The 230992-nt window shown below is 40.0% G+C and overlaps 10 protein-coding genes across 17 annotated transcripts in view; 5 read left to right on the top strand and 5 right to left on the bottom strand.

Moving 5' to 3' along the window:
- Positions 1-10570: 10570 nt before the first annotated feature.
- Positions 10571-12382, top strand: LOC109420539 (UDP-glucosyltransferase 2-like). Its single transcript, XM_062855007.1, has 2 exons — positions 10571-10886; positions 10951-12382. The coding sequence occupies exons 1-2, from the start codon at positions 10652-10654 to the stop codon at positions 12267-12269; spliced, it is 1554 nt and encodes a 517-aa protein (XP_062710991.1). The 5' UTR covers positions 10571-10651; the 3' UTR covers positions 12270-12382.
- A 5445-nt stretch (positions 12383-17827) lies between these two features.
- Positions 17828-18486, top strand: LOC109417052 (sperm flagellar protein 1-like). The gene is made up of 2 exons (XM_019691176.3): positions 17828-18159; positions 18236-18486. Exons 1-2 carry the CDS (start codon positions 18060-18062, stop codon positions 18484-18486), a joined length of 351 nt encoding a protein of 116 aa, XP_019546721.3. The 5' UTR covers positions 17828-18059.
- A 43-nt stretch (positions 18487-18529) lies between these two features.
- Positions 18530-29206, bottom strand: LOC134289022 (UDP-glycosyltransferase UGT5). The gene is made up of 5 exons (XM_062855006.1): positions 28818-29206; positions 23469-23721; positions 23175-23402; positions 22890-23105; positions 18530-19477 (listed from the first exon to the last, which is right to left on the bottom strand). The coding sequence occupies exons 1-5, from the start codon at positions 28818-28820 to the stop codon at positions 18558-18560; spliced, it is 1620 nt and encodes a 539-aa protein (XP_062710990.1). The 5' UTR covers positions 28821-29206; the 3' UTR covers positions 18530-18557.
- A 68029-nt stretch (positions 29207-97235) lies between these two features.
- LOC134286147 (uncharacterized) lies at positions 97236-98489 on the bottom strand. Its single transcript, XM_062847718.1, has one exon. The coding sequence runs from the start codon at positions 98487-98489 to the stop codon at positions 97236-97238; it is 1254 nt and encodes a 417-aa protein (XP_062703702.1).
- Positions 98490-98593: 104 nt separating this feature from the next.
- Positions 98594-102205, bottom strand: LOC134286146 (uncharacterized). The gene has a single exon (XM_062847717.1). It carries the CDS (start codon positions 102203-102205, stop codon positions 98594-98596), a length of 3612 nt encoding a protein of 1203 aa, XP_062703701.1.
- A 3437-nt stretch (positions 102206-105642) lies between these two features.
- Positions 105643-115549, bottom strand: LOC115255069 (uncharacterized). Its single transcript, XM_062847716.1, is given in 9 exon segments — positions 105643-106545; positions 106603-106985; positions 107053-107557; positions 107626-107632; positions 113644-114356; positions 114415-114660; positions 114663-114805; positions 114873-115377; positions 115445-115549. Coding segments are annotated over 9 exon segments (3222 nt in total). The 5' UTR covers positions 115448-115549; the 3' UTR covers positions 105643-105828.
- A 10658-nt stretch (positions 115550-126207) lies between these two features.
- LOC109417064 (chondroitin sulfate proteoglycan 4) lies at positions 126208-183562 on the top strand. Of its 8 annotated transcripts, none has more exons than XM_062850180.1 (12): positions 126208-126598; positions 151894-152064; positions 152143-152447; positions 172450-172646; positions 172707-172937; positions 172998-173399; positions 173456-174711; positions 177559-177718; positions 177771-179309; positions 179366-179666; positions 179720-180085; positions 180146-183562. In XM_062850180.1, the coding sequence occupies exons 3-12, from the start codon at positions 152366-152368 to the stop codon at positions 182758-182760; spliced, it is 7149 nt and encodes a 2382-aa protein (XP_062706164.1). In that variant the 5' UTR covers positions 126208-126598; positions 151894-152064; positions 152143-152365; the 3' UTR covers positions 182761-183562. The 8 variants fall into 8 exon arrangements, with proteins under 8 accessions (XP_062706164.1, XP_062706160.1, XP_062706161.1 ...); XM_062850176.1 differs by having other exon boundaries at positions 126208-126696; XM_062850179.1 differs by lacking the exon at positions 126208-126598 and adding an exon at positions 137546-137972.
- On the bottom strand, positions 183145-208445 carry LOC115259164 (protein grindelwald). Its single transcript, XM_029859677.2, has 2 exons — positions 207425-208445; positions 183145-184106 (listed from the first exon to the last, which is right to left on the bottom strand). Exons 1-2 carry the CDS (start codon positions 207630-207632, stop codon positions 183604-183606), a joined length of 711 nt encoding a protein of 236 aa, XP_029715537.2. The 5' UTR covers positions 207633-208445; the 3' UTR covers positions 183145-183603.
- LOC115255070 (UDP-glycosyltransferase UGT5-like) lies at positions 201058-203000 on the top strand. The gene is made up of 2 exons (XM_029852832.2): positions 201058-201575; positions 201629-203000. Exons 1-2 carry the CDS (start codon positions 201326-201328, stop codon positions 202945-202947), a joined length of 1569 nt encoding a protein of 522 aa, XP_029708692.2. The 5' UTR covers positions 201058-201325; the 3' UTR covers positions 202948-203000.
- A 12583-nt stretch (positions 208446-221028) lies between the features above and the next one.
- The window catches only part of LOC109417005 (myb-like protein AA), a gene marked incomplete in the record, with an annotated part of 59140 nt that continues 49176 nt past the window's right edge, over positions 221029-230992 (top strand). Inside the window, 1 exon segment of the mRNA XM_029852834.2 lies at positions 221029-221091.

Raw genomic sequence — 230992 nt, 5'->3', positions numbered from 1 at the left:
TAAATTTTTGATACAATGAAAACAACACTTTAATTTACCACAGTTCTCTTAATTGAACAACTAGACGAACACAATTGTTTGAAACTTTCTATCAGTTGCCTAATAGTGTTGAAGAAATGATTGAAGGTAAGCTAGTTACAAAACATTAGGTGCCTTTATTCCACTTATGATTCTCAATGGAACAAGCAGCTGTAGTATAGCTTAACAACAGCTGCTTTGTTTATTATCTTCAGATGCACTGAAATATCTTATCAATCCATCAGAATTATCGTTCTTTAGACCAATGTTTAGCTTTTGTCACACAATGTAACAGTATCACTTAATCACCACTGCCCGCAATATTTACTTTTGTGAATATGATAGCTGATAGTGAACCTAATAAGAGCATCCTTGGCTCGTTATGTTTAACCCTTGAATGATCGCGCTGTTGTATTTTGTACAACAAGTTGAAAAAAAAAATAAACTTTGAGCTTACCAACCAAAAGTAAATATCAAATAAATGTCTTGCAGTCAGTGCAGTTGCTATTTTCAGTTATAATTCACTATTAAAAACATTCCGAATCATCTTCTCGCCTTTTCTTTCCAGCAGCGCTTCGCGGTATATCGAATGATTTCGCCAAATACTCCTCGAAACTGAAACATAATTCAAGTAGGCAAAAATTTTAACGAAATGATACGGAATACCGCAAAATGTGAATTAAATTCATCGACAAATGCATGCATAGTTTAAGGGGTTATATACCTAGCGGGGATATTTTTTTATGGCATAATCTGATACTATACTAGCTAGACAATATACACATTGGCGTAACTAGGATTTTTTCCTGGAGGGGGCCCAGGGGGGGCCTCACATGAGATGAATTTTAAGCGGGATGGGCGCCCCATATGTGAATATGCAAATCGGTATTGTAGTTTTGAGTAATCAAAATAACTGTTTCAGATTTGTACATAGTTTCGTAAACTATATGAGTACGAACAATTCCTCCAAGATTTTTTTTCCATATCTTGCTTTAGTGATTCCATCTTGGCTTCTTCCAGAAATTCATTCAAGAATTCATCTAGGGATTCCACTAGACATTTTTTCGGGGATTTGTACTGGGATATCTTTTGAGGTTCCTCCAGTAATTGTTCTAGTGCTTTTTTGAAGTTTCCTTCAGGAATTTCTCCAGAGATCCTTTAGGGTATTTCTGCAGGAATTCAGAGATTTCTACATATATGCCTTCCAGAATTCCACTAGACATTGCTCCAATAATTACATCTGGAATGATTTGAAGTATTTCTGCAGGAATGTATTCCGGAAATTCTTTTAGAAAATTCTACTTACAATTTCTTAAAAAATACTCCAAGATTTGCTTGAAAAAGTTATACAAAAAAACCTTTAGGGCCGTGGCGTAGCAAGGGGGGGGGGGGCGGAGGGTGCGGTCCGCACCGGGCCCCGAATTCAGGGGGCCTCCAAATCAGGGCAGGTTTAGTGTTATAAACCTTCCCTGATTTGGAGGCCCCCTGAATTCGGGGGCCCAGTTTGAATAAAGTTCTGTGATTAGGCGAAAGATTCCTATAAGTATAAGTTCAATACTTGCCAATCTGCTGATAGGTACAGTATGACCCATAAAAAATGCGACAGTTTTCAAAGTCATCGTTCCCCTACTTCGAACTGATTAACCTCGCATGTATCTATTGGATAGTATAGTAGAGCCACTAATCTTATAATGGCAAAGGAACATAGACTGATTCCATGCAAATACCTTCGGAAATATAACGTTGAACATATGGATGTCGAAATCGTCCACGCGCCAGAGGCCGTTTTTTAAGGATATAATTTTCTTCCAATTGCTTTCAATCACATTCAATCAAATTTTATTTTCAAAATAGTACTTTTATGGCTGGATAAGGTCTTCAGGAGTTGGTTGGTTCGTCGGACAAGCACGAAAAAAATATTAACTTATAAATTAAGAGACATTTTGTGAAAATTGAATTATTTGACAAATGATAATTTTTAGAAAATATTATGTTTTAAGCATGAAATTGTTTTTAAGTACATAGTATTTGTACCTATCATAAAGGTAGGTATATATGCCTTCATCGACAAAAAAATGTTTTGAAAAATGTTCTAACAGTGTTAAGTTTTTTATTAATTTATCTAAATTATAGGAAAACTTGATTTTATTTAGAAATTGTTAACAATTATAAGGTATCCCATATACGTAACCAATGAATATTTTGACAAAAAATTTAGAGATCCTGTATGGCAATGACCTCCTTATTGTATCCTAATCCAAAAAAGTTTAATTCATTGGGATTATTTCATTAAAAATCATCAAATACTGCAAATAAATGGAATGTCGCATTTTTTATGGGTCATACTGTATATAGAAGCCTCTTCGTGATTATTAAGAGTTTTTGGAATGGGGAACACAGATGGGTATTTTGAAGTTCTATTACATTAGTTTACAAAATAAAACGAAAGTCATGAACTTCTGTCAACGACCAACATTTTTGAAGCATAATTCAGCGCTGATTTCGAAACCGTGCTTCAAAAAATTTAAAGTAGAATAGTTTTTTTAGTTTTATCTCAATGTCGAGTTTTACAACTTTTTAAAATATAAAAATTCTAATATCTTGCGTTTTGTTCAACCAATTTAAAATCTTTTTCCATAAATTAAAAGCTGAATAATAGTTCTATCTGAATGTCGTGTTTTACAACTTTTAAAAATAAAAATTCTAATATCTTGCGTTTTGTTCAACCAATTTTAAATCTTTTTCCATAAATTAAAAGCTGAATATAATACCATTCGATCATCTGAATGCAGGTTTTGCGTCAGATTGATGAAATTCAAGATATTGGCGAGTTTTGGGGCCAATCTCCTTTAACATTTCTTCAGGAATTTCTTCAAAAAATTCTCAAGAAATCCTTCAGGAATTCCTTTGAGATTTTTTGTAGGATTTTTTCAATCAGTCGTTTAGAAATACCCCTTCGGAATTGTTCATTAAGTCATTCAAGAAATCCTTTAGTTGGGCCTTAAGGAATTTCTTCAAGATTGATTTTATAGATTTCTTTAAGTAGGAATCTTGTAGGAGTTTCTCATGGAAATATCTATGGTGATTTTTTGGGATCATGCTTGGAGCCATACCTGAATGGATCTTGTGAGATTTTCTAAAGAAATTTGAATGTATTTCCGAAGAAATCCTTGTAAAAATGTCTGTAGGAATTTTTGTATAAATTGCCAAAGAAATCCTTGAAGAATCGCCTAGATGAATTCTAAGATGTGTTAGGGAAGAATCATTGGGTTGATTTTGGAGGCATATTTGATGATGATCTTGAAAGATTACTACAGTACTGTGAAGTAGTTCTAGAAGTACTAGGAGTACTATGAGTATTTACATAAAGGATTCCTGAAGAAATTTTGCAAGCAAAGGGATTTTTGGAAGAACTACTTATGAAACGCCTAGATAATTATTCTAAGAAACCAATGTCGGAAACCTCAAAGAATTCCAAATTATTTGGTGCAAATAAAAAAAAACAATCTTCAAAACAATTCCTGATATATTTCCTTGGAGGAATTTCTGTAAGACCCCTTGAGGAAGATGATGATTAACCTGTGCTTGTTAGGGGAATATCTGTAAAAGAAAATCTGTAAAAGAAAATCCCTGGCCAAGTTCGCAGGGGTTGACGGTATTAAAGTGAAGGAGTTTCATTTTGATTATTGTAATGTAGTGTTCTTTAGTGAAACATATCACCTTTTTAACACTTTAATGCGCCTCCAACGGTTCATCACGAACCGGCTGCTGCAGATGAAGTATGGCTGATCATATGCATCAGACATGCTCGATAAACAGGAGGAACCGCCGGGGCTCAGTAGAGTCTATTCCCAAGCAATAGTTCCAAGTCGGTTGGATTTGAGAAGGTTTTGACGATCGTTACAAATCCTAATAAAAGTATTATAGGATTTGTGACAGGTTTTGGAACCTTTTACAGCCATCTGACTTCAAAATCTTGTTTGGGCTCTATTTCCCACGTTTCTCGGTTGATTTTTATTACATACCCAGCTAACACAAAGTCTTATATGATGTTGAATAGGATGCTGAAGTGGAGGCCATATGCGTACATGCTTCCATTTAACCGCGTGTAAAGTGTATGTATATCGCCTCCACTTTTGCATCCTATTTAACATCATATGCGATCATGTGTGGACTGGGTAGTAATTTATTAATGTCATAGTCGCTTTTTCGAATTTTTACAATGTTAGTTGGTCATATTTTCTTTAAATAAAGCAATAAAAATCGACCAAAGAATCAATAGTGGGAAGGAGATCTGCAGCACTTAATTGTGCTGATAGATTCAAAGCTAACGTGCGAACACTTAAACGCATTGTTGACGTCAATGCGTTCGACGTGACATTTTGTACAAAAACTGACTGCTTTATATTAACTGAACAACGTTACTTGTGTATGACTAGGTTGACATTTCTAGGCTACGCTTGAGAAAATGACATGGTTCATCTAGGTAGGACCGATAGGACAATTGAACGAATTTGAATATTTTTAATAGTATTTGTAGCGGGATGAAAGTTGACATGAAATCTTTATTATTTTAAAATTTTATTGCAATCAACTGACCAACTTGGCGTATTTTTGATTATCTCTTAGATGTTCAGAAGTTCAGTTACATGTTTCTGTGGATTTTGGACCGATGACAATTTAAGGACACAAGAGATGAACACAAGTAGAAAACGATTAGCGAAATCAAGAAAACAATTTGACACAGGATCGACTATATTTTAACATACAGGGTTCGATTGATTCGATGAAAAAAAACAACATACGACAACTGACTTAACGAGGAGAAAAACATATTTAACCATACCACAAAATCAAACAAGGAGACAAACACAAACCGTGTGACGGTGTGACCATAACACTACATAGGCAAATCCTGACTGACTGACCAATTGAAAACTTTCCAATCTTCTACCGTATCTTTCTGAGTCAGTTGCAACAGTGTCTTAATGGATATCATTTTCCGCGTACGGCTGGCAAACTGCTTCTGAAAGATTACGTACTCTTTTCTATCTTCGGGTCTAGTGTAGAGGTTTCAACTCTATTCAGAGTGCAGCTAGAAACCTAGCAAAAAAAAAACCCAAATTAATCCACCTAGAGGTGATAGTGCCTTTCTCGTCGTATATGTTCTCACGATCTTTCCGTCGACGTAAGAAGTCAAAGTGTTCCTGAATCCTGATATTTCTTAAGAAAAGTAAGCATTTTAACAAAGCCATCATTGAATTGACTTAAAACATATTGATGGCACATAGGGTATCGCGCCACTTGGGCGGTGGCTTCTAGATTCGTCTGTTTTCCACTATAACTCAGTCAATTTTGAACTAATTGACTTGAAATGTTGTACACGGGTAAATACTATACCTATCTCACAGCATTCCAAAAATTGTGTCAATTGGTTCAAATTTGACTGAGTTATAGCGCAAAACAGACGAAAATAGAAGCCACCGCCCAAGTGGCGCGATTCCCTATTCCGACGTTGTGTTCAGCGTATAAGCAGAGCTGAATAATATCAGATTTCTAAGTTGACTGCTTGAGTACCTTCACTAACATTGGGATCTGATCAACACACTTAATTTAATTTGCCGAGGCCGGCAAAATAAATCGCCGAGAATCCAACAGCTGAGAGCTCGGTAAAAATTTCGGTAAAAGTTCAAATTGCCGACTAGGCTGCAAACTTGACAAACATCAACTGTCAAACTTTAACGAGTGGCTCGGTAGTACATTGCCGAGAATTTCGGCATACATTATTACCGAGATACAGTAAATGTTTATTTTCTTTCATGGTTATCAATAAGAAGAAGTAAAATGAAACAAAAAATGATAATTAGGTTCAAAATTTTATACAGAGATGAATCAACCAAAGACTGAAAGTCTCTTCAATAACAAAAAAAAATAGTAAAAATACAACTTCACACTTCCCCCCGGGGTAACATCAACATCCTCAATTCTCCTTAAACACAGTCGCAACGGATGCGCCGGGCCAGCTGGATATTTTTCGGCATGATTGTGACGCACTTTGTGTGGGTCGCGCATAGATTGGTGTCCTCGAACAATCTGAGCAGATACGTTTCGCTGGTTTCCTGCAGCACTTTGGTGGCACTTTGGAAGCGCAGATCCATCTTGGAATCCAGCGCAATTTAACGCACCAAGTACTGGAACGGCAACTTACGTATCAGCAACTCGGTGGACTTTTAGTAGCGACGGATTTCTCGCAGAGCTACCGTTCTCGGACGGTAACATATGCGGCTTCTTCACTGCGTCGGTCGAGAGAACACTTTTGCGGGCGGCCTTTGTGACTGCTTACTGGGAGCTTTTCCTCCTTCATGACGATTGAAGTAGCATCCCGGCAGCAAACAAACAGCACCAGAAAACACTTCTCCTTCAGCGCTCTCTCGCCAAACCAACGATCTGAAAAGATAATTAAGAGAGGATATTTATTGAATATTCATATCAAAAGCATACACAGCATTTGCTTAGAGCGAATTCAATTGCTTTACTTACGAGATATGTACAAATTCCATCGATGAAAGACATTCCTCGCTTCAAAAAATCCTTCTATTTTTTTGGAGATGGCGCCCAGACGACAACGTGTGCGTTTTCATTTTTGACAGATGCGCTTTACCGAAATTCAGCGACATGATTAGATTGCCGATTGCTGAGGCAAAAACAGTTTGCCGAAAATCAGTAACGACCGTACGTTACCGAGTTTCGTTATTTTTGACAAGTTATTTTTGATGAACTGTCAAATTTTAACGACATTTCAGTTAAAATAAGCTTTACCGATTGTGTTCGTCATTCGTATTTACCGAGATCAAATTTGGAGATTAAGTGTGAATATCAAGTCGATATTATGTGTTGCGCGAAAATTTTTGAGCGCAAGTGCTTGTATACCTCCGCCAGTACGGTAAATCGTGTTGGTGTTTTCGGCGCAGTATTCTTTGGCCCATTCGCGCACTTATTGTAAAAGACACCAGAACGATTAAACGTACGAGCGGAGATCTATTAGCGATTTTGTACCATTTTCGCTCTCTATTTTCTTGCAACGGATAATACTAACAAGCAAAGATATAACTTTTGACACAATCACAGATTACTTTGCGGTCTTCGATAAAGTTTTTTTTCTGCACATTCTAGGTTATATTTCACTGACCGTTGAAAACAAGAACGTTGTGAGTATAGTGAGACGTCTGTTTGTATGTGGGTTTAATATGTCAAGATTTTGTTCTCTTACACATATTTATCGCTTGCATTGATTTTATTTACTTTCGAAGTTCCGACGAAGCATCAAACGCTGGTTGTGCAACCCTAGCGGTAGTCTCTAATGTGGTATGAGCCTATTTTCTAGTTAACCGTTCCTCAGGTTATTAAAAAGCCGTGATGTGGTGTGTCGCATGGTACATTTGGTTACTTTCCGGAACAGGTTCCGGTGCACCACTGGGTCTTCCAAATATAGTCTGAGGCAATATCACTGCTAACGTACATTAGGTTACCTAAAAAAACACGATTTGATTTATATTACCACTACCGGTTGTCTAAAATATGGTCTGAGGCTATGTTCTTACGAATCGATCATCGTGTTATCAAAAAAGGGTCTCCAGTTGGCCTAGTGGTTAAGGCTATGAATCGCCAATCTGGAAACGGCGGGTTTGATTTCCGTTCCGGTCGGAAACATTTTCTCGACTTCCTGGGCATAGTGTATCATTGTACTTGCCTCACAATATACATATTCATGCAATGGCAGGCAAAGAAAACCCTTCAATTAATAACTGTGTAAGTGCACAAAGAACACTAAGTTGAAGAGAGACAGGCCAAGTTCCAATGCGAACGTCGAGCCATAAAGAAGCAGCAGTTATCAAAAAAGCTGCTATATGATGTACTGTCAAACCCCGCGTATTCATCACTCTTTAGTACGACACTTTTTAATTTGTATCCTGCTTATTTGAAATTTATTGAATTAAAAAATGATCAAATATCACAGTGTAATACACTGTAAATACGATTGATACGATATTGTGATGCTACTCACACCCGAAGCTGCTACTTTCAAAAGTTCTAATTTGGTGCTTTCCGACACCTGATTCGTTTGGTGATCAACCACAGTGAACCTCGGAAGCCAACAATCGTGAAATGAACAAGCTATCAATTCGTACCACCACAACATCTGTAAGATTTGTGTTCAAAAACAAATCATACAATCTAAACAAAACTAAAATAGAGTTAGTTTATCGAATTAATGGTTTTATGGTACGACACGTATGGGTGTGGTCCAATTTCACATTTACCACTTTCGGCTCACATTTTACCACATACCGATTGTCCCTGATGTGGTCTTAGACTATAGTTTAGTGTTAATTGGTTTAACCAGAATGTTCCAATCAAAGATTTCTTCTGAAATTCAACCTAAATATTTCCCAGAAGATCTGTTAGGAAATTTTGGAAAAAAATAGACAAACCATGGCCATACCAGGAGGAATTCTACAAAAGAAACTTCTATATGAGTTTTGTTGGAATCTCTGGAAGAATACAATCTGCTGGAATATCCGTTCCATATAAGAATTCGGTTGAAATTCCAGCCAGAATTCCCAATGGAATGCATATAGCAATTCTTCCAGGAATTCCTGAATTAGCTCGCGACGAAATATCTGTAAGAATTTGTGAAAACCACTGGATTTTTTAAGCTCCTGCTGATGTTTCTTAAAAAAATTCTAATACATGAAAGGCTTTCAAAAATTTCTTTGAAGAAATTTTATATAAAATTATTGGCAGATTTGCCTACGGAATACCTAGGGAAATAGTTAGTTAGTTAAATAAGCAATTAAAAAAAGTTTTTTTTGTATTTCTTATGAGATTTTTTTCTACCAACCATATAATTCTTATCCTCAGCACTTAAACATAAAAGACAGTCTTAAGTTTGTAGAGATCAGTAAACCAAAAAAAAAAAAATAAATAAAAATGTATGAATGAATATCTGAAGGAATTCCAAATTTATGGTTTTCTGGAGGATTTTATCAGGAAAGTTTTCAAGCAGAAATTTATGTAGCGATTTATAGTGAATATGGAACAATTAGGGAAGGAATCAATGGAAGGTTTTCTTAGCGATAATAGAGCTTTCTTTTTTCTAAATGAATCTATAGACGTATTTCTGAAGCAAACGTTGGTCAAATTACTAAACAAAACTATGGACGATTTTCTAAAAAAAATCAGGAAAAACCCAGAAGGAATTCGCAGAGGCATTTCTGAAGGATTCTCTGCAGGATATTCTATCGAAATCCATATAGAAATGATTGAGTAAATTTATTGAAGGGTTCCAAAGCAATCCTTACAAATATTTTTGCAGCAATCTCGATAAGAATTTCTGTAGGAAACTCTGGAAAATTTCTAAATAAATTCTTTATAGATTTTTCAGGAGAAATCCAGGAAAAAAAAATGAAATAGTAGTATTGAGGAATAGCAGCATGAAGAATTTTTGTAGCAATTTGTGGTGGAGTTTCTGAAAGTATCCTTGATGAAACATTACAAATTTATCGCTGAAAGATTTTATGAAAGAATATCTGCCGAAATCCCGTAACAAAACTTTAGAAGATTATATAATAAAATCCTTAGAGAAGGATACCTTTTACTGATTTCTGAATAAATTCCTAGATAACTTTCTGAATTTCTAAAAAAATAAAATAAATATTTCAATGAATGCGAATAAAATCCTCAGAAGTAACCTCAAGATATTCCCCGGAGTGAATATTTAGGAATTTTAAGAATGAAACTTTTACTTAAATTTTGAAAGCATATTATTTTTGCTTTGCTCATTAAAAAAAAAAATAAAATTGTTTCTCAAAATAAAATAGCAGATAATTTTCTAGGTTACATCATGGTAAATACTCAACATAAACTAGAAATATCTGATTTTTTTTTGAGAATATGGAGAAACGTAAAAACATTTTATCAATCTCAAATACTGAAAAAGGTGAAATCTTGATGACTTTCTAGAAAACATTTTCATTATCCTGTTTTCTTCTAGCCTTAGCCCTTTTCGGCGCCCCTCTGGGACTTTGCATATAACTAATTAATGGTTAAAACATGCAAATATATGCCAAATGCTGCAAAACACCACCCTATTCATTTTACCCTCTGCCCATGTTGATTTAACCCACAATTCCCCTTTATTAATTTTATGATGATTGAGAAACTATTCGTGAGTTAATAGAATGACCAACGAATAACATACAGTCGACAATGACTGTGGCGAAAGTAGCTAGTCAATGACGAGATATTAACTTTCAAAGCAGTTCTTCAAATCTTTAACATTTTGCAGCTCAGCAAAACGGTCCACAATAGGCATCAAACACCGCCTCTACAAACATCGCAAAGTGTAATAAATAAACTACTGAGGCACCACGTCCCGTACACTTTTACCGGCGATTACTTCGCGATAATGTACTCTAAAACATGGTCCGAGAGTGGCTTGTTTGATTAAGCTGTCCAAATTATAATAGAACTGATAACAGCTCACCGTATTCCTAGTTAGGAGCGGACTTTCTTTGAATCTTTGTCAGCCAATCAGTCGGTCGTCGGAGACAGTGCAGTGTCGTTCGGTACAATGCGCTCAATCATCCTAGTGCTGGCTCTGCTGCTTTCAGCTGTCCACGGCTACAAAGTGTTATTTCTGGTGCCCTTTACCGGTCCCAGTCACTGGCTGATGCTGAAACATTTCATCCGGGAGCTAACGGAACGGGGCAACGAGGTTACCTGTATTACGAGCTTCAAATTTGGCGATCCTATTCATAACTACACCGAAGTGTTGATTGATCCCGCTTATCCTATACGCGAAAAATGTGAGTCGATCAGCTGAATGACAAAGTGAAATCTGTTACTAAATTGAAGACCTTTCCTTTACAGTTCCTCTTTCAACGATTTTCGAAACAAAAAGCTACAGCAATGACTTCAACAACCTCTTCCTTTACTGGACAATGGGCCTTGAAACGAGTCGCTTCGGTTTGGAGAATACTAACGTGCAAACGTTTTTGAAACGAGATGACTTGCAGTTTGATTTGGTGATTTCGGAACAGTTTTTCCAGGAAAGTTGGCTCATGTTTGCTCACAAGTACAACGCTCCAATCGTCACAATAAGTACCTATGGATATTCTGACTTCATGGATCGTGCTATGGGTATTCTAACACCGTGGTCGTTTGTTCCACACATGTTGTTGGACTACGAAGATAATATGAACTATTTTCAACGCACATACAACGTGTTCCTGTCTACGCTAGACTACACCATCCGGGAATTCTACTACCTTCCGAAGCAAAACGATATCGCCCGAGAATTTTTCGTTGACATCGCACGCCAACGAAGCCCTTTGCCATCTGTGCAAAGCCTGGAGAAATCCATTTCGGTGATTCTCGTCAACAGTCATCCCACCTTGGCCAAGCCACGCCCCTCCATGGTAGGACTTGTAGACATTGCCGGTGCTCATATCCGACCACCCAAGCCACTCCCCGATGATCTTCAAAAGTTCATGGATGAAGCAAAGCATGGAGTGATTTACTTCTCACTAGGAGCGTATCTTCAGAGTTCACAAATACCAACCGAAAAGCGGAACGCTCTACTCAACGTGTTCTCGAAACTCAAACAACGGGTTGTGTGGAAGTTTGAAACGAACAACCTGGAAAATGTGCCAAGCAACGTTATGATTCGCAATTGGGCACCACAAAATGATATTCTGGCTCACAAGAATGTGGTTCTTTTCATTTCCCATGGCGGCCAGTTTGGCACGTTTGAATCGATGTATCATGGCGTTCCGACACTTTTCATGCCCTTTTTCGGCGATCAGCACCGGAATGCACTCCGAGCCGTTCGAAGCGGGTACGCGAGGAAAACCATGTTCGTGGACATCACCGAGGAAACGTTCACGGGGGAGATAAAGCAAATGGTTGACGATAAGCGGTATTATAGCAGAGCTAAGGAAATTTCTACTTTATTCCGGGACACCCTTGTGAACCCAATGAATGAGTCGATGTTTTGGATGGACTACGTCGTACGTCACAGAGGAGCCGTGCATTTGAAGTCGAATGCAGTGAATCTCTCGCTTGTGCAGTATCTACTTTTGGATTTATTAGGTGCAGTTGCAGTATCGATTGCGGTTTTGATCTGTGCTGTTAAAATGTGTTGCTGTCGAAAAGCTAAAACCTCGACTGGCAAGCAGAAAAAACATTAAATGCGTATTTGAGCTCACAAGCTATGATGTGGAAAAGTAAAAAGAAAGTGTTTAGCGAAGAGAAGATGAAAACTGATTGAAAGCAGAAAATAAACCCTGTTTTTTATGTTGAATATTTTTTTTAATTTGTCTTTAAGTTATATCATTTTAAGGCCTGCCGTGTAGTTGTATCCGAGCCTTCCCGGAACATCCTTTTCCATCCCTCAGTTATTGCAAGGACATAGTCAGGACAGCTCTCGATTATTGGAGGATTGCGCCAATCTTGTCTAGGAATCAGAGATTCTATGTGGTTTGGTAACGAACGGGAAGGAGACAACCCTCTAAACAGCGGTTTTTGTCTGGACCTCTATACCATCTACTTATTTTTGTGACCTGCTTAATGCTTATACTATACGAGCGAGGCTGATTACCATGCCTTCATAATATGAAAAGTTTATCCAGTTTGTCCTCTGAAACATCTATACATATTTATAAATGATTTTCTGCCTATCTGTCTGACCTTCATTGATTCGGAAACTATTGGACCGAAGGACTGATCTGTGAACTTAGTCTCCTTTCGTAGGACCGCTGAGGCCTGGGGCTGGGCGATGAGGGAAGGGTTGTCGAGGAGGAGCTTGCGGGGATGCAAAATCCTTTAATGTAGATAAAGCCCCAGATCCGGAAGGAGTTCCCAACCTGGACCTAAAATAGACACAAGTAGACCTTAGACCATAGTATTCTTATTCTTGATACACTTCTGTATCCATCCAGATATTCCTATTAAATAAGTAGTGCTACCACCCCTTAACTCTACCAGTATTGACATTTCAACATTTAACAGATCTGACTAGACGAAAAATCGATACAAATTGAGATACATTTAATAATCGTTTTCAAATATCTAAGCCGAAAGAGAGCTGGATTTGTAAAAAAGGAGTGTTCTTGGTGTGGCTTTCGAGTAAGTTTGGCTTTCTATTCCGCAGAATCGTTACTTGATCTGTGGCTTAGTTGGTTAAACTGCCGGTTTAGCGAATACTGAGTCGTGGTTTCGAATCCCACCAGAATGTCATTTTTTCTCAAATTTCATTTGTCAATTAGCAACATTCTGTGCCTTCTTTGTTTTTCCAGTCAATTAAGTTGGTGGTTGAACCGCCAAATAACCATAATCTAAAAGTACACTACAGTCGTTCAATATCCCAAAAATAACTACTGCAGAAGCTCCCGGGATTTTTTTTACTTAGTAATAATAATAACGGAGCCGAACTCAGTTAAAACTTTTTACAATTTCATGATTTTGATTTATAAACTATGTAAGTTTTGGGAAACCGTAAAACTCGCGGTTTGGTCGAGGTTTGGGGGAACAAAAGTATTTGAGGAAAGGATAGGATGATGGGGGCTTTTTGTTGACACGTGGCAGCAGGGCGTGGTGTATTGCTGCTGGTCAAACGTAGAGTGGACAAACAACCTGTAACGATACAAACAAACGATTTTCGGAGGGACACAAGGTGGACAAGTGGAACAACAAGTTTGGGTATCAAACGTAGACCCGAGGTGGACAAGTGCATCAACAAGACGGCAGTAACAAACTTCAGCTTGTTTCAAGAAGTCGTACACAAGCTTCATGTACTCAAGATCAAGTTTACCCAACACATCTCTAATGTCTTCCTTTTCTGGTCCTCGGGCCCTGAGGGATGCACATAAATCAGATCTGGCAATTCGGGGCATTCCCACACAACATGGTTGATATTTTGATAGCCTACACCACAGCTGTAGCGATTGCTATCTGTGAGCCCTATTCGATAGAAGTGCGAGCCCAGAGAGTAATGATTGTACATAAGTCGACACATTATCTTGATAAAATCTCGACCCATGTCTAACTCCTTGAACCACGCCGTCTTCGATACCTGTGGGAGAATTGAATGTAACCACCTGTCCAATTCCCCTGCATCCCATTTTTGTTGCCAACTGATCAAGGCCAAGGCGAAGGGACCCAAACCAAGGTGATATTATATGCATGATACGATAAAGCACTCAAAATTTATCGAATTTCGCTCAGGAAATACGGGGAGTGCTTCACCGGCCTCATTGAGCGAATAGCCTCAATTGAGCTGAGACTATCCGTAAAAATGAAATATTGGTCAGAGGGAAGAGAGGCGATTCGCTCTAATGCGTAGTGTATAGCCGCCAATTCTGCGACATATACTGAGCAAGGACTTTGAAGTTTATGGGCGGCACTATGAAGTTCATTAAATACACCAAATCCAGTGGAATCATTTGTTTTTGACCCGTCAGTGAAAAACCTTCTGTCGCAACTGACTTGACCGAACTTGCTTGCAAAAATTTTTGGAATTTGCTCCGATCGGAGCGGATCTGGAATTCCACGGATTTCTTGCAACATGGACAGATCAATAACTATAGTGAAATTGGAGAAGTCTTGGAGGCAATCACGGTTGAGAACATTCGAAGAAGGGTTAACCTCCAGAGTCATGTACGTGTAGTACACTGTCATAAACTTTGTTTGATGAATTCGTTCGATCAGCTTTTCAAAGTTTTCAATTACCAATGGATTCAGCACCTCACAGCGGATGAGGAACCTTAACGACAATTCCACGAAACGATCTGATAAAGGGAGTACTGCTGCTAGTACCTCCAAACTCATTGTGTGTGTCGAGTTCATGCAGCCTAACGTGCTCCGAAGACAACGATACTGGATACGCTCTAGCTTCAGTATGTGTGTTTTCGCGGCGGACTGAAAGCAAAAGCTACCGTATTCAAGAACCGACAGTATCGTTGTACGATAAAGCTTTATCAGATCTTCCGGGTGGGCTCCCCACCATGTTCCGGTGAGTGTACGCATGAAGTTGATTTGTTGTTGGCACTTCGGATACAAATAATTAATGTGCTTTTCCCAGATGCCTTTAGAGTCGAACCAGACCCCCAGATACATATGTGAAAGACCTTGAGTGAGTTCCCTACCCAAAAATTGAAGCTCTAGATCTGCTGGATCACGCTTCCTAGAAAAGACAACTAACTCAGTTTTCTCCGGAGAGAATTTGATACCCAGCTTTACAGCCCAAGCAGACAAATTGTCTAAGGCATCTTGCAGTGGTCCTTGCAGATCTTCCGCCTCTGGTCCGGTGATAGAAACCACGGCGTCGTCCGCAAACTGTCGTAGCGAGCAATTTTCCACGAGACATTCGTCGATGTCTCTGACGTAAAAATTGTAAAGAAGGGGGCTTAAGCATAAGCCCTGGGGGAGACTCATGTAACTAATTCGTGAAGTTGCCGAGGTTCCATGGGAGAAAAACATGTGCTTTTCAGACAACAAATTGCACAAGTAGTTGTTTAAAATCGGAGAAAGCCCACACTCGTGGAGTTTGTCTGAAAGGACATCAACGCAAACTGCATCAAAAGCCCCCTTAATATCCAAAAATACTAAGCCCATTTGCTCTTTTTGAGCGTAGGCCAGTTGAATTTCTGTAGAAAGCAGCGCCAGACAATCGCTCGTTCCCTTGCCTCTGCGGAAACCGAATTGAGTATCTGAAAGACGGCCGTTCGATTCAACCCATGTGTCGAACCGATGGAGAATCATTTTCTCTAGCAGCTTCCGTAAGCACAAAAACATCGCAATAGGGCGGTACGAGTTGTGGTCCGACGCGGGCTTCCCGGGTTTTTGAATGGCAATAACCCTCACTCGTCTCCAGTCATCCGGAACAGTGTTGCTCTCCAAGAATAGATTGAACAAATTCAACAAGCGCCTCTTCGCGACGTCTGGGAGGTTCTTGAGCAAGTTGAATTTAACTCTATCCATTCCTGGGGCAGAGTTGTTACATGATAGAAGCGCGAGTGAGAATTTTAGCATCGAAAAGGGTGACTCTATCGCATTCCTTTCGGGTGGATTACGACGAATATTCGTTTGTACTTGAACAGAATCCGGACAGACTTTCTTTGCGAAGTCAAAAATCCATCGAGGCGAGCTCTCTCTGTCCTCATTAACCGACACCGCGTTACGCATTCTCCTTCCGACCGTCCATAGAGTCCGCATTGACGTCTCCCGCGATAAACCGTTGACGAAATTCCTCCAATATCCACGTTTCTTCGCCTTCACGAGGTTCGTGAATTTGTTGTGAAGAGAGGAATATCGCTCGTAGTTATCCCGTGTACCGCGCTTCCGGTAGATCTGAACGCGGTGGATCTTTCGCGAAGGGCTCCGGTACATTCTTCATCCCACCACAGTGTGGGGAGTCTTCGCCGTATCGAAGTTCCCGGAACCGGGCTACGCTGGGCTTGAAGAGCACTTTCGACGATTAACCCGGACAAGAATTGGTATTCTTCCTGCGGTGGAAGAACGTCAACCGACTGCTCGCCCTCTGAGATCAATTCAGCATATTTACCCCAGTCGATATGCTTCGTGAGGTCATACGCGACGTCGATCTGGCGAGCCTGACACGAATCATTGGTAACTGAAATTTTGATTGGCAGATGATCACTACCATGGGGATCCTGAATTACATTCCACGTGCAATCCAATGATAGTGAATTCGAACATACATATTGAGAGGTCTAACATGCTTGGAGGATCTGGAGGTTTAATTCGCGTTGCTTCCCCGGAGTTCAAAATTGCCAAGTTGAAATAGTCGCAGAAGTCATGTATCACGGTTGCGCGATTGTCGTCCTACGGAGACCCCCAGGATGTTCCGTGTGCATTAAAATCTCCTAGGATCAACCAAGGCGCAGGCATAGCACAGCATATCCCGCTTCAAAAGTGCATCAGAACTTCAGACGCACAAATCTCAAGAAACAAGCTTCAAACAACAGTGCATTTTATTATTCTGTTCTTGCTTACTTGTAATAAGCTTAAAATGAGAAGCTCAGGTGCGCTGGTTTTGTTTACGAAGAGATTTGTGCTCTTGAAATCGTGAGTAGGTGCCAAAGTCAGCCATTGTGGCGGCCATTTTGGTATTCTAACAAGTCTGTCCTGAAGCTGATAATGCACCAGCACTTTATTTTGGTGTCCTCCTAAAAGAGTGTATCATGATGTTCGTTGCAGCAAGGCTTCTCAGCTAATCTTGAAGAAGCGATGTGCACAAGCTGTTCCTCTCCGAAACAATGCCGTATTGGTGGTACCGTACGATAAGTCGGTTTGATTTCTTACGCTTACCGTGTATGTAAGATAAGCAGTTTAGATTTATGTATTACTAAATTTACGTTAACAGTGTGGGCTTCGTGGCTGTGCAGTTAGCGGCGGTAGTCGTCTAGGCGTATCTTAAGCCTCGGAGTGTGGGTTCGATTCCCACTCCAGTCGGTGGAAACTTTTCGTCAAACGAAAAATTCATCACTGGGCCACTGGGTGTTCTGTGTTATCCGTAAAGTGTGAATTGTCTTTTAACTCGTAGGCATCATCTACCCTCCAGTTCGAACTAATAATTATTATTAGACCACGAGTAGCCTGAGAAAAAAGATCGGCCATGCCAGTGCCCTGCTTAAATTCGGCAAGGGACAAATTACTGTGTGGTGTGCCCACGTTCCCAGGAGTCCCACACAATCAATCAGTGTTTGCATAGCGAATAAAGTTGCATAGCGAATAAAGCATTTGTTGGAAAAGGACATTTAAAAATCAGGTGAAGTTAAGTTTTAAAATAAATAATCCGTCATTGAAGGATACACTTGATCTCTTGAATCTACTATGTTTTCTGGACTATTTGAGGTCAAAGTAGGTCATATGTGGAGAGTCAACTGTTTGTTAAGGACTAGGTTGAGGAAACACCAGGAACATTGGCTTTCGGGTTGTTGAACATTGTATGAAGCATCATGCTATCCAAGGAAGAAAAATCGATTATCAAGCAATGGTTGTGTCAGTTTCAACTATCAAATCCCATTCGAAAAGTGAGCCGAGATTTGTCTGACGGTGGTAAGTAAAAGTCATTCCCACCATGATTTTGACTATCTGTGTAAATACTACATTACTACAACTTTCACAATTATAGTATTGGTAGCGGAACTTCTGCATCAGTTGTTTCCCCGAATGGTTGATTTACACAATTATACCAAAGGGTTCGCCGTCGCTCGTAAACTGGACAACTGGGAGACCCTCAATAGAAAGGTATTGATGAAGCTAGGCATTTTCCTAACTCCAGATATTATACATTCCGTTGCCAGTGGAAATCAGGATACGGTGTTCGATGTATTGTTGGAAATCATGATCAAGGCGGAGCAGCATGACATCCAATGCTTGTAAGCAATGTTTTTTTCCTGGAGATACAATGATGAAACGTTCGTGATTTTGTAATTCTTGAAAAATATATATTTCTAATTATTTTTAACTTTTTTGGTGGTTTTCGTCTTCGGCGTCAGAACATTCCGCTTCTGTTCCTTTGGTTTATGCTTCGCCGACCTAAATGCTCTCAGGGTTCTACATACGATCCAAATAGTCAGCACAACAGCACCAATGTAGAATGCAATCACATCCCACATCAAGTATTGCCACCAACTGAGGTCGACCGCCGAGGCCTTCAAATGCTTAGCCCCCTTGTGTCTGATGACGTATTCGATCCAGTGCATGGCTTCATCCATAGGTGGAACGAGATTATCACGGAACAACTCGGACGCCTTCCTGGCCAGCCGAGTATACGTCGGATTCGTGAGTAGCTCGTTGATTCTTGAGCCTAAGGTAATGATATTGACATCCGCAAAGTTTAGCGTCAAAGCGTATCCGGCTCGCTCTGCTTTCAGTGCATTTCGGTGTTGATCTCCGTAGAATGGTATGAACAGCATTGGAACTCCCCGATAGATACCTTCCTGACTGCCGAACATACCTCCATGCGTAATGAACAGCACAATATTGCGGTGCGCTAGAATATCGCTTTGTGGTAACCATTTCCTCACCATAACATTCTTCGGAACGTTCACCATGATCTCATCCTCGAACTTCCACAGCACTTTCTGTTTGAGGTTACGAAACACTTCGAAGAATGCTTTCAGTTTGTCCTTGGGCATATCGGAGCTTTTGACGTAGGACCCGAGGCTGAAGAAAATGGCCCCCTCTGAAGCGTTGTCCAGGAACCGTTCGATATCCTCGGGAAGGGAATTTTCGGGCTTTATGTGGGCACCTGCCACGTTTACCAGGCCAGATATTGTAGGCCTAGGTGACGATGTGGACACGTGACTGTTGATTAACATCACCGAAATGGACTTCTCCAGCTCGTGAACCGAAGGAAACGACTCGGGACCTGTAATGATAAAGGGAGATTGAGAATAAGCTCATATTTTTTTCTACTTTTCACATTTCGTATTGCATCTCCTTAGAATCTGTCCGAAATTCTGAGAAAATTCTATCTTGATTTCTGAAAGCATGCCTTGTGGAATTCTGGGAGAGTTGCGTTTGAAATATTGTGAGAATATCGTCTACAGTTTTGAGAGAATTAAGTCAGGAACTCCGAACGAACTCCGTTTTGATTTCAGAGAGAATTTCGTATGGATTTTTAGAGAATGCTGTCTTTAATTTTGAGAAAACTCCATCTAAAATTTTGAAAGAAGTTCGTCTGGAATTCTGACAGAATACCGTTTGGAATTCTTAGAGAAATTCAGCTAGTATTTTAGAAGAATGATGTCAGAAATTTTAAGTGAATTTTTATTGAAATTCTGATAAAATTCCGACTGAAATTCATAGAGAAGCTAATCTAAAATTTAAGGAGAACGCCGCCTTGACTTCTGAGAGAAATGCGTTTGCTATTCCGGAGATATTTTTATCAGTAATTCGGAGGCAATTCTGTCTGGAATTCTCAGAGAATTTAATTTCACTTGATACTCTGAAAACAAGCCATCTGGAATTCTGAGAGAACTCCGTTTGAAATGTAGAGAGAATTCCGTGTGAAATTTTGAGAGAGTTCTGTCTGGAATTCAGACAAAATTTCATCCAGAATTATGAGAGAATTCCGTGTAGAATTCAGAGAGAATTGCGTCTGAAAATCTTAAAGAACTCGACGTGGAATTCTTTGAGAATACCGTCTGGCCTTCTGAGAAAATTCTATCTGGAATTCTGAGAGAATTCCGTCTGGAAATCCGAAAGAGATTCGTCTGGAATTCTGAGAGAACTCTGTCTGGAAATTTGAGTGAGCTCCACCTGAAAATTTAAGAGAATGTGACCTTGAATTGTGAATTTTTCGCCTGAAATTCTAAGAGAATTCTAGGAGAACTAATGTGGAATTCTAAAAGCATTTTGAATAGCTTTCTGTGAGAATTCGAACTACAATTCTGCGAGAATTCTACTTGTAGTTTTGAGGCAATTGCACATATAATTCTGAATGAATTTCACATGTAATCTGATTGAATTGCGTCTGCTATTCCGAGACAATTTCGTCTGCAATTCGGGGGGAGTTCTGCCTGGGACTCTAAAAGAATTTACACTTGAAACTCTGAAAACAAGGCATCTGAAATTCTGAGAGAATTCCGTTTGAAATTCTGTGAGAGTTCCGTCTGGAAATTCCAGACTGGAATTCATAGAAAATTTCATCTGGAATTTTGAGAGTTATCTATCTTCTATCTTCTATCTCTCTCTCTCTCTTCTTGGCGTAACGTCCTCACTTAGACAAAGCCTGCTTCTCAGCTTAGTGTTCTATGAGCACTTCCACAGTTATTAACTGAGAGCTTCCTCTGCCAATGACCATTTTGCATGCGTATATCGTGTGGCAGGCACGAAGATACTCTATGCCCAAGGAAGTCAAGGAAATTTCCTTTACGAAAAGATCCTGGACCAACCGGGAATCGAACCCGTCACCCTCAGCATGGTCATGCTGAATACCCGTGCGTTTACCGCCTCGGCTATATGGGCCCTATCTTCTATCTTCTATCTTCTATCTTCTATCTTCTATCTTCTATCTTCTATCTTCTATCTTCTATCTTCTATCTTCTATCTTCTATCTTCTATCTTCTATCTTCTATCTTCTATCTTCTATCTTCTATCTTCTATCTTCTATCTTCTATCTTCTATCTTCTATCTTCTATCTTCTATCTTCTATCTTCTATCTTCTATCTTCTATCTTCTATCTTCTATCTTCTATCTTCTATCTTCTATCTTCTATCTTCTATCTTCTATCTTCTATCTTCTATCTTCTATCTTCTATCTTCTATCTTCTATCTTCTATCTTCTATCTTCTATCTTCTATCTTCTATCTTCTATCTTCTATCTTCTATCTTCTATCTTCTATCTTCTATCTTCTATCTTCTATCTTCTATCTTCTATCTTCTATCTTCTATCTTCTATCTTCTATCTTCTATCTTCTATCTTCTATCTTCTATCTTCTATCTTCTATCTTCTATCTTCTATCTTCTATCTTCTATCTTCTATCTTCTATCTTCTATCTTCTATCTTCTATCTTCTATCTTCTATCTTCTATCTTCTATCTTCTATCTTCTATCTTCTATCTTCTATCTTCTATCTTCTATCTTCTATCTTCTATCTTCTATCTTCTATCTTCTATCTTCTATCTTCTATCTTCTATCTTCTATCTTCTATCTTCTATCTTCTATCTTCTATCTTCTATCTTCTATCTTCTATCTTCTATCTTCTATCTTCTATCTTCTATCTTCTATCTTCTATCTTCTATCTTCTATCTTCTATCTTCTATCTTCTATCTTCTATCTTCTATCTTCTATCTTCTATCTTCTATCTTCTATCTTCTATCTTCTATCTTCTATCTTCTATCTTCTATCTTCTATCTTCTATCTTCTATCTTCTATCTTCTATCTTCTATCTTCTATCTTCTATCTTCTATCTTCTATCTTCTATCTTCTATCTTCTATCTTCTATCTTCTATCTTCTATCTTCTATCTTCTATCTTCTATCTTCTATCTTCTATCTTCTATCTTCTATCTTCTATCTTCTATCTTCTATCTTCTATCTTCTATCTTCTATCTTCTATCTTCTATCTTCTATCTTCTATCTTCTATCTTCTATCTTCTATCTTCTATCTTCTATCTTCTATCTTCTATCTTCTATCTTCTATCTTCTATCTTCTATCTTCTATCTTCTATCTTCTATCTTCTATCTTCTATCTTCTATCTTCTATCTTCTATCTTCTATCTTCTATCTTCTATCTTCTATCTTCTATCTTCTATCTTCTATCTTCTATCTTCTATCTTCTATCTTCTATCTTCTATCTTCTATCTTCTATCTTCTATCTTCTATCTTCTATCTTCTATCTTCTATCTTCTATCTTCTATCTTCTATCTTCTATCTTCTATCTTCTATCTTCTATCTTCTATCTTCTATCTTCTATCTTCTATCTTCTATCTTCTATCTTCTATCTTCTATCTTCTATCTTCTATCTTCTATCTTCTATCTTCTATCTTCTATCTATCTGTCTTAACTCTTTAGCGCGCGCGCTGTTGTAAAAAAGTACAACACTTCCAAAAAACCTCGCACTTTGTATACAGCGCGAGCGCGGTGCAGTTTCGGTTGCTTGATGGCGCGCGTCCTGGAAGGTTAAATTTTAAAGTATTGATTCAAATCCTTCAATATCTCTGGAATTTCAGAGAAATTGAAGAAACAAAATCCAAAGAAAAAGTTTTTGCTTAGTTGTTATTTCGTCCTCAATCTTCTTTAACAATTAGCAGAGGAAACACATTTTTAACTTCACTTACCTTCAATAGAAGCAAAATACTTTTTGGCCAGTTTATCCTGCTTGGGTAGATAGTAGTACTTCCGTATCAGGGCATCCGTTGCCGAAATGAGAAAGTTATAACATCGTTGGCTGAAGCTCATCTCATCCACGTACAGCAAAATGGGATGTGGAACAAACGACCACGGAGTTAGCAGCCCCATCGCTCTATCCATATAGTCCGCATATCCCAGGGTACCTAGAAGCAAAGGCGACGTGGAAATTTGAGGAGTTGTACGACGACGAGCTCAATCAAGATCATACAAACCGATTGTCACAATCGGAGCTCGGTACTTGTGGGCAAACATCAGGAACGCCTCCTGGTAGAACTGTTCCGATATGACCAGATCGAAGTCGGTGTCGTCCTGCTCGATGAACTGCTGCACGTTGGCATTCTCCAGGGCATGTTGCGTTGTAGCCAGTCCGGCCTTCCAGTACAGCACCAGGTTGGACCAGTCGCTGCTGTATTTGGAGCTGAATATGTCCGATATGGGAACTGGCGAGAATCATTGTAGACAATTGAGTTTATTAGTCTGAACAATTTTAAATTGATAACACTCACAGTAATGCGGTATATCATACGGTGGATCGATCAGTATCTCCGTGTAGTTGGGATGGGGTGTTTTGGCGGGGAAGTTGGTAATAGCCGTTATCTGGTGACCCCGTTGCAGCAGCTCTTGCACAAAGTGATCCAGCCAAAGCCAATGACTCGGCGCAGGGAATGGCACCAGCACTAGTATCTTGGAGCCACTTGCTCCGAGAATGCAACCAAAGGCAAGCAGTGCGAGCAGTAAACATTGAACCGGTGTGAAATGCTGCGAGAAAGGTAAATATTAGTATTTAAGTACAGATAACTAGATTAGGCTGCTGTATTGTGCTGCTGACTTAAAGATGCCAGGTATATTCGTGCTTTAAAAATCCATGTGATTATCTATATATATAAAAATGCAGTGGCATACGTGGGACCGCGCATAACTTGCGAACGGAGGGCCCGATTTGGGTCGTTTTAGTTTTATTCTGTTAGTTTTCACCCAAGGAAGGTTTATGAGGCATAAGACATGGACAAATTGAGAGTTTTTGAAAATCGATTCTTCATACATTTTGAATGGGGACTTGGACTTGAATGAAGACTAGAAACGTCAAAAAACGCAGTAGGCAAGAAAAAGTTTGCCGGGGTCAGCTAGTTTGTAATATAAAAAGATCTGTTTATATCTACACGTTTTACACAATTATGGGTCACTCAAAGCACTCACTTTATAATATAAATAGATTTTCGTACAAAAATAACATTTACATTATTTTTATATTATATGCTTATCATCAAGCCCCCCTTTTTAACTGTTTACGTAAAAAACTACTTGTATAATTCACTTTAGACGGTAAAAAATACTAAAATATTGGATACTAATCAAAACCCCAATAATGGGTCCAAATTTGCTAAGTAACAATAACGGGTCAGGTTGTTACTTATTATGGGTCATTCAAGGGTAACTAAAAACATACAATTTTTGAAACTGTTTTCTATTTATGTTGTGCAATTAAATGACGACTACATATTTTGCGACAAAAAAGTATATTCTGCGCCATCCACAAATAACGAAACATTGTAGAAAAAGAAAATCAATCCGGCCATTACGGATCACACTTATACTTTGAATTTCTCGTACATAATATAGTATGTACAATTAGAATATCACAAAGTAAAAATTTTAACGAAGCGTAATATACTAAACATTCTATAAACTCTGCTAGGATGTTAGGGTTTCCGCACCACGGTAGCGTAGTGTACGTTCAGCGTGCCAATCTGGGTCATATTTACCCCAACATCCTACTAGGGTTAATGCGGGTTATTTTTATGCACTTTTAATGTATACACCTTTCTAAGCCCTAAATAAAAGAGGGAGAGCTACTCAGAACTAAAATTGTGCATAAGAAAATTTGGCCAGTAGTCTAGCCGTTTCGTAAGCTTCAGAATGTGGGTTCGATTCCCGCTCCAATCGGGGAAAACTTTTCTTCAAACGGAAAATTCTCCATTGATTCACTGAGTGTTATGGGGGATGGCCGTTGTCTAATGTTAGTACTTGTTCAGACTGCACAACCTCTGGTTGAAGTCGGTGAAGTGTCTTTAAAAAAATAAATAATGGGAAAATGTAATACCCAAGTAACAATGGTAGCAGAATAACAGCTTATACAGCCAATTCTATGAAAATCAAGCTTAAGAGCGGCTTGTTTAGCCGTTGTACAGCAATAATGTTTGTTGGGTAATGGCGGTAACTACGGCAATGATTGTCAGAGAACAATATAGAGGAGATCAAAGGGTGGTTGCAGGGTTGTTTCAGAGGATCTCAAGGAGTTTTAGGGGTGGCAACAAGAGATCCCTAGGGTGTTTCAAGGGGGTACCAAGGGGCCCAGCGCCGTTTAACTGGGTCTCGGGGTCGCCTTAGGAGGTTTTGAGGGGTTCCAGGGGGATTCATGAGATCTCAGGGGCGCTTCAGAACATCTTGGTGGTGTTTCAAAGGGTCTTAGGGGGGTTCCAGAGGGCGTCAGGGGCGCTTCAAAAAAAAATCACAGGGAGTTCCATGAGATCTCATAGGCGTTTCAAAGGGCTTCAAGGGTGTGAGAGTACCGAGAGATCTTTGGGGCATTTAAAATGGTCTAAAGGGTTTCAAGGAGCTCCAAGGGCGTTTCAAGAGTCACACAGGTGTTTAAGGGGATTTCAAAGGCTACTGAAGGGTCTCAGATTTTTTTTATTCGTGAATTATATCTTAATGCTAAATCTTCACACATACCTTCAGGAAGTCTCTGGGCCTTGTTACAGTTAAGGTCCTTTACCCTATGAGAGAAGCTCTAGCTGATAGAGAAAACGAGCGCTACCCAAACATGTGCTCAATACATAGGAGCAGTGGAACTCTTCCATACTGCTATTCATCATGAGTCAGAAGTGAGGTCAGTCACGAAATCCAATAGGACCAAATTATTAATACTATTATTAGAATCAGATTACTGAATTGGATTAATTTGATTGAGGAAATACTGAAAGAATAATCTGCCATTGAAGAAAATTGAAATTGTAAACCTAGACTAAGTAGAAAAAGCTAAAAGGTATCAACGAAACTCCAGATTCAAACGGTCAAATTGAACACCCATTGTAAAAATACACACACTTGGCATACTCCCTCTATCCACACGAACCTGGATCGCGGAATGATGGAAAAAGGGAAAAATGGGATAAACGGAATCAAGAAAGGGAAATAAAAGGACATTTTGGGAAGAATAGGATTGAGGAGATCTGCTACCGGTCCGAAGCCATCTTGAGGTTCTTTTCCACGCCAACCGCCAAAGTGGTAACCTCGCAGTCTTAAGCATAAAGCAAAGTTTTGTTAGAAATCTATAGTGGACGAGGAGTTCAAGAAGTGGAAAGAGTGTTAACTAGAAGGAGAATCAGGTATGGATACAGTGTCTGGAGCCGGTAGCAGATTCCAATAACCCTCATCCTACATTTCGCGGACAGGACCCATTCGGATTATTTTGTGAAATCCATTTGGATTATTTGTACAATCCCCCGCCATCTGGAGAATCACTGAGCATCAGCCCTCTGGAACAAGCGTTCCCGTCCCGCCTTGGTAGAGCCCGGGCAAGTGAACCGAAGGAGTGACCGGACGGCCCTCTGGCCCCTCCCATCCCTCGGCCTGCAAACCTCCCGAGCTTGTGAGTCCGATGACATAGAGCTCACCCCTGGTCGCTCGTGATTGAGAGACCCTTTTGAGGAACGATTCACCGATTATCCGTCCACGTGGTCGAGTCCCCCACACACCGCCCTTCGCCGAAGCCATCAACCACCAGTCCACCGTCGCCGCAGCCCGTTTCCCACCCACCGTTGCTTGATTTCCCCGATCGATCCACCGCCGGCCGGCCAACGTAGTCCCCCCCACCAACACATACACAATTGTAAGTAGAGTGCCCGAATAAATAATAGTGTAGAGTAGGAGACCGTGCGTTTTGCTTTCTTGATCAGCGTTCCTCGTCAGAAGCCGACCCTGAGGGAGAGTGAGCACCTCTGAAGAGAGTCTTAAGGGTAACAGCCTTTTCAGGGAGTCCCATGGAGTTTCACTAATGTTTCTGGGATGTTTCAAGGGGTCTAGAGGGTGCCCTGGGATTTCCGTGCGTTTTAGATTGCCTCAGGGACATTTAAGGTGAGCTCAGGGGCGTTTGAATGGGGTTCCAGGGGTCCCTGGGGTACTTTCAGGAGTCGCCTCGGCCCATATAGCCAGAGGGGTGTTTTTTGAGAGTTTCAGGGGCATTTTAGTGAATGCCAGGGGTATTAGGGAAGTAAATGGACTTGGAGGTCTCAGGGGTGTTCCATACAATTAAAGCGCTCTTGAAATCTAATTTATTCCTTTGAAATTATTTACAATATCAAATACTATATTTGCAATTATACATCACTCCCTATAGGGTAGCTCCCCACCTATTCATTTTACTCACAATTCCCTTACAACAAGACTAGAATAATGATATTTGTTAATTATCTGTAGGTTCCGTCCACAAATCTTTCAAAATTGATGAAAGATTCCTCATAGATTTACTAAACGAATAATCGGAAGAATTTCTCTAACAAGATCATTATACATATACATTTTGTTTTTCTAAATATTGGAAGGTTTACGGTAATATTAAACTCTTAAGCCAAACCAGTTTCACAGACAGTTATCACAGTAAGTTCGAATCTAAATCTAATTGAACTACATTAACCTAAAACCTACATAACATATATACAAGAAGTAGATACTATCGGGAAAAGGACAGACTCAGAATGCCTATCACGTGTAAAACAAAATTATGTTAGTAGTTAAGAGAAGTTAAAGTTGTAAAGTCAGCAAAGGTATCGGTAATTCTTGAAAAAATTCCCAAAAGAAAATTAGAAGTGATTCATGAAAAAAGTTTTAGAGAAATTCCTTAAGTATTTCTTGAAGAAATTTCTTAAGGTACCCTTGTTACTAATTTTTGGGAAAACGAAAGAAGAAAATCCAGACTGACTCTTTGGTGTAATTGTATAGAGAATTAGAGAAGGAGTTTCTGAAAAAAATCTTTGGACGAGCTCCTGCAGAAATTCCTGAAGGAATTTATGAGAGAATCCTAGGTGAAAATGTTAAAATAAAACTTGAAAGAAGTACTGCAGCAAAGCTGCTGAAGGAACTTTTAAGGAAATACTCGGAGGAATTACTTAGCAAATGCTTGGAGAAATTATCAAAAGCGTGCATGAAGGTATTCTCAAACGAATCTTAAGAGCAATTCCTGTAAAATACATGAAGTTTCCTGAAGTACTCCTGGGTATTTGGGACGAATCGAGCCTCGTACCCAGCTATACTTTGGCCTTACATGACGTGATCACCACCGTGTTAGCTATGCGATTACCACCGATTAAGCCAATAATTTGGACCCATGAAGCCTAAGACTATTTGAATCAGTTTATCACGGAAACACTCTAACTTGATTCTGGGGACACGATTAGAGAGTGAAAGTAAAAACAAAATACAGGATGCCCGGTGTTTATAACTAGAATATATCGTTGACCGTCCCAAGCGTATTCTTTATAAAATGATGTTGCAAATGCCGATCTGAACAAGAGCCAAAACATGGTTGGCATGGGTCGCACTCATTGCTCGGGATGTAAACAAATCCGTCTAAATTTGAAACAACTCTTCACTATAAATATATTCTGCTCCGCACTGCAATCAAGCCGCGATATAAATCTGAGAAACCTTTCGTCACATTGACCCATTTCTAAGCAACTTTTTTCACTGTCACTGTCACGGCGTGTTCAATTAACTTCACATCAAGTTAAGAACGTAGGTATATCGTTTAATCATCGATTTAAAGAAGCACTAGTTTGGATTGTCTGATAACGTACCATTTCGACTTAACTCGTTCTCGATCACGCCGCACCGCGTGCAACTAAATTAAGATGTACGCCCCGACCGATTTGGCCCCGCACTCTGTCACCGAAGATTATATAATCACCGATCCGAACCGCACACCACCGGCAACAGCTGCCCAGGATATTAAAATTGTTTCTATATTTCTTGCGAATTCAGAAGCCACGCCGATTTGAAAAACCGTTCCGTTGGTCCGTTCTCGTGGATGGTTCGCGGCGTACTGGTGCCTTGCGCGATGCGATACGCTGCGCTGCGCTGTGCCGCTACTATGTCATCAAATTTATGAAGATTCGGTTACGGTTTTTTGCAGTTCCCAGTGAGCTTAAACGCCGTTAAGTTGCAGCGAAATGCAATGAAACAGAAATTCGGTGTACAAACAGTTACCGGTTGCAATAAATCTTCGATGACTTCTCAAGCAAATTTCACCTGCCGTCCTCGTCCCATCGATGTTCGCTTGATAGGTAAACAATGGTGCGTCTCCACGGATGACACAGTGACTGGGTTTGCGCTCTCTTGAGAGAGTTCGATTCGCATGTAATGTTCGAAAAATCACGTTCGTGTAAGCTACAAGAGTGCCTAGATATGTATATATGCATTTAACGAAAATCACGTTCGTACCGTGGAATAGCCACATATTCATTTCAAATGGACTTACAGCGCTTATCGAAGTTAGTAGCGCAACGAATATGTTGATAGCAATTGTTATCTGGTATATTGGCTGTATTCTGTTTTGAGGCATAGGAAAACAGATCCAACATTCGAAAAAAAAATGTACAACACGCGTATTACATTATTAGCAAAGATAACCAAGTAATTAATTGGCAATATTTACTATTGGAATGGCTGTTAAAGAAGTCGTAAAGATTAGAACAGATGGGCACGAGATGACTGAATGGTGAAAGCAACACTTCCACAAGCTCCTCTGTTAATCAATCATATTCCTGGATGTAATGCACATTTCCATGATTCTTCTGCAAAATGATATGTCTGTTTATCTATGGTTAAGGTGTTGCTTTTGCCGTTCAACTGTATTGAGTCAGAAGCCTCTTTCAAAAACATTTCTTATTGCACAGTCAATAAGATAACGTACCGGTTTAATTCGGTATTTAGACAATAATGTATAAATGGTTACTAGGTCATTCGTTTTGCCAATTTTGCTTTTTTTTCTGAGCATATTGAATCACGACTTATTGGGTCAGCATTATGCTAACATCCTATGAAAGGACATTATGAAGTGTTAGGAAAATGCGTCGAACCCTTGACGAATTTTGCCAAGATTTTGGTGGCCGGACGATACTTGAAAAAGTTCATCTTAGTCCCACTACGTGTGAGATGCGTGTGTGAGATGCTATGAAGAAGACGAATGTCGCCGGATTCAGATGCTTCCTCGACTTCGTTGTCGATGATGCCGATCTACGCTCTTGTGCCCCGTCTACACTGCCTATGATCGCATATCAGTCCCATATTTGCTGGGTTTCCTATTCATATGGGACAGTTATGCAATCATGGGCAGTACATGAGCGCTTCACTCCCTTCTCGAGAGCCGAGCAATGCTGATGATCTCCGGCTTCTGCTCTCGTATTCTCGACTTTCTCGCGTGTCTTCGCTTCTCTATCTTTTTCCATCCAGGTGTCAAATGTGATCAATTGTTTTCTCTGGATGCGTAGCTCACCAAAATCGCTCACCGGTGGCGATGAAGGCGTTATTGATGGCGCTCCATCGATCTTACAGAATATCCGCAACACGGTTCTCCAGCTCCTTGATGAGGAACCTTTTCACCGTTGCGTTTTCCGGTCAACGTGTGTTGAACTGACTCCCGAATATCTGCACCTTACGATCGATAGATCCTTGCAATGCGTAGCCGGATCTCACCGATAAGATCGGACGCAATGCCAGCGTTACATTTGTTCCGTCTCTACACTGCCGTTCTTAGCATAACTGTGTCATGTACAACTGGATGGGACAAGTATAAGTAGAACGGCAGTACAGAGGATAGACAAAACGGTAGGAAGCATCACATTTTCACTTTTGTTTATCAAAAAATGTTCAACATCAGCAATTTTTGGTAAAGTGCATCAAAAGTTCTCAAATTTTCTCAATACACTGATAACCGTTTTAAGGTTATAGATTGTTTACAATTTCAATCGTAATAGAAAATGCGAATTTTGTGCATAAAATAAATCAGTGCTTTAATGAGGAAACTTAATTCGCGTGACCAGGTTGTGCCCCTGGGCATTTAACATGGGGCCAAGAGTGTTTGCAGGAAATTCCCAATCAGCCTAAAAGAGGATCCAAAAGGCGTTTCAAGAGTTGTCTCAGGGGATTTCAGGACCCTTTTAAGGGCATTTCGAAAGCTTCCGTTGGCGTTTCAATAGGTTTACGGGGATTTCAGGTACATTTCAAGGGGTATTATTAGCAATTTAGAAGAGAGGTGGATCTCAAGGCGGATCTTCTTATTTTCCTTGTTCTTCTTCTTCTTCTTCTTCTCTCTCTTCTTCTTCTTCTTCTTCTACTTCTTCTTCTTCTTCTTCTTCTTCTTCTTTTACTTTTTCTTAATGACTCTACGTCCCCACTGGGAATTGGCCTGCCTCGCTTCAACTTAGTGTTCCTTGAGCACTTCCACAGTTATTGATGGAAGGGCATTCTTTGCCTGCCATTGCATGAGTTCTGTCCATAGCCTTAACCACTAGGCTAACTGGAGCCCCCGGGTGTTTCAAGGCATTCCAGAGGGTTTCAGGGAGGGTTTCATGAGTGTTTAAGAGCGTTCCGAGATGTTTTAGGGACGTTTGATAGCATTCCAGGGGTGATTCAGGGGAGTTACTGCTATGGACCGGTGGTTTCATATGTATTTCAAATTGATTACGGTGATTTCAAGTGCGTTGCAATGGGACTATGTTTCAGGTTCGCTCTAAGGAGTATCAACGAACTTCTGGAGCCTTTTGAAGTCGAGAGTTCCTGGGGGTGTCAGGAGCCATTTAAGGGATACTTCCAAGAGATTATACGAGTTTCAGGGGCATTTCAAGAAGTTCTAAAGGCAATTCAGGAGGGTCTTTAAAGGGACCTTTAATAGTTATTCATGCAACAAGTTGCAAAATGATGAATTTTTAAGCACGAGTCATACATTTATTCAACGAGGCTTGCCGAGTTGGATAATTATGACGAGTGCTGAAAAAATCAAGTTTTGCAACGAGTTTCATACAACATTTTTTTGTAATTACGAAAAACACTCATTCAGTATAATTTTCTCCAGCTACACAAACATGTATCAGTTGAAATCACGTGCGAGAACCCGTGATCATCAACGTAGTTTTTTTTTCGATCAGATATGATGGAGTAGGTGTCACTTTGCCACACCGTCATCAACCCCCTTGAGCTCTCGTCCGTTGTCGCCGTCGTTGCGCATTTGTAGGAGCAGAGGAGTTTCAGGTGATATTTATACACCTGGTCTGCAATCCAAATCGGAAATGGAATCAGCCTGATTCTAATTCGAGCTGCTCAGTGGATGTAGAATAAACAGCTGAATATACAGAAGACATGACAGGTAGTAAAAAGTGTGATCTTGAAAAGTGCTGAAAAGTGTTACTTTTCAGCACTTTTGAGAGTGCCGAAAAGTAGTACTTTTCGGCACCTTTACATCAGTACAGAAAAGTAGGGCGTTTCATCATACTTTCGCCAACTGAAAAGCAGGACTTTTCATAACGTAATTGCAAAAAGATATTTTAGATGCGGTTCAGTGAGTTTCAGCTTTCAGGAGGTTCCAGTGGGTTCCAGAGGGATTTAGGTACGTTTTGAGGGCGTTCATGTCTCAGTTACGGCTGACACCATTCAAGAAGCTCCTGAAACCTCCTGGTACCCCGTGAAACACCCCTGAAACCCACTGGAACCGCCTCAGAAACCTTCTAAAGCACCCTAGAGATACCCTGTAACCCAAACGAAGCCCCATGAGAAGACTCCTTAAGCCTCTCATGAGACCCCTGAAATGCCCTTGAGACCTCCAGGTTCACTCTGAAACTCCCTGAAACTCTCTGAAACCTCCTGAAGTGTTCCGGAGATATCCTGGAATTCACCTGAAATCCCTTATGACCCATTGAAACCCCATGAGACTCCTTGAAACGCCCTTTATACCTCCAAATACCCCGAAGATCACCTGAAACGCAGCTGAGGCCTTTAGGTACTCCCTGAAACCCCTTTGGACATTTGAACTCTCCTGAGACCCCTAAAAACGATTATGAGACACTTATGGGAACGTCCCTTCTTCTTCTTTTTTATTACTCGACGTTTTCACTGGAACATGGCCTGCCTATCTTCAACTTGGTGTTCTGGATCTCATAATGATCAATTTTACCACACTAATCAACGTTCCCCCAAATTACGGTACCCTAAAGAGCCCCAAAGACCCCTGGATCCCGTCCCTGTTTCGGCGACCCCTTGAAACGCCCTTGAAACCTCCAAGTACCTCCTGAGACCTTCATGCACTATCAGAAACTCTTTTGGATCTTTTGAAATGTCCCTGCGACCCTCTCCTGACATCCCCTGGGATGTCTCTCAGATCCCTTGAAGCGTCTCAGAGACCCTATGGACTCTCTGAAACCCCTCAAACACCCCTTTTACCTGCAGGTATCCCTGAGACTCACCGAAACGCTTTAAAAATCCGAATGGTCAACTTTGCAGCGCAAATCAACATTTGGGTCGTCAGATTTGTGTTCTTGAAAATTTGAGGTATGATTTCGTCATATCTTGACCTTCAGGTACCCCCTGAATGCAGGGCATAAAAAACGTGCACATATTGAAAGTGCACAAGAATAGTTTATTGCATAAAAAGAGGTTTTAGTGTAAATTTTCTAAAAAAGCAATTAGAACATTTTTTAAAATTGTTAAACATTTGTTTCCATTAATTTTATTAATTTTTAAATTGCCATGATCATTCTCCATCTTGAATACAATAGATTGCAACAAATCTAACAGTAAACCCAGTTATATAAATCCAAATAAGGTTGTGTATACCATATGTTTGATTCTTCACTTTAGGGCACTGAGTCTAGTCGTCGGATCACGCTTAAATAATGCTTAACACTCGCGAACGTACTTAGACGGACTGTTCACTGAATTTATTGCTCTTAGGTTCACAATAGTACACTTTGCGCGACACTGTACTGAATAGGGGTATAATGTGGACTGTATGGATTGGTGCTTTATTGTAGACTGAAGTAATATAATTTTCTAATTCGATCTCTGACCGAGTGCGATGTTTTCCTGACTCTCCGTTCGCTACCTGCACTCGGTCTGCTGTCGATCGTGAAGTGATCGTACAGAGAAGATTTGATGAAACGGACTAATGACTTACGTTAGATAGAAGAGTGCAACTATTGGACATCTGCTCGGATGCAGATGCTCGAGTTAATGATCTAGTAGCGGAGGTGAATAAATGTACATGTTAACAATTCTAGTGTGATCTTAGACCAGCGCAAACATACCGGCCGCCTTGAAATGACTAAATTTCAACTAGAGATACATTTACCTAACATCTTATCAACTAACGTATATAAACACTGTACACATGTAATGGGATTCACTGTTACAACTATTACTTGAACGGGTTGATGGTCTGCTGCTCGGTCTATGAAGTCAGCTGAAGTCACTGCTGCTGATGTAGTTCGTCACTTGGTTCGTCCTTCCTAGGAGCTCGAGTACGTTTCCTCACACGGTCTGTGTGGCACAATCGCATGAAACGGGAGGCTTGTCCACGAAGTTCTCCACGAATCGTCTCCAGCGGGCCTCCAATCGACCTCGGCTGAGGGATTCTCCGACGTGGTTGCTATGAATGAGATGAGAGGCGATTTTTTAACTGTAAAATTGAATATGTAAACGACTTCCCTGGGTCGCGGAGGCCGTCCGCCTCCGCAGGCACCGAGGCGCCACCGGGACTCCCGTTGACTTCTTCTTGGGCGACGGTTGACTGCTCCTGGGGTCGGAACATCATCAGCTTGGTACTCAGGACTGTGGCGTCACACATCTGGGGTTCGCTACAGTGGTGTCATCGTGGTTACTCCAAGTTACTCACTGAGTAACCAGCTCTTCAGTTCAAAAAAAAAATTTTTTTTCAGGATGCAAAATATAATAAAATACCAATTTTGGTTATTTTGGGTGCACACTGTGAACGCCCTGACCACATCAGTTTTAGTGAATATGGATTTTTAAACAATTTGACATTCTGGACCACCCCCTCAGGAAGCGAAATATTATAAAATGCCAATTTTGGTTATTTTGGGTGCACACTGTTAACGCCCTGACCACATCAGTTTTAGTGAATATGGATTTTTAAACAATTTGCCATTCTGGACCGCCCCCTCAGGAAGCGAAATATTATAAAATGCCAATTTTGGTTATTTTGAGTGCACACTGTGAACGCCCTGACCACATCAGTTTTAGTGAATATGGATTTTTAAACAATTTGCCATTCTGGACCGCCCCCTCAGGAAGCGAAATATTATAAAATGCCAATTTTGGTTATTTTGGGTGCACACTGTGAACGCCCTGACCACATCAGTTTTAGTGAATATGGATTTTTAAACAATTTGACATTCTGGACCACCCCCTCAGGAAGCGAAATATTATAAAATGCCAATTTTGGTTATTTTGGGTGCACACTGTGAACGCCCTGACCACATCAGTTTTAGTGAATATGGATTTTTAAACAATTTGACATTCTGGACCACCCCCTCAGGAAGCGAAATATTATAAAATGCCAATTTTGGTTATTTTGGGTGCACACTGTTAACGCCCTGACCACATCAGTTTTAGTGAATATGGATTTTTAAACAATTTGCCATTCTGGACCGCCCCCTCAGGAAGCGAAATATTATAAAATGCCAATTTTGGTTATTTTGGGTGCACACTGTGAACGCCCTGACCACATCAGTTTTAGTGAATATGGATTTTTAAACAATTTGACATTCTGGACCACCCCCTCAGGAAGCGAAATATTATAAAATGCCAATTTTGGTTATTTTGGGTGCACACTGTGAACGCCCTGACCACATCAGTTTTAGTGAATATGGATTTTTAAACAATTTGCCATTCTGGACCGCCCCCTCAGGAAGCGAAATATTATAAAATGCCAATTTTGGTTATTTTGGGTGCACACTGTGAACGCCCTGACCACATCAGTTTTAGTGAATATGGATTTTTAAACAATTTGCCATTCTGGACCGCCCCCTCAGGAAGCGAAATATTATAAAATGCCAATTTTGGTTATTTTGGGTGCACACTGTTAACGCCCTGACCACATCAGTTTTAGTGAATATGGATTTTTAAACAATTTGCCATTCTGGACCGCCCCCTCAGGAAGCGAAATATTATAAAATGCCAATTTTGGTTATTTTGGGTGCACACTGTGAACGCCCTGACCACATCAGTTTTAGTGAATATGGATTTTTAAACAATTTGCCATTCTGGACCGCCCCCTCAGGAAGCGAAATATTATAAAATGCCAATTTTGGTTATTTTGGGTGCACACTGTTAACGCCCTGACCACATCAGTTTTAGTGAATATGGATTTTTAAACAATTTGCCATTCTGGACCGCCCCCTCAGGAAGCGAAATATTATAAAATGCCAATTTTGGTTATTTTGGGTGCACACTGTGAACGCCCTGACCACATCAGTTTTAGTGAATATGGATTTTTAAACAATTTGACATTCTGGACCACCCCCTCAGGAAGCGAAATATTATAAAATGCCAATTTTGGTTATTTTGGGTGCACACTGTTAACGCCCTGACCACATCAGTTTTAGTGAATATGGATTTTTAAACAATTTGCCATTCTGGACCGCCCCCTCAGGAAGCGAAATATTATAAAATGCCAATTTTGGTTATTTTGGGTGCACACTGTGAACGCCCTGACCACATCAGTTTTAGTGAATATGGATTTTTAAACAATTTGCCATTCTGGACCGCCCCCTCAGGAAGCGAAATATTATAAAATGCCAATTTTGGTTATTTTGGGTGCACACTGTTAACGCCCTGACCACATCAGTTTTAGTGAATATGGATTTTTAAACAATTTGCCATTCTGGACCGCCCCCTCAGGAAGCGAAATATTATAAAATGCCAATTTTGGTTATTTTGGGTGCACACTGTGAACGCCCTGACCACATCAGTTTTAGTGAATATGGATTTTTAAACAATTTGACATTCTGGACCACCCCCTCAGGAAGCGAAATATTATAAAATGCCAATTTTGGTTATTTTGGGTGCACACTGTTAACGCCCTGACCACATCAGTTTTAGTGAATATGGATTTTTAAACAATTTGCCATTCTGGACCGCCCCCTCAGGAAGCGAAATATTATAAAATGCCAATTTTGGTTATTTTGGGTGCACACTGTGAACGCCCTGACCACATCAGTTTTAGTGAATATGGATTTTTAAACAATTTGACATTCTGGACCACCCCCTCAGGAAGCGAAATATTATAAAATGCCAATTTTGGTTATTTTGGGTGCACACTGTGAACGCCCTGACCACATCAGTTTTAGTGAATATGGATTTTTAAACAATTTGACATTCTGGACCACCCCCTCAGGAAGCGAAATATTATAAAATGCCAATTTTGGTTATTTTGGGTGCACACTGTTAACGCCCTGACCACATCAGTTTTAGTGAATATGGATTTTTAAACAATTCGACATACTGGACCGCCCCCTCGGGCAGTGGTGTCATCGTGGTTACTCCAAGTTACTCACTGAGTAACCAGCTCTTCAGTTCAAAAAAAAAAATTTTTTTTCAGGATGCAAAATATAATAAAATACCAATTTTGGTTATTTTGGGTGCACACTGTGAACGCCCTGACCACATCAGTTTTAGTGAATATGGATTTTTAAACAATTTGACATTCTGGACCACCCCCTCAGGAAGCGAAATATTATAAAATGCCAATTTTGGTTATTTTGGGTGCACACTGTGAACGCCCTGACCACATCAGTTTTAGTGAATATGGATTTTTAAACAATTTGACATTCTGGACCACCCCCTCAGGAAGCGAAATATTATAAAATGCCAATTTTGGTTATTTTGGGTGCACACTGTTAACGCCCTGACCACATCAGTTTTAGTGAATATGGATTTTTAAACAATTTGCCATTCTGGACCGCCCCCTCAGGAAGCGAAATATTATAAAATGCCAATTTTGGTTATTTTGGGTGCACACTGTGAACGCCCTGACCACATCAGTTTTAGTGAATATGGATTTTTAAACAATTTGCCATTCTGGACCGCCCCCTCAGGAAGCGAAATATTATAAAATGCCAATTTTGGTTATTTTGGGTGCACACTGTGAACGCCCTGACCACATCAGTTTTAGTGAATATGGATTTTTAAACAATTTGCCATTCTGGACCGCCCCCTCAGGAAGCGAAATATTATAAAATGCCAATTTTGGTTATTTTGGGTGCACACTGTTAACGCCCTGACCACATCAGTTTTAGTGAATATGGATTTTTAAACAATTTGCCATTCTGGACCGCCCCCTCAGGAAGCGAAATATTATAAAATGCCAATTTTGGTTATTTTGGGTGCACACTGTGAACGCCCTGACCACATCAGTTTTAGTGAATATGGATTTTTAAACAATTTGCCATTCTGGACCGCCCCCTCAGGAAGCGAAATATTATAAAATGCCAATTTTGGTTATTTTGGGTGCACACTGTTAACGCCCTGACCACATCAGTTTTAGTGAATATGGATTTTTAAACAATTTGCCATTCTGGACCGCCCCCTCAGGAAGCGAAATATTATAAAATGCCAATTTTGGTTATTTTGGGTGCACACTGTGAACGCCCTGACCACATCAGTTTTAGTGAATATGGATTTTTAAACAATTTGCCATTCTGGACCGCCCCCTCAGGAAGCGAAATATTATAAAATGCCAATTTTGGTTATTTTGGGTGCACACTGTGAACGCCCTGACCACATCAGTTTTAGTGAATATGGATTTTTAAACAATTTGCCATTCTGGACCGCCCCCTCAGGAAGCGAAATATTATAAAATGCCAATTTTGGTTATTTTGGGTGCACACTGTTAACGCCCTGACCACATCAGTTTTAGTGAATATGGATTTTTAAACAATTTGCCATTCTGGACCGCCCCCTCAGGAAGCGAAATATTATAAAATGCCAATTTTGGTTATTTTGGGTGCACACTGTGAACGCCCTGACCACATCAGTTTTAGTGAATATGGATTTTTAAACAATTTGCCATTCTGGACCGCCCCCTCAGGAAGCGAAATATTATAAAATGCCAATTTTGGTTATTTTGGGTGCACACTGTTAACGCCCTGACCACATCAGTTTTAGTGAATATGGATTTTTAAACAATTTGCCATTCTGGACCGCCCCCTCAGGAAGCGAAATATTATAAAATGCCAATTTTGGTTATTTTGGGTGCACACTGTGAACGCCCTGACCACATCAGTTTTAGTGAATATGGATTTTTAAACAATTTGCCATTCTGGACCGCCCCCTCAGGAAGCGAAATATTATAAAATGCCAATTTTGGTTATTTTGGGTGCACACTGTGAACGCCCTGACCACATCAGTTTTAGTGAATATGGATTTTTAAACAATTTGACATTCTGGACCACCCCCTCAGGAAGCGAAATATTATAAAATGCCAATTTTGGTTATTTTGGGTGCACACTGTGAACGCCCTGACCACATCAGTTTTAGTGAATATGGATTTTTAAACAATTTGCCATTCTGGACCGCCCCCTCAGGAAGCGAAATATTATAAAATGCCAATTTTGGTTATTTTGGGTGCACACTGTGAACGCCCTGACCACATCAGTTTTAGTGAATATGGATTTTTAAACAATTTGCCATTCTGGACCGCCCCCTCAGGAAGCGAAATATTATAAAATGCCAATTTTGGTTATTTTGGGTGCACACTGTTAACGCCCTGACCACATCAGTTTTAGTGAATATGGATTTTTAAACAATTTGCCATTCTGGACCGCCCCCTCAGGAAGCGAAATATTATAAAATGCCAATTTTGGTTATTTTGGGTGCACACTGTGAACGCCCTGACCACATCAGTTTTAGTGAATATGGATTTTTAAACAATTTGACATTCTGGACCACCCCCTCAGGAAGCGAAATATTATAAAATGCCAATTTTGGTTATTTTGGGTGCACACTGTTAACGCCCTGACCACATCAGTTTTAGTGAATATGGATTTTTAAACAATTTGCCATTCTGGACCGCCCCCTCAGGAAGCGAAATATTATAAAATGCCAATTTTGGTTATTTTGGGTGCACACTGTGAACGCCCTGACCACATCAGTTTTAGTGAATATGGATTTTTAAACAATTTGACATTCTGGACCACCCCCTCAGGAAGCGAAATATTATAAAATGCCAATTTTGGTTATTTTGGGTGCACACTGTGAACGCCCTGACCACATCAGTTTTAGTGAATATGGATTTTTAAACAATTTGACATTCTGGACCACCCCCTCAGGAAGCGAAATATTATAAAATGCCAATTTTGGTTATTTTGGGTGCACACTGTTAACGCCCTGACCACATCAGTTTTAGTGAATATGGATTTTTAAACAATTCGACATACTGGACCGCCCCCTCGGGCAGTGGTGTCATCGTGGTTACTCCAAGTTACTCACTGAGTAACCAGCTCTTCAGTTCAAAAAAAAAAATTTTTTTTCAGGATGCAAAATATAATAAAATACCAATTTTGGTTATTTTGGGTGCACACTGTGAACGCCCTGACCACATCAGTTTTAGTGAATATGGATTTTTAAACAATTTGACATTCTGGACCACCCCCTCAGGAAGCGAAATATTATAAAATGCCAATTTTGGTTATTTTGGGTGCACACTGTGAACGCCCTGACCACATCAGTTTTAGTGAATATGGATTTTTAAACAATTTGACATTCTGGACCACCCCCTCAGGAAGCGAAATATTATAAAATGCCAATTTTGGTTATTTTGGGTGCACACTGTTAACGCCCTGACCACATCAGTTTTAGTGAATATGGATTTTTAAACAATTTGCCATTCTGGACCGCCCCCTCAGGAAGCGAAATATTATAAAATGCCAATTTTGGTTATTTTGGGTGCACACTGTTAACGCCCTGACCACATCAGTTTTAGTGAATATGGATTTTTAAACAATTTGCCATTCTGGACCGCCCCCTCAGGAAGCGAAATATTATAAAATGCCAATTTTGGTTATTTTGGGTGCACACTGTGAACGCCCTGACCACATCAGTTTTAGTGAATATGGATTTTTAAACAATTTGCCATTCTGGACCGCCCCCTCAGGAAGCGAAATATTATAAAATGCCAATTTTGGTTATTTTGGGTGCACACTGTTAACGCCCTGACCACATCAGTTTTAGTGAATATGGATTTTTAAACAATTTGCCATTCTGGACCGCCCCCTCAGGAAGCGAAATATTATAAAATGCCAATTTTGGTTATTTTGGGTGCACACTGTTAACGCCCTGACCACATCAGTTTTAGTGAATATGGATTTTTAAACAATTTGCCATTCTGGACCGCCCCCTCAGGAAGCGAAATATTATAAAATGCCAATTTTGGTTATTTTGGGTGCACACTGTGAACGCCCTGACCACATCAGTTTTAGTGAATATGGATTTTTAAACAATTTGCCATTCTGGACCGCCCCCTCAGGAAGCGAAATATTATAAAATGCCAATTTTGGTTATTTTGGGTGCACACTGTTAACGCCCTGACCACATCAGTTTTAGTGAATATGGATTTTTAAACAATTTGCCATTCTGGACCGCCCCCTCAGGAAGCGAAATATTATAAAATGCCAATTTTGGTTATTTTGGGTGCACACTGTGAACGCCCTGACCACATCAGTTTTAGTGAATATGGATTTTTAAACAATTTGACATTCTGGACCACCCCCTCAGGAAGCGAAATATTATAAAATGCCAATTTTGGTTATTTTGGGTGCACACTGTTAACGCCCTGACCACATCAGTTTTAGTGAATATGGATTTTTAAACAATTTGCCATTCTGGACCGCCCCCTCAGGAAGCGAAATATTATAAAATGCCAATTTTGGTTATTTTGGGTGCACACTGTGAACGCCCTGACCACATCAGTTTTAGTGAATATGGATTTTTAAACAATTTGACATTCTGGACCACCCCCTCAGGAAGCGAAATATTATAAAATGCCAATTTTGGTTATTTTGGGTGCACACTGTGAACGCCCTGACCACATCAGTTTTAGTGAATATGGATTTTTAAACAATTTGACATTCTGGACCACCCCCTCAGGAAGCGAAATATTATAAAATGCCAATTTTGGTTATTTTGGGTGCACACTGTTAACGCCCTGACCACATCAGTTTTAGTGAATATGGATTTTTAAACAATTCGACATACTGGACCGCCCCCTCGGGCAGTGGTGTCATCGTGGTTACTCCAAGTTACTCACTGAGTAACCAGCTCTTCAGTTCAAAAAAAAAAATTTTTTTTCAGGATGCAAAATATAATAAAATACCAATTTTGGTTATTTTGGGTGCACACTGTTAACGCCCTGACCACATCAGTTTTAGTGAATATGGATTTTTAAACAATTTGCCATTCTGGACCGCCCCCTCAGGAAGCGAAATATTATAAAATGCCAATTTTGGTTATTTTGGGTGCACACTGTGAACGCCCTGACCACATCAGTTTTAGTGAATATGGATTTTTAAACAATTTGCCATTCTGGACCGCCCCCTCAGGAAGCGAAATATTATAAAATGCCAATTTTGGTTATTTTGGGTGCACACTGTTAACGCCCTGACCACATCAGTTTTAGTGAATATGGATTTTTAAACAATTTGCCATTCTGGACCGCCCCCTCAGGAAGCGAAATATTATAAAATGCCAATTTTGGTTATTTTGGGTGCACACTGTGAACGCCCTGACCACATCAGTTTTAGTGAATATGGATTTTTAAACAATTTGCCATTCTGGACCGCCCCCTCAGGAAGCGAAATATTATAAAATGCCAATTTTGGTTATTTTGGGTGCACACTGTGAACGCCCTGACCACATCAGTTTTAGTGAATATGGATTTTTAAACAATTTGCCATTCTGGACCGCCCCCTCAGGAAGCGAAATATTATAAAATGCCAATTTTGGTTATTTTGGGTGCACACTGTTAACGCCCTGACCACATCAGTTTTAGTGAATATGGATTTTTAAACAATTTGACATTCTGGACCACCCCCTCAGGAAGCGAAATATTATAAAATGCCAATTTTGGTTATTTTGGGTGCACACTGTTAACGCCCTGACCACATCAGTTTTAGTGAATATGGATTTTTAAACAATTCGACATACTGGACCGCCCCCTCGGGCAGTGGTGTCATCGTGGTTACTCCAAGTTACTCACTGAGTAACCAGCTCTTCAGTTCAAAAAAAAAAATTTTTTTTCAGGATGCAAAATATAATAAAATACCAATTTTGGTTATTTTGGGTGCACACTGTGAACGCCCTGACCACATCAGTTTTAGTGAATATGGATTTTTAAACAATTTGACATTCTGGACCACCCCCTCAGGAAGCGAAATATTATAAAATGCCAATTTTGGTTATTTTGGGTGCACACTGTGAACGCCCTGACCACATCAGTTTTAGTGAATATGGATTTTTAAACAATTTGCCATTCTGGACCGCCCCCTCAGGAAGCGAAATATTATAAAATGCCAATTTTGGTTATTTTGGGTGCACACTGTGAACGCCCTGACCACATCAGTTTTAGTGAATATGGATTTTTAAACAATTTGCCATTCTGGACCGCCCCCTCAGGAAGCGAAATATTATAAAATGCCAATTTTGGTTATTTTGGGTGCACACTGTTAACGCCCTGACCACATCAGTTTTAGTGAATATGGATTTTTAAACAATTTGCCATTCTGGACCGCCCCCTCAGGAAGCGAAATATTATAAAATGCCAATTTTGGTTATTTTGGGTGCACACTGTGAACGCCCTGACCACATCAGTTTTAGTGAATATGGATTTTTAAACAATTTGCCATTCTGGACCGCCCCCTCAGGAAGCGAAATATTATAAAATGCCAATTTTGGTTATTTTGGGTGCACACTGTTAACGCCCTGACCACATCAGTTTTAGTGAATATGGATTTTTAAACAATTTGCCATTCTGGACCGCCCCCTCAGGAAGCGAAATATTATAAAATGCCAATTTTGGTTATTTTGGGTGCACACTGTGAACGCCCTGACCACATCAGTTTTAGTGAATATGGATTTTTAAACAATTTGCCATTCTGGACCGCCCCCTCAGGAAGCGAAATATTATAAAATGCCAATTTTGGTTATTTTGGGTGCACACTGTGAACGCCCTGACCACATCAGTTTTAGTGAATATGGATTTTTAAACAATTTGACATTCTGGACCACCCCCTCAGGAAGCGAAATATTATAAAATGCCAATTTTGGTTATTTTGGGTGCACACTGTTAACGCCCTGACCACATCAGTTTTAGTGAATATGGATTTTTAAACAATTTGCCATTCTGGACCGCCCCCTCAGGAAGCGAAATATTATAAAATGCCAATTTTGGTTATTTTGGGTGCACACTGTGAACGCCCTGACCACATCAGTTTTAGTGAATATGGATTTTTAAACAATTTGCCATTCTGGACCGCCCCCTCAGGAAGCGAAATATTATAAAATGCCAATTTTGGTTATTTTGGGTGCACACTGTGAACGCCCTGACCACATCAGTTTTAGTGAATATGGATTTTTAAACAATTTGCCATTCTGGACCGCCCCCTCAGGAAGCGAAATATTATAAAATGCCAATTTTGGTTATTTTGGGTGCACACTGTGAACGCCCTGACCACATCAGTTTTAGTGAATATGGATTTTTAAACAATTTGCCATTCTGGACCGCCCCCTCAGGAAGCGAAATATTATAAAATGCCAATTTTGGTTATTTTGGGTGCACACTGTGAACGCCCTGACCACATCAGTTTTAGTGAATATGGATTTTTAAACAATTTGACATTCTGGACCACCCCCTCAGGAAGCGAAATATTATAAAATGCCAATTTTGGTTATTTTGGGTGCACACTGTGAACGCCCTGACCACATCAGTTTTAGTGAATATGGATTTTTAAACAATTTGCCATTCTGGACCGCCCCCTCAGGAAGCGAAATATTATAAAATGCCAATTTTGGTTATTTTGGGTGCACACTGTGAACGCCCTGACCACATCAGTTTTAGTGAATATGGATTTTTAAACAATTTGCCATTCTGGACCGCCCCCTCAGGAAGCGAAATATTATAAAATGCCAATTTTGGTTATTTTGGGTGCACACTGTGAACGCCCTGACCACATCAGTTTTAGTGAATATGGATTTTTAAACAATTTGCCATTCTGGACCGCCCCCTCAGGAAGCGAAATATTATAAAATGCCAATTTTGGTTATTTTGGGTGCACACTGTGAACGCCCTGACCACATCAGTTTTAGTGAATATGGATTTTTAAACAATTTGCCATTCTGGACCGCCCCCTCAGGAAGCGAAATATTATAAAATGCCAATTTTGGTTATTTTGGGTGCACACTGTGAACGCCCTGACCACATCAGTTTTAGTGAATATGGATTTTTAAACAATTTGCCATTCTGGACCGCCCCCTCAGGAAGCGAAATATTATAAAATGCCAATTTTGGTTATTTTGGGTGCACACTGTGAACGCCCTGACCACATCAGTTTTAGTGAATATGGATTTTTAAACAATTTGACATTCTGGACCACCCCCTCAGGAAGCGAAATATTATAAAATGCCAATTTTGGTTATTTTGGGTGCACACTGTTAACGCCCTGACCACATCAGTTTTAGTGAATATGGATTTTTAAACAATTTGCCATTCTGGACCGCCCCCTCAGGAAGCGAAATATTATAAAATGCCAATTTTGGTTATTTTGGGTGCACACTGTGAACGCCCTGACCACATCAGTTTTAGTGAATATGGATTTTTAAACAATTTGCCATTCTGGACCGCCCCCTCAGGAAGCGAAATATTATAAAATGCCAATTTTGGTTATTTTGGGTGCACACTGTGAACGCCCTGACCACATCAGTTTTAGTGAATATGGATTTTTAAACAATTTGACATTCTGGACCACCCCCTCAGGAAGCGAAATATTATAAAATGCCAATTTTGGTTATTTTGGGTGCACACTGTGAACGCCCTGACCACATCAGTTTTAGTGAATATGGATTTTTAAACAATTTGCCATTCTGGACCGCCCCCTCAGGAAGCGAAATATTATAAAATGCCAATTTTGGTTATTTTGGGTGCACACTGTGAACGCCCTGACCACATCAGTTTTAGTGAATATGGATTTTTAAACAATTTGCCATTCTGGACCGCCCCCTCAGGAAGCGAAATATTATAAAATGCCAATTTTGGTTATTTTGGGTGCACACTGTGAACGCCCTGACCACATCAGTTTTAGTGAATATGGATTTTTAAACAATTTGCCATTCTGGACCGCCCCCTCAGGAAGCGAAATATTATAAAATGCCAATTTTGGTTATTTTGGGTGCACACTGTGAACGCCCTGACCACATCAGTTTTAGTGAATATGGATTTTTAAACAATTTGCCATTCTGGACCGCCCCCTCAGGAAGCGAAATATTATAAAATGCCAATTTTGGTTATTTTGGGTGCACACTGTGAACGCCCTGACCACATCAGTTTTAGTGAATATGGATTTTTAAACAATTTGACATTCTGGACCACCCCCTCAGGAAGCGAAATATTATAAAATGCCAATTTTGGTTATTTTGGGTGCACACTGTGAACGCCCTGACCACATCAGTTTTAGTGAATATGGATTTTTAAACAATTTGCCATTCTGGACCGCCCCCTCAGGAAGCGAAATATTATAAAATGCCAATTTTGGTTATTTTGGGTGCACACTGTGAACGCCCTGACCACATCAGTTTTAGTGAATATGGATTTTTAAACAATTTGCCATTCTGGACCGCCCCCTCAGGAAGCGAAATATTATAAAATGCCAATTTTGGTTATTTTGGGTGCACACTGTGAACGCCCTGACCACATCAGTTTTAGTGAATATGGATTTTTAAACAATTTGCCATTCTGGACCGCCCCCTCAGGAAGCGAAATATTATAAAATGCCAATTTTGGTTATTTTGGGTGCACACTGTGAACGCCCTGACCACATCAGTTTTAGTGAATATGGATTTTTAAACAATTCGACATACTGGACCGCCCCCTCGGGCAGTGGTGTCATCGTGGTTACTCCAAGTTACTCACTGAGTAACCAGCTCTTCAGTTCAAAAAAAAAAATTTTTTTTCAGGATGCAAAATATAATAAAATACCAATTTTGGTTATTTTGGGTGAACACTGTGAACGCCCTGACCACATCAGTTTTAGTGAATATGGATTTTTAAACAATTTGACATTCTGGACCACCCCCTCAGGAAGCGAAATATTATAAAATGCCAATTTTGGTTATTTTGGGTGCACACTGTGAACGCCCTGACCACATCAGTTTTAGTGAATATGGATTTTTAAACAATTTGCCATTCTGGACCGCCCCCTCAGGAAGCGAAATATTATAAAATGCCAATTTTGGTTATTTTGGGTGCACACTGTGAACGCCCTGACCACATCAGTTTTAGTGAATATGGATTTTTAAACAATTTGCCATTCTGGACCGCCCCCTCAGGAAGCGAAATATTATAAAATGCCAATTTTGGTTATTTTGGGTGCACACTGTGAACGCCCTGACCACATCAGTTTTAGTGAATATGGATTTTTAAACAATTTGACATTCTGGACCACCCCCTCAGGAAGCGAAATATTATAAAATGCCAATTTTGGTTATTTTGGGTGCACACTGTTAACGCCCTGACCACATCAGTTTTAGTGAATATGGATTTTTAAACAATTTGCCATTCTGGACCGCCCCCTCAGGAAGCGAAATATTATAAAATGCCAATTTTGGTTATTTTGGGTGCACACTGTGAACGCCCTGACCACATCAGTTTTAGTGAATATGGATTTTTAAACAATTTGCCATTCTGGACCGCCCCCTCAGGAAGCGAAATATTATAAAATGCCAATTTTGGTTATTTTGGGTGCACACTGTGAACGCCCTGACCACATCAGTTTTAGTGAATATGGATTTTTAAACAATTTGACATTCTGGACCACCCCCTCAGGAAGCGAAATATTATAAAATGCCAATTTTGGTTATTTTGGGTGCACACTGTTAACGCCCTGACCACATCAGTTTTAGTGAATATGGATTTTTAAACAATTTGCCATTCTGGACCGCCCCCTCAGGAAGCGAAATATTATAAAATGCCAATTTTGGTTATTTTGGGTGCACACTGTGAACGCCCTGACCACATCAGTTTTAGTGAATATGGATTTTTAAACAATTCGACATACTGGACCGCCCCCTCGGGCAGTGGTGTCATCGTGGTTACTCCAAGTTACTCACTGAGTAACCAGCTCTTCAGTTCAAAAAAAAAAAATTTTTTTCAGGATGCAAAATATAATAAAATACCAATTTTGGTTATTTTGGGTGAACACTGTGAACGCCCTGACCACATCAGTTTTAGTGAATATGGATTTTTAAACAATTTGACATTCTGGACCACCCCCTCAGGAAGCGAAATATTATAAAATGCCAATTTTGGTTATTTTGGGTGCACACTGTGAACGCCCTGACCACATCAGTTTTAGTGAATATGGATTTTTAAACAATTTGACATTCTGGACCACCCCCTCAGGAAGCGAAATATTATAAAATGCCAATTTTGGTTATTTTGGGTGCACACTGTTAACGCCCTGACCACATCAGTTTTAGTGAATATGGATTTTTAAACAATTTGCCATTCTGGACCGCCCCCTCAGGAAGCGAAATATTATAAAATGCCAATTTTGGTTATTTTGGGTGCACACTGTTAACGCCCTGACCACATCAGTTTTAGTGAATATGGATTTTTAAACAATTTGCCATTCTGGACCGCCCCCTCAGGAAGCGAAATATTATAAAATGCCAATTTTGGTTATTTTGGGTGCACACTGTTAACGCCCTGACCACATCAGTTTTAGTGAATATGGATTTTTAAACAATTTGCCATTCTGGACCGCCCCCTCAGGAAGCGAAATATTATAAAATGCCAATTTTGGTTATTTTGGGTGCACACTGTGAACGCCCTGACCACATCAGTTTTAGTGAATATGGATTTTTAAACAATTCGACATACTGGACCGCCCCCTCGGGCAGTGGTGTCATCGTGGTTACTCCAAGTTACTCACTGAGTAACCAGCTCTTCAGTTCAAAAAAAAAAAAATTTTTTTCAGGATGCAAAATATAATAAAATACCAATTTTGGTTATTTTGGGTGAACACTGTGAACGCCCTGACCACATCAGTTTTAGTGAATATGGATTTTTAAACAATTTGACATTCTGGACCACCCCCTCAGGAAGCGAAATATTATAAAATGCCAATTTTGGTTATTTTGGGTGCACACTGTGAACGCCCTGACCACATCAGTTTTAGTGAATATGGATTTTTAAACAATTTGCCATTCTGGACCGCCCCCTCAGGAAGCGAAATATTATAAAATGCCAATTTTGGTTATTTTGGGTGCACACTGTGAACGCCCTGACCACATCAGTTTTAGTGAATATGGATTTTTAAACAATTTGACATTCTGGACCACCCCCTCAGGAAGCGAAATATTATAAAATGCCAATTTTGGTTATTTTGGGTGCACACTGTGAACGCCCTGACCACATCAGTTTTAGTGAATATGGATTTTTAAACAATTTGACATTCTGGACCACCCCCTCAGGAAGCGAAATATTATAAAATGCCAATTTTGGTTATTTTGGGTGCACACTGTGAACGCCCTGACCACATCAGTTTTAGTGAATATGGATTTTTAAACAATTTGACATTCTGGACCACCCCCTCAGGAAGCGAAATATTATAAAATGCCAATTTTGGTTATTTTGGGTGCACACTGTTAACGCCCTGACCACATCAGTTTTAGTGAATATGGATTTTTAAACAATTTGCCATTCTGGACCGCCCCCTCAGGAAGCGAAATATTATAAAATGCCAATTTTGGTTATTTTGGGTGCACACTGTGAACGCCCTGACCACATCAGTTTTAGTGAATATGGATTTTTAAACAATTTGACATTCTGGACCACCCCCTCAGGAAGCGAAATATTATAAAATGCCAATTTTGGTTATTTTGGGTGCACACTGTTAACGCCCTGACCACATCAGTTTTAGTGAATATGGATTTTTAAACAATTTGCCATTCTGGACCGCCCCCTCAGGAAGCGAAATATTATAAAATGCCAATTTTGGTTATTTTGGGTGCACACTGTGAACGCCCTGACCACATCAGTTTTAGTGAATATGGATTTTTAAACAATTTGCCATTCTGGACCGCCCCCTCAGGAAGCGAAATATTATAAAATGCCAATTTTGGTTATTTTGGGTGCACACTGTGAACGCCCTGACCACATCAGTTTTAGTGAATATGGATTTTTAAACAATTTGCCATTCTGGACCGCCCCCTCAGGAAGCGAAATATTATAAAATGCCAATTTTGGTTATTTTGGGTGCACACTGTGAACGCCCTGACCACATCAGTTTTAGTGAATATGGATTTTTAAACAATTTGCCATTCTGGACCGCCCCCTCAGGAAGCGAAATATTATAAAATGCCAATTTTGGTTATTTTGGGTGCACACTGTGAACGCCCTGACCACATCAGTTTTAGTGAATATGGATTTTTAAACAATTTGCCATTCTGGACCGCCCCCTCAGGAAGCGAAATATTATAAAATGCCAATTTTGGTTATTTTGGGTGCACACTGTTAACGCCCTGACCACATCAGTTTTAGTGAATATGGATTTTTAAACAATTTGCCATTCTGGACCGCCCCCTCAGGAAGCGAAATATTATAAAATGCCAATTTTGGTTATTTTGGGTGCACACTGTGAACGCCCTGACCACATCAGTTTTAGTGAATATGGATTTTTAAACAATTTGCCATTCTGGACCGCCCCCTCAGGAAGCGAAATATTATAAAATGCCAATTTTGGTTATTTTGGGTGCACACTGTTAACGCCCTGACCACATCAGTTTTAGTGAATATGGATTTTTAAACAATTTGCCATTCTGGACCGCCCCCTCAGGAAGCGAAATATTATAAAATGCCAATTTTGGTTATTTTGGGTGCACACTGTGAACGCCCTGACCACATCAGTTTTAGTGAATATGGATTTTTAAACAATTTGCCATTCTGGACCGCCCCCTCAGGAAGCGAAATATTATAAAATGCCAATTTTGGTTATTTTGGGTGCACACTGTGAACGCCCTGACCACATCAGTTTTAGTGAATATGGATTTTTAAACAATTTGACATTCTGGACCACCCCCTCAGGAAGCGAAATATTATAAAATGCCAATTTTGGTTATTTTGGGTGCACACTGTTAACGCCCTGACCACATCAGTTTTAGTGAATATGGATTTTTAAACAATTTGCCATTCTGGACCGCCCCCTCAGGAAGCGAAATATTATAAAATGCCAATTTTGGTTATTTTGGGTGCACACTGTGAACGCCCTGACCACATCAGTTTTAGTGAATATGGATTTTTAAACAATTTGCCATTCTGGACCGCCCCCTCAGGAAGCGAAATATTATAAAATGCCAATTTTGGTTATTTTGGGTGCACACTGTTAACGCCCTGACCACATCAGTTTTAGTGAATATGGATTTTTAAACAATTTGCCATTCTGGACCGCCCCCTCAGGAAGCGAAATATTATAAAATGCCAATTTTGGTTATTTTGGGTGCACACTGTGAACGCCCTGACCACATCAGTTTTAGTGAATATGGATTTTTAAACAATTTGACATTCTGGACCACCCCCTCAGGAAGCGAAATATTATAAAATGCCAATTTTGGTTATTTTGGGTGCACACTGTTAACGCCCTGACCACATCAGTTTTAGTGAATATGGATTTTTAAACAATTTGCCATTCTGGACCGCCCCCTCAGGAAGCGAAATATTATAAAATGCCAATTTTGGTTATTTTGGGTGCACACTGTGAACGCCCTGACCACATCAGTTTTAGTGAATATGGATTTTTAAACAATTCGACATACTGGACCGCCCCCTCGGGCAGTGGTGTCATCGTGGTTACTCCAAGTTACTCACTGAGTAACCAGCTCTTCAGTTCAAAAAAAAAAATTTTTTTTCAGGATGCAAAATATAATAAAATACCAATTTTGGTTATTTTGGGTGCACACTGTGAACGCCCTGACCACATCAGTTTTAGTGAATATGGATTTTTAAACAATTTGACATTCTGGACCACCCCCTCAGGAAGCGAAATATTATAAAATGCCAATTTTGGTTATTTTGGGTGCACACTGTGAACGCCCTGACCACATCAGTTTTAGTGAATATGGATTTTTAAACAATTTGACATTCTGGACCACCCCCTCAGGAAGCGAAATATTATAAAATGCCAATTTTGGTTATTTTGGGTGCACACTGTGAACGCCCTGATCACATCAGTTTTAGTGAATATGGATTTTTAAACAATTTGACATTCTGGACCACCCCCTCAGGAAGCGAAATATTATAAAATGCCAATTTTGGTTATTTTGGGTGCACACTGTGAACGCCCTGACCACATCAGTTTTAGTGAATATGGATTTTTAAACAATTTGACATTCTGGACCACCCCCTCAGGAAGCGAAATATTATAAAATGCCAATTTTGAGTCAATGGAATGGTCAAGAAATTTAACACAGCAAGCCCCATTTGATTTGAAGTTTCGTTTCAGCTCCGTACTAGTATCCGGAATAAAGCGACGCTTTATTATTTCTTGAGCGATTTCTTGCCTGAATTTTCCACGCATCGAGATAGGCCAAAAAATTTCTTGCGATCAGCGTACTACCCATAAGGCAATAACTTGGACCCATAAAGCCTAAGACCATTTTAATCAGTTTATCACGGAAACACTCTAACTTGATTCTGGGGACACGATTAGAGAGTGAAAGTCAAAACAAAACACAGGATGCATTCTGGACCGCCCCCTCAGGAAGCGAAATATTATAAAATGCCAATTTTGGTTATTTTGGGTGCACACTGTGAACGCCCTGACCACATCAGTTTTAGTGAATATGGATTTTTAAACAATTTGCCATTCTAGACCGCCCCCTCAGGAAGCGAAATATTATAAAATGCCAATTTTGGTTATTTTGGGTGCACACTGTTAACGCCCTGACCACATCAGTTTTAGTGAATATGGATTTTTAAACAATTTGCCATTCTGGACCGCCCCCTCAGGAAGCGAAATATTATAAAATGCCAATTTTGGTTATTTTGGGTGCACACTGTGAACGCCCTGACCACATCAGTTTTAGTGAATATGGATTTTTAAACAATTTGACATTCTGGACCACCCCCTCAGGAAGCGAAATATTATAAAATGCCAATTTTGGTTATTTTGGGTGCACACTGTTAACGCCCTGACCACATCAGTTTTAGTGAATATGGATTTTTAAACAATTTGCCATTCTGGACCGCCCCCTCAGGAAGCGAAATATTATAAAATGCCAATTTTGGTTATTTTGGGTGCACACTGTGAACGCCCTGACCACATCAGTTTTAGTGAATATGGATTTTTAAACAATTTGCCATTCTGGACCGCCCCCTCAGGAAGCGAAATATTATAAAATGCCAATTTTGGTTATTTTGGGTGCACACTGTTAACGCCCTGACCACATCAGTTTTAGTGAATATGGATTTTTAAACAATTTGCCATTCTGGACCGCCCCCTCAGGAAGCGAAATATTATAAAATGCCAATTTTGGTTATTTTGGGTGCACACTGTGAACGCCCTGACCACATCAGTTTTAGTGAATATGGATTTTTAAACAATTTGCCATTCTGGACCGCCCCCTCAGGAAGCGAAATATTATAAAATGCCAATTTTGGTTATTTTGGGTGCACACTGTTAACGCCCTGACCACATCAGTTTTAGTGAATATGGATTTTTAAACAATTTGCCATTCTGGACCGCCCCCTCAGGAAGCGAAATATTATAAAATGCCAATTTTGGTTATTTTGGGTGCACACTGTTAACGCCCTGACCACATCAGTTTTAGTGAATATGGATTTTTAAACAATTTGCCATTCTGGACCGCCCCCTCAGGAAGCGAAATATTATAAAATGCCAATTTTGGTTATTTTGGGTGCACACTGTGAACGCCCTGACCACATCAGTTTTAGTGAATATGGATTTTTAAACAATTTGACATTCTGGACCACCCCCTCAGGAAGCGAAATATTATAAAATGCCAATTTTGGTTATTTTGGGTGCACACTGTTAACGCCCTGACCACATCAGTTTTAGTGAATATGGATTTTTAAACAATTTGCCATTCTGGACCGCCCCCTCAGGAAGCGAAATATTATAAAATGCCAATTTTGGTTATTTTGGGTGCACACTGTTAACGCCCTGACCACATCAGTTTTAGTGAATATGGATTTTTAAACAATTTGCCATTCTGGACCGCCCCCTCAGGAAGCGAAATATTATAAAATGCCAATTTTGGTTATTTTGGGTGCACACTGTGAACGCCCTGACCACATCAGTTTTAGTGAATATGGATTTTTAAACAATTTGCCATTCTGGACCGCCCCCTCAGGAAGCGAAATATTATAAAATGCCAATTTTGGTTATTTTGGGTGCACACTGTGAACGCCCTGACCACATCAGTTTTAGTGAATATGGATTTTTAAACAATTTGACATTCTGGACCACCCCCTCAGGAAGCGAAATATTATAAAATGCCAATTTTGGTTATTTTGGGTGCACACTGTGAACGCCCTGACCACATCAGTTTTAGTGAATATGGATTTTTAAACAATTTGACATTCTGGACCGCCCCCTCGGGCAGTGGTGTCATCGTGGTTACTCCAAGTTACTCACTGAGTAACCAGCTCTTCAGTTCAAAAAAAAAAATTTTTTTTCAGGATGCAAAATATAATAAAATACCAATTTTGGTTATTTTGGGTGAACACTGTGAACGCCCTGACCACATCAGTTTTAGTGAATATGGATTTTTAAACAATTTGACATTCTGGACCACCCCCTCAGGAAGCGAAATATTATAAAATGCCAATTTTGGTTATTTTGGGTGCACACTGTTAACGCCCTGACCACATCAGTTTTAGTGAATATGGATTTTTAAACAATTTGCCATTCTGGACCGCCCCCTCAGGAAGCGAAATATTATAAAATGCCAATTTTGGTTATTTTGGGTGCACACTGTTAACGCCCTGACCACATCAGTTTTAGTGAATATGGATTTTTAAACAATTTGCCATTCTGGACCGCCCCCTCAGGAAGCGAAATATTATAAAATGCCAATTTTGGTTATTTTGGGTGCACACTGTGAACGCCCTGACCACATCAGTTTTAGTGAATATGGATTTTTAAACAATTTGCCATTCTGGACCGCCCCCTCAGGAAGCGAAATATTATAAAATGCCAATTTTGGTTATTTTGGGTGCACACTGTGAACGCCCTGACCACATCAGTTTTAGTGAATATGGATTTTTAAACAATTTGACATTCTGGACCACCCCCTCAGGAAGCGAAATATTATAAAATGCCAATTTTGGTTATTTTGGGTGCACACTGTGAACGCCCTGACCACATCAGTTTTAGTGAATATGGATTTTTAAACAATTTGACATTCTGGACCGCCCCCTCGGGCAGTGGTGTCATCGTGGTTACTCCAAGTTACTCACTGAGTAACCAGCTCTTCAGTTCAAAAAAAAAAATTTTTTTTCAGGATGCAAAATATAATAAAATACCAATTTTGGTTATTTTGGGTGAACACTGTGAACGCCCTGACCACATCAGTTTTAGTGAATATGGATTTTTAAACAATTTGACATTCTGGACCACCCCCTCAGGAAGCGAAATATTATAAAATGCCAATTTTGGTTATTTTGGGTGCACACTGTTAACGCCCTGACCACATCAGTTTTAGTGAATATGGATTTTTAAACAATTTGCCATTCTGGACCGCCCCCTCAGGAAGCGAAATATTATAAAATGCCAATTTTGGTTATTTTGGGTGCACACTGTTAACGCCCTGACCACATCAGTTTTAGTGAATATGGATTTTTAAACAATTTGCCATTCTGGACCGCCCCCTCAGGAAGCGAAATATTATAAAATGCCAATTTTGGTTATTTTGGGTGCACACTGTGAACGCCCTGACCACATCAGTTTTAGTGAATATGGATTTTTAAACAATTTGCCATTCTGGACCGCCCCCTCAGGAAGCGAAATATTATAAAATGCCAATTTTGGTTATTTTGGGTGCACACTGTGAACGCCCTGACCACATCAGTTTTAGTGAATATGGATTTTTAAACAATTTGACATTCTGGACCACCCCCTCAGGAAGCGAAATATTATAAAATGCCAATTTTGGTTATTTTGGGTGCACACCCCGATCAGAAAGGCATAACAAAATTATAACCGATTGAGTTATTTATTTCAAAGATTTTTCATAACAGAATGAGTTATAAAAATCGCCGGTTAGGTGTTAAAATAACAAAAATTATAACTGAAATTGCTCTAGCCATAACATAATTATAACAGGTGTTGATACAATTTTAACAAATTTATAACAAAGTGAGATATAAAAAATATTGGAATGATCAATAAATTATAACACATTTTGTTATAAATTAGATATAAATATATTGGGTAAAAATTAAGTTGGGTAAAATTTAACTCATTTTTTGGGTAATTTTTATTAAGAGTGTTATTTATTTTAAGCGCAAAGTTTTTTGTATATAAAAACTTGCCCCACGTAGTATATAAAAAACCCACACCCAGACGGGAATCGAACCAAGGACGCCAACCTTCACCTGCAATCCGGCGCCTTTATCAATGAGGCCATTGCAGCACTTGAAGTGAAGGGCGGTATATGATCAAGTGGTTCTTCGTTTTGGCGGCTGGTCTATAAATAGACTTATTTGTCCAACGTACAGGGGAGAGAAAATATGACGTCACATAAAAGTGTTCTTGATGCATTTTATCGCAATTACGTCATCTTAGGATATAATAACAAAAGTGGATATAATTTAGTTATAATTGTAACTCAAGAATTTGCTCTGCATTTTGGCATGCTTTACCTCATGATTCAGACCAGAAATAAATGTCGTATCTTCATCAAAGTTGTAGAGATAGTTAATGGCTCTTAAACAGTGGAAAGAGTGGCATACAATTTCACCTTCTCTTGGTACTTGCGAGCAAATAAATTAGAACATTTTGACATATGTTATTAAATAATTATCTAATGTTCCTCACCATCAAGGAACTTCTTGCCTATGGCAAAGTTATGCAGTAGTCTGGTGGTTAGAGATTTCACTGCTTTGTGGCGTTAGTGTGCATTTCTGTGAGATTGTCAGATTTAGATGGCTTGTAAATTAAAAAATAAAGTATTTAATGCACAATTTTAACATTACATGGTACAAGAATTGACATACTGATGCAATTCTGTGGCGTTTGCTTTGCCTCGTGACCTCATATAATGTTTTCATTTTCAACAAAAAAGAGTTTAAACAAGAAATTCTTCCACTAGTTGAAAACACCTGTTCGGCATTTGCTTTGGCATTTGCTCAAGATGCATGACGATGTCCATATCTGTAATTCTGTAATTCTGTAATCTCAACGCATCCTCTGGCCCCTTTGCCTATCTGCGCTTTCCCCTCCGCTGAGCGATACGTCTACTAGATGAAACACGACGATGTTACAAACTCTGGACTTAATAAAAAGTGAGTTTCTAATACCGTTGGTCTAGCCGTCTAGACCTTCACCTACGGCACCAGTGTCCGATCCTTAAGGGACGGTGTGTGTTTCATTTTGGTAAGACAATAGATCCGTTGCGCACTGCTGTTTCTAGATCAATGACGTTCTGCAATGCAATTATGGTAACAAAGTCTAGTTATGATTACTTTTCAGAGAACCTAGTTATTTACAAGCCGAGCAGTAGTACCAGTACTAGTACCGAGCTTGTATTACTAGAACTAATAGGACTTAGCTCTTCTTACTAGTTTAGAAGCTTTTGTAAACTTAAGTTGAATTGTCTAGTAGTTATTATCTAATTCCGCTAAAACGCTCGTTAGCCAACTTGTAATTGTAAAAAGAATTAAATTAGCGAATTGTGACGTAGTTAATTAATGCCGGATTAGAAACAGCAGATGCGGTTCGCCAAGAGGTCATCCACTAATCAGTTATGTGAAACTATGGGACGGACAAGATATGTGAATTCTCGCAATTATTAATATTACTACCGATGGAAGGAGGAAGTGAGAGTTAGGGGAACTAGCTCGATTGTGGATGATCTCTTGCGGCTGTAAAAGAAGGCTGATTAATGTTAGTTAGTTTACCCTTTTCCTTCCCACGACTGGTATGATTATTGATTGAACAAAGATTGCTATTCTTGGTGTAAATTTGAGTCAATCTAATTGAAATTAGCTTTAAAGCAGATTAATTGATAGTAAACTTAGTTTCATTGTTCATGGAAGATTCTACCGTTACCGTTCTTAATTGTTGAGAATTCAATTGTTGTTGCTATTTAATTATTTATGTTCACATGCCATTGTGTAATATTAAACTGGCTTGTCTTTAATGAATCAATGTAGCTCCGGAGCAACCGTGGGAAAGAGAGGGTCATTAAAATTTGTTAGGATACTCATGTGACATGGGCGACGATTCCAGCATGATGTCCTCAACGGTGGGTTGATGCGATCGTTGGTCATCACTATCAATCATCCATTTATCGGTTTGGCCTCCTCACTCGTTGTCGTCTTCAAGTGTAGTTCGTCTGGTGAAATGTAATAGAAATACAAGGTGGGCCGCTCATATCCTCCGGCCCAGCAGCATTAGTAAACAGTTGCGTGAAGTTCTGCTATTCTGCTATTCTGCTATTATCAACGCATCCCCTGGCTTTCGCCCATCTGCGTTGTCTTTTCACTAGGCAATACGTCTACCAATTGATGTTTATGGGCTTGCCGGACCAAGTCATGTAGCTAAGCCAAACACCCCACCTACAACTGTTGGGTAGGCACCATTGTCCCGCCCACTGGTCTTTTACAGCTAGTTGTAGGTGCATGTGTGCGTGTAAGTATTGGAGTGTGTGTGTCAGTGTTGGTGTATTGTAGGCGCCAACTCGTTCTAATCCATTCTGATAGCTAACACCCTATTGAACCATTACCCTTAAATTTGGCAATCTATGAAATAGAATGAGTTAAACGCCTGTAGAAAACAGTCAGTTAAATCAAACAAGGAATATTAGTATTAAAGCGAAGATACAACGAAGCAACGCCCCGAACCTCGAGAGCACAAACCCCAAGAACCAAATGACAGGCAGCGCCGATAAGTCGATCGACTGGCCACCATCAGTGAATAACCAATCGAGTAAACCCCCCAGCACAAACTGCCACCAGCTCTCCCGACCTGCGCCCAACAAATCCGAGGCACAGCCCAGCCTTAGCTTCACCTTAAAACCAAAATCTAGATTACAGAGCACAGTACTTCCCAAGTAACCACACAGCTCGAGCCGCAAATCACGCACAACACGGCACAAATAAGACAAACACTACCACGCCCGTACAACCGAACCCGACCTAGAGTAGAGAAGGGTCTCTTTCCACTCCAACCCGGACTCAACTGCACCCACAGGGCAGCGCACCTCACCCACACCGCACTCATTCATGCATCACTGTCCGAGCCGCACGGTCACCTGGGTTGAGTCTATCTGCATGACCTCGCCCAACCCGTAACGCAGAGTTTAAGTCCCTCTCTTGCATTACAAAGTACTCCCTCTTCCCAAAAATCTGTGCGTGGTATAAATGAGATCTTAAGGCTGAAGAAATCGTCACCAATACAACCGCCAACACTGAGCACTCAATGATGTCGGCCTTATCAACGACGACCCCCTCAGTCCCAAACCCAATTATCCCACACTACCCAAGTAACCACCCTGCTGAAGCCGTAAGCACCACACGCACAAAGCACACACACACCGACACGCACCACCCCACACAAACCACCAAGGCCGAACAAGAGCGGAAAGCGGTGCCACCACTGCTGAATCACGAGTTTTTCAGTATAATTCAGCAATCGTAGATCCATTCTTCGACCCTACTCAGCCCTAACGGTCCATAGCAATGCCTGTCAATATATGCGCCTCACACATGCAACCCCTACACCCTAGCAGTATGGTCACTTGGGTATCCCTGGGTTTTGACATGATGGTCAGGGATCACAGCCATCAAAACGTTCCACACTTTATCAGGGCTTACGACCTGTAGACATGATGATTTCTCAATAGTTTCAAGCTCTTTCGGACCTTCCGTTATTGGAGACCATCATGGCTAGCGGTGTTATGACGATGTCCATATCGGTAAAAAAGAAATAGCCTTCTGCTATTGGTTGGTTTTCCAAAAGCTTTTAATAGAGTTTCTTATTTAGAACTACTGCACAGGTTATCACATCTATTTGATTTCAGTTGAGATTCTGTTTTATTGAGTAAATCCTATTTGAATAACCGCTTTCAAATTGTGGAAGTTAAAGGACATCATTGAAGCCTGATCGGTACTCTATCGGGAGAGCTACAAGGATCGGTTTCAGGACCATTGATGTTAGCCTTATTTATCAACAGCCTTCTTTCATCTTTGAAAGTATGTAATACCCACACCACATGTTTGCAAATCATAGGAAGCTGTATTTCTACTGAATTAATATGGACGTTAATTGCATGCAATGAAACGTGTCTCAACTAGAAATAAATTTCAAAGCTCCACAAATAATTTGTAATCAATCAATTCTTTAAAAACTAAGGTGATTTTCATTTGCAGACGACTAATTGATCCAGTTGTATCATGTTAATTTAATAACAATAATAAAACTTCTAATTTCGGAATAAAAATTTTCATAGAGTACAGTGAATATATTTTCATAGCAAAGAATTTTGTTTTGATCGAAAAAACTGCTTTCAAATATTTGATGATGACGATGATTTCAATCACGATTTTTTTGTTGTTTTTACTAATGTGTATTTTAACACTAAGCTAATTCTACACTTTAATGACGAATTGTTCAACGTTAACCAGCCGCAGTTTATCGCGGAAACATTGCGCCCGTTTGATTTGTACAAGGCGGCTGATTATACGTGACAGCTCCCATCCAGCGCCTGCAAAAACAGTTTTAGACAAGGTGCACATCGTGTACAAACCATAGGTGCGCGGTCTAGCGCGATCTAATACTGCGCGTTTCGAACGCAGCTGGCTGAGAAACCAAAATTAACGCGGCAATATCTACCTGGGCTTTCTTAAAGGTTTAGATCATGATTCAAACATGTCAAAAATACTACATTAGTTTATTTAAGGTTTGAATTTCAATTTGTGTTATTGAATTTGAACCTAGATAATCAAGAAATCGATTTTGAACTTCCAATAAGGGATAATCCTCAATCTACAAGTATGTCAATAAATAAATTTAATGAGTAACCTGAATTTTCTTAAAGGTTTGGATCATAATTCAAACTTGTCAAAAATCCTGTATTTTACAAGCACAGTAGCACCACACAGCGGCGTAACTGCGTACCAAACACCACTTGTAAAATGTTCATTTGATATAAACTGCATTTTCAAAATTATAACTGAGTTTGTTATAATGTTCATATAAAGATGATCAAAATGAATTTATTTGTATTATAACTGACTTTGTTATAGTTCTGATATAATTAAATCTGGGTTTCAAATCCTTTTTGTCAAATATATCTAAATATAACAAACGTTGATATATCTATCAACCGCTGATATAAATTTGTTACATTTTTGTTATGCCTTTCTGATCGGGACTGTTAACGCCCTGACCACATCAGTTTTAGTGAATATGGATTTTTAAACAATTTGCCATTCTGGACCGCCCCCTCAGGAAGCGAAATATTATAAAATGCCAATTTTGGTTATTTTGGGTGCACACTGTGAACGCCCTGACCACATCAGTTTTAGTGAATATGGATTTTTAAACAATTTGCCATTCTGGACCGCCCCCTCAGGAAGCGAAATATTATAAAATGCCAATTTTGGTTATTTTGGGTGCACACTGTGAACGCCCTGACCACATCAGTTTTAGTGAATATGGATTTTTAAACAATTTGACATTCTGGACCACCCCCTCAGGAAGCGAAATATTATAAAATGCCAATTTTGGTTATTTTGGGTGCACACTGTTAACGCCCTGACCACATCAGTTTTAGTGAATATGGATTTTTAAACAATTTGCCATTCTGGACCGCCCCCTCAGGAAGCGAAATATTATAAAATGCCAATTTTGGTTATTTTGGGTGCACACTGTGAACGCCCTGACCACATCAGTTTTAGTGAATATGGATTTTTAAACAATTCGACATACTGGACCGCCCCCTCGGGCAGTGGTGTCATCGTGGTTACTCCAAGTTACTCACTGAGTAACCAGCTCTTCAGTTCAAAAAAAAAAATTTTTTTTCAGGATGCAAAATATAATAAAATACCAATTTTGGTTATTTTGGGTGAACACTGTGAACGCCCTGACCACATCAGTTTTAGTGAATATGGATTTTTAAACAATTTGACATTCTGGACCACCCCCTCAGGAAGCGAAATATTATAAAATGCCAATTTTGGTTATTTTGGGTGCACACTGTTAACGCCCTGACCACATCAGTTTTAGTGAATATGGATTTTTAAACAATTTGCCATTCTGGACCGCCCCCTCAGGAAGCGAAATATTATAAAATGCCAATTTTGGTTATTTTGGGTGCACACTGTTAACGCCCTGACCACATCAGTTTTAGTGAATATGGATTTTTAAACAATTTGCCATTCTGGACCGCCCCCTCAGGAAGCGAAATATTATAAAATGCCAATTTTGGTTATTTTGGGTGCACACTGTGAACGCCCTGACCACATCAGTTTTAGTGAATATGGATTTTTAAACAATTTGCCATTCTGGACCGCCCCCTCAGGAAGCGAAATATTATAAAATGCCAATTTTGGTTATTTTGGGTGCACACTGTGAACGCCCTGACCACATCAGTTTTAGTGAATATGGATTTTTAAACAATTTGCCATTCTGGACCGCCCCCTCAGGAAGCGAAATATTATAAAATGCCAATTTTGGTTATTTTGGGTGCACACTGTGAACGCCCTGACCACATCAGTTTTAGTGAATATGGATTTTTAAACAATTTGACATTCTGGACCACCCCCTCAGGAAGCGAAATATTATAAAATGCCAATTTTGGTTATTTTGGGTGCACACTGTTAACGCCCTGACCACATCAGTTTTAGTGAATATGGATTTTTAAACAATTTGCCATTCTGGACCGCCCCCTCAGGAAGCGAAATATTATAAAATGCCAATTTTGGTTATTTTGGGTGCACACTGTGAACGCCCTGACCACATCAGTTTTAGTGAATATGGATTTTTAAACAATTCGACATACTGGACCGCCCCCTCGGGCAGTGGTGTCATCGTGGTTACTCCAAGTTACTCACTGAGTAACCAGCTCTTCAGTTCAAAAAAAAAATTTTTTTTCAGGATGCAAAATATAATAAAATACCAATTTTGGTTATTTTGGGTGAACACTGTGAACGCCCTGACCACATCAGTTTTAGTGAATATGGATTTTTAAACAATTTGACATTCTGGACCACCCCCTCAGGAAGCGAAATATTATAAAATGCCAATTTTGGTTATTTTGGGTGCACACTGTTAACGCCCTGACCACATCAGTTTTAGTGAATATGGATTTTTAAACAATTTGACATTCTGGACCACCCCCTCAGGAAGCGAAATATTATAAAATGCCAATTTTGGTTATTTTGGGTGCACACTGTGAACGCCCTGACCACATCAGTTTTAGTGAATATGGATTTTTAAACAATTTGACATTCTGGACCACCCCCTCAGGAAGCGAAATATTATAAAATGCCAATTTTGAGTCAATGGAATGGTCAAGAAATTTAACACAGCAAGCCCCATTTGATTTGAAGTTTCGTTTCAGCTCCGTACTAGTATCCGGAATAAAGCGACGCTTTATTATTTCTTGAGCGATTTCTTGCCTGAATTTTCCACGCATCGAGATAGGCCAAAAAATTTCTTGCGATCAGCGTACTACCCATAAGGCAATAACTTGGACCCATAAAGCCTAAGACCATTTTAATCAGTTTATCACGGAAACACTCTAACTTGATTCTGGGGACACGATTAGAGAGTGAAAGTCAAAACAAAACACAGGATGCATTCTGGACCGCCCCCTCAGGAAGCGAAATATTATAAAATGCCAATTTTGGTTATTTTGGGTGCACACTGTGAACGCCCTGACCACATCAGTTTTAGTGAATATGGATTTTTAAACAATTTGCCATTCTGGACCGCCCCCTCAGGAAGCGAAATATTATAAAATGCCAATTTTGGTTATTTTGGGTGCACACTGTGAACGCCCTGACCACATCAGTTTTAGTGAATATGGATTTTTAAACAATTTGACATTCTGGACCACCCCCTCAGGAAGCGAAATATTATAAAATGCCAATTTTGGTTATTTTGGGTGCACACTGTTAACGCCCTGACCACATCAGTTTTAGTGAATATGGATTTTTAAACAATTTGCCATTCTGGACCGCCCCCTCAGGAAGCGAAATATTATAAAATGCCAATTTTGGTTATTTTGGGTGCACACTGTGAACGCCCTGACCACATCAGTTTTAGTGAATATGGATTTTTAAACAATTTGCCATTCTGGACCGCCCCCTCAGGAAGCGAAATATTATAAAATGCCAATTTTGGTTATTTTGGGTGCACACTGTGAACGCCCTGACCACATCAGTTTTAGTGAATATGGATTTTTAAACAATTCGACATACTGGACCGCCCCCTCGGGCAGTGGTGTCATCGTGGTTACTCCAAGTTACTCACTGAGTAACCAGCTCTTCAGTTCAAAAAAAAAAATTTTTTTTCAGGATGCAAAATATAATAAAATACCAATTTTGGTTATTTTGGGTGAACACTGTGAACGCCCTGACCACATCAGTTTTAGTGAATATGGATTTTTAAACAATTTGACATTCTGGACCACCCCCTCAGGAAGCGAAATATTATAAAATGCCAATTTTGGTTATTTTGGGTGCACACTGTGAACGCCCTGACCACATCAGTTTTAGTGAATATGGATTTTTAAACAATTTGCCATTCTGGACCGCCCCCTCAGGAAGCGAAATATTATAAAATGCCAATTTTGGTTATTTTGGGTGCACACTGTGAACGCCCTGACCACATCAGTTTTAGTGAATATGGATTTTTAAACAATTTGCCATTCTGGACCGCCCCCTCAGGAAGCGAAATATTATAAAATGCCAATTTTGGTTATTTTGGGTGCACACTGTGAACGCCCTGACCACATCAGTTTTAGTGAATATGGATTTTTAAACAATTTGACATTCTGGACCACCCCCTCAGGAAGCGAAATATTATAAAATGCCAATTTTGGTTATTTTGGGTGCACACTGTGAACGCCCTGACCACATCAGTTTTAGTGAATATGGATTTTTAAACAATTTGACATTCTGGACCACCCCCTCAGGAAGCGAAATATTATAAAATGCCAATTTTGGTTATTTTGGGTGCACACTGTGAACGCCCTGACCACATCAGTTTTAGTGAATATGGATTTTTAAACAATTTGACATTCTGGACCACCCCCTCAGGAAGCGAAATATTATAAAATGCCAATTTTGAGTCAATGGAATGGTCAAGAAATTTAACACAGCAAGCCCCATTTGATTTGAAGTTTCGTTTCAGCTCCGTACTAGTATCCGGAATAAAGCGACGCTTTATTATTTCTTGAGCGATTTCTTGCCTGAATTTTCCACGCATCGAGATAGGCCAAAAAATTTCTTGCGATCAGCGTACTACCCATAAGGCAATAACTTGGACCCATAAAGCCTAAGACCATTTTAATCAGTTTATCACGGAAACACTCTAACTTGATTCTGGGGACACGATTAGAGAGTGAAAGTCAAAACAAAACACAGGATGCATTCTGGACCGCCCCCTCAGGAAGCGAAATATTATAAAATGCCAATTTTGGTTATTTTGGGTGCACACTGTGAACGCCCTGACCACATCAGTTTTAGTGAATATGGATTTTTAAACAATTTGCCATTCTGGACCGCCCCCTCAGGAAGCGAAATATTATAAAATGCCAATTTTGGTTATTTTGGGTGCACACTGTTAACGCCCTGACCACATCAGTTTTAGTGAATATGGATTTTTAAACAATTTGCCATTCTGGACCGCCCCCTCAGGAAGCGAAATATTATAAAATGCCAATTTTGGTTATTTTGGGTGCACACTGTGAACGCCCTGACCACATCAGTTTTAGTGAATATGGATTTTTAAACAATTTGCCATTCTGGACCGCCCCCTCAGGAAGCGAAATATTATAAAATGCCAATTTTGGTTATTTTGGGTGCACACTGTTAACGCCCTGACCACATCAGTTTTAGTGAATATGGATTTTTAAACAATTTGCCATTCTGGACCGCCCCCTCAGGAAGCGAAATATTATAAAATGCCAATTTTGGTTATTTTGGGTGCACACTGTGAACGCCCTGACCACATCAGTTTTAGTGAATATGGATTTTTAAACAATTTGCCATTCTGGACCGCCCCCTCAGGAAGCGAAATATTATAAAATGCCAATTTTGGTTATTTTGGGTGCACACTGTGAACGCCCTGACCACATCAGTTTTAGTGAATATGGATTTTTAAACAATTCGACATACTGGACCGCCCCCTCGGGCAGTGGTGTCATCGTGGTTACTCCAAGTTACTCACTGAGTAACCAGCTCTTCAGTTCAAAAAAAAAAAATTGTTTTTCAGGATGCAAAATATAATAAAATACCAATTTTGGTTATTTTGGGTGAACACTGTGAACGCCCTGACCACATCAGTTTTAGTGAATATGGATTTTTAAACAATTTGACATTCTGGACCACCCCCTCAGGAAGCGAAATATTATAAAATGCCAATTTTGGTTATTTTGGGTGCACACTGTTAACGCCCTGACCACATCAGTTTTAGTGAATATGGATTTTTAAACAATTTGCCATTCTGGACCGCCCCCTCAGGAAGCGAAATATTATAAAATGCCAATTTTGGTTATTTTGGGTGCACACTGTTAACGCCCTGACCACATCAGTTTTAGTGAATATGGATTTTTAAACAATTTGCCATTCTGGACCGCCCCCTCAGGAAGCGAAATATTATAAAATGCCAATTTTGGTTATTTTGGGTGCACACTGTGAACGCCCTGACCACATCAGTTTTAGTGAATATGGATTTTTAAACAATTTGCCATTCTGGACCGCCCCCTCAGGAAGCGAAATATTATAAAATGCCAATTTTGGTTATTTTGGGTGCACACTGTGAACGCCCTGACCACATCAGTTTTAGTGAATATGGATTTTTAAACAATTTGACATTCTGGACCACCCCCTCAGGAAGCGAAATATTATAAAATGCCAATTTTGGTTATTTTGGGTGCACACTGTTAACGCCCTGACCACATCAGTTTTAGTGAATATGGATTTTTAAACAATTTGCCATTCTGGACCGCCCCCTCAGGAAGCGAAATATTATAAAATGCCAATTTTGGTTATTTTGGGTGCACACTGTTAACGCCCTGACCACATCAGTTTTAGTGAATATGGATTTTTAAACAATTTGCCATTCTGGACCGCCCCCTCAGGAAGCGAAATATTATAAAATGCCAATTTTGGTTATTTTGGGTGCACACTGTGAACGCCCTGACCACATCAGTTTTAGTGAATATGGATTTTTAAACAATTCGACATACTGGACCGCCCCCTCGGGCAGTGGTGTCATCGTGGTTACTCCAAGTTACTCACTGAGTAACCAGCTCTTCAGTTCAAAAAAAAAAATTTTTTTTCAGGATGCAAAATATAATAAAATACCAATTTTGGTTATTTTGGGTGCACACTGTGAACGCCCTGACCACATCAGTTTTAGTGAATATGGATTTTTAAACAATTTGACATTCTGGACCACCCCCTCAGGAAGCGAAATATTATAAAATGCCAATTTTGGTTATTTTGGGTGCACACTGTGAACGCCCTGACCACATCAGTTTTAGTGAATATGGATTTTTAAACAATTTGACATTCTGGACCACCCCCTCAGGAAGCGAAATATTATAAAATGCCAATTTTGGTTATTTTGGGTGCACACTGTGAACGCCCTGACCACATCAGTTTTAGTGAATATGGATTTTTAAACAATTTGACATTCTGGACCACCCCCTCAGGAAGCGAAATATTATAAAATGCCAATTTTGGTTATTTTGGGTGCACACTGTGAACGCCCTGACCACATCAGTTTTAGTGAATATGGATTTTTAAACAATTTGACATTCTGGACCACCCCCTCAGGAAGCGAAATATTATAAAATGCCAATTTTGAGTCAATGGAATGGTCAAGAAATTTAACACAGCAAGCCCCATTTGATTTGAAGTTTCGTTTCAGCTCCGTACTAGTATCCGGAATAAAGCGACGCTTTATTATTTCTTGAGCGATTTCTTGCCTGAATTTTCCACGCATCGAGATAGGCCAAAAAATTTCTTGCGATCAGCGTACTACCCATAAGGCAATAACTTGGACCCATAAAGCCTAAGACCATTTTAATCAGTTTATCACGGAAACACTCTAACTTGATTCTGGGGACACGATTAGAGAGTGAAAGTCAAAACAAAACACAGGATGCATTCTGGACCGCCCCCTCAGGAAGCGAAATATTATAAAATGCCAATTTTGGTTATTTTGGGTGCACACTGTGAACGCCCTGACCACATCAGTTTTAGTGAATATGGATTTTTAAACAATTTGCCATTCTGGACCGCCCCCTCAGGAAGCGAAATATTATAAAATGCCAATTTTGGTTATTTTGGGTGCACACTGTTAACGCCCTGACCACATCAGTTTTAGTGAATATGGATTTTTAAACAATTTGCCATTCTGGACCGCCCCCTCAGGAAGCGAAATATTATAAAATGCCAATTTTGGTTATTTTGGGTGCACACTGTGAACGCCCTGACCACATCAGTTTTAGTGAATATGGATTTTTAAACAATTTGACATTCTGGACCACCCCCTCAGGAAGCGAAATATTATAAAATGCCAATTTTGGTTATTTTGGGTGCACACTGTGAACGCCCTGACCACATCAGTTTTAGTGAATATGGATTTTTAAACAATTTGCCATTCTGGACCGCCCCCTCAGGAAGCGAAATATTATAAAATGCCAATTTTGGTTATTTTGGGTGCACACTGTTAACGCCCTGACCACATCAGTTTTAGTGAATATGGATTTTTAAACAATTTGCCATTCTGGACCGCCCCCTCAGGAAGCGAAATATTATAAAATGCCAATTTTGGTTATTTTGGGTGCACACTGTGAACGCCCTGACCACATCAGTTTTAGTGAATATGGATTTTTAAACAATTTGCCATTCTGGACCGCCCCCTCAGGAAGCGAAATATTATAAAATGCCAATTTTGGTTATTTTGGGTGCACACTGTTAACGCCCTGACCACATCAGTTTTAGTGAATATGGATTTTTAAACAATTTGCCATTCTGGACCACCCCCTCAGGAAGCGAAATATTATAAAATGCCAATTTTGGTTATTTTGGGTGCACACTGTGAACGCCCTGACCACATCAGTTTTAGTGAATATGGATTTTTAAACAATTTGACATTCTGGACCACCCCCTCAGGAAGCGAAATATTATAAAATGCCAATTTTGGTTATTTTGGGTGCACACTGTTAACGCCCTGACCACATCAGTTTTAGTGAATATGGATTTTTAAACAATTTGCCATTCTGGACCGCCCCCTCAGGAAGCGAAATATTATAAAATGCCAATTTTGGTTATTTTGGGTGCACACTGTGAACGCCCTGACCACATCAGTTTTAGTGAATATGGATTTTTAAACAATTTGACATTCTGGACCACCCCCTCAGGAAGCGAAATATTATAAAATGCCAATTTTGGTTATTTTGGGTGCACACTGTGAACGCCCTGACCACATCAGTTTTAGTGAATATGGATTTTTAAACAATTTGCCATTCTGGACCGCCCCCTCAGGAAGCGAAATATTATAAAATGCCAATTTTGGTTATTTTGGGTGCACACTGTGAACGCCCTGACCACATCAGTTTTAGTGAATATGGATTTTTAAACAATTCGACATACTGGACCGCCCCCTCGGGCAGTGGTGTCATCGTGGTTACTCCAAGTTACTCACTGAGTAACCAGCTCTTCAGTTCAAAAAAAAAAATTTTTTTTCAGGATGCAAAATATAATAAAATACCAATTTTGGTTATTTTGGGTGAACACTGTGAACGCCCTGACCACATCAGTTTTAGTGAATATGGATTTTTAAACAATTTGACATTCTGGACCACCCCCTCAGGAAGCGAAATATTATAAAATGCCAATTTTGGTTATTTTGGGTGCACACTGTGAACGCCCTGACCACATCAGTTTTAGTGAATATGGATTTTTAAACAATTTGCCATTCTGGACCGCCCCCTCAGGAAGCGAAATATTATAAAATGCCAATTTTGGTTATTTTGGGTGCACACTGTGAACGCCCTGACCACATCAGTTTTAGTGAATATGGATTTTTAAACAATTCGACATTCTGGACCACCCCCTCAGGAAGCGAAATATTATAAAATGCCAATTTTGGTTATTTTGGGTGCACACTGTTAACGCCCTGACCACATCAGTTTTAGTGAATATGGATTTTTAAACAATTTGCCATTCTGGACCGCCCCCTCAGGAAGCGAAATATTATAAAATGCCAATTTTGGTTATTTTGGGTGCACACTGTTAACGCCCTGACCACATCAGTTTTAGTGAATATGGATTTTTAAACAATTTGCCATTCTGGACCGCCCCCTCAGGAAGCGAAATATTATAAAATGCCAATTTTGGTTATTTTGGGTGCACACTGTGAACGCCCTGACCACATCAGTTTTAGTGAATATGGATTTTTAAACAATTTGCCATTCTGGACCGCCCCCTCAGGAAGCGAAATATTATAAAATGCCAATTTTGGTTATTTTGGGTGCACACTGTGAACGCCCTGACCACATCAGTTTTAGTGAATATGGATTTTTAAACAATTTGACATTCTGGACCACCCCCTCAGGAAGCGAAATATTATAAAATGCCAATTTTGGTTATTTTGGGTGCACACTGTGAACGCCCTGACCACATCAGTTTTAGTGAATATGGATTTTTAAACAATTTGACATTCTGGACCGCCCCCTCAGGAAGCGAAATATTATAAAATGCCAATTTTGGTTATTTTGGGTGCACACTGTGAACGCCCTGACCACATCAGTTTTAGTGAATATGGATTTTTAAACAATTTGCCATTCTGGACCGCCCCCTCAGGAAGCGAAATATTATAAAATGCCAATTTTGGTTATTTTGGGTGCACACTGTGAACGCCCTGACCACATCAGTTTTAGTGAATATGGATTTTTAAACAATTTGACATTCTGGACCACCCCCTCAGGAAGCGAAATATTATAAAATGCCAATTTTGGTTATTTTGGGTGCACACTGTTAACGCCCTGACCACATCAGTTTTAGTGAATATGGATTTTTAAACAATTTGCCATTCTGGACCGCCCCCTCAGGAAGCGAAATATTATAAAATGCCAATTTTGGTTATTTTGGGTGCACACTGTTAACGCCCTGACCACATCAGTTTTAGTGAATATGGATTTTTAAACAATTTGCCATTCTGGACCGCCCCCTCAGGAAGCGAAATATTATAAAATGCCAATTTTGGTTATTTTGGGTGCACACTGTGAACGCCCTGACCACATCAGTTTTAGTGAATATGGATTTTTAAACAATTTGACATTCTGGACCACCCCCTCAGGAAGCGAAATATTATAAAATGCCAATTTTGGTTATTTTGGGTGCACACTGTTAACGCCCTGACCACATCAGTTTTAGTGAATATGGATTTTTAAACAATTTGCCATTCTGGACCGCCCCCTCAGGAAGCGAAATATTATAAAATGCCAATTTTGGTTATTTTGGGTGCACACTGTGAACGCCCTGACCACATCAGTTTTAGTGAATATGGATTTTTAAACAATTTGCCATTCTGGACCGCCCCCTCAGGAAGCGAAATATTATAAAATGCCAATTTTGGTTATTTTGGGTGCACACTGTGAACGCCCTGACCACATCAGTTTTAGTGAATATGGATTTTTAAACAATTCGACATACTGGACCGCCCCCTCGGGCAGTGGTGTCATCGTGGTTACTCCAAGTTACTCACTGAGTAACCAGCTCTTCAGTTCAAAAAAAAAAATTTTTTTTCAGGATGCAAAATATAATAAAATACCAATTTTGGTTATTTTGGGTGAACACTGTGAACGCCCTGACCACATCAGTTTTAGTGAATATGGATTTTTAAACAATTTGACATTCTGGACCACCCCCTCAGGAAGCGAAATATTATAAAATGCCAATTTTGGTTATTTTGGGTGCACACTGTTAACGCCCTGACCACATCAGTTTTAGTGAATATGGATTTTTAAACAATTTGCCATTCTGGACCGCCCCCTCAGGAAGCGAAATATTATAAAATGCCAATTTTGGTTATTTTGGGTGCACACTGTTAACGCCCTGACCACATCAGTTTTAGTGAATATGGATTTTTAAACAATTTGCCATTCTGGACCGCCCCCTCAGGAAGCGAAATATTATAAAATGCCAATTTTGGTTATTTTGGGTGCACACTGTGAACGCCCTGACCACATCAGTTTTAGTGAATATGGATTTTTAAACAATTTGCCATTCTGGACCGCCCCCTCAGGAAGCGAAATATTATAAAATGCCAATTTTGGTTATTTTGGGTGCACACTGTGAACGCCCTGACCACATCAGTTTTAGTGAATATGGATTTTTAAACAATTTGCCATTCTGGACCACCCCCTCAGGAAGCGAAATATTATAAAATGCCAATTTTGGTTATTTTGGGTGCACACTGTGAACGCCCTGACCACATCAGTTTTAGTGAATATGGATTTTTAAACAATTTGACATTCTGGACCACCCCCTCAGGAAGCGAAATATTATAAAATGCCAATTTTGGTTATTTTGGGTGCACACTGTGAACGCCCTGACCACATCAGTTTTAGTGAATATGGATTTTTAAACAATTTGACATTCTGGACCACCCCCTCAGGAAGCGAAATATTATAAAATGCCAATTTTGGTTATTTTGGGTGCACACTGTTAACGCCCTGACCACATCAGTTTTAGTGAATATGGATTTTTAAACAATTTGCCATTCTGGACCGCCCCCTCAGGAAGCGAAATATTATAAAATGCCAATTTTGGTTATTTTGGGTGCACACTGTGAACGCCCTGACCACATCAGTTTTAGTGAATATGGATTTTTAAACAATTTGACATTCTGGACCACCCCCTCAGGAAGCGAAATATTATAAAATGCCAATTTTGGTTATTTTGGGTGCACACTGTGAACGCCCTGACCACATCAGTTTTAGTGAATATGGATTTTTAAACAATTTGACATTCTGGACCACCCCCTCAGGAAGCGAAATATTATAAAATGCCAATTTTGAGTCAATGGAATGGTCAAGAAATTTAACACAGCAAGCCCCATTTGATTTGAAGTTTCGTTTCAGCTCCGTACTAGTATCCGGAATAAAGCGACGCTTTATTATTTCTTGAGCGATTTCTTGCCTGAATTTTCCACGCATCGAGATAGGCCAAAAAATTTCTTGCGATCAGCGTACTACCCATAAGGCAATAACTTGGACCCATAAAGCCTAAGACCATTTTAATCAGTTTATCACGGAAACACTCTAACTTGATTCTGGGGACACGATTAGAGAGTGAAAGTCAAAACAAAACACAGGATGCATTCTGGACCGCCCCCTCAGGAAGCGAAATATTATAAAATGCCAATTTTGGTTATTTTGGGTGCACACTGTGAACGCCCTGACCACATCAGTTTTAGTGAATATGGATTTTTAAACAATTTGCCATTCTGGACCGCCCCCTCAGGAAGCGAAATATTATAAAATGCCAATTTTGGTTATTTTGGGTGCACACTGTTAACGCCCTGACCACATCAGTTTTAGTGAATATGGATTTTTAAACAATTTGCCATTCTGGACCGCCCCCTCAGGAAGCGAAATATTATAAAATGCCAATTTTGGTTATTTTGGGTGCACACTGTGAACGCCCTGACCACATCAGTTTTAGTGAATATGGATTTTTAAACAATTTGCCATTCTGGACCGCCCCCTCAGGAAGCGAAATATTATAAAATGCCAATTTTGGTTATTTTGGGTGCACACTGTGAACGCCCTGACCACATCAGTTTTAGTGAATATGGATTTTTAAACAATTCGACATACTGGACCGCCCCCTCGGGCAGTGGTGTCATCGTGGTTACTCCAAGTTACTCACTGAGTAACCAGCTCTTCAGTTCAAAAAAAAAAATTTTTTTTCAGGATGCAAAATATAATAAAATACCAATTTTGGTTATTTTGGGTGAACACTGTGAACGCCCTGACCACATCAGTTTTAGTGAATATGGATTTTTAAACAATTTGACATTCTGGACCACCCCCTCAGGAAGCGAAATATTATAAAATGCCAATTTTGGTTATTTTGGGTGCACACTGTGAACGCCCTGACCACATCAGTTTTAGTGAATATGGATTTTTAAACAATTTGCCATTCTGGACCGCCCCCTCAGGAAGCGAAATATTATAAAATGCCAATTTTGGTTATTTTGGGTGCACACTGTGAACGCCCTGACCACATCAGTTTTAGTGAATATGGATTTTTAAACAATTTGCCATTCTGGACCGCCCCCTCAGGAAGCGAAATATTATAAAATGCCAATTTTGGTTATTTTGGGTGCACACTGTGAACGCCCTGACCACATCAGTTTTAGTGAATATGGATTTTTAAACAATTTGACATTCTGGACCACCCCCTCAGGAAGCGAAATATTATAAAATGCCAATTTTGGTTATTTTGGGTGCACACTGTTAACGCCCTGACCACATCAGTTTTAGTGAATATGGATTTTTAAACAATTTGCCATTCTGGACCGCCCCCTCAGGAAGCGAAATATTATAAAATGCCAATTTTGGTTATTTTGGGTGCACACTGTGAACGCCCTGACCACATCAGTTTTAGTGAATATGGATTTTTAAACAATTTGCCATTCTGGACCGCCCCCTCAGGAAGCGAAATATTATAAAATGCCAATTTTGGTTATTTTGGGTGCACACTGTGAACGCCCTGACCACATCAGTTTTAGTGAATATGGATTTTTAAACAATTCGACATACTGGACCGCCCCCTCGGGCAGTGGTGTCATCGTGGTTACTCCAAGTTACTCACTGAGTAACCAGCTCTTCAGTTCAAAAAAAAAAATTTTTTTTCAGGATGCAAAATATAATAAAATACCAATTTTGGTTATTTTGGGTGAACACTGTGAACGCCCTGACCACATCAGTTTTAGTGAATATGGATTTTTAAACAATTTGACATTCTGGACCACCCCCTCAGGAAGCGAAATATTATAAAATGCCAATTTTGGTTATTTTGGGTGCACACTGTTAACGCCCTGACCACATCAGTTTTAGTGAATATGGATTTTTAAACAATTTGCCATTCTGGACCGCCCCCTCAGGAAGCGAAATATTATAAAATGCCAATTTTGGTTATTTTGGGTGCACACTGTTAACGCCCTGACCACATCAGTTTTAGTGAATATGGATTTTTAAACAATTTGCCATTCTGGACCGCCCCCTCAGGAAGCGAAATATTATAAAATGCCAATTTTGGTTATTTTGGGTGCACACTGTGAACGCCCTGACCACATCAGTTTTAGTGAATATGGATTTTTAAACAATTTGCCATTCTGGACCGCCCCCTCAGGAAGCGAAATATTATAAAATGCCAATTTTGGTTATTTTGGGTGCACACTGTGAACGCCCTGACCACATCAGTTTTAGTGAATATGGATTTTTAAACAATTTGCCATTCTGGACCACCCCCTCAGGAAGCGAAATATTATAAAATGCCAATTTTGGTTATTTTGGGTGCACACTGTGAACGCCCTGACCACATCAGTTTTAGTGAATATGGATTTTTAAACAATTTGACATTCTGGACCACCCCCTCAGGAAGCGAAATATTATAAAATGCCAATTTTGGTTATTTTGGGTGCACACTGTGAACGCCCTGACCACATCAGTTTTAGTGAATATGGATTTTTAAACAATTTGACATTCTGGACCACCCCCTCAGGAAGCGAAATATTATAAAATGCCAATTTTGGTTATTTTGGGTGCACACTGTTAACGCCCTGACCACATCAGTTTTAGTGAATATGGATTTTTAAACAATTTGCCATTCTGGACCGCCCCCTCAGGAAGCGAAATATTATAAAATGCCAATTTTGGTTATTTTGGGTGCACACTGTGAACGCCCTGACCACATCAGTTTTAGTGAATATGGATTTTTAAACAATTTGACATTCTGGACCACCCCCTCAGGAAGCGAAATATTATAAAATGCCAATTTTGGTTATTTTGGGTGCACACTGTGAACGCCCTGACCACATCAGTTTTAGTGAATATGGATTTTTAAACAATTTGACATTCTGGACCACCCCCTCAGGAAGCGAAATATTATAAAATGCCAATTTTGAGTCAATGGAATGGTCAAGAAATTTAACACAGCAAGCCCCATTTGATTTGAAGTTTCGTTTCAGCTCCGTACTAGTATCCGGAATAAAGCGACGCTTTATTATTTCTTGAGCGATTTCTTGCCTGAATTTTCCACGCATCGAGATAGGCCAAAAAATTTCTTGCGATCAGCGTACTACCCATAAGGCAATAACTTGGACCCATAAAGCCTAAGACCATTTTAATCAGTTTATCACGGAAACACTCTAACTTGATTCTGGGGACACGATTAGAGAGTGAAAGTCAAAACAAAACACAGGATGCATTCTGGACCGCCCCCTCAGGAAGCGAAATATTATAAAATGCCAATTTTGGTTATTTTGGGTGCACACTGTGAACGCCCTGACCACATCAGTTTTAGTGAATATGGATTTTTAAACAATTTGCCATTCTGGACCGCCCCCTCAGGAAGCGAAATATTATAAAATGCCAATTTTGGTTATTTTGGGTGCACACTGTTAACGCCCTGACCACATCAGTTTTAGTGAATATGGATTTTTAAACAATTTGCCATTCTGGACCGCCCCCTCAGGAAGCGAAATATTATAAAATGCCAATTTTGGTTATTTTGGGTGCACACTGTGAACGCCCTGACCACATCAGTTTTAGTGAATATGGATTTTTAAACAATTTGCCATTCTGGACCGCCCCCTCAGGAAGCGAAATATTATAAAATGCCAATTTTGGTTATTTTGGGTGCACACTGTGAACGCCCTGACCACATCAGTTTTAGTGAATATGGATTTTTAAACAATTCGACATACTGGACCGCCCCCTCGGGCAGTGGTGTCATCGTGGTTACTCCAAGTTACTCACTGAGTAACCAGCTCTTCAGTTCAAAAAAAAAAATTTTTTTTCAGGATGCAAAATATAATAAAATACCAATTTTGGTTATTTTGGGTGAACACTGTGAACGCCCTGACCACATCAGTTTTAGTGAATATGGATTTTTAAACAATTTGACATTCTGGACCACCCCCTCAGGAAGCGAAATATTATAAAATGCCAATTTTGGTTATTTTGGGTGCACACTGTTAACGCCCTGACCACATCAGTTTTAGTGAATATGGATTTTTAAACAATTTGCCATTCTGGACCGCCCCCTCAGGAAGCGAAATATTATAAAATGCCAATTTTGGTTATTTTGGGTGCACACTGTTAACGCCCTGACCACATCAGTTTTAGTGAATATGGATTTTTAAACAATTTGCCATTCTGGACCGCCCCCTCAGGAAGCGAAATATTATAAAATGCCAATTTTGGTTATTTTGGGTGCACACTGTGAACGCCCTGACCACATCAGTTTTAGTGAATATGGATTTTTAAACAATTTGCCATTCTGGACCGCCCCCTCAGGAAGCGAAATATTATAAAATGCCAATTTTGGTTATTTTGGGTGCACACTGTGAACGCCCTGACCACATCAGTTTTAGTGAATATGGATTTTTAAACAATTTGACATTCTGGACCACCCCCTCAGGAAGCGAAATATTATAAAATGCCAATTTTGGTTATTTTGGGTGCACACTGTGAACGCCCTGACCACATCAGTTTTAGTGAATATGGATTTTTAAACAATTTGACATTCTGGACCACCCCCTCAGGAAGCGAAATATTATAAAATGCCAATTTTGGTTATTTTGGGTGCACACTGTTAACGCCCTGACCACATCAGTTTTAGTGAATATGGATTTTTAAACAATTTGCCATTCTGGACCGCCCCCTCAGGAAGCGAAATATTATAAAATGCCAATTTTGGTTATTTTGGGTGCACACTGTGAACGCCCTGACCACATCAGTTTTAGTGAATATGGATTTTTAAACAATTTGCCATTCTGGACCGCCCCCTCAGGAAGCGAAATATTATAAAATGCCAATTTTGGTTATTTTGGGTGCACACTGTTAACGCCCTGACCACATCAGTTTTAGTGAATATGGATTTTTAAACAATTTGCCATTCTGGACCGCCCCCTCAGGAAGCGAAATATTATAAAATGCCAATTTTGGTTATTTTGGGTGCACACTGTGAACGCCCTGACCACATCAGTTTTAGTGAATATGGATTTTTAAACAATTTGACATTCTGGACCACCCCCTCAGGAAGCGAAATATTATAAAATGCCAATTTTGGTTATTTTGGGTGCACACTGTTAACGCCCTGACCACATCAGTTTTAGTGAATATGGATTTTTAAACAATTTGCCATTCTGGACCGCCCCCTCAGGAAGCGAAATATTATAAAATGCCAATTTTGGTTATTTTGGGTGCACACTGTGAACGCCCTGACCACATCAGTTTTAGTGAATATGGATTTTTAAACAATTTGCCATTCTGGACCGCCCCCTCAGGAAGCGAAATATTATAAAATGCCAATTTTGGTTATTTTGGGTGCACACTGTGAACGCCCTGACCACATCAGTTTTAGTGAATATGGATTTTTAAACAATTCGACATACTGGACCGCCCCCTCGGGCAGTGGTGTCATCGTGGTTACTCCAAGTTACTCACTGAGTAACCAGCTCTTCAGTTCAAAAAAAAAAATTTTTTTTCAGGATGCAAAATATAATAAAATACCAATTTTGGTTATTTTGGGTGAACACTGTGAACGCCCTGACCACATCAGTTTTAGTGAATATGGATTTTTAAACAATTTGACATTCTGGACCACCCCCTCAGGAAGCGAAATATTATAAAATGCCAATTTTGGTTATTTTGGGTGCACACTGTTAACGCCCTGACCACATCAGTTTTAGTGAATATGGATTTTTAAACAATTTGCCATTCTGGACCGCCCCCTCAGGAAGCGAAATATTATAAAATGCCAATTTTGGTTATTTTGGGTGCACACTGTTAACGCCCTGACCACATCAGTTTTAGTGAATATGGATTTTTAAACAATTTGCCATTCTGGACCGCCCCCTCAGGAAGCGAAATATTATAAAATGCCAATTTTGGTTATTTTGGGTGCACACTGTGAACGCCCTGACCACATCAGTTTTAGTGAATATGGATTTTTAAACAATTTGCCATTCTGGACCGCCCCCTCAGGAAGCGAAATATTATAAAATGCCAATTTTGGTTATTTTGGGTGCACACTGTGAACGCCCTGACCACATCAGTTTTAGTGAATATGGATTTTTAAACAATTTGACATTCTGGACCACCCCCTCAGGAAGCGAAATATTATAAAATGCCAATTTTGGTTATTTTGGGTGCACACTGTTAACGCCCTGACCACATCAGTTTTAGTGAATATGGATTTTTAAACAATTTGCCATTCTGGACCGCCCCCTCAGGAAGCGAAATATTATAAAATGCCAATTTTGGTTATTTTGGGTGCACACTGTTAACGCCCTGACCACATCAGTTTTAGTGAATATGGATTTTTAAACAATTTGCCATTCTGGACCGCCCCCTCAGGAAGCGAAATATTATAAAATGCCAATTTTGGTTATTTTGGGTGCACACTGTGAACGCCCTGACCACATCAGTTTTAGTGAATATGGATTTTTAAACAATTCGACATACTGGACCGCCCCCTCGGGCAGTGGTGTCATCGTGGTTACTCCAAGTTACTCACTGAGTAACCAGCTCTTCAGTTCAAAAAAAAAAATTTTTTTTCAGGATGCAAAATATAATAAAATACCAATTTTGGTTATTTTGGGTGAACACTGTGAACGCCCTGACCACATCAGTTTTAGTGAATATGGATTTTTAAACAATTTGACATTCTGGACCGCCCCCTCAGGAAGCGAAATATTATAAAATGCCAATTTTGGTTATTTTGGGTGCACACTGTTAACGCCCTGACCACATCAGTTTTAGTGAATATGGATTTTTAAACAATTTGCCATTCTGGACCGCCCCCTCAGGAAGCGAAATATTATAAAATGCCAATTTTGGTTATTTTGGGTGCACACTGTGAACGCCCTGACCACATCAGTTTTAGTGAATATGGATTTTTAAACAATTTGCCATTCTGGACCGCCCCCTCAGGAAGCGAAATATTATAAAATGCCAATTTTGGTTATTTTGGGTGCACACTGTTAACGCCCTGACCACATCAGTTTTAGTGAATATGGATTTTTAAACAATTTGCCATTCTGGACCGCCCCCTCAGGAAGCGAAATATTATAAAATGCCAATTTTGGTTATTTTGGGTGCACACTGTTAACGCCCTGACCACATCAGTTTTAGTGAATATGGATTTTTAAACAATTTGCCATTCTGGACCGCCCCCTCAGGAAGCGAAATATTATAAAATGCCAATTTTGGTTATTTTGGGTGCACACTGTGAACGCCCTGACCACATCAGTTTTAGTGAATATGGATTTTTAAACAATTTGCCATTCTGGACCGCCCCCTCAGGAAGCGAAATATTATAAAATGCCAATTTTGGTTATTTTGGGTGCACACTGTGAACGCCCTGACCACATCAGTTTTAGTGAATATGGATTTTTAAACAATTTGACATTCTGGACCACCCCCTCAGGAAGCGAAATATTATAAAATGCCAATTTTGGTTATTTTGGGTGCACACTGTGAACGCCCTGACCACATCAGTTTTAGTGAATATGGATTTTTAAACAATTTGACATTCTGGACCACCCCCTCAGGAAGCGAAATATTATAAAATGCCAATTTTGAGTCAATGGAATGGTCAAGAAATTTAACACAGCAAGCCCCATTTGATTTGAAGTTTCGTTTCAGCTCCGTACTAGTATCCGGAATAAAGCGACGCTTTATTATTTCTTGAGCGATTTCTTGCCTGAATTTTCCACGCATCGAGATAGGCCAAAAAATTTCTTGCGATCAGCGTACTACCCATAAGGCAATAACTTGGACCCATAAAGCCTAAGACCATTTTAATCAGTTTATCACGGAAACACTCTAACTTGATTCTGGGGACACGATTAGAGAGTGAAAGTCAAAACAAAACACAGGATGCATTCTGGACCGCCCCCTCAGGAAGCGAAATATTATAAAATGCCAATTTTGGTTATTTTGGGTGCACACTGTGAACGCCCTGACCACATCAGTTTTAGTGAATATGGATTTTTAAACAATTTGCCATTCTGGACCGCCCCCTCAGGAAGCGAAATATTATAAAATGCCAATTTTGGTTATTTTGGGTGCACACTGTTAACGCCCTGACCACATCAGTTTTAGTGAATATGGATTTTTAAACAATTTGACATTCTGGACCACCCCCTCAGGAAGCGAAATATTATAAAATGCCAATTTTGGTTATTTTGGGTGCACACTGTTAACGCCCTGACCACATCAGTTTTAGTGAATATGGATTTTTAAACAATTTGCCATTCTGGACCGCCCCCTCAGGAAGCGAAATATTATAAAATGCCAATTTTGGTTATTTTGGGTGCACACTGTGAACGCCCTGACCACATCAGTTTTAGTGAATATGGATTTTTAAACAATTTGACATTCTGGACCACCCCCTCAGGAAGCGAAATATTATAAAATGCCAATTTTGGTTATTTTGGGTGCACACTGTGAACGCCCTGACCACATCAGTTTTAGTGAATATGGATTTTTAAACAATTTGACATTCTGGACCACCCCCTCAGGAAGCGAAATATTATAAAATGCCAATTTTGGTTATTTTGGGTGCACACTGTTAACGCCCTGACCACATCAGTTTTAGTGAATATGGATTTTTAAACAATTTGCCATTCTGGACCGCCCCCTCAGGAAGCGAAATATTATAAAATGCCAATTTTGGTTATTTTGGGTGCACACTGTGAACGCCCTGACCACATCAGTTTTAGTGAATATGGATTTTTAAACAATTTGACATTCTGGACCACCCCCTCAGGAAGCGAAATATTATAAAATGCCAATTTTGGTTATTTTGGGTGCACACTGTTAACGCCCTGACCACATCAGTTTTAGTGAATATGGATTTTTAAACAATTTGCCATTCTGGACCGCCCCCTCAGGAAGCGAAATATTATAAAATGCCAATTTTGGTTATTTTGGGTGCACACTGTGAACGCCCTGACCACATCAGTTTTAGTGAATATGGATTTTTAAACAATTTGACATTCTGGACCACCCCCTCAGGAAGCGAAATATTATAAAATGCCAATTTTGGTTATTTTGGGTGCACACTGTTAACGCCCTGACCACATCAGTTTTAGTGAATATGGATTTTTAAACAATTTGCCATTCTGGACCGCCCCCTCAGGAAGCGAAATATTATAAAATGCCAATTTTGGTTATTTTGGGTGCACACTGTTAACGCCCTGACCACATCAGTTTTAGTGAATATGGATTTTTAAACAATTTGCCATTCTGGACCGCCCCCTCAGGAAGCGAAATATTATAAAATGCCAATTTTGGTTATTTTGGGTGCACACTGTTAACGCCCTGACCACATCAGTTTTAGTGAATATGGATTTTTAAACAATTTGCCATTCTGGACCGCCCCCTCAGGAAGCGAAATATTATAAAATGCCAATTTTGGTTATTTTGAGTGCACACTGTTAACGCCCTGACCACATCAGTTTTAGTGAATATGGATTTTTAAACAATTTGCCATTCTGGACCGCCCCCTCAGGAAGCGAAATATTATAAAATGCCAATTTTGGTTATTTTGGGTGCACACTGTTAACGCCCTGACCACATCAGTTTTAGTGAATATGGATTTTTAAACAATTTGCCATTCTGGACCGCCCCCTCAGGAAGCGAAATATTATAAAATGCCAATTTTGGTTATTTTGGGTGCACACTGTGAACGCCCTGACCACATCAGTTTTAGTGAATATGGATTTTTAAACAATTTGCCATTCTGGACCGCCCCCTCAGGAAGCGAAATATTATAAAATGCCAATTTTGGTTATTTTGGGTGCACACTGTGAACGCCCTGACCACATCAGTTTTAGTGAATATGGATTTTTAAACAATTTGACATTCTGGACCACCCCCTCAGGAAGCGAAATATTATAAAATGCCAATTTTGGTTATTTTGGGTGCACACTGTTAACGCCCTGACCACATCAGTTTTAGTGAATATGGATTTTTAAACAATTTGCCATTCTGGACCGCCCCCTCAGGAAGCGAAATATTATAAAATGCCAATTTTGGTTATTTTGGGTGCACACTGTGAACGCCCTGACCACATCAGTTTTAGTGAATATGGATTTTTAAACAATTTGCCATTCTGGACCGCCCCCTCAGGAAGCGAAATATTATAAAATGCCAATTTTGGTTATTTTGGGTGCACACTGTGAACGCCCTGACCACATCAGTTTTAGTGAATATGGATTTTTAAACAATTTGACATTCTGGACCACCCCCTCAGGAAGCGAAATATTATAAAATGCCAATTTTGGTTATTTTGGGTGCACACTGTTAACGCCCTGACCACATCAGTTTTAGTGAATATGGATTTTTAAACAATTTGCCATTCTGGACCGCCCCCTCAGGAAGCGAAATATTATAAAATGCCAATTTTGGTTATTTTGGGTGCACACTGTGAACGCCCTGACCACATCAGTTTTAGTGAATATGGATTTTTAAACAATTTGACATTCTGGACCACCCCCTCAGGAAGCGAAATATTATAAAATGCCAATTTTGGTTATTTTGGGTGCACACTGTTAACGCCCTGACCACATCAGTTTTAGTGAATATGGATTTTTAAACAATTTGCCATACTGGACCGCCCCCTCGGGCAGTGGTGTCATCGTGGTTACTCCAAGTTACTCACTGAGTAACCAGCTCTTCAGTTCAAAAAAAAAAATTTTTTTTCAGGATGCAAAATATAATAAAATACCAATTTTGGTTATTTTGGGTGAACACTGTGAACGCCCTGACCACATCAGTTTTAGTGAATATGGATTTTTAAACAATTTGACATTCTGGACCACCCCCTCAGGAAGCGAAATATTATAAAATGCCAATTTTGGTTATTTTGGGTGCACACTGTTAACGCCCTGACCACATCAGTTTTAGTGAATATGGATTTTTAAACAATTTGCCATTCTGGACCGCCCCCTCAGGAAGCGAAATATTATAAAATGCCAATTTTGGTTATTTTGGGTGCACACTGTGAACGCCCTGACCACATCAGTTTTAGTGAATATGGATTTTTAAACAATTTGACATTCTGGACCACCCCCTCAGGAAGCGAAATATTATAAAATGCCAATTTTGGTTATTTTGGGTGCACACTGTTAACGCCCTGACCACATCAGTTTTAGTGAATATGGATTTTTAAACAATTTGCCATTCTGGACCGCCCCCTCAGGAAGCGAAATATTATAAAATGCCAATTTTGGTTATTTTGGGTGCACACTGTTAACGCCCTGACCACATCAGTTTTAGTGAATATGGATTTTTAAACAATTTGCCATTCTGGACCGCCCCCTCAGGAAGCGAAATATTATAAAATGCCAATTTTGGTTATTTTGGGTGCACACTGTGAACGCCCTGACCACATCAGTTTTAGTGAATATGGATTTTTAAACAATTTGACATTCTGGACCACCCCCTCAGGAAGCGAAATATTATAAAATGCCAATTTTGGTTATTTTGGGTGCACACTGTTAACGCCCTGACCACATCAGTTTTAGTGAATATGGATTTTTAAACAATTTGCCATTCTGGACCGCCCCCTCAGGAAGCGAAATATTATAAAATGCCAATTTTGGTTATTTTGGGTGCACACTGTTAACGCCCTGACCACATCAGTTTTAGTGAATATGGATTTTTAAACAATTTGCCATTCTGGACCGCCCCCTCAGGAAGCGAAATATTATAAAATGCCAATTTTGGTTATTTTGGGTGCACACTGTGAACGCCCTGACCACATCAGTTTTAGTGAATATGGATTTTTAAACAATTTGACATTCTGGACCACCCCCTCAGGAAGCGAAATATTATAAAATGCCAATTTTGGTTATTTTGGGTGCACACTGTTAACGCCCTGACCACATCAGTTTTAGTGAATATGGATTTTTAAACAATTTGCCATTCTGGACCGCCCCCTCAGGAAGCGAAATATTATAAAATGCCAATTTTGGTTATTTTGGGTGCACACTGTTAACGCCCTGACCACATCAGTTTTAGTGAATATGGATTTTTAAACAATTTGCCATTCTGGACCGCCCCCTCAGGAAGCGAAATATTATAAAATGCCAATTTTGGTTATTTTGGGTGCACACTGTGAACGCCCTGACCACATCAGTTTTAGTGAATATGGATTTTTAAACAATTTGACATTCTGGACCACCCCCTCAGGAAGCGAAATATTATAAAATGCCAATTTTGGTTATTTTGGGTGCACACTGTTAACGCCCTGACCACATCAGTTTTAGTGAATATGGATTTTTAAACAATTTGCCATTCTGGACCGCCCCCTCAGGAAGCGAAATATTATAAAATGCCAATTTTGGTTATTTTGGGTGCACACTGTTAACGCCCTGACCACATCAGTTTTAGTGAATATGGATTTTTAAACAATTTGCCATTCTGGACCGCCCCCTCAGGAAGCGAAATATTATAAAATGCCAATTTTGGTTATTTTGGGTGCACACTGTGAACGCCCTGACCACATCAGTTTTAGTGAATATGGATTTTTAAACAATTCGACATACTGGACCGCCCCCTCGGGCAGTGGTGTCATCGTGGTTACTCCAAGTTACTCACTGAGTAACCAGCTCTTCAGTTCAAAAAAAAAAATTTTTTTTCAGGATGCAAAATATAATAAAATACCAATTTTGGTTATTTTGGGTGAACACTGTGAACGCCCTGACCACATCAGTTTTAGTGAATATGGATTTTTAAACAATTTGACATTCTGGACCACCCCCTCAGGAAGCGAAATATTATAAAATGCCAATTTTGGTTATTTTGGGTGCACACTGTTAACGCCCTGACCACATCAGTTTTAGTGAATATGGATTTTTAAACAATTTGACATTCTGGACCACCCCCTCAGGAAGCGAAATATTATAAAATGCCAATTTTGGTTATTTTGGGTGCACACTGTTAACGCCCTGACCACATCAGTTTTAGTGAATATGGATTTTTAAACAATTTGACATTCTGGACCACCCCCTCAGGAAGCGAAATATTATAAAATGCCAATTTTGGTTATTTTGGGTGCACACTGTTAACGCCCTGACCACATCAGTTTTAGTGAATATGGATTTTTAAACAATTTGCCATTCTGGACCGCCCCCTCAGGAAGCGAAATATTATAAAATGCCAATTTTGGTTATTTTGGGTGCACACTGTGAACGCCCTGACCACATCAGTTTTAGTGAATATGGATTTTTAAACAATTTGCCATTCTGGACCGCCCCCTCAGGAAGCGAAATATTATAAAATGCCAATTTTGGTTATTTTGGGTGCACACTGTTAACGCCCTGACCACATCAGTTTTAGTGAATATGGATTTTTAAACAATTTGCCATTCTGGACCGCCCCCTCAGGAAGCGAAATATTATAAAATGCCAATTTTGGTTATTTTGGGTGCACACTGTGAACGCCCTGACCACATCAGTTTTAGTGAATATGGATTTTTAAACAATTTGACATTCTGGACCACCCCCTCAGGAAGCGAAATATTATAAAATGCCAATTTTGGTTATTTTGGGTGCACACTGTTAACGCCCTGACCACATCAGTTTTAGTGAATATGGATTTTTAAACAATTTGCCATTCTGGACCACCCCCTCAGGAAGCGAAATATTATAAAATGCCAATTTTGGTTATTTTGGGTGCACACTGTTAACGCCCTGACCACATCAGTTTTAGTGAATATGGATTTTTAAACAATTTGCCATTCTGGACCGCCCCCTCAGGAAGCGAAATATTATAAAATGCCAATTTTGGTTATTTTGGGTGCACACTGTGAACGCCCTGACCACATCAGTTTTAGTGAATATGGATTTTTAAACAATTTGCCATTCTGGACCGCCCCCTCAGGAAGCGAAATATTATAAAATGCCAATTTTGGTTATTTTGGGTGCACACTGTGAACGCCCTGACCACATCAGTTTTAGTGAATATGGATTTTTAAACAATTTGCCATTCTGGACCGCCCCCTCAGGAAGCGAAATATTATAAAATGCCAATTTTGGTTATTTTGGGTGCACACTGTGAACGCCCTGACCACATCAGTTTTAGTGAATATGGATTTTTAAACAATTTGACATTCTGGACCACCCCCTCAGGAAGCGAAATATTATAAAATGCCAATTTTGGTTATTTTGGGTGCACACTGTTAACGCCCTGACCACATCAGTTTTAGTGAATATGGATTTTTAAACAATTTGCCATTCTGGACCACCCCCTCAGGAAGCGAAATATTATAAAATGCCAATTTTGGTTATTTTGGGTGCACACTGTTAACGCCCTGACCACATCAGTTTTAGTGAATATGGATTTTTAAACAATTTGCCATTCTGGACCGCCCCCTCAGGAAGCGAAATATTATAAAATGCCAATTTTGGTTATTTTGGGTGCACACTGTGAACGCCCTGACCACATCAGTTTTAGTGAATATGGATTTTTAAACAATTTGACATTCTGGACCACCCCCTCAGGAAGCGAAATATTATAAAATGCCAATTTTGGTTATTTTGGGTGCACACTGTTAACGCCCTGACCACATCAGTTTTAGTGAATATGGATTTTTAAACAATTTGCCATTCTGGACCACCCCCTCAGGAAGCGAAATATTATAAAATGCCAATTTTGGTTATTTTGGGTGCACACTGTTAACGCCCTGACCACATCAGTTTTAGTGAATATGGATTTTTAAACAATTTGCCATTCTGGACCGCCCCCTCAGGAAGCGAAATATTATAAAATGCCAATTTTGGTTATTTTGGGTGCACACTGTGAACGCCCTGACCACATCAGTTTTAGTGAATATGGATTTTTAAACAATTCGACATACTGGACCGCCCCCTCGGGCAGTGGTGTCATCGTGGTTACTCCAAGTTACTCACTGAGTAACCAGCTCTTCAGTTCAAAAAAAAAAATTTTTTTTCAGGATGCAAAATATAATAAAATACCAATTTTGGTTATTTTGGGTGCACACTGTGAACGCCCTGACCACATCAGTTTTAGTGAATATGGATTTTTAAACAATTTGACATTCTGGACCACCCCCTCAGGAAGCGAAATATTATAAAATGCCAATTTTGGTTATTTTGGGTGCACACTGTGAACGCCCTGACCACATCAGTTTTAGTGAATATGGATTTTTAAACAATTTGACATTCTGGACCACCCCCTCAGGAAGCGAAATATTATAAAATGCCAATTTTGGTTATTTTGGGTGCACACTGTGAACGCCCTGACCACATCAGTTTTAGTGAATATGGATTTTTAAACAATTTGACATTCTGGACCACCCCCTCAGGAAGCGAAATATTATAAAATGCCAATTTTGGTTATTTTGGGTGCACACTGTGAACGCCCTGACCACATCAGTTTTAGTGAATATGGATTTTTAAACAATTTGACATTCTGGACCACCCCCTCAGGAAGCGAAATATTATAAAATGCCAATTTTGAGTCAATGGAATGGTCAAGAAATTTAACACAGCAAGCCCCATTTGATTTGAAGTTTCGTTTCAGCTCCGTACTAGTATCCGGAATAAAGCGACGCTTTATTATTTCTTGAGCGATTTCTTGCCTGAATTTTCCACGCATCGAGATAGGCCAAAAAATTTCTTGCGATCAGCGTACTACCCATAAGGCAATAACTTGGACCCATAAAGCCTAAGACCATTTTAATCAGTTTATCACGGAAACACTCTAACTTGATTCTGGGGACACGATTAGAGAGTGAAAGTCAAAACAAAACACAGGATGCATTCTGGACCGCCCCCTCAGGAAGCGAAATATTATAAAATGCCAATTTTGGTTATTTTGGGTGCACACTGTGAACGCCCTGACCACATCAGTTTTAGTGAATATGGATTTTTAAACAATTTGCCATTCTGGACCGCCCCCTCAGGAAGCGAAATATTATAAAATGCCAATTTTGGTTATTTTGGGTGCACACTGTTAACGCCCTGACCACATCAGTTTTAGTGAATATGGATTTTTAAACAATTTGCCATTCTGGACCGCCCCCTCAGGAAGCGAAATATTATAAAATGCCAATTTTGGTTATTTTGGGTGCACACTGTTAACGCCCTGACCACATCAGTTTTAGTGAATATGGATTTTTAAACAATTTGACATTCTGGACCACCCCCTCAGGAAGCGAAATATTATAAAATGCCAATTTTGGTTATTTTGGGTGCACACTGTTAACGCCCTGACCACATCAGTTTTAGTGAATATGGATTTTTAAACAATTTGCCATTCTGGACCGCCCCCTCAGGAAGCGAAATATTATAAAATGCCAATTTTGGTTATTTTGGGTGCACACTGTGAACGCCCTGACCACATCAGTTTTAGTGAATATGGATTTTTAAACAATTTGCCATTCTGGACCGCCCCCTCAGGAAGCGAAATATTATAAAATGCCAATTTTGGTTATTTTGGGTGCACACTGTGAACGCCCTGACCACATCAGTTTTAGTGAATATGGATTTTTAAACAATTCGACATACTGGACCGCCCCCTCGGGCAGTGGTGTCATCGTGGTTACTCCAAGTTACTCACTGAGTAACCAGCTCTTCAGTTCAAAAAAAAAAATTTTTTTTCAGGATGCAAAATATAATAAAATACCAATTTTGGTTATTTTGGGTGAACACTGTGAACGCCCTGACCACATCAGTTTTAGTGAATATGGATTTTTAAACAATTTGACATTCTGGACCACCCCCTCAGGAAGCGAAATATTATAAAATGCCAATTTTGGTTATTTTGGGTGCACACTGTTAACGCCCTGACCACATCAGTTTTAGTGAATATGGATTTTTAAACAATTTGCCATTCTGGACCGCCCCCTCAGGAAGCGAAATATTATAAAATGCCAATTTTGGTTATTTTGGGTGCACACTGTTAACGCCCTGACCACATCAGTTTTAGTGAATATGGATTTTTAAACAATTTGCCATTCTGGACCGCCCCCTCAGGAAGCGAAATATTATAAAATGCCAATTTTGGTTATTTTGGGTGCACACTGTGAACGCCCTGACCACATCAGTTTTAGTGAATATGGATTTTTAAACAATTTGCCATTCTGGACCGCCCCCTCAGGAAGCGAAATATTATAAAATGCCAATTTTGGTTATTTTGGGTGCACACTGTGAACGCCCTGACCACATCAGTTTTAGTGAATATGGATTTTTAAACAATTCGACATACTGGACCGCCCCCTCGGGCAGTGGTGTCATCGTGGTTACTCCAAGTTACTCACTGAGTAACCAGCTCTTCAGTTCAAAAAAAAAAATTTTTTTTCAGGATGCAAAATATAATAAAATACCAATTTTGGTTATTTTGGGTGAACACTGTGAACGCCCTGACCACATCAGTTTTAGTGAATATGGATTTTTAAACAATTTGACATTCTGGACCGCCCCCTCAGGAAGCGAAATATTATAAAATGCCAATTTTGGTTATTTTGGGTGCACACTGTTAACGCCCTGACCACATCAGTTTTAGTGAATATGGATTTTTAAACAATTTGACATTCTGGACCGCCCCCTCAGGAAGCGAAATATTATAAAATGCCAATTTTGGTTATTTTGGGTGCACACTGTGAACGCCCTGACCACATCAGTTTTAGTGAATATGGATTTTTAAACAATTTGCCATTCTGGACCGCCCCCTCAGGAAGCGAAATATTATAAAATGCCAATTTTGGTTATTTTGGGTGCACACTGTGAACGCCCTGACCACATCAGTTTTAGTGAATATGGATTTTTAAACAATTCGACATACTGGACCGCCCCCTCGGGCAGTGGTGTCATCGTGGTTACTCCAAGTTACTCACTGAGTAACCAGCTCTTCAGTTCAAAAAAAAAAAATTTTTTTCAGGATGCAAAATATAATAAAATACCAATTTTGGTTATTTTGGGTGAACACTGTGAACGCCCTGACCACATCAGTTTTAGTGAATATGGATTTTTAAACAATTTGACATTCTGGACCACCCCCTCAGGAAGCGAAATATTATAAAATGCCAATTTTGGTTATTTTGGGTGCACACTGTTAACGCCCTGACCACATCAGTTTTAGTGAATATGGATTTTTAAACAATTTGCCATTCTGGACCGCCCCCTCAGGAAGCGAAATATTATAAAATGCCAATTTTGGTTATTTTGGGTGCACACTGTTAACGCCCTGACCACATCAGTTTTAGTGAATATGGATTTTTAAACAATTTGCCATTCTGGACCGCCCCCTCAGGAAGCGAAATATTATAAAATGCCAATTTTGGTTATTTTGGGTGCACACTGTGAACGCCCTGACCACATCAGTTTTAGTGAATATGGATTTTTAAACAATTTGCCATTCTGGACCGCCCCCTCAGGAAGCGAAATATTATAAAATGCCAATTTTGGTTATTTTGGGTGCACACTGTGAACGCCCTGACCACATCAGTTTTAGTGAATATGGATTTTTAAACAATTTGACATTCTGGACCACCCCCTCAGGAAGCGAAATATTATAAAATGCCAATTTTGGTTATTTTGGGTGCACACTGTTAACGCCCTGACCACATCAGTTTTAGTGAATATGGATTTTTAAACAATTTGCCATTCTGGACCGCCCCCTCAGGAAGCGAAATATTATAAAATGCCAATTTTGGTTATTTTGGGTGCACACTGTGAACGCCCTGACCACATCAGTTTTAGTGAATATGGATTTTTAAACAATTCGACATACTGGACCGCCCCCTCGGGCAGTGGTGTCATCGTGGTTACTCCAAGTTACTCACTGAGTAACCAGCTCTTCAGTTCAAAAAAAAAAATTTTTTTTCAGGATGCAAAATATAATAAAATACCAATTTTGGTTATTTTGGGTGAACACTGTGAACGCCCTGACCACATCAGTTTTAGTGAATATGGATTTTTAAACAATTTGACATTCTGGACCACCCCCTCAGGAAGCGAAATATTATAAAATGCCAATTTTGGTTATTTTGGGTGCACACTGTGAACGCCCTGACCACATCAGTTTTAGTGAATATGGATTTTTAAACAATTTGCCATTCTGGACCGCCCCCTCAGGAAGCGAAATATTATAAAATGCCAATTTTGGTTATTTTGGGTGCACACTGTTAACGCCCTGACCACATCAGTTTTAGTGAATATGGATTTTTAAACAATTTGCCATTCTGGACCGCCCCCTCAGGAAGCGAAATATTATAAAATGCCAATTTTGGTTATTTTGGGTGCACACTGTGAACGCCCTGACCACATCAGTTTTAGTGAATATGGATTTTTAAACAATTTGACATTCTGGACCACCCCCTCAGGAAGCGAAATATTATAAAATGCCAATTTTGGTTATTTTGGGTGCACACTGTTAACGCCCTGACCACATCAGTTTTAGTGAATATGGATTTTTAAACAATTTGCCATTCTGGACCGCCCCCTCAGGAAGCGAAATATTATAAAATGCCAATTTTGGTTATTTTGGGTGCACACTGTGAACGCCCTGACCACATCAGTTTTAGTGAATATGGATTTTTAAACAATTTGCCATTCTGGACCGCCCCCTCAGGAAGCGAAATATTATAAAATGCCAATTTTGGTTATTTTGGGTGCACACTGTGAACGCCCTGACCACATCAGTTTTAGTGAATATGGATTTTTAAACAATTTGCCATTCTGGACCGCCCCCTCAGGAAGCGAAATATTATAAAATGCCAATTTTGGTTATTTTGGGTGCACACTGTTAACGCCCTGACCACATCAGTTTTAGTGAATATGGATTTTTAAACAATTTGCCATTCTGGACCGCCCCCTCAGGAAGCGAAATATTATAAAATGCCAATTTTGGTTATTTTGGGTGCACACTGTGAACGCCCTGACCACATCAGTTTTAGTGAATATGGATTTTTAAACAATTTGACATTCTGGACCACCCCCTCAGGAAGCGAAATATTATAAAATGCCAATTTTGGTTATTTTGGGTGCACACTGTTAACGCCCTGACCACATCAGTTTTAGTGAATATGGATTTTTAAACAATTTGCCATTCTGGACCGCCCCCTCAGGAAGCGAAATATTATAAAATGCCAATTTTGGTTATTTTGGGTGCACACTGTGAACGCCCTGACCACATCAGTTTTAGTGAATATGGATTTTTAAACAATTTGCCATTCTGGACCGCCCCCTCAGGAAGCGAAATATTATAAAATGCCAATTTTGGTTATTTTGGGTGCACACTGTGAACGCCCTGACCACATCAGTTTTAGTGAATATGGATTTTTAAACAATTTGACATTCTGGACCACCCCCTCAGGAAGCGAAATATTATAAAATGCCAATTTTGGTTATTTTGGGTGCACACTGTTAACGCCCTGACCACATCAGTTTTAGTGAATATGGATTTTTAAACAATTTGCCATTCTGGACCGCCCCCTCAGGAAGCGAAATATTATAAAATGCCAATTTTGGTTATTTTGGGTGCACACTGTGAACGCCCTGACCACATCAGTTTTAGTGAATATGGATTTTTAAACAATTCGACATACTGGACCGCCCCCTCGGGAAGCGAAATATTATAAAATGCCAATTTTGGTTATTTTGGGTGCACACTGTGAACGCCCTGACCACATCAGTTTTAGTGAATATGGATTTTTAAACAATTTGCCATTCTGGACCGCCCCCTCAGGAAGCGAAATATTATAAAATGCCAATTTTGGTTATTTTGGGTGCACACTGTGAACGCCCTGACCACATCAGTTTTAGTGAATATGGATTTTTAAACAATTTGCCATTCTGGACCGCCCCCTCAGGAAGCGAAATATTATAAAATGCCAATTTTGGTTATTTTGGGTGCACACTGTTAACGCCCTGACCACATCAGTTTTAGTGAATATGGATTTTTAAACAATTTGCCATTCTGGACCGCCCCCTCAGGAAGCGAAATATTATAAAATGCCAATTTTGGTTATTTTGGGTGCACACTGTGAACGCCCTGACCACATCAGTTTTAGTGAATATGGATTTTTAAACAATTTGCCATTCTGGACCGCCCCCTCAGGAAGCGAAATATTATAAAATGCCAATTTTGGTTATTTTGGGTGCACACTGTGAACGCCCTGACCACATCAGTTTTAGTGAATATGGATTTTTAAACAATTCGACATACTGGACCGCCCCCTCGGGCAGTGGTGTCATCGTGGTTACTCCAAGTTACTCACTGAGTAACCAGCTCTTCAGTTCAAAAAAAAAATTTTTTTTTCAGGATGCAAAATATAATAAAATACCAATTTTGGTTATTTTGGGTGAACACTGTGAACGCCCTGACCACATCAGTTTTAGTGAATATGGATTTTTAAACAATTTGACATTCTGGACCACCCCCTCAGGAAGCGAAATATTATAAAATGCCAATTTTGGTTATTTTGGGTGCACACTGTTAACGCCCTGACCACATCAGTTTTAGTGAATATGGATTTTTAAACAATTTGCCATTCTGGACCGCCCCCTCAGGAAGCGAAATATTATAAAATGCCAATTTTGGTTATTTTGGGTGCACACTGTTAACGCCCTGACCACATCAGTTTTAGTGAATATGGATTTTTAAACAATTTGCCATTCTGGACCGCCCCCTCAGGAAGCGAAATATTATAAAATGCCAATTTTGGTTATTTTGGGTGCACACTGTTAACGCCCTGACCACATCAGTTTTAGTGAATATGGATTTTTAAACAATTTGCCATTCTGGACCGCCCCCTCAGGAAGCGAAATATTATAAAATGCCAATTTTGGTTATTTTGGGTGCACACTGTGAACGCCCTGACCACATCAGTTTTAGTGAATATGGATTTTTAAACAATTTGCCATTCTGGACCGCCCCCTCAGGAAGCGAAATATTATAAAATGCCAATTTTGGTTATTTTGGGTGCACACTGTGAACGCCCTGACCACATCAGTTTTAGTGAATATGGATTTTTAAACAATTTGCCATTCTGGACCGCCCCCTCAGGAAGCGAAATATTATAAAATGCCAATTTTGGTTATTTTGGGTGCACACTGTGAACGCCCTGACCACATCAGTTTTAGTGAATATGGATTTTTAAACAATTTGACATTCTGGACCACCCCCTCAGGAAGCGAAATATTATAAAATGCCAATTTTGGTTATTTTGGGTGCACACTGTTAACGCCCTGACCACATCAGTTTTAGTGAATATGGATTTTTAAACAATTTGCCATTCTGGACCGCCCCCTCAGGAAGCGAAATATTATAAAATGCCAATTTTGGTTATTTTGGGTGCACACTGTTAACGCCCTGACCACATCAGTTTTAGTGAATATGGATTTTTAAACAATTTGCCATTCTGGACCGCCCCCTCAGGAAGCGAAATATTATAAAATGCCAATTTTGGTTATTTTGGGTGCACACTGTGAACGCCCTGACCACATCAGTTTTAGTGAATATGGATTTTTAAACAATTTGACATTCTGGACCACCCCCTCAGGAAGCGAAATATTATAAAATGCCAATTTTGGTTATTTTGGGTGCACACTGTTAACGCCCTGACCACATCAGTTTTAGTGAATATGGATTTTTAAACAATTTGCCATTCTGGACCGCCCCCTCAGGAAGCGAAATATTATAAAATGCCAATTTTGGTTATTTTGGGTGCACACTGTGAACGCCCTGACCACATCAGTTTTAGTGAATATGGATTTTTAAACAATTCGACATACTGGACCGCCCCCTTTCGCTAGGATTCTGGAGCTCATCGGTTGACATCTTGGACGACGATCTTACTCTGCGTGACATCCTGCTGACCAAATGGAATGGTGTTTGATTGTACGAATTGACGAACAACATGCAAGACACGTAACTTTGTGTGGGGATTCCTAAACCCCCACAGAATACTTGACGCAACAACTTCATTAGCAGACGAAAACAGGACTCGATGGTAGACTGCTAGAGCGGCGAGCGTCTTGGGTCTAACAGACATCGTGTGGGTGGGTTGACAAACGGACTTCGCGTAGGCGGATGGACGGCTCCGGCCGCCGTGGGCGAACTTGGCTATGGAGGACGAAACATTCTCTGAGCTTTTTGACTATTATTTAAAATACAAAGACTTAACTGGGACGCGGAGACCCGAAGGCCTCCGCAGCGCAGGAGGGCACTCGATGAAGAAGGAATCAATCCTTCTCGTGAGCTGACGCTGGTGTCGACTCGTTGTCCCGTATTGGTAGGACACAAACTTTGGATATCGCTCGTAGAAAATCTCCGTCCTTCGTGTGAACTTTGACGACACGAATGTTGCCGTCCTTTCCTGGGTGAATCTCTGTGACCCGACCCAGCCGCCATTTGAGGGGCGGCACGTTGTCCTCGCACAGCAGTACCATGGTGCCGACGAAAAGGTTGTTACGCTGTTTGGTCCACTTTGTACGGGTGTGCAGGTTTGACAAGTACTGGGTTGACCAACGATTCCAGATTCGTTGCAGAAAATACTGCACACGCTGCCACTTCGAGAGCCTTGATTCGTTGAGGTCTTGCAGTGATGGTTCTGGGATTGCTGTCAGCTGCCTGCCGACCAGGAAGTGACCGGGAGTTAGGATTTCCAGGTCAGTCGCGTCGTTGGATAGTGGTGTGAGGGGTCTCGAGTTGAGACACGCTTCAATCTGTGCCACCAGAGTGGCCATTTCGTCTGAGACGAGGACTGTATTGCCTAGGGTACGCTTCAGGTGTTCCTTCATCGACTTCACGGCGGCCTCCCACAGGCCTCCGAAGTTGGGTGACTTCGCCGGGATGAATTTAAAGTTGATGTTCTCCCAGGATGTCTCCTCAGTAACAGCTTTCATGAAGTCTTGGTTGTTGAACAGCTTCCGAAGCTCGTCCAGTTCACGCCGGGCACCGACAAAGTTCGTTGCATTGTCGCACATGAGAATTTCAGGCCGACCTCGACGGGAGACGAACCGTTTCAGTGCTGCGATGAAAGCTTGAGTTGTAAGGTCTCCCACGACCTCTAAATGGACCGCCTTCACAGCGAGACATACGAAAACGGCAACAAAACATTTTATCGGACCGCCCTTGCGATAGGGGTATTGGATATAGAACGGACCACAGTAGTCCACCCCTACGCGCATGAATGGTGGAGCCGGAGTGACACGTTCTGCAGGTAAGTCCGCCATGAGCTGCTCGTGAGCCGTCGGCCGTGTCCGAAAGCATTTGACACAGCGGTGGATGACCTTCCGAGCCAGGTTGTGAGCAGACAATGGCCAGTACTTCTCCCGCATGCTGGCAATCAAGAGCTGCTGTCCAGCGTGAAGGTTCTTTTGATGGTAGTGAACGGCGATGATAATCGATAGAGGATGATGGTTGTCCAGAATGACGGGATGCTTCCGTCCGGCCGAGATATTAGCGTTCCGCAGCCGGCCGCCGACCAGGATCATTCCGTTCACAAGGCGTGGAGCTAGCTTTCTTAATTTCGATGTTGGTTTAACTTCACCGGTTCTGCGAAGCGCGATCAGATCCTCCGGGAAGCTTTCTTGTTGCGCTAGGAGTAGAAGCTGGTGTAATGCCTCTGACCGCTCTTCGTGCTTGATAAGGCCTGTCTTCCGACCATCGGGGTTCCTACAGTTATGAACGAATCTTCGTAGAAGGATACGATTCGAACTAAGTCTTGAAGCGACGATCGAAGACCAAAAATCGGGCTGGGTTCGACAACTTGAGCTGGGGCCGCTACCGTCGTTCGTTCTTCAAGGAGCGAAGGATCCAGATCCTTCGGGTTGATTGTCGCGGTTTTCGGCCAGGAAGACTTGTCCAAGCGTAGCCACGGTGGACCTTGCCACCACATCTCGTAGTCCTTCAGTTGATCTGGAGACATTCCTCTTGACAAAACGTCCGCGGGGTTTTCCAGCCCAGCGATATGGTTCCAGATGCCTCCACGGGTGATGTGCTGTATCTCGGACACTCTATTTGCAACGAAAACATTCCAGCGTGACGGAGCAGCAGCGATCCAGCATTTGACGATCATCGAATCCGTCCAAAAGTACGGTTGGGCAGTGATTTTGATACTTTGGACGACCTTCTCAAACAGATGAACTCCGGTGAGTGCGGACGACAGCTCCAGACGAGGAATTGAGGTCTGTTTCCGTTTCTTCTCTAGATCTTCGAGCGGTGCCACTCGAGACTTGGCGGTGAGTAGTGCTGCTGTGACAGTGCCGTCGAACGAAGTGCACCGCAGATAGATGCAGGCACCATACGCTTTCATGGACGCATCACAGAACATATGGAGTTCAGCAGATATTGTGTCGCTTCCAAACGCAACCCAACGAGGAACGCGAAGCTGGGTCAGGTCCTCCAAACTTTCTCGAAATTCTCTCCACCAGTTTTGAAGCTCGTCAGGCACAGCTTCGTTCCAGGAACACATTGTTCTCCAAAGATCCTGGAGAAATACCTTGGCTGGAACTAGACTAGGTCCAACCAGGCCTAGCGGGTCGAAGAGCTTCGGGAAATCGGACAGGATGATCCTCTTGGTGATCTCAGTAGCAGGGTTCCACTGAGGCACAGTGAACCGAAAAATGTCCGATCGGGGTTCCCATTTGATTCCAAGGGTCTTAACGGTGGGGTTTGAGCGTTCGAGATCCAGAGACGACCGTTCATCACGCAGATAAGGTGGAATTTGATCAAGCAGTTCTCGGGAATTTGAACTCCATTTCCTCAAAGTGAGTCCCGCAGTGCCGAGAACGTGAATGAGGTCTTTTGATAGTTGAACTGCCTCTTCAACGCTGTCGACACTCTTCAGCATGTCGTCTACGTAGAACTCGTAGATTATCGTGTCTGCGGCGACGGGAAACTTAGCCTTCTCATCTTCTGCTAGCTTTCTCAGGCAGCGCGTTGCCAAGTACGGTGCCGAAGACGTCCCATACGTGACGGTCGTCAGTACGAAGAATCGAATCGGCTTGGTGGCGTCTTCTCGCCACATAATGCATTGAAGCGAGTGGTCCATAGGGTGCATCTTAATCATTCTGTACATCTTCTCGATGTCGGCCGTCATCGCATACTTCCGTAAACGAAAACGTAGTGTAATCGAAGTGAGGTCCTCCTGGACTACAGGACCCACCATCAGAGCTTCGTTTAGCGACACTCCAGAAGTGCTTGCACACGACGCATCAAAAACGACGCGCAGTTTGGTGGTCGTGCTGTCGGGCTTAAGTACCGCATGGTGCGGCAAGAAGTACGTGACTGGAAAGGTGCTCAACTCTCGTGGTGAAATCTCTCGCATGTGTTGCATGCGAAGATACTCGTCGATAAACTCGATGTACATTTTCTTCACTGCAGGATCAGTATCCAATCTTCGCTCCAGTGCCATGAAGCGACGAGTGGCAATGGCTTGAGTGTCTCCTAGGCGATCAATCAAAAACTGCTTCTTCGGTAGCTGGACGACAAATCGGCCGCTTGAGTCCCTCTTCGTCGTTTTCTCGAAGTGTGTTTCACACGCTGACTCCTCCAAAGACAACGTGCTGGTAGTGCGGCATGATTCCAGCTCAAAGAAACGTGCCAATCCTTCTTCAATCTTCTCAGTTGCGCATGCTGATACCGCTGGTAGAGATGCAGACTCGTCCGGAATGCCTCCGGAAACAATCCAGCCCAGCAGAGTGTTCTGCAGAATCGGACCGGAATCTCCTAGCTTGATTTGACGTTCAGCGATCATCAGCTCCAGGTACACCTCAGCTCCTATTATCAGGTCAACTGCTCCGGACTCATGGAATGTCGGATCAGCCAACACTAGCTTTTTCGGCACGTTCCAAGATCGAATATCGATGCTTCGTGTCGGAAGATCGACAGTCACTCGCGGTAGCACGTGGAATTTGAGATTCGTCACGTACTTTGTGACAAGCGAATGAACCTCAGCGAAAACTGCTTGAGTGGAAGCAGTTCGCGATCCACCGATTCCAGCAATCGGTAAATGTTCACGGGATCGCTTGAACTTAAGCCTTTGCGAAATGGCTTCAGATATGTAGCATCGCTGGGACCCGGAGTCCAGCAACGCACGAGCGAGTAAGGAGTTACCAAACTGATCGCAATGATTTACGACAGCGGTAGAGAGCAAAACAGTGTGTGGAACGTGTCGTGTAGTTGCAAGAGGTGTAGTGTGATAACTTGTACTGGGGCAGTCTGTGGCGGAAATGTGTGAATGAGCATTGCTTGCATTTGTGGAATTCGGTGGTTCTGTGCGTCCACTTTGTGTAGGCTGAGTGTGTGTTGAGTGACCGTTTGGTGTTAGCTTAGCTTGTGGTGGTTGCGTGTTCTGTCCTTGTGGTTTCTTCATTTGTTGATTCCCATTTGACTGTCCAGATTTACTTGACGGATTCGCGGTGGTCGATGAGTTCGCGTGAAGCAACGAGTGGTGACGTTGACCACAGTGGAAGCACGATCCTCTGGTGCAGAATCGCGCGATGTGCCCCGATGACAGGCAATTCAAACAAAGCGAATGTTTCTTCACGACATCGACCCTTTCCGAAATCCTCATCTTCGAAAACTTCGCGCACTTAAAGGCGGAGTGAGCAGGTTCTCCGCAAAATGGACAGCTACTGGGTGGTTGGACTCCGGCATGCCTACTAGACGGACGAACAGTTTTCCTCGCTTCGGTTTGGAATGGCTTCACAGGGGTGATGGACTGCAGCACCGAACAGTAACTCTTCAGGAACTTGACCAGATCTTTGTAGTTCGGAACCTCTTTGGAGTTGTAGTGCGACTCCCACTGCCTCAACGTTGTGGGATGTAGCCGCTTGCAGAGCATGTACTGTAGTAGCGTACTCCAGCCATCCGGATCTTCTCCGACCTTGGTGAGCATCTGGAGGTTCTTTTCGAACCCGTTAACGAGTTTGCTCAACGTCTCGAAGCTTTCTTGACGAAGTGGCTCGAGAGAGAACAAAGAATCAAGGTGAGTCATCACCAAAAGCTTCTTATTCTCGAAAGCGTTTTCCAATGCCTCCCACGCAATGGCATAATTGGCGGAGGACATCTCAATCGCGGCGATCTCCTGTAGTGCTTCACCGGTGAGGGATGTGCGTAGATAAGTAAACTTATCCATATCGGAGAGACTATTATCGTTGTGGATCAGGTTCTTATATGTGTCTCGGAATGTCACCCAATCCGTCATCCTCCCACTGAACGTGGGCAGTTTCAACTCGGGTAATTTCACTTTAGATTGCGGCACAGCTGCCGGTTGGTGATGTTGAGGCTGCTGCACACGGCTCGGCCAGCTCGAAGCATACTGAACAGCACCTTCTTTAACTGGTACACTTCATTCTCGAAATCCTTCAGAATTCTCGCATTATCACGATCATGCTGTCTCTGTAGCTTAACGATACGTTGCAGTTTTGACTCCTCCGTCTCTTCGGTATCCGTGGAAATCTCATCATCTGCTGCGTCGTCGGTTAGCAGCTCGATTCGCATCCTCACATCGGTAAATTTCTGCCAAATTTCGTCTAGCTTGGCTAGGCGTAGGTCGACATCATGCCCATCCGCACCGGCTTGGTGGGATTGCACAAACTCCTTCAGGTTCTCAAGAGAAATTCGCACGGACCGCTCCTGCTTGCACAGAAGGCGGTAATCATCACTCACTGGCATAATTAATCACTGTTAAGTCACACTTGCACTTATCCACTTCACCTCACTCGATCGCGACACTCGAATCGACCACGCGGATTGACTGGACAATAGAGGCTCTTGACTGGGAATTGAACAAAGCAAACCAACCTACAAAGCGGACAAAGCCAACGGAGACGGTGGACTGGTCAGGGCTCAACTCAGCTAGGAATAATTTGGACGACACACGTGTTTCATGCAAGCAATAAGGGGAATCTTTATTAACATTCCAATATTGATTCACTCTCAATCACTTTTTCATCGGCGGCGATCACACATGCAATAATCGCGCCACAGACAAACCTGCCCTCAGTACTTATCCTGATCTCTGGCAAATCCGTCCGGTCTCCGCAGGAAACTCCGATGACTTCAGGAACCGCCGCAGCTCTCCGCCGCAGGAACGACAGCAAGCGATGAACGATGGCAGCCACATTCGATGAGGACGCCCGTGTCCTATTGTTCTCCCTTGTGGAGAATAATCAGCGACCACGTGGTACACCACAAATCACGAAAAAAGTCCACTAATCTTCCGCGTTTCCCGACGATCCGGTTCGATTCGGACCAAAATGTTTGATTCTTCACTTTAGGGCACTGAGTCTAGTCGTCGGATCACGCTTAAATAATGCTTAACACTCGCGAACGTACTTAGACGGACTGTTCACTGAATTTATTGCTCTTAGGTTCACAATAGTACACTTTGCGCGACACTGTACTGAATAGGGGTATAATGTGGACTGTATGGATTGGTGCTTTATTGTAGACTGAAGTAATATAATTTTCTAATTCGATCTCTGACCGAGTGCGATGTTTTCCTGACTCTCCGTTCGCTACCTGCACTCGGTCTGCTGTCGATCGTGAAGTGATCGTACAGAGAAGATTTGATGAAACGGACTAATGACTTACGTTAGATAGAAGAGTGCAACTATTGGACATCTGCTCGGATGCAGATGCTCGAGTTAATGATCTAGTAGCGGAGGTGAATAAATGTACATGTTAACAATTCTAGTGTGATCTTAGACCAGCGCAAACACCATACGTTACAAAGAGAATATAAATAGGTGAAGTGACTTGACGAACTTATGCAGTAAACGTTAAACGTTCAATGTTCAATAGCTTGAAACATCTTTTATTGTTAACGATGGAATGTTTTGTCCAAACTTGATGTTTTGTAACTGCACTAAATTTCGTTGCCATGTCTGTCTGTTGCCGTTGAATCAATGCGTTTACTCTACTATTGCTTTTCTTGGTGTTTGAAGGTTTTCAACAGAATACCGCAAAAAGCTGTGTTGAGATGATCGATAAAGAATAAATTCGACTTTCTATTCACGCAAAGAGATTGAAAATTGGTTGACCAAAAGGCAAGCTATAGAATGTTTGATTAAATTGTATGTTTATATTTAAGTAAATGCCATATTTAAAAATAAACTGCACAATTCGATTTTTAGAAAAAAGCGTATATCATCACTGCACTACTTGAAATTTTTTAAAACACGCTTTAGAAATCGGCACGTAATTATGCATCAAACCTTTTGGTCGCTTATATAGGTTTACGCTTGGATTTACGACTTTTGCTTCATTTTATAGACTAATGTAATTCAGGCCACCAAAAAAGTTCGTGTTTTCTGTTAAGTTATTCCGAAGTCTTGAAGTTTTCAAATGGTGTGAAATTAAAAACAAACCGCTACAAGGTGCTAATGCGCATTTTAACTACAAGATTTTGTACATGTCTTTGGGGTTTTGCATTTACTTTTTAAGACAGTGGAGTACATTCATGGATAGCTTCTTGAGTTTGCCTAAGTATTTTTCTTGCAGTTAATTTGAGGATTTTAAGAGTTTACTTTACGATTCTGGCTTGAAATCTAATTGGCAACATTCAGATATTTCTTCAACAGTAAAAAAAAAGAAGTTTCTTATAGATTTCCTTCGAAAATTATACTTAGATTTTCAATTTTTTCAAGGATTTACTTAGATATTTCTACAAAGACTCCTTCAGGTAAGCTTCCTGCAAGTAACACTCCAAGAATTTCATCAATAAATTCTTCAAGTATTCTTTCTAAAACAGTTCAAAGAATTCCTTCTCAGGAACTCCTAAAAACCTTCTGAAAAATCTTCAGGAGTTCCTCATAGAAAACTTTCAAAAAATCCTCCAAGTTTTTTTTTTTAAAGAATTAGTCCCGGAATTCTTCCAAGGAATTCATCAATAATTCATTCCCAGTTTCTTTCAATATTCCTCCAGAGATTCTTCAAACGATTCGATCAGCAATTTCTCTATGAAATTTTTAAGAAACTCTTTCAACAAATTCACCAGGAATTTCTCTAAGTATTCTAAAGCGATTTATTCATGGATACATTTTGAAGGTTTCTTTCTCCAAGTATTTAATCTAGAATTTGTCTAAAAACCAGTGAAGAGAATTGCCAGACAAAAGAGGCACAGAACAAGCAACAAAGAAGACACGACGATTACTCTTTATCCCTACCGGTAACAGATAATGACATGATCTCGATTTTTTTTTGTTGCAGACAAAACGGAAGCTGAATTGGTTGCGTACTTTTCAACTCGTGAATATTATTACTAACCCAAAATCGAAACTGTTTGATGATAGATCTTCAACAGAGTTGCAGTGTTTACCGACTCGAAGTTACCGTTCGAAAAACACAATGCAAGGCTTAAAAATCTCTTGACTCATGGTGTACGATGTTTATCCTACTATGTTCAAGCATTGGGTGGATTGTCGCAACAAATACAAGTTGCGACATTGTCATTATTGTTGCGCGATGGTTGAATTTTGATTCAAAACTGATTTAAAAACTGTTCAAAACCGTTTACTCTCATTCAAAGTAGCTATATATATTCCACTTAAATTTAAACCGAAGTATCGCTTAGATCGCTTAGATCTATAAATTGATTCAGAGAAACATATATGGAAGCTCGATTTTAAGAGTACTGTTTTAGTGTGGATTATCCTACTCCATACATTTTCTATGGAACCTCTTGTCACGGTATTCTACCTCTTCCTGTGAAATGTGATGCAATTTTTGGTCGCTGCTGAATTGAATGTTGTGTATTTTTTTTTAATAATTTGCACGTAAATAATTATTCATAAATTATGAGTGATAGATCAAAATTTCGTTTCATTACAGCCTCTTTTTGTTCAAGTCCTTAGTGTGCTTTGCGCCACATATTTTTGCAAATAGGTACTTTGTTAACCCCACAATTACAAAGAAGAGCACTGCAACCGCGGCAGCCATATCCAACAGCAGATACTGATACCACGGCATTCTCACAGCAGCTGACTTCAGATGCCCAGCTCCATGGTGTCGAACAACGTATTCGATCCAAAACACGGCCTCCTCCAGCGGATCCGTGGGATTGTCCCTGAACAGTGCTGACATCCGATTGGCGTGGATTTGGAAGTCTGGGTTTTCCAAAATCTCCTGTGCTTTGCCCTGGAACTCTCCGACGGTCACATTGGCAATCGCCATCGTCAGTCCGATACCGGCCTTTTGCAGTTTGAGCGCATTCCCATGCTGGTCCCCATAGAATGGGACAAACAGCATTGGCTTGGCCCAGTAAATTGCTTCCTGGGCACCGAAGATACCTCCATGGGTGATGAACAACTTTATGCCGGGATGGGCGAGGACGTCGTTCTGTGGAATCCACTTGCGGAGGAGGACATTCGGTGGGAGTTTCGGAGCTTTGTCGGTTTCCCATTTCCAGAGGAAGTTATACTGCGGTAAGTTACGGAACACTTGCAGAAACACCTCTAGGGTGTCCGGTGGCATCGCAGAGCTGCGCAGGAAGGTTCCAAAATTGATGTAGATGGTTCCTTTGGTTGATGATTCAACAAATTTCTAAAAATATACTAAATTCAGTAGAGAATTTTAGGTGCCATATTTGCAAAGAAGTACCTTAATATCTTGTGGAAGATCATTTGGAGGTCTAATGTGGAGACCCGCAATATCCACCATTCCGATCATTTTCGGTCGTGGTCGAAACGAAATTATGTGATTGTTCGACAGTATCACGCTTACATTTTTCTCCAATTCTTCAACCGATGGAAGAACTTCCGCGGCATTATTAGGTGTTCCAAAGTACTGCCTTGCAATGGCGTTGTGTTGTGGGAGGTATATAAATTTGCGGTAAGCCCAATCGTACACCGTCAGTATCACATTGTAGCAACGCTCATAAAAGTTCATTTCGTCAGTGAACTCCGTGAAGAAATGAGGTACAAACGATAACGGCGTTATCATCCCAAATGAACGATCTATGTAATCGGTGTATCCTAGCGTATCTGCAAATAAATGATCATAGTTGAGAAGACAATTTTACTAATAAATGTTTCCTCTGACTTGACTTACTTATGGTAACAATAGGAGCATCAAACTTGTGCCCAAACATAAGAAAAGCCTCTTGCGCAAACTGTTCAGCAATTACCAAATCAAATCGCAATCCTTCTTCACGCATGAATCGTTGCACGTTGTCAGCTTCGAAAGCATGTCGAGTCGTTGCTAACCCAAGCCACCACAAAATCTTCAACTTGTAGTATGGATTCGTGAAGGATGATGGCCGATAGTACGATTCCATCGGAAGATCGCTTTCGAAATCGAACACCGGTTCGATCAGAACTTCCCGATATAGTCCAAGGGTGTGATTGGACGGTTGCCTCTTTAGTCGGTAGTTGCTGATGGCAGTGATTTCATGTCCCCTTTCGAGCAGTTCATTCACGACGTGCTCGAACGTTAACCAGTGGCTCATGCCGGGGAAAGCAGAAATAAGCAAAATCTTGGCACCATCGCTGCAGGGAATTATGCTGCCAAGAATGGCGAAGATCACCGCTGTTATGCTGAGCCACGAGGGCTTCATCTACGGAAATCGTGTTATAGTATTTGGAGATTACAACATTTGGAAGTTAAATAACTATGCCAACTTACCCTAGCTCTAAAAATACTAATTGGAAATAATATGAACGTTCACTAAACGTTCGCCTGTACCGAAGGGCTACTGCTGTTTGATTGATGAGTGAGAGAAATCGCAATGATCGAGGTCTAGTTTTTCTTTCCTTACTTCTCCCTTCTTAAAGTTCGTCTCAAGAAACATATGTTCGAAACGCTTCAGATGTCGTAGTGTCTGATCACTCGATCTGTTTTTGCCGGCTTAATGTTGCAATGTGGTAGTGTGGAGCAATTTAGCAGTTGAGATGATCAAATATAATTGAGTACCTATTCCCTGGAAATGTAGCCAGCTTTATGCCATATAAATTATTGAAAAACTAATAGAGAAAATTCCTTATGGGACGTCTGAAACATACATAGCAAAATTGCTGTTGAATTATTTAAATCCTCTGTATTAGTTCTTTATGGAATCCCTGGGGAACTCTTGAATGAATCTACTGTTAATGTCAAGTCAAGGTAGAAGTTCTAGGGGAAATTTCCGATGAATCACTATTTTTACAGAAATCGTAACAGTGTGTTAAGCGATTCTAAGATTTTGTAAATATGTGGTTTATTTGTGATTAAGACCATCACGTCGGTGATGGTCTTTCGTGTTTGCTGTTTAACATCGCTTTAGACTTTAGTGGGCGTAATAAGGAATAAGCAAAAGTGGTATGTCAGCGGGTTGGTGTCGCCAATTACATTGATATTATTATTTGAGACGATAATGGAAACGTACATCCGATTCTAGGTGAAGGGAGGAGAATCGGATTATTCATTAACATGTCGAAGACAAAGTACATGAGGCAAAGGGCTCTAGAAAGGTACACTTGGGCTCACTGCTGGTGATCACCGACAACGCCACTTGCAGAGAAATTCAGAGACGCATTGTTGCAGGTAATCGAGTCTACTGTGGACTCCGCAGAACTCTGCGACCGAACAAAGTTTGCCGTCAAACAAAGTTAACCATCACCTACAAAACGCTGACTAGACTGGTAGCCCTTTATGGGCACGAAACATGAGCTATACCTGCAGAAGACCAACGAAAATCGGGAGGCTACGTTGGGCAGGACACGTCACTAGCAAGGATGGGAACACTCACTTGCAAAGAGTTACACTCACTTGCTGTTTTCTCAGTTCAGACACGTGCTGTCAAATAACGATGTATGGACGACGTTTGCCTTGTGATTTTGTCTACAAGTTTTGTGAATGGAGTACGGGTCGCACACGCATGCCGAAATCATTAGGGAGCTGTGAAGGCAACTCTCCAAGAGGTGAATGTAAATTACACTCACCTCGTGGAGAGTCGCATTTGCAGCTCTGTCACGACTTTGGGTTGCGTGTGTGACTCCTACTGTGTTCAGCAAACTTTTAGATAAAACTGCAAGTAACAAGTCGTCCATTGTTCCTTGATTGCATGCTTCTGAGCCGAGAAAATAGCAAGAGAGTGTAACTCTTTCCAAGTGAGTGTTCCCATCCCTGATCACTAGGATGTCGGATAACAACCCAGTAAAAATAACACGAGTTCTCGAGAGTAATCCGACTGGTACAAGAAGACGTGGTGCGTAGCGAGCTATTTAGGAGGGTTGATCAAGTGGAAGATGATTTGTGGACTTAAATTATAACTGCCTATGTTAATCAAATCTGTATAATGATGTGGAGTGGACCTGGTGTGGTGGTTAGAACACAAGACTATCACGCCGAGGACCTGGGATCGAATTCCACTCCCGACATACTCATTAAATGTGAGTTCTTAATTCGGAGGGGTAGTAAAACGTGGGTCCCGAGATGAACTAGCCTAGGGTTAAAAATCTCGTTAATACAGACAAAAATAATCAACAAAATAACATATTTTGATATAATTTTGTTATGATCCCTTTATCAGGTTCACAGAGTGTGGCAGACGCACAGTCATGGATCGAGTCAAATGGAGACGATACCTACGTACAGCAGAGGACACTTAGGTCTTAGCCTGACAGGTAAGGTATCTGCTGCTTTAAGTATCTGCCAAATCAATTTTGCGTGGAGTAGTGCTTTCTTAAACTGCTGAGAAACTACAATATTCAGACGAATCGATGAGGTCGCTTCAAATCACTGTTTCTTCTCCATTTGTTTATGGAAACAATCTTGGAGCTTCTTTTCTACAATACAAATACAGTCTCTTTTCGATTTTGGAAACACGAGGTGGATTTTATGTTGCCAAAATCGGTAATTTTTCTGTGATTTATTTTCAACTGCGTTATTTTTGCATACAATATAAACATGGACCATTCACTAATACGTTCCTCTTAGGTGAAGTTCATAAATTACGTCATGTTTGTAAAATTGTCGTTTTTTTAAATAATGAATTTTGATTTTTTTTTTCAAGAAAAGTAAGCCTAAAATATGTATTTAACCCTCGAGTAGTCGCGCCTTTGGCCAACTGCAGCGACGCCGTGCTCACGCTGTGCACCACATGAGTGCATTTTTTATGGTGCGTGTAATCAGTACACGACGCGACCGCTCCCGGGTTAAGAAGATTTACCGATGATTTTTTTTTGTAGAAAATTTGTGTTGCTAAAATCGGTAAGAAAATGTTCTACAAGTTGAATGGGATGGATAACATTGACCAAAATTTTCGAACTTTCTTGATCATTTCCCTCATTGCTGCAAACATTACATGTTTTATATTTTTAAAACAAGTACTGGCCCTCTGAGTATCCGTTAGGGTACTTGAGAAAGTATCGTGAATCTCTAAAACATGTTTACATCATTTTTTTTTTAGTTTTTATTAATGTATATTTTAACTTAAATGCGTGTTTACATCAGCTTTTTAGGCTAATTTATGATTTTGTTGATTTGAGGTAACCCTGATCATCACAGTGATCAATGTTCGTTTGAGATGAAAATACCCATACTTACTAAATTTGAAGTCCCTGATTTCCAATACGTTGCCCAAATTCTTACAAATTATGCACTTTTTGAGTTGTTTAAGGATTAACATCTTCGAAACCACGAATAACGCCTCATTTTAGGCAATGGGACGCAATCAGTGAAGTACTAGATTGAAAGTAACAGCTTCAATAGGACAGATCGGTGAAGTACTAGATTTGTAGTAATGAGCTAAATTTTAGTATGGTGAGAAGGTCAATTCTTCATTTCTGCACTGAAATGGTGCAAAAAGCGTGGCTATTATGATTCCTTGCCTAATTTGATGCTGTTTGAGCAAAACTTTGGGTAACAGTGTTGTTGTTTTCTCCATTTCTTGCAACATAAACAACATAGTTATCCAAAGTTTTGCTCAAACAGCATCAAATTAGGCAAGGAATCATAATACTCACGCTTTTTGCAGCATTTCATTGCAGAAACGAAGAATTGACCTTCTCACCATACTAAAATTCAGCTCATTACTACAAATCTAGTACTACACCGATCCGTCCACGTGCCCCATTAGGCAAGAAATCATAATACCCACGCGGTTTGCACCATTCCATTGCAGAAATGGAGAATCGATCAACTCGCCATACAAAATCCAACTCACTACTTTCAATCTAGTACTTCACTGATTGCGTCCTATTACCTCAGGGATTCAATGCCTACTCCTTATAAATTGTATATTTCATTGAAAAAAAAGCACTTTCATAAAAGTTGCGTTTATGAAATTCAGCTCTGGGATATTATATTGAGTAAATACAGCGTTTTCAAACTTAATATTGAGCATATCATTCATGCCAAGCATTAATGCTTGAGAATGTATCTCATTGCGTTACGAAACATAGTTATGGAAAATTCAATTTATTTATAAGCAAAGCAAAGAAAACAGTACACATCGTACTTAGTTGCTACTCCTTGATTGACCAGACCAATTGCACAGAAAACCAATGAATGGTTATTGAGACTAGCTACGCACAATCAATGTGCACAATTCGAGAGTTCAATATTTGAAAGTCAATAACGGCGCCGGCCACGTCCTTACGGTCATCTGGAAAACGAAGGAATGTTAGTTCGATAACCGTTGCTACTAGAAACCATGGAGTCCACAGCATCCCCACAGTTGTCTTGGGAAGGAGTATTTATAGGTAGAGTAGGGTAAGGTGTGGATCTTGTAGCGACCTTTGGTAGGTGATATGATCCACTATTTAAATAAAGATACATGTCGCGGTCTTCATCGCGATTATGATTTATAGTTGGTCGCGATGCTAGTAAGGGTAATGCACCATAACTCAAGGGTCGTTCAATATTAAACGCGTCAGTGCATTGATCGTTTACTTAACCGACCTTCTACGAAAACTATCGCGCGATTTTGATGCCGGAATTCACACAAGTGTCTCCATCACCCTACCGAGAAAACCGACCGACCAACGAAAGTAGTCGTGCGCTACTCAGTTATGGAAACCCCGATTTATTTATAAGATTATGATCTTCAATTTTCATGTACTTCATGTCATTTAGTAGTCAAACAATTATTGTGCATCTTAGCTTAATCACTCAAATCCTGCTGATCTGAGTCAGCCGCCATAAGATTGCGCCTGTTTGATTTGTACACGGCGGCTAACAGCTCCACCCGGCGGATGCAAAAAAGTTTTAGCCAAGGTGCACACCGTGTACAAATCATACGTGCGCGGTCTGGCGCGATCTGAGGCTGTGCGTTTCGAACGCAGCTTGCTGAGAATCTAAGATAAGCGCGACAATACAGATTACGATATTCGTGGGTAAGAACCGATTCAATGAAAAAAAAAATGAAAAATGCTTGTTTGAACATTTTATAAGATGAATCATGCCGATCAATGTTAGCCCGCTGATCAATGATACCCCGTTTCACGGTACATTAATCCAGATTAGGTTGTAAAGATGATATATAAAACAGGTGAAATTGGGGATTTGGGGAACTTAAGCAATTAATGTTAAATTTTTGAATGTCTACAAATAGTTTGAAATATCTTCTATTGTTTTTCAATGGAATGTTTCGTCCATACTTGATGTTTTGTAACAGCACTAAATACAAAGCTCATCAATGTTTCTTTATCAGCAGCTTTTAATAACTGTTCGAAACTGTAGACTTTTATTCATTGTAGCTCTATCCGAGCAGGAGAAAATAGCTGAAGAATAACTAACTGAGGTATGGAAAACTGAATACCTACAACCTGAATGAGGTATTAAGTAGCCCTGCATAAGAGGTAAAATACGTATAATAATAACTGCACACTTAATTCAGATTGCCGGGATATCAGCATTTTTCCATTCTTTTGCCGAGATTTGCACAGCCGAGTAATCAGCAAACAACAATTTTGCTGAGATCTCAGCAATTTTGACAGTTCATTGCTGAGCCTCGGCAATCGTTTTGCTGAGAGTCAGCTAACAAATGTCACTTTTTGCTGGGATATCAGCTGATAGTTTTACTGAGCAGACGGCTGTGCGCGTTTTTGCCGAGCCCGCAAATCTGTTTTGAGTGTGTGGTGTGTATTCTGTGCATAACGCGTGAATAATGACATCAGCTATGGCAATACCTACATAATAATCGGTGATTTTTCCATACAAATAGCGATTTTTCCATAGTTGAATAATACCTCAAGCAGTCCTCAACACCAAACCCATACCTCGTTAAGGTATTTCATCAATACCTACAAAATACCAAAATAAGTTATTTTCAATACATGGATAACCGATCAATACATTGTCTTGGTATGTTACCTGACTTTGGTATGCTTCAGTTATGTGGTAGTTATTCATTCCTGCACGGATACTCATTCGTCTCAAATTTTAAGCGTAGTATCACTTATGTTTTGGTTTAGAGACAACATTTCCGTCGGACACGCGTTAACTGTTTGAGCAAGGTGTGGGCTATTCTACTATACATCTATGAAGCCTTTTGTCGCAAAAATCTATCTCTCTCTCTTTCTCTTCCCGTGAAATGTGATGCAATTTCTGGACACTGCTGAATTGAACGTTATTTTAAATACATTTTTTTTAAATTATTTTGAATGGAAATAATTATTTATTCTTTACAAGAAACAGACCCATTTTTTAAACTATAATTACAGTCGCTTTTTGTTCAAGTCTTTGGTGTGCTTTGAGCCACACATTTTCGTAAAAAGATACTTCGCCAACCCCACAATGACAAACAAGAGCACAATAACCACGGCAGCCATATCCAACAGCAGATACTGATACCACGGCATGTTCACAGCTGCTGATTTCAAATGCCCAGCTCCATGGTGTCGAACAACGTATTCGATCCAAAACACGGCCTCCTCCAGCGGATCCGTGGGATTGTCCCTGAACAGTGCTGACATCCGATTGGCGTTGGACTGGAAGTCTGGGTTTTCCAAAATCTCCTGTGCTTTGCCCTGGAACTCGCCGACGGTCACATTGGCAATCGCCATCGTCAGTCCGATACCGGCCTTTTGCAGTTTGAGTGCATTCCCATGCTGGTCCCCGTAGAATGGAAACACCAGCATTGGCTTGGCCCAGTAAATTGATTCTTGAGTACTGAAAACACCTCCATGGGTGATGAACAACTTTATGCCGGGATGGGTGAGGACGTCGTTCTGTGGAATCCACTTACGGAGAAGGACATTCGGTGGAAGTTTCGGGACGTTATCGGTTTCCCATTTCCAGAGGAAGTTGTACTGAGGTAGGTTACGGAACACTTGCAGGAATACTTCCAGAGTGTCTGGTGGCATAGCAGAGCTTCGTAGGAATGTTCCAAAGTTTATGTAGATGGTTCCCATTGTGGAAGATTCAACAAATTTCTGAAAAAAAAACGACGTACAGTAGATAATTTCAGGTGCAATATTATCATAAAAGTACCTTAATGTCTTGTGGAAGATCTTTTGGAGGTCTAATGTGGATACCCGCAATATCCACCATTCCGATCATTTTTGGTCGTGGTCGGGACAAAATGATGTGATTGTTCGTCAGTATTACGCTTACATTTTTCTCCAATTCTTCAATTGATGGAAGAACTTCCGCAACACCATTAGGCGTTCCAAAGTACTGCTTTGCAATGGCGTGATGCTCTGGGAGGTAGATAAACTTGCGGTAAGCCCAATAACAATGCGGTACACCGTCAGTATCACATTGTAGCAACGCTCGTAAAAGTTCATCTCGTCAGTGAACTCCGTGAAGAAATGAGGTACAAATGATAACGGCGTTATCATCCCAAATGAACGATCTATGTAATCGGTGTATCCTAGCGTATCTGCAAATAAATGATCATAGTTGAGAAGACAATTCCACTAATAAATGTTTCCTCTGACTTAGCTTACTTATGGTTACAATAGGAGCATCAAACTTGTGCCCAAACATAAGAAAGGCCTCTTGAGCAAACTGTTCAGCAATTACCAAATCAAATCGCAATCCTTCTTCACGCATGAACCGTTGCACGTTGTCAGTTTCGAACGCATGTCGAGTCGTTGCTAACCCAAACCACCACAAAATCTTTACTTTGTCAAATGGATTGGTGAAGGATGACGGCCGATAGTACGATTCCATCGGAAAATCGCTCTCGAAGTCGTACTCCGGTTCTATCAGAACTTCCCGATACAGTCCACGGGTGTGATTGGAAGGTTGCCTCTTTAGTCGATAGTTGCTGATGGCGGTGATTTCATGTCCCCTGTCGAGCAGTTCATTCACGACGTGCTCGAACGTTAGCCAGTGGCTCATGCCGGGGCAAACAGAGATGAGCACAATCTTGGCACCATCGCTGCGGGAAATTGTGCTACCAAGAATAGTGAAGATCACCGCTGTTATGCTGAGCCACGAGGGCTTCATCTACGGAAATTATTTTTTAGTATGTGAGAGTACAAAACTTAGAAACCAAATAACTATGTCAACTTACCATCGTTGATTAAGAATGCTATGAACGTTCGCTAGACGTTCGCCTATACTGAAGGGCTACTGCTGTTTAATTGATGAAAGAGAGAAATCGCGATGTTCGAAGTCTTGTTTTTCTCCTTGCTTCTGTCTTCTTACAGTTCGTTTCAAGAAACATATGTTCGAAACGCTTCAGATGTCGTAGTGTATGATCATCACCCGATCTGTTTTTGCCGGCTTTATGTTGCAATGTGGTAGTGCAGCGGTTTTCAGCCCTTTTGGCTCGCGGTGCACTTTTGGGAAATGAGTTACTTCGTGGTGCACCTGTTCATTATACCTAGTCGAAGAATCCAATTTGAGGGTTTCTTAAAAACGCTGTCATATTTTCCAAAGTGTCTTCCTGGTGCAACGAAATATGTTGAAATACTTTTTTCATTGATATGATAACCGTCAACCCCCGTTGTTTGAACAACTCCTCATGCAAACCAACCAGTTTTCAATTTGAACTTCTAGTAATCCGAAGGGCGGTTTGCTGTTTTGTTTTTCCTGCGTTCTGTTTCACTCCATTTCATATTCTGCTCATGACGTTTGAATCATTTTCAGTTAGAACGTTGTGCAGTTCTACGGGGGTCAAATCAAAAAGTGTTCAGATTAGATGCGGTCAAACTAACAGGGGTAGACGGCATAACATTGGTTAGCCTTTTTGTAACTTTTGTCGCAGCTTACTTACTGTTGATGAACCTGAAACATTTTTTTCTGTTGTTGACGGTATTCTTGAAAATTTTCGGACAACAATAATCTCCGGTGGATTCCTAACAAGTTAACAAGAACCTCGACGAATTGCTGCGTTTACCCTTGAATCATTTTTTAGAATTTTTTAACTATATCTGGATACTCGGAAGATTCCTGGCAAATTTTTTATAATTGATAAGATTTTCGGTAAACTTCATCCTTGTTTTCTGGCCGATTCATAAGGAAGGTTATACAAAAACAATCAAAATACGAAAAGCAATGGAAAATTGAGAAAAATTCTAGAAAGCTGCTTGCGAGACCCTTTTCCAGGTCATACGAGAATTCGTAGCAATACAGGTTGAATTTCTTTTGCGATTTTCAGCGAAGTTATTGAAGATGTACTACAGATTCCTTGTAAAACAATTGATGGCCGGATTTATTGAAAAAATCATTCTTACATTTCTCTCGACATTTTTGGTAAATAAAGGGTAAATCAAAACTCTTCCTCAACAAGAACCTTAAAAATTTATATAGCGATCGTTCGAAACTTCGTTTTGCAGTGGATAACGTATTTTCGAAAATTTTTCGTTGAAGTGATGGCAGGACTTTAGATATGTCTTGCGGTGCACTTGTCGAGACTTTGCGGTGCACCAAGTGCACCGCGGTGCACGATCTGAAAACCGCTGTGGTAGTGTGTAGCAATTTTGAGATGATCAAATATTATTGGGTGCCTATACCCTGGAAATGTACCCAGCGGAATGTCCTGAAAAATCTTTCAAAAACATTTAGAAGAAATTTCTCACGAAACGTCTACAAATAATTACAAAATCCCTGTAGATTGTTTTTAAACCTCTGAGAATTTCTTTAATGAATCCATTATTAATTACGAGTCAGAGAGAATTTATAGGGGAAATTTTCGAAGAATCACTATTCCTTAGGAAATCGTAATAATGCAGTGTATTTCTAAGATTTTGAAATTCAAATGACAATTCTAATATTTTTAAATAGAAGCTTTATTTATAATTTATACTACCACGTCTCTTAGATGATTGAGTTATAGTATTGTCACAGCCAATTAGTTATGCACGTGTCTTTTTTTGCAATAAGTTAAGTCAATGTTGAACCAATTGACACAATATTTTATAAACTTTGATCTTAAATATTTTACGTTCGTTTATATTACGTCGGAGTCATTAACGTCCACTTTTTACGTCCAAAATTGAGACTGACGACGTCCATACTACCCCTAATAGCATGGTTGACGTAAGCGCCACTGCAGTTTTCAGCACACTTTTGAAATTTTAACAATGATTAATGAAAAGTTTATGATTTTTTTAACGTTGATATCTAGCTAGTGATTTGTTTTTGTGCTCTATTGAATAGAACTGGTCACAATTATGTACATTTGATAGATATTAGCTTGTGAGTGCTGACATTGTCAATGGTGGTTTCGTCAACTATGCGATTATGGGCAGCATAACAATCATTGCTCTAAATCATAAATAGTTTTCTGAATATACACATATAATTTTCAGTAAAGTTCTAAAGGACAACAAAGGCCAGTGAAAGCTCCTGATATCATTAATTCTTCTGTTAGAAAGCAATACTGTCATATATCAAACATATGGATGTCTGAAAAATAATAGACTCTTCTGCATGTTCTGCAATTGAAATTCTTCTTCTACGTAAACATATATTTACAAACTCATTGAAAGTTAAAACAACACAATGAACTCTACACCAAGTATCTAAAACAGTTTAAAACAGTAAGTTTTGCATAAAATTAAATGAACATATTCTAATAATGGATTCTATCACAGATTATACATTTTTGTTACAACAATATTGAGGTAAAAAAACTATTGTATGAGGTCTGCCAAAATTGTAAGTGGATTCTGTTACATGTAAATTGGTGATTCGTCAATTAGTTTGTGATTTCGCCACTAGGTGGTGCCAGTTGTCCTTTAAAGTTTTAATATTCAATAACTCGGGATCCATAGCAGATAAAAAGGTGTCGTCTTTGTCAAAGTTTTTCAGAAGGACAAGAACAACACGGTGATTGACCAAATAGTCATTGCAACATCAATGGTTTTGTTTCCAAGGATGAAGCTGAAATTTTCATTAAAGCCCCTTGAATTCCCAGGATCACCCTGAAATCTACTGAATAAAAAGCTAGGATCACAGCCTAGCGGGACGAACTTAATTACTTCGTAATGAAGCATTTCCGACAATGACACATAGGTACCTACATACATATATTTGCTCAACATTACATTTGAAATAAGACAAACTCAACAATAGTACGCCACAATACTCGGTTTGTGGCTGCCGCTCTCCATCCTCGATCACGCACGATGCTCGCCAAGTCACGCTGCATCTGATCCACGCTAACCGGATCTATCGCGAACACCAACTTTGCAGGGTTGTTGTCCGGCAATTTTGCAACATGCCCTGCCCATCGTATTCTTCCGGCTTTGGTCACCTTCTGGATGCAGGGTTCGCCATAAAGTGCAGCGAGCTCGTGGTTGATCCTTCTCCGCCACACACCATTCTCCTGCACATCGCCGAAGATCGTCCTTAGCATGCGTCGCTCGAAAACTCCGAGTGTTTGCATGTCCTCCTCAAGCATAGGTCATGTCTCGTGTCCGTAGAGGACCACCGGTCTTATTAGCGTTTTGTACATGGTGCATTTGGTGCGTGGGTGTATCTATTTCGACCGCAGTTTCTTCTGGAGCCCGTAGTAGGCCCGACTTCCGCTGAAGATGCGCCTCCGGATTTCACGGCTCACGTTGTTGTCAGCCGTCAGTAAGGATCCTCCACCACCTCGGAAGTATCCCCGTCTATCGTAACATTACTACCCAGACGGATCCGGTCGTGTTCGGTTCCGCCTACCAGCATGTACTTTGTTTTTGAGGCATTCACCACCAGTCCAACCTTTGCTGCTTCACGTTTCAAGCGGATGCACAGCTCTGTCACCGTTTCAAATGTTCTGGCGATAATGTCCACGTCGTCCGCAAAGCACACAAATTGACCGGATTTTGTGAAAATCGTTCCCCGGCTGTTGAGCTCGGCTCGTCGCATCACACCTTCCAGAGCGATGTTGAAGAGTGGGCATGAGAGTCCATCACCTTGTCGCAGTCTCCGGCGAGATTCGAATGAACTGGATAGTTCACACGAAGCCCTAGCGTAGTTTTGCACACCGTCCATCGTTGCTTTAATCAGTCTAGTCAGCCTCCCATGAAAGCTGTTTTCGTTCATGATTTTCCATAGCTCTGCACGGTCGATACTGTCGTATGTCGCTTCGAAGTCGATGAACAGGTTGTGCGTTGGGACCTGGTATTCACGGCATTTCTGGAGGACCGCCGTCGATGAAGCCAGCTTGATAACTTCCCACGAACTCATTCGTTTTAGGTGACAGTTCAGTGAGTTCAATTCCGTCCTCCGCTGCACTTGTGTCGTCGTTTCCGGCAAAGATAACGAGCATTAATTACCAAGAATTCATTTGGGCTAACATGGCGCACCATTTTGACGTTTGCTGGTGCGATAACTGCAAGTTTGTCGCACTTACCACGCTTGCAGTTTAAAAGCATTGCAGTTAAACCGTTTGCACTGACCGAACGTCTACTGTAGTTCACAACTTATCCGCATAGGCAGCGCCACCATCTAGATGTATAGTTTTAAGGTGAAACATCAAGAAATCCCATTGCAGTTTTGCATACAAAATTTAGAAGCACAAATCTGACGAACGAGGCGTCGAATAAAGTCGCACTTGATTATCCTGGCTTTGCTCACTTGCAAAAAGAGGCAGCTTTTCCAAATCGACCGCATTTGTTTACGATTTTTTTTAGATTTGTGCTCTTGAAAACGTGAGTAGGTGTCCCAGTCGGCCATTGTTGCAGCCATATTGCAAGTTTCTCCTTAAGTGTTCTGCGGGATGTGCCTGGACAAAAAAGGAAAAGATTTTCGGCAGATTCGCCTAATAAAAAGTGGAAAAGAGTGTAATAGCAAGAACGTAAAACAGTGCAGAAAAGTACTAGTTTTCAGCACCCCTAAGGACAGACTCGTTATTATCTCAATATGGTTGCCACAAAGCCCGACTTTTGCACATACTCGCGATTTTGAACGCAAACCAAACCAGCGCACCGGATCATCTTATTTTAAGTTTTAGGACAGAATTGTTAGAATTTCAAAATGGCCGACCTTGGGACCTACTCACGATTTCGAGGGCACAAATCTCTTCGTAAACAAAACCAGCGCACCTGATCTTTTTATTTTAGGCTGGTAATAGTAGTTTACGCAACAAGGTGCAGAATGACGATTTTTACAGCACGAGTCGTACATTTATCCAACGAGGCTTGCCGAGTTGGATAACTACGACGAGTGCTGTAAAAATCGAGTTCTTCACCGAGTTGCGTACAACGTTTTTTGCAAGTTTATAAATTACCGCTAGAACAAAATTTTTCATTAAACTGCATACTGAAGCTCATAGCCATGTTTAAGAAAATCTGATCATAGCAGGTTATACTGTGCAGTTGTCACAATTTTTCAAAACTGCATCCAGAAAACATCAAGAAGTTGATCAAAACTGAAAACAGTGCTGTAATGGTTCATTACGCAACGCAAATCAGTGCTGTAATGAACCATTACAGCACTGTTAATTTGGTGTAGGAAAGTAGGCCTTTTCCTGTCTGATTTGCATGAGGTAAAACAGCCTATTACGATGAGAAATTGCAAAAAAATAATTAAGTGAGCAAGAACAGAATAATAAAATGCACTGTTGTTTGAAGCTTGCTTCTTGAGATTTGTGCGTCTGAATTTCTGATGCACTGTTGAAGCGGGATTCCAAGACACTTGTCTTTAAGGCGAAACTGGAAGCATTTTCTCATTTTTTCGGTTTTCGATTTTTTATTAAATAACGAAGCAATATTTCCAAAATCGGTTTTCGTGCACATGTAGAGTATGGATCGAGGTATCTACTGATTTTTTTTGAGGTGGAAAATGTTTTCCATTTTTGCAAAAACCATTTTTTTGTGGAATTTTGTTTAAAAATGGTTTCTGCAAAAACGAAAAACATTTTCCACTACAAAAACAAAAATAAAAAAATCAGAAGATACCTTGATCCATACTCTACATGTGCACGAAAACCGATTTTGAAAATATTGCTTCGTTATTTAATAAAAAATCAAAAACCAAAAAGTGAGGAAATGCTTCCAGTTTCGCCTTAATATAAGTGAGCAAGAACATAAACAAATTACACTACCATTAGAAGTTCACTTCTTTAGATGGTTCTTTCTGATGGAGTATTGAGCTGGGATTACATGATGTTTGTCCTTAGACATCCTTTTGCATCACGTTGGGAAAAGTTTGCTGGCGTAGTTAACGGTTTGGATAAAAAATGACCCTAATGTCAAATGAGGGCTAAGAGTGCTGAAAAGTAGTACCTTTTGGCACTGTTGTTCAACTGTTCAAGTGTTTGAGTGATAGAAAAATAAGCACTTTTGCGACATAATTACAAAAAATCATCAAAGCTTCGAGAATTCAAATTTAACCTGCGTTATAAACTACTTTCCTCTACACTGAGGAGATTTTCCGTATAACTATTATGTGTGAAACCACATAATTTTTTTGCAATTTGGCATCACCTTTAAAAAGTATGTTCAGAATCATAAATTTTATAAATTTTCTTACACATGAAATTAATGCATGAAATCAAATGAAATTTATAGCGTGATGAATAAAAATTATGTTTGAGGTTTATGGCATTTATGCATGAGTGGTATATAAAAATTATGTATCAATTTTACATAAAAATCATGAATCGAACCATAAACACACGAAAATAAACCATTTGATCAAAATATTATTGATTTTTTATTGAAGCAAAACTAAAAGCTGTGTGGCTTCGTGGTCGTGCGGCTAAGGTCACCAAGCCTTAAGTCGCATCGTGCTAAGGAGCGCGGGTTCAATTCCCGCCGCAGCTATCAGGAAAAGTTTTCGGCTGTGCCACTGGGCGTTGCATGCTAGTCCGTTGTCTAGTGTCGTGCTTCCTTCAAAGAGCAAATGGCCCACTGGAAGCATTAAACGTGTCTGTGTCTTTTCAAAAAAAAAAAAAAAGCTATACAAACTACTTATAATTGTATCCATTTTTGCTCTTCCCGCTGCTGGTAACTGATAATGCCCACTGTATATAGTGTCGAGTCATTCCGGTTTAGCTTCCGACCACGGAAAGAGGTAAGGAATGAGGGGGTGCTGTCTCTCATAACCGTCGTTCCAGGAGATCCTGTTTCCCACGTAGTCTTCCACATCGTTGATCCTGTGATGTTGCCCCATTCTGACATTATGATTCTGAAAATCGAAAAATGAAAACCGATTGAGAAATAACAGTTGCATCAATAGCAAACACCTTCAATTACCTGATTGATTATAAATGTCCGGATACTGAGATCGCTCGCAGTGCGGCATACCACCCGTCGTCGAATTGTATACGGTAGTTGTACTTCTTACCTCGCCACCCCTTGAATGACAAGTGTTCCCGATGGAGCAGGCAGCTGATGGCGGAGCCGAAGAAGATAACGCTTAAAAATCCCATAACTCGCTGATCTCTGGACGGCTTTAGGACAGAAGGTCGAAGGACAAATGGTCGAAGGACAAAAGGTCGAAGGACAAAAGGTCGAATGGACAAAAGGTCGAATGGACAAAAGGTCGAATGGACAAAAGGTCGAATGGACAAAAGGTCGAATGGACAAAAGGTCGAATGGACAAAAGGTCGAATGGACAAAAGGTCGAATGGACAAAAGGTCGAATGGACAAAAGGTCGAATGGACAAAAGGTCGAATGGAAAAAGATCGAAGGGACAAAAGGTCGAAGGGACAAAAGGTCGAATAGACAAAAGGTCGAATGGACAAAAGGTCGAATGGGACAAAAGGTCAAATGGGACAAAAGGTCGAATGGTTCATGTTCTTGCTCATTGAGAGAAACATTATGGTGCTTTTATAGTAATCATATGTATTTCAGCCACTGATATTTCTATAGGAAATTTTTCCTTCTTTTGTTTATAGGCTATTCTTTCAAGTTGTGTTGGTGTAGTATTTAATGGCAATTTAGTTTGATGTTTTGTTCAGTAATTTTTCCTTCTTAAATTTATAGGCTGTTCTTTTAAGTTTTGTTACTGAATAATTCATCGACTATTTAGGTACTTATAATTTAATCAGAAATTTTGCCTTCTTTAATTCAATAGCTGTTCTTTCTATCTCTACTGCAGAAAAAATTACTACTTGTGATTAGTGGTCATCCGGGACGATTCATCCCCTCTTGGATTTATAGGTAGTTCCGACGAATTACACTGTATAAGTATAAATAATTTCTTCGAATTTCGACTGCTGATGATTATGTTGGGAGGTATGGCGTTCAGTCTTTGCAAGAATAACTCAAAAACGGATTCTTAAGCTTTCATAAGTTATTCCTCCAAAGATTGAAGGCCATACCTCCCAGCCCGTGAACCGTATAGTACATTTTTTTCATTATAGAATTTTAGAGGCATTCCAAAGAGCTTCAGAGCATTTTTCGGCGGATTTCACAAACGTTACGGAGGCGTTACATGCCGTTTTCTGGGGTTTCGGAGGGTCTGAGGTGCGTTACATGGGGTTTCCGGGGGTTTAAGGGGGATTTTGGAGGCATTCCAAAGAGCTTCAGAGAATTTTCGGCGGATTTCACAAACGTTACGGAAGCGTTACATAGCGTTTTCAGGGGTTTCGGAAGGTCTGAGGTGCGTTACATGGGGTTTCCGGGGGTTTAAGGGGGATTTTGGAGGCATTCCAAAGAGCTTCAGAGCATTTTTCGGCGGATTTCAAAAACGTTACGAAGGCGTTACATGCCGTTTTCTGGGGTTTCGGAGGGTCTGAGGTGCGTTACATGGGGTTTCCGGGGGTATTAGGGGGATTTTGGAGGCATACCAAAGAGCTTCAGAGAATTTTCGGTGGATTTCACAAACGTTACGGAAGCGTTACATAGCGTTTTCAGGGGTTTCGGAAGGTCTGAGGTGCGTTACATGGGGTTTCTTGGGGTATTAGGGGGATTTTGGAGGCATTCCAAAGAGCTTCAGAGCATTTTTCGGCGGATTTCAGAAACGTTACGAAGGCGTTACATGCCCTTTTCTGGGGTATCGGAGGGTCTGAGGTGCGTTACATGGGGTTTCTGGGGGTATTAGGGGGATTTCGGAGCCATTCCAAAGAACTTCCGAGCATTTTTCGGCGGATTTCAGAAACGTTACGAAGGCGTTACATGCCGTTTTCTGGGGTTTCGGAGGGTCTGAGGTGCGTTAAATGGGGTTTCTGGGGATTTAAGGGGGATTTTGGAGGCATTCCAAAGAGCTTCAAAGCATTTTCGGTGGATTTCACTTTCATGAATAACATTACTTTATATCCTTCTATAGATCTATTGATATTAACACTCACGGGCTTGGGCGCAACCTCCTGTCAAATTTTCATTCGTGAAATAAGAGATCAGCTGATCCGAAACGTCTCGTAAAATGGCTCATTGGCTTCTACTTTCTATCATTCTAGGCATCTATTTCGAATTGCAATGCGGTAGTAAATAGCTGCATATAAGCTAATTGTCGTTTTACTGACCACTTTATCATGTCTTCCAAGTTGTCTACTGTCAATTATACCTTTTGTTCTATTCGACCTTTTGTCCATTCGACCTTTTGTCCATTCGACCTTATGTCCATTCGACCTTCTGTCCCATTCGGCCTTTTGTCCATTCGACCTTTTGTCCATTCGACCTTTTGTCCATTCGACCTTTTGTCATTCGACCTTTTGTCCTTCGACCTTATGTCTTTCGACCTTTTGTCATAGATTCTCTCTGGACTGGTGATGCTTCCTCCGGATTCCGTCTTGTTGCAGTGCCGCCGCTATGATGATTGTTCCTTGCTTCTCCCCCGAAGCTAGAGCAAGCTTGTCGGCCTCCGCATGGTGATTTTCTGAAAATAAACGAAAGTGTTCATATAATGGCATACAGTTAATCAGAAATAAAATACCTTCGAAACTGGCTGCAATGGCGTTTGCCGATTTTCAGCCGTAGCCAACTTGATTAGAAATCGTGTCTAAACCAAACTTTATTCTTATTTGTGAACTTCTATAATTTTTAGCTATAACGAAATCTGTTATAATTGTTATGTTTGCGCAAACATAAACGATATAGAGTCGAACATACTCATACAGTATAAAATGCTCGACATAGTGTTGACGTAGGACTACGTCTTTATTTATAGCCAACCACATAAAAGTAATCCTTCGGGAGTCTTATGAATTATAAGGTTGGCAACTACATAATCTTTAAGTTTGATTTTTTTTCGGTGTACACCAATCCTTAACTATCGATGCACTGAGCAACGATTTAGATATCTCCAGTTAGCCTAGTTGTTTAGGCTATACATACACAGATCGAAAAAAGAGTGTAAAATTCTATGACATATGATGCACATAATTGGAGCGTGGGATATCACAGAAGTTTACATGACATATCATGTAAAAGTCATAAAATATCATGTAAACTTCCATTATATGTCATGTAATTCAGCATGACTCTGAGTGTTTACATGACATATAACACAAATTTACATGATATATCATGTAAACCATCATAACGTTAAGTTTACATGACTAAAATGAAGTTTACATGACGTGTAAATCTCATTATTTTTAACTGTGTAGATCGCCAATCCAGGAACGGCGGGCTCGATTCCCGTTCCGATCGGGGAAATTTTTTCGACTCCCTGGACATAGCGTATCATTGTACTTTGTCACACAATGTACAAATTCATGCAATGGCAGGCAACACTAAGAGAACACTAAGTTGAAGAGAGGCCGGCCAAGTTCCAGTGTGAACGTAGAGCCATAAAGAAGAAGAAGAAGAAAAAGAGCAAAGATTTTCAGAAGTCATCGATGGTTCATTCAAAATTTCAGTAACAAATTTTGAAAACGACGTATAATCAATGCTACACCATTGATTATACGTCGTTTTCAAAACTTGTTACTGATTTGTCTTGTTTTTGTTCATTGAAAATGTTTTCCACACGAACGACCCCGGTATCGCGTGTCTCATTTTCCTCGAACTTTTCTCAATTCGAGCAAAACATCATTCACCAAACGCAATGCGCATGCTTCGACATCGGATATGTCCATTCGACTTTAGAAGACGTTCATCTCGATCCGAACCCGTCAGTCGGAACCGATCGGTCGGATTGAGCGGACGCACTCGAAACCAGGAACTAACCAAGTGAAGCAGAACCGGCATCTTCCACCCCGCGCGCGCATTTCCCCTTCCTGCAGTACATATTGTGCATTCGGTTCTTTTCTCGCGTACATCGCATTGCGAGTGTGTTTTTCTCGGGGCGACAGTCGCGTCTCTTTCGCTCCTGATGAGCCGACTTATACTTAGGATTTAAGTGAGTGTCGTCGCCGCGAGGGGAGCGTCACGCACGATTTCACGCCGCGCCGCGAGGGGCTTGTCCCGGTCCCGGTGCGGGGCGCACTTTATGAACGAGTGGGTGCACTAGATTTAAAATTATTACCTCTAATGTACTAACTTACTGGTCTTAATGTGCAGCTGGATGTGAGTAACGCAAGAAAAATCCATTCGCAAAGTACAGATGATGAAGAGTGTAAACCAGTGAAAATCATGTGCCAAACTGCCAACCAAGAAAGGAAAAAAGGAAGCTTCAATCAAATCTGCCTACATAGTGCCTATCATGAGTGTTTCCGTAAATCCGCCAAGGCTGTTGGCGCCGCTTGCACACCCATGTCTCCTTTCCGCCGAGCAGTGTACTAAACACATGACTCCATCATCGCCGGATTTTTATGAATAAGAAAAGCGAAGAAAATAAACATCAGAAGCTGTTTGGGAAGGAGCCAACGAACGGGACTTACGCGCCCGGACTGTGTGGCAGGGGGAGTTGCTCGTTAGACTGATTTGGAAAATAGAACTGAAGTTATATTACTTGTATTACTTGTGTACTTGTATTACTTATATTACTAAGTTATATTATACTTGTAGTTTATTTAGTGAAAGTGAATGTTAATACATATTGTCATTTAAATGCTAATATTATTGAATATGTGCTACATAAATACATTTTGGAAGACATTTCTCCACCAACAAACATGTTAAAAAAGCAGTAGGTAGGCAGTACGATGTTGCCCGGGACAGCTAGTTTAAAATAAATGATAAATATTGCGGATGCTCAGAAACATTTTCGGTAGCCGCAGAGTTCTACTGCAGCTGTCAAAGTTCTACCGTAGCCATGAAAATCATTCTAAATCTGAAGGCCAAATTAAAGTAAGATTTTATGGTGAAATGCTCTGAAAACTAACAACAAACAATGATCATCGGCGTTGTACCCAAGGCTATCCAAGGCATTGCTTGGGTAGGTTGATGATACTTCAGTGAAAATCAGTATTAGCGCATTTGCCCAAAAGTACACGCGGCAAATCCCTGAGCAAAGGAACAGCCGCGTTTTTTGCTCCCCTTTTACTCAATTCTTATGGGAGATAACATTGCGGCGTTTCCTCAAGTGCGGTTGTTCCTTTCCAAGAGGATTTGCCGCGTGGAATTTCGTGCAAATGCGCGTTTGGAACATTACAAAGGCCGCGCGGTGTATCATATTCAGCAAACCAGTCAATAGTCTGATAGCTGCGGTAGCTTTTCGTTCTACCGAAGGTTTTCTCTAAATTAGCAATAAATTATTTGAATAAACAAAACAGTTATGCCTAGAGTTATGTCATACATTAGAAGGAAAATCGTGGAAAATAATATAAATTTCATACGGATGCGAGTGATACACAAGATTCCAATATACGTTGATCAATTGTTTGTTACTTCGAAAGTGTGTTCTTGGGGCTCCCTTTATAGGGTTTGCCACGGCCCCGCTGAAACCTTAATCCAACACAATCTGGACTGAACGCTTGCAGATCCCTGTTACGTAGATCTCCCATAGAAACTCTAGAACAAATTTAAAAATTTAAGATCCATTTTTATTTAAAAATAAAATGGGCAGAATTTCACTTAAATTACTTATTGGATCCATTAACCTAAAATACAAAGAATTGCATGTATCTAGGGTAGCGAACCACTTGGGCAGTGGCCGGTATTTTGGGCACTCTTCGCTATAACGCAGTCAATTCCAAACCAATGTACTTGAAATTCTGTACACGGTTACATACTGTACGTATATCATCGCATTCCAAAAATTGTGTCAATTGGTTCAGAATTGGCTGAGTTATAGCAGAAAAGTGCCCAAAATAGGGCCCCTGCTGAGATGGTTCCACTTCCCTATTTCTGTTAGAAACATTTACTAACAAAGTTAGTAAAAAATCCGTTAAAAGATAACTTCATTTGAATACTTCTGGCACATCTCAGGGATTTTGTATGCTACATAATCCGAAAATATTTTCTTTGTGATACTTTTGGATAAAGTGTCACGCAAATAGTTGACTACTTGTTACCAAAAATAAAATTCCATGATTTTTCAGGCTCTTGGACACGGTTTCAGATATTCCATAAATAGGGTAGCTAATCAAAAGTTGAATCAAATTGCGGCTTTCCGAAGTAGCGCAAATTTTGAGTGATTTTTTCTCCCACATGGACATAATTTACTACGGTAAAATCGTATGTACATGAAAGCCACGGGTATAAGATTTCTGTTAAGTGATAAAAAATTGTAATTGCACCGAATTTCATTGAAAAATTCGATTATTTGTCAACAATGATTTTAATCTTAATTTGAACCATCGTAATCATAATTTGAACCAATTTTAAGGACGAACGTCTTGAAATCCCGCTTCAAAAGTGCACCAAAATTCCGCACAAATCTCAAGAAGCAATCTTCAAACAACAATGCATTTTATTATTCTGTTCTTGCTCACTTGTAATAAGCTTAAAATCAGAAGCTCATATGCGTTGGTTTTGTTTACGAAGAGATTTGTGCTCTCGAAATCGTGAGTAGGTGCCAAAATCGGTCATTGTGGCGGCCATTTTGGGATTCCAACAAGTCTGTCCTTAATCGTAATTTGAACTACTGGCGGCAGCATCTCGAGCATCTCCCACAACAGCCAATTTTGTGCTGAACAATTAAAAAAAAAACACATGGATCTGCTAATTCCCATAACTATTTTTCATTAGACAGTGGAATTTCAACTAAGAATGTTCTAAACTCTTCAGGAACTTGGAAACTAAATTTGGAATTTTTCATCCCCCAAGAGTAAACAAAACAACCACTAGCGCAGTCTGCAGACCAACACTGGAAGCTCGCCCCCGTTTACTAGTTCAAATTTAGATTACAAATGGTTCAACTTAAGATAACATTTTTCAAGTAAGAATTACTTAAATTTGATAATTTTATGACAAATAATGCGGAATATTATCCGGTTGGTCGATTCTACGATGAATAAGCTTTCATTTGACGTGTTCACATGTTGCGTGTGATACAATGCATGAGCTGTACAAGTGCACAAGTGTACAATGTGCTTTCTCTCGGGGGAAATGGGGGAAATCACAGTGATTTTTCAATTGCCTGTTTTCCATGACAAAAACGCTTTTTTTCAATGCCAATTCCAATATAAAGTCCATATTATCAGGTTATATTACGGAAAGCTGTTTAACATCTTTTTCGGGACAATATTGGGCTAAAAAGTACGTCGTTTTCATGAATTTCGAAATGGTTTAAATTAAGATTACAATTTGACTAGTTCAAAGTTTGATTTCTTACCCTACTTAGAAAACCTCTGGAATTTGAATTATATAAAAGAGCCAAGAGTTTGTAGAAATTGTGTCAACACTCCTGGAAATGTAAAGTGGTTTCTGGGCAAAATTTTGATGTAAAAAATAGAAATTTATTGGGAATTTCTAGACAAAATATGTCGGTTTGCTATGGGTGATTGCATAAGGAAATGGTAAAATGGAATAGTTGGAGATGAACATGGATATGGATGGGATATGGCAATGAGAGAATGTTATAAGAAGTTTATGGTAAGGTTATGGAATCTTTTTAATTATGTGAAAACTTTTGACTAACTTTATAATACTTATAAGTAATGTTTCATGAAAAGTTACCAAGGATGCTTCCAACATTTTAAAAAAATATTTAATAAAATATATCAGAAGTTCCACCAAGCAGTCGGTTTAAAAATCTATAACAAACTCTTTCAAAATTGCTTCTAAAAATTGTTTCGAAAAGATGTTGTCTAAAACAGAAGTTTAATTTCCTTTTTCTTGGAAATCTTAATTTCACGAAAATTTTCTATCAACTATCTATTATAAGAGATACAATAGTTAACACTTAAAGATCCTTCGACGAACTATAACAAATGTCTCCATTAAATAAAATCTTTCAGGATTTCTTCTAGAGTAAGTGAATAATCATTTTCATTACGAATTTCTCTTGACTTTTTGTCATTATCAGGAATCTTATACATATCAAAATCAGCTACAAATAATTACACTCCCTCTTACAAAACATACTTAGCAAATTTTTCAGAAATAGTTCTTTGGTAATTGTGGGTACTCAAAATGCTGCCCAAAAATCAGGTTTTGAAATTCTTGCAAAATATTTTCTAGACTTATCATAAACTATTTATTTATTATAGCAGACAAAAATCTTCTGTTAGTTTTTATCTATTTTATGAAAAAAAAATAACATTTTAATTCCAATTCAGTCTAGTCACTTCATCAAATGCAACATACTTTTCAAGAGATTTATATTGCTACGACTTTGAAGGTACTCGTCTCAAAGTCGCTCAACAATAAACAATTTACAACATTTTAGTACAAATCCGGATTTCAATGGTTTTTTCATGTAGTAAACATCCTGCAGAAACCTAGACAGACCAAACCAAACTCTGCTGGACTTAATCAAAAAGAGAATCAATCATATCGAAAATAATTAACATTAGATTCTCATGGTGGAATTGTTGAAGTAATTTTTAGAACAACGAGCTTATGAAAAATGAAAGTTCATGAAATGATCTTCAAAATAACTCAAATTAAAATAAACATTTTGGAAATTTTTAAACTGTTTCGCGGGAATGTTCTCAAAATGATTCACTTTCAGTATCCATAGTTTTTTGACTAGAAGCTGCAAAATGTCTTTCACTACAAATTTCTATAGTGAAGGGGCCCTTAAGGCCCCTGAGACCCCATGAAATGCCTCTTAGACTCCCGGAGCTTCACTGAGACCCACGGAGACTCCTTAAAAAAAAAAAAACTCATTAATGTACCAATGAGGACCACTGGAGCGCCCCTGAAGCGCTCCCTGAAGCACTCCTGAACCGCCCATGAGACCCCCTGAAGCCCTCTGAGGCTTCCCGAGATGTTCCTGAGATCCCCTTCTGAATTTTAGCGGCACGTTCTCCAACAAATGAGAGCCTCTGAGATCCCTCCAGGTCTCCAGTTAGCCTAGTGGTTAAAGCTATGGCTCGCCAATCCGGAGACGGCGGGCGGATTCGATTCCCGCTCCGGTCGGGAAAATTTTCTCGACTCTCTGGGCATAGTTTATCATTGTACTTGCCTCACAATTTTCAAATTCATGCAGTGGCAGGCAAAGAAAGCCCGTCGATTAATAACTGTGGAAGTTTTCAAAGAACACTAAGTTCCCAAGCAACACACATGGCTACAAACAGTGACGGCAGCGTATGTAAGGGTTGCACAGAAGTCACTGTGACTTACTGCGCAACCCTTACGTTGCCGTCACTGTTCTGTAACCATGTGTGTTGCTTGGGTTGGAGCGAGGCAGGCCTTGTCCCAGTGAAAACGTAGAGTCACAAAGAAGAAGAAGAAGAAGAAGAAAAGATCCCTTTTAACGCTCCTAAGATTTTCCGGTACTTCTAGAAACCACCTGGGATCCCTTTGAGTCTCCTGATAAGGGGGTACCCCTTGAAGCACTCTTGAAGCCCATTGGAACCCCTCCATAACACCCTGAATCGCTCCTGAGATCCTCTGAAGCTCCTCTGAGATCACTTGGAACCACATTAAAACCCCTGAAAGAAGGACATCAGGCATCCTGCGGAGATAAAAAAATCGTTTTTTTATTGAACAATCTGAAAGTATACTACACTGAAATCTCCTTTTGGGTAGGATCCACTTAGGTAAAATCTATTTAAATCCCTCCATTTGGGTAACGTCACCTAAATGGAATTTTATTGTGTTCAGAACAGTTGGAGTACTCAAGATTACAGATAAAGTTGGTTTACGGGAAAAAAGCAGAATTAAGAGTTAAGGGAAGTTTACTGAGTGTTTAAGGGTTAAAAGTTTAAGAGTATCAGAGAACTCGCTGGAGTTTAGGCCATCTGATCTTTAAGCACAATCAGTGATCTATTGGAACATTATGAATGAAACGGCGAACCCAGCATCCAGAAGGTGGCCAAAGCCTGAAGGATACGGTGGGCAGGACATGTTGCAAGAATGCCGGACAACAACCCTGCAAAGCTGGTGTTTGCAACTGATCCGGTTGGCACAAGAAGGCGTGGAGCGCAGAGAGCACGACCCGAGCAGAAGAAAATAACAAGAGAATAACATATCAAGGTATTTATCTTAAATACTACCATACTTTGATATGCCCTTCATTAGGTGGTAATAAGAGGCAAAATAACAAAAACGAATACCAAAATTTTGTATAAATAACACCTAGACAATAACAAGTCTTATTATTTCAATAATGAATGCATACCTAAAATTTCAAGTGCTGTATTTGTTATCCTAAAGTTATTGAATAGCAAACTAATAACATTTCTAGTTATTAAATGTTTCATTTGATCGATGACTTCATGATGCAATAGCAAATCCTGTTATTCGGTTATTTTCACTGCTAAACCAACAAATACTACATCAATACCAAACTCTGCTCAAATACCTCCAAATGATATTATGATGTTCTCATAACATTTTGTAGAATAACGCAGCAATAACAAGTTTAGGTATTAGAGCACATGTTGCTCTTCGCATGGTATTTGTAAGGTATGCCCTTCTGCTCGGGGATGGGCGGACCAGGTGGAGCGTGACTTGGCGAGCATCGGACGCGACCGAGGATGGAGAGCGACAGCCACGAACCGTGTATTATGGAGAAATATTGTTGATTCAGTTTTATCTTGAATTTGATGTAATACTAAATAAATGAATGAATGAATGAATGAAACGTATGATTACACAGCCTCATGTTGCTAGGTGTTGTCAAGTTCGTTGTCAGTTTGAGGATCTCCAAGAACTTCCATGCGTGGTCATCGGATCTACCAATGATTCTTTGAGGTTCTCCAAGAACCCCCTTGAGCACAGGTCAGCGAATCTACGAGGACTACTAGTTGTATTTAAGATTGAGACTTATACTCACACAGCCCCAGGCATCTGTTCTATCAAGTGGTGGGATCTATGATTGTTTAGCATATTCGAGAACTCCCTGGAGTAAAGGCCATCTGATCTACATCAATTGAAGCATTATGTATCAAATTTCTGCTTACACTGCCTCATGTAGCTATGTGCTATCAAGATCATTGTCAGTTTGAGGATCTTCAAGAACTTCCTTGAGTATAGATCATCGGTTCTACTAACGTATTTAACGAGATTTCCGCAATAGAAGAAAAGTTGTTTGGGCTTCTATATTCCCCTGAAACCGCTCTGAAGACCAGTACGATGCCTTGAAATGCTTTTAAACGCCTCTAGAACCCCCATGAAATCTTCATGAAATTTACCTGAAACCACTCTTAAACCACCTGAAACGCCTTGAAACGCTTTGAAACGCCTCCAAAACCTCCATGAAACCCCATGAACCTATGAGGCCCCCTTAACCTTTTGAAACGCTTTGAAATACCTTGAAATGTCTTGAAACGCTTTGAAACGCCATGAAACGCTTAGAAACGCCTCTGAAACCACTATGAAACCTGCGAGAAATTCATCTGCGAGCCTCCAAAGCCCCCTAAAACTCCAGTAAAATTACCTGAAACGCCCTGAAATCCCTATGAAACCTCCGTGAAATTTTCCTGAGATCTACTATTTATCTCAGGATTATCTAGAGGAATCCTGAGATGAACCAGTTATAAAATTTGAATGCCCACTAGTGCCACCTAGATGTGGAGTTTCGAACCATACGGCTCTCCATCAGTTAGTCTTTAACCTACCGTAAACTGGGGTGTAGTTGACCAGTGGGGTGAACCGGATCACTCAATTACCCGCGGATATCTACCCGGATAAAAACTAACCATAGGGTGTTTGGTGAAAACCATTCCTGCACCATACAGTGTACCAGCTACAATAAAGTGTATTGTGATGAAATGGCTCGCTTAAAGCTTTGTACATTGTAGCTACTATACATTTACATTCGATTTTTATGTAACAATATATTATACTGATTTTCTTACGTTTGAACCATTCACTTTTCCGAAACATTATTTTTGCATTTTTAATTATTTATTCAGTTTTAGATTTTTTCCGTGCTTTATTTTGTCGATGTTTGTTACTTTTTTATGCAAAGGAAAGGAAAAAGAAAAAAAGTCATGAAGTTGAAACATCAATTTAAAGTCAATAAAATGTTTAAATCAGTGGTTAACCAGATGTCCTAAGAACTGCAGATCCAAGAGATATGGCGGGCTAGGTATGTAGAGTGCGATGAGAGAAATACGAATGTAGGTCAACCCGGAAAGACGCAGGTCAGATTACCGTAAATCAGTGGATGAATTCAACACTATTCTTTCTGTATTTGCATTTAGGAAAGTTTTCTCCTCTTCTCTCATGTGAACTTGCCTTCGACCACAATAGAATCAAATGCGATTGACAAACTTTATCTTTTGACTATTTATTTTGACGTAGAGCCATCTTTAACATATGGACTGCACTGAACACTGAAATGACTTCTAATATAGATTCGTCTGCGGATTCGCTTTTTAACCTAACTTATGTTTGAATCGAACTTGACAGTTTTCTCAAGAGTTGTTATGTATTTCTAACTTAAGTCAAACTGGAGCCTCAATATTGCAATAACGGTTAAGCACGCTGTAATTGTACTTATGTACCTCGTCACCCACTTCATGCAACTACATTAGTGGTCTAATAACACTTAGCGCGCTCGGCATAGTTCCATCATGCCGCTCAAAGTGTTGCCACAAATAATGTTTAGTTTGCAAAACCCGGTTATCTGGCTGGTGGGGCATGGGAGCCTAAGCTTCAGCTGTTAATGCAATCAGAGACTACTCAGACTTAGACGTGGGCGATCCTATATATGAAGGGTTATCAAAAACGCTCTGGAGAATTCCCAAAGCGCATTCTAATAAATCTAGTAAGCCTAAGATGCCATTAAAAGGAGGAAAATGACTAGATAATATAACAATATATGGTTTATGTAATGTAAAACGATACAACATAACAAAAGAGAACCATTCCAAAACCATTTGATTAAATGTATAACCAGTAGTGAAATTACAATTAAAAACAATTTATTTACGGTACATTTTATTGTTTGAAACCATTCATGTACCATACAATGTACGGTATATTTAAACCCACGTATCAGTATTTTGAACATTTCAATAACAATAAAATGTATGGTTTTGCAAAAAAATATATATGGAGAAAAATATTTTTTTATATTGTTACGATACTTAACAACCCGTATAGTATATTGTAAAAATCTTATTTACAATTCACGGTATGGTGTCTTACATTACATTTTATTGTTTTTGTATTTTTATTTTTACAGTGGTGTCTATTGTAAAAATATGGTTCCAAATAGTACTGTTACAATACAACGTTCGGTTTTTCTACTGTATTTTTTATTCGGGTACTTTCAAGAAATCAACAATTCTATTTTAACCATTCGCAATCCAATGACGTAACATTAAAATGGAATGGTAACTTTCTTGAATGTCGATTTTCGTCGGTAATTGAGTGATCAGGTTCACCCCACTGATCAACTACACCCCAGTTTACGGTACCAAACAATATTACCATCTTTCTAAGTAAACAGGATTCTGGGTATAAAATGTGCATGCTCACTAGTCCACCCAAATGGAGTTGGACAACTTTTCCGAAGACACCTTCTCTCTAAGCAGGGATGGGATCATGAATTTGCAAAAAGTTACATTTACTTGCTACTATCTCAGTTCAGAAGCATGCTATCAAAAAAACAATGTATGAATGAATTTGACCTTGATGTTTTATCTGAGAATTTGTCGAATAACATTAGGTTCGCACACGCATTCAAAAGCCGTGGTTGAGCAGTGAAAGTCACTCTCCACGTGGTGAATGTAAATTACATTCACGTCGTGTAGAGTTGCGTTTGTTGCCTTCTGTCAACTATATCATTGATGCTACGCTAACATGTTATTCTACAAAGGTTCTACGAAGGTTAAACGCTATTATTTCAGAATTCTTTTTTCAAAAGGTGTCGTTACGATGATCACTAGTATTTCAAATCTCGAGGTACTAAACCGTTCACTTTTCATAAATAACTAATATACTTTCAGTTCATGCAATAAAAAGTTCGATTTGTTTTATCCCCGCAAGGTATGTAGAAACGCCTGCGATATTATTCGGATCGTCCCTATTTGGTTGCCTGAGCGGTTGCCGAAAGTAAATTTTATTAGTTTTTCTTCTTTCCTAATCTTTCAGGACGCGCGCTTGTTTGATCCTAAAACTGCACCGCTGTATACGACGAACGAGGTATTTTGATAGTTTTTTATTATTTACAAAGGCACGCGTGCTGATGGATTAATTGTAGGTGGTAATCCAAAAGGTCAGCATTCAGCTCGCTACCTTACTGGGATCATCTCGTACAGGTTTGCTTGGGTTCCTTACTAGTGCGCAGAAAAAGCCTAACTAGTGCGCAGAAAAAGCCGACTGCGAACTTTTGCCCCGCATTACTCTTTCTTTATAGTTCTACCCGAGCAGGAGAAAATAGCTGAAGAATAACTAACTCAGGTATGGAAAACCAAATACCTACAACCTGAATAATGTATTAAGTAGCCCTGCATAAGAGGTAAAATACCTAAAATAATAACTTGTGTGTATTCTGTGCATAACACGTGAATAATGACTTCAGGTATGGTAATATCTAAATAATAACAGGTTTTTCCATAATTGAATAATACCTCAAGCAGTCCTTAACACTAAACCAATAACTCGTCGAGGTATGTTATAAATACCTGGAAAATACCAAAATAAGTTATTTTCAATACCTGGGTAACCGACCAATACCTCGTCTTGGTATGATACCTGATGTTGGTATGCTGCAGTTATGTGTCAGTTATTTGTTCCTGCTCCTGGTACTAATACCAAAAGAACAGATGAAAATTTTGCTGCTCTTCAAATCTGCCATCAACCAGTCTATCACGCACGACCCCCTCAAGAGGATGACATGTTCATCCCATACACACACATTACCGTACGCTTGCCACTATTTGGCCTCCGTTTGTCGGCGGACAGCAGCCGATGCTCGCACTCTCTCAAGAACATCAGCGTGCGCAACATCTCCTATCCTACTTAAATAATTTTAAGTGGAAAACTGCGGGCGCGTCGTCGAGTCGAGTCAGTCACCGCCGCCAGTCAGTCAGTCGTCCGTTGGCGTTTGACAAACGGGGAAAATCAAACGACATCACGTCGCGTCGGTCGCGCCGGTCGTACACGGTTTTCACGGCAGGCACTCACTGACTGGGAGTGAATTTATTTTTGTCCCGATTTATTGTGGCGGCTGTGATAGTTTGGTGAAGTACAATAAAGATTGACCGTGGAGTGATGACTGTGATGGGTGGTAAGGTTGAAGATAAGTGACCGCGACTGGAAGAAAGGTGATATGCGAATGATCTGTCCCTATCGATGATCAGTTTTCTAAATGTGAGCAGTGAATTTAGATTTGAAGTATTCTAGCATACAGAAATGGCAAATGAAATGAAAACGACGACGATGAATCATACGTTACCAAAGAAAACAGAGCGAATGTGAAACTAATGCGAAGATGGTGACAAATTTTGCGGATACCAAAATGTGGCACATTCAAGAAGAATTATAGCGAAGTGAATTTCACGGTTGAGTAGCGCCCCGAGAGTTTGCTTGTCACATAAAGTAAAATTGTGTGATTTCTGGTGCTATCTGAAACGAAAGAAGAATATTTGTTTTCAAACAGCGTCATTTTGTGCTGTTTTACTTAACCCAAGGAAGAACGGTTCAGTTAATGTTGATATAAATTATCATCGGGTTCTGACTTCAAGCTTTGTGTGCAGTGTACATATGGCCAAAACAGCGTTCCAGGAATCGTGAATATCACATCATGAACTGAAATAAAGTTCTCAATAACCTTTCCGGAACCAAGGTACAGCAGAATCTTGACAATGTGATTTAGTTTATGGTGAAAATTTGGCAGCTTATGGTTCCAATGTCCAGATAGTGATCATATCCCGACTAGAAAAATATATCAAGTTTATAACACATTGTGTTATGATGTTTAGAAATCTTTCTATAACTCATTATGTTATAAACTAGATGCAGGATGATGTTAAAATAACTAAAATCGTAACAAAAAGTACACCGGTCTAATCAAAATAATAACCTATTTTGTTATAATTTGTTATAAATTCTAACACAATATGATATAAATTTTAGCTTCAAGAAACCTAGTTTCTATCATATTTTGATACAATTGTGTAAAATGATGTTCTGAATGTCAAGGAATCAAAACTAAATTATTTCACAATGAGTTATTGAACAACATTTATAACACAATATGATACAATTGAGTTATAATATTTTTAAACACCAAAGATGTTAAACATGATTATACCACAATGAGTTATACATATCATGGTTTGTAATAATTATGTTATATTTTTGTTAGAATCTTCTAGTCGGGATATCAGTAGAAAGCCACACATGACCAGCAGGACAATCGTTTATGAGAGTTTTTAACTGAGAGCTTCTTCTACCAGTGATCAGTTTGCAAGCGTATATCGTGTGGTAGGCACGAAGATACTCTGTATCGATAGAAGTCATGAGAATTTCCCTTACGAAGATACCCGCTAGACTTATTGGGAATCGAACCCGTCACCTTCATTATGTTCGTGCTGAATACACACACTTTAACAGCTGTTGCTATAGGGACCCTACGAAAGAAAATATATGCTGGTCACGATGTTTTAAGTTATTTTTTATCTGTATTAACGAGATTTTTAGCTCTAGGCTAGTTCATCTCGGGACCTACGCTTTAGTTCCCTTCAGAAGGAAGAACTCACATTTTGTGAGTGTGTCGGGTCGGGAGTGGAATTCAATCCCAAGTCTTCGGCGTGATAGTCACGTGCTTTAATCATCAGACCAGGTCCGCTCCACCTGTTTGTTTCAAGTTATTTCAAAGTAAAATAGATTTTTTTTTCCTTAAAAAATATCGCATTTTAAAGGCAAATAATAATTTAATTCTTTAAAATGATGTTTGCTACATTTGTTCGTCACAATGTGAAAAATAATCAATGTGAAATAAAATACAATAAATCAGAGAAAATTGGGTCGATGTATGGACTTCCAAATACATTTTGTATGGAATGCAAACTTTGGTGAATAATTTTAAGCCTCATTTCCTCGAAAGTGGGTTTTTGTCACGTACAGAGATGAACCAGCCTAGGGCTGAAAATCTCTATAATAAAGTAATAGTATTATTAATAATTTTGTCACTTACACCCCTTTACTTCTAACCCCATCAAATAACTCAGGCTTGTTTTAAAAATTCCTTCTGAAATTTGAGATTGTTAACTCGTAGGGATTCTTCTTTAGAATTTTATTTTAAGAATGGATATCGTAAATTTATTTGGAAATGCTTTCGCAATTTATTTGTTTTTTTTTTTTTAATGTTTTCCTAGAAGTTCTTTGCCTTAATTTCCTAGGGAACTTCTCAGAAAGTTTTTTAAATACCTTTTACAATTCCTTTTAAAAAACATTTCAGGTAGTTTTTTGTTTTTTTTTTTCGAACATTCTGTTGAGAGTTTCTTCTATAATTCTCTTGGATATTGGTTTGGCCTTACGCTTTTGAAATTTGATCGGAATTTCGTTGAGAAATCGGATTTGCTTCTAAAATTCCATCACAAACTCCTTCAGAAGTTTCGATAGGGATTTCCTGAGTTTAAAAACAAACTGTCTGATAAATTTTCAAATGAACCTACCAAATGACTACCAACAGCTCATTCGAAAGCAAATTTTCTCAAGAATTGGCTAGAAACATTTGTTAGAGAATTACTCATACTTGTTTGCGTGAAAATTCAAAAAATAGCAATACTTGCGTCCGATGTCGAAAAGCCTAGGTCTTATTCAAAAGATAATATGTCAAAGTTACTTTGAACATGATTTAGCTGAAACTTTTCCAAAAAGAGTTATATGTAAATCTAACCCAAAATTGCCAACTTTTCTAAAAAAGGATTATGAACTAACTGCAGTATCGCTGGAAATTGGGACGACCAAATTTTAAGATGAGAGCGGTAATATGACCAATTTTCAGATATGAAAACGCTACAAACCCACGCATGCGATACACCAAATCGCGGCATTTTCGATAGCATGAAGAACGGTAAGCAGGAAAATAGTCTCAGACCATATCTGAACCAATACTGTTCGGGAAACGGTTCCAGGTGTCCCGCCGGAAGTGGTCCAATATAAAAATGATCCAAACCCGTGCATACGATACATCAAATCAATACTTTTCTATAGCTTGATTAACGGTATGCAAGAAAATAAGCACAGACCACATTAGAAACTACTGGTAGTGTTCCGGAACCGGTTCCGGGTGTCCCACCGGAAGTCAAACAACGGGACAACGGGATAAACAGTTAGCAGGAAAATAGGCTTAAACCGCATTAGAGAGTTATGCATGTGTTGCGTCAATTCGAGGCTCTTTAGGTAGCCTAATGAACATTTAGCAAGAAACTAGTCTCAAACCATATTACGGACAATCGGTACTGTCCTAGAGTCTGTTCCGGGTGTCTCACCAGATGTGTCAAAATGTAAAATTGAACCATACCCACGCAAAAGGTAAGGACTGTATCGTTAATTATGAGTACACCTCAAAATTGCTGTATTTAAAAATGTTTTATTTATTTTGTAAATTAAATTCAATTACATTGTTTATTGACCATCAGAAAAGCCCATGACATGATTGTAGATTTAATTTTTCGTGGATCTTGCCACCTTTCGCACTTTCTTCTTGGCGTTCTTCAGAAGGTTTTGGACAACCGTTCCGACGATGGTTTTACTTACGTTGACCCAGTTTTTCTTGAATTTTGTGACGTTCTCTGCTCCTCTATCCTTTTTCCGTAGTTTCCCTTTCATCAAAGTTAACTATTTCTCAACGGGCCTTATTTGCGGGCAATTTAGAGGATTCATTGCCTTTTCCACAAATTGAACATTATTTTATTCATACCTGTCAAAGTTGTCACGCGCGTAGTGGCAAGATGCCAAATCCGGCCAAAGTAATGTAGGACCTTTGTGCTTTCAGATGAGTGGCAGAATAAGTTTCTGGAAACATTTCTTCCGGTATATTTCGACGTTCATACTTGGGACGGTGAAGAAAGGTGACGATTTCATACCACTTTGACAAATTGCTTGCCAAACTAACACATTTTCCCAATTATTTCGCAAAAAAACGATTTCTCCTAATTCGTAACATCCGCGCCATGCTTCACAGTGAAAAACTGCGCCCCTGGAAGTGCCTTGTAGTCCAATTTGACATACGTTTCATCATCCATGATTATGTACATGCAATTTTTGCTCTAAACATCGTCGTACAGTTTTCATGCTCGAGTTTTCACATAATCCGCCAGAATTTTAATGCGTTTTGGACATTTCTGTTTTGGGTAGGTCTTCAGGGAATTACGCTCCTTGGCGCGTTGAACCATACCAACAGCCGTTGCACACTTTTTTGCGTAATCTCTAATGGACACCTCCTATTTTCCTTCAACGATTTTGCAAATTTTGCTGTCCAAATTTGACTAGGATGCACCTGTTTTTTTGCCGCGTCCGAGTAAGTCTTTCAGTGTGTTATGCATACCGAATCGTTTGATAGCATTTGGGACAACAAAAACCCAAACACATTCAATTTTTGCTAATTTTCTTAGCGATGATCATTTTTCATTGCAGTGCCTGGTCACAATCGATTTTCGCTTCTTCCCCGTAAACCCTCGCATTGTTCCACTTGAGGAAAAACTTTAACTTTCAATGAAGGTTATCGTTTGTTTACAACGTTAGCAACACATAGACACATAGCAGTTGTCAAAATAAGGCATAGTCTTTTTAATACACAGCCTCAAAGGTGTACTCATAATTAACGATACGGTCCTTACAAACAGTAGCTTTTTGAACTATTTGTAAGAACATAATCTCAGGCCCTATTTGGGACAACCAGTAGTGTTCTGAAACCGGTTCCTGGTGTCCCACCATAAGCGGTCAAATGATAAACCTATACATGCGAAAAATCGTGGTTTTTAAACAACCTAATGAATAGCTAGCAATGGAATAGCCTCAGATCATCTTTGGGACAACCGGTAGTGCTCCGAAACCAGCTCCAGGTGTTCCGCCAGAAGTGGCCAAATCTTAACGTGATCTGTTGCACGGATAACAAGAGAATATACTCAGACCACATTTGAAACAACCGATAGTTTTCCGGATTCGGTTCCGGGTGTCCCACCTAAAGTGGCCAAATACAAAACTGAACCAAACCCATGCATGCGACGCATCAAATCGTGGCTTGTTTGATAACCTGAGGAACGGTTAGCAAGAAAATGGGATCTTACCACATTAGAGACTACCAAAAGTGATTCAAAATCAGCGTTGGGTGCTTCAGTACTACCAGTACCAGTACTACATAAAGTGAACTAAATCAATGCAAGCAATAAATATGTGGAAGAGAACAAAATCTTGACAAAAATAAAGCCACATACATACAGACGTCTCACTCTACTCTCTACCCATCGTTCTTGTTCTCAACGGATGATTCAAATATTAATAAGTTCCCAAATTGAGCCCTTATGGCGCAAGCATAGTTTTTCTCCTGTTTGACGTTAACTCTCTACCGTCATCTAGCCAGCGAATTGCGAAACGCAACCTGATTAGCATTTCGCGATAATATTTTCTTGACGATTAATATAATCGCAATTAATTCGAAGTAATTTGTCTGTTTGTGATGTCATGATCTCATCTGATTTTTTCGGCTTTTCTTGCAAGTGTTGGTCATTTAGTGGTTTTCAAATAAATTGTTTGGTATATTCAAGTCATGCTTTTTCCAACACACTAAGCCCAATAACTAGAATAATTTTCAAGATATGTTGCCATATGATGTTTCCCGCTTCCGCCACAAATCAAAACCAAGTTGAGCGCCCGATCTACTTCCCCGCAACCTGTCCCATTCCTGAGAAGCAGTGACACGCGAAAGACGAGTCGAAGATTGACGTTTTCCGAAATTGCCTGGGAAGTTTTCAGGTTTCCACAGCTCTCGAAACCACAACCATCAAATTGTGTCAGAAGAGAGCGGCAATCTGCGCTAGAGGGCCACCAAGAAGCATTTCCTCCCACATCAAACATTTGTTTACGTACGGTACGAATCGGGGACCCCGAACAACCGCGATCTCGGAAATACACATCAGTTCTTCAATCATCGGCGTCAAACGACCATTGCATCGCAACTGCATCGAAGATATTTGCACATGGAAATTGAATTCACTTGCACTTGTGGCCGGTTATTGGGTGCGCTAATGGCAGATGGAAAACTAGAACCTCATCATGGAGTGGAGTGCAACGATCTTCTCCTAAGGGGATCCATTAGGCGAGGGACGATGACGATGACGATGGCGACGAGTGTCTCGTTGTTGCGCGTTGTCGCTAAATATAGTCGACGCGCGCGTTGCAAACGGCAAAGGGAAAAGTGAATCAACCGTTCTCCCTCAAGATTTATCGCTTTTGACTGAGTGACGTCGAGGTGTCCCCTTGTTTTGGAGGAGGAAATATCGTTTGCTTGCATGCTTAGGCTTATAGAGAGTTTATGAAGAATGTTCTGGGGGATTAGAGGAAGAATGGTTTTCCGAAGAAGCTGATAAGTCGTTTATGGCACGCACGAATTAATATTTTCAAATAACAATTCATTGGAATGATGTTTGGTACAGCCCATTGCCCATTGAAAATTTAACTTACTAATGTTGTGTGCAACCAATGCATTGGTTGCACACAACTTTAGTAAGTTAAATTTTCGTTTAATCTTATTAAGTGGACAACGGACAATGCTCAAATTCTATGGATTTAAACCATTTCGTAGAGGTTCCCTTAGTTTCTAAGGTTTCATAGCATTTCAAATAAGATTTCGGGATATTTCTTAAGGATTCCAGAGGGATGTACTCTGAAAGAAAATAAATGAAAAGCCATTGAAGTCATTTTCATTTTCAAGTGGGGTTCAAGTGTCACCCATTTTTGTAAAATGCATCATAAGACATTTCTCTAAACAACCACAGTTTTGAAAACTTGAACAATAATTTGAAGTTTTTCTATTACGATAAATTTGCAATAGATATGTATCGAACGTTCTGTGCGAAAAATAGATCTAGTTTTGCAGTGCATGGTAAAATCAGAGCTGATAACTCAAAATTTCAAAGTCCCAGCACCCCTATGTTGGTACGCTCCAAGGAAATCACTTCATTATTGTGCCTAATTAAGTATTATTCCGGGATAACCCCTACATGCATTTGTATTTAACGAAATTTTTCGGTAATTATCACAAAATTACATTTTAACTGGAATTGCTTGTATGAATTTTGCGAGAATTTTCCTTAAAATGTCTTAAAAATTCTCCTGGATTACCTACAGCAACACTGCCAGAAATTCTTTTGATGAAAATTTGAGGATTTATCAAAAAAAAAAAAAAAAAAAATCTGATATGTTTTCAGAGTTTTTTTTTAGTAAATATTCCTCTAAAGATTCCTCATAGTACCCCTTCACAATTCATTCCTGTCTGCAAGGATTCCTCCAGAGATTCTTTCAGGAATTCCCCTATGAATTTTCCTGAGAACTTTCTCAGGAGTTTCTTAAGAAACTTATCAAAAGATTAATCTTGAAACTGATACACGGGTTTCCTCAGGCATTTCTTACAGAATTCCTTCTGTTTTTTCTTAAGGGAATCGCGATTAAGTTCTTCCAACATTTCTAAAGGAATTCTTCCATAAATATTGTTGGAATATTTGCAAGAGTTTTTCTTTGAGATTTCTTCAAAAAATCATCTAGATTTTTTCCCTGCTGAAATTCTTCTAGAAATTACTCTACGTTTTTTTTTCAGGAATGTCTCGAAAGGTTTTTTTTTTGCAAACACGCAACATGCAATTTGTTCATTCTTTCAAGATTCTTTCAGAAATTCCTCCCACGTTTTCTTTTAAAAATTCAGAAATTTTTCCAGAAACTTTTTCAGAAATTGTTTTTTTTTTCGTTTCTCCAGAGGATTTCTTCATTACTGTATTTATACTTTATTAATTCAGCATTTTTTTCGTAGATGTATTTGTACCTTTGTAGAAATTTCTTCAGGTAATAGTTTAGGGCAGTGCTGCTATTGGTCGTGACCACCCAATGACGATAAACAAGTAGGCCTTTTCATCGTCACAAAATGAAACGAGCACTCGCGCACTTGGTCATGTCATTTCGTAACAATCAAGCATCATGACGAAAACTTCCATATTGTTTTAAATTAAAATTTTCACCTGTTCCAAGCAAATTTAGGCCAGTCGTTGTATTAGATACATAGAAAGGACATATATTCATGATTTAAAGGATTCAAACACAAGCAAAATCTATCGATGTGCTAGTAATTGCCATGTTCACAACCACGTCATGCTCCGTCATGCCCGAAAAATGAGCGAATATTGTTAGACTCTCTGGCCATCGTCTCCTGATTCGGCGACATTGAGAGGCACTCCTGTAAAAATCACGCGACGACTCGTGTTGACACTGACGCTTTCCAAGCCTGGTTTAGGGATTTTTTCCCATTAGAAATTGCATAAAAAAATTCTGAAAATTGCTTCAGAAAATCCTCCACGGATTTTCTAAGGAATTTCTTCGAAATTTCCACCAATCCCTTCGTCTGCGATTTCTGCTAAGAGTTTTTAAAATCTTTCTTCAGAAATTCCTCTACGGATTCTTCGAGGAATCTCTCCAGAAGTCTCTCAATTTTTTTGCTTGGAATTAATTGAAGAGTTCGTCCATAAGTTTGTCATGAGGTGTTTCTTCGAATATTCTGCTAGGTATTATCCTAGGCATTCATCTAGTAATTGCTCCAGAGATAACTTTTGAAATGGCTCCTGGAATTTTTGTCCAAGGATTCTAAAAAAATATCTTCTAAGAGTTTTCAAAAGAGTATCCAGAAGTGTTTCAGGGGATTTCAAGTGACACTCCTCCAGGGATTTCTTAAAAAGTCATGAATGATTTCTTTAGTATTTTTTTGCGCAATTTCTGGAATAACTTGTAAAAACCCCCTGGTGAAGTATCTCAACAATTTCTGGAGGAATCTCTAAACACATTCCATGAGTAAAAAAGAAAATCGCGTACTGTTCCTTTGACGACATTCCATGAGATTTTTCTGATGGAACGACAAAATCAATTATAAAACATCTTTGTTCTGTATAAATGATTGAAGCAATATCTCAAGGAACTCCTGGAAAACCCTTGGGAAGAATTTCCGAAGAATGTTTGAAAAACTTCATGGGATATCTTTTGAAGAATTCTCGAATACTTTTCAAATAGACGTATCTCCATAGGAATCCCATACATTATACGTCCTTTTGAAAAAGTATTCGAGAAATCCTTTGTTAAAATTCCTGACGTAATGTTTCGTCCAGCGGTTGACTAGGCCCCACGTTTTGTATTATTCCTCCGGGGACAGGGCGACGAAGGAACGAACTACCTTTAGACTAATCACGTTTTGTTGCGTACCATAGATAAGCACTAATTCTGAAGAAGTGTCTGGTGATGGAAATATCTCCTCGAAGGAATTTCGGAATGAATCCCAGTAGGAATTTTCGAAACAAACCCTGGAAGAATTTCTGAACAAATTGTCAGTTGAATTCCTGTAGAAATATTAGGATGTTCTTTTGAAAGAATCTTTGGAGGAATATCCGAATAAATCCCAGAAGATATTCCTGGAGAAGTTTTTCGGAAAACTCTTGGAGGTACTGAAAAAAATGAGAAATTCATAAATTAATTCCTAAAGGAATCCTTTAATTTAATTTTTGTTAGATTTTCTAAAAGTATTCATTGATAGATCCGTGGAAGAATTTAAAAGTAGTAATGCAAGAATCTCTGGAGAATTCCTGTAGGATTTTCTGCAAGAAATGTCTGTACACGAACATGTGGGATTTTTTATGGTATCCCTGAACAGTTTCTGAACACATCTCTGGTGCACTTCCCAAAGAAATATATGAACGGATTACTGAAGGAATATCTGGAAAACTTTCTGAAGCAACCACTGGAAGAGTTTATTAAACAATCTTACATTTCCATTGAATTCCCAGTAGAATCTCGCGAAGCAATTTCGTATGAGTTATTTAACGAATCCCAAGTATAATTTCCAAAGCAATCCCTGATGGATTTTTAGAAGGAACCCATAGAAATCTACCCAATATAATTGTTGGAGCAATTAATAAGGGAATATCAGAAAAAATCTCTTTAGAAATTTCTTGTAAAATCCTTGAAAGAATTTCTGAAAAAAAAAATCGCTGAATATGTTACTGTAAGAAACCTTTGGTAGATTCAAGACCGAAAACATGGATTAATTTCTGAAGGAATCCATGGATTAATTTCGGAAGAAATCAATGAAAGATTTTTTTTTTTTGGACTTGGAATCATTGGACAAACTTATGGAGGAATCTTCAGGGAAATTTCTTAAAGAGTCCTTGGAAGGATTTCTCTAGGGATTTGAGACTTACTGAGGCTTACCGATTGCTCAATAGGCTCAGCGGCTGGACCAAGACTCCCGGATCAACTAGCTCAGTAGCATGAGACCCCTCGAACTGTGTCTTAGGGTCGGCATGCTACTGGGTAATTCGGAGTGGTACGCGGATCAAGGTGTGTGGAAACTATGGAATTACTTTGGCTATTGAAGAGTGTGTGTGTGTTTGGAGAAAAAGGCAAATTTATTAGAAAAAAAAACTACTGTGTTGGCTATGGCAATTAGTGGTTCTTCAGGGTTGTCGGGTACGTACCGGTGATGTGCTGGCGAGCGCTCGCTGATGGCTGCTGACTGCAATGGCGGCTGACGGTGTCGGTCATTATTGTTCTCTGCCGACTGGAATGGTGGATCTGGCGGTCTGGATTGGCAAGTGGGATGGCGTGTCCACTGCTATGGGGCCACTTTCGTGACCTGGGCTCGGCTACGGCGTCTTCCTTCTTTGGCACGATCGACGGGCCACGGACGAGACCGTATTGGCCACGTCGAGAAGGGTCCTCTTCTGCGTTTAGGACTTACAGTCCGATGAACTCTCACAAGGCCGGTTGTGGTGACCAGAGAGTCAGGTCTTTTACGTTTAGGCGTAGACCGGTAAACCGATCTAGACCGAATCGTGTGGATAGTGAGGTGGTGCTTCAGTGACGGTACCAAAAGGTAGGTCAAAAGGGTCCTGAAGTGTAATGCAATCAGAAATTAGGCACTTCATCACCAAGGCCGATAATTATGGCAATACCTGAATGAACGCAGGCTGTAGTTCGAACTCCACGGTTCACAGAAATACTGCACTGTTCAATGCCACTTTTTAAAAGAAAACTCACTTTCGTCTGTCTCACACGAACGCCGGATTAGAATTGATCATGGCGATCAGCTCAAGCCTTAAAATGCCCTCCAGTCCATCTTTCCTTCTGCTCCTCAATCCTTTCTTCCTCTTTCATATCCTTGGTAGCAACCTACCACCCATTATGTTCTCCATTTGCCTACATTTGCTACCACTGTTAAGATTTCGTCCGCCACCCATTTTGACTACAGTTGATTCAAAATACAATTAACATTTAGATCACAACACTCTACCAAGCTAATACAAATTACAATTTCTCTTTTTAACTAACAAAACCTACTATTAAAACCAAACACTAATCAAACAAACACAACAGTTTCCTTAACAAAATGCACAAAATTTTAAAATAAATCTAGGGATCTTGTAGCTAAACGGTTACAGATTTCTGAAAGATTTTCTGTGGAGTCTGTGGAAGATTATCTACTGAAATCCAAGGAGAAATTGCTAGAGAAACATTTGACTTTCTCAAAGAATCGCTAAAACCATTTCTGAAGGAATCCGTGGATGATTTTCTCGTATGGATTCCCGAAAAAAAATCTATGGAAGATTTTTCAAGGAAACCCATGTAAGCTTTTCTATGGTATTTTTTGAAGAAATTCGTGAAAGATCCTCTGACGAGAATTCCGAATGAAAGTCTGAGGGGATCCGTAGAAGATGTTCTAAAGAACTCTCAAAAAATATCTGTGGAAGGAAAACTTTCTGAAAGGAATTTCTGGAGGATTTTCCAAAGGAATCCATGGAGCAATATCGGAAGGAATCCAGTCCAGGGAAAGTTTCATATAAGAGTTTCCAAACTAATTTCTGGGGTTATTCTTAGGGAAAACTTTGGAGAAAATTCTAAAGGAAACTAAAAATTTTGAAAGAAATCTCCGAAGGCTTATATTTACGAGGGCGCTTATTTTGGGAGCTTTTTTTTTTGACCTCAAGAGCTGGTTACTCAGTGAGTAATTTGGAGTAACCACATCATACAGACAAATCAAGAAAAAAAAGATCAAGCCTTCCTAGTCTTCTTTACGAGTTTTGGGCAGTTTAAACATTATATTAAGCGAAACAGGTTAGATTTTCTATTCATATAAACCAAAGAAATTATGCAATTCTGAAACTGTTATTCAGTATTTCATTGTCCCACATTTGGTGAGGTGCTGAAAACGCAATCGAACCTTGTTGCAAGCGGAGCAATATTGTAAAGCGTGACCCTCATCCAAGAAGCAACAACAATGATTTAATTTTTCCAAGTCATTCAAACGTGACTGCATGAAGAAGCGCACGCATCACTCGCAACAGTTTAGAAGCCTGTGACGTGGTTTGAGCTGGGATCGGCCATTTCAGTCGACATTCATGCAATACACTGACTCTATGTTCTTACTTGCGTCTCACTTCTGCGGTTTCATTTCTTTATGAACTATCACAGTTTTACTCAAAAAAGCAATGCTTCGTCTATCATTACCCATTATTAGAAACCCAATTGAACAAGTTCAATACTTGGGTTAAAGTGCTCACTCTGCTCAGTCATCTAATCATCTCCTGAGGGTATCTGATGTGATTACCGGTATGGACCCGGTAAAAGAATGCAAAATTTGTCAATGGACAAAGAAATATCTTAGTTGTAGCTGCGAATGTGCTCATTTAATACTTGTGTTTCTGAGAACAGATTCTGTCCCAGTTGAGTTGTTTCGTTTAGAATGAAGAAGAATGGCTTAGGATACATACATAGATGTGTAACGAGAGTTACAACACATTGAGTAATCTTTACATCTCGGTTAGAGTGTCCATCCCGGGGCATCCCGGGACAAGAATTCCCGGGATTTGAGTGATTTCGGGATTCCCCGAATCCCGGGATATCATTTCAGAAATCCCGACAATCCCGGGAATCCCGGGATGAAGACAATTTGTAGATAAAACTGCCAAATATCAAGGCAAAAACTTTATCTGGCCATTTTCACTTTCGAAATATGAGCGGTTTTCTCACACAACACCATCGGGCTTTGGACACTAGGTCATATTTAAAAAAAAAATCAATCATTAATGGTAAAGTTGATATCATGTTATGCATTTCATTCATCTTTTTCTATTTATTGGTTTATTCAGTAGCAGCAAGAACAAACTGGACATAGCCCACATGCCATATTACATTGTAATTTTGGAAATCTGAGACCAAACTTTTACTATATTATGTAAATAATTTGAATTTTTCAGACGAGAATTAATGAATCTCAATAACAAGTACAAAAGTTTTAAAATTATGGAAAACCGCAATTGCAAAAAGAGTCCAACCTTTTGTATTGAAATATTCGGAAACTAAGAGTTCAAAAGGTACTCTAAAGTTATATTGAAGTGAGATTTTTACGATACATATCAACAATGCAAACATCTTCCGTTGCGATATAATACAGATTATGATAATTATTTCTCTTAAACTATTAGATATCGGTAGAAAATTACTTTCAATAAATTAACTACTAAATAGTTGAAAACAGACTGTTCTTGGCGAACATAACGTTGATACTTTTATATGTATTTCGTTATTGACATTTGTACATCAAGTAGTAGTGCAGTACATTGTATAGACATTTTATAACACTTCTTGTGATGGATACAGAAATAACCATAACTTAAAAAATAAATATTTCAACTGCACAAAAGCTAAACAAATCAATTTTCTGGGTTTTATTGAGATTTAAAAAAATCCCGGGATCCCGGAATTTCCCGGGTTTGGCTATGTATTTTGTCCCGAATCCCGGGACACGAAAATTGGCCGGGAAATGGACACTCTAATCTCGGTTGAAACTACAATAACTCTTCAGCAATTAGTGATGAAAACATCGGCTAGGCTTCCCGTTTGGCCAGTGATTATAATCTACGTCCTGAGCAGAGAATATGAAAATTCTAGTTAAACAAAAAAAACCTAATCACGTTGTTTGTTTGTTAGGATTATCTGGGAGGTTTTCCGATGTAAGCAGATGGCACTCACCTAGTTGCGGAGGCGGTATGCATCCAACATCACGCTGCAGTATCCAAAGCGACAAGAAGAACACGAATGTTTTGACCAGATCGCGACAGAGGGGGGATTAGAACATTAGAACCGTGTGTGGGTTGATCGGTAAACACAGTGCTCCCCGTGCTGACAAATTACGGGAATTTATGTTGGCATTAATCGATTTATTCCCGTCCCTCGTAGTGAAACCATCTCGCGTCGGGTGCTGCTGTGCTGAAGAAGGAAAACGATGACGAAGGTGGCTAAATTTCAACAGAAAGAACAAGATAAGCGACTGGCGCAATTCGACGGAAAAGTGCGGAATAAAAGTGAGATTTTTATTGTTTTGAGTGGAGGAAGATAATCGAGAGGCTGCTGAAGTGAATTTGAAATACAGGCCGCCCGCCACCAAAGATCGCAACCAAAGATGGATAAAATTAATCGACAACGAATAGGAGAGATCATCGTGATGCTCGGGATATTTCTCACGGTCATCGATGCCGTTAAGGGTAAGTGTGAATGTTTTTTTTTATGACGTATGTGGGTGGGAATGTTCACTAGTGCTTTGTAGAATTTTATTTTAACAGCTCTGTATGGTTATTGCAGTCATCTTTAGAAGTTTAGTATGACGTTTTAAATTACAATAATACAAAACTATATCTGTGGATAAGAGGGTATCCAGTATATATTTTTGTACACTATCGTAACTTGCCCTGTCGAGAATTTCTATGGTGGGTCGCGAAAAAGGACGTCTACTGACCAAAGGGGGTCGCGCATCCAGTTTGGGCACCTATGAACTGTGCAGATCACCCGGAACCCTTACGCAGTTGTGTACACCGTCCATTAATGTCGCTTTGATCAGTCTAGTGAGTTTTCCAGAGAATCAGTTCTCGTTCATGATTTTCCATATCTCTATCATACGCCACCATGAAGTCACTGAACAGGTGGTGCGTTGGGACCTGGTATTCGAAGCTTTCTTGGGTGATTTGCCGTACGGTAAAGATCTAGTCCATTGTCCAGCGAGGCAGCTTGTCATTTCCCACAAAAAAGACGACGGAACATATGATGGAAACCCAGGCGCAGTAGACACGGTACAAACCGATCGACCGGACAATAACACCCGTCCCGGGATTCGTGTGATAGGGCGAAGAAATATACAACGTCGGATGCGTTTTTCAACAAACATCTATTCTCGTCGACGAGGTAGTACGGACTAATTAAAACAATAACAAACATACATAGTTATAATTATCTGCAATTTATGCTTCGTCTCTCACACACTCAGACACTCGTAGTCATCTGTCATCCATCAGAGGTTCCCAACTCCTAGTGCTTCTGTTCATCTTAAGAGTGGCTGCCACTACTCTCGTCTCATCTAATCCAACACTCCTCCTTAGTGCAGTCCACTCGACCTTACCAATCGTGTTGTCAAAAGTCGTCCACTCCTCCTGGTTCAAAGCGTTATACGTCCTCACTGCTTCAAGTAATACAAGCCGTCGATCTTTTCGCCTACAGCAACTACGATACCACCATCCAATATGCGACAATCCTTCGGTCCAAACTGAACGTAATAGCCTTCATCGGTCATCCGGCTCACAGATAACACATTTGTGGATAACTCAGGGACGTACAGCAGTTCTTTCACTTTGATGTCGACAATTTCACCTTCAAGTCCACGACCGATGATTCGCCCAGTTCCACTTCCTTTAGCCTTTACTGTTCTTCCATCTGCTACGGATACCTTTTCAGCACACGGATTCCACCATCCTAAGCTCACTGTCGACCTGGTCATATGCTTTGAGCAGCCTGTATCCACGATCCATTTTTCCTCACCCGATGCACATCCACCGGTAATTGCCGTAAAACACACTCCACGATTACTTTTGTCATAAACTGGTTCCTGATGTTGCACTGCCTTCGAATTTTCTTGTCGCTTCATCGCTTCAGTTTCCTTTTCCTTCAGCATAACAGGGCAATACCACTGAATATGACATTTCTGCCCACAGTAGTAACACACACGGACCTTTCTCTGCTCTTCTATTAGCATCGTAGACTTCATTACTTGCTCTGGAACCTTCTCCTGAATCATCCGCGCTTCACGCCTTCTTCTCCATTCATGCATAAGCTTCCCCTTCACGTATTCCAACTTCAGGTCATCCTCTGGGCGCCCTTCAAGGGCGGTGACAAGCGGGTTATACGTTTCCGGCAGACTCGACAACAGAATTGCTACCACTAGATGTTCTTTCAAACCTTCACCCATCCTGGCCAAACGATGAACTAGCTCCGAAGCCTCCACCAGATGGTCGGACATGTTTCCTTCTTCATTCAACCGCATCGAACAAAGCCGTCGTAGAACGTGGATCTTGTTTGACAAAGACCCTCGCTCGTGATAGCCCTTCAGTTTCTCCCACATCTCATTGGCAGTAGCGGCGTCCATGATGTGGGTCAACTGGCTGTCTTCCAGAGCAAGTCCAATCATTGCTCGAGCCTTCTCATCCTTTCTCGTCCATGCTGAAGTAATCTCCGCAGTTGCCGGTTTTGGATCTTTCACCGTTGACCACAAATCCTCTCGCATTAACATCAGCTCCATCCTGAACCGCCAGGTTGCCCAGCTGGAATCACTTAATCTGTCAAACGCTATCTTCGCCTCAGTCATTTTTCAAACTTTTCAATGCTCACAAACAGTCTCAAACAAAACACCTTTTTGGACCACTGTGTCTTTCTAATGTCCCGGTTTGTCTAACAAAAGTCTCACGTGAGCCTAACGTTTCTTGCTGGGTGTGTTTTCAACACTTCTAGTCCGAACAATGTCTATTATACACAGCCGTACTACCCGCAGCGCAATGGCTGCTGCTGCTCCTCCTCGAACAAAACTCCTTCACAACTGTTCGTAATTAACACGTCAACTGCGCTTCAGCCCACCGGGGGAATTATATCACATCGATTCAATTCATTAGATCGTTCATAGAACGAACAACAGTATCTTCGATCAGACACTTTCACTTCACAATTTCTTCGCGCAATCTGAGCCCATTACCTGATGGAAACCCAGGCGCAGTAGACACGGTACAAACCGATCGACCGGACAATAACACCCGTCCCGGGATTCGTGTGATAGGGCGAAGAAATATACAAGGTCGGATGCGTTTTTCAACAAACATCTATTCTCGTCGACGAGGTAGTACGGACTAATGAAAACAATAACAAACATACATGTAGTTATAATTATCTGCAATTTATGCTTCGTCTCTCACACACTCAGACACTCGTAGTCATCTGTCATCCATCAGAGGTTCCCAACTCCTAGTGCTTCTGTTCATCTTAAGAGTGGCTGCCACTACTCTCGTCTCATCTACTCCAACAAGATAATCCCGAAGTGTTCACATACTCCAAGTTGTCGCCTTTTCTGCAGATGGCGCAAAAGACCCATTCAGCCCGTGTAGCTGCCGGCTTAGAATAGCACTACGGACCACCTGTTCCGGTGGTAAAAGTCCACCAAACAGGTAACACCAATCCAAGGTGTCAGGCGACCCGTGCTGAGGGATGATTGGTTGAGGGGGTTTAAAAGATGCTCGATCATTAACGGAGCCCGTAGCGTGGGTAGATCGCCTTTTTGGGTTGCGTTGCGGTGATAGATCTACCAAACCGAAATCTAGTGTCGTCCTATTTTTCAATTTTGGAATATGTGTTCTGGTTATTCAAGGAAATATAGTATTTAGTCCTTACTACTGGTGTTTTCCAGGAGACTTCCAGATTTTAAATAAAACTGAGTTTACCAACTTTACTTTGCATATAGTTAAAAACCTCACTATCTGAGGCTGAACTCAATGCAAAAGAAATCAAATTGGGTTAGGGATCCATGTATGTACTAACTCTTCGAAGACTGGAAAGTACGAGTACGTAAGGAACATACTAGAATCCTTATTACTGAACACATGTTTCGTTATTGGAATGACATTGCTGCTAATGTTAAAACCCGGGTCCTAAACTTCCTACTGGGGAGAATTTAGCAGTAAAACAAGGGTGATGCTAGGTTTCCGATGCATGGCCAATATCAGTACTCTTGTTTTGTTTTCTAAGAAAACAACTGTACCAAAAACTGTATCAAAATCGATACTTTATTGCCCCTCAATGGTAATTGAGTAATGCGACATGCACTACACTAAAGATACGTGTAATATCACAATAGATCTAAAAACTAATCGCAGTGACAAACCCGAACAGGAATAAAAAAAAAGACCCATCCCCTCCACCACTCCTTCGGTAGTTGTTCGGTGCGGAAACCACGCAAGACCACGGTGGGGAAGAATGGGGGGGGGGTTCTAAAATTCAGGAAAAAAGACCACGTGGTTTATGGACAGCCCCTAAGATATTTTTTCATGAATCCCTCCAGGGATTTCTACATGGGTTCTTCGAGAGATTCTTTTGACATTTGTTAAGGGATACCTGCCGATGTTCTTCCAGGAATTCCTCCAGGTATTCTTTCAAGATTTTCTACAGATATAACACCAGGTATTCTTTCAAGAACGCTAGCGCCGGGATAGAGCGAGCAAAAACACGAGGAGCCAAAGCCGTAGCCCGTCAGCGCTATTCGGCTCTCGAGAATGAAGTGAAAAGCTCATGTAGACGGGACACTCCCTCGCCGACAAAGGCGAGAAAGCCGCAACCATCGGAGATATCCATCTCCTCTACGATGTTTCACGTCGCCTTAGTGGGACTATGATTAATGCTACAATGTCCGTGAAAGACACGTCTGGACAGCTACTGACCAACCCGGCTGACCAGTTAAAACGCTGGTACGAGCACTTTGGAAACCTTTTTCAAGTGTCACCCACGCCATCAACACCTCAGAATGATCCGCCAAGGGTTCGACACATTACCCGTGTGAACACCGAAGCTCCATCAGTGCAGGAGATAGAAACAGCCATCCGTAGCATGAAATCGAACAGGGCCCCAGGGATCGATCGTATATTTGCTGAGATGCTTAAAGCTCACCCTGTAGTATCCGCACAATAACTGCATCAATTATCTATAGCATATGGAAAACCGCGACATGTCCGGCCGACTGGATGCAAGGCGTCTTAGTGAAGGAACCTAAAGAGGATGACCTGACTGTATATGCGATAACTGGCGGGGCATCATGTTACACTGTATCGTTCTCAAAGTCCTCTGCAAAGTGATACTTAACCGGATACAGAAGCTGGTTGACGCAAGGAGGATTCTGCGCCGGACCTGTGTGGACCATATTGTCACGCTCCTTATTACGCTGGAGCAAATCAATGAATTCCAAGAGTCTCTCTAGCTGGTGTTCATTGATTACGAGAAAGTTATCGACCGTCTCAATCACGGAAACATGTGGGAAGCCCTCAGGTGCAAGGGTCTCCCTGAGAAATGAGGCATCGGCCTCATTGAAGCACAGTTCAGGGCATTTTCGTGCAGAGTACTGCACAACGGTGTTTTGTCCGATCCCATCCGGGTCGTTGCTGGAGTGAGGCAAGGATGTATGATGTATACTATCACCGCTACTAAATAAAAAAGATAAAACGTCGCCAAAATCACTTAGGCCAATAAGTCTTACGTCTATTTTTTTGAAATTGATGGAGAAACTTATAGATGAGTATATTAAATCAGTAATACTTCAAGATAAACCATTAAATAGAGCGCAATTTGCCTATCAAACTGGAAAATCAACAATATCGGCTCTTCACTCGTTAGTAACTAAAATAGAAAAAACATTTGACAGTAAGGAATTATTATTGGCAACCTTTCTAGATGTCGAAGGCGCGTTTGACAACGCTAGCTTTGCATAGATGAAAAGAGCCATGAGGAAACGTAATTTTTCAAGAAGTTTAACCGATTGGATAGAGCAAATGCTGTCAAAGAGGGAAATATCAGCATATTTAGGAGATTCAGTTGTGAAGGTAACAGCTATAAAAGACTGTCCTCAAGGGGGAGTAATATCTCCCCTCCTCTGGTCCCTGATTGTTGATGATCTTCTAACAAAACTACAGCATCAAGGTTTTGAAGTTGTTGGATTTGCGGATGACATTGTTGTCATTGTCCGTGGGAAATTTGATAATACAGTAAGGACCCGATTTTGTCAGCCCCTGGTAGCATTTTGGGCTGACAAAATCGGGTACCTGACAAAATCGGGACATTTTTTAAAATCATTTTTTATTCATGAAAAATTGTTCTGAGCACGTCAGAGACGGAGATAGGTGTGGAGGGTCTGCTTTGGGTTCGTTCAAATATTACGTAACGAAAATGGGGGTGGGGGGGTTTTCAGCGCTTTGTTACGCTTCATACAAAATTTTAAAATTTCTCTTTCAAAAATAGTTACGCGGTGGAGGGATAGCGGATAGGGTCTAAAATTGCCAAATTTTGCGTATCGTAGTATTTGAACGAACCTTTTGTGGTAAAAAAATCGAAAGTGTGTTAAGGGCACAGGAAAAAATGGTATTTGGCAAAGTTAACATTTAGTGCTTTTTTACAGCAGAACTATTGAATCTTTTATTTATTTTTCTTATTGTCATAACATCCCTACTGGAACACAGCCTTCTCCTAGCTTTGTGGTCCACAGAAGACAGTTGACACTGGTTAGCGCAGTTTAAATCATAACATCTAACTTTAGCTGTCAACGAATGCAAATGAACCAACATCTGATTGACAAGTATAGACACTCATACTGTTCTAATTGGCTACGTTTCCGCTGCCTTTTCACTTTAATTTCCAGAGCCTTATCTCTAAAGAATCTCTAGAGAAATCTTTGAAGAAATGTTCGGGGAATTTTTTTAGAAAAACTACCCGAGGATATACGGAACGTAACCCTCAAGACATTCCCGAAGGGGTCCCGTAAGTAGTTTCTGCAAAAACCTTTACAGGAGCTCCGGATAAATCTCTTAAGTAATTTCTGAAAGAATCCTTACTGCAATCTAAGTAGAAACCTGTAGAGGTATTTCTTTAGCATTTTCTGAAAAATTATTGAAAGAATCCCTATTGCTATCTTTGAAGAAATCTCCTTGATAAATCCATGGAGGAATTCCTGGAAAAAAATACTGGGGAAATATCTGGAGCAGTTTAAGGAGAAACCATAGCACAAATTAATTGTTAAATTCTTGCATGAATTCCAGAAGAGTTTCCAACAAAATTTTCTGAAGGGATTTCAGAAGCAATACCAAGGCATTTTCGTAAAGAAATACCAAGAGGTAACCCTGGAAAAATCTGAAGCGGGACCCCGGGAAATCCATAGAGGATGCTCAATTGGGAAATCTAACAGAGGAATCATAGTGATATCTCTAGACAGAGCCGGATTTAAGGGAGGGCCAGGGGGGCCAGGGCCCCGGGCCCCCACATTTCAGGGGCCCCCACAAAATCTCACTTCACGAATAAAAATGTGAACAAGTGAAACAAGAAAGAAAAAGTAGTGCAAAAAATTTATCTTTAATGTGTTTTTTATCATAAGAACTTCAAATTACTGTCAATTGGCAAGGCATATAATATATTATGGCATGTAATTTTTTATGTTGAAAATACTACTGCTTCATATTCAATTACTTATGAAATTAAAAAAAAAATCTCCAAAACTTTTTTTTAATCAGGAAGTCTTGTGAAATTGCTAAAAAGTAAATCCTGTAGAAAATCGCTGCATGAATTCTGAAAAAAAAAATCAATAACTCTGTAGAATTGAGAATCAAAAAGATAGTGCTGAATAGATCTGTAAAATTTGAGAAGAATTTTTTTCAATTTTCCACGGTGCTCTTAAAAAGTATGCTAAAAAGGCCTCAATTTTTCCAAGAAAGTTAAAGGAATTTTCTAAAGAGTTCTTGGAAGAATTGCAATAATTTCTTTTAAAATTTAGTGCACTTTTTGGAATTCCAGGGTTTAATTTTACAAAGCAACTTACGGGCCAATTTATGACGTAGTTAGGGGGCAAGGCCCCATGGAAATCAATGTCATTTGAATAAAATCGATGCAGGTCATCAAAATCAGACACATTTACGTGAAAACTAGAACATTTAGCTTAGAAATCTTACTATTTAAATAAAATTTCAGAACTGCTGAAACAGTTTTAAAGTTTGATTTATTTCGGCCCGATTTTTCTTAGAGAAGATAGGTAATGATTGAGTTCTTGACAAATTTTTTTTCTGGATGAAGGGTGTAAATTAGTTTGAGAAAATTCTAAAACTTTCGCATTTTTTTGTGAAATTCATATGCGATCTCCGTCAAAAATTTTCTAGAAATTTGACGGGAAATGGTAAAAAAAATAAATCATAAATTTAATCGGAAACTTATCAAAGATGTCCGAAAAAAAACTTCAATAGTTTGTATTAGAGTTTACATTGCTACATGAAGTTTTGCCAGAAGAATGTTGTCAAAAATTCTTCTGGGAGGTCGGCAGGAATTCCATTAGCTCCGGAGCTTATGCTCCGAACTTCAACGAAGAAGTCATGATAGTCTAGCAGCCAATTCTTCGAAAACTGCTCCAAGGATTTCGCTACAAATTATATTTGGTGCTTGTGCTACAATTTATAATCGAAATTTTCGAAGACTTCCGCTTTAAAGTTAACTGGAGACCTCGTCAAATATTCTGACTAAATTTGTTTAATGATGATGATGCCACGAACACACTCGCGAAAAGCGCGTTTTACTTTTCATAATTTCGAGAACGATATGTACTAAAAATTCAAAACTCTCCTAGATTTAAATTCTTCTTTAACGAGATCAGCACTTTTTTTTAAGAACTTTTAATATTTTTTTCTAGATTAGTGAGCAAAAATAAATTCTCTAAAACAAGGGGCCCCCACAACACTGTGGCCCCGGGCCCCCACATTTGTAAATCCGGCCCTGTCTCTAGAGGAATTCTTGTATGAGTAATTACTGAAGGCATTAATAGAGGAACATTTTACGAAATTCTTAGAAGGAATTCCCTGAAGGAATCCTAAGAGGAATTCTTAAAAAAAATCCCTAGGAAAATCGCTAGATATATTCATCAGAAGGTTGGCTCCAGGGGCACGTTCTCTTCCATTTGGGAAATTTGTGCCTTCCGTAGATTTATCCATGGACTAAAGCACGCAGTTATGCATATAGGAATGTTTGCAGAAGTATCTACAGAATTCTCTTAATACATCACTAGAGGAGTTCCTGTAGAAATTACTGAATAAAGTCCTACAGGAATACCAGCAAGAATTTCTGAAGGAATCTAAGGAGTTCGTCAACGTGGGGTATCATAAGAAGAATGCATTAACAATTCTTAGTGAAATGTCTGAAAAGGCTCTTATAGAAATTTCCAGAAAATTTCTTGGAGGAACAGATATGTACACTACCCGTCATAAGTACGGACTCACAAAAAGTATTGCAACAATATTGCATCACCCTGACTCACCTCGATATCTTAAAAACCAGAACATCTACACAAATGCCGGCTTCAGGAAAGTTGTTGCTTTTGGTTTTCTGAATAACTTTCCTGAAGACAGCATCCTTGTAAGTCCTCAGGTTTTGGAAATATCGAGGTGAGTCAGGGTGATGCAATATTGTTGCAATACTTTTTGTGAGTCCGTACTTATGACGGGTTGTGTATATAGAAATGCCAGCAGAATGCCTTGAAAGAATCGCTAGGAAAATCCCTGGATAAATCCACTGAGCAACGTCATAAGGAATTATTGGAGAAATCCTTGGAGAAACGCCTGGATACATCGCTGTAGGAGTTCATGTAGAAAATTTTTGAAAAAGAAAGCTATCAAAATATTAGCAAAACTTTTGGAGGAATCCTAGCAGGAGTTCCAGAATAAGTCTCAAGGAATGTTTCTGGAGAAATCACAGAAGGAATGCCTGAGAAAATCTTAAAGAGACAAACTTTAATGAATCGTTATAAAAGTCCCGGAAGAATTCCTTCAAAAATTTCTGACGGAATTCTTGGAGAAATACCAGCAAAAAATCTTACAAGAAACCACGCAAAAGTTCTTGAAGAAATCGCAGCAAGAATTTTTGAGGATATCCCATCTCGAATTCCTTAAGGGTTTCTAATGAGTACAATTCTCACAGCAATTGACAGTTGCATAAATCATGTTGCTTACTAAAGTGAATTCTGATCTATGCAACTATCCCCTCCTTACTAAAAATTCCTTGAGAATCGCGCGCGTTTCGCTTTCGGTAAGTCGATTTTTTTTCTTTTCCTGCCTTCGGATTTGTATATAGTGTGATAGCGAGAGGTCCGGCGTTCTTCAGTGTGCGATGGCTCAGCAGCTCGAGAGCCAGAATCGCGCGCGTTTCGATTTCGGTGCTTCGATTTTTTTTTCCGCCTTCGGATTCATAGTTTGACAGCGGGACGAGAGATCTAGTGATTTTCAGTGGCTCAGCAGCTCGAGAGCCAGTGGCACACACAGAAAACCAGTTGAATAGGATTATCCGGTGAGTTCGTTCTTTTTTATTTTCTTTTATGTGCATTCTGTTTTCATTATTGTATAACTTCAATATTTTAGCGCAGGTGATAACTTGCATCTAGTTAGTTTAATGAGTGTATGTTTACTTTTGAAACAGTTTTCATAGAATTTATATAGTTCGTCACTCGTAGGTTTTTTTGTTGTTTTGGATGAGTAAACATATAGCATTCACCCGACGAGGGTGATCGATTGTTTGCTTCCCGTGTGAAGCGATCAAGAGTTAGTCAGTTTTTTATGTTGTGTTACGTCTTTTGTAGCAACACTGAACGATCACCTGACGTGGGTGATCAGTTGTTTGCTTCTCATATGAAGTGAACAATAGTGCGTCAGCTTTCATGTTCGGTCGTGTCATTTGCAGTTAAATATTTGGCGGCTAGCTTCCGCGGTTCGATTATAATGAATAGTGTTGCGCATTGCGCGGTTATAAGTGCGACGATGAAGTGCGGAATCTCAAATAAAAGTGCGATTTTGCGTCAGATAGCAATGCAATAAATTATAAGTGACCACCTGACGTGGGTGATCGATTGTTTGCTTTCCGAGTGAAGCGAATAATAGCGTGTTAGATTGCATATTTCGTCGCGTCGTTTGCAGTAAATAATAAGCGACCACCTGATGCGGGTGGTCGATTGTTTGCTTTCCGCGTAAAGCAAACAATAGTGCGGCAACCAGCATGGCACGAGGGTCATATTACTTATCAAAGTGAATCCAGACCCAACGTTACCTTTCCTACTAACAAACATTCCTTCCTGCAGCCTTTGGTGGAGTCGCAGCGGTAAACGCGGCCCTTCACTTAACAAAGGTTGTTACTAATATTCCTTCCCTCTTCCAACCTGACTGCAAGGACGTGGCCGGCGCCGTTATTGTACCGTTAAAGAGAGTTTCTGAAGCGTGCACAGTGAGAATGTTGACCACTCCTAGTCAATTATTCAGTTGATTCATTGTGCAACTAACTGTCATTGGTTCGGGACAATCACGGAATAGCAACCATAGATGTGTGCAGTCAGTCTAAGCTAAGCTAAGCTAAGCTAAGTACAATTCTCACAGCAATTTTTTAAGCTATCCAAACAGGAAACACATGTAAAAAAGGGCGGAACAACCATTGCATGTCTCAACTTCTTCCACCCCGTCTAGGCGTGTTTAAATTTATTTATACAATTTTATCCCGTTATTAGATAGAAGGGAGTCTGCTCTATCTGTTACTGGTCAGAGATTACATGAAAAATGGGCCATGTGCTCAGAAGGAAGAGAGAAGCAAAAATTCGAAACGATTGTTGCGCCCTTTTTAAATGTTAGCCTACCTGAATGAATCCAAACAAGTAAACCTAGAGGAATCTCAGAGATGTCGGAAAGAAGTAAATAGATTGACTTTTAATCACAACAACAGGCAGCGTTTATTGTTTGTTCTGTTCCAGAGGAAATTAAAACGAAAGTCTTTAAGCCCATATAGCCGATGTGGTAAGCGCACGTGCAATCAACAAAACCATGCTGAGGGTGACGAGTTTGATTCCCGGTTAGCTCAGAATCCATTTCATAATCGACATTTCCTTAACTACCTTGTGTATAAAATATCTTCATGACTACCACACGATATATTTACATATGCAAAATAAACATTGGCTGTGGGGGATCTCAGTTGAAAATTGTAAAAGTTCTCATAAAATACTCAACTGAGGAGCAGGCTGTGTCCCAGTTGGAACGTTACGCTAAGAAGAGAGAGAACTGGAATCTTTTAGCAATTTAAAACAATATTGGTTTAAAACATTGGCGAGGGTTGGGTGCTAAAATTGTCACAATGTGTTAGTTTGCAAAAAAACAATTTGGCCGCTTTCAAAAGTTACACGAGTTTTGTTCATTGCGTAATTTTTCTATGACGCCTAAAGACATCAACTGCATTAATAATGATTATAAAATGGAAATTCTGAATGAAATACAAATTTATTTTTTACTTCAAAACAGGCTGACAAAATCGGGTCAAAAAGCTGACAAAATCGGGGGTAGACAAAATCGGGGGCTGACAAAATCGGGTCCCCACTGTACTGTTTTCAATCGAATGCAAGAAGCATTGAGATTTACTTTAGTTTGGTGCAAAAATGAAGGGTTGAAGCCAATCCAAAAAATGGCTCCGGTCCTATGAATTGCGTGGATGACCCTTGTTTTGCCAACTGATCAGCCTTTTCATTTCCTTCTATTGCGCGATGCCCAGGAACCCAATACAGATTAACTTTATTGCGACAGGACAATTGCTGCAGTAGCTTCAAGCATTCCAGGACTAGTTCCGAGGTATACACTTTGGACTTCAAAGCATTCAATGCTGCTTTGCTATCCGAACATATACAAATATTAGCATTTCTATAGCGCCTTTTGAGACATATGTCGGCACATTCCAAAGTAGCATAGACTTCAGCCTGGAAGACAGTAGGCCACCTTCCCAGTGGCAATGAAACATTGACACCAGGGCCAAAAATACCAGCCCCAACCAAATCGTCTTGTTTTGAGCCGTCAGTGTAAAAAACAGTTTAACCAGATCGGAAAAAGTATTGCTGGAAATTCTTCGCAAAATCATAAGCAGCCATACAGTTTCGTTTGGAATTTTATCTGAACTTCACGGAACTTTAAAGTGAATTTTATCATGGGAAGCTGAACTGTTGATACCTTGAGCAGGGATTCTTATATGAATTCCTCCAGCTCAAGTGATTTTTACAAGTCTCTTGAAAATTTCCACCAAAAATTTCATCAAAATTTACTTACCTTACCGATCAGGCTAAGGCCGGGGTGGCCTCTGCTATACATAGTAGCCGGTGCATGGCTGTTTGTCTCCAGTTCCGCAGCCGCTGCGCTCCACGTCTTCTTGTACCAGTCGGATGACTCTCGAGAACCATTTTAGTCGGGTTGCTATCCGACATCCTGATGACGTGACCCGCCTATCGTGGCCTCCCGATTTTCGCGGTATGGACGATGGTTGGTTCTCTCAGCAGCTGATGCAGCTCGTGGTTCATTCGCCTTCTCCAAGTCCCGTCTTCCATCTGCACTCCGCAACACCTTCCGTCCGAAAACTCCAAGGGTGCGTTGGTACACGTAGGGTCCACGTTCCGTGCCCAAAGAGGTCGACTAATCAGCGTTTTGTAGATAGTTAACTTCGTGTTACGGCGAACTTTATTCGTTCGTAGAGTTCTGAGGAGTCCAAAGTAAGCACGGTTTCCTGCCACAATGCGCCTCTGAATTTCTCTGCTGGTGTCGTTGTCGGCGGTGACCAGTGAGCCCAAGTACACGAATTCTCCAACCGCCTCGATTTCATCACCGTCGATATAAATTCGGGGTGGCGGGCGCGGAGATTCCTCCCTGGAGCCCTTTGCCATCATGTACTTTGTCTTCGACACATTAATGACTCATCCGATTCGCCTGGCTTCACTCTTTAGTCGGATGTACGTCTCCGCCATCGTCTCAAATTTACGAGCTATAATATCAATACCATCAGCGAAACCAAGCAGCTGAACGGACTTCGTGAAAATCATTCCACTCATGTTTATCCCCGCTCTCCTAATTACACCCTCTAAAGCAATGTTGAACAGCAAGCACGAAAGACCATCACCTTGCCGTAACCCTCTGCGAGATTCGAAGGGACTCGAGAGTGTCCCTGATACTTGAACTACGCACATCACTCGATCCATCGTCGCCTTGGTCAATCGTATCAGTTTATCCGGGAATTCGTATTCGTGCATAATCTGCCATAGCGATCGATTGTATCATCAGGTATCAGGTATCAGAAGGCCGGCTCCAGAGGCACGTTATCCTCCATTTGGGACATTTGTGCCATCGCCAAAATAACAGGAAAAAGGATTTGGATGGGGATAGGGACAGGTAGGGAAATAGAAAAAATACCCTGGAAGAGGGTACTAACGCACAAGCGTACCACAATGGGTTCAAACAGCGCCCTGAAAAGGGCACTGTAATAACGCATAAAGCGAAAGAGAGCCTATAGCTCTTTACCACAGCGGGTTAAGAACAACAGAATATCCTGAAGATTCAGGTTTCTGAAGTCAGTTTCACTTAATAAGTGTTTACCGAATACTCGGAAACGCAGTTGCGCGAAAACTGGACAGTTACATATCAAATGATACGAAGTTCCATAATCGGATTCACAGCTATCACAGGCAAATGAATCAGCTTGTTGAATATTCGCCATGTGATAGCTGAGTCGGCAGTGGCCAGTCAATGCTTTGACCAGCATGCTGCAATTCTGCTTAGACAGATTAGTTAGATACATCGCCACCCGTAGAGATGGCTCAGCACTATACAATTTGGTTTGACGACATGACTCCAAACTATTCCAATATTGTCTGTATTGAGTGACAGCCCAGGTGTGAATCTGAAGCTTAATCCAACACTTCGATATCGGAATAGCTGGCTCAGGGCCAATGAAGTCATGTGATGCTCCAGAGCGAGCTAACTCATCAGCCAATTCATTTCCAGCGATGGAAGAATGACCAGGTACCCATAGAAGGTGAACAGCGTTTGCTGAATTCAGCTCCTCGATTTGAGTTCGACAAGCGATAACTATCTTCGACCTGGAGTTGACCGAAGCAAGTGCTTTAATAGCAGCCTGGCTATCTGAACAGAAGTATATTACTTTGCCCATTACGTGCTGCTGAAGTGCTGATTGCACTCCGCACATAAGAGCAAAGATTTCGGCCTGAAAAACGGTACAGTGTCTACCAAGTGAATAAGACTGATACAGCCTTAGCTCACGAGAATAAACACCAGCACCTGCTCGACCTTCGAGAAGGGAGCCATCAGTGTAACATACGATGCCGTCTGAAATACTTCTTTCCAGATAACCAGATGTCCACTCTTCCCGGGAAGGGAATTTCGTGGAAAATGTCCTATATGGAAAATTACAAGCAATTGTGAGATCACTTGGAGCAAGGACAATTTTGTCCCAATTCACCAAAAGTGGAAACAACGAGGTGTGTGTTGATGTGCGGTTCACAGGAGTTTCCTCTAGTAGACCGAGTACCCGTAATCGGTAAGTGCAAGAAAGCGCTTCTTGTTTGAGATGAATGTGTAGTGGGGCAACGTCAAAGAGAACTTCTAGCGCTGCCGTAGGATTTGAAGAGAACGCTCCAGACATCGCCATTAAGCACATCCTTTGGAGATGGCCTAATTTTGATTGGACCGTTCTCACTTCACCCTTTTGCCACCACACAAGACATCCATAAGCCAATATTGGCCGAACCACAGTTGTGTAAATCCATTTGATATACTTGGGTTTTAGACCCCAAGTTGTACCAAAAGTACGCCGGCATTGCCCGAAGGCCATACAAGCTTTCTTGATTCTGAACTCAATGTGAGGTGTCCAGGAAAGCTTGGAATCAAGAATGACTCCAAGTACCTGTTCAGTCACATCGATTTCAGAATCAAAGAGACGCAAAGGTCGAACGCCATTACGGTTTCGCCTTTCCGTGAAAAGAACAATAGATGTTTTACTCGGATTAACCGAAAGGCCATATTGGCGACACCAACCCTCAACTACCTGAAGGGCGTTTTGCATCAGGTCGAAAAGGGCGCTGATGCACATACCAACTAACAATGTTAGATAGTCGTCGGCAAAACCATAAGTAGGAAAACCGCTATTATTGAGTTGCCTCAATAGCGTATCTGCTACGAGATTCCATAAAAGCGGTGATGAGACTCCCCCTTGGGGGCATCCACAAACACTCAATTTCCTAATCCCTGCTAGACGCAATGTCGAGAAGAGATATCGGTTTTTGAGCATTTGATGAATCCAATTGGAAATCATTGGAGATATACCATGACTCCGTGCGGCTTTCAATATGGCATCGAAAGGCACGTTGTCAAAGGCACCCTCGATATCTAAGAAAACACCCAAACAAGATTGCTTTTGAGCGAATGCTTTCTCGATATCGTAAACAACCTTGTGTAAAAGAGTCACAGTGGACTTACCAGATTGGTAGGCATGTTGGTTCACATGAAGAGGCACGTTGGCCAGATGAACATCACGGATATGATGATCCACAATGCGTTCTAAGCATTTCAGAAGAAAAGAGGTCAAACTGATAGGTCTGAAACTCTTTGCTTCTTCATACGACGCACGACCCACTTTCGGAATAAACTTTACAGTAATATCCCTCCAGGATTTGGGAATATACCCTGTAGCAAAACTGCAAACAAGTAGTTTTTTCAAAACATGTTTGAAATAATCAAATCCCTTCTGAAGCAAAATAGGATAAATCCCATCTGCCCCAGGAGATTTGAAAGGAGCAAAGCTATTAAGAGCCCACTCAATCGATTCTATAGTTACAATACTCCGAGCCGAAGCTAAAGAATCATAACTACAAGAAAAGACATCAGGATCATCCGAAGATGTAATATCCACACATCCAGGGAAGTGTGTGCTGAATAAGCATTCCAGAACTTCCTCATCAGAGGAAGTCAGATCGCCATTTGGCAAACGAAGTTCGTTCACCCGGAAATCCTTAGATTTCGCAAGGATTTTGTTTAACCGACTGACTTCACTCAAGCTGGAAACATTTGTACAAAGGTTTTTCCAGCCGGATCGTTCAGCAGACCGGAGAGCTTTCCTGTAGGCCTTGCGAGCCGACCTGAAAGCCTCCGAACCAGCCGAACGTCGTCTGTTCCATACTTGAACTACGCACATCATTCGATCCATCGTCGCCTTGGTCAATCGTATCAGTTTATCTGGGAATTCGTATTCGTGCATAATCTGCCATAGCGATCGATTGTATCATACGCCGATTTGAAATCGATGGACAAGTGATGTGTGGGCACGTTGTATTCGCGGCTTTTCTGCAACACCTGGCGGATGGCAAACATCTGGTCCGTAGTAGCGCGTTCACCCATGAATCTAGCCTGATATTGCCCCACGAACTCTCTTGCAATCGGCGATAGACGGCGGCATAAAATTTGAGAGAGCATCTTGTAGGCATCGCTCAGTAGTATGATCGCGCGATAGTTCCCGCAATCCAACTTGTCGCCCTTTTTTGTAGATAAGACACACGATACCTTCCATCCATTCCTCCGGTAATACTTCTTCCTCCCAAATCAGTGTAGTGCTCTCACCAGTGCTTCTCCACCGTATTTTAGAAGCTCGCTTGGTAGTTGATCTGCTCCAGCGGCTTTGTTGTTTTTCAATCGGCCAACCTCTTCCTCAATCCCTTGGAGGTCAGGGGCCGGAAGTCTTTCGTCCTGTGCACATACTCCTAAATCTGTTACCACGCCACCTTCGGTACTTGCATCCTCGCATTGAGGTGCTCATCGTAATGCTGCCGCCACCTCTCGACCACCTCACGCTCGCTCGTGAGAATATTCCCGTGATTATCTCGGCACATGTCGGCTTGTGGCACGAAGCCTCTGCGCGAGCGGTTCAGCTTCAACGGTTTAGAACTTTCGTGTGTTAGCGCGGTACAGCCCTTCCATCGCTTCGCGATCTCGTTCTTCCTGCTGGCGCTTGTTCATCAGGAAGACTGAGTTCTGCCTGTTCCGCGCCTGTCTGTAACGTGCCTCATTCGCTCTCGTGTTGCAGCATTCTCGCCAATGCTGCATTCTTCTCGTTTTTCAACTGTTCACATTCGCCGTCGTACCAGTCGTTTCTGTGATTCGGAGTCGCGAAGCCTAGTGCTGTAGCCGAGGTACTACCTATGGCGGATCGGATGTCCCTCCAGCCATCTTCAAGTGTAGCTGCGCCAAGCTGCTCTTCCGTTGGTAAGGGCACTGCTAACTGCTGCGCGTAGTCTTGAGCCACTTCTACGTTATGCAACTGCTCGATGTTGAGCCGCGGCGTTCGACTTCGACGCGTGGTGATAAGTGTCGAAAGTATTGAGCGCCTGCATACAGCGACTAAGTAGTGATCCGTATCTATATTCGCACTGCGGTATGTGCGGACATTGGTTATATCCGAGAAGAATTTACCGTCGATTAGAACGTGGTCGATTTGGTTTTCTGTTTCCCCAGGTGGCTCTGTGGATATCTTTGCGGGGGAAGAATGTGCTTCGGACTACCATACCACGGGAGGCTGCAAAGTTTACGCATCGCTGGCCGTTATCATTCGATGCGGCATGCAGGCTATTTCGTCCGATTACCGGTCTGTACATTTCCTCCCTTCCTACCTGCACGTTCATGTCGCCGACAACGATTTTCACGTCACGCGGTGAGCAACCATCGTATGTTTGCTCTAACTGCGCGTAGAACGCTTCTTTCTCGTCATCAAGTCTCCCTTCGTGTGGGCAATGGACGTTGATGATGCTGTAGTTGAAGAAACGGCCCTTAACTATCAACATGCACATCCTTGCGTTGATCGGCTGCCACCCGATCACACGTTGTCGCATCTTGCCCAACACTATAAATCCTGTTCCCAGTTCATTGGTGTTGCCACAGCTTTGGTAGAAGGTAGCCGCTCGATGCCCGCTTTTCCACACTTTCTGTCCAGTCCAACAAAGTTCCTGCTACGCCACGATGTCGCAGTTGCGGGGATGTAGTTCGTCGTAAATTATCCTGTCACATCTTGCGAAACCTAGTGACTTGCAATTCCATGTTCCAAGTTTCCCATCGTAGTCCTTATTTCATCGCGTGAGTCTTTGCCGATTGTATCGAGTCGTATTTTCTTCTATGTTATTCGCAATGGGGATTTTTACGGGTGGCTTATTAGGCCTACGCCAACACTCTCGTCTCGCCGGAGGGCCATCGTGCCAGTTCTGTTTAACGTCCCAACCAACACTGGGACGACCACGCTGATGGGGCTACCACCTTGGATCTAGCTGGGCGCGGTGCAGCGTTTCTTACTCAGCCGCTGGATGCCAGAACAGACGCTATTTGAGCCGCACCTCTTTGGCGACCAGACGCTCGAGTCGTACCTCCTCAATCTAGCTGAAGTCAGAAGGACAACAGTGCCCAGGCTGCACTACCAGCTAAGCACACAACTATTAGCTGGCGGTCTTTGTCATCGTTTGACCCGTGGAAGCATGAGGTAGGAACTTGTGAGGACCAGAGCTATGTAAGACGCTCTCCTTATCGACTCACCGTTTTGCAGCCCAAAAAACTACCTCTAATAATTTCTTCGGGGATTTCTCCTGGAATTCTTTGCGAATTACCTTCATGCGTTTTGTAGATTCGTTCCCAACTTAAGAAGAACCTCTGTCCAGGGATTCCTCCAAGAAGCTGCTGGAAATTCCTCTGGAAATCTATCGCGTCGATATAGTTCTATACGCAATTGATTGAATATTCCAAACCGTCTATGTGTTGAGTAGCTTGTGTAATAACGACGCACTTTTCGACCGGTCATTCAGCATCACAATAAACAATCTATACAGAAAGCATACAGAGGGAAGTGCGATCTATAAGTCAATAAGTACAACAAAAACAAACGCTAGTGAACCAGCTACGTACGCGCGAGAAAAATGAAAACAGTGAAAATCGATCCTCGCACAATGTTCTCAGCGTTACGTTAGAGTAGTTTTCCGCGCCACCCAGCATAAATGATGCTAGTAGCTGCCGCCGCGTCGATGCTACTACAAATTGATGATTTTTATAGACTACCATATGTTGGTTTTTTATGTTCAATTATGGCTCCGCGCGGGTCGGACAACGGGTTCATGCCGTAACAGTTGTAAACGCTAATAACTTTGAGGGGGAAGCGAGGATGTCTGTCGTCGTCGTCGTTGATCGCGCTTAGGGAGAAGGGATTGACTGTTATGGTATTTTTAAAAGGCTTACACATTTCGGTAATGGGTTCAGTCCCGCAGGAAATTTCAACCATTCGATGAATCATGTCGGCGTGGCTGTCGCGCGGCTTCGGAACTACACATGATGGTAATCGGAGATCCCTGGCTTCTCTGAGGTATCACGTAATGGGTGGAATTCATTGTTTTGATTTCGGAAAGCGTTCCGTTTTTTCGACTGGTGGAGCAGTTCTTGCCGCATCTGACACACGACTGAACGAATTCCTAACGTCTGGCTAATCCAGACTTTTGGTCGGATTTATTTGCCATAGATGTGCGTAAACTAATTTGTTTTTTGTTTCTCTGCCTCCCCATTTCAGTATCTTTTTACGGTGCTAGCCATATAGCAATGCCCCTGCAGGAAGCCAAGATATCCACAAACATTCGGCTGCGATTCCGATCACGACAAGACAATGCCTTGATTCTGCTGACGGCTGGACGAACCGACTATTCACTGTTGAGCATCGATGGAGGACGGATACGGTTCAGCTTCAAGATTGATGACTACCACACAGATGTAGGTATTCGGGTTGTGCGTTGATGGATTGGTGTAATGGAAGATCGATCTTTGTTTCAGCTATGGTCTCCGGTGACGCTGAAGTTTAACGATCTGCAGTGGCATGACATTTCGATATCCAGGTATGCTGCGAACTTGACCATGCAGATAGACGAGTACTTTGCCACGAAGACCTTGCCGGATAATGTAACAGAGCTAAACGTACACTTTGGAGTGTTCATCGGTGGAGTGGGAGCATATTCGGCTACATACTTGGGCGCTACGGAAAACTTCAGAGGATGTATCGCTGATGTAAAGCAGATTCACATTTGTTAGAATATCAGTTTGATCACTTCATGTTCATTCTTCCAGATCTTCTACAACAACATCAACATCTTCAAGCGGGCCAGGGAACGCACCGGTCACGTGACGAACGAGCGGGTCTCGTGGATCTGTGCACCGGAGTTTGACGCAGACGTGGCTACTCCGATCAGCTTCCTGGACGACGAGAGCTACGTGATACTGCAGAAACCGACTTCACGATCCGGTGATCGCTGGAGTATGGAATTTCGAACGAACGAACCCTACGGAATGCTGCTGAGCAACATTCCAACGAGTGCGAGGTACGATTTTATGGCACTGGAGATTGTGGAGAGCCAAGTGCGATTGCTGGTGGGCAAAGGCTCGAACGCGGTAGAGTTGATACCCGATCGTAACGTGTCCGATGGCAAGTGGCACAACATTTCCGTGACGTACAGTCCGCTAGTGGTAGACGTAAGTTTGCTCAGTGATTTGAACTAATAAGGATACTAACTTAAACTCAATTGCAGATAACTGTAGATGAAGTTACGAGTAGTGCTACGTTTGCCAACGGAAGCAGCCAAATTATAGAACTTGAAGAGGAGTTTTACATAGGAGGTTTTGATCACCGCAAGAAGCGTAAGGCTTTTCTGAAAGGAGCTCGTTCCACAGAATCTAGCTTGAAAGGTTGTATTCGGGAAATTGTGCTTGACGATCACACAGTTGGATTTCCGAATTTCAAGGTTACCCATGGTGTTACTGTTGACTGTGTTTGGAGATATCCTTGCATCGAAAAACAACCGTGCATTCCTTCCGGACAGTGTCACCACCAGGGAATCAATGACTTCATCTGTTATTGCGATCAAGCATTCTGTATTAAGGCGGATTATTCAGAGAGCTACAAGGTCTTTTCGAGATCAGATCTGGTTATCGAGAAAGAGCTGATGCTGATAAGTCCCTTGGATGTCTTAGAAGGTGGAATCGCTTTTCTCTCTCCAAAACACATTGAAGTACTCTTCGATTACACGAAACTTGGAGTTCAGGAAGCAGGAGTGATTTTTCATGTGGTTCAACCTCCAAAACACGGCAAGATCACCATTCACTCATACGGTGCAGAAGGTAATTCTTCGGCGACACAGATGAAGTTCTTCTCGCACATCGACCTTTCCACCGATAAAGTAAAGTACACTCACAACGGTGCAGAAAACTCTAACGATCACATGACGATTGACATGCATTTAGTACCGTCCACACGAAATAACCTTCCGAGTTACCTCGAAGGGAAGCATCGCTTCGTATTGCACGTCAACATCACACCAGTGAACGATCCTCCCATCCTAAAGCTTCCACAGACCAAACTGCTTCGCGTAACTCAAGGCATACCCAGAGTGATCGGTCCAGACTTCCTGCAAGCAGATGATTCGGACAGTCCGCCAGAGTCACTCATTTACACCGTATTGATGAGCCCCGGCTTGGAAGCTCAACAGGGTCGCATAGAGCTGGGCGGAAGACCCGCAGCGACCTTCTCCCAATCGGACGTCAACGCTGGTCTGGTAACCTATCTGATAAATACAAAAGGTCCAGACGACTACCTGGAGTTGAACATCCAGGTGTCGGATGGTATGGAAACAAGTCCAGCAAGTTCGGTGAGGGTTTCGGTGCTGCCACTGCAACTTCGTATGATAAACAACACCGGTTTGGTGCTGATCCACAAGTCGTCGGCGCTGATTACACCATTTAACTTGTCGTTTGTGCCAAACTCTGACGAAGAAAATGTGGATATGAGGTAAAGAAGATTTTTAGATCTATGGTAGATATAAACCTTACTTTAATTAATGGGTAGGGAGAACATCAATTCACAACTTAAATGGAATTTCAAGATTTAAGGATAGGGGTTTTAGGGGAGATCATGCGTGGTTTCAGCAAGGTTTAAAAAGGGGCCTATGAAAATTTTGACAAAATGTAAAGAAACTCTAAGGAGGGCTTTAGAAAATTGGTAGGAATGCATTTCAGGGGGAGGATTAAAGGAGTGTTTCTGGAGTGTTCATATGTCTGAAGTCCCTAGAGCAGCGTTTCTCAAACTATGGGTCGCGACCCACTGGTGGGTCGCGGACTAATTCTAATTCTAGGAGGGTCGCGAAGGTTTTGGCGATAAATAATGTAATAAATGCCTTCTTTAGCTTACAACAAATTGTAATGTTAGTTATCCTCAAAATTTATAATTACCTACTCTTTTGTAGAATCTTTACAATTATTTCTAGAAATGTGGTTTCCCCCCAATTCTATTCAATCGGTTGATTTTGATTAGTAAATTATTAACGTCATAGTCGCTTTTTCGAATTTTTACGATGTTAGTTGGTCATATTTTCTTTAAATAGTGCAATTAAAAACGACCGAAGAATCAATAGTGGGAAGGAGTTTTGCAGCACTTAATTGTGCTGATAAATTCAAAGCTAACGTGCGAACACTTAAACGCATTGTTGACGTCAATGCGTTCGACGTGACATTTTGGACAAAAACTGACTGCTTTTTATTAACTGAATAACGTTACTTGTGTATGACTAGGTTGACATTTCTAGGCTACGCTTGAGAAAATGACATGGTTTATCTAGGTAGGACCGATAGGACAATTGAACCAATTTGAATATTTTTCATAGGATTTGTAGCGGGATGAAAGTTGACATGAAATCTTTATTATTTTAAAATTTTATTGCAATCAACTGACCAACTTGGCGTGTTTTTGTTTATCTCTTAGATGGTATTATGACACCAACAGAAAAATATCAGAAGTTCAGTTACAGGTTTCTGTGGGTTTTGAACCGATGACAATTTAAGGACTCAAGAGATGAACACAGAGAAGTAGAAAACGATTCGTGAAATCAAGAAAACGATTTGACACAGGATCGACTATATTTTAACATACAGGGTTCGATTGATTCGATAAAAAAAAACAAACATACGACAACTGATTTGACGAGAAGTAAAACATATTGAACCATACCACAAAATCAATCAAGAAGACGAACACAAACCGTGTGACCATAACACTACATAGGCAAATCCTGACTGACTGACCAATTGAAAACTTTCCAATCTTCTACCGTAACTTTCTGAGTCAGTTGCAACAGTGTCTAAATGGATATCATTTTCCGCGTACGGCTGGCAAACTGCTTCTGAAAGATTACGTACTCTTTTCTATCTTCGGGTCTAGTGTAGAGGTTTCAACTCTATTCAGAGTGCAGCTAGAAACCTAGCAAAAAAAACACGAAAAGTGCACTGCAAATTGAAAAAAAAATCAATATTTGTAAGAATAAGATACTCATTATAAAAATTACAATAAACCGCAGTAAGTTGGGTGGATATAGAAACTCTTTACATTTTGTATGGGATGGAAAATCGGTGAATAACTTTATACTTCATTTATTCGTATGTGGGTTATTGTGACTTACACCCCTTTGCTTCAAAACCTCTCAATTTATATCACAATGGAAGTGATCAAATGTATTCATTTGAAAATTAGGTCCAAATTTTCTAAAACCTTTTGAAAATACGTGCTGGTGGGTCGCCAAATTCTACTGCAATCAAAAGTGGGTCGCAAGCTGGAAAAGTTTGAGAACCCCTGCCCTAGAGGCTTATTGTTTCAGGGGGTTCTAAGGAAGACCAAGAGAGGAGCACGAGGGCTTGTCATGGGTTTGTTTTTGGAGAGCAAAAATATTGTTTCAGAGAGTTTTCAGCTGATTTCAAGGGATTTCAGAGGAGAGGGTCGGAAATATAGTATCAGGGCTTGAGGATATTTCATAAGGATTTCTGGGAGGTCTTAAAAGATGTCATGAGGTTTTAGCTACTTGAATGGGGTTTCTATGGGTATCAAAGGCTTTGAGATGCTTTCAGAGGGGAATTTGAGTGTTCTTTAAAGGGTTGTAGAAAACTTTCCCAGCCAACAAATGATCGAATATGGTGTTGACTAGGATGCTGGAGTGGAGGTGATGTGCGTACACTTTACACGTGAATAAATAGAAGCATGCACGCATATGGCCTCCACTTTAGCATTCTATTCTACATCATATACGACATCGTGTTGATTGGTTTGGGGAGTTTAACCTTCCTTTTGCATCACGTTGGCACCAGCTCGCTGACGTAGTGTACAATTTGGGTCAATAATGACCATAATGCCAAAGGACGGTTAAGGGGGGTTTCAGGATTCTCGAAGATTTTAGAGTTTCAAGTAAGTTTAGGGGGCATCGAATATCTTAGAATCTTTCAGCGTTTCAGGAGTTTATAGGGGCATTCAGGGAATTGGAGGGTAGCTACAGAAGTTTCAAGGGGCTTCAGTGATATTCGAGGACTATCACGGAATTTTTAGACTAGCTTTTGAAGGTTTCAAAGAGGTTCGGGTGGTGTCCGAGAGTTTCAGAGTGATTAAGAATAAAAGGCGTTCAGAGGAAGTTCAGGCGATTTCAATGGCTTTCAGGGTGTTTCTAGAACCCATAAACTTCTCTTGCCATTCCTTTGCCTTTACTTCCCTGTTCACTGGGCCTCAACAAGTTACTATAATGGTAGCACTTAAGCATAATGTACTTAAATGGACGCTTGAATATAGTTTCATAGTAATATGTCATCATGTTCCTTTTAGATTTGATATCGTCCAAGCTCCCGCTTACGGTAGCCTTCAAAAACTGCGATCAGTGGACTCTTCATGGATATCGGTAGACTCCTTCAGCAGCAATCAGCTCCTTTTGGGACAGATTCGATATTTGCATTCGTCAGATCTTCCCTTGCATGACGAGTTTAAGGTAAGCTATCAGACATTATCTTGTAATCAAACTCACAGGCATCTCCCCGCAGTTCACGGTGACCCTTGGACCGATAACAACCCCCACCTATGATTTCCGAATCTCCTTCACCAAGCTTCGAATTGGAACCATCCGGCAGAACAACATGTACATCAACACCAAAGACAACGTTATCCGTGCAGACTACCTGTACCACCAAACGACACCCATTTCCACGTTCGCCCGTAACATTATCTACACCGTCGTGAAACCTCCTAAATTCGGTATCATCTACGTCGACGGTCATCCTGAATACGCCAAACCCGGAGACTCGTTCACGCAGCAAGAAATCGAGAAGAATCTCATCAAATACCGCACATATCACTCGTCGTACGGAAACTTCATCGACACGTTCGAGTTCATCGTGTCCGTTCCGGAGTGCGACGACGTCCAGGGTAAGATGGACTTCATCTACAATCCACCGGACTACCTGGCGAAACAGATCATCTACCAAAAGCGGGAAAAAATGTACGTTCACGAGGGAAACAAAACCGCCTTATCCAGGACCAACTTTGAAGTTCTGTTCAACAAGTTCAACTCGCTGACATTCAATTTGACGCACTTCCCCAAGCATGGTTCCCTGTGTAAGGTGAATCCCCGGACGTTTGAAGCAAAGGAAATTACTTCCTTTACGTTGCAGTACTTGTACCTGGGAGACATTCACTACTGTCATGATGATTCGGAGTCCACGGAGGATAGTTTCCGGTTGCTGATCCTGTCGGATAATGAAACGGATTTCCAGTTTGTTTGTGAGATTCAGGTGGAGATTACACTGTTGAACGACAACGGACCATATCGTGTGTTCGACAAGGTGTTTCACATAGTGCGCGATCAGACAAAACTGTTGACTTCTGGGGATTTGAAATACGCGGATCCGGATATTGAGACGAGAAACTTGGATTTGGAGTATCGCTCCGTGTCCTGTACTAATGGGGATTTGTTGAAGAACGGAAAATATGTGGACTTCTTCACACAAGAAGATCTGGATAGCAGGAGGTTGCTGTTTCAGCATAACGGGACCGATCAAGGTCGGTTGTCATTCATAGTGACGGATGGGCTGTATGAAGTTCCGGGATCACTGGAAATAGAAGCATCTGATCCATTCTTGAAGATACGGGAGAGCAATGCTTCGATTGTTCAGGAAGGTCGAGCGGTGTTGTTGACGTTGACTGACCTGAATGTGGATACCAATTTGAATGCTAAGCCGGAGGAAATCGAGTACAGAGTGCTGAATGAACCCAGCAATGGGTTGTTGAAGCTGTTCAGAAGCAAGTTCAACGCGACACAGTTGCACAAATTGAGTAACGCTACAACGACGATGAACTTCACCCAAGCGGATTTGGTTGGCGAACGGCTGGTTTACTGGAATAGGGACGTGGCATCCATGGACAAGATCAAGTATCGTGTAACTACGAAGGGCGTGTGGGCGGAGGGTGAGATCATGGTTCGCATCTACCCTCCTGCTTACTGGGAACCGCTGAGGATTCGACGCAATCAGACTTTGTTTGTAGAGGAATCGACAAGCGTGATCATATCTAGAGAAGTTTTGGAGGTGAGTTTATGGAAGTTCTTATAAAACATGCACTTGATTAACCTTTATCATCCCAGATCGTTCATCCCAACATCTCTCCGGGGGACATAACATATCTAGTGACGACGCAACCTCAGCACGGCTATTTGGAAATTCAGTCGATCACTTCGGATGACGAGTACAACTCCAAAGTGTTTGATCAATCCACGATCAACTCGGAGAAGATGTTCTACATTCAAGCGGGAGTAAATCAGTCATCGGATTATTTCACCTTCGATGTTACGAATGGAATAACTTGGTTGCGTGACTTGATCATGCGGATTGTTATCATTCCGGAGCATTTGTACATGCGCACGAATGTAATTGTCGTTGAAGAAGGTATGTGCATTCATTGTGAATTACAGTTCACAGTCACAAAAGTTTTATTTTAGGAAAAACCGTCAAGATACACCCTTCCGACATGGTACCTTATTCCGAATACTACACCGGGAAGATCTTAGAGTACAAAATCCTAGAACATCCACTGCATGGAAGCATTAAATCCGGAAAATCATCGAAGGTCAATCGGTTCACACAGAAGCAGTTGGAAGCCGAGGTGATCACCTACGTGCACAACGGAAGTGAGAACTCTACGGACACTATCCGATTGGTGGCGTTGGGAAGAAATAAGGAAAGTGTACCATTTAACCTTCAGATCCAGATCCTGCCGATCAACGACGAAATTCCACAGGTGCTAACCAATACCGGAATGCACATGTGGATCGGAGGAAAAAGCATGATCCAGAATACGGATTTATGTGAGTAATGTGTTAAATTTGTACGATTCGAGTTTAAAGCGTTCACAATTATCTTTGCAGTGGTACAAGATTACGACACCCCTCCAGAGAATCTCACCTTCCATATCCAGCAAATGACCGGAGGTTACGTAGCTCTGAAGGACTCCTACAGCAAGAAGCTGCATACCTTCACACAGCAAGACATCAACCACAACCTGGTGTACTTCATCCATGACAGTAGCAATCAAAATGGAAAGATCGTATTCTTCGTTAGTGATGGCCTTCACAATACAACGGATCAGGTGCTGCACATCGTTACGAATCCTGTTGCATTGGAACTCGTGAAGAACGAGATCCTACACGTCTTCCCGTTGACGAGGAAACAGATTCTACCGGAGCAGTTACACTACAAATGTTCCGATGATGATCGGGACGTGAAATATGTCGTCACTATTCCACCGCAGATGGGGAAACTGCTATTTGAACATGCCGAATACGGCTACATGAATGAAATCACTGAGTTCACGCAGCACGATGTGGAAAACGGACGTATCTTCTACGAGCATATGCACCACATGGTGGAGTTGAAAACTAACGATTCTTTCTACTTTGATGTTACGGCTCCGCTGTCGAACAGCTTGGTGGATCAGATCTTCAACATTGACGTGTCAGTCTCTTCAGGGGGTTTATTAAGGTTCCTGCCAGTTCCACGGATAAACTTGGACGAAGGAGATTCCGGACCAATTAAGTTGGATCTATCCAAAGTACTGGAATATTTGGAAACTCGAGCTGGTATCCAGAACCCGGAATTGTTCATTGATGTTCATCCTCCAGCTCATGGGACCGTCGAGCTAGATGATTCTCTCACAGAGGCCAATCGATTCTCTTTGAACGATTTCTACGAAAATAAGGTCTACTACAAGCATGATCATTCTGACACCGTGGAAGACAAAATTGCTTTGGCCGTGTACTTGGTACCGGGGAATTTGTTCTTGTGCAACATCACTATTCCCGTAACGATCAATCCCGTTAACGATCAGCCATTCCAGCTAGCGACGGCCTCCCCGCATATCTCGGTGATCGAAGGTGAGAACCAAACTATAACTGCGTCCCAGTTGCTCACGGAAGACGCAGATACGGATCCAAAGGACATAGTTTATGACGTTATCAGTGGCCCAAACCTTGGAGTTTTGCTGAAGATATCGGATGAAGGCTATCCTCAAGATATTATTACCTATGGGAACCAGTTCACCCAAGCAGACATAAATGAAAATCGGATCATTTATACACATTCAGGTAACCCCCAATCTACGACGTTTTATTTCAAGGTGTCGGATGGTAAATTCAAGCCAGCTTATGAAATCTTCAACATTAAGGTTCTTCCAATTACGATCTTACCGGGATACAATAATCAGCCGATCATGGTTCAACAGGGTACTAACCTAGGGGTACTGGAGACAAAACATGTCTCTGTGGAAACCAACGTCCAAAAGAGCAGGATAGTGTACAATATAACCAAGAACCCATTGGGAGGAATTATCATCTCTAACAACAAACCAGTACTGAAGTTCACGCAGCGTCAGTTGGACGACGGAAAGATCAACTACATGCAGACTGACATGACCCGTTCTAATGATAGCTTCCAATTGGACGCCTTTATCCCGGATACCACCTCGGCTTGTCTGATTGACGTTTCTATGATCGTCCAACCCTTCATCATCATCAACCCAATCACGATCACCCCGGGAGAACGAATCCGGCTCAGTTCAACGTTCATTTTCGATAATCCTGCTCAGTTGAAGCTCAATCGTTACAACCCGAAGATCACGATCACTCGCAGACCCAAGTATGGTCGTCTGAGAAAAATCGTTCGAAGTTCTGGACTTGACTACATTGAGCAGCCAAGCGACAAAGACATAATCACATTCACTTACAAGGAACTTAAAAGTGGAGTAATCTACTATGTAGCGAGGAAGTTCAGCCAAGACTTCCAATCGATCAATGACAACTTTGAGTACGTGTTGTCCACTAAGACTGCCCAGCCCGGTCAGGGCACCGTTCCTATCGAAATCTACTCTCCGTCCCGGGGATCGCACGGCAGCAATGACGTAGACATTGTCACGGCTGACAGTAGCCTTCCCTTGGAATATCTCATTGCGGCTTGCGCAGCCGCCGCGATCATCGTCATCCTCATCATGACCATAATTCTGATAAAGTGCAGAGCCAACAACTCCCACAAAAACCACCCGGACAAAGATCATCCTCCTTCTCTGCCGCGCCCTCCGGACTTCATGACCCTCAACAACCGCATGTACACTCCTTCCGAGAACGAATCCCTCCCGGTAACCTCGGCTTCCACACCGCTCCCCATCATCAGTAGCATTCCCCACTGCAAGGTCATTCCCATCGGGTTGGATAACTCGCTGCAGCTGGACTCCGAGCCCGAAGAGGACATGTTGGACATGCACGGTGACCTCCTGCAGAACACGAACAACCTCAACTACCCGTACGGAGACGAAGGCGACGAGTGGAGTTCGTCCTGCGAGGTCGGCCCGGACGTGAACTACTCAACCATTGCCCAGTCGCACCATCAACAGCAAGCCCAACAACAACAGCAGCTGCTACCGTCGCAGCAAACTCTTCCGCATCAGTCGCAAGCGAACCCGTTGCTGCGAAGGAATCAGTATTGGGTGTGAGACGCGGGGGTTTCTTTTATAAGTACACTTCGATTTTGTTTTACATCCGTTGTATAGGTGATCGTATGAAAAAACACTGTAAATTAGTTTCGTCAAATTTCATGATCCTCTAAAGCGTGGCCATTCACATTTTGGAAATTTATTCTATAATTTAGAACAATATTGAAATCTACATGATAACTACTGCCATCTACACGTCATAAATAATAATATCCAAAGCCTTAATATAGGATATTTCTGTAACCTTCTCTAAATTTCTTAAATTATGTGAGACTTTTCGATGTCTCTTCCAGCTACATAGTACATATAGTATTTTTGAATGGACGTAAATGGAAATTTCGGCCTTGTAAAAGTGTACTTAAAAATATAAAAACATTTGTACAGTTTCGTGTGATGCAGTACTCTGATGTCTCCTGGTTTATTATTGACTCAATACTTAAAACTATGTTTTCACAAACTTACTATCTAAAGCTATCAATACTGAAATATGTATATTAACTACTTTGAATGTATACTTTATGATTGAGACTTGTTCCCTAAAATAGGTAGCCAATATTTACAACTGGAAGGAAGTCGAACAAAATTGCCATGCAATTTGTGCCTTTACTTAATAAAGCGAATTCTTGAATCTCTTAAATCATCAGTACCATACTCCTACGTGTGACAGTGTGTGTGTGTGTGTGTGTGATGAAAGATGTAGACAAATAAATGAGTGAGCAAACTTTCCCAAAAGTGCCTAATTCGAGATTGAGTTTTTTTTTCTACGATACCGAAAAATAAATACTTCTTTTGTAAGGAACGATCTCGTCTCGTTTTGCTCAAAAAAGATCCGAAAGCACTCGCTCAATTGGGGAACGGAAGCTGGCGTCGCATGTTCATCTTGGCCTCCACGTACTCATAGGTGTTCTCCGTCGGAGTCACCACCAGGCCGCCATTATCATAGGCGTGGTTTTCCCTCCAATCCTCGGCCGGATAGCGTCCGCTGATAGGCGTAGTAACGGTTTGGACCGAAGCCCCGTCCGAACCCATGTAGGTGCTGGGCGGGCTGATCGTGGCAACCTGAGGCAACGGTGGAAGGGCGTTGCTGTTGCTTCCGGATCGGGTGCTAAGTTTTGGGCTCTTGGTGTGCGGGTTCTCGTGGGTGTACTCCATCGTTGGGGGGTTGGATTTTTCGCGGGCCAGCAAACGCTTCAGGAAGGACCACGAAAAGTGGTTGCTTTTGCGGCACCATCGAACGACGATCACCACCACGGTTATCGCCAGCAGAAGAAGAATGATGGCGTATACTATGATGGTGGTGTAGAGGTTGTTTTCTAGTGTAGCGATCCTTTGCAAGATGAGATAATCTGTTAACAAGAAATGGAAGAAACACAGAAATTTTAATGAATGGCTACGATTACAATTGAGGGGGTTAGAAGCAAAGGAGTGTAAGTGACAAAAACCAACTTTCGAGTAAATGAGGTTTAAAGTTTTTGACCAATTTTTAATCCCATATAAAATGTATGGAGTTTCAAAAACAACCCAATTTTCTATGATTTATTGTATTTTTTCCAATCATCGTAGAAACAATCTTAAAAAAGTTCCTGAAAGCTTAAAAACTGAAGAATTTTATGATATGCTCAACTCAAAATCGACAAAATGGTCACTTACACCCCTTTGATTCTGGGCCCCTCAATTACAATTACTATATACTATATTTTATATTATAAAAGAGATGGGAGAAAAAATATGACTGATCTTGCGAGCACATTCCTCGGCAAGGAAAAGTGAAGAAATAGAGCTTCCCCAACTTACATTTATTGTGAATGTAAACGTCAACAAAGCGTCCCCATACGGCTTGTATTCGATTAAATAAATTTAGGTTATAGATTCCATGACGCAATACATGTGGAACTGGAACTATCGCTTTAAAAATTGAGTTGTTATTAAAGTACTTGCCGCTACTTGGAATCGAACTCCCGATCTCCGTATCCACTGGTCCCGAATCCCGATGATGTCTTCGCTGCCACACCTATGTATATGTAAATAGCATAGAAAAAAGCCCGTTTTGTTTGACTTCAGATGAGGCTTTGTGATTGTGCCACAAGAAACCTTACCCAGCTTCATCTTGCTGAAGAGCTTGTGAAACGTCAAACGCAATCATGTTTACATTGAGCAAGCTGTGTGGTTCATCGTCACTGCTTCTAGCTGAAAGAGTCTTCTTTAAACAGCTACGAAGCGCTGCTGTTTTGTGTATTTGGCAACATTACAAAACGTACAGTATAAAGCAGTTTTTTTTTCAATTTGTAGACTCTTATTCGATTTGCACATGTTCCGGAGTCGGATTAAAGTGCAATAAAAGCAACCCAAATTATTTCACAGCAAAGAGATGTATAGATGTAAAGTATTTGTTCTTCTTCTTCTTCTTTCTGGCTCGACGTTCCAACTGGAACTTGACCTGCCTTTTCTCCAACTTAGTGTTCTTTGAGCACTTCCACAGTTATTAATTGGAGCGCTTTCTATCCCAGCCATTGCATGAATTCGTATATTGTGATGCAAGCACAATGATACACTATGCCCAGGGATTCGAGAAAATTTTCCCAACCGGAACGGGAATCGAACCCGCCGTCTCCGGATTGGCGATCCATAGCCTTAATCACTAGGCTAACTGGAGACCCCAAAGTAAAGTAAAGTATTTGTGTAGTAGCTATATATCCCGCTTAAAGAGTTCCGTTTGCGTGGTTCGCTCGTGTGGAAGCCGGAGGCCGGTACTGCTGAATGCGATTCAGTTTTTGTTGTTGTTTTTCGTCGTAATCTCATTCGCGTGTGCCGGAGGGGTTTTGTTACGTCTTAATATGTAGTAAACATTAAGGGATCACCCGTACGGATGGTCGATTGCACAGCGTAACAAAAATTAACTTTTGGTCTGTCTCAAGAGCAAACTTATGTGTCTCTGATAGATTTTGGGCCAAGGAATCCGAATCTGGGCTCAGATTTGCTCCAGCACGTCGCAATTTTGAGCTATACCTCAATTTATAGGGCAAAATATGCGATTTTGGGCTTTTTTACTGCAAGCCATTAAGCATTGACATATATTTTAAGCAATCAAAGGATAAATTGGTCAATTAACATCTGAATTATGGACTAATGCAAAACATTTCGTTTTACCAAATCGAATTTGGTGTTTTTAAGCGATTTATGTAAGGTACAATATTTCCCATACAAGTCATCCTCCAAAAGTTGCATGCAAGTTTACATACTATCATAAAATGCTTAAATCTATCGAATTTGATTTGGTAAAACGAAATATTTTGCATGAGGCGTTAATTTTGATGTTAATTGACCAATTTATGCTTTGATTGGATAAAAACATATTTTGCCCTATAAATTGAGGTATAGCTCAAAACTGTGACGAGCAAATCTGAGCCCGGATTCGAATTCAGCGGTCCAAAATCTATCAGAGACACATAAGTTTGCTCTTTAGACAAAAAAAAATGTTGCGCTGTGTTGTTTGCTTCCCGCGTGAAACGAACAATAGCGCGACAGATTGCATGTTTTGATGCATCGTTCATTAGTAGTAAATATACCGTAAAGGCACCATTCACCGTGGATCTAAGAGGATTCGGGGCAAATAAGGGCTGTCATTTGACACCAGTCTTATAAACATTTTTTTTATTAGTATTAACGAGATTTTTAGCCCTAGGCTAGTTCATCTCGGGACCCACGCTTTACTTCCCTTCCGAAGGAAGAACTCACATTTTGCGAGTCTGTCGGGAGTGGGATTCGATCCCAGGTCCTCGTCGTAATAGTCAAGTGTTCTTACCATCACACCAGGTCCGCTCCTCTTATAAACATTGTTGGTGCCGCTTTTAATTACCTTCATTATAGGTTAAAATTAAAGCAATATCCACAGAAGTAGAAAATGTTTCACAAAATTTGGTGATATAGTACAATTAGTAGAGGGTAGTTAGGTCGCCTGATTCCGTGGTAGGTCACCATTCTCCGTGGTAGTAGGGACCCATTCACCGTGTAAGAGAAGTTTTATTCTATTTTGTTTAAAATTATCAAAACAACCCAGCCAAGAATTTTCTTCGTTTAAATTCATTTCAAGTATGTAATCCCAGGTAACCAATAAGCAGTTAAAATGGCATTAATTCGGCACTATATGCGCCTTTGCAGCAGGTCAATAAATGCTAATTTGCCCTATATGCGCCATAAGTGCTACTTAAATGCAGGTTTTGGCCCAATTTACGGCTGATTGAATGCTTAAATTTCCTATCCCCCAGATTGTCAAAAATAAAAACAAAATATTACCCCTGCCCATTTTACGGCCCTTTCTCTTCTATTTTTATCCTCACTCTCCTGTGCAAGTTTTGAGGCTTGGGGGCACGTTTTGAAATGCTGTTGTTGTTTTTTTTGCTGATATCGCCGAAATTGGGATTTGATCCTTCGATCCTCGGTTTGGCGATGGTGCTGAACCGCGCTACGATGTAAGCTATAGATGATTAAATAATGTGCGTTGGTTTATTGATCAATTTAAAGCTTGAATATTACACCGGCAGTTGGTTCGTCAGATATGCTGATAATTAAATCAATGATGTGCTGATGTCAGATGTGCTGACAATTAATCGAGCATTGAAAAGTAGCCAAATCCAAGGAATTTATTTGTTAAAGTTTTTTTTTAGTTGCTACTCTATAAATGACAGGACAAGCGAATGATAATGGTATCTTCAGCCGGGGCACGTAAATTAAAAAAAAAGTGGAAATGTGCTGTGGGTTTAGCATCCCTCATCCCACTTAGCAGTTTTATGGCACTAATGCAGCAGTTGCGATGCTTGTTGACCAAAACATACCGTGCATCTGAAATGCTACATAACTGCTGTCAGATTTTAAGAAGCACTTCAATTGCTAATATAGGGCAGTTTAGCAGTCGAATTGCTATCATACGGCAGTAAGCAGGTCAAATGCAGATATAAAACAGAAATACGGCTTATTCAAATGCTCATTGGTTACCTGGGATAACTTGCAAGATTTTGTTAGAAAAACAAATGTTCAAATTTTCATTTTTTTTCTAGATATATGGGACAATAAGAAGCACGGTGAATGGAGACCATTGATTTTTAGGGTACCCATTTACCGTGCCTTTTTGTTTCAATTAAAAAGTACCAGTAATCGTACTTCCTTGTTTAACTTATTTCGGTAATGCCAAATACATACCTGATATGTGAATTGAATTGCTTCATGGTGGAATAAAAACGTTACTACATTTAGTTCATCGCTCAAATCACGTTAGCGCAGTTTTCGCTTTTTCACTATGAATGCAGTGAACGAGCAGAAACCCGCTTCATGTAAACACACTTTATTGTCAAAAAGATACTTTTAAATGTTTCTAATGAGCGTTTTGACATGGTAGCAAAACATTAGTGAAACTGAAGGGAAATTGTCATATCATTCAATCGTAATATGGAAATAATGAAAAAAAATTCGAAGGCACACGGTGAATGGAGCCCCCACGGTGAATGGCGCCTTGACGGTATATAAAAAACGACGTGAGTGATCGACTCTTTGCTTTGGTGAAGCGAACAATAGCGAATCAGTTTGTATGTTTTTTCGCGTTACTATAAACCGTAAATATTGGACAATCACCCAACGTGGGTGATTGATTGTTGACTTACGGCGTGAAGCAAACAATAGCGCGTCATATTCCATATTTTATCCCGTTATTTGTAGTATTTATTAATTAAGAGACCACCTGACGTGGGTAGTCGATTGTTTGCTTTCCGCGTAAAGCGAACAATAGCTCGACAGTCCAAGCAACCAAAAGTTCAGATAAAACAGCATGTTTGGGCTTAATCAGCTATTCGAAGGAAGATTAATAGCTTCTATACAGCTCACTATTCAAGTAATTAACCGAACTTGAGTTCACAAAAAGTATACTTGTGCCGCTGAAAAGAACGCTATTCGGCTTAAAATTAAACTTCGATAAAATGAAAAAAGGCCTTTAGTTCTCAAAAGTAATTTATTATTGAGAGACATTAGTATAGGTGGACTCCAAATTGACTAATGCCTTGAAATACATTTTCGATTTTTTTTACTTACTGAGACTTAAACTCGGGTTCTCCTCGTTGAAAGCCGGCGCCTCGCCACTACTGCATGTTTGCTTTGTTAAGCACTGAGGGATATTACTCAATGTGTTGGTATCATTTATTAGAGCTCAATCAGGTTCACGTGTGGACTTTCTTTGAACTTGGAATACTTTTTTAGGTCGAAAGTTCGAAAGAAGTTTACGGGAAACTTCTTGGGAACTTACACAGTATGACATTTTCAGTTTGTTGTGGTTCGCAGTGTAAAGCAATGAATAAGTGCCAGTGTACCGGCTTTCAGAAAAGAATATAAGTTTCCAGTGACTACGATCGCGTCGATTACCGGCGCGCTGGTGCTACATACAAGTGAGACGGGGTTGAAAAAATATAGCAAAGCTGGATTTTTTTATACGCAGCCAAAAAAAAAAACACTGGCGGTATCCTGGGTGAAACAATTGTCCGCTGCGGGGGCAGCATTTGAGCCACACAATACGGATGCTTTGCGTTGATTACAAGTAAGTACCTTTAAGTATTATAGTGAAACAAAGTGTACTTATGAAATTAACACAAGCTGTGGCTGCTGAACTCGATTAGAAAGTGGTTTAATTGAATGAGAACTTCTCCCGGGATCCGCTGTCGCCAAAGTTCAAGTGAAGTTCACTTTTGGTACGGTTAATATTTATCTGAACTTTGAGTAGTAAGTCCAAAACAAGTACGAAACAAGTTCGAAACGAAACTTTTCAAGTTGTTGGAATATATCCAACTGAACTTTATTTGAGCTTATGAGGCACGCAAAAGTTCAACATGAGTTCGGTTAAATTTTGATTGAACTCTGCTCTAAAGTTCAAAGTAATTTTTTTTTCTGAACCTCTTTTCGACTTTAATGTCTTTTTGAAAAGAAGTCAAAAGCTTGAACATGTACTTCCAAGTTCATAAACAGCATATGAGTAAATGCCAATTTCTTGATTTTGCGTTGGCTGACCGAGCCATGTTGGAAATTACACTGTTGAAAATGCTTTGACATCCATATGCACAACAGAACATGTGCTCGACGAACAAATTGAGATTTGAAATTATGAAAAGAAATCCACGTACTCCGATGAGACTCGAACTCACGACTCCCAATTCGCAAGACGGGCGCTTCTATTCCTTCAAGCTACGGAGTCACTCGACTATCTCCGTCGCCAGTAGGCCTAGAACTGAACTCGATTCCACAATTGCACATGGTTATCTTCTTTTCACAATACAAACCTCCCTCGGATGGGATTAGATGAACATCTAACACACGAAGATAACCATGTGCAATTGTGGAATCGAGTTCAGTTCTAGGCCTACTGGCGACGGAGATAGTCGAGTGACTCCGTAGCTTGAAGGAATAGAAGCGCCCGTCTAGCGAATCGGGAGTCGTGAGTTTGAGTCTCACCGGAGTACGTGGATTTCTTTTCATAATTTCAAATCTCAATTTGTTCATCGAGCACATGTTCTGTTGTGCACATGGATGTCAAAGCATTTTCAACAAAGTATATGAGTAATTTTTTGGATAATTAAGTTCAACGAAACCCGAATTGAACCAAACTTGAACTTCTGAGTTTGTTCTTCAAGTGGAATCCGAACTTTTGATTGCTTGGGTCTGCATGGCATGAGGGGATTTTTTTTTTTATTACCGAACACTTTGGGCCGAAGGTTCTCCGATTTTCATGAAAATTTCACCAGTGCTAGAGGTCGTGGATATATGATTATATATGGAATTCAAAAAAAATTATAGTGGACTATTTTCCCGAAAAACGCTAGATGAAATTTCACGATTTTCCAAAATTTTGTAAAATACCCCAAACTTCAAAAAATCATATCTCAAAAACTATGCATCGTAGAACAAATTTTATTTAGTGAAATCGATGCCTAATTACCTCAGCAATCCAATAAATATACACTGAGAAATAAGTTTCTCAGAAAATTTTTCACCATTGAGAAAAAACGTCTAAAAATGCTGTTAAAAGTATCGTCTGTATCATAGATTATTTTGAACAAAATTTTTCCTAGCGCAAAAACTAATGTTCTTCCTTTCGTTCTTTGACACCAAAATGGAATCTCTTACCGTTTTAGAGATATCGCCAAAAACCAACGACCAGTCGCTATATTTTCATAGGAAGCCATCTACAACAGCGGCCGTTCACCTGTTGCAACATATTTGCTTTGCAACGAGCAAATGACATGCGCTAATTGTAACGTAACTTTGACACTAACGTGCATCGGAGTGCACTGATAGCACTTATATGGCACTTGAGTGCCTTTTAAATGTATTAAATAGTCATGTTTTGCAATGATCGGGTTTCTAACTAAAATGTGTTTCAACTAACGGGTTAACAACCAGCTAATGCCACCGGTGAGCGTAATAGTTATTTATGTAACGAGTTGCAAAAAGTTGATTTTTTCAGCACGAGTCGTACATTTATCCAACGAGGCTTGCCGAGTTGGATAAATACGAAGAGTGCTGAAAAAATCGAGTTTTGCAACGAGTTCCATACAAAATTTTATGCAATGTTTTTTTTCATAATGCAACCCATTTGAGTTGCATAATGTTCATAATGCAACTCAAATGAGTTGCATTATGAACATTATACAACTATTTTTCATTATGCAACTCATTTCAGTTGCATAATGAACCAGTTCGGAAAAATTGGCCATTATGATACCAACATGAGTTATATAAAATGAAAAATTATGATACTGAATTGCATAAAATTACTTATGGCACTCATACCCTATATGTTTTCCAGAGGCGAATGAACCTAGGTTTAAAACCTCTATAATAAAAAAAAAAAAAAAAAAAAAAAAAAAAAAAAAATATGTTTTCCATTTCAATGTAAGAAAACAATAAAAATGCTCAGCAAAATATTTGAAATTATAATTATTTGCTTCGTTCAGAAATAAAGAAAGCATTCTAGAAATTTTCAAAAGATATAGTTAAGGATCCAATATTGACCCATGAAGCTTTGTAAATGCACAAGATTTGAATAAAAATGAGGACATCAGAGGATTTCTTGAAATTGAACATTTACTTGACATCTTAGAGCATTAAACAATTTTAGACAATATTGTAATCATTCGAACCGTGCACCGAATTATTGGTTGATTCGAATATATTATGGGTAGCTGTATGGGTTTGTCATGCTATTTCTCGAAACTGATGAAGTCTTTTTGACAACAAACCGTTAGTTAGAAAAAAGGGATGAATTGATCTTACACTTCAGTGTTTTTTTTATTAACTAATGTCAAAACTTTAACGGTAATGATCGATGCTCCAGCGTACCGCGCTGCCTCAACTGTTGTCAACACAGTAGCTCTATACCGAGCTCGGTATTAATTTTTGCTAACCATTGCTAAATATTATAATCGACACTGTTGGAATTGTGTCGCTTCTTAGAACAGGAAAAGCTTGGTTTGAAGCAACAATGTTTTATCAGCGCGTTAATAAGTTGTAGGCATGGGTTTAATTTGTTTTGGTTTTAATTTGTTGCCCGTACTGATTAGTATATTTTTTATCTGTATTAACGAGATTTTAAGCCTTAGGCTAGTCTCAGGACCCACACTTTACTTCCCTTCCGAAGGAAGAACTCACATTGTGTGAGTATGTCGGGAGTGGGATTCGATCCCAGATCCTCGGCGTGACAGTCACGGGTTTTAACAATCACACCTGATCCGCTCCAGATAATACATGTTTGTTCCTCTCATTTATGGTATACATCTTTTAAAGTTCTGTTAAGTTTTAAATAAGTGTTGCTTCTAAAGCACAGTATACAAACACATTATGTACAGACCATGCTATTTACTAAATATTGAGTGGAAAATGGTCTCTTTATGGTGTATAGAAGAATCCACATACCAATGAACATTTAAGCAACAAAACACTATAAAAACAAAACGAAGCTTTACATGCGTAAATAGACCTTATATTGCCTTAGTTACCTGATATCCACTCATCTCTAACGGTTTGCATATAATTGCTTTGATTGAAAAACAGGTTAACAGGCTCGTTGTTAACCCGTGAAACACATTTTAGTTAGAAACCCGATCATTGCAAAACATGACTATTTAATGCATTTAAAAGGCACTCAAGTGCCATATATGTGCTGTCAGTGCACTCCGATGCACGTTAGTGTCAAAGTTACGTTACAATTAACGCATGTCATTTGCTCGTTGCAAAGCAAATATGTTGCAACAGGTGAACGGCCGCTGTTGTAGATGGCTTCCTATGAACCTATAGCGACTGGTCGTTGGTTTTTTGGCGATATCTCTAAAACGGTAAGAAATTCCATTTTGGTGTCAAAGAACGAAAAGAAGAACATTAGTTTTTGCGCTAGGAAAAATTTTGTTCAAAATAATCTATGATACAGACGATACTTTTAACAGCATTTTTAGACGTTTTTTCTCAATGGTGAAAAATTTTCTGAGAAACGTTTTTCTCAGTGTATTTTTATTGGATTGCTGAGGTAATTTGGCGTCGATTTCACTAAAAAAAAGTTTGTTCTACAATGCATAGTTATTGAGATATGATTTTTTGAAGTTTGGAGTATTTTACAAAATTTTGGAAAATCGTGAAATTTCATCTAGCGTTTTTCGGGAAAATACACAATGATTTTTTTGAATTCCATATATGATCATATATCCACGACCTCTAGCTCTGGTGAAATTTTCATTGCAATCGGAGACCCTTCGGCCCAAACCTGTTCGGTAATAAAAAAAAATCCCCATGATTCAAATACAAAAAGCCATATTACTTATCAAAGTGAATCCAGACCCAACTATACCTTCCCTTCTAACAAACAACCCTTCCTTCAACTTTTGGTAAAGACGTGCGGTAAACGCCATCTTTCACATAACAAAATTGTATACTGATATTCTTTCCCTCTTCCAACCTGACTGCAAGGATGTGGCCGGCGCCGTTATTGTACAGTTAAATAGAGTGCACAGTGCACAGTGAGAATATTGACCACTCCCAGTCAATTATTCATTTGATTCATTGTGTAACTGTTATTGGTTCGGTCCAATCACGGAGTAGCAACCATAGATATGTGCAGTCAGTCTAAGCTCTAAGCTAAGCTAAGCTAAGTAGCTATATATCCCGCTTAAAGTTTGTTTTGACAATATTGTTTACATCCGACAAGCCGTGTTGGTATATCAACAGTTTCTTAATTACAGCTTCTAGCTGCAATGGTATCGCATAACGGCCTCCAAAGCACATCTCCTTTGTGGATTTGTCAGTAAGTGTACTGTATATAGTTGCAACTGTTTTTTTAGTGGTGACAGTGTGATTGATTTCAGAAAACCGAGTTTGGTAGTTGTATGGTGCTTGTTTTGCAGCCGTGTATTAGATTTTTGTTTATATTTATTTATTTATTCGTCGTCAATCATATGTAGACCATTTGTTACAACTATGTTTTCTTAACCTAACATTATTTTTTTAGTAACGAATTACATTCAATTGTCTCTTAAGCTTAGCTTTCGACATACCGAAGTCAATGGACTCACATTGTTCATTATATAACCTCATCATTTGATTTATAGGTCCAAACATGGCATAATTAGTTCGATAGTGATTAGTAGAAAAAATGCTGCGATTTCGTAATTGACGAGTAGGTGCATAAAAATTCAATTTTGATAAAATTTCCTGTGAATCAACTCGGTTGGATACGACGTCATTTATAAATGAAATCATGGCGAATTTTCGACGTTCTTTTAATGTTTGGATATCCAACAGCTTGCACCGTGCTTCATAAGGGGGCAGAGGCTGCCCACATCTCCAACCTAGTTTGCGAAGAGCGAATAATAAAAACTGTTTTTGAACAGATTCTATTCGGCTGCCGTGATTATCTGAAAATGGCGACCATACTATACAACAATATTCTAGTATTGAACGAACATAGGAAATATATAATGTTTTTATTGTGTATGGGTCGTGGAAATTGTAACTAAAACGTTTTATGAACCCAAGCATCTTATTGGCCTTGTTAATGATTGTATTATAATGATCTATAAATGTCACTTTAGAATCTACTAGTACACCAAGGTCTCTTATTCTTTCACATTTTTGTACTGGTTGACTTCCCAACAAAACTGTTGTGTTTGGCGTGTTTAACTTCCTGCTAATGGAAATGGAGTTACATTTTTTTACATTAAGTTTCAATAGGCTTTTCTGACACCATGTGTAAAATACATTTATTTCATTTTGGAATAACCTAAAATCTTCATTGTTTCTTATTTCGAAGTACAGTTTCATGTCGTCAGCATATATGAGAATATTAGTCTTACTAAGTATAAAAGAAACATCATTGACATACAAGATAAACAAAAGTGGGCCTAAATGAGATCCTTGAGGAACTCCTGAAGTTACATGTATTGGACTTGATTTAGCACTTTTGAATTTAACTATTTGTTGGCGATTCGTGAGGTATGATTCAACCCATTTAAGAAGACCTGGTTCGAACCCTATTTTTTCCAATTTAAAGAGTAACATGGGTATATCGATACGGTCAAAAGCTTTACTGAAATCTGTATAGATAGCCTCTACGTAGTTCCCATTATCCATGGCATTCAATGAGTAGTTAATGAATTCCACCAGATTTGTACTGGTAGAACGCCCTTTGAAGAAGCCATGTTGATTATGAGTTATCCTGTTTTTGATTTGCTGAAATAAATTTCCATTAATTATTGCTTCGAACAATTTGGGAATGCATGAAATAATAGCGATACCTCGGTAGTTACGCACGTCAGATTTCTTGCCGCTTTTGAATATGGGTATTAAGAAAGACTTTTTCCATGTTGATGGAAAATTACCTGTTTTAAGTGAAGTGTTGAAAAGCCAAAATAATGGCGCCGTCAATTCCATTGACAAAGACTTCAAAAATAAAGGTGGGATCCCGTCAGGTCCAGGTCCTTTAGAGGCATCTAAATTGTTGAGAGCGTCTGTAACTTCATGTACTTTAACTTGATCAACGCGAATGTCTCTTGAATATTCTGGAATGAATGAAAAGTATTCACGCTCTCGATCTTCTTCCGAAAAAGTGGTATAAACTTCTTGGAAAAAAGTTGCAAAAAGTTTGCAGATTTTTTCTGCGTTGTCACCTGTTTTTTCGTCAAGTTGCATTTCCGAAGGAAAGTTGTCTGATTTTAGTTTGCTATTCACGAGATGATAAAAATTTTTTGGGCATGACTTTATTTCGAGCTCCGTTTATTGTACTAGCTTCCCTTTTATTCAGCGTTGACTGCTTCAACTCGATTGTTGCACATCAGAAAGCAAATGACTGAAGCTTAAAGCGCTGAAAATGTTAGTTGGGTTCGATCTCTAAAAAAGAGCTGTGAGTGGTTGAATCTGGATAAATCGAAATAACATTTATGCAATCTATTTTATATAACTCAATTTGGTATCATAATAGCCAATTTTTCAGAACTGGTTCATTATGCAACTGAAATGAGTTGCAAAATGAATATAATTGCATAATGTTCATAATGCAACTCAAATGAGTTGTATAATGAAAAAAATCATTGCATAAAACTTTGTATGAAACTCGTTGCAAAACTCGATTTTTTCCACACGCTAAGAAAAAGTTACTCTAAAATGAGTAAGATTCACACAAAACTGAGCTAAACTGGAACAGCTCAAAAAATGAGTAAATTGCATTTCCAGCGATAGCGCTGGCCCAAGTGCAAAAATCCAAACAGTTTAAGCCGTATAATATTCTTCACATCAGCAAGAATATTATACAACTTAAACAGATGAGATTTTCGCACTTGGGCCAGCGCTATCGCAGGAAATAAAATTTACTCATTTTTGAGTTGTCCCACTTTAGCTCCAAAATGAGTGAATTTTCTAACCGTGCAGCACTCTTTGTATTTTTTTTAATGTACGACTCGTGCAGAATAAATCAACTTTTTGCAATTCTTTACATAAATAGCTATTTCGAAACTGATTTCAAGTAGTACCAGATGAAATATCAATCAATCCATTTCAGCGTGCACATTTCTCTGATAAAGCCTGTATCCGCAATAATCGGGACACAGAAGTACGGCTGTAGCTCTGTAGTGAATCGGTAAAATTGGTCAATTAATTGACTGAGAACTCTTTGTTGTATGTTTATTATTTGTTCCAAATTCCATTTAAATCGATACATTACTTTTAACTGTGGATGAAAAAAAAACAGACGTGCTTTTAAGCATTTTGTGCAATCATCAGGCCCGGATTTAAGGGGGGGCAAAGGGGGCAAGTGCCCCGGGCCCCCCGATGAAGGGGGCCCCCCAAGAATCCGAAATACAATTTATATTTTTCAACGAAGCCATACGAAATTCACGTGAGTGAGCGTTCATATTTTATACAAAGCCCCTATAGCCACAGCTGTTAAGGTGTGGATATTCAGCATGACCATACTAAGGGTGACGCGTTCAATTCCCGGTCGTTCCAAGAACTTTTCGTAAAGGAAAATCCTTGACTTCCTTAGGAAAAAAGCGTCTTCGTGTCTGCCACACGGTATGCACATACGAAATGGTCATTGACAAACTCTTTGTTAATAACAGTTGCACAGTTACTATGGAAGTGCTCATGAAACACTAAGGTAAGAAGCAGTGTCCCAGTGAGGACGTCAAACTACAAAAAGAACTTATAATTGGGTTCCTAAAGGTATCTAAACTATTTTTGGCCATTTATCTGGATTTTCTCTTAAGTATAATTCGAAATCAAAAGTTACATAATTTTTGGGCGCTGGGGCCCGTGGCGTAGTTGGTCACACGTTCGCTTCATATGCGGATGGTCATGGGTTTGATTCCCAGCCCCGGCACTTGCAATTTTTCGTCAGTTGCTTTTCCCCCAAGAGCAACTGACACTGACCCTCTTCTGAGCCCCATGGCTCAAACGGACCCGGATACCTGGACATCGGCGAACTGCTACTCATAATGGACCCCCAATTGGACTGGAAAGGAACAACGCCATCCATCATCATCCTTGTGCTCATCATTCTACTAGGTATAAAAGTAGAAAAAGTGAAAGCAGCAGGAAGGCAACCAGTTCGATGAAATTGCTGACGTAGTGCCCCAGTGGACAATAGAGCTGTAAGTTAGGTTAAGTGATTAAGAATAAAAAAAAAATAATTTTTGGTGCAGTATTTGAAAATATGCAATTTTCTCTAAAACCCCTTGAAAGTTTTTATCGAGTGGAAACACTTTTCCGTGACTTCAAGTTGCTACAAAAAGTGTCTCTAAGCAGAGTGCAAGAAAGATTAAGCTTTTGAGTAATTGTACATCAATATAAATTTCAATAGTTTCACAAATTTATCTATTATTTCACAATGATTATACAATTATACATACGTTTGTTGATTATGATTATATTTTGAAAACAAATGCCTTATACTTATTTGCATCAGTTCGCTGCTATCATGAAAAAGAGAAGATGATGAATTCTGGAGATGTTTGGGAGTTAAGGCTAGTTTTGAAAACCGAGTGTCCTGGAAACTGTAACTTTCCATATCTTTATATTTGGTTTTACTGAAGATATTTAGATTTATTGCTACAGTTGCTCCCAAGAGACTAATCTTTATATAATCTGAATTTTGAAATACTCGTCGATCCCGTGCAATCTCAAATAAAGTTGCTGCATGTTTTAGTAAATTATTAATTGAACGCTAAGTTCTTAAACTTGTATAAATGTTTTCAATTCGGATGAAAGTTTAAAATATATGTACTATCTGAACGAGATGTCATTTACGCTAGCATTTTGACATTTGAGTCAAATATCAAATTAAATGTTCGAATAATTTTCTATTTGTCGGAATTTTGGAGAAGTTCAGGAATCAGAAGCTTTCAATATTAGGTCTAAAATAATACATAAGATTAAGAAGAAAAAAAAACGTAATTGTATGGTTCATTTTTTTTCGAAATTTTGATTCTGGGGGCCCACTTTTTAGGATTTGCCCCGGGCCCCCTGAGGCCTAAATCCGGCACTGGCAATCATGACCAATTTTCATTCACATGGTAGAGGGTTCTTTTACGCTACAGTTCAAAGTTCTGTGACGATAATTATGAAATTTCATTAGCAGTTATGATACTTATAGAGACACTTTCTTGCAAAATTTCATCAACTTTTATCAATTGGTTTGAAAGCTACTGGTGTTGATAGACACAGTTAGAAAATATCACCGACTTCGGTAATGTTTTACCGAAATCTCAACCGTTAAGTTTGTTTTACAGGAAAAAATCGGTAAAGGTAGTAACTTTTACCGAAGTTCGTTAGAGTTTGACAGATAAACAATAACATTTTACCGAAATTTGTTATTTTTCTTCAGAATTTCAGTAAAATTCCATTACCGAACGCTCAGTGGTTGAGATTTCGGTAAAAATTACCGAATGCGATTAGCTGTGGAGGTGAGTGTTAGTGAAAATTTTTCGGGTTTTTCATATGTGATGATGTTTGCCTATTCATAACTTTTGAATTTCTCTGCCAATTTCCATGAAATTTGCACAGAGGATAGTTGATTATGTGCATATTATGTCTGCAAAATTTGATGATTATTGGTATAGTACTTACAATAGTACAGTCGAAACAATAAAGGGTGCTGACTAATTGCTGTCTGAGGGGCTAAAATCACGTTCAGTCCCAATACATGTTTTGACTATACAATTGTTGATAGTACATCGATTTTTTTTGAAATTTTGCCTATGCATCAAATGTAGATTGAGAAGTCTGTGTTCAAAATTTCAGCCATTTCCTTTGCCAAATTCAAAAAATGCAGCGCTGGCAAGCAAAACTAGGGGCAGTACAAAATTCAATGGCGCACATTCTACTCTTTCATTGATGCAACAAAAAGTACTGCACCGTTTCACATGAAATTTTGTCGGTGAAATGAGCACATCTTAAGATGTTATTAGGCCAAATGTGAGCAATTTTAATGTATCTATTACACCAAAACCTCCATTTAGGTAATGAGTCGGGACTGCCTAAATAGAATTTTTACCTAAATGGATTCATTACCTAAATGGATTCAGATTATTACCTAAATGGATTACAAGGTGGCAAAGAAGTTCAACAAGGGAGAGTTACTAGGAGATTTAAAGGAGATCATGCGGAGTTTCAGATGGCTTTCAAGGAGTTTCAGGAGGGGGTGGGTTTCAGGAGGGGAGGGGCTTCAGGGGCGTTTTGGGGGGTTTTGGAGGATCTTAGATCAGAATTGTTATTCAAATGACTAGCTGGGCACGAAACACTAAAACCTTGCGAAAACCCTGCAAAATTCCGCCAGACTGAAAAATTATTGAATGTCGGGTCAATTTTTATCGTATGTTGGGCCATTGTTGGACCAACATCGAACAACTGTTAGGTCTATGTTGGGTTTGGTGGCCAAAATAAAAACAGGTGAATGATAGGTTGATGTCGGGTTTGACGTCATCAATGCTGGAGCTGATATCAATTGGGTTTTTAAATTTAGAAAAATGAATTGTTTTTTCGATTTCATACGAAAGAGCATCTTTTTCTGAGCCACTATGATTTTTTTCAGATTTTTAGAACTTTATTTTGGTGCCTAAAACCAATTTCAAAGAGATTTTTCGAAATCACCTTTTGACAGCTGAGCAACTGCTTGACAGCTCCGCCCAGTACAAAATGCGACGAGGGGTGATCCGACAAATCGCTCCCATACAAACTTCAAATTGATTTTTGAATAGGTTCCCGGGCACCAAAATTCATGAAAATTTGGATTTCGGCTCAGTTTGGCATGCAGATTCCGAATATGGAATTATCTCAACACCGCTAAAGAAGCCAATTGAATGATGGAAGGATGGTTGATTATCTCAATTTCAGCTGAATATGACGCTGCATACTGACGCTTTTCAACACTGCATGGAAGGGGGGGGGGGGTGTTTAAGGGGCAACATTGCATCCCCCTCCCCCCATATCCATCCCCTAACACCACTCACTACTTCTTTCCCGTAAACCAACCTTATACCTAACCATAAGTACTCCAACTGAACTGAACACAATCAAATTCCATTTAGGTAACGTTACCTAAATGGAGGGACCTAAATAGATTTTACCTAAATGGATCCTACCTAAATGGAGGTTTGAGTGTACATATTCACAGCTGTATTTCTGTATCCCGATTATTTCGGATACAGGCTTTAATCAGACAATTACTGCAACCAAATCATTTAAGTATGTTCGAATACAAAACTGAAGACTGTAGACCATCCACAAATGTTTTGTGTTCTCTCTTTTCAAATCCTCGTGATCAGTTATATTTTAATGACGATTGTTACAATGTTGCAATCGGTTACCTTTGATAACAGTATGCTATAAATGACAATTCCATTAGACTTGGTCGCTGAAAACCAGAGAGCAAGCATCCCTGATCGGTTAGTGCGTAATCGTCCGTGTCGCTTGGTGATAACGCTTCATTGGCCAGTGCGCGGTTGCAATTTTGCTTTGATCAATCGTGCCCCTCAGTTAGCATTCTGCATCACCCAGGATGAAGTCGAAAGCATCCTTTGCTCTTCTCTTAATCTATACAGTGTGTTTGAGTGTAGTCGGTTGCGGAAGGGTGCTCTTTTTGATTCCTTTTCCCGGATCAAGCCACTGGTTGATGTTCAAGCACTTTATAAGGGAATTGACCGATAGAGGACATGAGGTAACAGCTGTGACCAGTTACAAATTTGGTGAACCTATTGATAACTATACTGAAGTGCTGATAGATCCGAGTTATCCCATTCTCGAGAAGTGTAAGTTTGATTATTTGAAAAAATGTCAATAGTAACTAAACGAGGATTTTTAGTTCCAATTTCAGCGGTCTACAGCTCACAAGACTATCAGAACGATTTTAAAAACCTGTTTTTATATTGGCGATTGGGACTAGAAACCAGCCGTTATGCTCTGGAGAACTCCAACGTCCAACAGTTCATTCGTCGCAAAGATGACCATTATGACCTTATCGTGGCCGAACAATTCTTCCAAGAAAGTTGGCTTATGTTTGCACACAAGTTCGATGCTCCGATCATCACCATCAGCACCATAGGTTATTCAGACTATATGGATCGGGCGATGGGACTACTAACACCGTGGTCTTTCGTGCCTCACATGCTGCTGGACTATGACGATCAGATGAGTTTCTACCAACGTGCCTACAACACGCTTCTGTCAATGGTCGACTATATCGGCCGAGAGCTGCACTACCTTCCAGAGCAGAACAAGCTTGCAGAGGAAATCTTCAGCCGTTTCGCTGAACACCGTGGGCCTTTGCCCACCGTCCAGTCGTTGGAGAAATCCATCTCCGCAATGCTGGTCAATAGCCACCCAACCCTAGCAAAGCCACGACCCTCCATGGTTGGAATTATCAACATTGCTGGAGCACATATCAAACCACCCAAACCACTACCGCAAGATCTTCAACAATTTATGGACGAAGCCGAGCATGGGGTTATCTACTTCTCCTTAGGAGCCTACCTGCAAAGCTCACTAATGCCCATGGAAAAACGATCCATTATCCTGAGTGTGTTTGCGAAACTGAAACAACGCGTGATTTGGAAATTCGAATCTGAAGATCTCACGGACGTCCCGGATAATGTGCTGATTCGAAAGTGGGCTCCACAGAATGACATCCTTGCTCATAAAAATGTGATTCTCTTCATTTCTCACGGTGGCTTGTTCGGGACGTACGAATCCATGCATCATGGAGTTCCAACGTTGGTCATACCGTTCTTTGCCGATCAACCTCGAAATGCCGCTAGAGGAGTTCGTAGCGGATATGCCAGAAAGCTTGGATTCAAGGACATATCAGAGGAATCACTTTTCAACAACATCCAGGAAATGATTCAAAACGGAGAGTATTCCAAGCGAGCGAAAGAAATATCCGTAGTTTTTAGAGACAGACTGACGAATGCAATGAACGAATCGATTTACTGGATGGAGTACGTAATGCGAAACAAGGGTGCCAAACACTTGAAATCTAATGCGGTAAATCTATCGGTGATTCAGTACCTTCTATTGGATGTTGTCGGACTTGCATTGCTGGTTACAGTGCTCTTAGGAGTGATTTTGAGAGTTTGTTGCTCTTCACGGAAGCAAGATTTTAGGCATAAAAGGAAGCAGAACTAAGTTTTCTATGCAGAATATTATCTAACTATGAAATAAATCACAATAAATTATTACAGTGGCGTTTCGGTTTTATCACTAGTCGTTTTAATCACTACTCGCCCAAATTCAAGGTTTTCTATTCGATTATATCACGATTTTCATTTCGTTTTTATCACACTTGTTTTAAAACATTCCGAAATCAATATAAAATCAATACAGCATTGTCCAGTCCACCAAAACAGTTAAAAAATATAAGCTACGACGTATATATTTTGCAGCGAAACGATTTTGGATAAAAAATTTACATTTATTTGTCGTTTCGCTAAATTCACGGTTTCGTTTATATCACGGTAAAATTTTTTTTGACCGTGATAAAACCGAAAAACCACTGTAGTGCTAAATCAGTATGCATTGAGCACTCAAAGCGGCCGTATTGTAGTTACGTTATCACTAATGTAGCCGGTCGTTAGAGCATGCGACCAATTTGAGTGCTCAAAGCATTCTGATTTATCACTTTTGTCTTGTGGCTTAGTTGGATTAAGCGCCAGACCAGCGATACGGAATCTTTATCATTTTTATTTACGCAGTCATGACCAATCAGAACGAGTTGTTGTTCGTCCCGACGTTTCGACTTTGGATGGTTTCTTCTTTAGGGGAAAGAAACGTTTTAAGATTTTTTTTATATGTGGTGTTGTCTAACTTTAACAGTTGTGTGGTGAAAATGTGGGTACATAACATCGGTTTTGGTAACACTGATTTTTTTTGGCATACATATTTTGGCGCAATTCTGTAAACCACATAGGGACCGTTCATAAACCACGTAGTCTTTTTGGGGAGAGGGGGGGGGGAGGTCGATCCGACCAGAATTTACGCTCCATACAAATTTCATATTTTGTATGGGGAACAGTCCTGGAGAGGTGAGGGGAGAGGGGTCTGAAATTGTCAAGTTCTAGTCTACGAAGATACGAAGAACGTATCTTTCATTGAGAACCAAGATCGTGGATCACGGAACGGTAATTTGAGCTATGATACCATGCAATATGCGCATCCATCGATCAAGCTCGATGAAAAGATGTCAACAATCGATATTCGACGTTATTTCTAAATGCAATAGTGGAGCCACGGAATGGTGGATTGAGCTTTGATTCCATGCAACATGGGTATCTATCGATCGGGATTGATAAGTAGATGGGTATAGGTAGAGAGAGTAGAGAGCAGCGTAGAGGGTCAGAGCAGACGGTTGGGTAGATGGTTTGGGTGAAGGATAGGGTAGTAGATAGGGTAGAGGGTTAGAGTAGGGGTAAGGTAGAGAGAAGGATAGAGGAGGGACATCCAGCCCGCCACAGGTAGTACCTAGGCTGCAACACTAGGCTTCGCAACTCCAAATCATAGAAACGACTGGTACGACGGCGAATGTGAACAGTTGAAAAACGAGAAGAATGCAGCATGGGCGAGCATTTTGCAACACCGTACGAGGACGAATGAGGCACGTTAGGCGTGGAACAGGCAAAACTCAGTCTTCCGGAGCAAGAACCCGACCAGAAGCTCCTAACAAGATTATAACAAAATTATTACAACCCTTGTTAGAAATAACAGAATTTGATATAATTTTGTTGTAAGGATTTTTATAGGTGAATAAACACAACAAAATTGTAACAAAATTTGTTATTATTTTAAAAACAAAACTATAACAAAAATTGTATTATTTATTCAAAAAGATATATAACAGCATTTGTTACATTATGCATATTAAAATAATTGCCTATTTGTTGGAAAATTTGTTGGATTTTCAGTATTGACGTCAAATAGTTTGATCATTTTTGTAATATTGACCACTCGAGCCAAACGCCATAAAACGAAACTTATAGCATTTATTTGAAACATAACGCGAAAATCGTCATGTTTGAACACTCCCTTCTCTTTCGTTACACAGTGTTTTATTTTGCCGATTTCGTGCGCTTTTTTTTTAATAACGTTTCAACCGCTGATTTTTGAGATATAGTTTCTTCGGATAAGTTTCTACATAAGACAACGCGCATCTTGTGACATGAAGAGTTGGATAATCAATTCATCTACATATAAGTGAGATGAAAAAAAAGCATGATTTCATACTTTACGAGATATATTGTATGTGCATGACCTCTGGAAATCATATATTTCGTCAAAACTTTTAAAGGGATTTTTTACATTTTTTGCGTCTTCTACAAAGCTATTTGGAGTGTAAAAATACATTTTTTGCTGAACATCAAAAAACGCTTGCTTTTGAAATAACTAAGTTATTTGCAAATTTCTGATTTTTATAGGTTAACTTTGAACTCGTATAACTTCTAAAGAATCGTTGCGAATAATGAAACAAACATATTTCTACTATATGAAAATGGCTTAAACTTTTGTATGCAAGTGTATCCTTTATGTGTTATGGTAAACAATTATCAAATATTGAAACTATTTAATAACTTCTTAATTTAACTTGATAGAATGTCGCAATGTTCAGCAAAATTGCATATTTTTGTATGCTTAACAACTTTTTAGAACGAGAATAAAATTGTAGAAAGTCTAGGTAAAAAGCTATGAATATTTTAACGATTTATAAAAAATGAACATATTAATAAATCACTCAGAAATTTATTTTTATAATAACTTTTAATCCGGAATTTTTACATTATTTTCAAGTTCCGCAAAATTGTTAAACATATAAAAATACACAATTTTGCTGAACATTACGATATTCTATCTCGTTAAATGTAGAAGTTAATAAATGATTTAAATATTTGATAATTGTTTGTTTTTCTATCATAACCCATAAAGGATACACTTGTATACAAAAGTTTAAGCCATTTTCATATAGTAAAAATACAACTGTTTCATTATTCGAAACGGTTCTCTGCGCCATTTTGCGCCGCAAGAAGTTAGATGAGCTCAAAGTTACCCTATAAAAATCAGTAATTTGTAAATAACTTTGTAATTTTATAAACTAGCGTTTTTTTATGTTCAGCAAAAACATGTATTTTTACATTCGCATTAATTTTGTAGAAGACGAAAAAAATGTACAAAATCCCGTTAAAAAGTTATGATAAAATATATGATTTCTAGGGGTCATGCACATACAACGCAATATATCTCGTAAAGTATGAAATTAAGCATTATAACGTCTCTGACAAAGTTGTTTAAAATTGCATTTTGCACAACTTTGCCGAAGACATCAAACGTCTATCTGCATTTTTTTGAAAAAATATTTTTTTTTCATCTCACTTATAGGTGGATTGATCATTCAACTCTTCATGTTACGAAATCGGCAAAATAAAACACTGTGCGTTACCCTTTTTTAAATGAATGTCCTGTATGGACCGTAACGCTCGGTTGTACTTCCCCTCTCCCTTGAGCGACGCGTAATTTTCCGAGCAGAAGAAAATATCAACAGCATAATAAAATATGTTATTTTGGCTTAATAACTGTATAATGGAATCAGTATTTTTAATGTTATTAGCATAACATATTATGTTTTAAACTTGGCTGTCATAAGCGGCAAAAAAACAAATATCATAACAAAAAAATGGTCCTGGAAGACTAATTCAATAATAAGTTTTGTAAGACTCATTACAACTTAATAACAGGAAATTTGTGAACTTGTTACTGTTGTGTTATTCTTCATCACATATTTGTACATTCTCTATAGCAGAATAATGACTAAACTTGTTATACAACAAAATATATAATTGAAATGTTATCTTGTGGATATATCCCAAAAACTTGAACATAACAAAATAAGATTGCCCAACAAAACATGTTATTGAAAAGATATATTTTGATAAGTTAACTATAACAAATTATGATATAAAAACAGGCTATGTGATTCTGTTGTTATCAATTTGCTATTCTCCTCTGCTCGAGTGGGACACAGAACAGAACTTGTTATCATTATAATCTGTCAAATTCTTCCCAAACCAGCAGTGCTTTGAAGCTACTATCGTTATGCGATATCATAACAGCTAGAAGGTGTAATAAAAAATCTGTTTGGATATCACCATGGCTTGTCGGATGTAAACATTATTATCAATACAAACTGTAAGCTGGAATGTAGCAGGAAATCAAATACTTCACAGCTATCCTTTTTCTATTTTTTTTGGGGTTCTTCTAATCCAAAACCGGAAAAGTTCTTGGATGATGTGCCAATCGAATAAGAATCCTCACCAACAAAACAGCTGCTTTCATAGAATACGTTTTGGTACTACGTGAGCAAGTTTCAGCCCTGAACTTAGTTTTGATGGACATCTTTATTTTATAATAAGGGCCTCTGGAGGCACCGTGAGTAAATTACTGTCATATTTCTCTAACAATGTTTATTAACATTTTATCTGGATTTACACACAAAATTTGTTTATAATTAAAATATTTTAGCACTATTTTCAATATTTGGATTTTTACACTTTAGCAACTAAGTATCACTTTAATAAATATTTATTTAACTAAGGACCAGTAACTACTCCAACATACATACCTTTGCACTTCTTATTACAATCCACTCGTGTCACCGCACTGGAACAAATTTCACTACATGGAGAACAGTTGAAGCTATGCTGATCGCAGTACTCATCCTCCGGACATGGTTTATCGTCGTGACATTGCTCCAGTGCTACCGGCATTGCCAACACGCTGAAGGTCAACAGTAGGATCCATGCACTACACCAAACCGCTTTCACCGCCATAGCTACAAACGAAGTTCTACGCTCAAACTAAACACCGATCACACCCTCTAGCTTGAATTGAAGTGAAACTTATTCGCTGTAAGTACGCGGCCGAACTGGTTTCCAACAACTACGTCATAGGATTAAAATGCTGCCGAGCTGCAAGCTAATTTCCGTAGCCCAACGATGCAGGCTCCAAATGCGAGACTTGCTGTACCCTCCTTCCAAGAACTCGCTTCGGGGACTATTTGGGGAGCTACGGATGACTCATCACTGCATCATCATTATCTTTCGATGATACCTTTCCCGTGCAAATATCACAACAACCGCAGTCAGTGGGATAAATTTGAATTGCACCTTCACTTATCACATTTATCTTGAACAAACGCCACCAATTCGTGAGTTTTCGACACAGAACTCAGATTGAAAGCTCTTTTCTGACACGTCGTCGTCGGTTCTACATTCACTTGACTAGATTTGAATCACTGCGCGTAGATTCTTTTCACTTTAACCCTAACAGCACCAACATAATTGACCGTGTTGGTCCACTCCGATTGATCATCGAAAAAATCTTCTAATGATGTAAAAGTCACCTCCGGCCCGGATGGACCAATACCATCAATGTACGAAAGCGTATCTTACTGGGCACATACAGAATTCCCGAGCCCAAGCGTGATCTCTCTAAGCCCACTGAATGCTAGAAGGGTTCGTCTCTTGTGTACATAGAATACCACCTCTATATAGTTGGATACATGGCATACGAGAAATCCAAACAACAACCAAACAACACGTCCAATCATCGTCGACACACCATGGAATCCAAAGCCCGGCTGACTGGTACAAGTCTGTATCATTCAGTAATATTATTGTTTTAAATGTGGTTCAGGTGGGTTTCTTTGACTAAAACCCAACACACAAACGGATGGATGGTGTTGGTGAGTATATTTACGCAAACCACCTGTGGGACAGGTAGGTAAGCAACAAAGGTGGAAGGTACATAGCGATCGGAACAGGTAGACACAGCAGAGTACAGGTGTGGCGCGATATTGAAACTGGCTGAGAGTTGATCCATCGGAAATGGAAGTTTAGAAGTTGCAGTTAAACGCACTTTCTTTACAAGAATTCACAGTAATTTTAAAATATACTTGAAATTAGTGTTGTGAGCATGAGTTGATGTATATCTATTGCAATTATTAAGGTTGAAGGATTCGATAATCATCATCTTGAAAATTCAAAATCAGTTTTCTCGTTCAAAACAGAACATTCGGCTTTGAAAATGTATTCAGTGTACTCTATTCTCCATCCACAATACAGTTAATACATTTTCACTGTGAAATTTTCAGTGTTGGACGAAAAAACTGCTTCGGAATTTTCAATGATGACGATTTTATCAATGACGGATCCTTCAACCTTAATTTCGTTCTTTTCATTTTCATTCATTTATTAAGTTCAACATCAAATTCATGATAACAATGAGTCAGGAATACTTACTGGGTTTGCAGATATACAACAACACTCGCTGACTTTTCGAACCCTTTTCCAAATGTGAGTTCTTCCATCGGAAGTGAAGTAAACCCGTGGGCAGGCTTGACAGAAACTCCCTCGCGAGAAAATGAGGAAGCGATTTCGGCGATTTTCTGAGTGAAAATAAAACTCAGAAATCACAACGCAAATCCTCAACAGCACCGAGCGCGAGCTTGCCGCGCAGCGAGGAGATCGTCCAACACTCATAATTGCTTGTTGTGTTTCTCACGTCCACTCACACTCAGAAAGCTCTCGCGAGTTCCACTCCCACACAAAGAAAGGCTCTCGAGGCGAAAATCGCACTCAAAAACCCGAAATAATCATCGGCTCTTTTTTCGTTCCCCTCTTCCTCGCTCAGTTTTTATTGCCTCTCTGTTTGGGATTCGTTCGCTCCCTCGCGACGAGGCAAAAGCAAAACACCGCTCGAGAGCATGTTGCAAAACTCTTTTGGGTCCCGAGATGAACTAGTCTAGGGTTGAAAATCTCGTTAAAACAGGCACAAAAAACCTGCTCTAAGCAGAATACTCTCTTCAAATGAGTCAAATCAGTTTTGTACTTTCCAAACTGTTAAACTGTGTTAAAGGTACGGAACTGAGTTCGCTCATTCGAACACTCGCTAGTTCACGCTCCACTTGTTCCACTCACTGTGCTCTACGCGTTCTTGTGTCAATCGTATTCGTTGTGAACACCAACTTTGGAGGGTCCTTCTCAAGCATAGACCATGTCTTGTGGCCGCAGGGGACCACGCTTTCGCAGTTCGGGGTACCAGGAGATCTCAGGGGCGTTTGATGGGGTCTCAGGGACCTCTCATGAGGCTTCAGAGGGTTGATGTCTCAGGGATCTCCAAGAGAATTCAAGCGGGTGTCAGGGGCGTTTCAGGAAGTTTTATATGCTTTTCGGTGGGTTTCAAAGGCTTTACAAGGGTCGATGTTGGGGGTTCCGGAAGGTCTCTGGTGCGTAACCTTGTGAAACCTGTAACGCCCCGTCAAACCCTAAGCTTTCTTGAAATCGCCTTCTTCAATTAAAAAATGGCGGATATCGGATTCTGACATGAATTCACTGACCCAGGTTCGAAAATATTCATATGGTACGTGTACGGGTACACAATTTTATGCCACTAAATTTTGTTCCACTGCAGTGCTCTGCTTCATTTGGTGGTTGAGACCCTCGAAACACACAATCCAAAAATCAATGTCTTCACTTCGTCACACTTCCGGTTCTTTAACTATCCGCATGTCCCGTTTAAAGTTTTCGGAACCACCGGTATATCATTGGTTCACTAAATTTGTCAATCCACTACATTTTTGTCGTATTCTAAAAAATGTCACAGTCACCCATGTCAATGATTGTGATGCAAACTTCAGTTTCTGACAGTACATTTTAGATCACTGGGGTCAGGAAGGTTTCAGGAGTCACAAATGTGTTTGAGGGGAACCCAGAGAGTCTAAAGGGGTTTCCAGAGGGTCCCGGTAGGGTGTAGCTTTTTTTTTTGCAAAATCTATCCGTTTTATGGGCCACATTGGACCTCGAAATTGCGATTCCTCTATTGATTTTTGCGATATTTAAAAAAAAAAACAAATATGTCCTATTTTAGTACACTCAAATCTCCACTTAGGTCGAATAAATTTAGATAAAATCTATTTAGGTCCCTCCGTTAACTAAATAACGTTACCCTAAATGGAATCTGATTGTGTTCAGAGCAGTTGAAGTGTTTTAGATTAGGAATAAGGTTGGTTTAAGGGAATTAAGTTGCATGTGGAGTTTAGGAGAGTTCAGAGCATGCTCAGGGGGGGGGGGAGCAATGAGGGGCGATGTGGTTGGTTTGGAACTGTTTAAGGTTTCTTGAGCAACCTGACTCGTATAAGAAACGCTTGGAAGCGCCTCTGAAATCTCTTTGAAGCTTACTTGAGAGCTGTGATCCAAAATGTATTTTCATAAACTGAAAGCCCCCTTAACTCCCCTCAAAATCCCCTGTAACACTCTTGAGACTCCCCCGAAAACGTCTCTGATACCCGTTGAAATCGTGTGATGCTTCCTAAAACGCCCTCGAAATCCTCCTAAAACCCTCTCGGGCCCCATGTTACGTACCTGAGACCCTCAAAAACCCCCAAAAACGTCGTTGTAACGCCTGAGTAACGCCTTTGAAGCTCGATAAAAATCATCTGGAGCTTTCTAAAATGCCTTCGGAATCCTCCTAAAAACCCTCGGACCCCATGTAACGCACCTGAGACCCTCAGAAATCACCGAAATCGCCAACGCTACACCTGAGTAACGCTTCTGAACTCGCCAAAAATCCTCTGAAGATTTCTGAAATGCCTACGGAATCCTCCTAAAACCACCTCGAACCCCATGTAACGCACCTGAGACCCTCAGAAACCCCCAAATCGCCTACGTAAGGCCTGAGTAACGCTTCTGAAACTCGTCAAAATTCATCTGAAGCTGTTTGAAATGCCTTCGAAATCACCCTAAACCCCCTCGGCCCCCAAGTAACGCACCTGAGACCCTCAGAAACCACCGAAAACGCCTTCGTAACGCCAGAGTAACGCCTCTAAAACTCGCCAAAATTCTATTTAGTTTAGGCATTCCCGACTCGTTACCTAAATGGAGGTTTTGGTGTATCGAACCCATAAGCCCTTTAGGGTTCTAGAATCACCGATTTAGTCTAGAAAAGTTATGTTTGAAAATTTAATTTGAATTTCGGCTCTACGCATAAATTTTACTTAAACCCTTGTACCACCCTAAATATCAACCGATATCGCTAATTTTTGCACAGCACACTTCAAGCTCGTGCACAAGGGAGGGATTCTCAACTGCCGGTGTTCCATACACTTGGCGCTCCTCCGCCCTTTCTCAAAATTAGGAAATAACCCTCCCTTGTTGCCATCGCTGTGTACAGGCCTGGCACACTTATTTTGATCAATAGATTACTTTCCCCTTGAGCCGCTCTCCATCCTCGGTCACGCCCAATGCTCGCCAAGTCACGCTAAACATGGTCCGCCCATCGTGCTCTTGGCGCTTCATGCGTTCTTGTACCAACCGGATCTGTCGCGAACACCAACTTTGTAGGGTTGTTGTCCGGCATTCTTGCACCATGTCCTGCCCATCGTATTCATCCGGCTTTGGCCACCTTCTGGATGCTGGGTTCGCCGTGAAGTGCAGCGAGCTCGTGGTTCATCCTTCTCCGCCACACACCGTTCTCCTGCACACCGCCGAAAATCGTCCATGTGGTTCCAGGTCATTTGGCCGAACGCCATTTGGCCGTATGCCGTTTGGCCGAACGCCATTTGGCCGAATGCCGTTTGGCCGAACGCCATTTGGCCGAAAGGGTCATTTGGCCGAACACCGTTTGGCCGAAAAAGGTACGATGAACTTAAGTGATCATGCCACTGCTTCTAATATCAGTATAACTCGAAAGAACAGCCTATGAATCAAAGAAGGAGAAATCTCTGACAGAAATATGCTCAGTTACAATGCCAACTAATCCCTTAATGGTAAAACTAGAAAGAATAGCCTAAACACTTTGATGAAATGACGGATTACGGTACAATTTTACCGTAATCTCAACAGCTAAACGTACGGTAAAAAGTTTGGTGAATTTTCAAATCACCGAACGTACTGTGAATCTCAGAAAAATGCATCTGTCAAAATTACCGGAACGTTCGGTACTTTTTACAAATTTACCGTAAAAATCGCAGAACGGTCGGTATGTTTGTTTACGCATGAACTGTCAATATCACTGAACGTACGGTAAATTTCAAAAATGAACCGTAAATATAACTGACCATACGGTTGTTTTTACAAATTTATGGCGATTTTATGCGAGCACAAAAAACCTCTATTTTCATGAAAAGGTCGATTAAGGGATTGAATACACGACCTTCTAATAAGGAACCACACTTACTGTCACTGTATAAGTGAGTCTTGCTTGGAGATGATGCGCAAATTCTAATAGAACTGATGCTCAAAGCTGCCGGCGTGGCTGTCAAACGCATTTTACAGTAGTATGGTAAATTAATCCTATCACCGATCTGTTCGGTAAAATATTCACAGATCTCCTGTAAATTTGTCTGATTTCACCGGTTCGTCGGTGATTTATTAGATTTCACCGATTTTCTCCTGTAAATTTATCAGTTTTGCCGTTATACTGTAGTTTGCTAGTTTCATATCAGTTTCGGTGATTTTTTTTCACCGAATACTGTAATTTATTCTAAGTGTGTATGATCAAAAGAAGGAAATAGCTCTTATGATCATATTAATGGCTAGAATGTTATGCAGAGTTTGCCCACGCCTCCAAATTATTTTGATAATACATAATTCGGCCACACGACACTTTCGACCAAATGGCCGGACACCGGTCCATGTCTTGTGTCCATAGAGGACCACCAGTCTTATTAGCGTTTTTTACATGGTGCATTTGGTACGTGGGTGGATCTATTTAGAGCTTAGATTCTTGTGGAGCCCGTAGTAGGCCCGACTTCCACTGATGATGCGCCTTCAAATTTCACGACTCACGTTGTTGCCAGCCGTCAGTAAGGATCCGAGGTAAACGAATTCCTCCGTCATCTCGAAGGTGTCCTATCGTAACATTACTACCCAGTCGGATCCGGTCGTGTTCGGTTCTGCCTACAAGCATGTACTTTGTTTTTTAGGCATTCACCACCAGTCCGACCTTTGCTGATTCGCGTTTCAGGCGGGTGTACAGCTCTACCACCGTTCCAAATGTTCTGGCGATAATGTCCATGTCGTCCGTAAAGCACACAAATTCACAGGATTTTGTGAAAATCGTTCCCCGGCTGTTGAGCCCGGCTCGTCGCATCACACCTTCCAGAGCGATGTTGAAGAGTTGGCATGAGAGTCCATCACCTTGTCGCAGTCCATGGCGAGATTCGAAAAAAAACTATCCGAAACCCATCGTTGCTTTAAGCAGTCCAGCCGGCTTCCAAGGAAAGCCGTTTTCGTCCAAGATTTCCCATAGCTCTGCGTGGTCAGTACTGTCGTATGTCGCTTTGAAGTCGATGAACAGGTGATGCGTTGGGATCTGGAATTCACGGCATTCCTGGAGGATTTGCGGTACGATGAAGATCTGGCCCGTTGTCGATCAGTCGTCGATGAAGCCAGCTTGATAACTTCCCACAAACTCATTTGTTTCAAGTGACAGGTGACGGAAGATGATCTGGGATATCACTTTGTAGGCAGCGTTTAAAATAGTGATCGCTCCGAAGTTCTTACATTCCAAATGGTCGCCTTTGGGGCAGATTACCCCTTCCTTCCACTCCTCCGGTAGCTGTTCGATTTCCCAGATCCTGACTATCAGCCGATGCAGACAGGTGGGCAACTTTTCTGGGCCCATCTTGATGAGTTCAGCTGCGATACCATCCTTACTAGCTGCTTTGTTGGTTTTAAGCTGTTGAATAGCATCCTTAACTTCCCTCAGTGCGGAAGTTGGTTCATTTCCGTCCTCCGCTGCACTGGTGCCGTCGTTTCCTCCGTTGCCGAGGTCTTCCGTGCCCACCCACGTTCTCCACGCCATTCAGATGCTGATCGAAGTACTGCTTCCACCTTTCGATCACCTCACGTCCGTCCGTCAAGAGGCCTTGACCTTCTGGTAGAACTTCCGTGTTTTTGGGAACGCCACAGCAGTTCCATTTCTTCACACTGCGCTTCTTCCAGGCGGTGCTTTTTCTCCCGAAAGAGGCGGCTCTGCTGTTTCCGCTTCTGTTTGTAACGTTCTACGTTCTGTCGGGTCCCTTGCTGCAACATTAACGCCCGCGCTGCGTTTTTTTTTTTGCTCCAAAACCGATCTGCACTCTTCGTCGAACCATTCGTTCCGTCGATTCCGTTCCACGTACCCGATGGTGCTCTCGGCTGCGTCGTTGATGGCTGCTTTCACTGTACTCCAGCAGTCCTCTAGAGGGGTCTCATCGAGCTTGCCCTCGCTCTAGGTCGCTGTAGGTTGTACAGTTGCGGTGGCCGGTATCGTACATTGTTGATGACGGAAAGTTTTGGGCGCAGTTTGATCATCACCTGATAGCGGTCGGAGTCGATGTTGGCGCCGAGATAGGTCTTGACATCGATAATGTCGAAGAAGTGCTGTCCGTCAATCAGAACATGTTCGATTTGAGATTCCGTCTGCCAGGGCCGGATCTAAGGGGGGGGCGGGGGGTCCCGGGCCCCCACATTTTAGGGGCCCACACAAAAACCTTTTTTGGTTGCTAACGTTAGCTTTATTTTCCATATTGCTCAAGTACTGTTCGAAAATAAGGAAAAACATGTTTGGTCACCTCTCAGAAGGGCCTCCACATCCGCTCGGGCCCCGGGCCCCCACAATCCTTAATCCGGGCCTGCCGTCTGCTGTGGTGATCTCTTGGTGTAACGATAAGGGAGGCTGTATTGTTAAAAAGTGCTAAGTATAGCCATGTTTTTGGAGGCGGCGAAATCAATGAGCCGTAGGCCGTTTTCGTTCGTCTGCTGGTGGGCGCGGAAACATCCAATTGTCGGTCTGAATTCCTCCTCGTGGCCTACCTGAGCGCTTAAATCTCCTATGATGATCTTGACGTCGTGGCTTGGGCAGCGGTCATACTCACGTTCGAGCGGGGCGTAAAATGCGTCCTTGTCATCATCAGTGCTTCCGGAGTGTGGGCTGTGCACGTTTATTATGCTGAAGTTGAAGACTCGAGCCTTGATCCTCAACCTGCATATTCTTTCGGCCACCAACCGATCACGATGAAAGCTGTTCCCAGCTCGTGTGTGTTGCCGCAGCTCTGGTAGATGGTATGATTACCTCTATGCTACGATGCCGAACCCGCGGTCCTTCAGTAGATCGGCGAGTATGCGGGTGCTCCCAATGAAGTTGAGAGATCGGCAGTTCCACGTACCGAGTTTCCAATCGCAAGTCCTTTTTGTTCGCTAAGGTCGTTGCCGTTGGTCTCGGTTCGTATTATTCTGTTGCTGATTTTCCGTTACAATGGTTTTTTACGCCTGGTTCGTAGGGCCTGACACCAACCCCCTACTTTCCGGAGGACCATAGTGCACGGTTCAGCTTAGAGTCCCTCCCTGGTACTCGGGCATTGTTCAGGCCCCCCTAACATAGGGATCAGACGCTGTTGTAACCCGCTTCTCCTGGAGAACAGATGCTCAGGTTCGCAACAGCAACCCACCCCCCTTTACTGTCAGCCAACGACCAAAGTTCCCACCGGCTACCCGATCTTCCCTAAGGTTTCCGGCCGGTACCACGAGAAGGTAGTGATAGGAGTTGCTGGGCAGAGGCTAGTGGATCACAATGGGATCTGTATTGCGCAGCATACCCAGCCTTTACCGTGCCAACCGCTCTTAAGCTGAATAAGCTAATATCAAGTTATTTTTATTGGTTGGGTTGGCACAGGCTACCAGAAATAACGATTAGGGTACTCTACAAAATAGATTTATGCGTTGGGTTATTCCGCCTCATGAGTGCATTTTAAGCTATGTTCCCACATCTGAAGAGACGAAACCACAATGTAGCGTCCTAAACTCAAACTTACAAGGTTTCGTTCACCTTATGTGTTGGTCAACTGTGTCTCCACCACACACCTTTCCTATAAGAATTCCATTCACGATTCCCCCACCCGGCTGCAAACCATCGTTTATTTTGACTTCCATTAGCATTGCGTACGAATGATCTTCAACATCTGCGTGTGGTATTGTGTGAGTGTGAATGACTCTTTTTTCCTCTCATTTTGCGCTTCTTCGTCGTTTTTCCCCAAACCGTAATTAAATACCATTACACCACCACCTTTCCGAGCAGCCTCAGCAAACTTTCTCAGGTGATTCTCGGCATTGCCGGAGGTTATTTTTTATTTTTTTTCTCAATTTTCCATTCCATTTCACAGTCCATCCGTGTTTGCGCATTGCGCGCGCGCACACACATACAATTGGACGCAAATGAGTTTTTTACGCAACAAATTTTGTCGTAACCACAATAATGGCTCATTGGATGCAATTATCATATTATTAGGTGATTAAGCTCTTGGGATGTTTGCGTTGTGATCAACTCGTTTTAAGGAAGATTTTTTTGATTTAAGGACAAATTGATAATATTTCACGTGTAATTCCACTTGTAAACCTTACGATTGCGATGATCATCACTAAATTACTACATAATTGAAAAAAAAAAACTATTTTCAAACGCTGTAAATCTTGAAGTTCTTGTACCGACTTTTCGAACCCTCTAAGCAGAAAATTCTTTTCAAATGAGTGTAATTAGTTTTGAACCTTTTTCATGTAGCCCTGTTTTACTAATCTTTGACAGATACGTGTATTTCGACTACCACTTCTATTCTTCCTAAGTGTCATATATCCACAGTTATGATAGTGGCAGTGGTAAGTGGTAGTCGAAATACGCGTATCTAAATCTAAAGAATAACTTATTCTTTATAACTTATTGGTTTCACCAATTTGGAGAATCTCGGAAACATAATGTTCATTGATTAGATAAGGAACTCCAAGCCTTCTGGAGTAGACGAATGCCATGTTAACGTGAAAAATAGAGAATTCAATCAAGCTAACAATCAAGTCTCCACGTCAAACGAATCCACACAAAATAATCGTGATTATAATTTTGAAGATATTACACCGGTGATGTATCTCAATTTAAGCGAGTCAGAACAATAACAACTGTTTCATAATACTGCTAGTAAAATCAATAAGAATCAAAGGTTGATAATGAAAAGAAGGGAGAGAATGTAGTATCTAGTTAGCATAGACTTTAAGCATCAGAAATAAATGTCATTCTATACTCAACTGTTGCTCTAGTCACTACAGTTGGAATGTTAGTTCGACAACAGTTGCTACTATACTATAGAAACCGTGGAATCCACAGCATCTCCACAGTTGTCACTTTCTTAGCAACGTCACTACCAACGTTTTTGGTGAACTTCTATATCACCTACTATACGGAGCGATTGGTACGAGATGTACCCATTCTATGGTTTTAATTCATAATTCAATGACGCTGCAAAGTAGGCCTGGCCGCTTCAATACTTGTAATGCATAACTGATTCACTGCACACTTAGAAATTCTGAAATTTGCTCGTAACGGAATCACCAAAGAATGTAAACGTTTTCAAGACTGAATCACAAATTGGACTCAATTTTACGCGCATCATGTAAGTGCTGGTTGGTTGCGTTAGATGTCAACAAATTCGTTTCACCAGAAACGTAGAATCAGTATCACGTTCATCAGTCACCTTCAAACTCGCTGAAATAGCCGAGAGGTAAGAGATGCGGTTCACGATCAGTACATCCGGTGTTCGAATCCATGCATGGCATTATTTTACTTTTCTATGTTTTATCTGTCAAATCGGTTCTAGCGATTGCTAGACGCTAAAAAAAATGTCTACACATACACAGCCATCACTTGGAAGAATTCTGGAAAATTATAAAATCGACAACTTCTATCATTTTTCTTGTAATTGTTAATGCTTGCACACACCTAAAAAATATCATTTAATTTTAAGTGTCCAGAACCTCACACATACGATCTTCAAAAACACAAATTTAGAGGTTGAAACATGTAAATTTACGTCTTTCAAGACACCCCAAAATAAAACTTGTTGCTGTTTTGATTATCGGCAATGCAGTCTTTTTAATTGTAAAACAAGTTTTATTATTTAACCCGACGTTTCGGCGCAGGTCCAATCCTATTAATAAAACTTATTTTTTTCAGCGTCTAGCAATCGCTAGAACCGATTTGACAGATAAAACATAGAAAAGTAAAATAATGCCATGCCTGGATTGGAACACCGGAAGTACTGATCGTGAACCGCATCTTTTACCTCTCGGCTATTTCAGCGAGTTTGAAGGTGGCTGATGAACGTCATACTGATTCTACGTTTCTGATGAAACGAATTTGTTGACATCTAACGCAACCAACCAGCACTTACATGATGCGCGTAAAATTGAGTCCAATTTGTGATTCAGTCTTGAAAACGTTTACATTCTTTGGTGATTCCGTTTCGTTCAAATTTCAGAATTTCTAAGTGTGTGGATACAAAATCCAGAACGAACAGGACTTTCAATTGCTCCCGGGAACATAAAAAATCCCAGATTCTTCCATTTTGTTTCGACTTCTCAGTCAAAAAACAGCATTTATAGGACCAGGAGCAACCCCTCGGTGATCCGATTTTACTTATTCTTAAAACAGGGCAGAATTAAAAGGTACAAAACTGATTACACTCATTTGAACCTTGAAGTAATTTTGTAAAATATACCTACACAAATTTCACTCAATTGAATCAGTCATTTTCATATTTGTTAATAATCAGATACAGACATGGATACATTGATTTGCACTACACTACAACCCATTTAGTATAATCAACAATATGTAGTAACGTCATAATACTCGGGCTACTATAGATCACGCTCCACCTCCGCCCATCATGCTCTCTGCACTCCAAGCCTTCTTATGCTAATCGGATCAGTAGAGAACACCAGTTTTGTAGGATATTCGTCCGGCGTTCCTGCATCATGTCTCGCCCACCGTATCCTTCCAGCTTCGGTCATCTTCTGGATGCTGGGCTCACCGTAGAGCGCGCAGCGAGTTCGTGATTTATCCAACGCCGCCACACATAGTTCTCCTGCACACCGCAGAAAATCATCCTTACCACGCGTTGCTAGTAAACTCCAAGTGGTTGCTGGTTATCCTCGAGCATGATCTATGTCTCGTGTCCATTAAGGACCACCCACGGGGACGGCAACCTATTTTTTCACTATGGAGTTTGACAGGTAGGATTGTGCCTCCTTACGTGGAGTATAAATTTATGCTCCAGCCAAAATATTCACCAACACAGTCGTGAAATTTGAATGTTTACCTTTTTACGAGGGATGTTGGTGCAAAACGCTTGCATCACATTAGATCTCATAAAAGTGTTGATCATGAAAAAGCGGCATTATTTGATAATTTTCAATTTGAGACTGTTAATGTTTAGGTAAAGTTCCTACAGAAAGTGGGAATTGTTTGTGAAAAGACACACAACACCTGTTTTCGCAAACTTTGTTCACCAAAGTTCGTTTTTCCTTATTTTCTCCCGCTGCTGTATTGAGTGAATGTTGGTATTAGTGAGCTCTAGCTGCGCATGATAAGCGGCAACAAAATCAGATCACCGTAGCATCCCCGTGGGACCACCAGTCGGGTATCTTTCGTAGTACTACAGCTCGAACAAAACAAATTTCTCCCTGTACAAACAGTGTTACGAAGGGGTGGGTGGGTATAAGTCCCATTTTGGCGTTATGAAACTTATGAGCAAACCTTTATTTTATCTTGTACCAACTTTTCGAACCCTCTAAGCAGAATACCCTCTTCGAATGAGTGTAATCAGTTTCGTACCTTTTAATTCCGCCCTAATTGCTTATCTTTTGACAGATGCACGCATTTCGACTACCACTTGTAATCTTCCTCAGTGTCAGTTATCCACTATGATAACTAGTGGATAACTGACACTGAGGAAGATTACAAGTGGTATTCGAAATACGCGTATCTGTCAAAGGATAATCAATTAGGGCGCGGAATTAAAAGATACGAAACTTTATTCTATGTTGGATGGGACAACCATGTGGCTACGATAATCGAAGCATTGGTATAAGTTTTTTCTTCTGTTTTTCCCGCTTGGCACATTCACACCCAAGAGTGTGGTAGCATTCGAAAGGAAGTTGTTATTACAGGTTTGAAATTACCTGTTTGCTGCTGGGGTGGTGGTTTGCTCTTGGGCGAGACGCAAGACAGAAAAAAACCGGAGGCTGGCTTGGTTAAGCCGAGTCGATGCTGGTTTTTTAGTGGGTGTATGTGTGTGCGATGGTAAATACTTGCGCTCTCTGTGGCTAAGCACTGCGCTAAGCTTCACAGTCATTAACGCAAGTGAGCTGGCAGCAGAAGGATTGAGCATCCGGATTGAGCGTGGCACGTTGAAAGCCGCGCACTGAGTGAACTGAGCACTAGTTGTTGAGTGCGGAATTGTGTAACAAAGAAAAGTGATTGCAGTGACTAGCGAGAGTAACTTGTGCTGACACAACTGGAGCTGCGGCGACAAACTAGATAATGACAACATGAACTACCATTACAGTTATGAATACTAATGACATGAAGCGATGATGGGTTGTTGTGGAATAGCAAGTGTGGGTTAGAAAAGAATGTACATTTCACAAAGTTAAAAAGAATATTGGAACATTTGCAAAAAAGTTGTATTGGATTCATTAGTTTTAATCTATTCTCTACACAATCTCATTTTATAGTGTTTCTGCTATTCTGAATTTCAAAGCTTTAACCATAGGCAGCATCAAGATTTTTCAAAGGGGGAATCTTAAAAAAAACACGTTGCGTACTTATTGTAACACTTAGCAGCCCTATTTGTTTTATTAATTTTGAAAGGCAGCACAAATGTGTATCTTGTGGAGCGGACCTGGTGTAATGGTTAGAACACTAGACTATCACACCGAGGACCTGGGATCGAATCCCACTCCCGACAAACTCCCAAAAATGTGAGTTCTTCCTTCGGAAGGGAAGTAAAGCGTGGGGCTAGAGATGATCTAACATAGGGCTAAAAATGTCGTTAATACAGAAACAAAAAAAATGTGTATCTTATAAAGATGCTTGGTACTCATGAGAAACTTCAGAAGAATCTTGTAGCTTTCAAGGTTCCCAGTAATCTCAATCAGTACTTCGCAAGGTCGATTTTTGGGCTTCTAAACAGCTTGAAAGCTGCCAATGACTCTCTTTAAGACGTAATTGAAACTTTCAAGTTACGCTTGATGTTCTTTTAGGTGGCTTGATGTTTTGAAGAAGCGTAAACTGTCAGTTTAGCCAAAAACATCTTCTTCAAAATTTTTGAGGGTATATTTCAATTTACCTAATCAATCCTTCAATGTTACATGGCTAGGTGCACCATGCAGGCACTGTGCAAGTTTTACGTGCTTATGTCATATGTGTCAAATAGATTCTAGCATTTTACTAGGGTTAATCAATAAGATGTTGGCTACTGCCTGAAAATCCTACAGACGTGATGCGAGAGAAATCACTTGAATCAAATTTCTGAGAGTTAGCTAGGTTTGCCTACATAATGGGTGATAACTTCGTTTTTATAAGCGTTTTACTCGCAAAGAAAAATGATAATATAGGCTATTCGGCAGTTGAACTGCTATGATACGACAGCAAGCAGATAAAATGCAGTATAATAGCTGAAATGCGGCTTGGTTCAGGGATGAGAAATGTACTGGAAAAAACGGTAACTGGCTGTACATTTGACATTTTTCCACACGAACATCACAAGCCCAGCCAAATTCAAACTGTTCGAAAAATAAATGTCATAACATTTTTTTTCCTGCAGCCTTCTTCCTCGAAACGGTTTCCAAGCTCGAAAGCGCCAGTACTCGAGCACAACGACGACAAAAATTTCTGTCTCTCCCATTTTCGCATTTTTCTGCGTTTCAAACCGCTTCTAGACAAACTTCTTTACACGCATCGCAAAGCTAGGAGTGTGCTCTAGCTATTTGTGCAAATCGATTTAAATTTTTTATTAAAACAAGTGAGTTATTAGCAGTTGAAAATATTTGACATTTTTCGCAATCACCCGCCCCAGCTTGACTGCTCATAAATATTTTCGTGGGGAAGCGAAAACCATCAAGCGTCTGCTTGACTGCCGTCGGCGCGGCGTCTGATGGTATTGGTGCTGCCGTTGTTTTGTTTTTATTTTACTGCTAGTATCGATGAACGGTAGACAGAAAAAAGTCTCATTCTCATGCCTGGCTTGGTTAAATGCTTTTTGGTAACCTGGGTAGGACTTCCCAAAGAATCTCTCTGAATAAAAGAAATATTTCATGGATTCTTTTAGAAATTCTTCCCGGGAGTTTTTCAGAAATTTATTCAAGGATAACCCCACAAAATCTCCTGAGATTTTCTGGCGACTTTCAAAAAAATCTGTCGAAGATTTATTCGGAAGTTTTCTCTAATTCTTAGAAGTTTTCTCAAAACGTAATTTTAGAAAAGTTTGCACGGAGAGATTCATTATTCATTTATGTAATAATTTCATAAGAAATGCTTTGAGGATAGAATTAATTCAGAAATGAATTCCTGAAAAAAATCTGGATATTCCTTCAAAAATTGCTCCTGCGATGCCTTTAGAAAACTTTCTATGTTTTTTTAAAGAAATTCTGTCAGGAATGTCTTTGGATATTTCCCTGAAAATTCCTTCAGGAATCCTTCCAAGATTTTCATTAAAAAATTCATAGTTACCATGCGAATTCTCTCCATATTTTTCCAGAGGAATAGTTAGGGAAAATCGTTAAACTCCATGAATAGTTTCAGATGTTCCTTGTGAATTTATTCCTGAGTTTATTTAATATCTCATCTACAAAAGCTTCCATGGATTTCCTCAGAAATTCCTCAATATATTTTTTTTATCTTTCAATAAATTTCTGAGGGATCCCTGAACTCCTGGATCCCTGAAGGATCTCTGAAAGACTTCCTGGACACACTTCTCAAGGAATAATTAGAAGAATTATATACGTTTTGAAGAGATTAGTAGACAAAAAACCTTGAAGTACAGGCTGGAAGAATTTTTGAAGGAGATCCTACAGTCATAAAAAAACATGGTGGAATTCCCTAAAGAACCACTGAAGAAATAAATTAATTCTGAAGGATCCCTGGAGGGTTTTCTGAAGAACAGAAGACACCTCTCAAGGAATACTCAGAAGAATTTCTTATACAAGTTTTTAAGAGAGAAATAAACAAAAATGCTTGAAATACTACCTGGAGATTTTTTTAAGGATATCCTGCGGTTAACTAAACAAAAATTAGGAAGGAATTCCTTAAAGAAATTTCACTGAAAAGAATATCTATAAAAAAAAGTTTAGTTAACCTTTAACAGAATTCCTTGTAAAAGTGAGAAGCCTCTGATAGAGGAATTCATTGAAAAAATCCTGAAAATATATTGAAAAATAAATTGTGGAGTAATTTTCACAGGTATTGTTGATAGAATCTTTTGAGTAATTGCTGAAGCTTTCCAGGCAGAAGTTGTGAAAGAATTCCTGAAGAAAGGTGTGATAAATTCTTAGCAATCCCTGAACAAAACCTGGAGAAGCTTCTGGAAAAAAACCCCAGAGTAACTTGCTGTAGAAGCTTTTGACAATTTTCTAAAGATTTTTCTAAATCTAAATAAATTGCTGACAAAATCTCTAAACATTCTTAAATATTTGAATAAATACACACAATCCAAATTTCCTAAGGAACATCAATCTTTTGAGAAACTCCTGACAAGACCCAAGGGAAAATGCTGGAGGAATTCTTGAAATAATCTTTAGAAACATCCTTGAATAAATTTTCAAAAACAAATGATGGACAGAAATGTATTCTAAAGAGATACCTGGAGGAATCTTTGGAGGAAATCTTGCTTAAATCATCCTGTGAGAACCTTATTTCCATTAAAATTGTGAAAACATTTTTATAAATCCTAAAAGAGTCCCTAAAGTATTCCTGGAAGTAGTCGTGGAGAAAATTATAAAAAATGTCCACGAGAAGTAATTCATTCTAAACAAATTTTGGGAAGAATTTTATAAAAGTTCTTGCTGAAAATTTTGGAAAAGGAGTTCCTACATGAATTCACCTTCCGTGATAATTACACAAATATTTCGTGAAAAAAAAATATTCATGAAGGCGTTTAATTTTACCATAACTGTACTGTTTGAGTGGCTTTTCAACGAGGACAAAATTGGAGAATTTATTGCGAGAAAGTTACAGCTTTGGTTAGTGTTTTCAGCATAGTTTTCTTCAAATTTGAGTTAAGAACAGGTTCACCCAATAAATTTCCATTGATTGCAAACAACTTCCCTAAGGAGATCAAGCTGCACGGAGACATAAATTTTGCTTGTTAAGTTGTGAATTCGAACCGTTGTGGAACGCTGTTTACAAATGGAAAACAATTTGAGGTGATTTCGCGAATTAATATTCGCAAATAGTAGTCTAGAAAAAAAAAATGTTTTGGCCGGAAAAATTTCCAATTGAACAGACAAGTTGGCCACATTCACCAAAGTATGTTTCAGCAAAAATATGCAAAATTTGTCAAACTTTGGATTCGAGTGATGACATGCATCAACATGATGAACAATAATTAAATTTAACATTTTTTAATATGTATTTGGATCTTTTGGTCAAAATATAACCAAAAACGTTTTGAAAAATTTTACTCTAACTTGGGCTTTTGTAGCAAAGGCTATAGCCATAATTGTAGTTTTGAACAATGCATCAATCATTTGTTGGAATTGTTCAGATGAAAATTAAGAATTTGAAGCATTTTTGGGATTTACAGATTGGATGAGTTTAACCCTTCAGGACGCGCGCCGTTGTAAAAAGTACAACACTGTCAAAAAACCTCGCTCGTCGTATATAGCAAAAGCGCGGTGCATGTTCAGCTGTTTGATGGCGCGCGTCCTGGAAGGGTAAATTTTGCTTGCAAGCTGCGGGCCATGGGCACAGATAAAAATGAAACTTTATAATTTTTATGTAGTCGATGGAGGAACGAGAGACTTTTTAATTATTATTTTAGAAATGAGTGTTGTCAGAAACTCAGAGTCTGACAGGCATAATATTAACTTATATAAGGTTGATGAGTATCACTATACTGTTTCTTGCTATTTCAATTTTTTGGAGATTGCCAGTCCCATGATGGTTCATCAACAGACAAGACATTACAAAATTATGAGTGGATAAATTTGTAGCAATTGAAGGCTAGTCAACTCACGCATGCCATTTACATGAAAAAGTATGATTTATAAAATAGTGGTTGACTGTGTAATGATTGAAGTGCTACCGCCAGAAGATTCTGATAAAAAAGTTCGGTAAGAAGTTGCTCTGCAACCAATCAGATAATTTCATAAATTTATGATTTTTTTTTATTTATTATTCAGCAAAAATCAGCTTCTGAGGAAGTTTCACTTATTTTAAGCCAAATGTTACTTCTCTCTAAGGGTTATGTTCATTTCGTTTTTTCTTCAGTATTTCTGGTATTAACCTATCCTGCAATTCTAGCAAAAACTTTTTGAGCATCTCAATCTTGCTCGATTTATTCTTAACTTCTTGAGGAGTTTTACCACAAATACCAGAATTAATTCTGGTAGACATCATCACTTTAAAATATTTTGCTTGCAAAACTAATTACCCGTTTTTGGAGCTTGTCACGGATGCTGTGAATGTTTAAAAAGATTTGTCATAAATTTTGTCTGAAATTTTCAGTCATCTTCAAACCTAGTACAGTTCTAGCAGCTTGTAAGCTGTGAAAATGCAGCATCATTTTTTTAAATTCAATCCATAACGAATGATTAATTTTTATACTCACCTTGAGTTACTGCCCCTGCCTAAATCCGCCACTGAAATTCATTATCCCTTCGGACTTAAGATACCTCAAAACCGGCTTTGGGACCATCAGTTTGGGGCGTCTGTTTTGTTTCATCTGCTACTTCGTTGCTGATATTGCTATTATTGCCACCACCGTAATTGGACTTGGACGTACCTACAACTATACCCACGGTGCGGCAACAGACCATGCCCAACAACCAGCCAAAACACAGCCGAACCGCAATGGTCGCTTCTTGTAGCACAGGGCAGGTTGTTGGTGGATAGGATATAGGTATGCCCAAGGCTTTGTGGTCTTCTTTCTTCTCGTGCGTCGTCTCGTATTTGCGCTTGACTGTACTCCAAGAATTTGACCTTAACGGAGTGGAGTTGTGGAACGGGAGCATAGAAAAAAAAACACACAGTGGAGGTAAAGGCAGGAAAGAAGAGTTGATACTCTCATCATGTAGGTATTAAGGCAGTGAAGAGCCAACAGCGCAGCGTTGAATGACTATAGAACCTGTGTGGATTATCTGGAGTGAAGGTTGGCGTACGGACCGGCGGCGGTGGCGGCGCGGCGTAACGCGTTGAATGTGTAGTAGGGCAAGTGACTTCTTTCAGCAGTAAAGTGTCGGCACTTGGAATTGGCTACCTTCTTCGTTGGTCGATTGTGTGCGGATCCAGTGTTGAAAGATCCGGTGGGAAACGATGTGGATGGGTTGTTTCTTTCTCCTGGCGGAGAAGCCATGTTGGGATTGAGAATATTAATGAGGTTTAACTTTTCAGATCAGTTGATGATATATTTTTGTGCAAAATAAATCGTTATTCAGGCAAATTTGTGAAGTACTCTTGAAGTTCCTTGTTTCTAAGTTTTATAGTCAAAAGTCACACATAAAAATGTTCATTTTTTTTATTGATGCACGAGTTTCAGAGGTACAACTCTGACAAGTAAATTAGGGTGAGTTTGATTCTTCATTAGGCTTTGTTCTTCTGCTATAAGAAAAATAAGATTCGTTGAAATACAAATTTCATTGAATAAAAATTCAAATCGATAGTCAAGTTGGCTTTCCCCAAGTTAAATTGAATAGTTTTTAGCCTCCACAAATGACTATTTTGAATCATTATTGTCATAACAAATTTAGTAGATTTTTCAGATGAGTATCCACTTGTGTACACAAATTCATGTAAGTAGTGAACTATAAATTATTGCTTGGTTGCTGTAGGGGTTAATTATTTCTTCTTGAAGCCTCTTCTTTATATCATTCAATGCCGTAGCAAACTCAAATAGCTGCCTGGAGTTAGTAGTTTGGATTATTTTATAATCATTTTTACTTTGTTTGACTCTGTAGTAGTTTTTCTATCGTAGTTATCTTAATTTTCATCGACTTCCACTAAAAATTGGTTCTGATGACAAGAATTACAGAATGACTTTTGATTCAGAGTTAACTTTTTCTTTGTTTGTATAACTTTCCCTTTGGTTAACTACTAATTCGTGCTAAACAATTCAAATTATCAAATATAACTGCCTTGTCCTTAAGCTGTTTTTGTGGATGAGATGAAACATATGAAATTTATTGAATAATACACGAAACATTAGATGAACATTCAACAATACTTGTATTATGTTTTACCCATTCCCTGGAAAAGCATAAATGAAAACTTCCCAAGCAAAGGGTAAGTGGTGATTTATTATTGTAATTTTTTTTATCGTCGGTATGAACTTAATAACAACAATTTTTATTTTTCCACTTTAAAGCTTTTTTTTCTAGAGATTTTTTAATAAGACAAAAAATGTTTATTGACCCAACGAACCACATCAAAATAAAATTATTCAGGTTTTGTTATGGTTTGCAGAACCTCTTCAAAACTTATTAGACTTTGAAATGCTTTGGTATTGATATTTTATTTGCTACAAAATCAATTATTATTGGAATTCACTTATGAAACCTTCAACTTGTTTTTTGAGAATTTTGAATATTCTAAGGGACTCCCTCTAATTTTAGTTCTGACAATTTGGAATATATCCATGAATAATGTTAGCTTCCCTGTGGGGCATTTATTAGGCTGCCGTTAAAGACTGTTCATAGGCTTGGTAGACGGAATAAATTCAACCCAACTTCTTTTCCTCCGGATTATTCAAATTATTTCAGAAGTTTTGAAACCATCGATGAAGTGTTGAAATACTTTGATATTCGTGTACACAACAAAAACACGTACTTGATGAACGAATTAAAAAAAGATTTAAATTACGAAATGAAATCCACGTACTTCGGTAAGAATCAAACCCACGTTTCTCAGTTCGTTAGACGGGCGCATCTGTTCCTCTAAGCTATGAAGTCACTTGTCTTCCCTACATATTCACATCGCGGTTGAAACCCGAAGTTTTCCCTCACATGACAACCCATTCTTTCCAAATCCGTACGTAACGTTGGACAAAGTACGCTGGAGAGTGGATCTGGTCTTCTATGCAGCACACTATGCCGGACGTACATCCGACGCAAGGTTTATGAAAAAGACAATCTATTTTCACGTGAGAAAACTTCTGATTTTCAACTGCATGAATGATAACTGTGCCCGAAGCTCTCAATAATTCTAAAAAAATCCTCTCCCGCTTTGACATACATGTATTTAGAATGTGACAAGAAGCAAATCATGTGTGATAGTGGAATTGAATTCAGTTCTACGCCTTCAGGTTTCGAAGGTATTAGTAGGTCGGCTCCAGAGGCACGTTCTATGTACTCCATTTGGAAATTTTGTGCCATGGCTTCGGAGGTAGTCAAGCAGCTCCGTAGCTTGGTTGAATGAAAGTGCATGTCTAACGAATTGGGAGTCATGGGTTCGATTCCCACCAGAATGCATTTAAAACATTTCAACATTATTATTTTCATTTGGCTTGGTTAGCCTGGGTAAAATCAAGAAATAGAATGAAATACTGCTATAAATATGAAGTGACAACCACCAGCTTTACGCACAACTCCCAGAAGAAAAAACGTAGCAATCGATTGAATTTTGCCAATTTAGACGTAAAGCAATGTCAGAATGAGTGTCTAATTACCGGGAATAATTTTTTATATTTTTGATGTACTGAACTGCTTTGCTTGCAGGTCCAACCAAATTCGTGTAACCTGTAACACAAAACTGATAAAAACTTTTTACGAACCTAATGTTTGTTATTTTCACGTACAAAAATTTTTCATTATAGGTGGAGTTTTAAGAAAAAATAAATTTATAATTCATAAACATTTCGAGAAATGATTGCTTTTTAATCGCGCTTCGTTTGTTTCGTGAACTTATAATGTTTTGTCCATATTTGTAAACGTTTTTACCCACGGTAAAATTAGGTCATCTTTTCCAAAAACTAATTACTTATGTATCCATCATTTCTTCAACATGTCGCACGGTGCAACATAATGTACAATATGCCCGCTCTAGCATACCAAAAACATGAACTTAAATTGAAAACACATTATTAAAACCAAAAAATATGTATAAGTATTATCCTAAAATAAAAAAAAATGCTTTAAAAAATCTATAATCTATTTCGAAAGGAAATGTCGTTAATTAGTGCGAGATACTTCTCTGGATTTAATTTACTATTTCTATGATCTAGCCATTTTATAGAAAATCGATATCGTGCATCTCCAAATTTTGTGACACTTGGCGGGCTTGTAGATCATCGAAAATAATTAGACTTGTATTTTATATTTCGACATTAAGGTAACCAAATTTAAGATAAGAAGGGACAAAAACATTTTTTGCATTTTCTTTAAAACATTACTTTTGAACCAGTTGACCGATTTAAATCATTTTTGTTTTTTTTTCTGGAAGATATTGAATTGTAGTTTTCAGGAAACTACGCTGTAAGGGCCAAATTGTGTTTAAGTGCAAAAAATATGCAAGTATACATTTTTTTTTCACGATTTGAAAGTCTCGGGACGGAAGAGGTATCCTGGCTTTATATTTTTATAAGACACTTCAGGAAATTTGGTACATATTTTTATAAGAAAATTCAGGAAATCACCTATCCAAAATGAAAAAGAAAAATCAAACTTTCCCAAACATGACACTTTTTATATATGTTTAAATGTTGAGTCTCCATAAAACTATGGATACAAAAAACACCAGATATCACTAAAAAATGCATAGTTTTATGAGAGTTTACAATATAAGACAATTTTGAAGTACATAAAGAGCTATCCTTTAAATGTTACGCCAAGTTTCCTGAATTTTCTGATAAAAATTGAAAACAAAGGTACCCTTTTTAACCCAAGATCATGAAAACGTGGAAAGAAACTAACACATTTACATACTTTTTTCAATAAAACACAATTTGACCCCTTCAGTGTATATTTAATAAAAAATACGATTTGATATCTTTCAAACGAAAAGACGAAAGGAGTTTAAAATTATTTTCGACACACAACAAACCCACCAAGTGCAAAAAGTTGCACTTTATCGATTTTCTATGGAATCACTGTAGGGTAATTGTTCCCAGTTGAAC

This window comes from Aedes albopictus, chromosome 2, assembly GCF_035046485.1.
Source record: "Aedes albopictus strain Foshan chromosome 2, AalbF5, whole genome shotgun sequence".
Lineage (NCBI taxonomy): Eukaryota > Metazoa > Arthropoda > Insecta > Diptera > Culicidae > Aedes > Aedes albopictus.
The sequence above is the reverse complement of the archived record's forward strand: the minus strand, read 5'-3'. Positions and strand labels throughout refer to the sequence as shown.

What these genes read in the sequence shown, in the direction of transcription:
- LOC134289022 (XM_062855006.1), bottom strand. An exon ending in AGCTCCGATTGTGACAATCG is followed by an intron (nt 23,106 to 23,174) that starts GTTTGTATGATC and finishes CTTTGCTTCTAG; the next exon opens with GTACCCTGGGATATGCGGAC. An exon ending in GTATTTTGCTTCTATTGAAG is followed by an intron (nt 19,478 to 22,889) that starts GTAAGTGAAGTT and finishes TTATCATTACAG; the next exon opens with GTCCCGAGTCGTTTCCTTCG.
- LOC115255070 (XM_029852832.2), top strand. Translation starts at nt 201,326, where the DNA reads ATGAAGTCGAAAGCATCCTTTGCTCTTCTCTTAATCTATACAGTGTGT. An exon ending in TTATCCCATTCTCGAGAAGT is followed by an intron (nt 201,576 to 201,628) that starts GTAAGTTTGATT and finishes GAGGATTTTTAG; the next exon opens with TTCCAATTTCAGCGGTCTAC.
- LOC109417064 (XM_062850177.1), top strand. Translation starts at nt 152,366, where the DNA reads ATGGATAAAATTAATCGACAACGAATAGGAGAGATCATCGTGATGCTC. An exon ending in GGTCATCGATGCCGTTAAGG is followed by an intron (nt 152,448 to 172,449) that starts GTAAGTGTGAAT and finishes TCCCCATTTCAG; the next exon opens with TATCTTTTTACGGTGCTAGC. An exon ending in TATCTAGAGAAGTTTTGGAG is followed by an intron (nt 179,310 to 179,365) that starts GTGAGTTTATGG and finishes TTATCATCCCAG; the next exon opens with ATCGTTCATCCCAACATCTC.
- LOC134286147 (XM_062847718.1), bottom strand. Translation starts at nt 98,489, where the DNA reads ATGATCCTGGTCGGCGGCCGGCTGCGGAACGCTAATATCTCGGCCGGA.
- LOC134286146 (XM_062847717.1), bottom strand. Translation starts at nt 102,205, where the DNA reads ATGACGGATTGGGTGACATTCCGAGACACATATAAGAACCTGATCCAC.
- LOC115259164 (XM_029859677.2), bottom strand. Translation starts at nt 207,632, where the DNA reads ATGGCGGTGAAAGCGGTTTGGTGTAGTGCATGGATCCTACTGTTGACC. An exon ending in TTGTAATAAGAAGTGCAAAG is followed by an intron (nt 184,107 to 207,424) that starts GTATGTATGTTG and finishes TCTTGTTAACAG; the next exon opens with ATTATCTCATCTTGCAAAGG.
- LOC109420539 (XM_062855007.1), top strand. Translation starts at nt 10,652, where the DNA reads ATGCGCTCAATCATCCTAGTGCTGGCTCTGCTGCTTTCAGCTGTCCAC. An exon ending in TTATCCTATACGCGAAAAAT is followed by an intron (nt 10,887 to 10,950) that starts GTGAGTCGATCA and finishes TTTCCTTTACAG; the next exon opens with TTCCTCTTTCAACGATTTTC.
- LOC109417052 (XM_019691176.3), top strand. Translation starts at nt 18,060, where the DNA reads ATGCTATCCAAGGAAGAAAAATCGATTATCAAGCAATGGTTGTGTCAG. An exon ending in CCGAGATTTGTCTGACGGTG is followed by an intron (nt 18,160 to 18,235) that starts GTAAGTAAAAGT and finishes TCACAATTATAG; the next exon opens with TATTGGTAGCGGAACTTCTG.